Here is a 288,358-nt window from a genome sequence, read left to right on the forward strand (position 1 = left end):
AGATTGCAGTCTTGTCTAAAGTGAATCACCACCTTTTGAATCACAGCTTTCACTTCCTTCATTGCCTCAATTTCTTAATCTTTCACCTCACATTGGTTTAGGTCTGTGGACAAGGCAATATCACCAAAGTGGAAATATCATGCCAGAGATGAGCCTGAGGACTGCAAAGACAAATCTAGGCAGGAGTGCTGGGGACTGGGCTAGAGTGGAGAGATGGAGCAAGCCCTCTACAGATGGGGGTACTTTGAAGAGAGCAGAGGCAGAGAGCAGAATTTTCTAGGAAAAAGTTGGGATAGTTTGTTTGAACACTACTATTGTTTTTTAAAAGTTAGTTTTCCAAAGCAAGCTGAACTCCTGCAAGGGAGCCCTCTTGGGTAAGTGGGGGTTGCAAGGACTGAAATGGATTTGAGTCAGTGTACTGAAAACCACAGTCAAATTCTAACTGATGCTAGAGCCGTCAAGAACTTACTCTGTACAGCTCCCTACCAGAGATTTCAAAAATGCTGATAAGGTGTAGGATGTTGTAGGGCAGCTGCACCATCTCAGCATTAGACTTCCTTTTTATGTCTATTTACAAAAGTTTGCCTTCTTTCCAGGGCCTGCCTTGTCATGAGTTCTGTGGGATTTCATTGTCTTTTCAGCTTTTAAATGAAACGGAGTGTCTTAGACAATACTGGATCTTGGCACTGCATTATCTTTTCCTTCTGGGTACTTCTTCTGTTTCATTCTTTTTCAGTGTAATAAACCCCAGAGCACTGTCCTGATGGGCTGAGCACCCATGAAGGAGCATCAGCTGCAGAAAGAGCCATTTCATGTGCCTGTGCGGCTTTCCTTCCCCTGTTCTTCAAAACTGCCTTGAAAACCCCTGGCTAGACTGTCACATGCTCATCACTGGTTTTCCCCATGGATCCCATGTCTGCTGATAACACAAGTCTTTACATTTGTTGTCCTGAGACTAGTTTTCATGAGAGAGCTATTTTCTACTCATTTGTGTGTAACACTACTGCAGCTTCTCCTCTCCCACAAGTTTCTAACTTTTTCTCTCTTTTGCACTTCCTCATTCTTCACTAATGTTAGATATGACATGTCACAGGAGCATGGTGCCTGCTTTTGTTGTATTTAGCTATAAGAAGAGATATAGGACATACAATATTAAGCTCTCTCAGAGCTGTGCATCAAATTCTGTAAACTTGTGGAGCATTGTTTGAACTGTCCAATGTAACAGAAAAGTGAGTTATTTTTAATAGTGCTCTTACATTTCTCTAGGTAATTCAAACCATATACAGTACTCTCTATTAGTGGAATTGTGGAAGATACTGTTCTTAAACATATTGACTGATTCCTGTTATATTTCCATGGCAGTTTTGTCACAGGACTATAATGGTATTATCAACTGCATTACTTTGAAGGCTTCATGAAAGCATGAGCATTTTAGAAAGCAGACACCTTTCTTGAAGAATAACCTTACAAGATACAAAATAGGCAAGGTTCTTTAATTCTTGTAATTTTTAAACTGACTGATTTCTTGTGAATTTGAAGTCAATGCTATCTGAAGCTTAGTTATTTCACTTACACTTGTAAAAGAGAAATTACTTAACTGTTCTGTATGTTTTAATGCTTGCTGTATACTTTTTTGTGTAATTTTCTCAAATTGTCCATCAACTCAGGTAGCAGATTACAGCTTGCATTGAACTGTTTGATATATTTGATTGTTTAGTACTGACATCTTTGGATTTTGAAAACTGTTTTCCCACTAGCATGTTTTCCAGCCCTTTTGGAAGTATTGGAAGGTGAACTCTAACAGCTGTCATCCATAAGTCTGAGCAGTTTCTTTGTTTAAAGTACAAACCCCTGGGCTTATTCTGCAAGGGAGACTTATTGGATGCCTGAAGTGTTTGGTTGTTATTTAGTGAGTTCAGAAACTGTTGACATTCAATGCAATTATCTTTCTGAAAGTTTTCTCCATATTATGGGTATGGTGATGGCAAAAGATAAAATGTATGTTTTATCTTTATGTTGTTTTGTCTCTTTATCTTCTTTTGCACTTGTAAGTCAAGCCACTGCCCCACAGAGGACTGTGAGACACACACTGGTGATTGTGGTTCCACTGCTGCTGACCTGGTATTCAGCATGTAGTCTGTGGGTGTTTGAGGTGGATTATTGTATCATGGAACAAGAAGTCAGAGTGTCTATGGAAATTACCAGGAGCAGGCTTAAAGCAAGCAAAGGCCAGTTCTTTTTACACAGCACAGTTGAAATAAACTGAGAGGTGCAGGGTGTTACAGAGACCAGGGCTGTAAATGAGCTTAAAAAAGGAACTAAGAAAATCATAGAAAGGCTTTTAAATGCACAGATGTACAACGAGCTTCTGGCTCTGTCTGTCCCTGAGCAGCGAATTAGCAGATGTCACTACGATGTATTAAAAGAAGAGTAAATCTTGCCCATTTTTTGTACTCTCTCACAAAATACCCATTACTGACCACTGTCAGAGGAAGGAGCCTGGCTTTTTATAGGTTTGGTCTGATTCACTGTGGCTGTCTTTAAGTCACTGACCCCCAACATCTGGGAAGCAGGATGCAGGATTCATGGCTAAGTACACATTTTCTAGTGTGCAGAAAAAAAAAGTGAAAATCATGTCCTAAGCCACACCACAACCTGTTCTCACTTTGTTAATATGCAAGGTTAATCAGCATAAACACATCTGCTTGACCCAAACATACTCCCTAGAGTAAAAGCAGAAGTGAATTAGACCCTGGGATGGTTTGTGAAGAAAGAGTAAAACAACATCAAATTACTCTTAATTCTGCTGTGTTCTTACTTGGTTAGCTCAAAAATATTCAGGGATAGCAAGAAAAATTATGGCTTCCAGTGTAGTGCAATGCCAGGAATGTAATCCACAGTTTGTCCTTAATCCCATGAGGATCCTGTCAAATGTTTCCAGTGCTTTTGGCAGGAATATTAAATTACAAAATCTAGGATGCTTGCCAGAAAGAGAAAATAAAAGGTTCACAATAGAAGCAGTGCCCCAGCTCTATGCTTCTGCAGGAACAAAATGGCCTGTAAATATGGACCATAACTTTCAAAATAAAACAAGTTAAAAGGGCAGTTTCTCCTAAGTGTCTTACAGCAGTCCATTCCAGTACTAAAATAAGCACTGTTTGGTACCTGATGACAGTTCAAGGAAGTAAGTGAAAATTATTGAATTGTCAGCATATTGAGCTGTTATTTTGAGCTAAAAGTACTTTTTTGTCTCACTTACAGCTCAGACTGGGTCCTGAGCTCCAGAGCCTGACTTCTGTTTTTTCTGTTGGTTGGAAGGAACTTGCAGAATATAGCAGGGTTGTTTTAGATTCACTCTGATACCACAGCCAGAGTTCAAAGATTGCTTGTTTTGTTGAATTTACCGTAAGAATGAGTTTATACTTTTGTAAACTAAATACTTGACTATACAAGGAATTCCAGTAAGAGGGAGTTGGAGAATTGTAAGGTCTTGAATATATATCATGCCTCTTTTGAGGCATGAATTACATGGAACTCAATATTTGCTTTATTTTTCAAGGTGAATTCCCATTTGTCTCTAATTTAGAGAGTAAGCTTTCAGCCATTTTTAATAAATTTGTTATACTAGGGTACTGGCAGGGGTATAAGCTCCCCGCTAGGGAAAAGGAAAAATTATGAACTCTTTATTTAGTTAGTTTATACTAGAAAATTTTCAGCTTACATCACACATGTTGATTTTGACACATTTTCCTTCTTTCAAAGACAGTGGAACAGGTTGCCCAGAGAAGACACGGATGCCTCATTCCTGGCTTTGAGCAACCTAGTGGAAGTCTAGCAGAAGGTGTCCCTGCCCATGGCAGGTATTTTGGAAGCAGATGATTTTTAAGGTCCCTTCCAACCCAAACCATTCTATGATTTTGTGATTCTCTCTGTCCCACATGGCTGCTTTCTGGGGTCAGCAAAGAAGAGTCTGACATTCTCATCCCTTCTAGGCAATTCTCCAGTTGTTTCTGCAAGAGACAAAACAACCAATGATTTGTTTAGTAATACATTTGTGTTTTACTACTCTATTTGTATTCTCTTCCTCTGGGTTTATTGAAGAGGTGTCCTTTAGATCAGCTAGAAGTTAATTTAGAAATTCCATCTGTGCCTTACCCAAAATGCACATCTTACAGAATACCAAGGGTGTATAGATGTCACTTTATTGCCTATTATTTTCAAATAAGAAGAGTATGAGGTTCAATCTCCAGATTTTTCACAGTGCCTACCCTATTTAGGTCCATTGATGTTATGATAAAGTAAACAAAACGTGATGTAGTTACATTAAGCTGATACCAGTATTCTATTGCCACACTGTTTAGCACCAATGCTAGAAAGTCTTCATGGATGGTGCTGTACTTTGCTGGTGCCTCTCACTACAGAAATATTCTAACTCAGGCATGAATGTCACAAAATCAGTCTCATTTTCTGTCAAAAATTGAATGGCTGAAAAACACTTTTGTCATTCATATCAGACAGTGCACTTTTTTGTGGTGGCAGGAAAGGGTGGAGAGGAAGAAGTGTTAACCTCAGAGTTATGCTTACCTTTCTTGCTTTTTCTTGGTCTGAGGGATATTTATGTCTGCAGCTGGGCTCACCTGCGGCTGCATGTCTTACAAGGAAGACCTATATAAGCTGTTGAATTTGTGCCAGATGTTAGAAGCCACATCCTGTATCACACATATAATTGCAACCATAAATGACAAACAGGACACATTTTACACTTGGTGCTCAAGTTTTGCTGAACATAACTATGAGACAGCATATACCTTGCTATTTTTATTCTTTTTTTACAGCTCTGTTCAGATTAAAGGTTTTGAAAGAATGCTGAAGCTAGAAGGAAGGTGACAGATCAAATATGTGGATGAGCAATGCACACTCTGGCTCTGTTGTGAAAAAGGTAGATAGATACAGGTTCTGGAAAGCTTTGTAGGCATGAAGCTTGTCAAACACACCACACATTTTTCAGAGGAAGACAGGCATGTATTCAAGAAAATGTTGCTGGCAACATGAAAGTTGCTCAAAAAAATAGCAGCACGGCTTTCTAAATATAACTTTCTCTTCCTTTTATATTCTAAATCACTAGTTACTTTCAAAGGAAACCATAAGATATATTTTTCTTGTTAACCATATACCTAGTGACATTTTTTTTCCTTTTGAAGATTAACTTGGCCTTTTGTTAAAACAATACCACAGGGTAACTCAGTGTTAGGAGAAGGGAGAAGGCAGTAGCACTGAGAGAGAAGCAAACAAAGGTTTCTGACTTGTTATTGTCAAAAGTGTATGTGGCCAAGTGACAGCATATTTGGCTAATTTCACAAAGCAGTTATTTTGCTCTGTGACCTCTGTTTTCAAAACCTTGAATGCTTAACTCAGACTGTATGAAAGCAAGTCATATACATTTACTGAAAAAGATACCTTTCAAAGGCTGTCTGGCAAGTCATTGTGTAAACCCCAGTTCTTCAGCTGCCATGTTTGCTGAGCGCCCATGAAGCAGCATCAGCTGCAGAAAGAGCCATTTCATGTGCCTGTGCGGCAAACGTGATACATTGTATGGACATTGTAATGGGAGGGATGAAAATGAATAAATAGTTGAGTGCATGAGATATCTGAGGCTAAACCTACTCAATAATTAGCTTCATAGTAATCAGAGGCAAAATATCCAGCATTTGAACAAGAAATGCTGGCCTCTTTTCTGGGTACAGACAAAAAATGAAACAAAATTAACTGGAACACAACTTCAGATAGGCTTGGATTCCTAACCTAAATGAAAGAAAGGAAAAGAAAAAGGAAAAAGACACAAATTCAACAACTGAATCCAAAGTCTTCAGTAGGTTTCAGACTTAGCATGGCAGAATCCAGAGAGAGTGGAGCCCAAACATTTTTTTGCAAGGTTTTTTGATGTACATTATAGCCCTTGAGAAATTGTGGTAATCACCTATCTTCCCATTAAGAAGTGACTCTGTCATGATACTCTCTGCTTCTTACATTATGTTGTGCGGGTTTAGTAAAAAGCCTTCACCCCCAACTTTTTAGCATATGGTTGCATTGCTTAGTGCTGGCATGAATATAAACAGCAGCAGTTTGGGGCTCACACTGCTTTTCTGGTTTGTTTGTTGTGTTTTTCATGTTTGCTGTTGTTTCATTAACAACATTAACAACCTGGATAGTACATGGGGTGCTTTAGCTGAGAAGAAATTAGTCATTCATATTTTTTTATTAGTGTTCTCAAGGTATGTTGGTCCAATCATATTAACTGTAAAGACTGAGCAGTGATTAGTGAACTCTTTGCAGAATGTGGGTGAGTTCTGCTTCACATTACATTCTGATGAGTACAAGGACAACCACCAACATGATTTCAGAATGTTTGCTAATGCTGCAAGCTTCAATGTCTGGGACATTTCCTAGGCCCTGTTAAAACAACTTGGATTTGTGTTGTCTGACCATATTTCTTTAAAAAACTATTGCCAAAACACTGGCCATGAGATCTTAGAATATGCTCACTTCTTAAGTCAAATGGAAGGATGCTGAGGACCTGCAGCCCTGGTTCTTACTGCTGAGAGCTACTTCCCCTTGGGACTTCTGAAAACTGGCAGAATGTGTTGCCAGCCAAGTATCCAAAAATGACTGTTTGAGTCATTCAGCAGTAAGACCCTGGGGACTGAGCCAGGCTTCCTGTTCTGCATTTATGCAATGTGTAATATTATAGGAGTCTGGATCCAGTGTCTTTTGAGCTATGCAATACATCAGATATTAATAGTAGTCATAGCTAAGGAATATGGCTTGGCTGCTTCTGATTTCATCATTTTCAAATCTTGCAGAGCTGAATGTAGAAATCCAGAGTCTCTAGACTTCAGCCTTCATTATTTGAGCAGCAGGCCATCCATTGCAGTAGTTATTCAGTTCTAGACACAGCACTTCCCCATAAAGTAAAATAAAAACAATGGGATGCAAAGAAAATACTTGATACAGTGTCTGTTGTTTTGTTTGCTCTAATGGCAATTACAATTTTACACTGTGCAATTAGAAATGAGGCCTCCTCTGGCCGGGTCCAATACAAACATGCTGGAAGGTACAATCTTTTCCACACAATTCTCTTAAAATGAGATTGCCTGTAATATTTGTACTGGGGAACTGAGATTATCAGCAGAGTTTAAGGAGTGGTTAGGAGATGGGATATTGCCTAAGCCATCCATTCAAAGATCATTCAAAGATCACTCAAAGTCACAAGATTTATTTAAAATACATAATAACTCAGAGTTCTTCTCTATTTGCCATCTTGCCTAGGGGGTCAGATTTTTCAGCTTTAGATCTTTAAGAAGACTTTTGAAAGACTGCTTTTATCAAAGCAGCTGAAGGTTATGTGTAGTAGTCATGTGATCACATGAGTTAGCCTTCAGACAGAAGCGCAGATATTACACTGTTTAGCAATGTGGAGTAGCATTACTGTCCTTTTAAATTGCTTTTCAACACCAGTGAAAGATACTATTTCTAGTAATTCTTCCTGAGAATATGAATGGACCCTCTTGTTGCTGTAATCTCAAGGAATGATAATGAGTCTTCCCTATAGCCATAGGGAGATCACATTTTGAAGGATGTGGGGATAAAACACTTATTGGAGCAGCATGAGTGTAAGTAAATGAATGCTTCCTTAAGGAAACATCCAGGGTTCTTTGCAGGGCCACATGCGTGTCAAAGCAGCCATGATTCAGGCACTCTCATGACTCTAAAAGATTGAAAGTGAATATTGCTGAAAATCATAAGGATGTACAGTATGTAACCATCCTCTTTTTAATCTACTCTTGATGGCTCTTCCTCTGTGATTGGCAGCATTCATGATAGTAAAAATGGAGTCTGAGTGAATTGGTTACAAAATCTCCTTCGTGGGCTTGCTGTAGCCTAAAAGCCACATATACCTAAGCTGTTAAATGCAAAACCTCTGTCAGCATTTCCTCTCCACTAAACCTTGCAGAGGGAACTGTCAGGCAGCACATGTGGACTTCCCAGCAAGTCTACAACCAGTCATGCCAATGGCCACATACTCCAGATCACCTGGAGTTCAAGGTAAGGCCTTGGCACCATGTGAGCCTTACTTATACAGGAAAGGAGTATCCTGACTGCATCTGTGCTTTGTTTCCATTCTCCAATATTCAGGTTAAACCAAATCAGAAGATACTAAATTAATTAGACTAGAATATAGAAGTTGTATACATATGTCACTATTTTATCATTATCCTAAGCTAAAACATACATATGTACATCAGAAGGTGGCATGTGAGGAATTTACATTGGCATTCACCTGAAATAACAGTGGAGACAGCAATTCCAGATAGAACTTGGGATAAGCCTCTTTTGTTCCACTGTGATCTTGTCTATAAACTTTAACTACTGTAGCCAGCCCAAGTTACACTGGCCTGATGGCTGTCTTAATCTGTCTTTAGATCCTCCTTGGCTTTGTAGTTTGGGTGTGGGGTTTTGGGGCGGGGTTTTTTTTTTAAGGGTATGTTAAAGAATCTAAATTGCTTTCACTCCTTATGAACAAAAGGAAAGCAACAGCAATTAGGAAAACTGTTAACAAGATAGAGAAGGCTATAGTTTTAAGGGGAGGGAAACTTGAAATCAGGGATTTATCAGACATAACTTTCTTGAGGTCACACCAGAGCCTCCAGGCAAGGTTTAGAATGCAAGATGTTCTGGATGCTTTTCACAGTTCACTCATGCCTACAAAATATGTATAAGGGAGCAAAGACAGAGAGGGCCAGTTGTTTTATTCTTGAGCCCGTGTGGCTATTTCATAACCAGTCTGTGGCTGTGTATGCAAGTGCTCAGATACAGGCTCAGTTCTCTCTTTTGGACAGCAGAATTCAGGTCTAAGCCTGGGGATGTGTATGCTCCGAGACATACCCTAATCTTGGCCCATGCATTGCTGTAAAACATTAGATCACATGAGCAATCTGCAGTGATGAAGGGACCTTTCGGGCTGTGGAGCCCATGTGACATAATGTCCCCTGAAATAGTAAGCACCAGGTAGCCACGATGTTTCCAATGCCAGCAAAAAGCAGCCTGTATCCCAGGTAAAGTTCTCAGAAGTGAAAACTGAATTGTACAGGTCTGCAAATTGGACTGACAGTTCCAGCCCTAGTAATATTTTGGGTGATGTGTTTTATTATTTTTATAGTAATTCGAGTATTCTTATTGAAGAAATTCTGGAATATCTGACTGTTTTCTTCTCTTAATTCAGTCTTATTTTTCTAATACATCTTCAGTTCATGCACATTTTCCTCCTATCTTAGTTTCCTTCCTTTGCTGTGTCTCTTCCTATCACTGTGTTTTTCCCTCAGCCCACCTCTGTTTTCTCTGCACATTCTACTCTCCTACCAGACCAGGTATCTCATTACTGTACACTAACCCAGGTTTTTTGGCATGTACTGCATGCATATGGCCATGGCATAATAGATGGCAATACGTGAAACCACATGTTGTGACAGAGAAACTGTGTAGAACCATGCATTTATTTTTGTTGCATGTGTGTTTATTATAATACCATGAGGTCTCAAGTAGAAAACCCAGACATGTTAAATTCACCTAGTTCTTCTAGCTCTGCCATTATTCAGTTTTAATTGATGCAGGCAGACTGGGAAGTGCCTAGATCAGAAGGGAACATCATTAAATATTTTCACCAGCAGTCTGGCTGACATAGTGCAGCAAGTGCATAATCCCAATCAATGAAATTACACAAAAACACTGCTTTACCAAGCAGTGCTAGGCTTTAAATATAACAGTTTTTATGCCTTATATCTCTTTTCATTCCACCTTGTGATCTTTTTTCTGGTGGTCACCACATGGACTCTAATTAGAAAAGTCTTCTGATGCAATTGTTTTATCTGCATTTTTCCAGAAAAAAAGCTTATGTCATGGCCCTTCTGACATAATGCAGGACTGAGAAACCAAGAGGAAGATGATCAAGACCGTTGCATTAGTTTGACTCAATCAATTTATTCTAATCAATGCAGGTACTGTTTGTGTGTATTCTTCCTAAGTCATCAATAGCTGAAGCTAGTTCAGTCTATTATCAGTGGTTAATTAATTTCAGATTGTCAGTCTACTTTAACTAAATCAGTACAACCAAGTCAGAGTAAAGCGTTTGAGTGGGTAGACACAAAGCTTGGCCAGCTGTCCTCTTCTATGGAGCATGAGGATCATTGCTGAGATTCTGAAGGTTAATAAATGCATAAAGAAGTAATCTTTTCCCATTTAGGCCTTGAGGAAAGTTACATTGATCAAAATGAAAATAATGCTAGCAAAATCAACAACGGATTAGGACAATTGTGCAAAGACAGCTCTTCTCAGTCATATGCTTTGGGAACAGGTAGCTACCTCAAAGTAAGTTTTTTTTCCTTTTCCACACCCCCCCCCCCCCAATCCTTCTTCCATCAAGAGCTGTTTACACAGGGGTGCAGCAACCCAAGCTTTCTGCTCGCTGACTCACAGAAGAGCTGGTCTATAAAAGGCTTCTTATTTTGTTCCCCTTTGTAAAACCCAACTTTCAGTCCAAATCAGAGTAAGTGTTTCAGTGGCTTTCAGGAGGCTTTCAAGTGTTTTAGATCAGGCTCCCAGATTCTGTACCATACAACAAAAGCATTTTCAGAATTCTGTAGGGTATTTTTCTCTTTTGTATTGATGGGCTTTTTTGGAGACCATATCCTGGGATCAGGGAAGTCTCTTTCCAAGTGACCGAAGAGTTGGACAGAAATCAGGGATGTGGGTGGTAAAAAGAAGACTGAAGAAGGAGAGAAGCCTTTTGTGCACATATTATTCATTTCATAAGGAGGAAAGAAATGAGGATAAGATACTTGAGAAGAAAAACTAAAGTATGGGAATGGGCATGCTTTAGTGCAAAACAGAAAGGAGGGAGCTTGGCAAGAAAATATGCAAGAAAACAAGACTACTGAAAAGGCATCCACACAGAAAATAGTTGCCCACGATAAGAGGTAGATTGCAGCTCATCTATGAGCAAATATAAAAATCACAAATTTAAACAAATTGATGTGTAGTGAGAGTAGTTTTTCATTTGTGGGGTAGCTAGACTTCTCTATTCATTTTCCTTCAACTACTAAGAAATTTGCGTCATTCCAGCTGTACCTTAACAAAGAGATCTGATTTAAAACCCCAAACAGCCATAATGAAGAGAGGAGAGGGAACAATGAGTGAGTGTGTATTTGACTGTGTCCCATGATTGTGTCTTGTGGTTTTATTACAGAGAGCTAAAGCATGATCCAGTAGACGAGACAGATCAAGAAGAGCTTACGGCTTTTCTAGATAACTTAACTCTTTCTTAAAGGTGGCTACTTCCTGGGTAGAAACCTTCAGAACTTCCGCTCCATGGGTGAATGTTAATACCCAGGACTCTTAAGTTTTGCCTCCATTAGTTCCTTTAAACCTTGGTTATTCTCTAGAGCTGGTCAGCCACCTGCTGTGGACATTCCTGGGAGATCCAAGCTCAAACAGAAATACCTGGATTGTGACGCTGTGTTGGCCAACCAGTGCACCAAGGCTACAAGAGAGAAACAATCTCTTGTATTTGCCTTTCATTTTTAATTTTTTCTTTTCAGTTCCTTGCACTTCCTCCTTTCTTGAGGTGTGTGTGGGGACACCTGACAAGAAGCACTGGAAAAGCTGCTGGTGTTTGGAGATGGTGTTTATGGGTTTTCACTGTTGGTATTAGCAGCCAGCTGGGTCAAGTGGTACAGACCAGACCACACTTGTTTTCTGAAGGTGTTTTCATTTGTAGGGATCATTAGTGCAACTTCACACTCATTGAGTTACTCAAACACAGAACACTTGGACTGATTTTGAAGCTATTTACATTAACAGTGTATTTCAATGACTTCCTTCTCAGGACTTTAGGGAGTGTGACAAACACTTGGTAGATCACCCTAGCAATGCTTTTCTACAAATGTTTGGCAGCTCTTGAAAATCTGAGTCACGTCCTTTGCCGTTCCCAAGTTTCACTGGTGGACTCCCTATTAGTACTTGGCACCTCCAAGCAGCACCCATGCCAGCAGTACCCCCTCAGTCAGGTGACCGTTGTCCACAGCACACACTGATGGCAGCAACTGAAGACTGATCTGAATCATGAGGTGTCTGAATTGAACTGCAGTGTCAGCCCAAAACCTCTTTTTCCAGACACCTTGGACATAAATAGAAGTTACTGTCAAAAAGCAGGTAATGTTTGTTGAAAAAATTAACTAAAACTGTGCAGTTTCAGAAAAACCAAACCAACCTCTTTTCAACAATTTTCTTAAGTCACCCTTCTTCTTTCCCTCCAAATAGCCTTGCCTTCTTCTTTGCCGACTGTTCTTGAAAAATCAAGATGTATGTCATCATTTACATGGGAGCAGTTTGCCATCTTGGTTCAAGAAGTGACTGAGCATTGTTTTGAAGAGGCCAAACAAATCACCTTTTTTGTTTGTAAAAAGCAAAAAGTTTCCACTTAGAATGGCACATGGCATCATTCATTTGTATTCACTTTGCAGAAGCTTCTTAACACTGGAAGATATTTTGATAAATCTTAAGATAATCTAAAATAATCAGGCAAGTTCTAGTAATAAGTGATAGTTAATTTGGGTATTTTAGTAATCATCCACTTTGCAGGCATTTTAGATGGAAGAAAACATGTTCAGAATCATGTTCACAGCAGAAAGCTGCGTTACCTACCATGCTGAAAGACTGTTCACAAGCAGTGAATAAACACTGGATAAACAAGAAGAACAGCCTGTTGGAGTAGAAAACTGGAAACACAGGAAAGTGTAAAGGCAAAAAAGCTCAGCCTCGACAAGATAAAATCTTAAGTTCTCTTCCTTCTGAAAATAAGTCTTTAATCCTTGGTATGACTTCTGCAAAGACCACCTCTGCTTCTGCAACTTCTGCAACTGTTGGCATCCTGTGCTACTTGACTCTTCTGCAAAGGTCACAGGACCCTTCTCTCCAATAAAGTGCACCTTTTGACTTGCAGCATCAATTATTCAGATTCTGCTCTCAAATTTCTCTGTCATTATCTCTGTAATGCTCTGTTGTAAATCACTGATTGTGATTTCTTGCCAGCAACAGTGGCACAATAGTAGTGAGGTAATTGTCATGTTTATGGTCATAACTCTTCAACATGATGAGAGTTACAAGAACATACCTACTTGTGGGATGTGGACTTTACTGTTGACTTAGGATCAAACTTTCTGTCACCTAAAGGTAGATGTTCACTTTATAAAGCATCCTCTGATTTATCAATTCAGCTCTAAGTATATATTTAAGCAAATCTTACTGGCAACACTCCACCAAGATTGTCTTTGCTGTAGGGGTACAAGGCTAATTCCTGGCAGCTCCTACCAAGCACGGTAATGGGAAATTCTTAACAGAGCTATTTATTTCGGTGGAATTATTTTGAAAAAACTATCACATATGTACATTAGAGTTGACTTCTGACCATCCCAAATATTGTGCTACCTGAGTTGGTCTAGCTCATGGGACAACTTCATAAACTGGCAAAGTGAAGCACTTTGTCACAGGTAATTTAATTCTGTAATTATCTTTTCCTTCTTCCTATATGCCTTCAGGGCAAGAATCTGCTCTGGTTCACAGCAGATTCATAAGAAAGTTAAAAGAAAACTGAGCTTCCCAATTACTAAAATAGAGAAGAAGAAAATAAATTAAACAAATCCAAAAAGAATCTTCAGAAGGAAAAAAATAAAAAGGGCTTGTTAAAACAGGCAATGAGGTGGATTCTGCTTTTAGCTGTGAATAATAGAGGGGCAGTGCCTGGTTTTCACTACTTCCGTTGCAATGACAGCTTGGCTTCACTTGTACTTGCTGGAGAAAAGATATTTCCACGTGGTCATACCAAGTTCAACAACCAGCTCAAAAGCACAAGTAATGATGCAAACATCTGTTGGGCCAGGGAGGGTGTAATATAACTGAAAGCTGCTTAATTCTGGTTATATTTCTGTAAGAGAAGGTGTGAGTTTGTAGATTTTTATCAGGTGGGTTACTACAAGCACTCTCCATTTACAAAGAGCTCTCTTTATTTTGTGTGCATTTGTAAGTACACTGACTTAGCCCTTCCCTGCTTTTAAGGGAAGAAGGAGAAAGGTGAAATGCATTTGTCTTCAAATGATGCCAATTTTATTGGATGAACCCCGCCCTAGGAGGCATGCAACTTTGCACAGTGAGTTTGTTGTTCAAAAATGTCCATAAAACATTTCCTTCATATCCCACCAATTTATGTTGTGCCAAGGGCCTTTTCCAGTGCTTTACAACAAACTTGAGGGTTGTAGGAAAAGGCCCAAGAACCAAAGGATAATGAGCCACAGACAGAGGGGCAGAAAGCATGGCAAAGGTACCAACAAGCCGGCAGGTTTCTCCTATGGCAAGGAATTTATTAAATTCACAGTTTCTATCCCTTTGTTCTCCTGCCATCCTTGTTTAGCTGCTCTCACAAGATAGACTGTCTGTGCTTGGTGTAACACTTCTCTGTATCTTCTCCAGAACTGCTTTCTTCTCAAGTGTGAGAACAAAAATCATAGCCTGTGTTCTGGGGGAAGCACCACAGAGAGTTCCGTACACTTGCATTACTGCTTCCCTGCCTCTGCTAGGGAAATACTATCTAAGGCATGTTCTCTTTTCTGTGAGTGGTTGAAGATTTATTTCTTGTTTACTTCAATCATCTTTGCATGTTCCAGCTTATTTGACTTTTGACAAAACTGGCCTTAATCCTATGCATCTCTACTCTAAAGCTATCTTTGTTGACCAGGATTGTTTACTATTTCTGACTCCTAAGAACCTTTCTGAAGTGATTTCCCCCCCATTTATTCAGGTCTAAAGTGTTTCCCAGTAAGATTTTTTCTTGCTGGGAATATATACTTTGGGAGTTTTTGTATCTTTGATCTAGATCTATTCCAATCTCTCTTCACAGTCAAGTATTCCAGCTCCTCAGTCAAGGTGAATTTGCTAGTGAGTTTCCTTAATTTGACCGTTTGCCCTTTGCTTATGTTTGTTTTTCTGTCCATGGAAATGGAAGTGATTGCCCAACGCAGTTTTCTATGACCAGTTCTTTTTTAGTGTCTTCATTACTTACTAATTTGATATTGTCTCTTTTTGTCTGAGTAACTACTGAGAAGAAATCTGATCGCTATCACACACAAGGCTAGCTGGGCCCAATTTTATTATTAGAAGCATTTGTTTCCCAAATAATATCTGGGAAGTTAAAATTGGCCGTGACACAATTCCCTGTAGTGTTTCTATAATAACATTTCAGTGGCAGACCTTTTCTTGATTATATTTTAGCTGCAGACAAGAAAGGCCAGGTTTCAATGATGTGTCCAAATCAAAAACAACCACTCCCCAAAAAAACAGAGTCTGTGAGCAGGTGGCTTGGGCTGCTGGAAGTGGAGCTTCCTGTTTCCATACAATGGGGAATTTTATGATTAATTAAATGAGGGTGAATTAACTGACAGATGGCTTTTAATAAATTGCAAAGATCAGCTGGTTTTCCACTTGCATGGATGAAATGGCTAAACATTGAAATAGAAGGAATATTATACTAAGATGGCTTGGATATTGGCTGTTGATCATATCCACCTGGGTCAGGTCTAGCTTCCATTTGGAACAGGAGCAGAGCAGTAAAAAAGAAAAGCCTGATCCATGAGCTATTGTTCTCCCAAGTTACAGAGACTAATCCAGCCTTTTCTGCCACAGGATTGCTCTCTTCACCTTGGAGTGCCATGAAGGGAAGATCCTTTCTCCTGTGTCACCAGCCCAGTTTTGTGAGGGTTCCTACTGATCTTCCAAACTGGTGGCAAACTGGTGGCAAGTGACCATTTGCTCACTAGCCATGGTCATTACCTGGCAGGAGTTGTAAGTGGGTAAGTCAGTCATGGAAAGAAATGCATTTGAAATTTTCCCATGTTTTGCCTACATCCAAGACTGAGTGCAACTTGAAGTCTTAAAAGTAAGAAACATGCAAAAGTCTTAAAAGTAAGAAACATGAAATTAGCATGCTGATCACTTATGGCAAGGCTTCTAGCCATTTGTCATAACATTTCTGACTTACAGAGGCTCACCTAACTTCTCTCTCTCCTTCTCCCTGGAATCTAATCATAGCTATTTGTATTGCTTTTATAGCCCTGTTTTGCATACTGACTTGCTACATCATATTTTCAAGTAAACACCAGTCTGAAAAGTACCTGCCAGAAAAAGTGTGCACCTGTTCCCAGAACTCTGGCAGCAAACCAAGAAAGAAATCCAGGCCAGTTAACACTGGCCAAAGAAGTGGGCCAGAAGTTTGAAGTGGAAAGGTTATATATCTGAGAGCTGCAGTAGCTGCCTGAGCATTTGTAATAATGACTTGGCTGTACGGGTGAAGCCAGCAGGACACAGGAAAAAAAGTTGGGGGTCTGAAGGCCAGAATCAGAGGCTGGCAGAGCCAGCAGGAAAAACAGGGAAATATTTTCATAAAATGCACAGAGAAAGAAACCAGGCATTAAGCTGAGCTTTAAATGGCAAAGGCATCTTACATGCAGCCTTTCCTTGGAAAGGAGACAAGGAGAGTGGGTCCTGGCATGGTACTGTAGGACTAACAGAGCTATCATAAAAGAGCAAGGATTCCATCTTCCTGAAGCAGCTTATGTCAGTCATCTGAGCTTATAGGCAAAGTAGGTAGGGACCCAGATCCATGGGATCAAGGACTTCTAGTTTTCTCTGAGCTCAGTGCCCCCCTGCATTTGGCACTGGGGCTGTGACCTAGCAGCAGACAGCAAGTAAGAGTCTCCCACCACCCTGCTACCCCCCTCAGCTGCTTAACTGTCCCATGCACCCCTCCACCTCTCTCCTTTTCCAAGATTTCCCTTGTGCCAGATGCCACAGCTCACCTTCTCTGGGAACAGAAGTCCACTGCATGCCTGCAAGCTACAGGGAGGAGACTGCTGTGTCCCAGGCAGATGGGTAGGAGAACTGGATCTTGAGAGGTTTGTCTCCTGGCAGGGGAGGAAGCAGCAGCTCTTGCCTGCTTTGCTGCTTTTGGCGCCATGAAGCTTTAGTTTGGGTTACCCATGGACATACGTAGAGGTGGAGTCACTCAGTGACACCCCTTGGGAGGATGAAGAGACAAGCAGAAAACTTGAATTCCATATGACACTGTAATTAAATGGAAACAAGAGAACAATTGGTGCAGTGAAACCGGAGGTTTAATGTTGCTCTTGACCTGGTGAAAACCACAAGCTACTCATATTTTCTCTAATTTTTCAAACCATTTTCCTTTTTCCTTTCCATTGTTTTGTTTGCAATGCTCTTCAGTGGGTGTGCTTTGACCTATTTGTTCCTCTGCATATGCCTAATGAACCACAAGAATGCCTAGTGCCTATTAGATAATGTATTTCTTTATGGGTTTGTAGATGCTCATGCAGAAACACATGCATTAAAGGCTTCACTTTGGTTGGCAAATAGCACTTCCTAATGTGCTCACCACCCCAGATTGCATTTTACTGGGGTAAAAATAAAGGGAAACTGTCTCAGCCTACCTGGGTTACCTCCATGACATTTCCTGCCATCATGTTTTGTTTGCTGGTGTCCTGTCTCCCAGATTGAGTAGAGGAGCACTGCACAGCCCGGGGCAGGGAAAGCCCTCTGCAGTTCCCAGCAGAGGCAGGCCCTGGGGACTGAGAAAGCCGTCACAGCTGTGACTTTGGTTCTTTGGTTGACCAGGTCTTGAAAAAGTGACCTCAAACCAGGTGGGGGTTGTACACTGTGAACTCATGACAAACACTGTGGGTTCTGATGAGGTGTGCTACAACCACTAACCAGATTTTTTAAAGCTTGTGGGACAGGTTTCAGCAAGTTGTCTCCTGGCAAAGTGTCTCTGGAAGAAACATCATGCAACCACAGACTGATGACTAAAGCTATGTAAGGACTGGTGCTTACTTCAACTGGAGCTGTAAGTGCAGTGAAGAGCAACTGGGGGCAGCGCCGAGCACCAAGGCAAGGGAACTGAGAGAACCTGAGAACCTGTACAAAACAGAGTAGTGCTGAGACAGGTTTTGGAGCTCAGTAGGAAAGATGTGGGCATGCATGGAACTCAGGGTAGTTCTCATGGCTTGACATAAAGATTAGGATCAGACTGTGATGGTAGGCAGTAAAGCCAGAAGATGAGTGGAGAAGGGATCCCAGAATCACAGAATATTCTGAGTTGGAAGGGACCCACAAGGATTTTGTGACAATCTGTCTTTCTATAAATGCATTATCTCCCAAAGTAATTATGAAGGGTGATAGTTCTGTTGCATTTTAGTTCTAAGACCAGATGTGTATGATAGATATGGTACATTGCCTACATGCAGCTTGATTAGTCAGTCATCTTTCTTACTGGATTGATGGGGAAATCACTTTTGTGATGCTGCAACTTTCTCTTCTCTTTATTCCTTCTTCTTTCTAGTGTTGATTTTCCCGTGTTCAACAGTTTTCCCTTCCATTTCCTGTAATTTTCCTCTCTATTTTTCTCTGACTTTGCAAGCTGGGATAGAGGCAACAACATTTTCTTAGTTTAGTAACGGCTCAGGAGGTACATGTTTTCTCCTGGAACTAAAATATTACTACATTTTATTCACATTTATTTTAGTTATTGCTTTACATTTAAAGGCTTATGGGGTTTTATCTTTGGTTTGGGGAGAGATTTGTGTCTCAGGAGTGCTGATTTTCAACTGAAAGAGCAAATCTGTTGACTTTTTGGTCACATGCATTGCATGTTTGCAGGAGCATTCATTTGACTTCCTGATAGTCATCCATTTCAAAAGCATTTTGAAAGATTCTTATTGTTGTCAAATAATTTGTTTGCAATAGACTATATCCAGTGATTCCGTATCTTTTCCTTGTACTTTGTGCTGAAAAATTCACTGGGTTGCAGATTAGTTACTAACTTGCTTGTAGAGATTATTTGGAAAACAACTAGGAACTAAACATTTTCTGCACTGCATTAATTATTCAAATTGCCATTTGAATCCTTGAATTTAGCTCAACATATTTAGATAACAACAAGAACACCAGCTTTCATTCTGTTGCTGATGTGGGACAGCTACAATTGCCAGAAGAAACTGAAGTGAAATTACATCACTGCAAGTTAGATTATTACATTTCTTGACCAATATAGCGGAGTTTATTCCAGATAAAGGTGTATTCAGCTACCTTAGAGACAATTCTTTGTATTTCTTACACACACTGCCTTTAATAGTAGGGAATAAAACTGTGAGTGAACTGTATCTCCTATGGACTTGGGCTGCAATTGTGAACACCCAGCTCTTCCGAGTTAGATGCCCCCTGCAAGACTCTGAGAAAATTGACAAACACTTAACTTGCAGTCAGCTGTAAAATCAAATGACTTCTAAGTTGTCACATGGCACCACCACAGGAATGAACACTGCTTGTGTCTAGCTCACTTCAGAGGTGCACCAGTAATTTGAGCTGGCCTCTGGGCCATGGCTCAGTCCTGCCCACAGCATGTTTGTGTTCTTCTTCCTGTGCCCTTCAGCCTGCCCAGAGATCCCTGCTAGACTGGTACTGATACCCCACCTTAGCTAGTGTGAAATAAGCTCATGCCCATGAACTTAGGCACAAAAGTTGCAGCTGCAGCACACTCACCTGTCTGTAACAGAGGCAGGAATACCATCCATTTCCTCAAGGTTTCCTACACTCTTCTGTGGTGAATAGTCCCAACATCTTGTTCTGCAAAAATATGGTACATCCTGAAAGTCCATCCTGTATCCTAAACGAAGACAAGGCCTTACAAAATAAAGCAAGGCCAGAACAAAATAATACTGGACTACATAATTTAAGAAGGTCCTGAAACGTATGAACAGGGGGACTGACATGAAGTCACAAAATCAGTCTTCTAATATATCCTAATTCTGAGTCCTTTGTTGTATACCCTTAATGATTTTTTTTAAAATCGGTTGTGTGCCTATGATACCTAGGTGAATTGAAGGGTAAGGACTGAAGAGCTGACAGCTAAGGGGAAAATATATAGCAGAGTTAAATAAATAACTTTAGAAGGCACACAGTTTAGCTATATACTTGGAAGAAGCTTGGTTTTGTAAAGGGCAGGATGTGAAGGGAGCCTCTTGGGAGAGGGGGAAAAGTACTAAGGTATTTTCAGCTCAAGGGAAGACAAATTACAGAGGTCTGAACTCTGGTTCCCAGCCCAGAATACACTGAAAATTTTCTTGACAGGGTAAAGACTGGAATAGCCCCTGAAGAACAGACAGAATTTCCTAGCTTTCAATTTGTTATTTTTATTATATGTACACATAGGCTGTAGAAAACTGCTACTGAGAACAGAATCCACCTCTGGTTATTCCCAGTGACAGCCATCAAAAAGCAGGAGCTGCTTTTCCAATCAAGGAATCATCTTGTTGTGATACAATGCTAAAAACATACTGTGAGGTCACTGAAGCATCATACAGAAAACTTTCAGACTGGAAGCGGTCAGGATCATAAAGATAGAAACAGGAGAGGACAATCAAATGATTAACAACCCCTCAGATTTCTTCTAGCATGATACACTTCTCTGGGCAGAACACAGCATTAATGCAGCACAGGATTCCAAACAAATTCATTTTTTCATCCTCTTTATCAGAGGCAGAATTATTTAATAACTTTCTTTTGAAATAGCAAGGTCCAGCCCCAAACGCTTGAGCGCTGAGGTACGGAGAGATTCTCCAGGAGCCCAGTGACTCCCGCCTCAGTTGGGTGGGGCTTCATTTTGCTCCTGGCAACAGCTCCTCAGGGTGTAGTTCTTCCCCTGCCGGCTTTCCCTAGCGTTTCATGGCAGGGGGTAAAACTTGAGGAGGGATAATCCTGCCCCTGGATCCCTGCAGGATCGCAATCCCCCTCGACATACACACGGTGACGATTGGTTTATTAACAGATGGCAATTCCGGGAGGCTGGGGGTGGTTCCCTGCCCCCCGCTTTGCGAGTCTCCCCTCTCGGACTGTCGGGGCGGGGGAGAGGCTCCTGCCGCCGGCCCCAGGAAGGGGAGGAGAGGGACGAAAAGCAGTGTCTGCGGCTTCGTAGGGAAGTCTGCGGCTTCGTAGGGAAGTCGATCAGAAAAGACAGACTCTATGAAGGGGAAGACGTAGCACTGCATCATCTGTCGTCATGTGAGTATCTCCTCCCCCTGGTGGGCTTTGGTATAAATGGAAGAGGAATTTCAGCACACTGGAGCTAAACAACGTTTCTGTGTAAATACACAACGTGCTTCCTCCTACGTTTTCTCTACTAGATGGGGCTCAGATGAACAAGCCTTTATCTTGAATCCCGTCGTAAGCACCACCATGTGGGAACCGGGCTGGATCTACCAGAGGCTGCAGCAACAGCCTGGGCGGCCCTGAGCAGAAGCGAGGAGTTCTGTCCTCTTCTTTGGGATGACTTAAAATAAGCTGCACTGTTAACAAGCGGTAAGTGAATACCCCTGGTTTATCCAGCATAGCTCTGTAAACCCTTGCATAGGCTGAGTGGATCTCGTGGACGGTGCCTCAACCCATAGGACTGGATGCGCTGGAAGTGCTTGTTCCCGAGTTTGCCGGCGTCTCTGCCGCAGGACATGAGACGGTTGTCGGGAGACGTCCCACGGTTGGACACGACGGATCTCGGAGGTCTTTTCCAACCTTAACCGTTCCATGATGTTCTTGCGTCATTTCAGACAGGAACGCTTCCATCTTTAACCTCATGTACAGTTTGTATGCATGCTTCCAATTTTAAAATTTCCTTCAGGTGAATGCTGATGGCCGCAGCTGCCATTGTTATTCAGTGTAAATTACCGCGTATTCAAAGGCAGAGCTAGTTCTTTCAGTACATCCGCGTGTTCCTCGGTGAAAGCACTCAAGGAATTAAATTGAATTTCCAGAGGGATGGAGCCTACAAGCCTCCTTTGAAGAGAGCACAATTTTAATCTGTGTTGAGAGCTGGTGAGATGAGACGTCCCAGACCTTTCCCAGAGATTCCTGGGAACTTCACGGCAAAAATCTTACCACGGCGGTGTAGTCGGGAGCCGGTTCCCGGTGGGGATGAGCCCAACAGAAACCGAAGTGCCGCCGCCCCCCGCTTTCCCGGCGGCTCTTGGATGCTCCTGATGCCGCAGGCGGGCCGCCGGCGCCGGGGAGCGGGGCGCAGGCCGGGCTGAGGCGCTGCTCGGGTCCGCATGCGGGGCCGGGTGTCGCCCCCTTCGAGCAGCGGGGAGCGCGGGAGGGTCCATCGGGCAGCTGTGCGCCTCCGCACACAGGTAGGCGGCTCCCGGGGGCGCCACTGACGAAGGGAAGGGGCCGCCCGCCTTTTCCCGGCTGCTCCTGGTGGGCTCGGGGCGGGGGAGCCACCCGCCTTCCCCCGGCCTCCCGGAGCAGCTCCGCTGGTAGGCCGGGGCGGCGGGCGGAGCCGCTTCGGGGCCCCCCGCGGGCGGTGATTCGCGGCGGGCGGGCGAGCGCGCCGGCGGGAGGTGAGTGCGGGAAGGGGGATGGGGAGACAGGGGGATAAAGGGGCGGCGGGCCCCGGTGCTCCGAGGTGGGCAGAGCAGGGCTGGGCGATGCTGGGCTCATGCGGGCAGAAGAGCCCCGCCAAGGGGAGCCTCCCGGCGGAGCTGACCGCGACCCGTAAGTAAAATTAGACGGGAGATTTCGTGGCTTCTGCTGAATTGCTTGGGTCGGGTAATCCCTGACCGTTTTGCCATGCCTGCCGGTCTGACAGGTTCGGATGAAAGATTGCGTCTATCGAGGGTACCGAAAGGGAACTGCTCCTTGGAAATCCCGAAGGCCTCGGGGAAGAAACAATGGCTCTGTGGGTAGACTCTGCCTTAAGCTATGCAAATCCATTATTTGCATTTGAGGAAAGAAGCAAACTCTGGAAGTTTCATGTCCGCTGCCTTTTTTTTTTTTTAACTATTTGCATTATTATTTGACAGCGGGGGTGGTGTTTTGGTTTTAGAGCAAGTGGTGAGATCAGTCCTGCTGCCCTTTCTCAAAATTTCCAGGGAGATGAGCAGCTGGTGTGAGATTGTGCCTGTTGTTACCCAGCTGAAACTTTCTGTCTAGTTTTCTTCAATTTTTGTCTCCATCTGTGTTTTACTGAGCTATTCTCTCATAGTGTGATTGCAGAACTATTAAGATTGAACTTTGTGATGAGATAAGATTACTTATTTTAACCTGGCAATTCACCTGAACTGTGTGGAAATGTTATAGATAAAAAATAAGAAAATGTTACAGAGAAAAGGTATATATAAAATATTTCTGTGGAGAGTGCCATGGTACTAGACTGGTCACTCCTAAACTGAAGGAACTAAATCCAGAGAGGTGTTGAAGGAAAAGGAAATGTGCACAGAGCAGGGTTTCCTACCCATCAACATGCAATGTGCTTGTCTGACTAGGTCTCAGAATTGATATTTCTGAAAGTAAAATAACTCTCCTTTCACATGTAGGACTTCACCAGCTGTACCTCTGGTTTTTATTTCACTTAAATAAATCTACTTATCTTTTTTCCCCCGTCCGATGCAATACCTGCTCCTTTAGCTCATCTGTCTCTGCTGAACTGACACAGTCCATTAAGTTAAATTTTAGGCTTTTGCCTCTTATTAAGGCAGCAGAATTAAAGATGTCTAAGTCTCAGGTCTCTCCTGAAGGTCATAGTGGCTTTAGCAGACTTCTCATGCTTGTGGGATATATGACTCATCCCCCGAGGCTCATGAGTCTCCCAGTGTCCTTATCCCTCCCTGTTCAAAGGTAGGAGGAAAAGCTCTTCTGGAAGCAGTTGCCGGTTGGGAATGTGTCCGTGGGACTGCGGCGTGTCCAGTTGAGACTAGAACCTGAAAACTGATAGAAAGATCACCAATACCTGAGTTCTAAGTTATAAACAGGTGGGGAGATACTTGAGTTACAGTGTTTTTGGCTAGAACAAGGTGTTGGATAAGACATTATGTTGATATGTACTGTGTGTGCTGTTAAATAATGGTTTTAGCAATTACGCAGGGGAGTTGCCTGACCGAAGAGGGAAATACAGCGGCTGAAGTGGTGACAGATCTCCTTTGCAGCAGGAAGGCTGGAGATGCTTCTCCCTCACCTCCTCCTCAAGACTCTGATAGTTTACAAGCAGAGGCAGCTTTAGAAGATTTTCGATGATTGCATTCTTCCTTAGGTCTTAATTTTTGAATAGAAGCTGTTGTGATAGCTTATTTGTGCCATTAGCGCTTCTATCTTGGGCTTGTTCTCTTTGTTGGTTTCTGAAAATGCTGTGATGGCTGTCTGTCGGTAAAAGTTTGGTTTGTCTCCCCAAAACAGGTTTGGAAAAGTTAACATAAACCTGTTTTGGCTGATTGGTGGTTTTCTTTTTGGTGTTGTTTCATATGCTCCTGGGTGTTGTTCTAGATACACTGGCCTGGAAGAGGATGCAGTCAGATAGATCATCTGAAGGTAAAACTTGTAAGACCACCATAAGTCTCAGTGAGGTTGTCTACACCATTGACTTAAAAGGGCTTTTGAGGAAAGGCTCCTGGTTTTGTGGTTTTTTTTTTCGTTCATACACAATACAGCTTGCTAGCTGTAGCACAGGATCTGTGTGTGTCTTGGTACATTAACATTTAAGGTTATTTTACTTATGAGCATAAAAGGTTGATTTTCCTTCGTGTATGATGTGAGGTACTCTGCCTTGGCTCCTTGGTTAAATGCATTTTAGGGATGGGCTCAAGATTTCTTGAAATACCTTTTTTTACAGAGAACTTTCCCTGCAGATGTTTGCACTCTTTCAACTAAATCAGTTGAAGTGTGCCCTGTGTTTTGAGGAGGAATTTAGTTTTTCAAGCTTATGACATGTAATTTGTCATTCATTTGAATAGTTTATTCATCAATTTTTCTAGCTTTATAGATAAGCTGTAGTATAGTAATACAGAGTAACTAATTTATGGGGTAACTGAATGTACAGAATTTTTCCTTTTTCAGAGTGTCTGTTTTCTACTATCAATTTTCTCAAAACACCAGAAGCTGTGTAGCAGAGTAAACCATCCCCTAAACTTCCCCTTTAATCCAGTTTTTTCTGCTTTTGCAGTGTTACATATGGTTGCTTGCGTACTTATTCACAGTCTTCAAGAGAAATGAAAATAAAGCTACTTGGACATATTACTTGCTGTGTGAATTTCCTAAAGCTTAAATTTTTCTTTTATTCTCCTTCCAGAAGAGCCTAAAAGCTCAGCTTTTCTTGATTTGATGTACATTGAGGTCTAGAGGAAAACAGGATGTGCGTGCTATTGTTTTCTTTATAAGACACTTTTCAACAGCTGTCACTTTGCAGTTTAGTGTATTAATCGCTGATACCAGTAGTGGTGTTTGTACAGAGAGGTTGAAAAATGATGGGCAGTATTAGCTAGCGTGGGCTGTAAAGCAAAAGCAGGGAATGCGTGGGTTGCATGCAGTGTTGCTACCTTTAGAAAAATGGGTTGAAGAAATGCAGGTACAGAGTGTGGTAAAATACTCTGCAGCAGTGCTTCTTGCTGTGTTCTGTACCTATCATTCTAAAATACCATGTCCTTTTAAAGTTAATTTTGCTCAGGTGGATTGGCTCTTCAGTGTTCCAGGCTTGGTTGTTCTTTGGTCTCAAAGGCAAAAATGAAGCCTTGGATCTTGTGAGGAAGACCCTTTACAGCACTGTCACAGAGTAAGCAAATTGTGAGTGTCCCTGGATAATACCCTAAATTTGTGTGGAACTGTTCAGTAACCTCTGCTCCCAGACACAACAGCAGCAGTAAATCTGGAATATGATGAGCCAGGGTTTTTTTTTTTACATTCTAGTGTAAATGGAGAGCCAGGAAGAACAAAGTAAAAAAAAATGAAATACCCTCCACTTGCCCTGACTTTGAAGGGAAGGCTGGAAAACCTACAGAACCAGTTGATCCTCCCTTCTGTTAGGAGGGCCAGAATGGAGTAATCTAGGAACTGGTTTTAAGAGCAGGCAGGAGTGAAATGATGGTCTCTCTTAATCACTGAAACTCTTAATATCTCTTGATTTACAGTGTAAGTTTCCATTTCCTGTGCTGCAGTATTGCTTTCTTTTGGGCCACTAGCCAGTAAGAAACTTTATTTGTAAGGTGTGTGGCTAGCAGTCTTAGATTTCCACAGACTCTTTGACTCACTTTTAAAAGAATAGTTTTAGCCCTTGTTGTGAGTGCAGGTCAGAAGCACTAAAATAGGGATCTGCTGCCGAGCTCAGAAAAGTTCTTTGTTGGACTGGATCTGCAGACTAACATTTGCATTGCAGAAGTAGGCAGACACTGCTTGTTTTCCCTGCTTTGTGGAGTCCTGAGGCCAGCAGTGAAATGAGAATGGTGTGAAGGGCATGAGCCTTACCCTGGGCCTTAGCAGAGGTGGGCAGAGGAAATGTGATGGCCATTTAATAGTCAGTACAGAATGTGTGTGTTTAAAATACAAATTGCATCACATGTGGGGTGAGAAGTCCCTTTCTCAGAGTAAGAAACAAACTGAAGTTGTGTTTTTTGCCATAATAATTTTTTTATTTTTTTTCTCATGTACTTGTAGGTTAACATAGCTCCTTCCTGGGCAGGTAATTTTTGAGGGTGGGTTGTGCTGACAGTTTTTTGCCTACAGGCTGATGTTTGGGGGGAATTGACCTATTTCAGAACAGGGGCATCCAAGCACAATGCAAGGGAAGATCCTGTGGGTTTTTTTTACCGCAGTGAAGAGACAGGAATATGTTTGCTGACAAGGAGCTGTTGGTGAAGGAAACCTTGTTTATAATTTACGAGTTAAAATAGGTATTTCCTGGTTCTTGAAATTTCCAGAACCTGCCTACTTCCTATGATCCACCAGTGTTGCATCTGAGCACCGTGGAAACATCATTTCTACCTCTGCAGTGCTTCAGGTAGTCTGAAGTTGATGTGTGGGACTGAGACCAGGAGAGGGTGGTGTAGATGTGAGATGGGCTATAAGGTTTGTTTGAACACATTTGCTCAAGATTAAATGGAGACATAATATGAAATCCACTTGGTGAAGCATGGGAACAAGTTAGGATTTGTCCAGATTGCTGAATGTGCACAAGGCTTGCTGGCATGTGGTAGCTAGTTTTATGTGCCCCTTGCGTAGACAAGTTACTGCCTTCTCATTTTGTATCTGTGAAAAGCCTGAGTTTGATTTTTTTTTCTTTGTTTGTTTTGTTTTTCCTTGCAGGAAACTGTTAAATTATGGCTGGCTTTGCCGTATTTAATAAGTCAGGGTGACACTTGTCTCAGCTTAGAACCTCTCTAAGCCCCTCTCACCACCTCCCAGTTTTACAGCCACCCATGGTATTGTATTTGCGGGGCCCCCATGAAGGAAGGAAGGAATGATGAATCTGACTCCATGTTCTCAGAAGGCTAATTTATTATTTTATGATATTATATTATAATAAAGAATACTGCACTAAACTATACTAAAGAATACAGAAAGGATACTTACTAAATGCTAAAAAGATAATAATGAAAACTCAAGACTCTCTCCAGAGTCCTGATGCAGCTTGGCGCTGATTGGTCTTTGAGTCAAAACAGCTCACACCAGAAACCAGTGAAACAATCTCCAAACACATTCCACATGAGGAAAACACAGGAGAAGCAAATGGGATAAGAATTGTTTTCCTTTTTCTGAGGCTTCTCAGGTTCCCAGGAGAAAAATCCTAGGCGAAGGGATTTTTTCAGAGAACGTGAATACGACACCCATGGCAGTTTTAATTTTCCATTCTCAGAAAGTTGAGATGTGGGGGTGTGGGTGAACAACGGGAATGAAACACAAAATGACCATGAAATACTGCTTCTAAGTAATCATCTCCTGCTGTCACTGCTAGAAACAGAACTGGGCTGGATGGACACTGGTCTGACATAGCAAAGTGTTTCTTGTGCTTTTATTGCTCGCCTTGTGCTGTGGAGCACAGGCCAGGTGTGTAAACTAGGTTTTGGGTAGCCTGGTGATTAAAATGCTGGTTAGTGTACATACTATTAGTGTAGTTTCTAAAGGGTGACTGCCTTGTCTTGCAGTACGTGTTAAGGAAATACTGTTAATGCATTTTCGTTGAAACTATTTGAATGGAATAGTTATTTTCATACTTGTGTGCTAACAGCGCACTATAATTTGTTTTTGACTTGGGACATTGGTTCTTAGATGGCTTAGCCTCCAGCTAAGGTACATTTTGTATTAAAGATTTCTGACCTAAATAGAAAGTGTTCAGAGCTTTGCAGAAAGAAATGTAAAGTGAAATAGAATATCTCATTCTTCAGTTTTCACAGAGAACATTACTTACAATAAATACCGGTTAGTGTTGAAGAGACTTTTTGAAGCTGGGTGGTGGGAGTTGGCTAACACTGCCTGGTAAGTGGTTGAACTTCATACAGTTCTTTTGGAAAATTTGGACACTTACATATTTGTGCAAGGCATTTCAATATTAGAGCACTGTTGTTTTTTTTTTTCAGTGGCTAGATGATCTTGTGGTACCTCTACCACACAGTTGTGTGACAAGGGAAAATGAAACCATATTTTTGATGTCTTTATGTTGTATGTGCTGTCTGATATTTAATGTGAAATGAAATTATAGAGGTTTGTTTTTTTTTTTTTTTCTACCCAGCCTGGTGTTTATTTTTACAAAACTCGAGGAGGTCTCAAATACATTAAGTTCCTGATCTCTCGCATTTGGCTGAAATCAGCCCAAGTGGTTCAAAAGTTCTTTAGGGAAGGAAAGAAAAGGGCATGCATGGACACAAACAGGGTATGGTTGCATAAATCTCATTTCATGCTGAGAACACATGCGATAGAATAGAACAAAAAGCCTTTTGCTGTATAGCATTTCATGCTCTAATGGAGTTCTGCGTTGTCTATGGCATGGATAGCAGTCTGAAAGGACATGGTGGTGCTGGAGGCTGAGCTGCATTTGGCACGGTCAGGGTAGCAAGAAAAGATGCCAGTAGGCAGCACAGCAGGTGCAGTGTATGTTGCTCTAGAGGACTTCAGGTTTCATGCTGAAGGAAATTTTAGACTTTGTGTTATATCACTGGTGCAGCATGGGTCAGTTTGGTTATGGGAGAGCAGATCTGTGCCACAAAATCTATTGCTCACAGGGGGGTGAGCCCTGTTTGATCGGACTCCTACTCTCTTGCCATGCAGGCCTGAGCATATCCAGTGCTCAGAGAAGATCAGGTAGGGGAGGATAGTTAATCTGTTTAAAGATACTGTGGTCCTGAAGAAACTCCTCTTTGTTTTGTTGTAGCATTTAAGGACTGGTGAAACAGAACTGAACAGCAAAACCAGACGCTCCGTTTCACCTACAGCAAATCCAGACTTGGATTGTAAAGGAACAAAACAAACTGGCAGAGGGAGCTGTGATATGCAGGAGAAGGTACTGTGTGAAGCCACTGCTGTAGCTGAGACTGTGTGTCTTCAGCCTGCCCTCAGTTTCCTGCCTGGCTGCCCTTGTACCTCCTTACTCTCATCTGGGCTTCTAGGAATGTTAGCAGCCTCCAGCAGGAGGGCTGTGAGACCGGCAGGGAGGATGCATCGGTGGGGTGACAGGCACCTTTGATTCCCCTAAGTTTTAGGCATGACTGTCCTTTTCAATTAATTAAGGAAAAAAAAAAAAAAAAAGGTAAAAAGGAAGCAGTACGTCAGTGTTGGGGGGGAAGGGGTTTATGTTTAACCTTCAGTGAGGATTGAGGTCTGAAAGTCTTTTAAATGGGTGTCTCTGTGTAGCACTGAGAAAAGCATATAAGCTTTCTCAGCATGCTGTAGTGACTAATGTAGGCAGCTTTCCTCCCAGACAGATGGCAGTTGAAGATTACAATCAGATATAATTAGCCTTCCTCTTGCATAGGTAAGAAAACTGAAGTGCATAATTCAGGGCTATGAGCTGCAGTCTAAGATGGATACCCACTAAAAGTTTGTGCTGCAGTACAGATTGCTGTAGTATCACTTTATTGCCCTGAATACACAGAAGTACGTAAATGAACATGTGCAAGCTTTTCTGCAAGGAGCTGAATTCTGTTACAGCAACTAACAGTTGCCCTGTGAAAAATTCCAGTTCTGGGCTTATACTGTTTACCCTGCTCATTTGTTTTTCGTTATGAATTTGATTTCGGTTTTGTTTAATGAAACACGATGAATGATACTCTAAATGCTGAACTCAGATACACCTTCATCTGTGTTCCACTTGGGAAGATCACTACCTTATAAACAGTGTTTTTTTTTTGTTTTTTTTTTTGTTTTTTTTTTTAACGTTTTTATGGATGTAGACTCACTGGTAACCTTTCCCATTCAGAGAAGATGACAGGACTTCACATAGCGTTAAATGTTGTAGAGGCCTAAGTTTTTCTACAATGCTGTGTATCTTGTTTTTCCTGTCACATTTAAGAAACAAAACAAAGCACTGAAAGCCTTTAGGGGAACAGATACAGGCTCTGATGCAAACTGTATGACATTTTCTTCTGAGTTCTAAAATATTTTGTGTCCACAGAGCATTCTCATGATTCTGAAGCGGCTCATTAGAGCTTTTCTTATGGGTGGTTTTGTTGTTATTGTAAATAATGTATTTGAGCTTCAGTGCTAAGAAAACAAAGCTGTGTATAGAGAAAGCTTGTGAAAATAGTCCTAATGTTTACAATATTCAGGTTTTTCCAGTGTGGCACTGTCAGTTTTGCGTTAGTTTTCTGATGGTAGTTAGCACTGAAGTTTTGTGTTCTGATTTTCATCCAAAGGCAAAGTCAGTGCATTCATTGAGAGCACTGGGAAATGTAAGGCTTTAACATTATCATAGAAGCCACTCAAACTGCTAGTGTACTGCAGATTTCTCCTGAGCTGGCAGGATCCCTGGTGTGAGAAGCTTCCAGGATTTTGCAGTAGTGTGGGGTAAGTGCTGCCACTTATCTCCATTTTCCTCCCTTCCTGAATTAATTTAGCTTTACACTTTTCACTTACTTGTTTTGCTGCATTCCTGAGAATCCCAGAGCTCTCTTCTGCACAGATGCTTTGCAGCAGATTGACTTGCAGAATTTGCTAGTGGGGCAAATTGCATCACAAACAGCTGGGGATTTAAGGTATTTTTTTTTTTTTGGTGTTTGGTTTGGGGCTTTTTTTGGGATGGTGGTGGTATGTGGTTTTATAAGTTTTTCTTTGGCAGTGGAGGCAAGACAGGGAGCAACACAGCAAAAATGAAGTAATGTGTTTGGGGTTCTGACTGCAGACATTTTTGGCGTGTTATTTAAATGAAAATTTAAATGTTCAGTTTTGTATGCTGGCCAGGTGCGTGTTCACACCTATTTTTTGAGCTTCTTAATTCATACAAACCTGCTTTATGTAACCTGTTCCTTTTTAAAATGTGGTGAAATGTGGACAGTAAAAATGAGAGTAAAAAGCTGTGCCATCTGATGATGGCAGTCCTAGTGCATTTGAAATTTATCACAACCAGGGTTTACAAATGTTACTGTGAAAACTAGTCATACAGCAAGCACCTGTTTCTATTTAGGGACAGATTCTGACACCAGTATGGGTCAGAATTGATGCTGTTACAGTGAAGTGGGAAAATAATCTAATCTACTTGGGATTTATTGTCAGTGTAGATGGGGAGCATTTAATTCTTCAGGTGTTGCCAGTGAAGCTACTAAATTAGCTCTCTGTTATCCATTGGGGAAAAAAAGGCAGCAAAAACCCCACCATGTTTTTACCGTGTCCTTGAGAGCCCTAATTTGTGAGTGGGCTTTGGTGATTTGGTGATCCCTCCTTTTGCTTGTGAGTGGGCTTTGGTGTTGTGGTTTCTTGTGTATTTTGTTTACTTGGATTTTTTGAGGGGATTTATTTTAATCTGGTTGAGATTTGTTCTTTGTTTCCCCCTAACTGACTGGTAGATTTAGTTTTATAATTCCAGCCATTGTAGTGAGACCTGAGGTTAAATCTCTAGGTCCATATCAGCCAGGATGTTTTGGATATCCTAGGCATTGTTAGAAGACAAAGTGTGACTTGTTTTAAGGCAAACTTAATGCTGTAGTGAATGTGCACATAAAATAAATACAGATCACATTTTCTGGCTGGACCTTTATTTGTTTAGATTGATCATAGTTCCTGGAGGAAAAAATGATGAGCCAGATAAGCTTTGTAACTGAATTGTTTTGAAGCCTGACTAATTTGCCTTTTTCCAGCCACTTCTCTTAATTTTTTCCATTTTTTTCTCTCTGGGAAATCTAAGAAGGATTGCTGGTTTGACCTCAATCCTATGACTTGGAAGGCACTTGTGGACAAAGCAGTGGTGTGAATGAATAACTGATTTAGTACTGCGTTGCATCTCTTTCTATTAATAATTTTTTTTCAAGCATTGTGTAGTATTTCTGTGGTCTTGGCTTTTTAAAAGGAGGTGAAGAAGCAAAACAACTCAAATCATCATGCTCTATTCCTTGCAGGAAGAGCAGCTCCAGTTGACTGAAACCTTTCAGTTGTGTAAGTCAAAGTATGAGAAGAAAAGGACATGAACTGTGACCCCCAGAACATGTTTAATGGCTTGTTTATATTTCAGTCCCTTCTGGAAAAAGAGCTGAAGGAAAAGGGGAAACAGACTGGGAAGGAGCAGTGTTGTCACCACAGCTTGCAGAAGACCTGCATGTATTTATAGTACTCTGTTTCTTTGTTCTTTATTATACAGACATCTATGATGTGTAAAATATAATTAGCAACCTGGCTTAGGCTGGCTAAAGCTTTAGAGGTTAATCTGGGAGAATGTAAGAGGGCAAGGAAAAAATCTATCAGCTAAGGTCGACTGACTTTGTGTGTGTGTGTTTAATATTTTTTTTAAGATACAGTTGAAGCTGGATTTTTTTATGTTTGGTTAAAGCTTTGGGAGTGGAGGAAGCAGAGCTCTTTGTGCTCAGCTCATGCGTGTGTCTGACTTTGTGTGCACAGGTTAGCTTCTGACCAAACCCCAAATAATTGTTTGTGTACTGCATGGCATCTCTGTGGCTGCTGCTGTGACAGAAATTGCTCATCTGTATTCCGAGTCCACGGGAGGAAGAAGGAGGGAAAAGAAGTGAAGTGTGCTGATGGGAGGGCTGTAGAGGGTCAGGACAGGGAAGGCATATGGAAACGTCTCTTCCCTACTTATGTGTGCCTTTGCATAGATTTTCTGCTTCTTGTCCTCCCTCATCTCAAGGCAAAAAAATAGGCAAGAAGATGAGGCTGTGGATTTGATCTTACTTTTGATTGTAATTATAGGCAAGGTTTCTGGAAATCTGTGATACTGACAAAGTACCAGTTAGATGAGAATCCAGTAGTTATTATTCTCTTTCCCCTCAAAGCCACAACTTGGATTTGGATCTATCCAGAGCTGACTTTTTAAGCTTGAGTTAGCAGTGTTTAACTGTGTGTCCATTACTGGAATAAATCCTAAGCCATCTTGGAACATTAAAGAATATTGTTTTCTATCTTGAAGGGAAAAGATCATTAAAAAGATAATTTACCAGATGAAAAATATCAGTTGACTTACCTCTTTTTTGTGCTTGCAGTTTTAGTTGTGTTTGTACACCATGCCATGAAGCATGCTCTCACCTTGAGCTGGTGCCAGGGATCCACACTGCACTGTGATAATCAGCCAAAATACTAGCTCAGATCTCAAGGATGGCGTAGCAACCCTGTGCTAGCCCCAAGCTGGAGGTGACATTTTCTGCCTCTCAGCAGGGCTAAAGAACTCAGCCTGAATACTGTTCCTGTTCAAGGGCCATTCCTGTGGAACCCAATGCCTGTGCTCCCTCGTAGTTTACTCACCAGGATTTTCTGGCAGGATGCACTGTCTGATGCTTTGTGCTTCTGTTTTTCATCTGTGGAGCTGGTATTTCTTGTCAGTTAGAAGTCATGTGAAATTTTGCATCAGTAGGCCCAAAAGTGATATCTCTGTGAAACAGTGCACATAATTCATTGTGATGCCTCAGAGAACGGGATTGCAGCATTTTTTTTTGCAGCCAAATAGGAACCTCTTTTAGTAAGCTTTAAAAAGCTGGTTACTTGACCTAGGCTTGTACACATGCCTTTCTGCTCTCCAAGAAACAGTCTGATGAGTGCATGCAGCCTCTTAATTTCTTCCTGATTCTGTTCCCACTGTGGGATGTGTAAGAGCTCCTGGGTCCTCAGGCAGAAGGATGGAGGAAGAGGGAAAAAGCAGTTAACCACTGAACAGATGACACCTTATCTCATGCAGTAAGAACAAGGTAGTCTGAACATGGTGATGAGAGTCAGGACATGTGGGTCTTTTGCAGCTTTTGCCAAACCCTCTGTATTGATGACATGTCCTATTTGAAGGCTACAAACTTGTGTTTTTCTGATCTTGTTTGATCTGATGAGGTGAGAATGTGTGGGGCTGGAGATAAGATTTGGAGAGCTGTAGGTGCTGTCATCTGTTCTGCCCAAAACACAGAGATGAACTGTGCTTGTTCTGCAGCCTTTGGGAAGGCAGCTAACCTTCCTCTTCCATCAGATGTGCTGTCTAGGTAAATTAGTATTAGCGGGGGTGAAAGTACAATAGATTTAACTGAACTTGAAATCTTTATTAGTATCCTTTAGCTAAAGAGTATGCTTGTGTGGGAAGAGTTTCCGAGATTATAAATACATCTGCACAGCCACACCAGAGGGAAAGTGAAGCAGAGATCTTGTAGACTCTAGACAAAAGCAAACTGAAATAGCAATGATCAGTTAAAAATACTAAGTTGCTTTTTCATTTTGCTTAGCCCAGCTGGCACTACTCAGTTGTGCTCTGAAGAACACAATACCAGTGTCCGTTTTTGAAAGACGAAAACGGAATAAAAGAATCTTGTATTGTCCACAGAGTAATAAATGTATTGCTGTCTCTTGTGGTACAGAATATGTTTCACCATTAGCAGGATGGTGAAGGGGAGAGAGATAAGCACTTAGGCCCTAAAACTAATGTATTGCATTGCAAAACTGGAAATGCTGCACAAGGTCAAAGGAGGGCACAGCTCTAGTTTGTGTCTCCACAGTAAATTAATGTCAACAGAAGCTACATTTCTGGCTGTGGGAGCTGATAAAGAACAAAGATTGACTAAGTCTATTAAACATCTCTACTGCTGTGATGTCATATCTACTGAACATTATTGCTTGCTGTTGGGTGCTTGGAGAAGAGGTTATCTTGCTATTTGTTGTCAGGCTTGCTGCAATATTTGGACAGAGAGGAATTCATAGGGAAAACATTGGAAACTTTCCTTAACAGAGAGAGGTTGTGTTTGGAGAAAGACTGTCTTTTTTTAATTCTCAGATACCTTGCATACTGTGGAAATAAAATGGGTAATTTGGTGTTTTCTTGGAGAGGAAGAAGGTGTCAGTTGTCAAAGACAGCAAATTGTTCCACTATTGCTTACCCCATGTTGTTGGAACAGATTAGGGCAGAAAGTGTTTTACCTTCCAGTGCAGGTAGTAACTTTGACAGCAGTTATTTGTATGTGTGATATGATGTGGTGTGATGCTGGTAGCCCTTAGTTATATTCTGACACAGTTCAACCCTACGTTTTTTTAGCGTCATGGTCTGTACAGGTTTTCAGGAACAGGAATAACTGCTTTGGTTTGGCGTGGAGCATGACAGATTAACAAGAACCTTTTCCAATTCTGATGCTGCTAAATGTAAAACTTCAAAAGTACAACTTCAAAACCAAGTCTGTGTTGTTGGAGAGTTAGAAAACTAGTTTTAATTCTGAGCCACTTTGCTAGGAAAACCCAATACATCTTGCTTAAACAATATTTCTGAGGACTTTTTGTTTCTTAAACTAAAATGAAAAAGAACATTAGAAATTATGAGAATTTCTGGTGCATGGGAATGAAGGAAAGCACTAGAATGACTCAGCCACTTCAGTACCTTTTAGACAGTGTGGCAGTGCTGTTGTGTAGTCTCTCTGCAGCATTCCCTTCCTGAAGAGGGGGGAAATTAATGAACGATGCAATTAGGCACATACTTAGAGCAAGAACTGGAAAAGGGAATAATGTGAAAAGATGAATAGTGCTTAGATTTGGCAGAAGAAATACATCTGTGCCATAATGTGCTTGTGTTTTACAGCTTGAGAAAGATGATGATGTGAGAGCTCCTTCCTCGATTATCTTTTTGCTGCATGGCTGTTTCACCAGGCATGTGCTACATCCTGACCAAAATGAAGCAGTGCTGCAGGTCACAAGCTCAAACCCACAAAATACTGACTACATCTTAAAAATTCTGATGTTTCTTTTTAAACCTTTATTAGGTTTTTATGTGCTTTTTGTCCCTTTAAATTTCAAGGTCTGCTCAAAGCATATTTTCAAGCTCACTTCCACCCCCACAGCCACAAGGGCTAGGAATCTGAGGTCCCAATGAGCTGAAATTTTCAGGCTGTCACTGAATGGCACCAGCAAAGAACTTACATTGTCTTGTGACAGTTTATGGAGCTAAGATTGTTCTAAGCTGCCTAGTATTTAATTTAGTAGTAGCCACTTTATAGTTAAATACTTATTACCTCAACTTCAGTAGTAGTCAGAGGTACTTTACAAAATAAGTCTGGCAGATGGAAAAGCTTCCTGCGTTGTGCTATTAACACTAGTAATTTTTAAGGAAGAAATGGAGGCTTATGAGCGTTACGAAAGGAAGGTGATGGTAGTGTGGTCATTTGACTGCCTCGTCCAAGAGCTGTAGATTCCTGCAGGGTACATTCTGTGGCATCACTGCATTGACTGCAAGTGTAAGTTGGAAGATAAACAGAGGGTGTGATATAGTGGCTCATAGCAGATACCACACTGTACTAGAATAAAAACTAATTTTAAGTAATGATTCGCCTCTGACAAGGATGGGGGTTCACTTCTTCCATCAAGGGAAGAAGATATTAACCTCAGGTCTTATAGAGTTAATAGATCACATACCCAAATGAGTTTTTCTGGTGGGTTGATAGGAGCTTGGGGGAATCTGTCTGTCAGTGGGAGATGCAGGCTGATCTCTGAGGTTGTCTGAGTACCGTAACAGAGTCAGTCTTGTCTAATTCTGTAATTGTAACTCTGTCCTCTGGGGGAGGTGAGAAGTTGACCCATAGAAATTAGCTTAGATTACTATTAAAAAAATGCTGATGCATGCTTTGCAGCACTTCCACATCCCATTGGTTGCTTTTAGAAAATTGACCAGCTGACACCATGATCGCCAGGCATGGTCATACTGGGTTCCTTGTTCCTTTCATTGTGTAGATCACTGCAGGGTTTTAAGAAAGAGGAGGAAATTGAATAGTTGAGTTCCAGCTTTGTCTTCCTTATTTTGCTTAACTCTGATTGACAGTGACCTAAGGGAGGGAACCATGGCCTCTGTCACTTCAGTTGATGGGCTTAAATCAATCTTCTGGCTCTTGTGTTGAAATGAATAAAGTGAAATGGAACTGCTGTTTTCCATCTGAACTGTGTCTTCTTAATTCCCTCTTTACTTGCATCTCTGACTACGGGAATTTTCTAGTGCAATATTTGCATTTTAGGAGTTTGTTTCCCTTTGATTAACTTTCTGCAACACTCAGCTGTTTTAAAATAGGGAGTAAGAGCTTGAAGATGCTGTCATCATTAAAAATAACTCCCAGAACAATTTCTTCTGTAAACAAAGCAATGGTTCTGTTTACAAAACCAGATTAAGAAAAACAGTCTTCTTAGTGAAGACTTTCTTGGCTACAGAACTTTCTCTCAAACATAGAATGAAGCCAGACACTGGGGGATGGGATGGTGACAAGATATAATTAAAGACCATTTGATGTGTCTAAGGGATGTGTTAGGTACACTCTAATTGTTTGGTTGTTTGGAGCTGGGGTGGACACATTATCACATCTGTACCAGGCTGACTATCTTACAGAAAACACGGGAAGTTGTTACAGATCCCTTATGATCCTGTTTGAAGAATGATGCTGACTTCTGTTCTCGTGTTTTAATTATTTTTTTAATCCAGGTTGTATGAATATCTTTGTAAATACTTGGCAAGTGGAACAATTTTCTTCCCTCTGTGTAAAATAGTGTTACAAATAATATTTTTGGGTTTTAGTAGATCTTTTAGGGGCTGCTTTTCCTTGTCTTTTTTGTAGCTTGGTCTGACTCTTCAGCAAGGTTCTTTCTTACACTGAAGTTAGAAAATCAGCAATTTAATCAGTTGCTAGTTTAGCAATTTTATTTAAGCAGCTGGTTTGTTATGTTCTATTTAGCTGAAGTTTGCATTGATTGAATTAGGGAGTAAGGCTAAACACTTTAGTGGCATGTTTTGGCAAACCTTTTCAAAGCAGAAGGGGTTAAAAATACTAATAGTGAAAGGAAAAAAACTACTAGAGAGTGCAGTCTTTTTCAAGTAAATAATAGCATCACATAGGTTGGAAAAGATCAGGGAGTGCAACCATTAGCCCTGTACTGCCAGATCCACCACTCAAACATGCCTTCAAGTGTCATGCCTAGACATCTTTTAAATACCTTCAGAAATGGGGACTCAACTACTTCCCTGGGCAGACTGTTCAGTGCTTGACAAGCCCTTCAGAATTTTTTTTTTTCCTCGTACCTTATTTAAATGTCCGCTGCTGCAACTTGAGGATGTTTCTGCTTGTCCTGTCACTTGCTGCCTGGGCGAAGAGACTAACCCCACCTTGCTACAAATCCATTTCAGGTGATGTAGAGTGACAGGGTCCCCATTGAGCTGCTGCTTCTCCAGACACTTCACCAGCTTTGTCCTTCTCTGGACTTGCTTCAGCACCTCAGTCTCTGTCTTGCAGTCAGGGGCCCAAAACTGAACAGAGGGTTCAGGGTGGGGCCTTACCAGTCCTGGGAACAGAGGAGGAAGTGATCTCTTTCCTCATCTCACTGGTCACACTTGCTCATCCAGACCAGGATGTCATTGGCCTTCTTGGCCATGTGGGCACACACTGGCTCATGTTCAGCCGATGCTGACCAGCACTCCCAGGTTCTTTTCTGCCTTCCAGCCATGCGTCCCCCAGCCTGTAGTGCTGCTTGAGGTTGTTGTGACCCAGACAGAGGAGTTCAGCTTGGCCATGTTGAACCTCCTCCAGCTGGCCTTGGCACATTGATCCAGCCTGTCCAGATCGTTCTGCAGAGCCTTCCTGCACTCCAGCAGATGAACACTCCCACTCAAGCTGTGTCACTGCAAAGTGACAATCAGTCAATCCCCTTGTCCAGACCATATATTTTCTTTAAAAATATTAAACAGGACTGAGTCCTGGGAGCCCCACTACTGACTGGCTGCCAGTTGGATGTAACTCTGTTCCCCCCCTGTGTTTGGGCTTAACCAGCCAGCTTTTTTCCACAGTGCAGGGCATACCAATTCAAACCATGAGCAGCTAGTTTGTCCAGGAGAATGCTTTGGGAAATGCTGTCTAAGGCTTTACGAAGGATTTGGTACCCAGCATACACAGCCTTTCCCTCATCCTCTGTGCAGGGCACTCTGTCATACAAGGAGATCAAGTTGGTCAAGCCAGACCTGCCTTTCATAAACCCATGCAGCTGGGCCTGGTCCCTCACTTGTCCTCTATGTGTCTTGTCATGGCACTCGAGATTATGAGCCAGTTGCTGTTAATGACACATGACTGAACCCAGTAGGTGAGTTTTCCTCTATTTTTGGAGTTTTAAGGAAAAGCTCTTACTGAATTACTGCAAAAACTTAGAGATGGCTCTAGAAGTTGAGAGTGACTGTCAAGACAAATTTGCAGTGATCCTTCAAGTAGAGTCAAGGGAATTGGAGCTGAAAAGTGGCAATGCTACTTCCCAAAGGGAGTTGAAAGGTTGGAATTGCAACAGCTGCAGCCTGTGAAGTTTTTCCTCCAGAACAGAGCAGGATAGCCTGTAGGATATACTTAAGGTTGATAAATTCTACCTGGTTCATTGCATGGCCTTGTTACTGGTAGGTACTGTTATAAAACCACATCTCTTAACTCTACAACTAAATTCTGGTGTAAGATACGAGTGGAGAAGAATAAAGAAGTAGTGGCTTCTCAAGTAAAGTAATGACGCTGTTAGGGGAGAAGTGGAATAGTAGGAGGCTGTACCTGTCAAGTAAATTTCCATGGTAACTTGTGGCTGGAGTGGCTATTCTGGACTTTCACAAGATTAAGCAACAACAGTTCATTCATAGCCACTGAAAAGGCTGCTCACTGTTTAAGATGTGAGCAATACAGGACTTGATTTTCCTTGAGTCTGTCTTGCCAGATCTGTGTTTCTGATATTTCTCTTTTTCTTTCGCTAGACTGTGTGACGAGGCAAAAACTCTATTTGAAAAATGGACCCTTTCTCTGATATTTCTTAAGTTCAACAGATGGGATCCTAACTTTTCTTCCTCACTTTGTACTGTGTGAAAACATTTTTCTGTTGCTTGAGCAGTGAAGTTTGGGTCAGTAGCTGAAGACTGTGCAGGCATAAGCAGATAGTTTCAGTGCAGCTTTAAATGTCAAAACTGGATTTTAAGAACATTCAGTGATCCTAAAAAAGGCAGTAGAAATCTGTGGCAGCTCATACCCTGTTCTGTTTCATCAGCATCAGCCTATCTGCCTCCTGCACTGTGCCAGTGCTTGTTTAACTGCGTAATTATGGAAACTGATAGTGTGTGGCACAAGAAACAGGAGAAGCACTGGCATCTGTAAAGGCCAGCTGGTTTCTTTGGGCTGCCAGTGGACAGAAGAGTTCTACTCTCAAGGCCTCAGAGAGAACCTGGAGTGAACCCATGCTTCTATGCAGAGAACACACACCGGGTAGATGCAAAACAGCATGCAGCTCCTGGCACTGGGTCTTTATGTGAGAAACCAAAGCAGCGGGATCACCTGTCAGACTTCTGGTGGTAGAGAATGTCTGTAATGACAATAACTTCTCTTTTTTAGGTTTCCAGATGCTCTAGATAAAGTTCATGCATTAGTTCATCATGTGTTTCAGTTTCTTGGTTTTTTTTGCGTTTCAGGTTTATCAGTCATGAAACGAATTCTTCTGGTTTTTATCCTGGCTGCTGCTGTTATGTATGGTATCCTGCATGGAAATCTGTGGAGAAATAACTTCTACTGGTATGGTGATGCTTTGTTCATTTAGAGTGCAGACACCTCATGGCTGTATGAGAGAGATGTGTCTGTGAGTTCTTGTGTTGTTCCATGAGTGTTACTAGTAATCATAAGTGATTACCCTGTGTGTGTGTGTGTGTGTTTTGTGGTTGAGATCTTTTGGTATTCTGAGGAAATTGGTATGATTGTTTTGTCCTGTCACCTGTTCTCCTGTGTCACTTTCAAACCTAGTAATTAATTTGAGCCTGGTTGTATGGAGAGGTCAGGACCTCAGTGGTAGGGAGCCCCTCAGAGGTTCATGAAAATAGGTCTTCAGGTGAGGAGTTACATGAAGTACAGAGATAAGGTGTCCATATCTCCCTCCACCCCATGTGGGTTTAGTGTTAATTTGTTCCATTAAATGTCTGATAAGTGATGTGGGAGAGGCCTTTTCCACACATGGGAATAACTGCAGGTGCAGGGGGCACCTCTTGGAAAGCTGAGATTTGTTGAGGCCCACAGCAGCCCTTGGGGGCAGTGAGGCTTCACTATCTCCAGGCTCACAGGGCAGGTGACTTGGTACCTAAAATTTGGGAGACTTACTTGAAGAAGTTGAGTTTCCATTGGTCTTTGCACAGCTGTGACCAGGACTGACCAAACTGTTACGAAGATAAGTGATAATTTTTAAAAGTAGTTAATGTGCTCCCTTTATCTTGTTTATGGTGTACAATTGATACGAATAGCTTTCCATTGTGGTTTCTATTTACAGCAAACCACAGTGTTGTGACATTTCCCTTTTTGCAGGATTAGCTTTTATGGACAGACTTCCTCTGTGAGGGCTTCTCCTTCCTATGAGACTAGTGGAGTTACAATCAGTTACAATCAGTAAGTTCAGCAGTTGAGTATTTTTGTGGTGGGGTTGTTGTTTTCTTTTGGTTTTGGATAGGTGGGAGGGATTGAGGCTAAAATCTGTAGCCTTTTTCGATAGGCTCCCTGCTCAATTGTACAGTTGCATCCATGGCTGTTCCTGTTATAAACACAGTGGTAAGGTGTTTGTCAAAAAGGAATTTGTCCATGTTATGTTTCCAGTGTTTGTTTAATGTTTATGGCCACTTTGAATAACTGTCTCTAACAAGCAGTGAATTGTTGGAAGGGCATTGGCTTACAATTTTCAAATCTGTGCAATTCTGAATTACACCTGAACAAAGTTAGCACAGCTTGGAGGGCAACTTCCTTGCTTAAAACTTACTAACCAGAAGTGTGTTTCACTTGTTGTATTCAAGTGTATATATATAGGCAGCTCTTGTGCTTGTGACTTCCTGCAGTTAGATTTGTGGGACTAATGAGCACCTGTGTTAAAACTTGAAAGCAAACCTCTCTTTCTGAAGCTGTGCTGCAAAATGCCATCTGTGAGGCTGATGCTGGAAAGCAACAAGGTGGCCAGCTGATAGGTTTCACAGGGTGCTTTCTCAGCGTCAGCATTCACGTAAGAACTTGAGGTTACCAAAATCAGTTAACTTTAATGGTTTCTTTGGCTCGTGGTTCTGATCTGGTGGTTTCATCCTTCTGTCCTTAATGCAATCCAGCGGCACGTGTTGCTCACACTGAACTTTACCTTCCCTTCTGGGCTTCATATTTGTGATTAAATGGGCTAAATCTCCAAGTCACGAATGTGCTTAGAAGTGTGAGTCTTAACCTTGTTATGGGTGGAATGTCTTACCCAAAAGAATATAGTTTTCCTTAAAGTGCCCTATTTCCTTCTTCAAACAAGACTTTGTCTCCTCCCTGAGGAGTGATGGGGATGCTATCAGGAATGGCTGCAGGGGTGATTGAGCGCAGGAGCCCTGCTTCTCTGCAGGTGGGCCTCAGTTCTGACTTCTGATTATGCCTGCTTTGACACTTGCTGAGCAAGGGAGGTCACAGCTCCCCTTGGAGCAGCAGTGTGAGATAAAAGCCTTTGCTAGTAAAAGTTATTGTGCTGCAATGAGAAAGTTTCATCTCTATCACACAGGGGGAGGGAGTAATGAAATCTTTGTGTGATCTTAACTCAGTAGTCAGCTTTTACTAATTTGATTTGTCCAGCTTCCTTTATCTTGTTTCTCCTACCCATTCCTATTTGGAATTGGTTTTTTGCAGGCTGCCGCTTACAGCTGTAGAGAGGAGGAATGCCTTGGACACTTGTCTTCTGAAACCAGCATTTGAATCTTTACTGGGGTGAGTCTTCCATGAGAATTTAGATGGGGAAGGAATGCCTGTGCTGATTGAGGTAGAACTGGGCTATTTACACATTTTGGAGCGAACATTGAGTAGTGCCCTGAGAAAGCTTGGAAAGATTAGGCCAAGAACTGGTTGAAGGAGTCTTAAACCTCTGCACAAAGACACTGTGGCTTTTTTCCCCCCTTCTTGTATATAAGAAAACGTGGCTATAATTTTAGTGCTTTTGTGTGTTTAAAGCACATAGAAGCCTGTAAACTTTGTGCCACCCAAAGTAAAATTGGAGCCTTTGAGTTTTAGTTAGCTCCTGGTCTGGTGAGGTGATCCTAATTCCCATGGATTGTGCCCAGACTGTCTGCTTGTTGGGTGCAGCAGGGTAGCTCTAGTGTTCAGCAGAGGAGCAGAAATGGGCTCAGAGGTACACAGCAGGAAGAAGGTACGTGCACAGCTAGGACAGTCTCACACATTTCTGTAACTTTTTTATAGAGACAATTTGCATGAGCTGAAGATCTGTTCTGTGCACTTTGGTAATAGCCTGGGGAGGTTAAAAGGATTTCTAACCTTGCAGAATTATTTATTGGAAAGGAACCAGAGCTAGAAAAGCTAGAATTGAGGATCTTTTCTCAGTAGGTAAATTATTTATTATGTTTGAGCTTAGCAGCTGTTTCTGAGCAGCAAAGCAGGTTACTAAATTTAATATGTATATTTAGTGCATGATGTCTCAAAGCTAGCTGGTCTTCCTTACTTAAGCTATGGCCCATTTCTTGGTGTGTGAGCTGTAGTGCTTTGGTTTTGGGGTTCTTTTCCGTTTTTACTGTCAGTATCTTCTGAATACATAGAGCTTAAATTAGCTTTGATTTGGGAAACTGAAAGAAGGTTTTCTTAACAGCTATTTATGTTCTTAGTGGGCAAACAAGTCATGTGCTGACTGGGGTGTTTTATGATTAACATTAGGTTTTCTGATGACTGTATACTTCTGTGTTAACATTTTAATCTAAGACCTAATATGCAGGATCATTACAAAGTCAGCCAGTACACTGAGCGCGTGCTTAGTTAATTCAAAGGTGAAGCCAAGGGCATGATAGCATGTGACACGTTTGTGTCTGCTGTTCCCTCATTGGGGTGGACTTGGCACTAAGGCAATAGGAGTGCCTTCCATGCTGTGAGAGACCCTTTTCCGTGGTTCCTGTCTTTCAACAAAAGAAGTCACCCATTCTTTTTAGCTTGACATTTACAAGGTATAATGCCATCGTGCTTTAGTTTTCAGGAAGAATGTGCTTTTGAGGCAAACCTCATTGAGATCCCCACACACCGTGCTTCTCATCCCAGGGTGACCCTGGTGTGAATGCACTGGGATCCTTTCAGACATCTGCTTAAGCCAGAAGATGCACTGCAGGAACATAGCCCATGTGGTGCAGCTGCTAAGGGCTGGGACCCTTCTGGAGTTAGTACAGAATATAAAATACCCAAGATGAATGTAATGTGGACATGAGAACTCTGTACTTTTTTGCTGCTTAGATACACCCCTGTTGCCCCAAACAACTTACTAATGTCAACACAGTCATATAGTGTCACTTGTTTGGAGTAGGAGTGCAGCTCAAATCAGGAGATGGTATTTTCAATTTAAAACCTTGCTTCAAACTCTGTTCTTATTTATTCAATTGCCATGTACAATAATAACTCTTAGTTTTCCTTTCTACCTCTATTATTTTCAAACCTGAAGTTATTCACTGTCTTTTTGGGTTATGTATTCTCTTAAATATGTGGTCTCGTGGTGCAAGCTTTCAGCCACACAATTTTAATGAGTCTATATAAATTGTACAAATAGACAAGTCTTTTTATCTCACTCTTTGCCTGTATTTTCTGCTACAAATTCTTACCCTTTTCTGTCATCTGTTTGCTTTCCCTGTGCTCGTGGATTTTTTTGTGTTTTAAAAATGGGTGATAATATGATAAAAATGGTAATAAGTAGTATAAAGAGAGCTTTTTACAAAGCACTTGCATGACTTACTGGCTTAGGCAGGTACATCATGCGATGTTTTAAAACTTCTTCCTTTTTTCCTTCATCAGTGTTGACAAAATATACCCGTTCCTGTGCGCTAATGATTTTATCAGAGTGGCAGAGTTCCAAGGGAGCAATAAGTTTGAACTACCTTATGGAATAAAGAGAGCAGGTTTGTATTTCCCATGTACCTTATTTTTAATCAGAAATATCTAAATGGTGTAAAGACACCTGAATCTGTGGCCATGATCTTTCCTGTGCACTGATGCCAGTCTTTTTGGGGTGTCTAGCAGTGTCTTAATGGTTTTGTTCAGTCCCTCTGACCTGACACCTTCCTGTTTTTAACAAGGAAAACACTGGGTTGGGGTTGCCCCTCTTAGCAGAGAAGCTCCAAAAAGGTCTGAGTGAGGAAGAGTGGACCTTATTCAGCTTCCTTCTGTTTGTATGTGGTCTGGAGTGCTGAAGATACTCAGCTATGCTTTGCTGGGGGAAATACTGAGTCAGTGTGATGGGCTTCAGTCAGCACACCTAAACTGGTTGGAACCCAGAGTCCTACTGAGGCAGAAGTCCTCAGGTTTAGGCGGCTACATCAGTGAAATTTTCATTTTACTGTCCTGGTTTTAATTGGAATAGAATTTATTTTCTTCTTAGTAGGTGGTACAGTGCTGTGTTTGGGATTCAGCATGAGAATAATATTGACAACACATGGATGTTTTAAGTAGTGCTTACTCTGAGGCAAGAGCGTTTCAGTTTCCCGTGGTCTGCCAGTGAGCAGGGGCGCAAGAAGTGGAGGGAAGGATTGCCAGGACAATTGACCCCAGCTGGAAACTGGCTATTCTGTGCCATATGACATGTCAATACTTAAACGGGAGGGGCTGGTTGCTGCCTGGGAAGCGGCATCAGTCAGTAGGTGGTGAGCAATTGTATTCTGCATCACTTGTTTTTCTTTGGTTTGATTTCCTTTTCTCATTCCTTTTCCATACAAATGTTAGTTTTTCTCATCCTCCTGCTTGTCAAATGGTGAAGGCTCAGTGGCTGTGTGGCACTTAATTGCCATCTGGGGCTAAACCACGGCACTGAGCTGGCTGCTCCTGCCGTGGAAGGGGCCACAGGGGGGAATTGATGAAATGCCTCACTGCTGGACCTGTGGAAAGGTTTGCTGGCACATTCCCACTGCCTCTGTGGGTCAGGCCGGCGTAAATAGGGCTGACACCCTAAGAGTGTTAGCCACCCTTTTGGAAAGGATTGTAATGTCTTAAATTTCAGAGTTTCTGACATTAACAGTGCACCTTCCTAATCTGGGCTTTCAACTTCTGATTTGCCCTCCATCAGTGGTAACAGCAATGGTGCATTTTCCTGCACTTTTGGGGTTACAGTGAGGAAAACTACATTTGGGCATGAGTGGATTTCTCCTCTGAGGCAAATTAAGTGTCCAGCAGGAGCCTGCCCACCAGGGGTGGGCTGGGGAGGTGTCTCTGTCTAGCTTTACCACATTGATTGATGTCGTCTCCAAAGATATGTAATGCTATTACTGTCCCTGGCTGTATGAACCCACTTGAGTCAGCTGAAGGTGGGTAGAAGAAAAACCAAAGTGAGTCAGGATGTGGATCTTGGAAATTCTTCCAGTTCTTGTTTACTGTAACTAAGATTATTTTTTTAACAGAGATTTCATGCTATTTTGTATTTTGAGGCAGAAAAAACTCAGAGTGGAGCTGTGATAAACCTCAGCTTTGGCATCATTGGTTGATCTGTGGCACTAAGTTCCAAGTGTTGTGACTTTGATGTTTTTATGCACAGTGTACTACTGTGTTTGAAAACATTGTGGTCAGAGTGGTATGCGTATTTTTGTATTGCAACTACTGCGTGTTTTCATTAATCTTGTTTATATTTGCTTTTTAGAGCAATTTTTTCGTTTAGCCCTTTCAAGATTGCAGAACTGTGGTCTTTCCAGTGAAGAAGACAGGTGAGATGGTTTATTTGCTACTGTTTCTGTTGGTTGCATTTTTAATATTTAGTACTTACCTGAAAAGGAGTGTCTGTGGGGTTATCCTGAATTGCTCAAATTAGTCAAGACATGTAGTTAGAGCAGATTTACAGGGTCCAAGCAGTGTGGAGCTGATTCCAAGGTTTCAGTAGGCTTGGTTTTACACTTCAGTAGTAGCAGCATGAAAGAAAAATTACTCTCTGAGAGAGCTTTAACTTAGAAATTTCCTTTTATAAGAGTTTTAGAAATTCTCCAGCTGAATGCAGTCCCATCTTCCTGTAGTATCTTTTCATACTTAGATTGAATGTGACCTTCTCTTGCAAATTCAGTGTAAGATGGAGAATGTTTGAGATAAGCAGGTGCAAACCAGTGTCTGCTTCTAAGCAGAACAAATCTTGGGCATATCCCTGTGCCTCTGATCTGCTGGCTGCTGCGCACCCTTGTTCCTACTTGCGCTCAATTTCCTTTTCCTTGTGGGTGAGGGAGATCTAGGAAGACGGGAAAGGCTGTCCTTTTGGAAGTAACAAGGGTGTGGCGCGGAAGGAAGCATGTCTTAGATAACTTGCCTCCCATGGATTAGATAGATTAAATTAGATTAAATCTTTAATTAGATTAAATCTCTTGTTGGAAGTCACGTCTGCCAGGTTTTGTTTTGTTTTGGAGAGCCTTTGTGTTTGTGTGTCTTGTTTTTTGCTCGGCTTTTTTGGTTTTTTTTTGCCGGTGGGGTTGGCAAGTAGACTAAAGTCCTATGTTTACAAAGTGGGATGCAAATGACTCCTTAGATTTGCAGTCTAGCAAATGGGCTGACATCCTGCCAGAAGTGATGTTAATATACACATTTCTTAATAGAGTGAATGCAAATAACGCTGAGCTTGGCTGTACTTGTTTTTGTTTTTTAATTACAGAGATCATAAAAGATTGCTGCTTGAAGCCAAATGTCAGGATCACAGTGTAATTAAACTTGGGTAGAATATGTTCACACCTAAGGATTTGTTTTAATACAGAGTTTTTCTTTTTTTCCTCCCTACTGTACTCCTACCTTTCTCTGTATTTAGTCTGTTTCTAGGATGTTCAAGTTTACTCTTAAGGAAGGAAAAAAAGTAAAACTGTATTTTCTTTCAGGAGTGTAATAATGGGGTAAATTTATACAGAATTGGCTGGCAGAAGCTTCTCTTTTGTCTGCAGTTTGGAGGAGAGTGCCAAATGTTACATTAGAAATCCCCTGAAACCATAAGTTCAGGACCTTAATTGTTTGTGCTGTAAAGCAGAGATGCTTGTACCTTTTAAGTGGAAATGCTTGTCCTGTAGATGAAAGGTGAGGAAATCGGTATTCATCCTTTAAATGTAGATCCTCTGAGATGTAGATATGGTTAGTAGTTCTGGGAAGTATGTTACTTTTAATAAAATGAAGCATACTTCAGTGGTACTGAAGCAAAATGAGACCTATTACTATTTAATAGGCAGTAATATAAACAAATCAAGCAGACAATGACTTAATACAATATATTCTTTCTAGATCCATCAGGTTTTGTGTACAGCACTCTTAGGGCATGAATCACTGTAGCTGGGAAGGGTTTTATACATATATTTCACTGAGATGTAGTTCTTAATTGTATACCAGAGTGAAAGGCATTATTTCAATTGCTAGAGATGAACTTGCTGAACAGGTATCTTAAATCACCTCTCTTCCAAAAGATGAAAGGTATGTAATAAGGAATTACTTCAAGTTACAATCTACAAGGAACAGAAAAAGCAGTGCCTCCTCACAGTAAATGCCAGGACACACGATATAACCGTATGCTAATCTTGTGCTTTTTGCTCCTCTCCCTCACTCCACCTTCATCACTTACTGATCACATTTTTTTATCTGGTTTTCTCTTTTCCTTCCTTACTTTGAGGTCTAAGCTACAGCTGTAAACAACAAGGTGTAATTTAGGAAAAGGGCAACTTCTGCATTCTTACTCTTGCTGTAAATTGTAAGAGGCATATGTTTATCAGCCTCCTTTCTTAAGATACTTTCAAACTAGATAGAAAAATAAAATGGAAAATGAATGGTCAGAAGGAGTTAAGGGTGGGAGGGAAGGAAGGGAATTAAGGGTGTAGAGGGAGTGAGCAGACAGGATGGTATAACAGGTTTTCACCCTTCTGATTTTCAAGATACCAGGTCACATGAGTTACAGTATTAGCTGGAAGTCTTTTAATGAGTGCTTGCCTTCTACTAAGCTGTTCAGGAAACAGTAGAGAAAGGTATGCTAGCTTTTTTCATGTAACTCATCCCTGAAAGCTGCATTTAGAGCACTGTTTTTATATGTGTGTGTGTATGCATATACATACATATATTTAATGGCAGCTGTCTCTGCAGAGGTTGTTAATTCTGTAGGAAATTGAGGGAATTGCTTTGTACATTGAGATGTTGCTCAGTCTTGGCTGGAACCAGCTGTTTTCATAGATGTTGAATAATAGCTCTGAGCTGAAAAAACAGGTTGGACTATTTCAGGAGAAAGAAATTAATTAGCTTGCATGAAGTGCCATGCCGGGAATTCACTCTAAGTTATAGTGGTTTTTGGGACACAGTTTTGGTGTCCTGAACCTAGAGCAAGAAGTGGCATAGAGCCTTTTTCTTATTGAAGAAAGAACCAAAGGAGTGGGGTGTTACTGTGAGTTGACTCATATTTTCTCATTGTTCCTGCTGCAACCAAATTGAATGGCTTTTGCTCTAAACAAAGAGGCATTCTTACAACAAAAAATGATGTGCTTATTCTGGAAGGAGTTTGCAGTCTTACATGTTTGATTTAAACCTTCCCTAAAAAGACAAAATATATTGAATAAAAAAAGCAGCAAGCCTATTTGTGTGCTCTCCCCCTTTTTTTAGCACATGTTACTACCATTGAAACAAGATGGTAAAAGGTAAATATGCACTGAAAAAACCTGTGGTAACTTTGAAAATCTTACCCTTAAACTTTCAAGTTTAACATCTCCATAATAACTATTTTGAATGTTTTTTATCTCTGAATGTATTGTAAATTCAAAATTTCTCTTTTGATTTGATGCAGTATAATATCTTATTTTTTAGCACATAGTATTTTATAGGCTTAGTAATGCTGTCTAATTTGAATCTGATCATATGAGAATGCAACCTTTAATCAAGGAATCCATCTTTTTGCATTATGACAGCACACACATCACTTGTGTAAACATGTTTTGATGGCACCTTTTAAGTAGAAGGAGAAAAATCCATGCCATAGTAATTTGAAAGGCTGTCATGTGTCATTGGGCTAAGATTTTTTACATGTATAGTCCATAGGCCTGTAAGGTGAACATAAATTTTGCTGCTTTAGTTTGTTTGGAGGTGTGGAGTTGTATAATACTGCAGAAGCACCTTAATATTGAGTTAGCTTTTCCAGACTGGGGCAAGTTTGAAGAACTGTGGCAGATAATTTATCAAATGGCACCCATATCACAGACTGGTTAGATGAACTTAAAACAGCAGACCATTAGAAAAAGGAGATGTGTAAAAACAGTTTCACAAGAGAGAAGCCAATTATTGACTTTGCCAGTCCCTGAAATAGTGCCTTTTTTTTTAATGCAGCCATAGTAGCCATAGGAGGTTGAATCTGCTTTGTAGGGGCCAAGGGCTGCAAAAGATACAGGATCTCACTTAGAAAATGAACCAGTTAACGTGCAGAAGTATCATTAATAATATGAAGCCAGGGAGTCACAAATATTAAAACTTCTCTTTGTTCCACAGCATTCCCTGTCGACGGTGCATTGTGGTTGGTAATGGAGGAGTACTTCGAAATAAGACATTGGGGGAGAAAATTGACTCATATGATGTCATAATAAGGTAAATGCTATCTCCTTTTCATTTTGTGTACACAGAGCAATGGGTAATTCTCCAAGGCCAGCTACTCTCTCTGCCCTTCTCTAGTGTGTGTGTGTTGGAGCCAAATCAGAAGACTTGCTTTCTGCTCATGTGATAACACGATAAGCAATTGTGTGACTGTATTCCAAACGACCTTGGCCACGTTCCCGTGTGTGCTCGATCCCTCTGAGTGTAGAGGATGAAGGCACCTGATAATTGCTCCTCTGCTGTGCAATGTGATACCTAGATGCTGGGCTGCTAAACTTCCTGTACCCAGACACAGTGTCTGTCCTGCAGACTAATAACACGTGTGGCAGCCACTGCACAGTAAGAACACGCGTGGAGCAGTCACTGATGTCTCTGTGCCTCTGTCCTCTGCAGAATGAATAATGGCCCTGTGATAGGGTACGAAGAGGATGTTGGGAGGAGGACGACGTTCCGCCTTTCTTACCCAGAATCCATCTTCTCAGATCCCATCCACTACGACCCCAATACCACTGTTGTTCTCATCGTCTTCAAACCACGGGACTTGAAGTGGCTTTGGGAGATACTTGGTGGTCAGAAAATAGTGAGTTCAATTATTCATGTGCCGTGGCTCGTCTTGCCACGCATTTCTTGTGTGAAGTACACATTTGCTTTTAACTGTAGTCCTCCCACCTGAGAGGGAGGCACTTGGTGCCATTGTTTAGTTGAGGTGTTAGGGCGTGTGTTGGACTCGATGATCTTTAAGGTCTCTTCTAACCTAGTCATTCTGTGAATTTTGTGAATTCTATGAGGAGCTCTGGATCTCCTTGTAGTCAGTCTCCTTGTAGTTAATATCCCTCTTCCATAAATGCTTTGTCATCTTTCTAATGCACATATTAGATCAGTTCCTCACCACTGAGCAGTTTACCTCTGGGAAACGTATTTTTATCCTCTTCCTAGTGTTGTTTGATATTTTAACATGCATGCTCCAGCCATTTCCCAGATTGTTTTACCCTGCACACTTGCAGGAATTGCAGAATTATGTTAAAAGTGATCTCTCTCAGAAAGTCTTAAGTCCAAAATCTTTTTGAGTCTTTTTTCATTAAGGGCCAGGTTCAAAGTCATACTGGGTTCTCAGGGCACTGTCTGAGTAAATTTTGAGTATTTCTACAAACTCCATTTCAGTGCTTTAGCACACTTACAGGAGAATATTTCTCCTTATCCTTTCACTGTGTGCCTCTGAGAAGAGTGTGATCTCATCTTTGTTAACCCCTTCCAGATAGTTGAAGATGGGCTGAACAAACCAAGCCTGCTCAGAGTCTTTGTTTGCTGTGAGCTCTGGCCCCTTGGCTGTTGTAGTGACCGCTTGCTGTTTGACACTCTCCTAACACAGCATTTTAAGGACTGCAGAAAGGGGACAGTGCAAAGTAGTTGAGAATAATAGCAGCTTCTGTCTGCCTGTCTATGCTCTTACTAACGTGGCCAGCACACAGTGAGCATTTATGGCCTCCAGGGCATATTATTGGTACATGTTGTCCATCAGGGACCGTTCTGCAATGCTGTTTTCCAGCCAGCTGGCTACAGCTGCAGCAGTGTGTTTCCTGTTGCAGAGCAGGTGTTTTTGAACTTAGGGAGATTGAGCACTCTTCTTCTTCTTCTTTAACCTCATGTTCTTGGAGTTTACTCTGGTTAGAGTTGCTACAAAACTAAATTCAACTGTTTTCACTGTTAAAAATGTGTATTTATTTGCCTGTCACAGAGTGTGAAGGGCTTTTGGAAGAAACCAGCTCTGAATATGATCTACAAATCGAGTCAAATCAGGATTCTTGATCCCACCATCACCAGGAAAACTGCTTATGAGTGGCTTCATTTCCCAACAAGGTTTCCTAAGAAGGAGGTACGCTTTTCCTTTTGTCTCTTCTAGTTTTGTGCAACCAAATGTGTATTTAGAGGCAATTACATCTTTATTACAGTAGAATGTAATGCCCACCTCTGTGCCTGGAAGCCTGCACATCTGCAGTGGCCCTGGCACAGCTTGGTTAAGCTGCAGGTCACACTACGGGCTCTGTGGGCAGGAAGGTCTCACACCGGGGCCCTCTGTACCATTGCTTGTCCCTGGGCAGAGCTGGTGCTGCCTTCGCTGTCCTCTGCCTGCAGGACATGCCAGCAACTACTGCTGATTTCCCTGCTGTCCCTGCCTTTTCCATTAAACCAGTCTCACATTCCCAGTGAGCATGTTAGTGCATAGCCAGCAAGCACTTCTGATTGTTAGTAGAGCCGGGAATAAAATCAGATATGTTGCCCCAGCACCACTAAACTCAGAAAGTGTAATGGTGTCATTCCAGGGCTGTGCCTATTCCCATTAAGTAGGCTGAAAATATTTAATTGCAGGTGAAGGATATCTGTGTATTGCATGATAGTACATTTTAAAAGTAGTTGCTTTTAAATTATGTATTTTTAGGTGAATTTTACAATAGCTACAGGTAAACAGAGGTAGTTACAACCTGTGGTATTCCTGATATTTCCAAATAGCACTAATCCCGACCTATAGCATTCCTGCCATATTTTGGGGTCCTGTTTAGTATGGATGTTGCAGCAGAGCCACCACTAAGTTTATGATGTTGGGCCCCTAAGGCAGAAAGTTATTTTGCTAACTGGCAGGAACCCTTGGCATAGTGCACGTTTTAAGCAGATAATATTTCTGAAATACTCAAAGAGTTGCATAAAGGTACCAAAAATTTTTCCATAAAAGGTGATGGTTCCTTTCTGTGACTTCAGTTAGGCTTTAAAGAGCTGAGAATAGTAACTTCTTCCTGGGGATTTTTTGTGTTGTCATACAAAGTGTTGTCACAATGAAATACATTGAGTGCCTCTGTCTTTTCTATGCAGAGTAGTCTAGTACTGGTTTGTCTGCTTCTTTTTCAGAGACAACCTGAGTCTTGGGGTCAGACTTCAAAAAAAAGCCCATGATGTTGTGCTCAGTTTGAGGTTGGACTGCAGCTACCAAGAGCATATGATAGCTCATTTGGTCTCTGAGAAAAATATTTCTTTAGCTAAGAGGGGTATTGGTGCCTGAAAGTTTTGTCCATTTCTGGGGACACCTTTTCACCTTAGCTTCGTCATGGTCAAATGAATGAGTTAATCTCTCTCTAAAAAAGCATGCCTCATTTACTTCCCCAGATCATATTAGCCTCTGCTGCTACTAAAGAAGTCATGTATCTGAACACAAGATAGGGCAGATGGTTGCATGGAGTTCTTCTGTGCTTTTGTGAGAAATGCTACCTTTTGGTTAGGTGCTCTTAATTTTGCGCAGTTAAAACCTGTTTATGATGTGCTCTTCATTTTACATTGCATTTGCTTCCAAACTTATTGTACAGAGAATAATTTTATTTAAAATCTTGTTTCTTCTAATGGGGATAGCATGGGAAGGTCTAAAGCAAAGTTCTGGAATTTCCCTGCTTTGAAAAAATGCAAATTCAGTCAAATTTGTGTAGCCATAGCCTTCATGCTTTTTTAGTTCATTGCTATGAAAATTTTGTCGTATCATGTTCTGTTCATCGGGGTCTCCATCATCTAGCAACTTCTGAGCACATCTCATAATTCAGTCAAATTTGAGGGGGTTGTAAATTGTTTTCCAGTGTAGTGAAGCCTGTCCAGTTTTATGAGAGAAGCTGAGCAGAGCAATGGGGAGACTTCCTGATGCTTCTCTGGAGGGAAGGGCTACACTGTGGGCTCAGCCCTCACTAGAAACCAAGGAATTCCAGGGAAGGCTGACATGACAGACACCCCACCCCGGTCATGGGAAACTTGTGGGGGCAGTACCTTATTTCTTTAGAGACAGGAGGCCTGTGAAACCGAACATCTGTAGAAGACCCTGGCTGCCTGATTACCCTTGTCTCTAAGTTTGCTGTTCCCATCAGGCTGCCAGGTATGTATGTGTGTGTACTCTTTGTCTTTTGTTGCAGAAACCCAAGCATCCAACAACGGGGCTAATTGCCATTACACTGGCATTTCACATATGCCATGAAGTCCACCTGGCAGGCTTCAAGTACGACTTCACTGACAGAAATAGCTCTTTGCACTACTATGGCAATGAAACCATGTCTCAGATGATCCAGGTAACTAGCACTTGTTTCTGCTGAGAGAAATAGAGCTGGTAACTGAGGAAGGCAATTCAATACAGATAGAAGTGTGGACTGCAGGTCAGAAGGGCCTCCCACCTTCTCCTGGTTCAGCTGCTTGTGGGTTAACACTGCTTGAATCTCTTCTTGTCTGCTGTTTTTTCTGAAAAATGTAGATACTGATCTTTGTGTCCCTTGTGCTGTACCATATTCTGCAGTGTCTGCATGAGACGTCCTTTGTGTGTTGTGTTCTGCTTTGCTGGTGTTTTCCTTAGGCTGCACAGCTCTTGTCCTAGTGACATCTTTGTTAGCACTGTCAGCATGCACATGAGCCGTGTTTTTTCTTCTGGGGTTCTCTTTCTCCTTGGCACCTACTTGTATGTCATAGCTGTCAGACTCCTTAAAAGGCAGAAAGAAGAGCAAAGGGAAATGGAAGGAGTTAAGACCTATGAACTTGTATAGGTCTTGCATAGGAAAAGAACTGAATTTTGGGAACTCAGTAGTAGAAAAGTAGAAAAGAAAAGCAGTTCTTGGAGGAGGGTAGGAAGAGAAGGAACTGCTTTCAGGAGGGGGGAAGCCACAACTCAGCAGGAGAGGGAGCAGCAGGAGCCTGGAAGACATCAGGAATGCTGTCTCTTTCCTGCTGCTTTGCTAAGGCCATGCCTGTTTTCTTTTATGTCTCTGCTCTTGTGTTCCGTTGTCTTCATCTCTGTATTTCAAGCAACCCTGTCTTAGCCCTTTACTGCAGTGTGAAGTTTTCTTTGCCTTTTTCCCAGAGCATATGGCTACCATTTTCCTCCTCTTCCAGTTGCTGAAGGGGAAGGGCAGAGACAATGCCCATAGGAACCTTTCATGTTTTTCTCAGAACTCCTAGATGCCTGCTATTCTGAGATAATTTTCCTCTGACACTGAACTTACCTTCCTTTGGAAGCTCCTCTCTGCAGGTGCTTTTCTGCAACATATACTAAGTTTGAGTAAGACTGATCATTAGTTGAATAGACATCCATAAGTTCCCTAAGTCTTGAAAATTCAAAAAGCAAACTATTAAACAAAAATATTCATTTTAGTTCTTTAGTGGCAATAAATTGCAAATACTATATGACATCTGTATAGTCTTTTATGTAGTATACATATTATATTAATTTTAATTTACAGGATTCAGTGTCTTTAAGTAAATTCACTTTCCTTGTGCTGCCTGCCTCTAACTTTAGTGGTCTCCTATTTATCCAGAACCTGGATAGCACATAAGATGGGTTGCTTTGTTGCTGAAGCTAATTGGCAGGATGCATCTGAACCACAAGTGCCTGATGTGCTTTTCAAGAACCTGCACTGAGCTTTGAGGATTACTACTTTTCTTACTGCTGGTGCTGTAAATGTTCTTACACAGCTGTTGTTCTGAATAAGCAGGGCAAGGAGTTGGGAGAGTTAATACTGGAAGGATTTCTGCGAGAGCACATTTCACCTGTTCTTATGACCAAAGGATCATCCTTTTTGGTCATGTCCTTATGGAAATATCTAATCTAGTTTTGAGCATCCTGTTTTCTTGGGAAACGGTGCTAAGCCTTTGCTAAGAAGTCTTTTCCCCAGACCTTTTCTGTTCTTAGCATCTTCCAAGTATCCCAGGTAATAGAACAGAACAGCCAGGTGATGCTACTGGTTATAATTTGGTTTTATAATTAATTTTATTATTCCCTCACATCTCTCTAGAATGAATACCACAACATCACTGCCGAGCAGAAATTTTTGAAGAAGCTTATAGACAAGAACTTTGTGGTCAATTTGACATGAAAGCTGAACGGAAAATACAAAGAACAATCACTATTTTCAAGATTTGAAAAATTTTTATTTTTTGTATGACATTTTTATTTTTTAAGTGCAGCATAACTGTTTACTGTTTAAAGGAGCCCAGAAACCTCATCAAGGCAAAAGCTTTTAACTGAGGGTAATGGACTGTTGCAAAAAGAGTTAACTGAATTTCTGTGAAGCTATTTAATAGTGGGAAAACCATGAAACTTTCAACTGAAAGTATCAGGGATTTATAAAAATGTGATGTACATCACTTACTTATCAGTGAGAACTCTTTCCAAATGACTAATTCTCTGGAATACTTTGGTTTCTGATATTGTCCTCCAAAAGAGTTCCACTGTCAAGAGACTGCGATGACCGATGTTTGTTCAGTAGGTGGATGTAAAGTCATGACTATCTGTCTCGTTGTATGAAAAAACTGGTGCATCTAAATCATTACTGTGTGTTTTGGAGAAGGGGGAACATACAGACTGTACAGGTCTTGTTCTGCCGTACTCCTGAGGAGAGGATGTCCACCTTCAGCCAAGCAGCCACAGCTTCTGCACTGACCATCACCTCTGAGCTTCTGTCTGCCCTTGCCGAAGGTGAAGACCCTTTGTCCGATTCATGGAGATGTTGGTGTTGACAATGCTTGTGTTGTACCCATTTTATGGAAGAATAATACTCTTTGTGCTGTTCATCCAGTAAATTTTACAGTTGCTGACTTGACTTAAAAAAGAGGGAATATGAAGACTGAAGAGTTGTCCGAACTACCTGTGTGTCAGCCCCCGTGCCACAATAGAAACACAAGCTTGGACAGAGATGTTCATGCCTGAGTTTAGAGTCAGTGTTTGTTGGAGTCCTAGTTCTTCAGGACAGCATCTCATGCATTCTTTTGTTTGGTCCTCAAAAACAGGTGGATTTTTCCAAATGAGGACAATCTCCTTCCTCAGATGCTGTAATGCACCAATACAAACAAGGAATACTCCCATTTTCGGTAGCAGAATGTGGTAGGGAATATCCAGGATGTACCTCAGCTGAATTATCATTTGGCATCTGTTTACCTCTTCTGTGTTGATCTTTAAGTTTGAAGTTTGTGGATGAACTAAATCATTTAGCAGTGGGAACTTGCTCAAGATTTTAGTTGAAACATTTAATGGGATGTTTATATTTCCTGTATTGGTTTGTCTCTGACAAGCCTGTGAATAAATGAAATCTGTTTGGGAACACGCTTGACAGCTGTCAAAGGATAACAATATGCAGTTCCAGTTCTCTTCATAGGACATCTATATAAAATTTTAATTTTAATTATGGCAGAATTTCTGGAAGATTTTGTGGTTTATCTTTATCAATCAAACCTGAAGAAGTCACAAATAAGCCCACTTAAAGTCTTTGAAGTTGGTAGTACTGTTGTTGCTTTTAAATAAAATTATATAGAGAGGATATTTAGGAGTAATGCAAACAATCACAATATGAACATAAACCATGGTATTTGTTATTTTCAGGAGGTGAGGATTGCAAGAGTACTGAACACAATTTATTTTGCTGCAGCTATGTAGAGGAATTGCCATTTGGGAGTTAGGGGGAGGGCAGTGTGGTCTGGAGAGGTGCCACAGCTGGAGGGAAGGAGGCTTGTGTTTTCACCCAGTGATTCCTGAGCTTTGGTCTGTTTCAAGCAAGCTGGACATACCTGAAATAACTTGAGATGTCAGAAAAATCTGTGGCATGGGCTGGGGAAGGATGCAGGTGTGTCCCAGCAAGGGACAGGATGTGCCATGGTGTATTGTCTGCTGCATGTTGCTTGGCTGCAGCTGCACTCCAGCTTTGTGCAGGGTGGCAGGTGGGGGTGTGGAGGAGAAGGAGCATGTCCCCAGGTGTTGGAACAGGTGACACTGGTGGTAGAGATGGAGGAAATCATAATTTCTTCACCAAGTGGCAGAAGGGCTCTTAATTTTTTGTACTTCCTTTATTTTTTCCTGAGACTTTGGAGAGATTTTTGCTTGAAAATCTCAGTACCAACATGTATACATAAGAAAATAGTGACATTATTGTCTTTGTGTCTCTACCAGCGTTTATTTCTCCTGGCTATTTCAGTTAATTAAAAAGTTTTGTATGTGATTCTGCAGCCGCAGACCTACAATGATTTAAACTCCTGACCATAGTAATTCCACTGCTGTGGCAAGGCTTTTTGCAGACATAGCAGTGTTCTCCAAGCTGTTGTTGCAGAGGACCCCTGGTAGATCTTAGACTGTGTTGAGAGCCGAGGCCAGCAGAAGTGGGGGGCTGCCCCTTCACCCTCAAAACCTGCGGTTGCTTCCAGAGCTGGGGCCCCCAGCTCTCCCAATGGCTGTTGCCACGGTCCAGCTGCATCCATGTAATGTCTTGCAGGATGCTGTCCAGGAGGATTTTTTTCCAGGAGAGCTGTTGAATATCTTGCAGACACTGTGAGGAGAGTTCTTGTGATGGTGCAGACTGCATCCCTCTGCTTCTCCACCCCTGTCTCCAGTGCCAGGAAGTGGGTACAGAGCTCTGCTTTTGAAGATGTGGTTATTTTCTCTGCTTAATTTCATCTCCAGAGATACTCTTCCCACTAATGTAAACTGATTCCTTCTCTGATTTTTCTAGTAGGTTTTCTGCTTTTTTTGGGATTTGGATTCTAGCTGTAGCAGAACAAACAAAATAATTGGAAAAAAATAGCAGCTTCATGGTAAACAAATGGTGTCTCCCAAACTCTTTGTACTTAAAAAAAATCCCTTCAATCATCTTCACTTTTGCCACAAAGATCAGCTTTTTGATCTCCCTATATTTTTTAAAAAATAATGTTTGGTGTTATCAAGGAATTTAATATGTTCTCTATAAGCATTTATCCATATCAGCTGTTTCTTTTCATATCCTAATAAGCCTTCCCATGGTATGGCTGACTTATTTTTCAAATTAAGCAGTACTTCCAGGGATATTTTTCTCCCACTTCTGTGCTCCTGCCAGGGGTGTTGAGTCCACCACAGTTATTGTCCCTGGGTGACTGGGTAATGTTTTGAATGAAACTGTTCCCTCAGGATCAAGCCAAGAGCTGATGCTGCTGATAAACTATGGGGCATTTGTGGTGGGGTTTTTTTGTTGTTGTTGGGGTTTTTGTTTGTTTGGTTTTTTGTTTGGGGTTTTTGTTTTGTTTTGGTTTGTTTTTTTTGAAAGCCCAGCTTGCAGGCCAGTAGCTTTTCTCCTCTATAATGCAAGCAGTGAGCCAAGTCATGAATTGTTCTCCCCACAAGATGTTTTGTAGGATCCTGTGCACTGTGCACCTGCTTTAATAATTCCTGCTGCTCTGCCTTGAGGACAGGTCTTGCTTTGAACTTAATTCAGGCAGGAACACCCATGTGTAGTGTATTTCTCAGCAGTACTCACAGATTAGTGTCTATTCTGTCTGGGCACACATTTTCACAGGTGTTTTGCAGTACCAAAGACTTAACTTGGGGGTTTTAGAATAAAACAATAATGCTAACATCAAATATTTAGATAGTTTCTGAACCTGAGCTGCTATTAAGACTATTTTACCTTTTTGTCATTTCTGAAAATGAAATCTGCACTGAAACTTCCCTTTAAGAGCTATCCAGTTTTGGGTTTTTTTTTGTTTTTTTTTTTTTTTTTTAAATCATATCAGGAGTGAAGCTGCCAGTTTTGAATCCCAGGGTGCTGCCAGCTTTATTTCTGTGTCTGATAATGGTGTAACTGTGTAGGTCCCCAGTTTCTCCCATAATTTTTCTATCTGAAGTCAGATGTTCTCCTCCCTTAATACTCTGTTCCTGTTCTCTGGCAGCTTGTTGAATTTCTAGACAGCATCACCTTACAGCAAAGGTGCTTCTGCATTTTATCTGCCACCCTTCTCAAAATGCTGCACTGTCAGACACAGCTCTAAAATACCAAACTATGCACAGAACAGGCAGGATGACACATGTTGGCTGAAAGCTCCATTTGGCTCAGACTTTCATGAGGTTTCTTTGTTGGGAAGCTGTTATTTCCTCTGCTGTAATAATTAAGGGAAGTCGCAGACTGTTGCACTAAATATGGAACTGAGAGTGCCTAAAAGATGTAACTAAACATATTCCAGATATTTTTAGGGACTGTGTCGGTGATAATAATAGAGAATCACAACTTTGGTGTTTAATTAGCATGTGGTACTTCTTGTTTCCAATGCTATGCTTTCATTTTTAGCAATTCTCTGGGGGAGAGTATAAATACCTTCCCTTTTAAGTGGACTCTGGTTTTTAAGAACATACAAAGCTCTGCATATGTTTTTGATACTGGGAAATACTTATTTGCCATTTGTCTTAAGTTTTATATGCCTTTAAAGTGCCACCTGTATTTTGAAGAATTCTTCGAGTTGTTTCAAGTGAAATTTTGAATGCTACATATGGAAGGAGATTATTTTCCTTTGAATAAACTGTTAAAGACAGTGCCCTCAGACTTATTTTTGCAAGGCTGGTGCTCTGCATGTGAGTGTGGATGTGTGGGTATGCTCAGGGCCGTTATTATTAGTGTGTCAAGTAAATGGTGTTGTCAGATATGGTTTCATGTGCTGGAACAAACTTTAGTGCTTTGTAGAGCAAACAGCTGAAAGTTTTTGAACCTAGGTGGGCAGAGTTGTACTGTGGCTAGAGATCTAACTCCAGGCTGAGTACAGCCATAGCTGAGACATGTTTTTTGTGGGTAAGATAAAGAACAGCATCCTTGTGATTCGAATTTTTCATTGTATTTTGAATCTTGTTTGTCTTACTGTGGGCTGGCGGGGGAATGCTAAAACAAGAGATGCAGAAAAAAGACAATAGTGTGCAATACAAATTTTCAGAAAGTGAAAATGGCTTTAGATAGAAAGTGAGAGATACTGAGAGTGCAGTACTTCGCTAGCTGTTTTTCCTTTGTGCAGTAAAAATGAGATGCTGAGGGCTTCAGGGAGTCCAAGGGAGAGTTGGATAACAATTCTCTAGCACAGTAGGTATTCAGTGCATTGCTTTCAGTAAGGACAGTTCAGGAGTTCACCAGCTTGGACAGAATGCTTGTCTTTGAGGTGAGGTGGGGAAGCCACATCAGGAGAGCCAGCACCTCTGATCCTGGGCAGCCAGTACTGCCTTTTCAGGCAACACAAGCCCTTAGCAGCAGCCTCTGTGGCTGATTCCTTGGCTGCCCCTCGGCCTTCTTCAGCTGCACTCCCATGTTGGCTCATGCTGAGCAGTATCTGTCCCCAGGGACTGCCTGAGGGAGCCCCTCCCTCTTTGTGTACCCCACAGACCCTGCTGTGCCCTCCCACCAAATGGGACGTGTTCCCTCTCTTAGAGCATGTTTTGCCAGGAGATGGGAACTAGAGAAAAGGGTGTATCTCTTAATTTTCCCCCCCTATATCAGTGGTTTCAGAGAGCCCTTGTGGTCTGATAAATGAGTTCAGCAGGATGAATGTTCCTTCTGATAGTTCTGAATGAAGACAGAATTGGTTTTTGGTCTTATTTTTAAAGATATTTAATAAGATATTTCTTTCAAATCAGTACAAAAATTTTAAATACAAAAATTATTTGCTTTTGACATATCTCATATATTCTGGGAACATACTGAAGTCACCAGTGTCTGGTAAACTGTCCATCCATTCCTGCCACTGTTCCATAAAATTTCTGAGATAAAGCACCACATTATATCACTGGAATCCTTAGTCAATGTTAGACTGCATTAAACTCTGCATTTAAATAATGATAATGCCAGTTAAATCCAATCTTAGTTCTGCATGAAAAAATCTAGTTTATTTTTGAATCAAAAGCAGTAGCGGTAGTTAAAGACACTGAGGAAGTGATGAGCACTTAACCACTTGAACTAGCGCAGCCTTGTGTGATGTGCAGCACTGTACAGGAAACCAGAGCAAGGTCCACTGCCCTTTGGAAAGAACACTTGCTGAGGTGAGATTAGCACCACTGATGAGCAGACAGAGACTTCGTGCACAGAAGTCGATGTCCTCAAGTACAGAAAAAGTATTGCGGCCTGCAGGTTCTCCTTGACAACTGGTAACATACAAGTAAGGATTGGAAATCAGTTTTTAGACAGAACCAAGTTCTCGGATAAATTTGTGTGATCAGTATTGCCGGTAAAGTTATTAGTTGTTCTCAAGCAACAAATCAGTCAAGCAAACAGAGCTGCTTCTGCTTTGCCTAGTCATTGAAGAGCAAACTGAGTCAGCTTTTGCTGAGTGGCAGAATACGTGTCTCTTCTGACAAGCCAAGTGAGTTCTTGGTACAAGCACAGAAATCCAAGCAAATTTATGCCACCCTGAAGTATTACCGTGTGTTGGCCAAAATGTCTCAATGACGTGGCTCAAGTAAATGGGGGAGATTGACCTCATCTACTTGGCTGTGTGAATAGAGAACGGAGACTTTTCAAGTGCTGTGGCATTTGGAGGTGAAACCAGTGCCTGCCGGAGTCACTAGTGACATTTTAGGTCCTGCTGGAGAAGGCTCAGGGGGAATGGTCATGCCATCAGGATTCCTCTTTCATCATAAATAAATTGTTCAGGAAAAAAACCCACACGTGCAGGATTATTTTATTACAGGGGAAGGGAAATACGAGTCTCCAGCTAAGGAAACCTTTACTTGTCAGGTAGACCTGCTATAAAAAATCCAAGAAAACTCCCACCCAGAAAATAAGCCACTCGATTTTTTAAAAATATAATTAGAGACTGACCTACTCTGCTTTAAGTCACTGTTTTTCATCTCATAACTATGATCAATGCAACAGGAGTGAGTGACATACACTGATTTGAATTTGAGTACTGAATTACTGTGAATGAAATTAAGTAAGCATGGCATTGCGGAAATATATAATGTGTACAGCTAATATGTCCCCCTTGGGTGCAAAACAACTGTTTATGAACCTGATACACATCTTTAGATATGTTCACCACACCTTTTTTTTATAACTAGCTGTGCATAATGTTAAACTTTGTATTTGTTATTTTTGTTTTTGTACAAGATGGTCCAAAATGGTCATAAAATGCGTCTTTTGTTGTGTAAAAATTAGAAGCACAGGAGAAAGGTTTTTATTTTGTGTGTGTGTTGTGTGTGTGTGTGTGTGTGTCTGTTTTGTTTTACATGGGATACAATAAATACCCTGAAAAAGACGAATGAACGTACTGCCCGGCATAGAGTCCTGCCGCCTGCTCGGATGGCATCTGAACGTAAACCTTGTCTCCGTGCATCAGCTGCACCACGGCGCTACCCGAAGCCTGGTCCAGGAAGCCCTTCTTGTACTCGTCGTAGGTGTACATGAGCGGCTCGTTGTTCTTGTACAGCGCCACCCACACGTTGGCGCCTTTACAGTGCAGGTGGTAGGCGAAGTAGTAGACGCCGGGGATCTCGCAGGTGAAGATCCCCGTCTGGGGGTTGTAGTTCTGCCGGCCGTTGTACAGGAGCTTGTCGAACTTCACGGGTACCCCGACGCGGGGGAACGGCGTGAGGAGCTCTGCCGTGAATGCGGGCATCTCGTAGACAATGCCGCCAGCCTTGCCTTTCTTGCCCTTGTAGCCGTAGGGGGGCTTCAAGCCTTCTATCCCTGGCCCCACCTCAGGTAGGTACTGTCCCACGGCTGGTGGAGTGGGTGGGATGATGACCGGGGGACCTGGCGGCCCGGGGGGGCCGGGTGGCCCCTGGAGCCCAGGCTGGCCAGGAGGACCGAGCGCGCCAGGCTTTCCCGGGGGTCCCTGCAGCCCCGCAGCACCAGGTTTGCCTACCCCAGGGAAGCCGGGGGGGCCGGGCATGCCTGGCTCCCCCTTCGCCCCTGGCAGCCCGGGGGGGCCGATGGGACCACTGGGTCCCGCGATGCCCGGGATGCCCGAGGGGCCTTGAAGCCCCTGGGCACCGGGGAGCCCGGGCTCACCCTTAGGCCCCACAAGACCCGGGACTCCCGGCAGCCCCGGCAAGCCTTTGTGTCCGGCTTCCCCCTTGGGTCCCGTGGGACCCGGCAGCCCTCGCAGCCCAGGGCCACCCACTTCCCCAGGAAAGCCTGGCTTTCCTGGAAAACCCTGCAGGCCGGGTTCCCCCTTGGGGCCGACTGGTCCTGGTGACCCTACGGCACCCTCCTCCCCTTTAGGTCCCGGGAAACCAGCGGCCCCCGGGGGGCCCATGATGCCCGGCAGTCCTGGCTGGCCGGGCTCCCCTGGTGGCCCTCCCATGCCAGGTGGCCCCGCGTGCCCCTTCTCCCCCTTCGGCCCCAGGGGCCCAGGCAGACCACCCACACCTCGCTCCCCTTTGGGCCCGGGGAAGCCCGGCTTCCCAACCCCAGGGAGGCCGGGGGGCCCGGGCAGGCCTGGCAATCCCTGCTCCCCTTTGCCGCCCGGGAAGCCGGGCTGGCCGGGCATGCCGTCCTGGCCTGGTTTGCCAATACCAGGCGGGCCGGGAGGGCCTTGGATCCCAGGGGCCCCTGGAGGCCCCTGCAGACCCAACTCTCCTGGGGGTCCGGGTTTGCCCAGGGGTCCCTGTGGGCCAGGGAAGCCAACCAGGCCGGGTTTGCCCACCCCTGGCAGTCCCACGGGGCCAGGGGGACCAGGCAGCCCAGGTGGACCCTTCAGACCTGGCAAACCTGGGATCCCGACCCCCTTCTCCCCTTTTGGCCCTGGGATCCCAGGGATTCCTGGTGGTCCCTTCATCCCAGGCTCACCCTTTGGCCCTGGTTGCCCCTGCAGTCCCGGAGCACCCGCTTTCCCTATCCCAGGAAGCCCATGAGGCCCTGGTGGTCCTTGCGGTCCAGGTATCCCCATGGGCCCAATCTCCCCCTTTGGCCCCATCTCCCCTCTTGGCCCTGGGGGCCCCATGACCCCTGGTTTTCCTGGCATCCCTGGCAAACCCGGCTTTCCAATTCCTGGGTATCCTTGCGGGCCTGGTTTTCCTTTGGCTCCTGGTACACCATGACCTGGTAATCCTGGTGGCCCTGGTGGCCCTCTTGGTCCAGGCTCACCTGGGGGACCTTGCTCACCCCTCAGACTGCGCATGGGAATTTCTGGGTCAGGAAGAAATGAAGAAAGGGGAGAGAGAGAGAGAGAGAGATAAAAGGTGAGTGCAGTCACATCCTTCAAAAAACAGGCAGTTTTGAATTGAATATGCTTTTTATGATGCCTTGTGGTTCTGTGGGAGACAAGAGACAGCTAGCAAGTTACAGGTTGGTGTTGAGAATGAAGAGGATGTTAGTACTGTTTTTCATACTCCAAACTTCCATGCATGCTTCTGTTTCCACAATTACTGTGCATCATATGTAAAAAGCGATTTGTGCTTTGGTGGTGTTTTCTACCTATACAATCTTAAACAGCAAAATCTGCATTTTGTCCCACGTTGCTATAGATCAATCTACCTTTAAGAATTTTTGCAGGAAACTCGGTGCTCTTGTGGTGTGGGAGGAATCCTGGCATAAAAGTGCCTTTTCTGGAGGGGTGTAAATGAGCAAGATCAATTAAAAAAGATTGTATTAGTAAGAAGTTTATACAGAGGGTATGTCTGTATTTTCCCCAAGGCTTTGGTTCCCATTAGAGTATTACTGGAAACCTGCAGCCTTAATCAGTATTGCTCTTTTGGCATAGCCATTTCTAGTTATGGCTCTTCTAAACACTTTACAAAAGGTTTTTATTGTTGAAACCCACATTTTTGTGTATGTGACCACTTATCTTTGCAGGTCAGGGTAGGGAAGTTGCTGCTGGGGTTGGTTGCTTTTCAAGCTACTGCTTTTTGAGTTAATGGAAACTCTTTCCAGCTCTAAAATGTGTAAAGAAGTGAGAGATTTGGGGAAGGACAGGAGATGAGGTTTGAGGACAGACGTCTGCTTTATGGGAGGCAGAAACCTTCCCTCTCTGCATATGTTGTGTTTTATGCACATCAAAAATCTTTGCTCATGAGGTAGGTTGACTTTACTACAGCCAATGGTGCTTGTTCAGACACTCCAAAAATAGGCCCTGAAACCTTCCATTTCCCTCTGAAGTCAGTGGAGGCTGTGGTTAGCTGAGGCCTCAGTAAGACAAAGTTACCCGTTTGTCTGCAGTTGCACAGATGCTGGTGGTCCTCACAAGGATTTTATGACACTGGGTGTTCCTGGTCACCCTTTGTGTTTTGGACCTTTTTTTTTCTTAAATACCTTAATAATGTCCAAACTTACTTTACTGAATAGGGAAAGTGCTTGTACGTGCAGACTTGTGCATTAATCCTCTGTACTTTCAATGCCTCTGTTACACCCATAAATAACCTACAGAAGGAGGACTCCAGAGTCAGCAGAGCAATTGTATATTTTTATCCACAAACCTCAAAATCACAGGGTCTGGACCAAGTCAGACAGAACGGTGATGTTCCCATAAATTCAAACCTTGGGGCTCTTAGTTCATATGTTTGCTTGTTACAGTGAGAGTGGGAACAGATCCAGACAGGACTCTGGGCCATCATTTGAAACCCCATCAGAGGGTCTCCTACAAACCGGTGGGATGACAAGGTTTTTCCTAGAGTTGAACAGCACCTAAGCAAACCTTTGTGCTGGAGGCTCATTGCAGGTAGGGCTGCTCAGAGGCTGTGCTGCAGCCCAGAGGATGACTGTGATCTTGTGCTGGTGACCCTGAGCCACCCCACAGCTCCCATGAACCTGTTTTGTCCACCTGTGGCCAAGTATGAGCCTGGCCAGCCCTTTGGGCACAAGCTGTGCCCAGCCTGCAGCAGCAGCAGCCTGCTCCACTGTTCAATTTCCCGATGGCAAACAGTGCTCTGGCAAGCCGGATGGGACCGTGCAGGAGTGGAGAGGGACATGCTGACCTACCTTTTTCTTTCTTGGGAGCCATATCCTTGCCGAGCATGGGCATCTGCGGGACCTCCTTCCTGTACTGGGGCAGATGGGGGTACTCCTTCCCGTAGGGCATGCGGGGCACCTCCTTGCCCAGGTGCTGCATCGGGATGCCTTCTTTGCCCAGCGGCATGTGAGGTACTTGTTGTCCGAGGGGTTGGTACTGGGGCACCTGAGGTGGCAGCTGCTTGAGCCCATAGTAGGCACCACCTTGAGCAGACCTCACCAGCTCTAGGTAAACAGTGACAGCCACTGCCAGCAGCTGCATGGGGAAGAGCAGCATGACCATCACCTGTGAAAAGCACCACAAAACACACAGTTGGAAGATGTTTTTTTCATGTTGTGCATTCCTCATTAGGGCAAGCTGTTCTCATTTTCTGCAGCAAACTGGACCTAAATCTCTGCAAAGTGGCCCTGGTTTGTGTGCTGCCCTAGAAGATATCCTGCAGCAGGTGATTTATTGGAGGGTCTACTCAAGCAGTGCTATTACAGCAAATCCCCTTCTATGTATTTAGTTTTATGCCACCCCAGAGGAGCCTGTGTGGTTGCTCCACACAGGGGCCTGCTCCCAGTTTGCTGCGTTCTCACCTGTGCCAGTGCCACAGCACAGCTTTGGGGAGCTCTGCTGCAAGCTCTGGCACATGGGAAGAGCAGGCAGGGGATGTGGGGATCTCCTAAAGGCATTCTGCCAAAGGAAGCCGTATTGTCAGTTCCCCTTCTGCTTTCCACAGCAATGAAAGCTCTGTTTCTGAGCTTAAATCTGTGCCTGGGATTGTACCCTGTGGTTGCAGTGTCCAAGGGCTGTCTGTTTCTATCATAGCTCCTTGCTAGCTCTCCTTTTAGCTGGGCTGAGATCCTCTTGGCCTCCTCCCAAAAAAAGTGTGCCTGCTTAGGCTGCCACCACTCCAGGTAGGATCAGCCAGCCCAAGCCTTCCTATGGGAATGTTCAACTTTTTTCTGAAGGTCTGTGCCATTGCAGATCCTGGCCCATTGCAAGGCAGCCCATCCCAACACCTCACCAGTCCTGCTAACACAACAGAATGGGTTTGGGCTTTTTTTCTTTTACTTCTTTATCAAAATGTGAGCTTGGGACTTCTTGTCCCGCCTGCTGTTGGCTTTTCTTTTTGCAGTTAAGGGCATTACCATCAGCTGAACAGCAAATTAGGAACCAGGAACTCCCTCAAGTAATGCAAATAAGGGAACAGCATGTGGTAAAAAGAGACTCTGTGTGTTGGAGTATTTTGCCCCACAAGCAAATTTGGCATGCAAGTCCTGCCCTTTCCAAATACACATGGCAGTTGCCAAGCCTGATGGCTGTTGCCACTGTCCCTTTTTTCTATCATGCAAAGATGCCTTGCAGTCAACCTGGATGCATTTCCAGGTCATTTTTGCTCCAGAGCTTTGCCAAACTGCTTGTCAGGACTTGCTCCCAGCAGCTGCTGTGCTCTGGTGTGAAGAGGCAGTCACCTGCTTATTTTCCTTCCCTTCCCCAGCAGCCTGGCTCGACATAGAGGACAAAAAAGTACTTCAGTCTATGGCAAAGGGGCTCAGCACAGTACCCTCATGTCTGGGAAGTATCGTTTATGGGGAGAAATGTTCCCCTGTGTGTCCTTCAGGTTTTATGTTTTACTCCTGCTTGACGTTTGCCATTCACTTGGTGTGAACAGCGCACCTGGGGAAACCCTTGCTGCTCTTTTAAAACATTTTTCCTTCATTTTGCTCTATTTAATCTCTAAATGGAAATAGGTATATAATCATCACTGAAGGTGTAAGTGGAGGCTAGATCAAAATGGTGTACCTGAAAAAGCAGAAGGTTATTTTCAACAATGATCATATATAGACATATGAACTATAGAAAAGATGGAAATATGTGTTGACAGCAAACCAAACCTTTTAAGAAAATTAAATACTACGAATAAACACTAGATGGAGCATATGTTGCACAGCTGAGTTTCTACAGTCACTTTCCCTCCCAGGAATTCTTGGACGTAACCAGCTGCCATGTGGCAAAGAAAACCAGAGCCAAGATGTACAGGAGTTTTAAGTGTAGCTAAAGCCCAAGCACAGTTGCTCATCCTTGTTCAGCAAAGCATTTCAGCAAATGCTTCTCCTCCAGTGAGTTTAATGTGGCTTTTAGCCCACAGCTGCCTGTGCTGCTGTGAGCTAAAGGATTAGAGCCTTGGAATGTGGTATTTCTGGTTAAAGCAGAAATGGTGAGCTTTGGAGTGGGAGGACAGCCTGTGCATGATCAGTTATTGTGGCTTGGCTGGGGTGGGGTGACTGAACTAACCCACTGCAGCTTCATCTGGGCACATGGACCCTAAGCAACCTTTTGGGGTTTTTTTTTTTGGGGGGGGGGGGGGGGGGGGGGGGGGGTATCTTTTTTTTTTTTTTTGTTTTTTTCCTATGAGAGGGGGGGGGGGGGGAATGGGGGAGGCAGGAATATGTCCCCCTTGTCTTTCTTGGCCTTCCTGCTCCTTTCTGTACAGAAGGAGTAACTCGCAACACCTTTGCCTCTCTGCAGCTGACTAGGGTAATGCCTGTCCTAGTTTGTAGGGAAAATCCCAGTGACTGGAAAATTTGCACTATTCTCTGCCTCTCTCTCAAAGGAAAAAGATTATCTGTATGAAGGGAGAAATTCAGTGAATCCTTTAACAAAAATATAAGATACTGGATGATATAGGACTGGTTTTGAAAGCTGTTAGTATGAAGGGCAAGGTGGATTTTGACGAATGAGGTTATTAATTTAGCATCTTGGCTACTTTGTTGTTCTGGTGGTCAGTTTTGGGGGGGTTGTTTCTTTAAAAAAGATATCTTCAGTGGAATAAGTACAGGGGGAAATAGGTAAAATTCCTTTGGATGAGATTTTCTCCTTGTTTTTATTACAAAACATGGGCTTTGTGTGCGAGTGGGAGGCATTTGAAATAATTGAAAAAGCTTTCCTACGGGGAGACACCAGCCTGCCTGCAGCTCAGGGTGAACTCAGCCTCCTGCTGCTCGTGCCAGGCTGCCAAGCATCACGCAATGCACCTGCACTGGAACAGGCACAACCACAAGGTACACGAGATGGTTTTGTGTATGCACATGGAAATTTTGAGGGAGATCAGGCAAGACTTGTAGAAATAGGAAGGCTTCAGAGAAGGAGGTGATCTCACCACCTCTGTGTTTCCTGTAGTGTTTTTTGACTCATCCATAACCCAGCCAGTGTGGCCTGGAAATGACAGATTGCTTCTCATCTATTGATTTTGGCTGGGGCTGGTGCCTGTGACTAGCTGAGGTGGAAGGTGAGAGTTTATTTACTGAACAACCTTGGGCTAGATGGGACTTGGCTGACATATTTGTGGGAGGAGGTCAGAACCTCCCCCGTGGCCTCGTGAGCTGTCTGGGGCTTGGGGTCTGCCACAGGTACTGGAGACACAGCCTGTGTTTGGTACTCTCTGTCCAGCTTGTCTCCCCCTGCTCCCAAAGGAAGGAGGGATCAGACAAAATTAGTCTTGATGAGAGATGTGGTAGTCATATGTGCTGCTGCTGGATTATTGCTGTCAGATACCATCACTACAGGAAAGCCTGCTCAGAAGCATGAGAGATGCTGGGGATAGTCCTTCAGCTTCTGCTCATTGCCTTTCATCCTACTCAGCTTCTCTAAAAAGTTATTTACGCACTGAGAGAAGTTGAAAGTGTGTTTTTTCTGCCTTGCAGTTTGTTTCTGAATGCCTGGGTGCACAGCTCTAGTTTGAAGACCTCACTAGGAAACCATTTAAATGGATTTCCCAGTGAAACCCATTCACTATGGGCATCTTTAAACCTAAAAGCTACTGAAAATCTTGCTCTTGGTTTTCAAAAGAAGCCTATAGATCGTAAATGTTGGAAAGGTCCTCCAGAGCTTCTGGACAGCAAAAGATGTTTTCCCAGCGGTGACAGAGTTTTCTCCTCCTCTCTCTGAAGGAGAATGAGGAGGAGAAAAACCTGTTTTTAAGTGTAAGACTTCTCACCCCCTTCACCCAAAGCCCAGCAATTTAGGCATCACCCTCCAAACCCATTCATGTAATGTGATCTGACATGCTTTCCAAGGTGACTGTTGGTGGAGCAATAATTTGGCTTTGGATTGGGATTTTCCAGGGTTTTTGTCAGAAAGCAATGGGAATGTGTCTCTGTGTTTGTAGCAGGTTAATTAGTGCATGAGAGCACCTTTAGAGAAGCCAAGGGTTTGGAGAATGCAAAGTTTTACTGTAACTTTGGATGTTGGAAGGAAGATGGAGGAGAGGAGCCACTGAACCTTCCCACAATGTGACATGTCATTTTGCACCAGTCATTCAGATTAGGCCACAACAAACATTTTGCTTTACCTAGGGTGGGACAAGAACTTGAGTGTGAAGGAACATTATCCTAAACCACAGTGTTCAGTTGCTTGTGTGTGAAGGCATCTGGTTGGCTCTATGGATGAGAGAGAATCCCTGAAAAAAATACATTTTTACAGGCAAAGCTTCAGTGAGAACATTTCTCAATAATCTCTTTGGTAGAGCTATTCTCCTGAGAAAATTATAAAGGACCTTCCTCTGGCTATTTGAGTTTGTCAGCAGAAACAGGAGACAAAACAAAATGTACCAGCAGTCATAATTCTTAAATTGGTGTGAAGTAGTTTGGCTGTTTAAGCCTAATTATGAAAAGAATGTATGGAAAGAGTGATGCCCATCCACTTGGGACTTGAAATCATAGGTGGTCTTGCAAAGAGTGGAAACTAGACCTTGATTTATTGGTTCTTACAGGAAAGTCATCACTCTGCAACCAACGCTGGGTTGTCTGAGAACTTAAAAGATACTACCCCAGGGACTACCCCCATGGGCTTAATTTACCAGCCCTTGCTTTTGATTTGCTGTATTTCCCAAACAGGGATAAGGCATGAGTAGATCTCAGTGACCTGAAGTCTTTTCCCTGTGGTCCCTTCCACAGGGGCTGCCTGAAGCTGCAGGGACCAGTTCCCCACTCACTGGGGGGATGGCCTTGCTAGTGCTCTAGTTTCAACATGGAAAATGAGTGCTGCAAAATAAAAATCCTAGTAACTCTGGATATTTTGTTCACAGAAGAGTGCTACTAAAAAAAAATCGACGACGAAAAGCTAAATTCTCCAGCGTGTTTTTGTCTTGAGATCAGAAGTAGTTAGGGTGACTTTTAGGGTGACCTTGATAACAGATCCTATTACTAAGTATCTACAATGGTGTATCCAATCCCACAGGAGCACTATGCACCTCACTGAAGTGTATGTAATACAGACATGCAAGAGCAGTGTAATGCAATGGAAATGGCAAACAGTGTTGAGGTGCATAAGGAGCAGCCCCACTGCATTGCAGAGAGCTGGTGGGTGAGGTGCACAGCTGCTCTCTGGGGGCTTTCCACTGGCTGGCCCCAGGTCATACACAGAGGTACACGGCAGCTCAAGAAATGTCACAGAAGGGCTTATGAGAGAAAACTGAAGTCCTCACAAAGTGAGCACTTTTTTTTTCTGTTTTCATTTTTAGTGCTACTTTGGGAACAAGTACCTCTCCTGTCCCTGCTTTATACAATACAGATTCCTTAAACCACTGATTGATTTGTGCTTGCAAACATGTGCACCCTCCCACATACATGTCTTTCTTAAGGTCTCCACCACATGAAAAGCATTGGATTAAGCACTGGACTTACAAATTGGGGGTGGGAGTGTTGGCGTTCGTAAACTAATTCTGTGAGCCTACCTTTTTTGGAAGAATTCTCAGCGCAAAATTAGAAGAGCAGCTATCTCGGCTTTAGTTCCTGTAGCGAACTAAGCTATTCCTATCCAGTGAACAGCTGTTGTGACTTCAAGGGTGGGGTGTTTTCAGATATGAGAATCAAACAAATGTTGATTGTTGTTCTCAGCACTGGTGCTGTAAAGTGTAACCAACTTGAGCAGTGAATTTCCCAGCACATTGCTGTCCACAGTTTTCAAAAACACTATTTCAAAACTTCATCACAGCTTAAATTCATCTCTGGATCATTAACTCATTTGGGGAGTAACCTGTCAGTGGATGAGTACTTTCTGAAGAGACATGAGAGTACCCTGTACTGTACAGAGACTGAATTTTAGTGGAAACTTGTCTTTTCAGGTACTGGGAAAAAAAACCCTTCTGCATGCCAAATAATTTTGTACGTGCTCAAGCGCCATTTAACACACACATTGCCACACTTCTGTCTTTCTGTGTCAAATGAGTCTTTATCTCATTTGGACAGATGTTTTCCAGTTTGCCAGCAAACTAATTAAATACCAGTGTAGGGGGTTTCTTTTTTTTTGCAAATTCAATCATATTCCACATAAAAGCAGGGAGTGAAGGAAACCAAATATACCTTGAGATGGATTTCCTCTGAAAGCTAACCTGTTTTGTAACCCAAATTAACACTAGCTGCAGTGATTTAATATTTTTTTCATCAGTGAAGAGCAGGAGGACAGTAAAGGGGAGCACAGCCCCTGGGCAAGGACCCAGCCATGCTACTGGCATAAGATGGTTGATCTATGCCTCAGCAGTTTGGGGTCCTGCACCATACTGCTTGTAACAGTGCCTAAAACTTCACTGAAGGCAATACCTGTTTTTTCAGTAGGTGAAGAATTTACCTTGCTATAAGGTCTGTAAGGGCTTGTGCATTCAGTAGGGAGGAAAGTAGGATTTATGGTAAATGCAATCCTGCCTTTTTGCTTCTTGACAAACTCCCACAGAGATCAGGTTTATTTTTTTTCCCTTGCTCCTTTTCACTGTCCCCTCCAAGGAAACAAAGTAGTTTCAAGTGTCTGTGTTCAGTTTAGATTACCAAGAAATAGCTATTGTTCAGTATGTTAAAAAGAAATTAAATCATATTTTGCTCAAGGTCTAACAACTGTGTCTGATTATCATGTGGTATTTACTAAATCTAAGGCAGTCATAACAAGTATTGTCATAATAAACATTTTAAAACGCATGCATGCATAAACCTGCTGCTAATGGGGAATATTCAACACATGGCAGATGCTTGTTTCTAGGTTTTTTTAAATTCAAAATGGTGCCTAGAGCTTCTTTCTTAGAGAAGTATGATAACATCTAAATAAATGGCTTCATCTTAAAAACCAATGGTCACCCATAAGCTCTCTTTGGCTTCACTGGTAATTATATGACCTTTTCTTGCAATGCCTGGGGAGGTCTCTGTTTATCCATTTATAAATGCATTTCCAAAAACAAAGCACATGCCTCTGCTCCAGTTTGTCTGCAAACACATTCATGTGTGTGCTCACTCTGGATGATCACCCAGCCTTCTGTATGAAAATGGCATCCTTGGGCTTCCTCAGTTTCTTACTTCCAAACAGAGTATATCTGCATGTGGGCCTGTATCTGTTGCTTGTGTGCAGGTATTTATGTGTGCCTATGTGTGAAAACACACCTTGCCAGTGGAAGCAGCTACAGCGAGAAGAAGATTTTTAGCCCACGCATACATAATTATGTTGCTTCTAGTCTCCTCCTCATGCCCAGTGTGCTGTGAGCCTACCTATGTGGGCTCAGCAGGCATCTCCTCATCTCTGCAAACCTGGGCATGGTAAGTTTCACATCACCACAACCCCAACTCCCATGCACAGATCTCTGCTGGCTCAGCACAAACAAGAAGCTCACAATTTATGATGACATTAAGATTCTTGGTGCTGGTAATTGATTTCCAGGCAGGTTCATCTCTTGTGTGTTTTTGAGGGTCTGGCCCAGATGCTGTTTGCTGGAAAATGCCTGAAAGCTACTTCAAGTCAGATGGCAGGGAGCCGTGACAAGGATCAGTAAGTTGGGCACCACGGGCCGGGTGACCACAGTCCCCCGGGACGCAGCTCTCTTTCCTCATGGCATATACTCGTTTGCATGAATCGGCCTGGGGTGGAAGGTCCAACGTGGGGGAATGTTTGCAGAAAAGCATGCAAATTTAATTATGGGATTAGAATTAATTATAGCTAGGATTTAGCAAATACCTGCCTTTGAATATATTTTCCTGTTCTCTGCTATACAGCATGCACTCGAATCCTCTGCCTAATGCTCTCTTCTGGGCAATTTGCCTGCAGTCTTGGTGGCAGGCAGATTGATGGAGACACTTAAATGACTGCCACTCAATCCCCGTTCAGCGATCAGCAGCGATCGACACAAAGCCTGACCCAGTGACGTGGAACACACAAAGTGATCAAAGTGCAGAGGCGCCTCCCCGTTTATCGGCTCGGAATTGCGCTGCTGGCACAAAGCCTCGGCCTGGCCACCGGTGTGTCTGAGCACAGCTGTTTGTTCAATGTGGGAACTGCGCTGAGGGCTCCTTCTCTGCAGGGCTGGTGCTACCGAGTGCTATAGAAGGAGCTTCCCACATGCCACAGCCACTAACATCGTCCAAGGAATTCTCCTTATCAGATGGAACGGGTTTGCCATGCACAACACAGTGGAAAGGAGGCTGGTTTTCATGGAAGTGCTTGTATAGTCAACCAACCGTTTCCTAAGGGCGTTGTTGATTTGGGTTTTGTTTCGGTGAGAACACTAAACAGCTACTGCCAGTCCACTGACCCCAAAATAATGCAAAGACACAAAACTGGTGACGCACTTCAGACTGAAGTGTGTGATCAGTAGGCTGAACCTTGAGGTGCTGATAATGAACTATAGTGATTGCTGGTTCCCTCACAGTGTGAATAGGGAACTGCAGGCTTGCTTTGGAACCCTCCCTTCTCAGCTGTCACTCATCATTCTTGGCCTTGCTCTGTCCTGGGATAGGTTGTGCTGGCTCCCTGCAGAAGAAGTCTCCCAAATTTTCATACAATTGTTTGTGTGTTATTATGGTATAATAGTTTGCAAAGTGCATCACAGCATTTTACTGTTTTAATCCAAAGTGGTGCCTCTAGCAGTGCTCACTGGTAGAAGCGTAAAGAGTTTCCATTTCACTACCTCTTGGGTTAGCCAGCTACAGCTTTGAGAACAGAGGCTGGCAACTGGCTCTAAATGACAAGTGAATAATCCACACAGTCCACTGTTAAACTTGTTAGTCAGTGGAATGCTCCATCTCATCAGATATGTGGGAGTAGACAGAAGTGAGGGAAGACTGTCTCTTTCTGCAACAATTAACAAACTCAGGTATATCCTGAATCTTTGGCCAAATATGCATAAGTCCCAGAATGCTATTCTGAAGGATATCTACCAGTTTTACTAGTTAGAGAACTCTCAGTTCCTCATTCAATTAATTGAATTACTGTGCTAAAAGTAAAAGAAGATTTTTGTGAAGGTGCACTGAGTCTTAAATCTGTCATTACTGTACTAAAAGTAAAATAATATTTTTGTGAAGGTGCACTGAGTCTTAAATCTGTCTATATATATTTTTATTCTAATATGACATGATTTAGGATTTTATGTCTTGTGTCTGAAGGATTGATTGGAGAAGGAGCATTCTATGAATTAGTAGATCTCAACACCTTTAGGGAAACTTAAGATGTGCATGCAGAAATTCGCTTAATTGACACCTGCAAGACACAAAGAAGTGCTGAAGTACGTCTTTTTCTTAAACACTTCCCAAAAGATGTGAATTAGTAGATCCAATGCCTTTAGGAAAACTTAAGATGTGCATGAAGAAATTCGCTTCATTGACACCTAAAAGACACAAAGAAGTGCTGAAGTACGTCTTTTTCTTAAACACTTCCCAAAAGATGTCAGTGAAAAGAAAAATCCTGATTACAGAAGTGTTCTTGATAACGACAGGGACTGATTGTTGCAAGTGTTGGGGGAAGATAATCTGTCTTTTTATTTAAGTGATATGTAAAGCAGTACAGCTGTCTGCAGTTGGAATATTTGTGTAGGCTGGACTTCTCAGCCTGAGGTACACTTGGTGCCAAACCTAAGGATACAAGGGAAAAGTGGCCAGAAGCTGCTCTTGGGTTTCTCTTGATCCCGAGGCTGCAGCAAGTACTGTTTCAGTCGCTGGTGCCACTTGAGGTCTGACATGCCCTGCATGGCCTGTGGGCCACTCAACACCATGTGTGTGTGACATCCTGTCGTGCCATGGGCACTGTCACCATGTCTTCATTTTGGGGATGCAAAGGCTGCTCTGTCGTGGGTGGACAGAACACAGCCACAGCTTTGGAAAGGCAGGTGTCTGTCTCCGCTAACGCCTGGTCTGGTCAGTGGTCTGCTGTGAGACAGTTTGGGAGGTGAGGGCTCCTGGCAGCTCTAGGGAGCCTGGGGCAGGCAGGAGGGATGGCTCTTTGGAAAGGGGTAAGTTTTAGCCTGTTTATTATCAGGATGAAGCAGGACCCTCTCTAAGGTGTAGAGTGTTCTAGCTCTTTTTAGCACTGTATGCATACTGATTAAATTTAAATGCTTTACAGTCACCCACTACAGGGAGCCCTTAACCCCTATCAAGGAATCAAGATCACGAAATCTCATTAAGAAAGAGAGCCTAATTCTGGCTGTGCAGATTTTTTGGTTGCAGTCTTTTGGTTATAAAGAAATTTTATTTCCTGTGCCCCTTTGTAGTGATCATACTTCATTCTCTGCAATCCAAGCAGTGGTTACTTTAACAGTCCAGCAAGTTCTTGCTCTACAAAGCAAGAAATCTGTGTGGGACTCCTGAAGTACTTGGTCTGATCCTAATTTGAAATAATTTATTGTTCTCTATGACTCGTGTTGCAATCCTGTGGCCTTATGCATTGCCTTCTTGCCAAAAAATTTGCTTGATTGCCTCTGTCTGAAACTGGCACAGCATTTATGTTCCTTTTCTCACATTGATGGCATACAAAATGTGTTTTCTTGGCTCTTTCCCTCATGCTGTTTCATGACTTTTTTTTTAAATAAAAACAAGAGGCTTTGGAGACTTTATTTTGGAGACAAATTGTTACCATTTTACAATATTTCCGTTCACCATGCTTTGATGAGCCTGTCGAGAAAAAGAGCAGCTCCTCTCTCCCTTATTTTTATTTGCTGTGCTCTAACTCTGCCACTTCCCAGAAACCCAAAGTCCCATTCCAAGGGAGATATGAAAACAGTAACAAATGTCTGTAAAATATTTTTCTTGAGAAAACTTCCTCTCAGACAATTTTTTCTTGGAAGGTTATTTGCCATTAAAAAAATTCCTGCCCTTTGCATGCTTTTCCTACCTTTGCTCAAATAGTGGAAGAAATAGTCTTGCCTTAGAAGATTAAACAAACTAACTACTCCACCCAGAGAGAATTCAGGAGCATGCTTTAAAATTATTTAGCAGTAATTATTTTCCTATTTTATTGTCAAATATGGCAGGTATCATCATATTTGTTAGGATGTGCTAATCATGACTTGACACTCCATTCTCAATATTCAAGCAGGTCTTAGCTCACAAACATATTTCCTAAATGGATAAATTATTTTACTTTTATGCTACTTTTCTTGCTAAAGACTAAGATGACAATAACTACAACTAAACACTCACTTGGTTAAAATGGTTTCAAAACTGGGCTTGTAATTTTCATGGGAGACCCTCTGTGCTCTGGGTCACACCTGTGGGCTGACATGAAGGTGGAAGTTGCTAGATGGTAGGCAGTGGATCTACCAATGTAGGTCCCTTCACCATCTGACATTTGCATAAAAAACACCGCTGAAAATAACCAGAAACTCTTCTATGCTACCATCATGGCTGAACTGCACACACACATCCCTGTGTCATGCAGGAACAGATCTGTTCCTAAAGACCTTCTGTCTTTTCCTCTTGTGTAGCAGGCAAGAAATGCATCTTACTTAAGTCTGCTTCAGCACAAAAGCACACATCAGTGGAGAGGTAGAGAGACAAAGCTTGAAGTCACTGTTATTTGTTAGCAAGTATCAGCAAGTGTTACATTTACAGGTACCACCCACTTCCCACTCTGCAAGTGCAGAAATAAGGGTAGCAGGAGACAACCAAAAAATTTTCAACCTGAGTTGTGAAATACTCCCTGTAGGTTTGACTCAGTAAATACTTACAGCAAGAGTTCGCCATGCCTCTCAAAAGCACAGCAAAGGAAAGAAACCTCTGAAGCACACACATGCACACAGAGGAAAGACCCTCCCCATTCCACTTGCACACACTTATCCTGCATCCATGAAAAGATACAGTCATTTGAACTCCAAAAATGTCATGAGGTGGAATTAATTTCCTATATGCAATCCAATGTCCTGTGCTTTAAAGGACTTGAAATTACCGCATCTGTCACCTTGGAACAATCCGACTGAGGCCAAAGGAAAGCCAAGTCAAGTCCTGAGGAGCAAATACTATCAGTCACTCACTTCAGTCTCCCAACTCTACTCAAGGAAAACAATCTGAAATGTACAGTGCAGCCATTTGGACCCATGATGACTGAGACTAGCAAATGCACAGACTGCAAAGCTGGTCAGTGCTCAGCTCTGGGGACTCATAGTTATAAAATATCTGCACCGGGAGCTGGCATTTGCATTTAATCCATGCTGCAGCCAGGATGAAGGGATAGACTGACAAACATGCAGCGACCAAGCTGCTCAGCTGGGTTGAGGGTGAACATCAGCCTCTCTGCAGCTTCCTGCAGCACTACAAGATAGAGTTGGGGCTGGAAGCACAGAAGAATGTAGGATTGGTGGGGGAAATCAAACCACTGCAATCCACAACTGAAATCCAAGCCCCTGATCAGGGCCTGAGAAGCTGACGCCTGAGCTGTTAGACCACTGAAATCCTCCTCAAAGGCATCTTGGTCACAGTGAACAAGACTTTCTTGGTGCTGGGTGTGGACCTGAGGCTCCCTTTACCTGTGGACACTTCCCAGGTTTTCAGACAAAGTCTCATTAGTTTCCCTCCTCCCTATGGTTTCTTGGGTCTGCTGTGACATGTGCCAGCTCTTACCCACCTCTTGGGAGCTGATACCTGTAGCCTCCTGGCTCAGGCATGCGCAGGAGGGAGGGAGTGCAAACCTCAGAAGCACCTTTTGCTAAAGGAAGAATTAGACCAATGTTCCTCAGCCCAAGTAAGACTCGCTTGAGCTGCTGATGGTTGCTTGGAGTTTTAAAGAAAAATTTGGCACCTGCTTTCAAAAGAGGATTGTGAGCTATGAGCCGAGAGTGGAGGGACTTGTGCCTGTGTACTTCATTCACCAGAAGGCACTTAAACCCAGGACAGAGCTAGGACTTAGGATGAACTGCAATCTTCAGCCTTCCCTATTTGGCTGGCTTAGGCAACTCCCCAAACAGTGGCTTTTGTGAATACCCCTCCAAGGCACTTAACTCTACTTACACACATGCATGGAGTACCAGCATCTAATGCAGGCATGTGGACTCCATTACGGAGCCAGATGCAAACATCCCCTCATGGATTAGGATCTGAAAGGTTCTATGACCTGCACTGTCAATCAGCTAAGGCCTTCATTACCTGCCCAATCATCCTTTTTTTTTTGTTTAAAAATACAGACTTTTTAAAAGCAGCTAAGCATTTGTAAAAATTATTCTTGTATCTGTGCAAAGGCATAGTTAAGGCATGTGCTAGATATTCCCAGAATGATGCAGTTAGCTCAACAATGACTAATTCCACAAAATCTGGCATTAGAAAAAGCAATGCACTTAAAATATTCCATATCCTTCCCTCTAAACTTTGTCCACCAGATTCTCATTGCTGAACATCAGAACCAAAGGTTTATGGCTACTTACAGGCTATGGCTCAACCAAATTCAAAAATAAATCCACTAGGCTGGTATTTCTTTAGCAAGAAAAATGACGTTATGATTAATAAAGGAGGATGGTTACCAGCAGTGCTTAAAATTTATTTTCATTTGTGCATTTTGTTTGACTCTGAGATGGGGAACCTACATTAATTCCAAGTTAATTTTGCGTTTAGTCAAGAAACATACTCAGATTTTCAAATGTTAGCAGAAATCATGTGTTCTTAACAGAAAAACTCCTGATCTTCTTTGTGGTAACTGTGCTAATGAAAGAGGTATTCTGGAGTATATAATTATAGCCCACAGGATTAGAGTGAGAGGGTTTTTTTCTTTGGTTTGAACAGTATTGCTTGAAAATTGTCACAAATTTCTCAATAAATTAAATAGTAAGGCTGATCTGATCCTGCAGGAATGAGCTCCTTAGAGGACTGTACTCACAGTTTGTGTTAGTAAAGTCACCCAAGGGCTAATGTTTCCAAAGGTGTGTTTGCAGCTTTGTGAGACACTTGGACAAGTGCTAGCACTGGATATGAGGTGCAATTTGGGCTGTGTTTAAAGCAGGAGCACTTTGCTGCTGAAACAACACTAAATGACAAGCTACTCGTAGCTGAACAGCAGCCAAAACAGCAAGGCTGAGCAAGGTGCTGGGAGAGTGCTGGGACAGCCCAAGTACTCACACCTGAGCATGTGCACACAAATGAAACAATCAGTGAGAATTCAGCTAACGAAATCAAAACTCCAAGTCAGCTTTGCTGGTATTTCTGCATCTATATGAGTAGCTTGTGCTGACATAACTGTTTCACACTGAGCACAGCAGCTTCATGGCAGGCAAAGGAAGAAACACCTGGAGGAGAGCTCTCTCTGGAATGGAGGGGAATGTGTGAAGGAATTAATTGAGATACCAGAGATTTAACAGCTCTCTGCTTGGAACTGGGAGGTAATCCAATTTCTTCCATTGTCACTGATTTAAGCTTTAATAATAAATCAGCAGTGATTGTACTGGACAAAAATCCAAAAGATTTTACAATCTCTGGGAGTTTATGGCATCCATGTTTGCTCTTTCATTAGATACTGTTTTCAATACAGGTTTTTGAAAGTAACATGCAGAGAGGGGAAGTAAGGCAAACTTACAAAGAGTTTTAATCTCTTAAGAAACAGAGAGCAGAATGTACAAACTGCTGCCACATGACAATGTCATTGCCTTTAAATGGATTTATTTAGAATAGTATCTATAGAAATAAATTATCACACTCCTTTTCAACCTAAAAGGCAGTACCAGTTATCAAAATCACTAAGAAATTGCAAAAAACCCTCAACTTGGTATTTTTTTCCCAGTTTTGGGGGTTTTGCCTATTCAGCTTCTAGACTGGATTATCTCCTAATATGTGTACAAATCTCATAAATCACCTTTGAGAACTTCTGCTAAATTCTTCTCCTGCTTCTTGTTTTCTTGAATTCCTTCTTACTTCTCTCTCTTCTCTCTGTCACTAATAGCTATATTAGCTTGTTTTAACCTTTCTTGTACTTAATATTTATTCCCCAAATCAGTCCCTTAACAGTGGACTATTGAAAATTATTTCTTTTTTTTGGGTACTGTAACAAAGATTACACGGTATTATGTCTTTGGCTTGGAATGAAGTCCTCATCTTGATTAAATGTGACACCTGAAATGAACTTGTGTTCAGAGGACTAAGCCATGACAAATTATCCAGTGGAAGGGGACAGATTTGTGTTTTCCTGCACTTGCAGTCATCAGTGTTTTGTGACCATACAACACTGCTGTGGCATTCATAGCCCAGTGATAACTGTTATGGAAGAGACGAAAAACCTACTTATTTTCCATTTGTAAATGCAAATTAACGCAATATTGTTGAAGAATTTCCTGGCTAGTTTTCCCTTGTCTGCCTCAGGCAAAAAATGATTGCTGAAGTTTAATACTTTATGAAACCTCCTGACTATGAAGGTCTAGTAACTCTCCTTGGGAGGATCTGTGACACAGATAAAATGCAGAAATATGAACAGCATGATGGAAAACCACATGCAATAGAGACTGTAACTTTGAGAAAGTTGTGTCCCACCAGTCCCTGTGCATTGATTATACTGGTGAATATCTATTTTGTAAAGTAAAAAGCAAGAGTTCAGTAATTCGGGTCACTACATGATCTGGAATAGATTTTTCTCAAGTAATTACATTAATTACTTCCATGTAACAATTAGCAACATTAGAACATTAGAAGCTTGTGAAACTCAGGAGTTGGAGTACTGGTCACTTGTGCAGACAAGCAGTTTGGCATTTTTAGGTAACACCATTAATTTCAATGAGAACTGTAACCTGTATAAAATTTGCTAGTTGTTAAATATTTTTAAGTTAATCTCAACTTGTACATACCCAGACAGTTATCCATGCAGTAGACTGTAGCCTGTTTTTCCTAATCAAGCAAAATTACAGTGAGAATTTTGTTCAATTAAGAACTGAATAATTTGGTTGACTTTTACTCAATTCTTGGCAGTAGAAAAAAAATTAGTCTTTCCAACAGTAAGTGCCAGTGTAAAATATTTTGGCAGTGAAAAAATGTCAGTTTAGATCTATGAAATTACCATTTTCAGGCAGTAAAATTAGAATCACTCTGGTTTGTATTAACTTAAAAATACCCAAACCCTGGCCAGTTATTGTGCAGCTAAGTAAACAGGTATCCACTACTGGCCCAGATTCTGTACTCAGTTATAGAAGCATTTTGACTGCAGTGGAGGTAACTCCCATTTAAGGTGAAAAACCAATATCACTGAGTCCCAACTTTTGCATGTGCCTAATTTATTGATATTGGTATTCTGCTGTAAAAATTATTAGAGTGGTTAATGTATCTGATTTGAAGTGGACAACAGTGATTGTTACTGAGTCCATTTTACTGCAACTTGTCTTGCTAGTTAAGACATTTAATGGGATGTCCCAGATGAACAGCTTCACTAGCCTAGCCCCTCTGAGCTAAAAGGAAATTTTCCAAAGATGGAAGAGTTGGAAGATAAGTGGGAGTGTTGCTTGCCTTTAATAATTTTCTTTTAAGGAAATGTTTTTCTTATCATTCTTTTAATCTATTCAAAACTATCCCAAAGTCTTCGTGGAAATTGGGCTAGAAATGTAATGAGAACAGACATTATTTCATATATCTGACTTTTTTTTTTTTTTTTCAACTGGCAACAAAGATCCCATTTGATTAAATGAAAGCAGCTTTTGGATGTCTCTGTTGGTGTACAGACCTACAGGCAGTAGGAGAATTATGAAAGAACCTGTAATGTAAGCCTGTCACATTAAAAATACATACTTATGTTCAGACTTGACTATTGTTTTACAAGGAACTCCCAAGAAAACATGCATGTGGATCCCATTGCCTGCAGAAGCTTTCTTTAAACTCTCATGAAATCAACATATCATACTTCAAAGATTTCTCGATTTAGCTGGAAGTAGGGCTGTAAATGTTCTACTCACATCCTTCACCATGGATTAGCTGATGCCACCAGCAAACCCATTTCATACCTGTGGAAAAGGCTACTCCTCGTTGGCCTGCTTGAGAGTTCTGCAGGCTAAGTGTCAGTGCTGCAATCAGGTCTATAAATCTGCTACATTATTTGTGTGCTGAAGCTTCTCATCCCATTGTGATGAAGACATAATTGAGTTACAGAATTCCACCAGTTACATGTGAAGCTCGTTGAATTTTATTCTCTAACAAAAGCGTTATTTTGTAAATTGGGGAGGAAAAAAGTTTAAATGTAAATGGATGCATATGTTTTTGGTACTTAAACCCATTTAATTACATCATTATTTTGCCAAATAATATGAAATGGACAAGTTAGATGTTACCCTTTTTTATAATTTCACCAAAGTGATCATGCATATTTGTGTGCTGGCTACACAATTATGTTTGATCTTTGTCCAAGCACAGAAAATTAGTGCAAAAAAAGCATGGGAGGATCCAGGGCTTCCAAATATATTAAATTCATTACTAAGATGCTTTAAACTTTCTCATAGTTCAGGCTTGTTCTCTCTTGGTAATGATGCCTCACTGACTGAAAGTAATAATCCTAAATTGAATTGTCTTGTGAAGAAATGCAACAGTGTAATTGTCATTTTAACATAGATGCTTCTCAAGAAAAATCCAACTTGAATTACCACATTTTACAATACACTTCTATGACCTTGTTCATCTGTGTGCTGCCAAAGGATGCACATTGTAAATGAGTTGAAGTGTTAGTGTGCAGAAAAGCCAGTGTTTTTCCTGCAGATAAAACACAGCCTCCCACAGTTGTTATCTCTGAATGTGGGACTGGTGCTCTGATTCAGAATGGTGAAACAGGCACATGCTGAATGTTTACTGTTCTCATCAGATATTCTTTCTTCCTACAGTGCTGGAGGGGAGTGGGTTAGAAAATGATAATTGTGAAATACTGTTCCCATCTCCTAGGAGAACATGCTGCCCCAAGAAAACTAAGGAAGTACTGGCTTACACTTTTCCCAAATGAATTTACTCAAAGTGTGGCAGTAAGCTCTTTTATGCACTGCATTGTTTCCCACAGTTTCCAGTCCCTTCAGGTGATTGTTTACAGGTGTCTCTGAACCTCTGACTTCAGATAAAGCCACACAGAGACCACAAGTCAGTCTTGATGAGCAGACACATTTCTTCAGGTTCTCTTCAAGGCTGTGAGATGCAAAAGACTTGTTTCCTGAAAAGACATTTGTCAAGAAGATAACAGGCCTTACTGGAAGGAAACTTTACTACAACTCTACACTTTGTGAGAGAGGAGTAAAGTTTAGGCCCTGATGCTCATATCTGAGTAGTGTTATTTAAAAGAATCCTCCACTGCATCAATGGCAGTGTCCATGTGTAAAATTGGGATATCATGGCTGAACAGAACCAGTGATTCATGTTTGTAGCTAATTTATCTCCTGACAAACAGGAAGGGAGCCCACCTTACTGCAAACTTTCCAATATGGCTTACACTGGGACTTCACGAGTCCTGGGGAATAGGAGGTGAAGAGGGTAAAGAAGCATTGACCAAAAATCACACTGACCTTCTGCAAATTAGTACATTAAAAAAGAGAAAACAGTGTAATATGGTTTGGAATTTTTGGGTTTTTTTTTTTTAATTTTGTCTTTTTTTTCTGGAATTTTTTTGTCTGGAGCTTTTTGTTTTAATCATGTAAGTCCTTGTCATGCTGTAAAAAGCCCGGTTTGCTGAAGGAAGACAAGACAAAGCAGGGCATGATTTGGGTAAAATGCATGGGGAAGCCATGTCTTGGGAATGCACTGGCCTCCTGCCACAGGCTGTTTCCAGTGCTCTGGCTGGGTGGGGAAGGGGTGCTGCAGTCCTTATGGTTTCACATATGCAGTTTCTGGCTCCTCCAGCTCCACTCTCTCCCAGGATGGCAAAGCAAGCCAGCCTGGGGCTGCTGTCCCAGAGGATTAACCCTTTGCTCTAGGGGGAAGGACTCCTACCACCATCAGTGGCCCCACCTTCAAGCTCAGCATCCCAGGCTGTGACCTGCATTTGGAGGTGACCTGTTATGACTTAAGGACTAGGTAGTGCTAATGAACAAAAAGAGAGCCAAAATGGGTGATAGAAATGAGCCTTTGAAAGCAATGGGAAGGCTGGTACTTGCCCAGTTCCCTAAAGGCAATAGTATTAGTCCTAAGGAAACAAGTGCTTGTCCTAAAGAAAGGGTACTATTTCTACAGCTACAATCCAAGGCATTTTCCTCTTCAGCACCAAAGCTGCACTCTGGGATTCATCCTGGCTTAATGCAAACACTGCAAAGGGCAGTTCAGGGATGGTCAACTCTTATGAGCAATTGCAGCTTTGTAAACTTTGGGGTTTATTACACTCTCTACTGCAGTCTTTAGCAGACAGAATGGGTTTGGCATTTAAAACCCATCTTGTATAATTTTTCTGAATCCAGATACAGTCACTGTAACTGATCTGTGGCAATAACAAAGGAGAATTAGATGTCTTTGTAAACTTATCTGTAACCACGATAAAAAATGGGGTATTTAAAATATTTATAAAGTATATTTATAAAATCAAGCAAACGGTGTAGCATCTGAAGATCAAATGTTTCTTATAGAAATGTTTCTTATATGTATTTAAATACTGACAGGTTCTACAGCCAGTTCAAATGTCTGTTGGAGCAATTTTTGATCAGGATGGAAACGGCACTGGGTTTTCACGGGCACTCCTCGGGAGCAGACACGTCTCGGTGCTGAAGCTGCCCTGCAGGTGGCGTGAGCCATCCGCTCAGCACAGACACAGGTCTAATGCTCCTCTTGTGTTTCAAAGAAGAAAAGCAAAATAATAAAAAGATTCTCACATAACTGTCCTTTATATAGGTGCTGTGGGGCCTCTTGGCCGATGCACAGCTGTGTTACGACGCCTTCAGTGTTGTGATAAATGAAAGATATTTTTTTCTGGTAATGGTAAAATCATATTTTAAGATGCAGTGTTTTCCTGTGCTTTTGAATGAGGAGAGTCTGCCTTTCTTTCAGGTACTCTGATCACCTATAGAGAGCTCATTACAAGCACTGTATTTCTATGTATGTGTTGGTGAGGGCAAATATTATATAAACTAAGCATTAACAAATACCTTTCCTTTTAGTCGTTTCTGCCTTCCTGTCTTTTAGACTGTATTTAACTTTTTAGACTCTCTCTCATTTGTCAAAAGGTTTTGTTTTCTAGCTATCATGGAAATGTGTCATGTTGGAATGTGCTTTGCTCTGAGCACAGCAAAATCTGCAGATTTTTCTGCTGGTGAGTAGAAAATGGTAAACGTCAGCCCTTTGATCTTAACCATTCTAGATTTAGGGGGAAAAGACAACAAAGTTTGAGTGTGTCTGCAGCTCCTATCCATTATAACTTCCTTTTAGGAGCCATATCCATTCCTGATTTAGTTTAAGCACAATGTGAAATGGTGCATGTATTCCACATCTGGCCATGGCAGGAGGAGGTAACACCTACATTCAGACATCTTTTCTGCTCCATTCAGCACTACTGAATCTCAGAGAAAAATTGTCCACATCTAGGTAAAAACTGAGAGGGGAGAGGAAATCAAAAGGAAAAGGAAGTCAAAGGAGGACTGTCTGGCAAGACCTTAAATCTTCAGCTCTTCACAACCACTGCTACTCGTTTGGGTAACAAAACTTCTGAGCCAGGCACAAAGGACATCAGGTTTTAGATACTGTAAAGAAATTCGTATCTCAAGGTACAAAAATATGTGCCTCAAGAAGGATATGAAGGAATAAGTTGCACAGTGACTGGAATGGGTATTCTGCCTGAGCCTGAAGGACAAGGTGTGCAAAGTATGTGTGCATCTGAGTTTGGAAATAGATCCCTCATGACATTGTCAAGTATGCCTGTGGGAGGAACAGGGAAAACCCCACCAGGCATGTTCAGCACCTGCAGACACAAAGTGCGCTTGGGTGTTTGGCACTCACAGTGTGCACAACAATCTCCTCATGTTTGATCGTGCTGAGATATGCCACAGGTTGTGAAGTTAGGAACACAAAGAAAAAGCTTGCTTGGAAGATTGAAAGGCTACACTTTGGAAAAAAAAAAAAAAAATCAGCCAACATCTGGCTCACCCACTGTCCTATTTTTACTATTTAATCCCAATCACACTCCTAAGATATCTTTGAATATTCTGAGTCCAGGAGATGTGCACCCAAAGACAAGATTAATACAGAAGATATTTTTTCCATTTCCACAGCACAGTCCTGAATACAGCAAGTAGTGATTTTTCAAAAAGCAGTGGCTGCAGTCACATCTGAAGTACCTAGGTAATATAACTTTTCTTTAGATTTCTGAGGTTACATACCTCCAGGAAAACAATCTCCACTTGGTATATATTTAATTGAGTTTGGGAAATAAAAATGTCATTGTCAGTGTTTTTGAGGCCAGAGCTAAACCTTTCCTAAATGAGATGTTAATAATATCCAAAAGAGGGAATGAACTCACTGCAGGCAAAAATTTAATATAATAATAAAAAGTCAGACACCTCCAAGTCTCATTTGGTTCAACGGCAGATTGTAGGAGATTTCTCATAAAAGTTTTTGATGTATTTTAGTGTGTACAATGGTTGGGAAAAAACAAACATGTCCTGTTGAGAGTTAACATATTATGTAACACTTCCTCATCATGCTAATTTTTTAGCAGAAAAACTGCAGACCACTGGGCTTACCTGAGCTGGGTAAGCCTTTTAGCTTACCAAACATCACATCAAAAGTTGGGACTGAGTAAGTGTTAAAGCTTTGTTAGGATGGCGTGTCCTAAAGTAATTGTAGAATGCCAAAGACAGAAATTCCCATGTTCCTTCAGGCTGAGCAGGGATGCCAAGTATACAGATTTGGAAGCTGTCTATCAGGGGTTTTTTATTTGCTTGATATTGAGCAGACAGCAGAGACAAAATACCAAAAATGCTTGAAATCCTTATGACCTTTCACTGCAAACTGTGAACTTTGTCTGCCAAACTCAAATTTCTATTTACACTGTCAGCAGAGGCTACAAGCTGTTGCCTTTTCTTTGTCTTTTCAGTTTGTGATTTATCAACGGACAGCTTCACAAACACTGCACAGGAGGGGGGACCTGAGTACACACCAGACCTTTTGCACATTCAAAATATTTAGTCTCCATTCTGTGGATTGCTTAAAAATGGCTGTAATGCAAGCAAAGTAGCATGAAATATGCTGTTTGCACCCAAAGCAGAAATATTCTATAAAAAGTCTTAGCTTTGCCATCAGCTGGCATAGCTCATATTCCCAAGTTGTGTCCCGAATCCTTGCTGCTGCACAGCTGACTCCATTTACACCATCTTCCATTAAGACAGGAACATACAGGTGACTGCCGACTAAATGGTCCAAAATACATTCAGTAAAGAACTGCATCGCCTTCTTAAATGAAATATCCCTGATTTCAGCCTTGTGCTTCAACATTCATCTACCCTTGTAAATGAGGAGCTAGACTGTTGCAGAGAACAAGTGCAAAGGACATTTCAGATATATAAAGTAGAAATTGTGAGAGTGAGTAGAGGGAGTAGAAAAGTGAGGGTGACTGAACACTGGCATCAGTTGCCAGGGAAGTTGTGGAGTCTCATCATGGGAAATAATTCAAACATTTTCTGGACATGGTCCTGGGCAACCAGTCTAGGTGTCCCTGCCTGAGCAGGGGGATTGGACAAGGTGACTTCCAGAGGTGCCTTTAGACCTCAACCATTCTTGTTCCTATGGAAGACTACCGTGAACTGTAGTATTTGTTGCTATTTGCGTAACTGCCAATTAAAACAGGACAGCCTAATAAGTTATTTAAATAAACCAGACAGCTACATAAAATTCCTTTGAAAGAAAATAGAAGGTTGAATTATATACCAAATGTTTTAGGTGAACTCTTAGTATTAGATGGGCAATTATTCTGACTATTCAAATATTTAAAGTATTTCAAATTTCATTTCACACTGTGGTAGCATTCCTTGAACTTTACAAGGCAAAGGCATTAATAGAGTTGTGTCTGAACTCTTTAGGGTCTAGAAAACTGTCTTAAAATGAGCCATTTCCTGAGAGACTTCTGCACAGAAAATACATTGGTGTTTCCAAAAGAAACTGAGTTCACAAGGAATCATTTCATTGGTACATTTTGTTAATGAGGCTTTTGAAAGAAGACTTTTCACTTAGTGTTACTTTTTCCTGAATGTGAAAGCTATGGAAAATGTGTGGAAAACATTGGCAAAGTGAAGATGGCAGCTGTATGCTCTATGTGTTACTGTTAATGAGTTAGTGGTTAATAAACCATATGCTTTAGCATATAAATAGGAGGATTTATGCATAATGCAAAACCTATAAGAACATTTATTGTTTGGTATAACTGTTTCCCAAATCAGAGAGGCACATTGTTCCAGTCTTCCACAAACTTCCCATTACCAGACGAAAAATCTGCTGCCTACTGCCTTCAAGTTCTTTTCATGTGAGTTGGTCTGGGGCATAGGGGGACTCAGAAGCAGAGAATTTAGTGAGCAGCAGGTTCCTCAGATCTCTCCTCTGCACAGCCTGGGATCATAAACTTATCATCATCATTACTAACAGCAAGCAGGAGGTTTCTATACAACATCCTCAATTCTAATCATTCATGGAGGCAAGTTCATCCTGTTCTTTTTATGTGTTCTTCTGTACTGGAGCTTTTTGTGTCAATTATCACTACTAAAGCCCTAAACAAGCCCGTTTTCTTCAAAACACAGACAAAAGTAACCATTGGGTTTATTCACAATAATGCTTGGATTAGTTAAAGAAACCACATTCACCAACAGGTACATTTCTAAGCTATTGAATAACACTGCTATGTTTGGAAAAGATTTTTCTTTTGTAATTCTCCTTTAATTTCCTCCCATCCAAAGCTGCTGTGAGGAGTCTGAAGCTAGGTTTTCATGAGTGAGTGAAGGAGTCCAGCAACTGACTCCTATTTAAAATAAATGGTCCTGGAAATGTAAGGTAACATTTCCATAAATACTTGAGTAATTTGAGGTTTAGGTTCCACTAAAAGTCTTCCAGTATTTCCAGCTCCCCAAGTCAGACAGGGAAAAGGCAGACCAGTAAAATGATCCTTACTATCAGATAAGCAGGGATTGAATGGAGGCACATAAAGCACAAGAAAATGAGGAGGAAACTGTGGACAGAGGAGATGCCTATGTTCAAGAGGTTTATACAATGAGAGGCATAAAAGGCAGTTCAACAGGAAAAAGGATAGACAGAAAAAATATCAGACTATATAAACAGAAACATTACTTTCAGTCACTTAGGTTTGCTTTGGATTTTGAGATACGACCTCAGTGAATCCACATAAAATTGCATAACTTTATAATCTGACACAGTGCCTCTGAATTCAGCACAGTTTTCTTTCTTTTTTATTTTGCTTCCTGATCAGATTAGAAAGTGTCTGAAGTCAAGCTGTGCATTCTGGTAACCCTTCTGAATAGTTTTGCTTTCTTCGTTTCAATTGTTGTCTTTCAATTAAAAAATATTATTAAAATACCACTTTTGGGTGGGTGGTGACTACCACGACACTGTGTAGAAAACCAAAGCAATTTGAAGCAAGCTTGACATTCTAAATATATATTTTAAATACCTTATTGCTTAAATAAAATAAAATCCTTAGTCTAGCAATTACTTTCAGATGTTTGATTGTTTATTTTCAAAGAACTGTCATGTCAACCATTTAGAACTGACAAGAACTATTTTGATATCTTCATGAGTTTTCTCTAACATCTGCTCCCCTCCTTATGTCGGGAACTGTATACTCATCTTCATTGTCTCTTGTATTTATCTTAATTTTGCTGTATTTTATTTTATTATTGGAGGAAAAACTTCACAGAGCTGTTTGTGACAAGACGTAGTTACAGGAAACCCAACAGCTAAGTCCCAGTTTCAGCTGAGACAATTAGACTGTTGATTTTGGTAGCAGCTCAGGACTTCTATTTGACCCAAATGCCTTTCAGATCTATCTGCCAGCTGATGATCAAGTCTGAAAATTTTCTGTATTCTTGCTACAGATAGAGGGCTTTGTTTCCTTTCCATTTGAGGTATATTTCTATCCAGATCTGAATGTTTTGCTGAAATTCTTCTCCATTCACTGGAACAGATTAAAAGAAAAAAAGGAAATAACAATATTTTCCAGAACTTTCAACCTCTTTTTAAGTTTGTTTTCCCCTTAATTCTCTGTTCCTTGATATCTGTGAATTGTGGAGGACAGTGTTTTTCTCAAAGCAATTTTGCCACTCATGAAAAGTAGTGGGTGCTAATTTGTAATGCTTAAATTAACTGTTACTTTTTACTGTCTAGCAGATATATTTAATAGCTTATATTACTGTTTCACCTGTTGTAATAAAGGACTCTAAACCACTGAAAACTCAATACTTTAAAAAAGTGATCTAAATTATGTAACACCAGAAGATATTTATTGAAAGATTTGAAGACATTACTAATGAACAGAGCAATGCTGTTACACAGTCTTTTCATCAACTGCTACAGAAACTTCACAGCTGAATTATCAAAGTCCACTGCCATTCTTGGATGGATGTTTTCTTAAGTGGATGGGCTCTAAAACTTTATGGATGCTCTGGGAGAAAGTAAAAATGGAGAAGTGTTTTATTCTCTGTCAGTAGTTTGTGGGCTAGAGTCTTGAGCATTTTTTTTTTCTCTTTTTGTTCCTTTTTTCTCTTGTTAGACTCTTCTAGCAGCTGATGTAGGGTAGGTCACAGCAGCTGATGCTGGGTGAAAACAGTTACCAGGGACAGCTCCAGCCATGGAATGGCGAGAGATCCTAAAATCCTGTCACTGCACCAGTCCTCCCCACTGAGTTCATAGTTCAGAGCTCCCCAGTGGGTTCCCATGTTTGTGTGACTCTGCTGGTTTTTCATCTCAGACAAATTGCATATGACTTCTCCGCAAGCGAGAAAAGCTACTGAATGTGGCACTCATCCTCCTTAAAATATGTCCAGAAAGTCTGAGGGATTTCCATGATTAATTCTTACCATGTGGATGCTTTCAGTTAATTAGCTTTCTAGAAACCAAAACAGTGCACGACACTACTGTAATGCAACTTGTTAAGAATAATGCGTTTTTTCTTCCAGAAGTTACACTTGATAACAAACAATACTCACAGGCATAAGATGACCGTGGACAGTATGAGCTAATGTCTCGTCAGAAAATTTCCATTGAGGCTTGGAATCATGTTTAACATATTCTTCTCATTACTGAGCTAAACTAAACATTGTATTAAGTATGGATTTCTCAGTGAATGTTACTGCTGTGTATTTTAGCAGGTACATACATCTGGAAGTGGACACATGTACATATGCATTTTGGGGAACAAAAGCACATCAACAGCATGGCTCACTCTAGTTCCAAGATAAAACCAAGCTTCTTTACAGAAACACAAATATGCCAAATGCCATACATGTTCTCTCCTATCAAACAACTGAAATGGAGAATGGAGAATGACTGAAAGGGTAGATTTCTTTGTCTATGATAAAAAGTGCTGCTGAGGATGATCACCAAAATTTATGTACCGTATAATTTTCCATTCAAAGGTGTATAGCAAACACTTGAATAACTTATCAAATCCTGTGTAGGTGATGGCTTTAAGACAACTTCAAAGTTGTCTTAAAATGTCAACGTTGTCTTAAGTTGTCAACATTTTAAACTGTTGTGCTTTGTTTTTGGCATTACATAGAACTCACTTAGGACTGCAAAGCTTACACTACAAAAGCTTACATTACAAAGCTTACTTACATTGAGGTTTTGGGACAGGGCAGAAGATGGACAGGTTGGTTGCTTTTCACACTAAGAGACACAGATTTCCAATTGTCCCAGTGTTACTTTGTCGATTTTAGGTTGGTCCTAGGGGAAAAGAAAGCTTTTAAGAAATGTATGAGCATAATATCCTTTTTTTACCCCCCCAGAAACATCAAGAACCATTAGTGAAAATTTTTAAACATAGTGGCTTAACCTAGTCTTTTAATTCCCTATTCCAGCTTCTTATTCAGGGTCTATTCTTCAGAAATATGAAAACCTGCCAACTCATTCACTCTCAGTAGCCTTTTTAGTTACTCAGTGCTTGTGAAAACTGATGTAGCAGTTTGACTATGGACCAAAAATCCTAGTGTTTGGTGTTTTTGTTGGCAATCCTGTAATAATTATGCCGTAAATCAAAAGATGGGTTTGGATTTCAAAAGTGCCTTGAGCCTGGTTCCCACCCTTCTACAGGGACACTGCTTAACTTTTTCAGATTACAAGGTATAAAATTATCAGTCTGAAATACAAATGAAAAACTTTTACCTAATCTTGTATTTCTCCATGTGTGTCGTGCCCATGAAAATGTACATATAAACCCTTCCATGCAATGCATTAATAAAATCATTAGTTCCCAAAAGGCATTGTGCTTGGAAACTACCAAAGTCCCAGGCATTACTGCACTCATAATGTGAGGATACTAACAAGGGGAGCCACAGACAATACAAGTGTTCTATATAAAATAAAATCTGCTTTTCTATTTTATATTCTGATCATTCTCACACAGCTGCTACCAAGTCCTGTGTGCTTTGCCTGACACAAATCCCACTGACATGACTGGGAAGAGTCCCTGTGATTTGCTGGGTTCAGCTGCCATCGAGCCGTCTAGGGTTCAGTTGTAGATGGAGAATTCTGGATGAGTGTGCTGCAGCTGGAGTGAGCACATGTGCGAGTGCTGTGCTGGATCAGAGCTGGGGAGGGCCCTGAACCCCTCTGCATAGCCCCTGCCCTCAGCTGCTCACCATGCACTGCACTTGCTGCTAATCTGTCCCACAGGGAGCCATGGGCTCCAGCAACCCAGCTCATGGAAAAGCAGGGGGATCGCTTTTCCCGTGCTGACTTGCTTTGTGGTTGAAATGAGGTACTTGGCCTACATCTTCCCTGCCTGTGTTTTTCTCTCCAGAGCCACTGGTTTCCCACCAATCAGTAACTCCAAGGAGCCAATGACACCCAAAGGTATCTCTCAATTTACGTTAAGCATTTTATCAGCCAGGGCAAAATGTAACTTCAAGAGCAGTAGCGTGCAAATTCAAGAGCAGTAGCTCCTGACCTCTGCAGGGCTGTGCTGAAGCACTGCCCTGTACCCCAACAGCCAGTGGACCCCAGGCAGCCTGGCCAGCAAGAGACCATGCAAACCTTAGGGGCAGGGAGCATTTGGAAAGGAAGGACTACTGAGTTCCCAATGGAAACCTGCTTGACTGTTTTACCTCAGATTGACTCAAGTCTGTTTGAAATGTGCCCACTACCCTGTTTCATCTGAATGCCACAGCAGGGCTATTGTAAAATCTCTCAAATCTGACAAAAGAACTAGTTAATTTATTCTCAGAACAATGCATTTTAACAAAAGAGGCTTGAATTTTCTAGACAGCGGAGAGCTTTCTGACAGAAAGGAGACCTCCAAACATCAGCCCTGCTACCTCCATGCTGCACTGTTTCCACCCAGCCCCTCAGATTCTGATTGCTGTCTGGAATCTGTTTCTCCCTTCAGCTGACTCCAGCTGCCCACCTAGTCCCAGCACAGGCTCTGAGAGCTGCTGCATCATAGCAGCCAGGTAGGCACCTTCCCCTCTAAGTCCAAACCCCTTTCAGACAGAAATGGGCTGCTTTTCAGGCCTTTTGTCTTAGACTATGGATTAGATTAATCATGACAAAGCTTTCTGGCCTCTGGTATAAAATTTATTTTAAAAAATCTCTTTAATGATAACAGGCTAAGTTTTCTGGCAATACCAATCTGGTCTTCAGTGACGCTTGCTTTTATAGATAATCTGTGTTGATTTTCTCCTGACTCCACCCCTCTCTTGCAAGCAGATCCCTGATGAGTTTGGGGTGCAGTTTAGGAGATATGTGATCACCTGGGGAACTAACAGGAGATAATGCCTGAGTAGCATAGATTATTTGCAATTTATTTCATCCAAGTCATTTGAGCTGTACAAGGAAATGCTCATTTGCCACCTTTCTGACAGGACTCTAAAAAAGCCTGAAGAGCAGAAACTGCCAATGTGTTATGCAGAACTTTGTCGTTATTTGCTTCCTAGTTTTCTGAAGAGTAGGTTCTCCTTGTTTATCCTGCCAAACAGGCCTTCTGCTTCAAAGGATGAGGCAGTAATTCAGAACATATCTACACCCTATCAGAACTTTTAGAGACACCTCTGTGCCCTGCAGTTTAGCTTGGGATATAAATTTTTCTACAACTTGCAGGTGTTTAAGGTTGGGGCTTTGGCTCGGGTTCTTGAGTGAATGAGGGGAAGTTACCAACTCAGAAGTAGCTTTGTATACTTAGCAAAGTGGAAAACTGCCACACTGAAGGGGGGATGGCAGCTACTTTGCCTGTGACTGATGAGAGAGGGATTAGGCATTTCAGCCAAACAGCTCATTCCTGCCTCTTGTTTGTACCATCCGTGCTGGTGTTACTGCCTTTGTGGGATTAGGGAGAGGGTAAAGGAGTGCCAGTGTGTACCAGAGCGCCCCAGTACAGCAGCAGCAGTCACATCTGTCCTTTTATCTGCAGCAGGATTTCTCTGCCTTTTTGCCCTGGTCCTGGCCTACTTCTTGTCCCTCCAAACCAGGACTGACCCCTGCTTGACAATCAAGAAAGAACAGAAAAATGTATAGATGGTGATGTTGGAAACAATAGAAGTAAAGGGAAAGTCTCTGGATGTCCTCCCTCTGAGGAGGAGAGAAATTAAGTAAAAGAAGGGGTCACAAGGAGGAGAAGCAGCTTCATGAGCAGAAAAAGTGCCCTGTCTCCTTTAAACTTCCTCACACAGAGGCCACTCAATCCCCACTCTCACATCTTTCCCCATCCCACACCACCACTGCTACCCCTGCCTGCCTTGTCTGCTCCAAGGATGCCCTCAGCTGGGAGTTTGGTTTTGTTACCCAGTGTAACAAATAAAAGATAAATTCCAGTTCCAGTAGATCATTCAACAGGCTCCCACCGATTTTTCTTAGGGGAACTCCTGGCCACTTTGAGATGCTTTCTTTAGCATTCATCTATTATTATTATTATTATTATTATTATTATTATTATTATTATTATTATTACCCAGTTCTTTGTGTTCTGAGACCAATCACTTGATGTGCATTCCTCCACTTCACTACTTTCAAAACTGATAATCTGTAATGGTGAGATAATTTCTTTCAACTTGAAAAAATATCTTGAAAGATTTCCTACTGGTACAATAGCTGACTTCCTGTTATACAGTCATGTGCAGATCCTGATATATAGACTGGAGAAATCCCAAGTACAAGCCATGATGTAAACAACTTGAAGCAACAAGAGTCTTTTTTTTGCTATGGAGAAAATAAATCCCAAGAAGGTTTCTTGGAGAAGGAAGGGAGGGAGGGAATATGAGAGGAGAATGAGAGAAATCATTCCTAAAAGAACATTTCAGCATTGATTTTCCTGATTGATAGAGTTTTATTTCATTGCCCTGCTTTTAATAATTATTTTGTGCAAAATTGTATCTGAAAGGAGAGGAGAGAACTTATTTTCTGTGTACTAATCTTCAATTAGTACAATTAGTACAGTTCTGTGGACTGATCTTCAAATATAGCGAGGTGGCTTAAAGTCTTCTCTCCTTTCCACTCTGCTACCTGCAGGTATTAATTGAGTGTGGAAAACAACATTTTCTGTTTGCAATTTAAATGCAGAAAGACAAAAGCAGAAAGGTAGAAAATCACTGTATTCTCTCTCTTAGCACAGAAAGAGCATGGTCCTGAGTTAATTTAAGTAGTCACAGAAATATAACTTCTATTTTAAGCAGGTATTTAAGTCCTGCTGATTCAGTATTCAGCCCAAATGCAAATGGCTTTCATGGAATGAAGCTTGCACTGAACTGGATCCACTTAGTAAAATATTTCAGTCTGCTATTTGAGGGAGAAAAGAAGAATCTGGTCAGCTGCTGGAAATGCCTTTGTAGCACTTCTGCACTGATTGATTGTTCTGTTTTCTAGGGAATTTTTAAGGGGTTTTTTTTGTGAGAAAGTACTACTGTGAGATAGAAGGTTGCTCTGGAGAAAAGTTACAGGAGTATATACACATAATTGCCTTTTCTGAAAATAGCATACGACATAGGATTTCCTCAACTGCACCAGAACTGACATTTACAATTTTGAATTCCAGCTTTCCAAGTATAATTACTGTCCTTGCAAATGTTTTGGTATCAAAGTTGGGACTCCATTTGGGTAAGACAGTCCATAAACTCAGGTTTTTTTCTCATTTAGTACTTCCTTTTACAGTGTTCCAGAGATGACAGCTGTAATATTTAATACTAAGAAATAGTAAATTGAAATAGCATGTTTTAAAGTATTTATTAATTATAAGTTGCTTTCATTTATAATTCACTTTTCTCCTGACATTGTTCTCTTTTTTGCTTAAAGTACCTGTGATTCATATCTTCCATTATAAGAAAACCACAAATAATTTTACATAACTACAGCGTTTGTCTAATCACACACCAAAATAGAAGGTAGAGGATATGAAAATTACTTATGACAGATGAGTCACATTAATATTTTGTTCTAAGCCACAAGAAAAATGAGACAGAAGGGGTGGGAATCAGAACAGATCAAAACCCTTAGTGCTTTCTGATCCAAAACCACAACTAGCTATTGAGGTGCAAAATGTTCTTTTTTAAATAAAGTGTGAGAAAGACACAGAGTTTTGTACTGCAAATGCTGGCAGCACATAATGTTGCAATTATTTTTAATATTTTGAGATGCTTGAATCACAACCAAAACTCTGAGCAAAACTGAGGTAAAAGCATTTTTATGCTCCTTCACAGACACTCCAAAAAAAAAAAAAAAAAAAAAAAAACAAAACAAAACAAAAAAAACCCCACCAAAACAACAAAAAACCAAAAAAAAACCCCACAAAACAAAACAAAAAACAACAACCAAAAAAAAAAAAACAGAAAAGAAGAAAAATTGAGTTTGTTGCAGTTGCATCAAAAATGGTGTGCCAAGTTTCTACCAGTGAATGAGAATAACAACAGAAGGCTGGGATGTCATGGCATCCTCTTGCCTATTTTTTTCCCCATTGTAGTAAATTCAGAATCATTGAGATAGAACTCCTGTTAGCTTTATGGGTTTTCTGTGTTCCTTAAAAAAAATCTTGTGTTTTTTGTCTTTGAAAAGAATCATTCTGACTGCCTTTTATAGGGAATTTACTATTTCAGTATATGTGGCTAACTTAGTCTGTGTACCAAGCATAATCTGAGTGATTTAGGTAGATAAATATCAGCTCTGCTTAACACTACTTGTTTGTTCTTCTGGTTTATGAGCAGGGACCCTGTTCCTACCCACTCCTCACCAAAACCTGACTTTTCCTCAGATGATAACAAAAGCAGCTGTTCAGTGCATACCATGCTAGGCTGGGCTGCATTTATGCCACTTTTTCATGCTGTGTAGGAGACACTAAACATGGAAAGTGAACAGGCACTTTATAGACAAACGGTGAAAATTTAAGAAATGGGTGGTCTTGAGCAGACAATTCCTGAGGACTTTATTCAGAGAAATATGTGTCTGAATAATTAGGAACCAGCACAATGCTTTCAGTATCTAGCTGTAAAGGTGTTCTCTTAAGCCAATAAAAGAAAGTTCTCCTTTTTCTCCATTTTTAATTTGCCTCATCATGCCCTAGGAATTTTTCTACCTTAGTTTATGCAGTACTTTGGACTTATTCTATAGGTATTATTTTCTATAATCCATCAAATATCAGTAACTCGATTCTTCATGACTGGGCTATCAGAGGCTATTGGGGTGTGATTGCAACTTGTTTGCAGATAGGTATAGTTGCTGTATTTTGTTTAGTCCATGAAAATTCAATAATTTGCTTGCCAGGCGATGTGTGAGACCCATGCCTGGAGGTAAACACAAGCACATAGGGTAATGGTACTCCATTTCTTACTGGAACTATCACAAGATGTGTTTCTTGTTAATAGTGGCTTATAACTGTGATAAGCTTTTCAGTCATTTCAGCCTGAAAGTAATTCCTCCAAAACCACCTCCCCAGAAAATGTTTGTTGGAACACACTGAACTGCAATTAATGAGTAGGCCTCCAAGGGCCAAGAAGATTATAAGGAAGTATTATTGGTCCAGACAGAAATTTTGCCAGGCCTTCAGGACCGAGTTATGTATCTCTGTATGTTTATCTCTGGTATGTTTCTACACCATGAACTTGGACAGAAATTCAAATTTATGATGAAATCTAAACTTCTGTTAGGACTACTGAACTTCTGTCTTGAATTTTTTCCTGATTCTAACTAACACATCAAAGGATTTGCTAGTGCAGCCAAGACTAGCTGTTTCTGGGATAGGTACTTGTAAAAGGAAACAGTAGGTATAAAGAGCATGGTGTAGTTTAGTCAAGTTATTTGTGTGTGCCTCTTAAAGAAAAAAAAGAAAAGAAGGGGAAAAAAAGAAAATAAGTATAAACTTACCAGTTCCTTACTGCTGCCAATCTCAACAAACCAATTCTTTATCCATTCTGGAATTTTTATCAGCTTAGTCTCATATTATAAGGAAAAATGAAGTGCACATTTTTTATATAATCTAATAAAAAGTTAGAACCCATAGTTTGCTAATATATCATGCAATGACCAATGTGCTCTGTTTATCACAGGTATAGGTAGTGTTCCTTACCCTGGCTGGCACCAGGCAATTCTTGCTGCTTTGTTGATCTGTTTGGCTAAAATCCATGACCCACACCACATCCTTTTATGTAATTTCTCTCTAAAAGTTAGGGAGAGCCATAAGGACTATGCTAACTTCTGTAACTGCTAATATGTAGTGCATATTTGAAAGAAGTAATCTAAACTCCATAAATGCAATCCAGATGAAAAATATCAGGGCAGAGAACAACTCTGACTGTCATCTGCACACTGTAGATGTGCAGAAACAAGCAAACAAACAAAAGTAAATTCTATCTTTCATTGATGATACCCAGATAACTGAATATAGAACACTCTATACCTTTGATTTTTTGCAAATGGAAAAAGCCTAAAGGATATGAAATTGCCAAACAGTTACTACATTGTCATTATAGAATCTCACATCAAAAAGAAAGGCAAAACTTTTCTGTTCAAGTCTCCAGAGCACTAAGTTGATTAAGTAATTAAGCAGGCATCTCATTTATTTTTGAGAGTGTCAGATGTTGAGCTGTGTATGTGATTAGATTCTTTGCTGAACATGGGCTCCTATTAAAGTGGTGGAAATGCCCCCATATTTAGCAGGGATCAAAATACCAATGACAGGAAAGTATGGCTGCTTTTCTTTTTCACCATACTTTTCCTCTTAAATACAATCAAAGTAATAAAACAGACATGTTTTATACTCAGGTTAGGAGTAGGAAATGAAAAGGAACATGGTCTACTACTATTTATCAGAAAGGAGAAATGTTATATTTGTACATTTCATCACAGACGAAAAATGCTTTCAGGTTTACTGAGGAAAAAGTACTGAGAATATGTTCAAAATGCTCCCCTTGGAAGTAAAATGCCTACATGGACTGTAAAGTGTGACCTCCTCTTCATTCCCCTCAGGGATTCATGCTGTTTATTGTCTGTTCCTTTTAAGGCAAGATTCTAGGAGTTTCCCATTACAGACAAGAAGGAGAATTCCTCTCCATGCTAATATAGTACCCAATAAGCTCATGCCAGTGGCTTATTTGGTCATCTTTACAGTAGTACCTAAATATTCACATATTTCTCTTCACAGTACCTTGTAAGATAGGGAAGAGATACTACTCCCATTTTGTGGCTGGAAAGTCCTCTCCCCAAGGCTGGTCAGGAGATGTGTAAGAGATGTGGGGCATAGGAAGGAGGTGTTCCCTGTCTCAGGGTACTTCCTTTCTACAGGAACATGGAGACTTATCCAGGAGCAGCAGCACAAACACTGCCTCTGTTTGAAGGAATTATGACACATCCCACCTCTTGAACTGTGTTGCACTTGGGAAATGTCCTTGTGAACTCAGGCAGATTTCATGTTCTCCTGCCCCTCGACTCCTTAACCCCAAAAAGCAATGCCTCCACTTTTCCAAGCACTGAATTATTTTTATCTTATGAGTGTACTTTGCTACTTAAAACTTAGAGCACATACTGTTGGAATTTCTGCTCTGAAGTTTCATCCCTTGATGTGTTTATGTAGGTGGTATTTACACATGTGACTGCATTAGGCTCTCAGCTGTACAGCTGTGCAGGTTAAAAGCTTTAAAGAGACAGCAGCTGTAAGGTGAGTTGTGTGACAAGTCAGCAGCGATGCTCAGATGTCAGGCATGAGTCATGCAATAAACATGGCAAGTGCCATTGAATATTTATAATTAATAACATGGGCTGATAAAAATTATGACATTGATTAAACATGGAATGATTTCGGTTGGAAGGAACCGTAAAGAACCCCTAGCTCCAGCCCCCATGATACAGAGCACTAAAAAATTTCTCAAATTTATATAATAGGAGATAGCACAAGCACTGCAAAATAAAGTAAGTACTTTGAAGTAGCTGAAGTCCTATAGACAGCAACAGAAAGAACATTTGGATGGAAACATAACTAAGCAGAGATTCTGTAACTATTTCAGTTATAAAAAGCCATAGAAGTCCAGGCTTTGATGATTTCCTGAGAATAAAAAGATTTACTACCGCTGATTCTAAAGATAGGTACCTCTTCTGAGTTAACAGAAAGATTTTGGTGATAGAATGTTTCTAATCACAGTTCTAACATATCTATGAAGAATTTATGAAGATGTGTAGAAAGCAGAGATCTTGAATAAATATGGATTGTAAGATGCTGACAACATTCTGGCCAGCAGAATGGAAATGATTTTTTTTAGTCTAAATCAGATGTGTATCATTTTAGATTAATTAAGAACAAATTTAGGGTGATATTAATTAATTTATTTTATTTTACTTTTCCATAAATGTAGAATTGAGTCTGATGTCTGTCTTTTCAGGAGGTAGCAAGAAGGATTTTGACAGAATGGGATGGAGTCGCGAAATCTAAACTGTTCTACATACTGTAGCCATCTGAATGTGACAATATAACTTCTCTGTTCTAGAGTTCAAACTGCAATTAGTACTAAAGTCAGATTTGTGTGCACGTGGGAGAACTCTCCAGGAGTTAGGTCCACTTACTTTTATCCTTGGTATTTTAACCTGAACTAATTTGAAGTAATATGCTACAACAGTTGTAAAACCACTTTATAGATAAGTTCCACCCCTGTTTTGGATAACATCACGGTGACATGTCAGTCAAAGTGATCTACAAACTTGTAACTTTCAACATGGATATAACTTTACCCGTAGAAAATTTCTGTGTTGTATGTGGTAGAAAATAAATCCGTCCCCTGTTTCCATGACTCAAAGTGTGGAGAATTTAACATACTTAAACACCTTCACTGGTGTCCAAGTCACAGGGAGATGGGAATCACAGAATCTTAGAATGGTTTGTGTTGGAAAAGGACCTTGAAGATCATCTGGTTGCAATGCCCCTGCTGTGGGCAAGGACATCTTCAACTAAAGCAGGTTGCTCAGAGCCCCATCCAACCTGGCCATACTCAGAAGTGATAGCCTGAAGCTATGGAAGCACAGAATTAAATGGAACCTTTAGCTTTTGGAAACCAGAAAAATACAAGACATTTCTTCCCTCAAAAACTGAACAATGCAAACAAAACCATGAAATTACTTACCTTCCTCAGCAGCTGGTTAATGCCTTTAATTTCTTAGGCAATAATAGTACAAGGTTGGCTGGGATAAGTTTTACGTCTGGCAAACATTAAAAAGATATTTCAGATCTTAGCAGGATAGTTATCTGTTTTAGTAGATACCATATTTGGTTATGAAAACAGTAAAACAAAGGATATGGTTATTTTAATTTAATAATGGAGTTGACTGGAATGAGGTCTGATGAAGGAAGATGGGTCAGATTTGTATGTGACTGATCAACATAGCTGTGTTAGAGATCAAAACTAGCAATAGACTTGCACAGCTATTAACATCCTCTTTTTATATCACTATTTTCAGGTGTATTTTTATTGGGGAAAGAAGTGTAAAAATATCTGAGGACAGATATGGGATGACAATGGCCAAAGATGGAGAATATCAGATATGCTCTGACTCCTAAAAATCACAAGAGAAAATTAATATTTCATTCTCCTAAAATGAGCTCTTCTTCAAAGAAACATATCCCTGTGAGTTAAATTCCCCCCAGAGATGAACTCTCCATCACTTAGATGTATGAATTCTTGCAGAGGTCACTATTTCGTTCAACATGAGTATCTCCAGCAGAGGAAATGAAATGTGGTTTTCAAGAAGCCATTTGTCACCTACATGGTAGACCCAATCCTGAGACTGAAGAAAGATGGGTACATTAGGCAGAACATATAGAGATATGCTGTCAACTTATCTTCACCTGACTTGGTTTGCCTGAGAGCACACAACAAACAGCCTTGTTAGATGCAGGGTCCACCTCCCACAGAAGTCCTACCAGCCAGCAGGCAGGGCATTTAACAGCTCTGTGCTAGTGTCTTCTCATCTACAGAATGATTATATTAATATTTACACACCTCATAGTGGAAGCTGGAAGACATTAATGAACATGTGTAGTTATTTAAAGCTCTTGGACTGAAAAGTGTGCCAGAGATCCAAGATATTAGCTAATATTATTATTTCTACACCCAGATGATTTGCTCACGTGTTTGCCACATGCCAGCACAGGAACCTACTGGATGCAATGCAGTGTTGGACAGTTGCTCAGATGAAGTCAATGGTATAAACAACAGTTATAACTGGCAGGATGCTTTGGAAAAGCCAACCATCCTAAGGCTTTATTACAACTCTCTGGCCATATAGAACAGAAATCAACTTCAGTTTATTAGCTCCAAACACACCAAGGAATGATCTGGGAATTCATTCCAGCAGTGTGCAATCTCATTTGAGCAGATGTCACAACCTCCACCTTGGACTGAAAGTGTGAGCCAGCAGAAAATACAGTTTTAATATGCTGGATAATAAGGCAAATGCTGTTATTTGGAACTTCGAGCAAAGACACCTGCTGACAGCTGGCATTAAAAGGGCAGTGACACCTGCTAGACACATTGCAAACCAGGCAGAGGCAAAATCTGATCCTTGCTGAAGTCAAGGAAAGTTTTGCCATTGACTTGAAACATGCCAGAATTTCTCTTACAATTGTTAATGATTTATATGTGTATCTACAAGGTTCTGGGCAGTTCATGAAATATTGATATACTGGCAGATATCCATAGTGTCAAATAATGGGGACATTGAGATACCAAAGGAATATTATTAGCATAATAAATATCTAGTAAAGAACAAAAGATAGATCACACATTAAAAACTGATTGATTCCAGAGTTTGTTATCATCCCAAAACAAAAGTCATAAACCAGACCATTCAGTGGTGTTGGGGAAAAGCACTTTTTAATGCTTAGTTAGTTTGTAATTTCTAGTAGCAAAACGTCATCCAAGAATATGGGGAAAGGAAAGAATTCCTATGCATTCATTTTGTGCAGCAAACACATCGACTGATTCCTCTTTAAATTTATGCAAATCCATGGGCTTTGATGGAGATCATAAATATTTTATGCCAAGCAAGCTCTGAGGAGAACCAGCTCTGGGTTTTGCTCATGTATTTTGCCAAGTGTCTCTTTCTTCCTCCATATTTTAGTATTGTCAGTCTCCTGTAAGTGTCTAAATTTTTTTCTTGAAGTTATATTAAAAAAAAAATGCAGCTTATAATAACCTGACAATAAAACCTCTGCAGCTGAGTCTGCTAAAACATTTGTTTAGTCTCTAAAGGGACCAAATTTGCATGCAGGGTTTTGAGAGTGCTGGGAGTACATTTCTCTTCAAGTAATTTTTTCCAATAAAATCTCAGAATGTTTGTTCAAGAGGTTGGTCTGACAGATGAATTTTCACAAGCTAAAAAAATCTAGACTGGTTGTGTCTTTCCAGTGTCTATATCACTAGCTAAACACACAGATGTGTGTAAAGCCTGGACAAGAGCCTGACACTGTTTCAAAGCATGCACAGTCAGACATCAACCAGCAACAGGTAGCCCATCTGCTGTAATGCACCATGGTGAAGTACTTAATACTTCCATTTTGGTGAGTAAAGCAGAATGAAAGCTTGTGTTCACATGAAGAATGGAAACTCAGTTGACTCTGGAAATTTTTTCCAGAAAGGCTATTGCAAAGTGACCCTACAGTGAAGGCATTAGACTAAATAGTCTGTGTTGCTGTGGTTCCTCTGGTAACAGCAGCTGCTGTCCTGTCACAGTGAACCTAGGGCAGATGAATTCACCAGTCCAGTTTCAGACAAGAGTTTGTGGCTAACAGAGTGGTACTTAGGAAACGCAATATGACGGTTTGCAGACAGAAGAACCCTGTGGCTTCTGTTTTCTTCCTCCAATGTAATTAGTAGTGGGAGACTTAAAAGGTGACTGTGTTTTAAAGGGAAGTGTAACTATGATCAAGTGTCACTTTGCAACATGCATTACCCTGCAGGTAACACAATTCCACCTGCTTGTATCTGATTCAATCACATCACATGTCATACTGTCTTTCTAGTTTCAATAAGTACTCTGTTTAATTTTTTCTGCTTTATAGTACTTTCTTCCTAAATCTACCTCTAGATCCTGTAATACTCTTAACATATCTGCAAATCTACTACAGTAGCTACTTTATCTAAATAACAAGACTTTCCCTTTACTGAGGAATTAAGCAACCTTTGTTGGCAGCAGTCTGCTAGAGTGTTTAATTCTGTAAAGGTTGTGCAAAACCCAGGCTAAACTATTGAAAGAATGTTTGAAAAAAATCAGAACTGAAGGTTTTCTCTGTTGCAGAGCAAATAAACTTGCATTAGCTCTTCAAAGCAGACCTCATTGTTCAATGTCTGTGAGGCAGCTGTTGCTTTCTCAGCAGAAATGCCTGTAAATTCAGTTTAAACTGGTCCTCTGACTTTTTTCACTGCATCGAATGATATCAGCGGAAAACTCTGTACTCTACATGGCCAAGAAAGTATTCTACAATATTTTAAGTCTGTCTTTACAGCAGAAAACTGAGAGCGACATGAGGATATTATCCCGATTAGGCTTACACATGGATGCTGTTGCTTCTCTCAGCCCAAGCAAGACTTTGATTATTAATTAATCTAAGTGCCTCTCATGAAATAACTTGGGGAGTGATCAGTACAAGTCAACGTGGGCAACATGCACAAGATCACTCTTCAGGTCTCATGAACTGCTATTGCTCAGCAGCAAACCAATCCTGCTGATATGAGCAGCCCAATCTCGTTTCCACTTGATGGAACAGCCTGTGAACCAATAGTGTAACAACAAATGTATGTGAAAGTGTAAAAAGCCCACTGAAAACATCATTACCAGGTAGACTGCTGGGTTTCAGTCAGGATTTAAAAACAACTGGGAAAGGGTATTGCTTCCTTTGGGAGCTTGCTGACATACCACAACCAGAGAAAATGAAATGATGCCTCTGCTCTCAACAAAATGAAGTGCCTAACACTGACAGCTGTATAGTGGTTAGAGCTGAAAACAACTTTCAGCCACAAAACTTTCTAGGATAAGTATTCAGGTTTTGTTACTACCAACTTTGAGTTAGGAAAACCAAGGAAAATGGAAAGAATTGTTTGCCTGAAGGCTCCCAGCAAGTCACTGGCAGTGCCAAGCTTAGGTCTTGTTGCTGAGCTCTGTGTAGAGTCAAGTATCTCTTTGAACAGAGATGTTAGCCGCCAAGTTTCATTCCCATTGGTGGAAAAAGTCCAATTCATGTCAATTCATAACTTGGCTTAGGTCATGACTAGACACTAAGTAACAAATTGTCTTTTTTTTTTTTTCATAATTTAATTCTGTACTAAAAAGCAGACTCAGACTTTATTTGTAGTGTGATTAAACAACTGCATATACATATCAGATTAGTAGACATTAGTGTACCAGTCTTAGCTTTTTAAGTTTCTAAGAATTTAAGTAAATTCCTTATCTATTGATGTGCTGATCAGTCTTTCATTACCAACATTCATATAAAGAGAATACATATAGGTAACCTGTGTTGTTAAGCAATATGTGTATGCTGCTGAGACATAAAATTGTGAAGGTGCAGTAATTTCAAATATTTCTAGCGTGCCTAGCTTAAACAAAAAAAAAAAAAAAAAAGATCCTTAAGTCTTAGTTCTCTTTCCCAATCCTTTAAAAAAATGTAACCTTCCTTTTGAAGGGCTGGTGGTGTCAGATATTAGTGAGTTAAACTGGGCGTGTTTTGTTTAAAGTTGTTAATGTCTCATCTGTTCTCTTCTATAATTTTCAATTTATCAACAGTGTGTAGTAATATGTTTGATTCATTAGATGAGAAAAAAAAGGATGGCAAAAACAAGTAAATATGTCAGTTAAATCCCACAAGAATTAAATCACCTCAATTTGTTTGTCTGGTAAAAACTGGGCTCTCATTGGGTGAACAGAGGCCAGCTTGATTCACCACCAAAATGTGAATCTGAATCTGACATTGAATTTGCAGATGTGCATAAGAGAAATCCCTTGAGTCTTGAAACAATTGACTTTAAGGAGAGGCAGGAAAAATGCAGCGTTGTTAAGCAGAATGAAGTTAATCAGTTACTGTCATTACTACTGAAATCAGTCTCAGTTTGACATCATGTTGATTTTCACATTATTTTGTCTAAATAAAGATTATTTTTTCAATTAATTTAGATTACACAAATCCATGATGTTTCTGAACAATCTTCTTGCTTGTAAACAACAAAAGGAAGTGATATCATCCATGAAGTTAATAACCAAGAAGCGAAGCTTTTGTCTGTGCAGAAATTTCAGTTTTAGAGCGTTCAGGGGAGAATGAGGTATAAGCACTGAAAGAAAACCAGCATGAGCTGAGGAGTGTTGAAAACATCAAGCATATATTGAAAACCCCAAGCATGCTGTCTTTGTAGAGAATGCTTTCTAATTGTAAATTTGGGGTTTTGGAGGTGATCTTAAAAACAATGCTGTAGTGAAAAAACAAGACAATGTCTCTCTTTCTTGGCTGTCTGTTTATGTAGGCTGTCATCCAAAGCTGTCAAAGAATCAAGCCCTCTTAGCAGAGCTTTTCCAGGTGCTTTCTGTCTGGTGGAAGTTTACATACAGGCTGATTCAGAAGTGCAATAACTACAATTGAATTACCCGTGTCTAAGTTCATTTATGCTTCTGCTCTCTGGTATTCAGTTGAGCCACATAGCATCTTTTGGGTCATTCAGATCCACAACAGCCCTTCCAATGGGAGTGATGTACTTTACATGTCAACACAGACTAACTTATTTGGCTCATATTTTCTCTCTTGGAACGCAATACTTAAAATAGATGCCATTGTAATACTTGGCTTTCATTTAAAGACCCATCTACTGATGCCTGATGGAAACATTTTAAAACACTCCATTTAGATATAATTTTGCTCATATATTATAGATTTTTTTCTATTCCTCTTTTTCCAGCTTAAAGTAGCAGGGGGAAAAAAAAGGATTTTTTTATTTGTGGCTCCAAGGTGCTGAAATTTGCAGAGCAATCCATGACGCTATCACAAACAGAAAATCGCACCTGTTTTTTAGAAGTAATGAACACTGATGTCTCACCTTCCTTACTTTTTAAAAAAATAGTAACTCTAGTATTATGCATGATACAAATGATGACAGTATGCCTAAGTTTTAAAAGTGTCTGATCCTCAGTTTGAAACACTTTGAGGCAATCTTGTTCTTAGAAATGGGTGGTCCGTACTTGGTGAAGGTTGGCCTTGTTGTGCTGTCTCCAGCTGGGCATTCAAAAAGCCAAATCTCCAAAATCCCTCTTTCCTTTGAATGTGTGTTCCAGTCATCTGATGTGAGTGGAATTTGAAGCAGCTAAGTAAGTGCCCACAAACTGAATGACTGATTCCAAGAACAAAAATTGAAATCAGTTTTATGATTATCAGTGATTGTTTAAATGAAAAGTTACAATTTGAGAGCTGAAACCAACCTAAATAAAAGATTGCTAAGAAACTCTGTGAACACAAGTCTGCCTTTAACAAATGCCATCAGTTTTATTATCAGTTACCAAGACTGTTGCAAGTGGTCATGAGCTATGGCAATTAGCCAACAGAAAAAGACTGTCTTGAGTTAAAAAACTAGTGAATGCTGTGATTTGTAAAGGACTATCTGCTTTTGCCAGAACAATCCCTAAAAAACTTTAGAAGGAAAGAAGCATGTGCTGCAAAAGAGAAAGAAAAGGGTCAATTATCAAGTAAGTAGGGTACACTTAGAGTGTCTGGGCTTTTTGCTTTTCTATCAAATTTTCCAAAAATTCTTCACCATTCACAGTGCTGCCTATCATGTCAGGAAAAGCCCTATCTAAGCCCTGAGATTGCATGTTTAATCTATGGAATGGGGAAAACAAAACTTGTAATTCTTAAAAAAATAACAACCAGGAACAAGTAACCTCAGGTTTATGAGCCTTTTCATTTATCAGCCATCAGGTGGACCCCTCTCAGCCACCTCAAGCTAATGTTGCACTGGTATTTTATCCTTCTAATCAAAATGCTGTTTTGTATGTACCTCAAGCACTGCTGTCTGCAGCCCAAACAAAGATTGCTTGCTTGCTCCACATTTACAAAATTCTTTATCAAGATATGTAGAGCTTAACCAAGGAGCTTTGGCCAACATTTTCCAAATGTCATTGCCTAAATCCTGGCTTCTTTTCAGAGGTGCTGAGCATCAAAATTTTCTAGAGACTTGGAGAATGAATTTTAGTGCTCAGCTGTGGCTAAGCACAGATATAAGCACCTTAATCCAGGCACTCAGGATTTAGTTTAGGGCTAGGGACTAGATGTAACAGGGCTGAGCTACAGAGCTTCTATCACATACATACAAGTAAGGTGAATATTTAGGGTACACCAATGATCTGTTAAAGTGGTAAGAACAGTAATACTTTATGGATACCTTATATATGCATAAGGCTATTTCATCTTGCAGGTATTTTTCATTCTTTCTTCAGAGGAAATTGTAGGTACTAATTATCTATCAGGACTGAGTTCCAGCTTGTGGACAGGAGTCCACCCTGCATGACTTTCTGTTGGCAGAAGGAATGACTGGAATTACCCTTGCCTCATGCCTGCTGACCTGGAAACGTTATTGTTTTAGGACCATAAATATTGTGTAAATGAGGTTTGTGCAGGGATCAGCATGAGAGTTATTTGATTTTTTTCACCTTACTCTTTCTGGACTGGATAATTAGAAGAAAAAAAAAAAATTCATTCCAGTCTGCACTGATTCCATGGAAACCTAAAGCAAATCACTAATAGCCAGCCATATGTACATGGGATCAGATCTTCACCTATCAAACTGTGCCAGAAGTATGATGTACAGGGGTCAGGCTTTATAAGGTCAGGTCTGGATTAACTGTTTTATGGAACAGCATTAAGCAACAAACTTTTCTGTTGAGTCATTTGGAAAGAAGTGAGGCTAAGTGAAAGGGAGGGCTGACTTCAGATTCCATGTCTGAAGCTGTCAGAGGTCAGGTTCAATGCAAGAAATGTAAAATAGAATTCATATAAATGTGACTAACTTCCAGGATTCAAGCATGTTCTTAGCATAGCAGTGTAAGGACAGGGAAATGTTCATGGTAAAATGTTATTTCATTCAGATTTCAATGTTTGCTTCACTTCCCTGAGAAGTTTTGATCTCCTTTTTTTATATTTTCCTGCAAAATTTTCTTATTTGTGTTAAAGGAACACCCTCTCAAAGTCACACAGTAGGAATAAGCCTTTCTCGAGACACAAATTCTTATTTTTATATGTTGTTACTTTCATTTAATTTCAAACTTCAAGCAACACTAGTCTCCTAATAAATTTATTTGTCTTTCATGTTCTTCTAGGCAAGTGGCTTCAGCACAGAAGGAAGTTCTAGAAGTAAGGCATGTTTGAAGTTTAGGTCTCCCCATGCTTAGGTGGCAGCTCTGGGGTGGTTTTAGGGTTACAGTTTCAGTCCAAAGTATGTGTGTTGCAGTTAAGCACCATTATATTCTCTAACAGGCAAATTAACAACTTTTTGTAAAATAACCTGAGATTTTTTTTTCACACTGTCCATGCTAATAGATTTATTCACTCCTGCCTTCCAGAAATAAAGTCAGAAGTAATTATTCCTTATTTTTGCTGAGATTTTGTATCTCATGTTTATTACAGTGCTTATGCATGGGGCAGGGAACACAAACTAGCCAAAGCACTGGAAGTTCATTTCCTAGCTGGCTACCAGCCACTTCTCTGTGTGCAAGTGTCCTGACTCCTGCACGAAATTAGGCCCAACTTTACTCAGTTTTGTCTTAAGAGATAATTTTTAGCTACTTTCCAGGTGCTTATAGAAGCTTGGTTAGTTATTAACTAGCTTTAAACAAACTTAATAACTTAGAACTTGCACAGCATTTGAAAAACACTAAAAAATGTTCTTGATACTGAATAAGTAACAAGAACAGCCCATGAAAAATGAAGATGCAGGAAGAAATTATTAGAATTGTGATGATAGAAAACACTTCCTAACTCCTCCTTGGTACTGAGGTACACCTGGTCTCATCTAGCCCTTCCCAAAGCCTGTTAGTATGGTGTGTTATTGCCATCTCCCTGTCCTTAGACTGGTTCAGAAGCTGGATGCAGGAGGATTGTTTTGATACTTTGTGCTTGCATTTCTATGCAAATATGTTTTAATCAAAAAGATCTGGGGTTTTTGTTTTTGCTTCTAAATGCAAAAATCATACGGTCTCTTGAGGACATCTATCTCTTAATGAAAAATACCGTATCTGAAAACTGGCAAGACAGCAACAAGAATTTTCCTCCCCACTGTACTTCTTTTGTGGCTTTCTCCTCGTTATTGGTAGACCCAAGAAGCTACAGCCCTAGCGGGGCCATTTTGGAGCTGGCTGCAGCTTGCGACACCTGCTTCTTCCAAGTGGTAAGTGCTCTTGACTCCTGCTATATTGTTTTAATACTCTTATTTGTTTTTCTCTGTCACACTTAAGGAGACAGTGAAAATGGAAATATGAATTTCAGAACCAGAATGAAATGCTAAGGCTTTTGAAGTGGGTTTATATTTGTTAAGTGTCATTCTTCTGGGGAAAAAGTAGTAACAAGTGTGTGTATTTATATATATATATATAAATCCATGCTGATAACATATCTGCCATACCATGCTTTGAAAAAATAACACTAACTGAGGAATGATTGTCAGTCTTTAGGCCTCTAAAAAGTGCTGTGGTTTGGTTTTGTACTTTTGGGGGAGGGGAGGAGCAAGGGAAGGCAGGATGAGCATTTAACCACTTCTGAATTAATTTGCCAACTTCCCTGTTCTCTATACCATACATGCATACACTTTCTCCATCCTTTATCTGTTAATAAAATAAAGGCAGAGATGTTATAAAGGTATTGGTTAGTTCTCCTGAAATGGGAGGGATTATATTAGAATTTTACATCTTATTTGGTAAATCCGCTTGCGAACCTTGTACTTCAGGAAGGCTTGAAATAATCCTGAAAAATATGAATTAAATATAACTCAAATGTAGGAGGTTTTGAACAAAAATACTTTTGAAAATTATCAACAGCTTTATAATTTTTAATGGCACATCAACCTCACAAACACTACCAGGGCTACCTCAGCAGGTGACTGTAGAAGATGAAGCACAGGGAGCTAAATCTGCTTGTGTTTGTGTCTCTCTTCCCAGGCCTGGGAGAGAAAGTATCTTGTGTTTCTGCTCTGGGGGGATCTCTTCTACCAGCCTATGGGCAGAGTAAGCTATCGGGTGTTTCCCATGTTCTTCTGGACTGTAGAGGTGGATTTACATAACATGTAGAGCCATGTTGCACCAAAGGCTCTTGAAGTGCCTTGATTTGATGCCACCCAACTCCTTCCTTTTACCATTCTCAGTTTGATAGCAAAAAGTACTGTGATGAGGAATAAGGCATTCATAATTATGAAGTCCCTGTTTTTAAAGAGTTAGAGAGCTAAGTTCCTGTTTCTATTTTTCATTCTAAATAACCTCTGGCAGGAAAGCACCAGATATTGTGGATATTGTGAACTGTGTCTATACCTGACTCATCTTAAGCAAAGCTCCGTTTTCAAGAAAGCAGGATCATTACCTGAAGGCAAAATGTTGAACTGGGCCCTTATGTGGATGGTTTCAATATTTTAGTAAAAGCTGAAGAACTTAACGCAAATATTTGAAAATGGTGAAGCTTGAAATATGCCTGCAGTGGACACAGATAAGATTCTAAGCTACAAAGGTAAGAGAGAAGGGACTCTGCAAGAGTGTTACAAGGAAAGGTATGTATTCCTGTGAGAGGCAATACTGCTTATGACAGGCTGATGACCACTTTATCACTTCTCCACGGTCTGACTACATTCTCTGGTGATTAACTCTTTATTTCTAAATTTTCAGACTTCAACATTTTAAAAGATGTTTTACTATTTTTTAAGGTGTTCTATTACTAACTCATTTTGCTTAATCCCTAAGATTGAGTAGGACTAGATAAAAAAGCCAAAACATAGAATCTGGTATTTCAATAGCAGAAAATATAGTAGAATACACGATAAGCTTTCAGGTTTCCACTATGTGTATAGCACTTCTCAGGCAAGGCTTTTTTTCTTTTTTTTCTCTCCCTAATAGTGCAATAATTCCTTCACCTTTTCTTTCAAACTCAGTACGCAGTCCCCTTGCTGGACACTGGCATCTGTTTTCCATCCTGTGGGACATGTAGATCAGAATGATGGTTGCTCTGTTTTTCTGTCATCTGTTTCATTACAAATCTGAAGTGCTTTAACTTGTCCTTCAGATTAAAATGTGTTGCTAAATGAAAGGTTTTGCATGAGGAGAAACAAACAGGCAATGGAAAGAGCTCATTCTTTTTCAAAAAGATAGATCATCAGGCTGTTCTCCTTCCACAAATTCTGTGTTTATCTTAACATTGGTCTTGTACCTAGGTAATGTGTCCTTGATTTGCCATGGTTAGGATAAGGATAATATTCAAAATACTTTGCATACGGAAACCTAGCTGAATTTTGTTGCTGAAGATCAGTGAGCAGTGGAAGGACCAGGCACAAGTATGTGCACTGCAGAAGAATAAATAATTAAGAGGACCTGAATAATTACCATTCCTCCTCATCAATTCAGTGGGACACATATGCCACTGAGGCAGGCTGCTGAATGCAGACAGTGCATGGGAAGGAAAGCTAGACAGAAATGTGGCTATTTCAGCAAAATAGCAACAGTCTGGTGTGCATGTAGGCTATGCCACATTCAGTGGTGTTCTTAACATGGCAACCTACTTTTTCACTCAGCTTCTCTGGTAAGTCTGTTTCTCTGAGCAAATATTAGTAGTAGAAAACAAAATCCAGAAATGTTCATCTGAATTCTTTGACTGTCTTTAGGCTTCTCTGCTCAAGTTCTAATGTTTTGACAAAATGTTTTGTTGGGCATGTTCTTTGTAGCAGCCAGTTGCAGCTGAATCCATCTGCAAGCAGGCTTTTAAACCTGTAATGGCAACTTCTGGCCCTTAAAATGCGAGGCTGAGCATTCCCTTACTGAGTCAAGAAAAAAATATCTTTGAAATGTATGTCCTCGTGTATGTCCATAAGGACAGCTCATATTTTGAACATCAAATATCAGATGCTAAAGTCTGAATCTACTTAAATAAAATTCTGATTACAAACTGGTCACAAACACTTTGTTAAGAGTAGAAGATAACATTTTAGTACAAATGAAGTGAAAAACCCCACTTTCATCTTTTTCTAGTTAGGATTTTTTATGATCAGGATTCATATTTTGTCATAGGGTTTACTAGAACCTAATAGATCTATAAAAGTAGTTTCGGAAAAAAGCACTGAAATCACTTTAACAGCTTTGAATACTTCCTTCCTCACAGGACGAAAGCTGTGGTAGATCATTGTAATTTTATTCAAGGGAACATGGAACCCAAGTCAAACCTAGGTTGCCTAATGGACTGAAGTTGGTAAATTCTTCCACCGTGCTCAAACCCAATGTAATATCCATGTAGCTAAAAAATCCATTTTTTTGTGAGTCACTAATGTTAGCCAAAGGTAATTTCAAAACAGGACTTAAACTGTTAATATCCCTGTCTGCCTTTTTCATAATGAATTATTCTAGAGATTTTTTTTTCCTTTAAGACTAGCCTATCCCTCTCTCTCTCTTGCTCAGGCTAACCAGGAAAATAGCTGCTTTGTTAATGGAAATTACCTTTTGATGACACCCCAAGAGCTGTAGTGACAGTTAGCCTACAAGGGAGTCCTAGCCTGATTTTACATGACCAGTTAAGCCAATGAAAAATGTTGTAATGAATTCTGGTTTTCTGCCATGCAGACCACCCTGAAGCAGAATGCTGGCTAAAAGGGAATTATGTGTTTATCACTGCTATTTAGTATCATTAGTCTAAACTGGGTCCTCAAGGAATAGTCTCATCAAACAGATATTCCCTGAAGAAAAATTCATTATTTTGAAACATGTAACTGTCCTGTGACACTTCAAAACAAACACAACACAAAAGAACCCCACCAAACAGGCTGATGTTTGGAAGATGTGGTGTTGGAGTGGAATACAAGAGTAAGTTCCTAAACTGTATTATCTAACTGTATTTCTACTGATGTTCCCTTCCTACCTCAATCAATAGTGAGGAAGCAGGATTGGATCCCTAATGGTTTGTTTATGTATCACTCAAGATAGCAAGATTTAGATTTTCCAAGTTGCTATATTAGCGGCAAAACCAAAGAATTTTGATTTCTCCTGGATTTGCATTCTTTGCTTTCCTGAGGCCAAACTGAATGACTAACAGATGAATCTTGTCTGCCTTTTATATCTGTGAAGATGCCAAGTTGTGTCTCTACCCACTGCTCACCCACTGACTTTCAGGAACTTGTGCAAGGATATGGTTTTCTTTTAGACTTTCAGGATGAGTTTCAAATTGCTCAGCAGCCTCCAAAGTTATTCAGGGGAGGAACAGATGGATAGACCAGGAAACATCATACTGAATAAACATTGCTTTTTAGAAGAACAAACAAACAAACAAAAAAAACCAAAAAAATCAAGCCCAAACAAACAAAACAATAAAAAGAAAGGTAAGCCCCCATGTTTTATGTCTCACAAATAACACAGCATTAAGGACTTCTTGGACACTAAGTCCTGCTATCCATGCTGGAGTCTAAAACCACTTAGAATGGCATCTGGCACCAGTGAACATGCAGGCTCAGCCAAGGTAGTACAGAGAATATCAGAATCCCTTACGATTTTTGGTAGGATGGTGAGGAATTGCAGATCTTGCTGTTGGAAATGTGTGTATACTGCTTTTAATCACACCTACATGTAGAAGCACTCAAGATCTTCAGAGGTGCCAAAATTTTGTTGTCTAACTTGGCAAATATATCTTTTCACTTTTCTCTCCAAAGTAGGCTTTTGGTTTAGCTTGCATATCCTATACAGTGATTTAGCACTTTTTAAAAAAACTGGGTTTTTCAACATGTTGATGTAATTACAAAAGCATATGTGTATCACTTAATCCTTTAAACCCTTCCACTGAACTGAATTACATAGCATTTCTACAGCCAACCATATGATCACTTTAACACTGCATGTATATGAGGGTTACTGCAATAAATCAGATGACTTGTTGGATGTTTTCCCTTTGCTTCTGCTTCAAAATAAATTCCTAGTCACTTGGAAAAGGTGACAGTATATACTTGCAAATTCAATGCACGCAGCAAGCAGCTGTTCTAGTAATACACTTTTTAAAAGAGGTTGCTTCAGGTTAAAGATTACTTTGGTCCTGTTTCTGGTTAAACCTCTGCAATGTAAGAAAACCCTGCTTTGAGGCAGAGGACATGAGTAAGGCAGTGTTTCTTATGACAAAGGGTATAGGCCTAACTCAAAAACTTTCAACTGTGGCAATGTATTTAGGTGAAGAAGAGATATTTGGAGCCAAACACTGCCAGAAAGTTACTTGTAGAACATACCCTACTCCTCTGCTTTAGGGAGGCACTGGACTGTGACTTCCTACAAAGTTCTTACCCTGGACAAAAAACAGGGATGAAGTGAAAAGTTAGAATTGCAAGGGAAAGATTTCAAATGCATCAAATGCCTTAATTTTGACATTGTTTTTCATTACTTACTACAACCTTTTCTCCTTTTTCCTTTGATGTTTATGTGTAATGAATGCCTCTGTGCAAATAAAACCCCCATAGGTATATGACACCAACAGAATTATTGGTGTTTGGCCTCTCCATTTCTGCTGCTGTAAGTACATATGGAATTCCTGCTGCCAATTCCTGTTTCACGGCAGGGGTACCTGCACAATGCTGTGTGTCTTTGCAAGACCAAAGCACTGGCTCATTATGTTTGCAAGGAGCTCCAAGATCTGAAATGAAGTTAAATGTTAAGGGCTATTGATAAGCTAGAAGCTGAAATGGCAAATATCTGGACTCTCAACCTCTACAGCCTTACTCAATTGAATACAGAAGAGCAACAGCAATTAATTCTGTTGCCTTTATTACAGATGTAATGTCATAAAGAGAAGTGATTGTCTCCCTTTTTTTTAAAGTTGGGTAGCAGAAGCAACATCCTGAACATGGACTAAAAGTGATTGTGAGCTGGACTACAAAAAAATCTGCTAGCTCAGTTAGTGTTTATTTCCAGATATCCTACTATTATTGCATTTTTAGCCATTTATCTTTTTCTTTTCCAAGATGTGACTCACTGAAGTATGTTTCCTAGCTGCACTGCAATCCTTGTGGTACAAAACAGAAACAGAATATGTCTGGGTTTTATTTCAAACTTCATCTCATAAACATTGTGCAAAGACCCCGTGTAAACACCCTAATTGAGTTAGCATTTGAACTTACCATAGATTCATCCTTTAATAAATTTAAGGTCTTACAGATGTCAATAAACCAGTCTGTTTCATTTAGCACACTGAAGTCTGGGTAGAAATAAATAAATGCTAACATTTTTAAAGTTTCATATCCACAGAAGTTGGTAGTGTCCCAACAAATGATGAAAAAGCTGTTGTATAATCTGTCCCTATCACATTATGAAGAGGACTTCTGCATTTTGTCAGGGAGCACTTGTTGTAGTGTAATGCTTTGGCTACACTTATAATAGGAAATTACCCAAGTATCAAGTAACAGGGTGTTCTGGTTTAAATGCAGAATTTTCTTCACTTTTCAGGGTGGATTGTCACATTGATAGGTTTGTGAATCCCACTGGCATCTGATGGAGGACTAGGGGATCTAGCTTGGAATATAAAGCCCTTTAGTTCAGAAGTATACCTTTAAAGTGCCATAAAGAAGAATTGATTCAGGACTAAACAGTCAAGTATTGCTGGGTTTGAAATATTTCCCAAAATTTTATGCATTAAATCACTTTTTTCATTGAAGAGAACATGTGTGCTTATGCACAGAAAGTAAAAGTACTTGTACTCCCTTTGTTGTCTCCATAATTATTTCCTGTGCTGTCCTGCATATAGCAGTGGAGGTAGAAAGACAAGTTTGTTTCCTTTCTCTTTGGTTTGGCAAAGAAGTGACTCAGAACAAAAATGTGTTGGCAAGTCCAGTGACGGGCAAATCAGTCAGAAATCAGATGAATCAGCTAAGGAATTAACTGCAGAAAAAAATTACAAAATATTAATGCATCCTCATTTCTGCTTTAGTTGTGTTTCTGCACTGGAATATTTCTATTACATATTCATAAGAAAAGCATAATCTGAGTTCCCCTACTAAACCAATAAAACAAAAGTGAACTATCACATAAAAATTTAGCTTAACAGGAACACTTAATTTGAAATGTTCAGTAGACCTTGCTATGAAAGTGGGAACCTGCTTTAAGAAACCTATCTCCAAAGTACTATTGTGAAACTTGGATGAAATCATGGGATAAAACCAAAATAGTTTAAAAAGGAAGGAAGGAAGGAAGGAAGGAAGGAAGGAAGGAAGGAAGGAAGGAAGGAAGGAAGGAAGGGAGGAAGGAAGGAAGGAAGGAAGGACAACAACTTAGTTGTGTGAGAACTGTAAGTTTTTAGAGAATTTGCATATCAATACCCTTAAAGAAGAGAAAGCAGTGCATCTGATAAAATATGTCTTTCTGATTTGAGTGCAGTGTTCGTGTCACATGGACAACACAAAGAGGGAATCTGAATATCATACAATCTAGCACACTGCCATTTGGGGAAATTATTCTGCAGAGACTGTGACAAATACTGTCACTTGTGTCAAACTCACTGGATAAATATTACTACATCATGTGTAAGCTTTGGTAAATTGAAGAAAGCAGATACAAATTTGAGGTCTTCCTTCCCTGCCCAAAAACCCACAGTTTCTTTTTATTTTGGAGAAACTGTCTTGACAGCATGGGGGGGGGGGGGGGGGCGGCCGTGGAAACAAGTGGAAACAGTAGCTCAGTACCTGCTAGTAGCACTGCATATTTATTTTAGCAACTTTTAGGTGGCTGGCAGAGCTTAAGTGTCATATCTGACAGAGAAGGGAGACCAAGTGTTATTAGCCAGTATGTTTGCTTTGTGTGGGAGCTGAAGTCACTGGAATTTTTTCTTAGAGGACTTGACTGTGACCTCCATAATCAAAAACTGCCCTCTGCTCCTCACAGTTGGGTGCTGTCAGCAATCATTCACACCCAAAGAGCGACAGTGGCTTGTGTAGCTGTGTACAAAGCTGGGAGGGCTGTGGTTTTCGCAGCATTGCTAAAATACCTGACCAAGCTCTGTGGGCTGAGCTGATGCTGCAATGGACAGCGCAAACAGCAGTGAGATTTTCATCAGCTTTCATGGCCTCTACTGCTTGCAACAACTTGTACTTCTAGTGGGTTGGGTTCCATGATGTAGAGCAACTAAAGGAGTTGGGATGAGGCAACATCCATGAAATAAATGGCATGGAATATCAAGTGAAACTTAAATTATTTATGTCAAGCTGGCTTCTGTTCTGACAACTGCTTAGCCACAAAGGTTTTCAATTGCTCTGTAAAATCCTCAAGGCTTAATAAGGAAGGTGGTTCATAGACATGTAGTGATAAAGAATCAATAAGCTGCCCAAACTGGATTAGAAGTCATTTGCCTTACAAGAGTTCTTTCTGGTGAACAGAGATTCTTTTGCAGGAGAAGGAAATGAAGCAGCTTGTAATCTGTCTCTGCAGTGAGTCTTTCCAGGAACAACATAACTGCATTAAAAAGAAGTTATTTTAGATGTGAAAAAATTATTATAAATACATTACAGTTTGTTGTATTTATGTGATTTCATCTTCTTCACTGGACTGTTTCAAGGCAATGCAATCACTGAGCTTGGAAGCTGTTGTGAAGTATTTGTGAAGAAGCTTGATGTGCTTATTCGTGGGAATTTGGACTTTGAAAGCTTTTTTTCCCCCTCTGCTTTTACCGAAGTAGTAGCTCAAGCTGTGGAACCATCTGCCCCAGGCAGAGAAGGAAGCACCATCCCTCTCCATTCTAAAGAATAATGAGAGGGAAACAGGAAATGCATCTCAAGGAAATGTTCCTCCTGTGTTCTGAAAGATGATGGCTTACTAAACAGACTTCACCTATTTTGCTAGGGTGAAAATCTAATAGCTTTAACTAATGTTATATTGCCACCTACATCTCTGTTTTATACCTACCTATCAAACTGATTGTGGTGTGTTTGGGGATGTGTGGTGTGTGGGGTATTTGGGCTTTTGGGTTTTACTTTTTTGTTAGTTTTTCTGATGATAAATTCCTAAATTCGTAAATACACAAGTTCTTTGATTTCTATGAATTAGGAAAAAAATAAGCTTTTGCTTTCTGTGGGTAGGAGTGGAAGTAGTGTCACCTACATCTCTGTTTTATACCTATCTATCAAACTGATTGTTTGGGTGTTTGGGGATGTGTGGTGTGTGGGGTATTTGGGCTTTTGGGTTTTACTTTTTTGTTAGTTTTTCTGATGATAAATTCCTAAATTCGTAAATACACAAGTTCTTTGATTTCTATGAATTAGGAAAAAAATAAGCTTTTGCTTTCTGTGGGTAGGAGTGGAAGTAGTGTAAGTACCTAAACTTCCTCCTCTTTTCAATTTTATAGACCTCATACAAGTGCTGGCAAACACCTGACTGTTTTGCTGCTTGTGTAGGAGAAAAAGCCTGTGATTCAGATTTCTCTTCCCTCTGATTCTTCAGGGGAATTGTGCTTCTTTTACTAAGTTTTATGGCTAACTGTGCATTTGATTGAATAGCTGGAAATACTACAGATGGTAACTTCCATACATAGCTCTAAGTTGCTCCTTTTTTCTTTTTCACAGTTCCTGTGACTGTTGACTCAATAGAAGGTTTTTTCTTTTCTTTTTTTTTTTTTTTTTTTAATCTCACCACAAATATTGAGCTGGTCTTTGCAGTGTTTCTGTGCTGTCTCTGCCCTGAAGCTACTACCTCGAGCCCTAACAGGAGGAGGCTTGCCCAAGCTGCAATCCTATCCACAAACATAACCTTCACTAGAGGTGGATGGTTGTTCTATACTTCACCTCCTGTCAGGATGCAGAATAAAATTTAGTTTAGTATACCTCATAGTTTGCTGTCAAAAACATTCTGTGGCATGGGTGAAGCTTGCTCACTAAAATGGGACAAGTTTTCTATTGCTTTCCCAGGAACTGCCTTTCCACAGTTTACTAGGAAATAATTAATTGAAACTCCAAATTTACCACCAAATGAAGCTGCACATGTGTGATGGTGGGACCAATGGTTACTGTGTTGCTAATTAATAATTCAGCACTGCAAAACACTCTAAATTATTTTTCCCCTCTTTTCAAAGCAACAAGTGTATATTTTTCTGCTTACATCAAAATTAAAAAAGCCCCCTTTTAAAGGATGACCTATGTTTTAAAATAGAAATTGGATGTCAGTTGATGATCATCCAATTTTCGGTAATTCAGGACAAAAATCTTATGCTTCACTGGACTTTTGTTCTGCTTTTCTCCTTTTTGAATGCTCTTACAGTTCTTCAAATGAAGTATATAAAGATCTAATTTTTAGCCTGGTTTTTTTCACTCCAGATGTGCTTGTCTTTATTCTCACTAATTAGCTTTCATTCCTAGAACTGATGCTGAGGGAAGCAGCACCCAAGACAGTTTCAATAAAACATAAAAGACACTGATTTAGCTCTCTGAATTTTAAGTGAAATAAGGTACTGATGCAGCTTTTCTATCTCTACTTTTTTTTTTTTTCTAAAAGAGCAGCAAAAGATTTATTAAAATTACATTGCCTTGTATAAGTTACAAGTTACAGATACTTTCCAGATTTCCACAAATTACTTGTAGAACTATTTCCTTTTCTCTTTTGGATGCTTTAAACACCTTCAAGAACAATTATCTTAAAAGATAAAGTTCACTCACTGTCAAAGGGATCCTGTCAGAGACACTACAACAAAGTGGGGCTCAGACAGTTTGGAGGAAATAATACTCCATGTTTGCCCTTCCATTTGTAATTGGTGTAAATGTGTCAAAACAAAGGACACATCCAAGAATATTTCTATCCTTCAAAGACCCAGACCAAATTAAAACCGAATTCTTTCATCATTTTTGTTTTATATTTGGCCAGTCTTTTGAGTTAGATAATGGAAACTTAATCCTTCACTGCTGCAAACTGTTTTGCAAGACCAACGACTACAAAGTACACCTGCTCAAATCTGAAGAACAAAAAGATATTTAACATTTGTTGTTGTTCTCAGAAGATATCCACGAGTACTCTGGCAAGGCTTTTTCAAGACAAAGCTAAACCTCTAGTTCAAGAATGACATTTATCATGACCTGTAGTACAATGTTATCAAGGTAGCAGACTTGGACTGCTCAGATTAAAAGGCTGTATTATTCAATCTGACAAGCTTAACACTTCCACTCAGCAAACCCCGCTTAAATTCCTGTCGACCTGACTCTTCAGATGTCTAAAACCTTTAGACCATATTTGACCCAGGGCTCCCTAGGAACCACCAGCTTTTTCAGGAACAGCAGAGGGATCTCTTCACCAACACACACCAGGATTTCACAATGGTGAGTCTGCACACAGCCTGCTGAGTGGTAACTTTTCCACAACTACTCTGTCAATAAGAGAACTGCTTGGAATGAGTTGCTGTGGGCTACTCTGTCTGTAGCATGACTGTGAATATTGTACCTATATGTGATGCTCTCCTGAGCACATCCATCCAGCACAGATGGGTTTGTATTCAGTCTCCACTGGGCCAATGTTTTTCTCTGTATTTTTCTGCTTTCTTCAGGCCTCTTTCTTATATCCACTTATTTAAAGGGGCAAATCACTAGTGACACAGTACTTATTTTTCACTGTAGGATGTTCATTCAGCAGTCCTTCTAATGCAGTCAACCTTTGGCTTCAACAGATAATTCTCCCCAAAATTCATACTGAAGAATTGAAAATGTTTCAAGGTGGTTAAGCACCTTTCAGATGCATCCTGCCCACACACAAGGACCAGCAAAAGGAGCCTACTAGAATGTTCTCCTAAAATTGTCTGCTATAGGTTTCCACACTGTGAAATATCCTATTCTGTCTGGAATATCTGTTCCTGTAGGCAGAGTGTCCCTTCTGGATTCCTGAAAGGCTCTGGCACTAAGGAGGAGGAAGAATTCTTGAGTGGAAGATGAAGTAAGAAGAGACAGGAAATGCTTGATTGAAGAGAGGGAGGATAAACCTGCCTGACATTATGCCAACATGTGTCCAAAGGAAATGCTGGAATCTCCCTTCTCAAGAGAATTCAAAAACTAAGCATTAGAAAATGTACTGCAGGGAACAATACTGCATTGGCAGGAAAATGGGATGGATGATCTAATTGTTTTCCATCTTGTCTAAGTCTGTGAATAATCCATCTCTTTAGTTGCTCTTTTTCCTACTAATTTCCAAAGTATTCTAATTTGGGAATTACTTGTTTTGAAAGAAATTATATTAATAATTATTTATTTTAATCCATCAGGTCTGAGGTGCAGCATATTCTGTAACCGACTTTCAAAATTTGTACCTAGATGTAGTACTAAACTCAGGCAAATATATATAGATACAGCTTCTTTTTACAGTGTTTATCTGCAGAGTTTTGGGAGCAGTCATGCTCAACTGTTTGGTGGTGTGATATGAGTAATTCTGAGCAAGGAAATCTGTAAAGTTTGCATAATAAACTTTGAAGAGACTTTGAATTTCCTTTGTTCTCCTGCTATCACAGGTTTTTCCTGATACAATAATAGCAAGAGTCCCAGTATTTATATGGATGTTAGTTAGCATGACAAGCATACACCACGTATATGTCTCTAGCAGGCTTGGTAGTATTCATTCATTTATTATGGGAACAGAAATAGAAAGGATATTTTTGCTGAACTGGAAATTTTACAGGTTTTGTTGTGCTGTTCACCTACGAGGTTTAAGGTAATTTAGTTGTGCAAAGAGGCTTCATCTTGCTATTCCCTTATTTCTGTAGCCCAAATTTGGTGTAGTTTGTATTGTTTCTATGTGACTTTTGATTTTAGCTCCCCATTAAGAAAATTCTATACATAAGCACGTGTACACTTGCATAAATATTAAACGAAATATCAGGGAGATGCCTCTGCTGTGAAATGTATACATTGTTTTATCTCCAGCCATTCACAGACTGAGATTGCTGAATCAGGCAACCTCAGGTTCAGCAGGTTAAGCTGAACCTTACCTTATTGCTTATCTCAGCAATGTGGATGTCTCAAACAGCAAGACTGTAAGTTCTTTAAGACAGAATTCATATAGCTCTATCCTTGAGTTCAGGGAGGTGAGCTAAGCAGATTTCAATATGCTATTACTTCACAACCACTAACCAGTTTATCATCCTAACTCGCATATTAAGGAGTGCATCACCAGCACGTTTTTACACAAAGAAATTGAGACACACAAAAATTTTACTCAGACTTACACAAGCAGTGGGTGACCTTGCTGCTGATCATTGGAAGTATTCAGGGAAAGTTATGTGCCTCATGAGTGTGCATACAGATTTTGCATCCAGATCCTGCACTTGAAATGCAAACCTTGGCACGCTTGTACCATGACCCCAGAAATGTCTTGTTTCATAATTTACTCAATCAGTGACATGTAGCTCATTCTAAAAGCACAATACCAGCATGAACTTTCACTTAGAAGAAATAGTATCAAGAAGCTACACCCATCTATGTATCTGCTTGTTAAGAAAAGAACTTAATCTGTTTTGGATCCGAGGCATTATGGTGACTTGTTTAGGATAGACTTTCAAGGTGGCAATTAATGCTGAGAGCCAGTTACTTTGCTAAACTCAAAAAATTGTTAATCCCTTTATGAATCTATTATGGAGAGCATGTACTAGTCATCACAATGAGAAACTTTTTTGAAATGTCCATGCTAGAATTCATGATGCTGTTTAGTAATTTGAGAAATGGGCTTTCATTTAGCTCCTGTCACAGTGAAATTTGTACAACACACTCAAAACAAAAGCATCCTGCAGTAACACAGTATGTTCTTAATAAAAAAAAAATTACTATGAGCTAGGGTTCAGTCAATAAAAGAAATAGGAAGCTTGCAGCTAGCTCTCTTTGTGAGCTTCCATAAACCTGTTCATCAGTATCTGTTCAGCAGTTCTCTGTTTCAGCAACACTTAAATATAAGTCAATTTAAATTTAGCCTGTAAACTTGTGTCCTGTATACCACAACTGTTCATGATTCAATTATTTTGTATATATTATAACTCTTGAAATAATGTAATTTTAAATATAGCTGGAAAAAAAATCTTTAGGTTTAGGACAAGAAGGGCTAAACTAATGAATAGTTTATAAAAATATGAAATAAATGTTAATTCATCATTTACGGTCGGTAATAATATAGCTGTACCTGGAAGAGCTAAATGGAAATAAAATTGCAGAGTCAGTTTCAGCTCTGTCTAACATTTGTCTAAATCACTGATCTTTTTCTAAGAGACCTGACAGATGTTTGAATAGTCCTTTGGGTTGGGGAAGATTCTTCTTTTGAATTGAAAATATTTTCAGTCTTTTTAAACTTCCTCCTATTTTATGCACTAGAAGTTTAGAAATCCTGAAGCACTTCAGTAAGAACAACACACTTCTGTTTGGTCTCAGTACAAATGAATTTGAAAATGTGTGCCTAGCAACCACAACAATAAAATGCTATTGGTTTGAGTTTTGTTTTTTCAGTAACACAACTTTAAGACTGAGCATCTGATGGAGGGAATGATTCTTCAAAATTATCTTTGAGCCTCACTCTAGAAAGGGGAAGTTTTCCAGCTGTGTCAAGCTATGTGCTTGAATCTTCAAGCATTTTGACAGTCTTATGTATTTTCTCCCTGCCTGTGTGAAATCACGAATTTCCTACTGAGGATGTGATTGCAAGTTCACTGAGCTGAGAGAATTTTTCTGATTATAGATTCAAGCCCTTTGTAAAGGTATTTACCCTAAAGAATGTGCAGAACCTTTCTTAAAATATGCTTATGGTTGCCAAAAGAATGTATGCATGTGAAACATTCAACAGGAATGAACTGCTGCTGCTGCTCCAGCTCTGAAAAAAGACTGTACTGAGAAAGAAACTTTGCCAGATGACACCAGGTCGTGAAGTGCTTTGTGAGAAATGTCTTGGCCTGTTCTAGTTACTGATGAAATTTGCTTTCCACTTCAGTAACGCCAAAATTTCACAGTTGGATGATGCCCTAGAGATTATCAAGAACACTAAGAAAAATTTCCCATCACCTCTGATTAATTACCCAGAGTAACAAGTGTTCCCCTGGGCCATGTTTTGTCTCAGCTATAGATAAGCACTGCTGTGTGAATTTTAATGAAGTGCAAACTCTGTAGCAAGTACGACAAATTCACCACTGCACCATGTGGTCCTGTTGGCAACCTGGTAATATAAATCTAGAATAATAGCAATTGCTCTATAATATAATAGTGCTAAGAACTTTAAGGTTACTGATTCAAGTGTATTTTGAGGTGGAAAGGATGAAAGGAGAGGAGAAACACACTAAAAGAGCTTCAGCTGAAATTACTTTAATGTATAAGAGTTATTTGTAGAGGAAATCATGGGCTATTGGCAAGAGCATGATATCTATGAAAAATCTCCAATCTTTTCTACAGCATGAATACTGACGTTTTTTCTTGTTAAATATTTCTTAAGTATTTATTTTTTATATCTTTCTACTAGTTAGTGCATTTAAAGTATTTACTAGTGAAAATATACAGTAAGTTATCCAAAACAGATGTGGTTTTTCAATTAAAGTACTCCTGTGTTATAATCAATATGTTACAACATATAATTAACTTATGAATATCATGATCACATCAGGTTAGTACTTTGAGAATTATTCATAGGAGTTAGAGCTGGTGGTAGATTTGGGATGCATGTCCTTCACTTGGATAAACAGTCATTGTCTTTCCCAACATACCTTGCCTTGCTTATATTCCCACAACTGAAGAAGAAAAAAAGTATTTGTTTAGCAATGCAAAGGAAAATTCATTTGGGACATATTTTTCTTTTGCCAATTTATGTGTTTCAGTGTCTTTCTTCTTCCTTTTTAGCCCTAAGCTGAAGCACAGCTTTGCTTAAAACTGAAGTGGAGGGTGTATGCATTTTGAACCCTTTTTTTCCCTGTTATTTGTACAGAACACAAGTTTGAAAGAGCTGGAATAATAGAGACACAAGATTCTCCAAAAAAACTGCATTGTTTCAAAACTTTGCGTAGACTTGTCTGTAATCCTCTAAGAAATCCTCTGTGAGTAGGGAAGCATAATTTGTCTCTTTACAGACAGTAAACACAGAAGTGGAAAAGCTATACAACTGTAAAAACAGACAGATGGTCCCTAATCTTTGATACGAAAAAGGATCAAGGGTGGTGGTGGAATAAAAGAACAACCTAAGCAAACAAACCAAACCAAACAGAAAGAACCCAACCCAAAACAATTGCCAGAAGACCTATCAGGTTTACTACTGAGTTTATCCAGGGAAAAGCTTTGATGATTCACAAGTGGCTATTAGCTGCCAGTCTTTTCACTTTGCTTGCTGTGCATGTAGTGCTGCCCATCACCTGTTGTTAATTATAACATCCTATAAATCTAATGTTAGAAGACTAGCACTGGGACACAGTGCCTGCCCTGGCTTAATGGACACTCTAGGAAAAAAATAATTTTTCAAAAATTTATTCCTGGACGAGCTTCTATGAACCTGGCATTGTTATGAACTGATACTTCTATTAAGAAAAACACAAGTGAGTGCCTTTAAACAAATAAGGTGCTGGCTTTGTACAATCATTGTGATTTCAAACACCATATCAAAAACCACTATGATGGGAAGTTATCATTTAATAAATCAAAAAAGCTTACTTGGTAATAAATATTTTTCTTAGAAACCACAATATTCTCTTTTCTATGGATCATATGACTTTCCAGTTCCTTAATTTTTTTACATTACTGGAGTAACAAAGGAACGTGGGAAATAACTCTGCATGGCAGAATCATTCAGTTAAGCTATGCCTACACTGTGGTTAGAACAACTTAAAAACATGTGATTTCAGACATAGGTGATCAAGTTATTCCCTTTTTCAGGTAGCCACAAGTTACTGGCTGAATTGGGCAGTGCTACCTTTCTGAGATAAGGAAATTGCTTAGTTTTGACTAAATCATTTAAATTTAACTTCTTAGCTTTGTATTCTACAAAAGGGCGAGCAATATTTCCATCTCCAATATGGGAAATAGTTTCTTGCCTGTATGGGCTCTGAGCATCAAAAAAACCACAGCAAACTCAAGAAGGCGATGAATTGCTGCTATTGACACTGTTCTATGTTGACTGATATTTGGGCAACTTCCACTTATATTGATACATCAGCCTTTGTAGTTAGCAATGAAAAGAAAGCCAGTATTTAAAATAAACATGAAAGAAACTGTACAAAGACATAGATTCTGCTCTCAGTGACAGCAGTCTAAATTCAGATTTGGTCTAGACACAAGTACTGTAAAGATTTGCACATAAACATCTATAAGAAACATACTGTTGCATTTACACAGATGTATTCTCACATGTAGAATAACCTGCTGACATAAAATATCAAACTGACTGGCACCTATCTATTGACATTACCACAGACTATCAGGTAGTCTTAAATATTCAGTGACAGGCTTTGCTGGAAACATATCTGCACTTCTATACTTGATATACAAATACATACGTATTTGTATATCAATTCACACATAAGTAAGTTTCACCTAAAGAATCCACGTAATAAATTCTTCTGTAATACTGCTCTGTACAAGTCCTTCAAGTTTTCCAATATCTGCTAAAAAGGCATAAAAAAGTTTATACAAAGTCAGAAGAATCACCTTGTTTTACTGGAATCCCTTTTATGATGCACTTCTCATGTAAAGACCACTGTATTCTTCCATTTTTTGGTTCCACAATTATTCAGTATTCTGAATTTTTGTGCTCATGAGTGTGGGATTCTTTTTCTAATAAAGTGCAATGTGGATATGAATATATTTGTATAACTTCAATGACTTACTGGCTCTGCTTGCTGGTAAAAATATGGTTTTGATTATTCTTAAAACTCTTGATTCAACCTGCTTTGGGGAAGTTGAGCTATATTGTTTTTTACTGTTCATATGACATGGTGTGCATTCTAGCTGAGATCCAAGGTACTGTACAGCGGACTCACATCAAAAGAGAAACTGGTGCAGCAAACATTGATTGGAAGTGGAAATGTAACTTAAGGAATATTAATAACAGAAAGGTATTGAAATCAGAGTTCTGGGTTTAGGCAAACAATTTCTCAGCAGTCCAAAGTGCTGGTTTAGGAGACGGATAGGACAAAAATTGCTGAAAATGTATAAGAAATATGAAGCCTTGGAAAAAAAATAAATTGGAGAATCATTTGTTTTACAGACAGGCTTTAAATGACCTCAAAGAACTATGTTCCATGTTGGTTACTGTTTTGCAATGGAATTCCTGTACTTTGAAAGCAAACATGGAGCCTGCAGGGGCTTTGTTAGATATAAGAATATATCTATCATCTAGCTGATCTTCCTGTGCTCCTAGCTCTGCATTTTATTTCTTTTTGTCTGGAGTGGTGATTTGATGACAACCATTTAAATCTTCAGGATTCATGTCAATATACTATGAATGTTGTGCAATGCTATTAGGGAAATGGACAGAAAACTGACAGTATCTTCATCACTGGTGTGCCAGGAAAGGAAAAGATACTTTCTGAAAATCTTCTTTACGTAACTTGGTTCTGAAGTTAATTATTATCTCTACATGCTTATGGGCAAGCCTCAGAGCCACCTGCTTAGGTTGTATTTTTTTACTACAATTCTGCAGCTGAGTGCCTTCCTGTCTGCATCCTCAGCTGCATGCTCCTGTAACACACTGTGCCTACTGCATCCCTGTGCTGTGCACAGTTCCACTCTCGAGGGAAAATGTGACACTGCTGACCAGTGACTGGTGGGCTTTCAGAAAGGCACTTTTCCTGCTGAGTGAGTCATATTTATGAAGTAAACCACTGTAGGAATGCCTATCCCAATGAGAAGAAGCTGATCTCACTTTGTGTCTGAAAAGAAGATTATGTCCTCAGCAAAGCCTCCCTCTCTCAGGATACCCTGACATCTTCTGGCTTTGTGAGTGGAGAAGTTCTCATCTCTGGCTAGAGGTCAGCATTCTCATGTAGTTTCTACCTCTTGTCTCTGAAGATTTTTGACAAGATAGGTCCTTTATGATGAAAATAATTTTTCTTAGGAAATGGAACTTAGGTGTGTTAATTACATTGTTTCAGCATTAGACTTTTTCATTAATTATGTCAAAAAATTACCTCAATTTAATAGAGAAGACCTTCACTATATCAATTCTGATATTCAGACTCCACATCCAGTAATGAAGAGATCATAACAGTGCTGAGTATCAAATTTGAAGGATTCTGACAATCTGCATTTTCTTTTCTAGAAAGAGAAGGAAGAAAGAATATATGTTAATATCCTTCAAAAAGGCAAAAAGAGATTTTTGACTTTACTTGAATAAATAAGCTACTCAGAGTTTATTTTATTTTCTTACTTTAAAATTTTTGACATAATCAGACATTAATACATGAAATAAACATGAAACAGCCCAGGAAATTTGTTTAAAACTGTTGCTCAGGTTACAAAGGCACTATGAACGGCTTTTATTTTGGTTTGTTATGTTTTCATATGTAATATCATCTGCATTCCTTCACTATACTTTGATGCAGCTCTATAATTCACTGAAAACTGTGTTATTTTCTCACAGGACTACTTTGTATATTACAAAGGATCATTCTTTCTTGTTGCACACAACTAGTTTTTCTCTCCTCAACAACAGTCATTTTCAAGCTTGGTCAGAATTTTAAACAACCAAAAGCTGGAAAGATGAGAGAGAAAATTGAAATAATGTAAGCTCTGGTTTATCACAAAATACCAGACAATAAATTGCATCAACCAAACCCTAAAACCAAAGTAGTTTTTCCCCTGCCTCATAAACGAGTAACAGTCGACAGCTCTGGAATGTGCACTCCTCTCCTATGAAAACATTTTTCCGCTCTGCCTTTTCCAAAACTCAGAAGTTCAAAGCTAAACTACTACATATTATAAAAGAACAAATTTACCATGACACTTAAACAAAGACATGAGTCAGTGTATTCAGATTTCTTGAGGGAGGAAGGAGTTATGTTTCTTGTTAAGGCAAGGTTTGCAGTAAAGAAGTTATTTTTATAGTTTTATATATCTCCTTATAATTATGTATTCACACAGATGTTCTGTTTTACTGCACAGTTAAAGCTGTAATTCATGCCCTTTTTGTAATGGATATATTAATTGAGGTTTACAACATTTCTCCTCGGAAAGCAAAATATTAACATCCTCATTAAACAAATGGGCAAAAGCAATCACAGACATTAGGAAATTTGGTTCACTATTATTTGGGATATCCATGGCAGTCTGGGAACCTCAGCAGTTTCTCTTTGCCCTGAAAAGTGCTACTTGTGTTCTTAGAAATGGCATGAGCGAGGTGGCCAGCATGTATGTTAACAGCAGAGACAAAATGAGGTGGCTGTGGACAAAACAACCTGTATCTGGAATAAAATGCAAGCAATTTTGTGTCCTCTTAAATATGAGATGTAGAACATAATAGATTAAGCAGCTGAATTTCTGTATGTAGTTTTTAAAGCTGTCTAGGAAACTTGGAACATCATTTTCATTTATTTGGAACAAGTGGCTGACTCATTTGTCTGCCTTGAAAAACCTCTGCAACTGTTCCTGACTGGAATAAGATGAATATTCTGGAAGTCATTGCTCTTGTGAAAGAGGAAAGAAGTACAGAAAGTCACAGAGCTCCTGTTAATACCAAACCTCACTAAATGTAATATCAGTTTGGAATATGTTAATTTCCAAATATGTTAATTTATGTTAATATATTAGCAAACTTCTAGGTACAGTAGCAGCTTTAAAATGTCCACTCTTTCAAGAAGATTGATGTGGCCAAGTCTCGTCCCTCATGGATTTTGTCCTTTGTACAAAATTTGGGGTAGCTAGATAAAAGTCTGCTCTAGATTGAGACCTTTGACACTGAATGTTATATTCAGTAAGACGGAACCAAAATCAGAAGATCCTTGAGCATGGAGAAAATTGACATATCAAATTGTATCCCACAGCCCTTGCACACCATGAGGATTGAGTTTTCCCTTAATAATATGTAAAGATTTATTAGGTCAGTCTCTAAAAGAAGTGTTTAGCAACTATAGAGACAATATGCTCTAATTGAGGGGCACAATTTTTTTCCTTCAAATGCAATTTTTTTTCCCCTAGCTGGTTGCTTTACCTATAGTCATAAATTCTCTTTAGCCTTTTTAATACACTATTATATTTCACATGGGAATACAGACAGACTTTAATGCAATTACTAAATAGGGTTTTAAAACCTTTAACTTTTTAAATTGGAACGGTTTGATTTTTCACTTGTCTGTTTTAGAGGCCTTTAATGAACCGTACCATTGAATTTCATGTTGGTTGTGAAGGAGATCATCTGTGGCAAGTAACATTTCTAGTAAGGGAGAATGTCACAGTCAGTTTTGTTGGATACAGGCATGTCACACTGGAGACAATGGCTAGAAGCACCAGTCACCTGAAGAGAGGAACCTGCATTAAGTGGCCCACTGGGTAGATGAACCATGTTTGATAACCTTTGGAATAATGACAAAAGTGAACTCTCCTTGACAGACAATAAACTATTTTAATTTTTAGTCACCATGCGTTAAACTTTCAAAGTTACTAAGAAAGCAACACCTGGATATAAATGTCATTGAGCACTAGGGTGCAATTAGGAGGCAGTGCCTTGATAGAAGGAGGGCAGCTGATTAGTACCAGGCCAGTGGTAGCTGTGCTGGCCTCCTGTGTGCAAACAAGGCTAAGAAGGGGTTCCCTCCCCTCTTTCTCTGCAGCCAAGCACAGTCCTCACCTACGAGCTGCTTTGTTTGGCTATGGGGGCAACACAGCAGAACAACAATGCCTTGTATGTTCTGCACCAGTCAGAACCACAGTTTGGGCAAATTCGGTACCAAAGAGTGCAATAAGGATCACACAGGATCACACAGGGCAAATATATTCCATTGGCCCTTGCTTCCACCTCCCACATTATGCAAGTGAGCAGGGCAGGGTTAGGAAAACTGTGATTTATAATGTTGGTGGTAGGTGGAACAGGGGAGACTGTGGGACCAAGGGAGCCAAGTATTTTAAGCATCTGTTATAGGCCTATGCCAGATGCAGGATACCAGACAAGATGTGCCATTTGTCTGTTCTTGAATGGAATTTCCTATGTCCCTAATACCAAGCAAACTCTGTTTATTTATAATATAACTAATTCTGGTTTTGTAGAGATGATATACAGAACATTTAATGTTTTTACTTTCACAATGACATTTAAACACTAAAAAAGTTATTTACTTAGCTGTGTAAATTCAGTCAGGAGGCTGTTTTGCTTTGTCATGAGTGAATCTGTAATGGCTGGAAAACTACTCAGTTTAGGGAGGCTGCCTTTTGTAGTTTCCTGAAGTACAAATTTCTCTTGTCTGGGTTAAAAATGGGACTTGGGTTCTTAGAAGTCCTGTGTCAGGCAGTGATTTCAAGTGACTGTTTGCATGGGTACAGAGAGAAGAATGATTTGGGAAACGCTGACTGTTCTCTCCTGACAGTGAATTTTCTTCCAATTCTAAGTGATTATATTTAATAAGTAATTCCAATTATTTCCTGAAGGAATACACAGGAATTCATAAACAAAACATTTTCTCAGAATATGTAAATTCAAAATGACAGCTTCCTAGTGGAAACGCAAGCGTTAGTAGTAAAAGGAAATGTCTCCCAATTCTTGGAGTGCATTTCTTGACAAATTTTGACAGAAACACAGACTTCCCAGAGCAACAGCTCTGATAATGAGACTGATTATCTGGAGTTGATTATCCTACCTCTAAGTCTCTGTGCAATCTTGTTAATAGAAAAGATGTAAGCCACAAATTACATTTAAGACCAAGAGAGAAATTTAGGGCTGATATATATAGCTCGAAAAGCAGAATGGAACAGCCTCACTGTCCCAAGATCTGGACTCCAGAGTAAGACAATTGCACAGAAGGGTCCATCTTTTGCATATCAACCTTGCTTACTGTCAGCATCCTTCCCTGTCACCAGTGGAATTCCCATTCGCTCTTGCTCCAAAGGCACATCAGGCTGGACTATCAAACCTGCCAACCTTTTTCACGGGTCCTTTCTGGTACCTCTGCTCCAATGTCATGTCTTCCAGTCCTTTACCAGCAGGCTGTGTCCTGATTACCTCACTGCTCTCTGAATTAAGACCTTTCTTTGAACTGTTGCTAGATTTTGAGTTTACAGGAGGTGACACCCAAGACAGACTTCTTGACCTGGGCCCTCAGTTGACCCCAGCTTTTTCACTGAAATGCCTTGGTTTCTCTTGGGACAAGAAAAGAGAGTTTAAAATAAATAAAAATCCACAAGATGGAAGAAGTGAAAAGTTGTAGTGATGAATTTACTAACAAAATTGTAAGGCCCACAATACAACTAATCATAAATCAAGTTCCTCCGTGACATTCCCTCTAACATTTTAGGTCACAACCTACATCAAAGCATGTGCCATTAACTGCCTGCATCAATGTGCTTCATGAGCTCATCCCTTCCTGCCTCAGTTTATCTGTTTGTAAAGCTGAGGTTGGATTATTAGACTGGGGCAGTGCTCTGAAGTCCAGCTTCTGACAAGAGTTGTTACAACAATTACTGCAGCAGATGTCAGAATCAAGTGAAAGCAGCCATTCAACAATCAAAGTACAAACCACAACCATCATTTATGTTGTGTGCTATTGCAGGTACTCTTCTAGCAAAGCAGAAAAAGGTTCACACTTGCTTCCAAAAAAAAAAAAAAAAAAAAAAAAAGGTTTTTCCCGGACACTTTGCTGTTTTTAGCCTTCGCTAAAAAGGTTGGATCTGGTTCTATCTGCTTTGAACCAGTTTGAGCAAAAAAAAAAAAAAAAGCCTCCCCTTTTTTTCAAAAAAAAAAAAAAAAAAAAAAGAAAGGTTTTTCCAGCACACTTTGCTGGTTTTAGCTGCAGCTAGAAAAGATACAGCTGGGGTTTTTGGCTTATACAGCTTGAAGCTTGAGCTCAATATTCAGCAACAGCTTAGTCGGAGCTGTTTTACACAACTATTTTTCTGTAAACATTTTCATTCAATAGTTACCATGTGATATCTGTGCTCCCTTAAAGCACACTAGTGACGGGTTTCTTATCTTCATATTGCCTGAATGGTCAAACACTTACTTGGGAGGTGGTCTGAAAGCTGGGGACAGAGGCAAGACAGAGAACATTTAATGAAAGCTGGATTCTGACATGGAGTCCTGTGATAGACAGTCCAACAAGCTGCTGCTGAGTGACACATCTCAATTGGCAGCTGAATGAATATAGTCAGTTTGAAGAAGAAGTTTTAAGTTAGCCTTTAGCTCATGGCTTTGGAAACTGTCATTTGCAAATGGACCCCACACAAGCAGGTCATAAAATAGAGGATCCATGCTGGGGCTTGGGGATTTTGCACACATTTACACTTTCAGATACTCAAGTCCTTGCTTGAGGTTCAGGACAATCATAAATGTAGCTAAATCATACAGTGTACAGAGGCTGCTTTAAGGAGGCTGCTGCTTCCCACAGAGGTAAAGTCTGGCCAAGAATAGCATGTGTTTCCTCCTCTGCATCTAAGTGGTTGCTTATGTTCAAAAATGAATGAAATATTCAATGAAAACAAGAATCTTCACTGACACGATCACTGCTTCTTAATGTTGTTACACAAAATAGTGCTGTCTTGCCCAAGCACGCCTGGCTCTCTGAGAACAGTGGAGACAGGATGGTATTTGGATAGCTGCTGTTTTTTCTGAAGAGTGGGGAGGGTGTGCCTCTTATGGGGGCATGTTCACAAAGGTTTTAGCCCAGAAAGAAAGAGGTACATCTGGAAAGAGCATAAACCAGGTTGCCAGACTCTGGCACTGCTACTAGAAATAATTCTTTCTCAGGAAAGTACCAAAATGTGGCTGTCTGCTTTGCCCACAAGTATCCGGGCATTTTTCTTGGCAGGCAGGGATACTGGCAGCTGTTTGGCATTTTGATCGCTGCTCCAACTAGTGTCTATTCATTCTCTGCTGAAGATGGAAGAATACACTTGTGGTTTAATCACTGGCCTAGGGATTAGGCATAATGGTTCTGCTCAGATTTTAATCTGCATGCTTGGCCAGGTTACTTACGGAAGAATTTTGAGAAGTGCCCAGCACCCACAAACAGGATCAGATTTTTCAAAAGCTCTCTGCCTCCACTGAGGCAGTGGCCAGATGATCAAAGGAACTTCTTAGAAAATCTGTCTACGAGTGTCATTGTGAGAGCTACTGGGTGCTGATCAGTCGTGAAAATCTGGTTTTCATTGAGGTGCCCAGATGGGGATCAAACTCTCCATCTAGCTCCCATCATGATGGGAAGACACTTGAGAATCTGGCCAGTAGCAATCTCCTGAAATGCTACACCAGCAACTTCCCCTGTGCCTCAATTTCCTCTAAAATGAGAGTGATGTTGCCAGGGTGCTTCTAAGGATAAATTTATTAACCTGCTGTGTGTGAGGTTCTTGGATGCTTCTGAAGCCAGGAAGGGAGGTGAAGCATTTGTAGCACAGTGTCTTTCCAGACATACCAATCATCTGTGTAAACAGGACTGTGTTAAAGTGACTGGAGCAGGAGTCCAGGAGTCAGCTTTGCTCTGTGTACAATTTACAAGCCTTGAAGTTCAGGAGCTGCTGCTTTTTGTTTGTATCAAACCCTTGATCATGAGTCAGGACTTCACCATGCTAGCGGGTGTAACATACAGATCAAAAGAACTCAACCTTAAAAACCTTTGTGGCGAACAAAGCAGGGCCAGGAGAATACATTGTAAAGAAATCATGAAATGTAACAGTTTCATGATTTCTTTACAGCTGTTTGCCTTCTGAACTCCCTGCCTGTTGAGTGCAGTTGTTTTATCATTTTCTTTCCTCACATGACATTTCTTTCCTCGCATCCCACCCAAGTGTTTGGTATTTTTTGGGAGAGTTCTGAGGGTTTAGGATTTCAACTCTATAGCACTGGTTACTCTTATACTAGATACTATATACAGCAGTATCTTTTGCAGGTGGGTTTTTGGATTTTAAGATCCGGGAACATTAACTTCAAAATGAACCTGATTTTACTTTCCTCTTTTTTTTTTTTTTTTTTCTTTAACTTACAGCAGTTTCAGTTTTGCCTCCAGATGTGGAAATCTGAAAGGTCCTGAACCTCCTGTAGTGTGTGCTGGAGCAGCCTTCCTTCTCTTTCTGAGTAGCCTTCCCTCACATGATGTGACATTTTCTTTCCGCTGAGAGTGGATCCCCCTGCCCCAGCAGCTGCCTTCGTTTTTGGCCTTCCAGCACTGTCGGCATTTGTGCGAGCTAATGCTGCCCAGATCCTTCTCCAAGGGGCACCAAGGCCGGCATGAAGCAGCGAAGCCCTGGGGCTGTGTCTCCGAAACCCAAAAACCTCAAATGCATTGTGTTTCCATAAATGCTCCTCAGCTGACTGAGCTGTGGAGAGTTTCTGCTCTCCTCAACCCTTGCATTTCCTTTGGGAATGGGAGGCACAGACTGTAAATGAGTTTTCCGACTGCCTCTGTGCAGAAATGGCACTGATGTCGGAGCATGAGGGAAGGAGCTGAGAGGTGCTCCAGGGCACGGAGCCCAGCCTGGCTGACAGGGCCCTGAGCCGTGCTGGGGATGGCCCTGCCCTCACCATGGCCAGCCCTCACCACGGCCTGCTGGGGCTGAGATGTCCCCACAGCCCAGCGAGGGCAAGCTGTCACCACCCCGCCAGGCCACGGTGGCCTCAGGACCGTGCCACGGCAGGTAATGGCCATGGAGCAGGGTGGAGCTCTCAGGTGCCCTGAGGCTTGGTTTTATTTTAGACTACAACACCATTACAACTCAATCATCGCTAAATGCAATCCGCTTGTTGGAAAGTGTGGAATATGTAAAATTTTCTTAAGAAAGGATGTTCCTTAATGTTTGATCTTTGTATCCTTTCAAGCCTAATCAACAAGAAGGGAGATTTAATCCACAAAACAGAGAGCAGCTAACAAGCAAGCTCTAAGCGATGGCCAGGGGGTAGAAAAACAAATTACTTGTTGGTAGAATTGCCTTGTTAAGGTTTAGGCCTTGATGTTAAGGTTTACGTCTTCACATGCTTCTGCCATCTTAGACCTGGGGCGAGGTTAACAAAGCTTGGGAAGAAGGATGCCCATGGATAGTTTACACAAAGAATGCAGAACACACAGAATGCAGACACAAACTCCTGCTATCTTTACAGCTTTTGGGCATTAGCTACAACATTTCGTGTTTTCCTGAAGCTCTCTCAACTTACAGGCAATTGAGAAAGCAAAAATATTTCTCCTCATCATGTCTCATCACAGAAAAGGAGAAGCCAGGAAGGAAGGGTTGCTGCACCCCGAGCTGAGGTCTGTGATGCTGAGTGCTTCCAGAAAGTGCCATGTTGGCTCCTCAGTCTCCTTCAGGTTTGGGGGGAATTGCAGGACCAGCTCTCGGTCTCAGCTGCAGTCATTGTTTTGAAGGATAAGGCAGTGTGTATGTTGTGAATGTCCAAGCTAAAACCCCAGCTCTTGAAACGTGCTTGACAAGCGGAGCATTGAAAATGTAATGGTTTCTGTTTACTTATTTTTGAGATACTTATTTTCATGAGATAAGCAGTTAGTAAAAAGTTCAAAGCACATGTAGCAGAGAAAATGCCTTTGAGCAATCACAAATTTAATTTATTTTGCTTGTCAGTCCTTTTGTATTGAGCTCTTGACAGTGTTTAGCATAGAAGTGAGAGATGTGATGTTGAAAATAGGATATTTAGAAAAATAATATAAAATATTAATTTTAAGTGAATTCTGAACTCAGTGAAAGGCAGTTTTTGTGCTTGAAATTTGAATCAAAGAACTATCTCATCCTGACTGTGGAACAGAAATATTCCATAAGAATCACAGGCCAGAACTAACCACCACTGCTTGGATTTTAAACACTGAGTATTTGGAGCTAGTTGCTTAAGAACAATCTAAAATCAAAATGGAATGAAGGTGACATTACAAAACATACCTGAGACGAATGGATTTCCTTCAAATTACAATTTAAAAGCCATCTGATAATTCTATACGAGTGCATTCAAAAAAAAAAATACTCCTGTAAATTACTCTTTAATCAAGTATGATGATGAATGTTAAATATCCAGTTTTCTGTATGAGCAATGTTTTTAGCTGGGACTAGTAATGCAAGCTTAGGGAACGATCCTGAAATGTCTTCCATGTTTCCTGATGTATTAAGTTACACTCAGATATCCAAAAGATAATAATAGTCTGTCGGAGTTCCTAAGCATAAAAACTAAAAAAAAAAACCTAAAGAAACCCTCAAAAAAACCACCAAAAAAACCCCCTTAAAAATAATATCCTTGCAGTGGCAGCTTGGACTGTACTGCACAGACATCCTAAATTTAGATAGGGTGGCTGAACTGGAGGAGAGCAGGAATTCCTGTAAGAGACACAGAATGTTCAACTATGGCACCACTTTCTTCGGTGGAAGACAGGAACTGCTGCTGAATCTGCACCTCTAGGAACATAGAGCAGAACAGTCCAGAGCTCTCACTGCCTGGCTTTGCATGCAGCTTGTGTGCATAGCAGGAACTCAGCTCATCATTAACATCTTCAGCCTCCACTGCAGCGTATTTTTGAGCTGTTCATCCATTAGGCTGGGATAAGATGGGACAGAATCCTTCCAGTTGTTAATTCACTTAGGGAATTAATAAATAGGCATGGCAGCTCTTCTGAGCTAACATTCAGCCTGTGATTACATATTAAAGTACTGAGGCTTGTCCAGTAACCTACAGCAGCATATCACAAGGTGTACCTACAACACCTACAATGAATGTTGCAATCCTGGAATATTTTCAATTGGAGCCTAATAATGATTACAGCCATTTGTGAAAGCATAGCTAGATTTTGCTAAGCTCTGCCCACCTTCAGCAAAAGTCTGTCCATTTACTGTAGGGCTTGTGTTCTGTTTCAGTGGTAGCTTTTTTTAGTTTTTGTTTTGTTTTGTTTTTTACCCTGAGTTAACCAGAACTTGGCTTTGATTCTTTAATCCTTTTCCCTATCAACTCAGCAACCACAGAGGCAGTTTATTACTGAAAAGAAATCTAAGAATCAGTTTTGGACAGCATTGTCTTGGTAAGTTCATTTTATTAACATGGTTTTGGTTTTATTTCAAAAATGCTTTGACAAGCACTGACATTTTTAGAATCAGTAAAGCACAAGATACTTACTCCTAAAGGCCTAAGCTTTGCATTTTTTCTGCAGCAAACAATGTGACATGCTACTATGGTAAACTCAACTCAAGCCACTGACTGAAAAGAAACAAGTACTGAATGTTGTCTTTTTTTCCCCTTCATTTTCTAAAATATGTTTTGTGCGAATGCTAGTGCTTGTGAGATACACTTCCTTAACTGCTCTTTGCTTATTTGCTTTTCATCTATAGCGCAGGTGGCAGATCTATTAATGCTGGCAACACAAACTTTCCTCACACACCTGCTTTTATGGCTCAGCTTTGACCTAAAGCAACTACCTCTTGACTTTTTGCTGAAATTTGCCAACAAGGGTCCCCGTTGTGTGTTTTACATTAATATCCATCAACTGAGAGTTCAACTAAGATCACCTACTTCATTTAAAAAGGAATACTAGGAAATATCTGAACCCTGTTTTGTTGTTGATGTTGCTGCTATTCTTCAAGGCAAGCTGAAAGAGAATTTCTGGTCTCCAAGCTACAATAAGACTCTTGTTCTGATACTGTGCCTTCACTGGAACTCCATGCGTGGTGGGAAGAATGGAAGGGCAGAACAGAGGTGAGTTATGTGCTGCCATAAGCAGGCCTGACTGCTAGATTCCTTTAGTGGTAAATTGATTATCTTTGGTTTGTGTGTCCCTGGGGCTGTGCCACCTTCCATTCTGTGCCTTTGAAAAAACTATGTTGAGTGAGATGCAAAGTAAGCATCTCCATTCCAGAAAATATGTATTACATACATGTGTTGTTGCTTCATATAATAAGAATGGGTTTTGTTAGAAACTTGTTTTACTCTCCAGAATTTTCTGTTGCAAAAATGGTCAAATACTTTGGTTGGACTTCCCTATGCAAATCCACAGTGTGTGACTGTCAACCTCTTACTTTCAAAGCAGAAGTATGTTCGCCTGGAAAGAGTGGCTGCTTTTTTAGCTAGCAGGAAACATATGCTTGCAGATGTTTCAAAGTTCTGGCTTTTAATATACCTTTGATATCTACCATGTCAAGCTGTTAGTTTTGCCTCATTCTCCCTTTAATGGGATAGGTTTTATGTATCCTATATGTTGCCATGATGGATTCCTAGGAGCTGAAGTAAACTGGCATAGCTGATCCAGGAGTCAGTGATTTTTAGTGCTGTGGATATTTTTTAAAACAAAAAACTTTTTCTTAAGTTTGCAGTACATTATTTTTTCATCTCAGCTTTATTTCAAAGTGACTGCATAAACTGTATGACCTGTTTTTCCAGTTGTGTAACCTGGTTATATAGGCCTTATCTTACAGGAATGGAAAAGAAGTAATTAGGTGCTTTTTCTATTTTGTTTCGTGGTGCAGTTTTTGTTAGTTTTGCTTTGTCGGTTTTTTGGTTTGGTTTTGTTTGTTTTGTTTTGGTTTGGTTTTTTTTTTTTAAGGTTAGAGTTTTTTAAGGTTAGAGAGTACCATTTACTTCTTACTTTCAAATGTGGAGTCCTCAGAAGCTGACATTTTGGAGTGTTACACTTCAGGATTGCCAAGAATATTTGCACTAACTGCCCAGATGTCTCTAAAATAAGTGCAATGAGCACACACACACATTTGTCTTGAAGATGTGGAGAAAGCAAGGTGTGCGTAAGGTGCAGAAGGATGCCCTAGTTGTGTGGAATTATGAATGGCATAACTGCTGGCATGGTTCCAAATCCAAAGTGGAAAATTTCTTACCTACAGGGCAGTCCATATTATTTTTGAATGCCCTCATGTTGAACTCAGTGTGGTTGTTGGTGAGATCCCAATAAAGAATGATGTCCACAGACGTGCACAGACACCACAGTCATCAGTTCACCACCGGCTCACAGCACTTGGGAATAGAACTTGAGACCTTCGCCTCCGCAAACACAGCTGCTCATCTGGCCTGGGCTTTGTAGCCAGCAGAGGGAACTGATAAACACTCTCATAGGACTGCTTTATGTGTTTTTTATAACCAAGAGAGGCCACTGATTCTCACCCCCTCTGAAAAAGAGTCCATGTAATGTCACCCCTCAACAGTTTCATCTGCCATTCGTAAGCGACAAACTTATATTTATCTCGATTTTGCTATAAAATATGGACTTGCATGAAGTTTTAATCACCTAAAGGTGTCCCAAGACTTCATAGTGGTATTAACTCCCTGTAGTGCAATTATGAGACATAAAATTCATTACACATCAAGACAATTACAGAAACACATCTAACATTTCAGGAGTGCAGGGAGAACAAGCATAATTGTTTACTGGTGACTACATGGAATAGGCATAGTTATTTCTCCAGACGCACAAAAAGGCTTCAGAACCAGGAGTCATCATTATCTTTTTGAACATATATATATAGATCCACAACTTTTTCTGGGATTTCTGTTTGCAGAGGGAAACCTACAAAACAGGCAACAACACCTGCACAAAAATCTACAAAGAGTAAGTGGCAAAAATAAAGAACTTTTGTACAGTTAAGTACACCTGTTTGCTGTTTTTTAACAGGCAGAACACACCACCTCTAATGTTTTTGTATTGTCTTGTTCCTCACTACCTCCACTGAACCATTGCTCTTTCAGGAATATGACATTAGTGTAAATTAAAAATTATCTCCATGTAGAAGGAAAGAACCCACAGCCTACAATAACTGGAAGGCAAAACAAGTAAGGGAATGTATAGGAATATATATAAGCTTAAGAAATAAAACTTAATCTTACCTCCCCTGAGATACATAGCAAGGCACAGAATAAGGGGGCAGAAAATTCTGCCATGCAGATATGCTCACAGATATATAAAAATTGTCTTCTGTGGCAGATAGTGAGATGACCATTAATGGCTCCTTTTCTACTCCTCCAGTTACCTGTCACATGTTCACTACTTTCTCTATGAACAATGCATGCTTAGCAATACTTTTTAAGTTAAAAGAGTAAGAGACAAGGCCTCTATTGCTAGGGTAATAACTCTGGAAATTGAGCACTGGAATTTGTTGGGTGAGGTGCATTTTTGTTTATTTAGTTTCAATTTTGTTTTGTTGGCTTTGAGGTCTTTTTTGAAATTCAGTAGTTGCAAGGCTATAGGAGCAATTATGAATCTGTACCCTCATAAATTAACTTAAGGGCTAAAAATTAGTGGGATAGGACAAAGCTGGTGGTTGGGGCTTTGGTTTTTGTTTGTTTGCTTGCTTGTTTTAATGTGCATGAAATTATATCCTGTATGTTTACAGAAGGGAAAAAGAAAGGAAGATTAATATTTATGTCTCCTAAAAGATCCTTTCAATAATTTTGCTTAAGCCCTATGAGCTTCTCTTTGAGCTCTTTACTGCTGCTGAGTTACCAAGGCTGAATTCTACAGTCAGATGTTGTCCATCATTTCTGGTCCATGGCAGTGGATCTCTGCTTCCTCAGCCTACCAAGGGTCTGGGCTGGTCTCCTTTAACCACAGAGTGTAAGAAAGAGAGGAGCATTTGCTTATTTGTTTAATTGTTTATTTACACTCTCCCAGAACGATTTATTTGTAAATCCTCTAAAGGGGTTTGTAAAGGGTTTCACAGGAATTTTGAAAGTGTTGGGAGTAAATTACCTCTCTCAAGATTTGTCACTGGAATTCTCCCTGATGTTCAGCCCTAAAGAGTCATTCAAAGACAGAGAAGCTACAAAGGGGTGGACTTGATCAGGCTGAATACAAAATAAGTGTGGGATTAGTGCTGGCCTGGAAACCAGAGGAGCTAAATCTGACATTCTTACATGAATTTTCAGTATGACCTTGAGTAAAGTAATTTATATATTTAGTGACAGCAGGGCCAGAGGAAAACATAATGTCTCCCTAAAGAGAGGTGTGAAAATAAATTCCTGAAGAATTTCTCCCAAGCAGTGGCAGAACTATGCATAGATAAGCAGAGAGTGATATGTTTATCCTCTGTTTCTATGTATCTAGTCTAGCACTTTAGACAGCACTGGGAGTTACACTAGTGGATTAAGTAGATATTACTGCCCTAAATAAACACCTACAAACCTAAGAAAACTGCCAGGAGAAGTGACTTAGCATCCCTGCTTAACACTTAACTGGTCTTTGGCCAAAAAAATTAATATAGTCTCTTTACCTTTATTATTTTTAAATGTTATGATCATTACTCAAAAAATCAGAATTCCTTGCTCTCCCAGTGATTCCTTTTTTTTTTCCCCTTAATTCAGGTTGTACCATTATTTTAAACAGTATTTTTGTTTTAATATCAGTGTGCTTTGATCTTGTAAAAAGGAGTTTTAGATGAACACAGAGGTCAACAAATGCATTCCTAGACATCTGAGCTCCCTTGGAGACCTGCTGGGTGAAGTGTCTCTTCATCCCCTGCTGGAAAGTGATGCTAAGTTGAATTATCTACTCAGCCTGAGAGAAACTACTCAGAAGAGATTCTGATCTAAATTAGATTAATTCCTTTGAATAAAGTTTTCTTAATATGTCCTGCAATCCATTTTTCAAATGCCAAAACACTACATTTCACAGCAGGCTTTAATAAAAGGTATTTTGCTACATACACATTTCCTGTATGTATTTCCTGTGGCAAATGCATTTTTTTCCATGAAACGTGATCTATTAAAAATTTTGATTTATCTGATGGAGTAAAATTCTGTGTGAAAAAAATGAGGTTTTACTGCCACAATGCAGACCTAAATTCTGTATGCACTGAACTTAAAATCACATATCAGTGTTTTACAACAGGGATGTTTTTGGAAAGGGGGGGTTTGCTGTAAAAACCACATGTTAACTAAGAAATAAAATTTTGTAGCTTGCCAGTTATGAGGAAAACCATTGGGCTCTCTTCCTGCCTTCTATGGGCAACTTACATTAATTACCTGGATGCAAAAATAGTTTTACTCTAAGTTTGCTGTAGAAAACTCTGTACTTTGATTTTTGAATAGTTCAATTTATTTGGGGTTTGGAGTTTTGTTGTTTGGGGTTTTTTTAAAGATACTTATGTAAGCTTGCTAGGCAAATAGCTGAAGGCAGTGTTTTCCTTTCCACACTAGTTAGAATAGATAACATATAAAATCAGAAAAAACTCCTAGATACAGTATGCAGAAAAGAGTACTTGGAGCAGAGTTCTGCTGTTATAGCTTAAAATACTGCAGCTAATGTGAATGCAGTTATATATGGACATAATTCTCTTCTAGAGAAGATTTTCTATTTGTGAAAGACCAAAAAGGACTCAGTTTAGAAAGAGAATTAGACATTAAGAAGAAAATACCACTATTTAACTGTAGACTATATTTTGTATTTACAGACAGCATTAACTGCGGCTTCTGGCAGCTCATGCTTTCCCTCCTCTCTGAGCACTGGAGAGAGGCATTGTAGGATTAGGATTTCTGTGATGGAATTTCTTTAAACAGGTGACTGTGTGTGCTAAAAGTGCACTGACTCACACAATGTGAATAACTGCTACTAGTCGCTAATAGATTAATCTCTGTGAGGATGGACAGATGCGTGGATGGGAATGCAAATATAGTTTTGAAACCACTTTTAAATGTTTTAACTGTTCAGTAGCTGTCTCTGAGGCACTATTCCTTCCTCTAATGCTAGAAATGCCTGTGTAGGAAAACCACAGAAAAATACAAAGTTGATCTAAAAGTTTCATAGAGACACAAGGTCTGTTGTTCCAAGAAGGAGGACTCTGCTTGTAAAAAATATCAACTTTAAGTATATTTGGTACACTATAATGAATTCCATCAGTCTTATTACTGTGTTTCTGTAAGGGCTTAAGTTCCATCACACCTTTTTTAAAGGCAATGAAACCTGTGAAGATGCACTTCAGTCCCAAGACTGTCTCAATCTGGCTAGTCAATGACATTAGCAATAAAACCCAGTTCCTTCCTTAAATTAACACTAAGCACTTTTCTTTCCTCAAACAGAATTTAAGGAAGCTTTACAGTGCATTTTTTTTTTTTTTTTTTTTTTTTTTATAACTTGACTGGACTGAAAAGGAGACTATTAAGAGGGATGATACATTGCTATAATTGGTCTGGGCATACTAATCTCTTCAAAATCCATCAGAAAGGGAGAGACGACCTTTCCCCAGCCACAGTGTTTCCCAGCAAGATCTGTTTTTATTTCTCTGCTAAAACAACAGACTGTTACTAACTTAAATATCAGATGACACTACATCTGAAAAAAAAAAAAAAAAAAGGGGGGGCGGGGGGGAGGGGGAGCCAGCACCACCCAGCAAGGCAGTGCTCAAGCTCACATTAAGGCTTCCTCACATTAGCTGGTTAAAACAGAAACCTGAAGTAGCAGTAATCTTACCTTGAGTACACAAGATCCAAGGAGAGAAGATCACTGGCTCAAAACAGTGGAGGACTGAGAAACTGCTCTGATCTGCTGCTGGTAGCATGCACTTGGCTTTTATGTGCAGGTGGGAGGAGCTGCTCCCTACGGTAGGTGGGCAGTGAAGATAGCGGGCAGACAGCCTTCAGAAGGCATTGAACAGTAGGTTTTTGCTCTTTGGGGACACAGAGGGGGAGGAAAAGCAAGCTGGATGGCTTATACATGAAAAATAGTGTTGGATTTATTTGCTGGATTTTTTGTTTTGTTTTGTTTTGGGTTTTTGTTTTTCTGTAAATCTGTAGTTAATTAAAGACTTTCTACTGTATTTATTTTTCTAAATCCAAATCTCTGAATTATTCCAGTTGCAGTTACAATACTACTAGGTCTCACTTCATCTGTTGGAAGGATTTTTGTGGCAGTGAGATATTAATGCAAAGTCTTTATCAGAAAGATCAGTGTTTCCCTTTCTGAAAAGGGATAGATAGCTATGAAGAATCAGCCCCTTGGTCTTTGAAGTTGTCTGTTTTCTCAAGGATTGAACCTCCTTTATATTCCAAACGTCTGCTAGATCTCAGCTCAGGAACCCTCCTACGTTTCTGTTTTGCTGAGCTGAACAGCTTTTTCTTGAGGCAGCTGTAACATGTTCCATCTACACACTGACTTTCTAGCAGTTTAGTTTAGAGCAGTTTTATTGTTCACTGTGTCTGAGTTCTAAACAATTTTCCCAACTGGTATTCTCAAAAGGCAAATGTAGCCAAAAAGACAAACCAGTAGGAATATGCATTCCTGGTGGTTTCTGTGTAAAATCATTCATTGTTCATTTTAACTCCTTCATTGCTTGCCACTCAGAAGAGTGGATGGCACAGATTGCAGACACTGGCTCCTGCAGGTGAAACAGTTGTACCCATCTCAAATACACTAATTCTCTATTTATGTATCTTCCTGCATGAGGTGTCTGGGCCTGTGTTATTTTCCATAATACACAAGTAAAACCTGTGTCATATTGGAACATATAATAGGTGGAGAAAGCTGGAAAGATAGAACAGCAAGGGGAGAACAGTAGTGTGCAATTAAGGGAAAGTCTAGATGTCCATCCTGACTTAAAATCTGGGAAGGAGCAGGTAGAAAAATGAATATCTTAGTTATAGAGTTAAGTTTGTAGCAGAGCTTGTAGAGAGGAGGTATGATTTTTACTACTTCTTTTGCAAAAGGGCCAAACTGATCACTGGTTGAGGAGTTATAAGATTAAAAAAAAAAAAAAAAAAAAAAGCAGTACTGAGTGAATTGATCAGAACATAGTGAGTTGCATACAATTTTATTTAGGCTTGTCTTTTTACAAAAAGGCTTAAAAATCAAGCACACATCAACTTGGATGACAGTGTTATGTGGCAAAAGAAGTTGCATAACCCTGGTGATGTAGCCTCTGAGATTTGGAATTGTCAAACTGAAAAGGACTGGTTTAATTGCTAATATTTCTCACAGGTATTGATTTGCTGTTGGCTAGGGCATTTTCTACATTATTGCAACTAATTGGGAAAAGAATTCATGTTATTTTGTTATTTCTGCAGCACTTGAAGTATTTTTACAGTTCTCATTAAGAAATGAGTTTCTGCTGTGAGGAGATTACAGTGTGCTTTTAGGAAGGCTACACAAACTAATTATAACATGGGAATAGGGAAAGAAAGGGTACAACTTAGTGCAATAAGTTTATGTAGTTAGTTCAGTTATGGCACCTGGTAGTGGTTCAAATGACTAAGTGATATGCATAAAGTAGAACTCTACTCAGCTAGCATCTAAATAATCAGATGATTTTGTATTTATACAAATCTAGGCTGAGATTATTGGAAGTTAGAGAGTAAATAGGTACCCCCATCCTTGTTTGATGCTCTCTCAAATTTGCTCTGCTCTCTCAAATTTGCTGAGCTTTCTGTAGGTCCCTTCTAAAATCAGTGGATACAAACTCAATACCTTCAAGAGGTGAAGTTCTGTTTTTTTGTTATCTTGGGAACAAAAGTTTGAATGTAAAGGACTAGTTGTATGCTGGTATATTTTTTGTTTGTTTTTTTAACTCCTGACCATAAGCTTCAGGTGCTAAGCACCACTTCAGTTCTCAGAACTGAGTCAGTATTCTTTCCTGCTCTGTGGGTTGCATGCACTGATCACGTCCTACTGTACTGCAGACTCAAGGATAGCTTTACCTTTTTATACTTCTAGAAGAGAATAATTAAAGTTTTTCTTCAGTTCTTTCCTTCAGGGAGTCTTAAAGCACTTTACAAGTGTTAAGTACCAATATATAACATGGATAAAAAGTATTAGACCTATATTAATGATTATTAAAGCACCATCATGATGAAATTATATGAAAGATTATCTGATGATGTTACAACATTATGCAGAGTCTTCATAGAATTATTCATTCCCTGGATTGGAAGGGACTCACAAGGATCATCAAAGCCCAAGTCCTATCTCTGCATAGGGCACTACAGGAATCACACCCTGTGCCCAAGAGCATTGTCCAACACTTTCTGAACTCTCTCTCAGGCTTGGTGCTGTGACCGCTTCTCTGGGGAGCCTGTTCCAGTGCCCAACCCTCCTCTGGGTGAAGAACCTGTTCCTAATATCCAACCTAAACCTCCCCTGACACAACTTCAGGCCATTCCCTTGAGTCTTGTCACTGGTCACCACAGAGAAGAGACCGGTTCCTTCCCCTGCACATACACTGTGGGAAAATTCCCCTCAGTCTTCTCCAGGCTGAACAGACCAAGTGACCTCAGCCACTCCTCAAATGCCTTCCCCTCAAGGCCCTTCACCATCTTCATTACCCTCCCCTGGAAGCTCTCTCACAGGTTTATATCCTTCTTACATTATGGCACCCAGAACTGCCCCCAGCACTGGAGGCAAGGCCACCCCAGCTCAGAGCAGAGCAGGACAGTCCCCTCCCCTGCCCGGCTGTGATGGTGGGCCTGGTGCCCCCAGGACAGGGCTGTCTGTCTTGGCTGCCAGGGCACTGCTGACTCAGATTTCAACTTTCCACCAACCAGGACCCCCAGGTCCCTTTCCACAGGACTGCTTTCCAGCCTCTTGTTCTCCAATCTGTAAACACCCCCATGGTTGCCCTGTCCCAGGACCTGTGGGTTTCTGGTCACTGCAATACTTATCTTCCCTAAAGAGACTTTTAGTAGATGAAACTTTACCAAAATATCCATGGGAAACTTGAATTAGGTCATCATATAATCAGCTGGATTTCAGGGCACACTGCCAGGCTGGACAGTAAATTCAATGTGGACACATGGCAGGAAAGGTTGTCATGTTCCTATGACTAGGAGTGATGTCCAAACTTTCAGTTTCCATCTGCCTTTTAAAAATAAAGCTACTTTTTCAATAAAACCCTCCAGTGCTCTAGCCCTCTTACTCCGTTCTTGCCTCAAAATATCTAGATTGGTTTGCTATGAGCTTGAAAGGATTGTTTGAGGCAACCTGTCCTTTCCAAAATCTGAATCAGGTACTTGCTTTACTTGAGGGTAGGGCTATACACATAGTGCAAAACAGAACTGCTAGTAACAATCGATTTAATGAAGTACTCAAACTTGGATAGGTGGTTCATCACACTTTTGAGAACATGCACATTTTCTTTTCAATGAGTCTTCTGTCAATTTGTTTTGTAGTAGAGTCTCTTATTAAATTAAATTAGTTCTGGCATATAAAGTGTATGGCAAAGAGCGATTATTAACAGAGGTGGCATCATCCTTAAGAGCCAGGTTAAAACTATAGCTGTACAACTGACATGCATTTCACTTTGGTCTTTTAAAAGGAGATAAACAAAAATCCCTACATTTGTTCCATAAAGGAATTGATTACCCCCAGTTTGCCCTGAATGTGACAGAGATAAAATAGTGTGACCTAATGTGTTAGGAGTGGAAAGAATAACCATGGATAGATTGGGAGGTTGAACCTCTGGAGATAAATTACTGTTTATGTAGCATCACAGCAGCAGCTTGGGTAGGTGGCTACTTGCTGTTTGGCAATATTATCAAAGGAGGAGAGTTCCCACACAGCTGGGTAGCATAGTGATGGCAGAAGATTAGCTATCAAGGTAAAGGTGTCAATGTTGTTTTTAAACACAACCCAAAAAGTGTTAGAAGGAGTGCTCCTAATGTAAAGTGGGATAACACGGCAGTAGCAGCCTTGTGAGGTATAAGTTAACACTTCCAAATTTCAGCTATAAATGTAAAAAAATTCATGATTCAGGAAAGAGGAAAACATTTCAGGGTTTTGTTTTGGTGGTTGTTAATATAAAAATATTCTGAACAGCCTACAGATAAATTTCTGTTACCATATGCAACCCTCATGTAAATCTATTTTTCTTTTCATCTTGTTTGACTGTAGGACTGTAAGACCACAGACACCAACAATGTCTCCATTTCACCAGTGGTATATTTTATTAACCTGTGGTTTCAGGCAACATTCTGCCTTCTGTCATGCTTCCCATTACTGTAAGTTTTATTCAAAGTCTTTCAAGCAAGTCTGCCTTTTAAAGAATTAAATGTGTGACAGTATTGCAGTTTTTATAGAGTATTGTTGGCTGGTGTTTTTTTTTTTTTGTTTTAATAGTAGATTCATAAACTTAGAGGGGAGAGTAATGGGAGAGAGTGAACAGTTCTCAAAGTTTTCTCTGCATGATACTGAGAATCTGTCTGATATTGCCTTTCACATTTGTATCTGTAGATTAGTGCCAGTGGGATGGTCTGGCTACAAAACCACTGTATCCTACACCATCCAGTGTAGGATACAAAATCAGCACACATTTTGAAAATGCAGACCTTGCATTGTAGATGAGCTTACACCCAGGGCCTTACTGTGTGTGAAGGAAGCAGATGTCTACCTCAAACAATGTTTACTACAGTATTACAAGGTTGATTCTTCAGCACATCACCTGATAGAGGCAGAATTGAAAAAAGAAAGAGAAAAGAATTGATACGGACTGTACTGTAGCTGTAACTAATGCCATTTTGTATGTCTTGACTGTGCTGATTCTGTTACACCCACCAGTGAAAAGGGAATGCAGTCCAAAGCTGTTAGTATCAATTCAGTCAATCCAGTCTACAAATACATAATTTATCTCCTATATTTACTGAATTCCTTTATCTATGTGTCAGCTCTGGAATTTCCACTGAGATTCTCTAGCTGATGTTGATGCTTGCCATACCAAAACAGAAAAAAAAAAGATAATAACTTTTTTTAATGGAGCAGCTCTTGGCAGTGTTAACTAAAAGACTAGCGGTTTTTCTCGAAGGTGAGCTTACAGCATTAGCCCAATTGAAAATATAAAATCTGTGAGCTCACTGACTGGGGAAGCAATTCTGCTAAAACTGGGAATCTTTCTAGACAGCAAACTGAATGTAAGCCAGTAGTAGTTTGTGGCAGCAAAGAAGAACATTGTCTTGGACTGTAATCACAGGAGCATAGCCAGTAGCTTGGGAAAGTGATTATCTCCCTCTACTCAGCACTTACTAGGCTTCTTACATGATCTTAATATTTAAGAAGATCATGTCCAGTGCTGAGCCTCCTGGTGCAAGAAAGATGCCAGTGAACTGCATCAGGGTAAGCCGGAGCCGCTGACGTTTTCTCTGGGGCTGCTGCCCCTGCCCTCGGAGGTCAGGCTGCAGGAGCGGGGCTTGTCCAGCCTGGCAACAGTCAGGTTTGGGATTTGTCAAACAGCTGCCTCCAGTACCTAAGGGGAGGTTATTAAAGAGGTGGAGACAGGCTCCATGGTGGTGGAAGGACAACTGACAGCTGGACTAAGTTGGAAAAAAGGAGGTTGTGTCTGGATTTAAGGAAAAGCTTCTTCCCTTCAAAAGCAATCAGGTAGCAGAATTGGTTTTTTGTAATGGTGTGCAAGCTCCATTCTTGGAGGCTTTCAAGAGCCAAGTGGATAAACCTTGAGAAGCGTGTTCTGACTTCATGGCTGACCCTTCTTCAAGCAGGAATTGATTCCATTAAAGATCTTTTAATATTCCTAATGATGCTGTATTGCTATGTCATTGTACAAAAATACTTAGCTTCCACTCAGGTGATATTGTACAGGAGTTCAGATTTGATGGGTGTCAGTTCATCTGCATTTTAGAGATTGGGACATTGGCCCAGATGACGATCAAACCTGATAAATTGTCCCTGTATTCAAACCTAGTGTTTGTCCATTTCTGAGAAGTAGCCAAGATAAAACATGGAAATCATAACCTTTTAACACATGAATGAGGATTAAATAAAACTTGTGTTCAGTTCCACCAGAATGTGCTTGGTATTATGCATTCTGTGTGTGCATTTTGAATATTTTTATTTTAAATAAGCTTCCTGAAATTTTATTTAGTGAAGCCAAGTGGCACACATTTTGTCTGTAAGATATGTATATTATTTGAAAACTTTCTGCCAAAAGATTGTGTAGGGTTTTTAAAAATTATTTTAGAAAGATAATTTATGCTCTGTTTCAAAGGAAATGTAGCATCCTTGGGAAAATAAATTTATGATCAAAGGAAATACTTGGCCCAGTGACACTGAAGTTAAATGAAACAGGACCTGAATAAAAATGTTCATGTTTTCTAATCCATCTCTACCACTTGGGTCTTATGCCTTATCTCACAGATAATGCTCACTTCCTAACTACATAATTAATAATTTTTGAAATATAATAGACTATTTTGATATCCTGGTTACATCATTGATAAATTATTTTCCCTTCAGCACCAAAAAAAAAAAAAAAAAAAAAAAAAAGCAGCTGTATAGAGACAGAATTAAATTTTTCTTCTTCCTTAATGTTCAAACTGCCTAATATTATGAGAAAATCACTAATGGGAATTTGATTCCAAACATCATTACAATTTTTTCTTTATGACTGGGGAAAACATAGTTCTATTGCATATTTACTGCTGCCAAAAATAGGTCTTGTAGCAACTCAAATTGCATAAAATTTTAGTGCTGGGGTGCACGCAGTATTTTTTTATTCTAACTCCTGAGAATGTGGTATGAAGGAAGCAGGGCAGCGTCTGCTCTCAGTTGTACTGTGGAAAAACAGGAGCTTGAGCAGAGACATGATTGGCAGTGCTCACAGATTTTGGTAGAGTTGCTTTTCAATCCTTCATTCTATTTCAATCTTCTTACTCAGAGCATGGCCTATGGAGTGTTTAGCAAAGAGCCTGTCAGCTTAATGCCATTTGCAGATCTTTCATTGTTTTTATTATATATTAAGTTGCAGTAAGTTAAGCTGCAAGTTACTGATTTTGGTTCACAGTTCAGTGTTTCCATTGCTCTCTTTCAGTGTAGACATTAAACAATGTTAACCTGTTCCTAAGAACCATAGGCTGGCTAAGTTCATGGAAGTGAAGGACCACTACAGGGTTTTTTCCCCCTACTTTAATTTTCTTCTTACCCTCCCCACCCTCCTATTTTTTTAAGCATGAAGTACTCTAGTGAGCTTCTAAAAGAGCAGTCAGTTATGGAAAAAAATACTCAGGGTTCATCTTAGGAAGATGATGAAGAAGACATGAGTTCTCTGTCCAGCTTGTGTCTCATCTATGAAATCATTGCTACTGGGCAGCAGCTACAGCAAATGATGATGTGGATGAAAAGTTTGTCTGACATTGTTGATGAGCACATACAACACTTAAGTAAATTTCAGCACTCTTAAGACTTTTCAAGTCGTTTGAGTTTTATTATTGAGTAAGAAATTTGCTTGCCACCATGTTCACCAGGAGGAGAGAAGGAAAAAATAAATGCTTAATGGCATATCAGCATTTCTGCATGCATTCCCAAATTGATACTTTGGTCTCTTTTTTTTTTTGCCATGGCATTTCATCTGGAAAGCAACCCTCTTTTCTTGTGCCCATTCAAAACATTACCGTGAAACATTGACTAGACATGACAATGGTCATTTCTATGTATTATATTCTGGACAAAGGCTTTTTCCTAACTCTAGAAATTCAGACATCTCTTTAAGTTCATAACAATTTCTTTGGTTGTATAAACTTGTCTCATTTTGCATAATGGATACATTCTCATACTTTTCATATAGGTGGAGGAGTTTGATTACTATTTTGATTTAATCTGTCCAAAGCTTTAAGTAGCCTTCATTAATGCATTCAGTAATGCTAGAACAATGACAGGAGAGCAAGTTCACCACTTACTTAACTTAGACCTTTTGCATCTAAGATGATACTAGTAAGCTTGTTTTTCACTTGTGTTTGTCTCTTTGAGAGACTTCAGTGGCAACCTAGAAACCAACGTGCAGAAAGGATTTTCCAGTATTCTTCATCTCCAATCTCCCTTTGGCCAACATATTAAGAGGAGCATTGGTAAAAGGAAAAATTTTATATTTTATGTTCTTTCACAGAATTTTTCTCCTGATGCAGGCCAGTTATATTAATGTCAGGGAGGTGAGGCATCCATAATTATCTTATCTTTTTAATAACAGTGTGCTTCCACTGCCAGAGAAAAGGAGAGTAATGTGTCTAGTACAGACCCTACATTCTCCTCTGGGAGATATGTAGACTTATGCTATTCTAACAATGTGGCTCTTTTGCACTAGAATACTTTTAGACTCTTTATCAAACTGCTTATAGTCCCATCTCCATGTCCGAACTCAGTGTTACAAACTTTTAAAAGTATAGAGAACTTGACATTGTTTTATTTCTGTGAGTGCTCTGTTCAAGGTTGTTTATTTTACAAAAGAACAGAAACTCTTCTAGCATATGTCATTCATAAACTTGCAACAAGAAAAGGCAGGCTGAACTACTGAAGCTTTAACTCTCAGCATTGCATGTTATGTGAAAGCCTTTCTACTCCATCCAAATGCAAAGGCCCTTCATATCTTAAAGCATTTATTTCTATTTATGTTGGACTGGATGGAGTGAACAAGTGTTGCTTTTTCTCAAACAGTTCAATATTTGTATGTTACTGTTAACATTTGAATCAGCTCTAAGCCAAAATTGTTTTGTCCCACAGACATCAGATGAAGTTTATGTGAATTAAAGAAACTTTCTATTTGTATATTTTTGGGTGGGGTTTTTTGTGTTTTGTTCTGATTTTTTAAACTGATGGAGTCAGTTCTCTGTAGCTCCATTAGGCTTCCCAGCAACAATTCTAGAGTAATTCCTCCCAGAGATGTTCAGAAATAAACTGGGTGTACACAGCTGAGTATAGAAGGAAGTGGTTTGTTTGGCAAGTCAGCTGCTGCTTGACAACTGCATATTCTTACCATGCAGCAAAACTGAGGCAGCTCTGAACAAAGACCCACTCGGAAGAGAAATTTGGTGTAAAATGCTGTCAAATGTGCTGCACCCCTTTGTCAGTGCCATGGGTTATCACAGTATTGCATGATAAAGTGTTGTCTAATCAGATATACATTCCAGAGAAACTCTGAGGGTAAGTCCTTGTTCACTTTTTGGTTTGGATAGTCAGCAGAAGTCAGAGATGCTGGAAATAAGTTTCTCATAGGATTCTTTCTACTTTTCTGGTGTTGAAGGAAATACCATGACTGCATTCTTTGTCAGGCTGTTATGATGAGCAGTTTTGAACAGGGAGGGCATTGTTATATGAGGGCTTTGTTAATGATTTGGAACAATCAGCTGGTTTTCTCCATAATTTTTCTTTAATAACATTTTCATATTAATTTGTTTGCTTAGTATTATGGAAGAAAGAAAATCACAACAGGTACTGAACTCTTATTCTGTTGGCATCTCAGAAGGTAAGGTACACTGCTAGAAGAATACAGAATCACAGAATGGCTTCAGTTTGAAAAGTCCTCTAAGATCATCAAGTCCAACCATTACCCCAGTACTGCCAAGCCCACCACTAAACCATGTGCCCAGGTGCCACATCTACACATATTTTAAATACCTCCAGGGATGGCAACTCAGCCTTTTCCCTGGACAGCCTGTTCAAGCCTTTCCATGAGGATTTTTTTTCCTAATAACCAATCTAAACACGTTTAAGTCCATTTCCTTTTATCACTAGTTATCTGAGGGAAGAAACCAACCCCTACCTCACTACATCCTCTTTTCAGGCAGTTGTAGAGGGTGTATAAGGTGCCCCCCTGAGCCTCCTTTTCTGCAGACTCAACACCCTTAGCTCCCTCAGCCACTCCTCACAGGACTTGTTCTCCAGACCCTTCCTCAGTTTCATTGCCCTTCTCTGGACAGGCTTCAGCATCTCAATTTCTTTCCTGAATTTAGGGGCCTAAAAGTGGACACAGGACTCAAGGCAGCCTCACCAGTGCTGAGTAGCGGGGCACAATCCCTGCCCTGGTCCTGCTGGCCACACTATTGCTGATACAGGCCAGGATGTCATTGGCCTTCGTGGCCACCTGAACACGCTGCTGGCTCATGTTCAGCTGCTGTCAGCCAGCCCCCACGGGTCCTTTTCTGCCGGGCAGCTTTCCAACCACTCTTCCCCACCCTGTGGTGCTGCCTGGGGTTGTTGTGACCTCAGTGCAGGACCTGGCACTTACTGACCTTTACTGAACCTCATGCAACTGCCCTCAGACGATCAATCCAACATATCCAAATTCCTCTGCAGAGCATTCTTATCCTTCAGTAGATCAACATTCACCAGCTTCTTGTTGTCTGTGAACTGACTGACCGTGCACTTGGATGTATTTTGAAATCACAGTCATGTTGCCTGAAGCAAATGAAAATTTTTAGTGTTTCTCTAATTATGGTAAACAAAATAAATCAAACTGGGATGAATTACAGGCAGCTTGCAGGCTGTGTAATGCACTCTTTTTCAAGAAATCTAGGTTTGTCCATCTGCTTAAGATTGTTTTAAAGTTTTTTACCACTTTTTGTCTTACGCTCTACTCTGATTCTTACCTTCAAACTCACTTCCTCTGCCCAGCAAAAAACATTTTATTTTTTAATTCTCTCTATATTGCAGATGGTGAAGTTGTACAGTAATAGCAAATGTCACAGTGTCGTAACAGCAAAAAGTGATTTCATTTATTTTTTCATGGTGTTCAGTTCATGAGGACCAGTTTCCATCAGGCCTTTCCAAGCTGTGTCTCTGTAGGCCAACTTTATGATTCTGGAGCAGCAAATTTCATGGTGAAGTTCACGAGAACTAGTGATGAGGTGAACTTGATCAAAGCTTCTGACTGTGCAATAATCCACCGAGGGAGACAAGACAGAGCCAATGTCAGGTAACACTCCAGAAATTTGCTGATTGGGTTATATTTTTCGTAACTTTTTTTAAGAGTTCACAATTTTCCAAAATTACAACTTGAGAATTCAAATATGGCTATACTTCAGAAATGTCTTATTAATTTATTTTCCTGTTAGACAGCGCTTTTTGCTCTTTTTTTTTGTTGGGGGTTATTTTTGTCAATGAGATCCCTACAATGGGTCATAGTCCCATTGCTGAAGTTGCTAAAATTGTGGTAAACTTTGCTAACAAATTTATGAATCTCTTACATTAAAAAAAAATCTCTAAAAAGGGCAAATTTTGGAAAGGCACTGTGCAGTTCCAACATTTTCACTTAAGTAAAACCATTTCAGGAAGAAATTCTGTATAACATTTAGGTTCTGTAGAAATTCTGCCAAAAAACCCTAACATTAACATACCTATATAATATCCATTGTCAATCAAAAAAGAAGGTCTCATGTACAATTCTGAGCTCATTTTCCTTCAGCATATTTTTTTCCAGATTTAGGAGAAGAGGGAAATAGGAGGGTCCTCAAGAGATTTTTTTTTCCCCTTGTTTGACTGAACTTAGGATCTTTAGGAAAGGAAATTGTGTATTCCAAGCGTGACTGCCTGGTGGGGGAAATTCCAATATATGTATTAATTTATTTTCTTAAAAATGAGAGTTGGGAACCAGTCACAGTCTGTAGATTGGCCAGTAAGTTAAATGGGAATGCTGTTATATTTTAATCTGTCGTTTTAAAATATATGCTCTGTGCACACTGGCTACAGAAGAAGGATCAAGGGCGTTTACCGAATATAAACATTTAACTTAATGCTCTTAAATTGCATTTCATGTCATAATATTTTCCACATTCCTAAGACAACTGAGAATAAATTATACTATATATGAGGAAGGAATCCATGACCTTTTAATAAGAATGAACATAAGTTTTGAGTGTTGTTTCCATGTAATTATTTGATTTAGCATTGGGGAGTGTGGGGTTTTTTATGTATGCATATACATATGTAGCTGTGCTATACTGGGTTGATGTAAAAAAACTTAATAGTGAGTCATTAGAGAGGTGGCTTATAGCTCTTAATTTAGCTCCCCAACTATTAAACCCCCTGCTGTTTTTTAGGTGGAGTATTTGAATTTTTGCTCAGCAGCTTTCAATGAAAGTTGCATGGACTGTGCAGCAGTTAAATGGGTTCAGTGTGTTCCTCTTGATTGATTATTCATTGTCATTCAGTTAGTGCTTAACACAGGTTGAACAAAATAAAAACACAGATTATGGATATCCAGAGACAGACAATTAATTTATTTAAACTAAAAAAGACCAGTTCTGGCTTTTACCATCTGAATATTTGGGGTGCTACTTTCTCTCTGTTTGTATTTGTTTGTTCACATAACATACAGTATTATTAAAGCATGACTGTTTCTGCAAAAAGGTGTCTTTCTGCATAAGAAACTATTAATATTCTCCACAGAGCTGACAAGGGCCCACTTCAGGCACCCACCTTCTAAAGATATGATTATACAGAGGCAGAGGGTTCAGAATACAGCAGATAATGATCACAGTGGTCTGTGACTTCTTACCTGTGAGAAATGTAGGAGAGCTGGGGTAGTTTGGTTGAAAGAGAACGCTTAGGGGGCACACTAAAAGCCTTCAGAAGTATGTAAAAGCACATTACATAGAAGAAGAGGCAAATGAATAAAAGGTCAAAATTTGGATTAACAAAAAGCAGAGTTTGCTGTCATATAAATTCTTTATTTGCAGAAGGATCTCTGTGTTGGAACACCTGTACAGTCAACTTTAGAGAGATCTGTGTTGCACTGGGAGTGATACAGTGTGAGAATCAGTATCAAACACTCTAAATGACATTGCATGCTTTGAGTAGTATGTACTTAGGACAATTGTGATTATGAAAATTTTGTGTGCAGTCTTATAAAGTCAAATATACTCACATTAAAAAGTTACTTAAATAAGTTTGAATGCTGATCTGTTCAGGAATCAATTCTGAACTATAAGGGCCTAAGTTATTCCTATGAACTGTCCAGCCACACTCAGTATTTATTTTTCCTTGTAAATCTTTCAACATTAATATTTCCAGGTCTTCCCATGTATTCAATCCTCATGTTTCACATTACTTCCTCTCACATGGACATAATTTTTAAAAGGGTGGCTGTTTCTGTTGTCTCCCATGTCCATCTTCTTCTGTATGTTTCCAGTTGCCCACTGTTTCCAGCTGATGCCCTTTGTTGGTAGAGCTGTTAATAAAGAATAATGTGTTTCTTGGAAAAAGAAAATATGTGCCAAAGGTATTTTCTAAATTATATTTTAAGATATTACAGAACACTGACCCACTTCACGTTATCTTTCAGAATCACAGAAATCAGATAAATCCCATAATAATTATAAGAAAAAAGTTGCAATTTCTAAATGACATTTTCTCCTACCTTTCAGTTTCCTTCTTCTTCCTGAAGTGACTTCACCCATCACAAAAATCAGATTACTATCCCAGTAAGTTAAGAAAATAGATGTTAGGAGAGAAACTTATTAACGTTCTAGATAATAAGTTTGATTCTACTGATGGCACATTGCTGCTTTTAGCAAGAGAAGAAAGCAGGCTTGGCGTGCAAGTCCTGGGTTTTAGCTAATGTGCAGACTTCTAGTAGATGAGAGGAGTATTGCAAAACCAAGCTTTTCATATTATATCCTAATTGTGAGGCATGAAGGTTTAAAATGGGGAATCAGGGTCAGTATCAGAAGACAGTAAACTATTTTAAAATTTTTTACAGAACCCTATATTTGTTTCTGAATCATGATCCAATACTCTCTTAATTTTTAGAATAAAGTAAATGATAAACTGCTGCAGTTCAGAGTTACTGTGTGCATGTGTGTGACTGCTTGTGGACATCTCTTAGCAGAACAACATAATTTGGACTTTTTTAAAATAGAACTGTCTTATGGTTTGACTGTTGCCAATCAAACGTTGGCAAGGGAAACACTTTTTAAAAACTGAAACTTGTTGCATCTTATTTATGCCATAAATTTAGACATTTCTTTGGAGAATCCATCTCATCCCCTGTTCAAACTTACGTTATTTGTAAATATATTTGAACTTTCAGTTGTATCAGCAATTCAATTTTTTATTCACTTAAAACATAGGTTTTAAAATTTTATTAGGGAGAGGTGATATGTATTCACAGGAAAACGGCTAGTATATTTAAATTAGTGTAAATACAGTTAAAGAATTATTGATAACAGAGAATTGGGCTGCACACGTGTTGCAGGGGAGTTGCACTGGAGTTGTTCTTTGCTGCAGGGGATCAGAAGGATCCCTATGGCCTGACAAAAACATGCAGACCATACAGAGCAGGTCACATCTCAGGCTCTGGGAGAGCAAGCCTGTTCTACAGCACCCAGAAGGTGCCTCTGCAAAGGGAAGGAAGGAGACCAAAGACAGAATATTGCGTCCTCTTGGCTTTTTAGGGCCACCAATGAGCGAAGTATAAATCTAGATTCTTATTGCCCATGTGATGGAGACTGTAACTGGAGATCACAGTTCTATATAGTTTAAAAGAAGGGCAGCTATTTCCTTAATGATTCCTCCCAGAGAAAAAGAAGTCTTCACATAAAATCCAAAGGGGAAGATGAGAAATTATCATCTAATCAATGAAGCAATACTAAGTCTAGACTCTGTAGTTAAGAGAGAACTGAATATATATTAGGCAAAAGGCTGGTAATTCCAATGGTCTGTCCATCTGTTTGTTTGGAGGGCTTTTTTTCTTTTTTATCTAACTTCCTCCCACCTTGTCTCCTTCCCCATTGTTTTGTTGTTCTCATTTTCTCTCTTGCACACATTACAAAAGATACCTTGTGTAAGAACACAAACAAAATGTTGCATTTGCTGTTGCATTTGTTATTGCATTCTGTGGAGTAAAATCTGAAATAACTTCCTAAAATGTCTGAAATAGTGGTTAAATGAGGGAAAAAAGGGGAAAAAAAATCTCTGTAAAGAACTGTGGAGACATGGGCCAGATCTTATTGTACATGTCCAGGTGTACAATGGAGCTTTAACTGCTGTGGAAGGCTCCAATACTGAACCACCTGCTCAGTTTGTCCATGAGCAGAACATCTGGGATTGGGAATGGGCTTGTTGGGTTTGTTTGTTTGTTTGTTTTTGTTTGTTTGTGGTTGGGGTTGATGGGCTTGCTGGGTTGGTTTGTTTGTTTGTTTGTTTGTTTGTTTGTTTTTGTTTGTTTGTTTGTTTGTGGTTGGGGTTTTTTCGTGGACTCAGGGCTTGCTTATTTAAATTTATTTTTCTCTAACTACTTGCACGATGTAAATTAGACAATGAGATGCATTTTGCCATTCTTGTTTGTAGCTGATCTCAAATACAGCTATTGCAATACAGCTGTCTTCTTGCAGCTTGTGCTCCTAGCTTCCTTATGTATTTTTCCATGATGTGAACAGTCTTCCTACCTGATTAGACATTTTTAAGCTCTTTCTTTCAAGTCAAGTTCTGTTTGCACCTATTGAGGACTTGAGTCTAATTCTGTAATATTACCTGTTGCTTGGAGTCTGACTCCCTTAAGTGAAAGAACAGCTGTAAGGAACCATTTCTGTGTAGTGACTGGGCAGAACCTTATCAGTTTTTTCCAGAGAGCTTCTAGCACATTGTATATGTATTTCTGAAACATTATGGTTTTCCCAAATGCTTTTAACTTTTCTTATTGCTGCCAGAGCCACCAAAGAATTTGAATTTGAGCAACAACTTTGCCCTGTAATTCTTGTGTGGAAGAGACAATGAAGAACCATCATAATTTCCCTGTAACAGTCATGATTTTACAGGCCACTACGATAACCCTTCTTGGCTGTCATTTTTCCCAGATAATAATCTGTAGGCCTTATCCAATATCCCTGCTTTCTGGGTGAAGTATCCTGTCTGTGAGCCAAAGAGCACTATACCTGCATCACATAATCACAGGGTCGTGAAGTGGCCTGTGGTATGTACTCTGACTTACACCTGGAGTTTATATTTGACAGTGATGTGTATAAAGGCCTGATTAAGTTAGGGGGGAAGCTGACTAAACAAACACAGAGTCAATGAATTAATCTGAATATAATTTTTTGTGTTATTGAAAAGTCTCATAGCAAAAAAACCCCTTCAGTGTAGGACTGCCATTCCTGACCATCAGGCAGTCAGAAAGAATAGTACACTGAAAAGTTTATTATAAAAACTAGCATACACAAAAATATACATATGCAAGCACTTAGTGTAGGAAAAGCCCTGGCAAGAACCCTAAAAATGTGTTTATGGAATCATTACAATAGTGAAATTGTCACTGAATATATAGTTAAATCAGTGAGAATTTAGAAGAGAGAAAAATACTTGAACTTATGTACGTTGGGATTATTTTCAGAGATTCTATCACAGCTGCAGGGCAGGTACACCTAGATATGAATATTCACTTCTGAGTCTGAACCACAGAACTGAGCATGTAGGAAAATTATATTGAAGAGCAATATAAGATTGTTAGTAAGGGGGATGATGTAATATTGTGGCATAGTTACAAAACAGTGTTCTACACTTCTCTGAGTGTACCCTGGCTTCTCAGTGGGCCTTGCTCTGGACAGAACCATGTGTCCCTTTTGCTGGGGGATAACATGGGAGCCTTTTCCAGCTGTATTGGCTTGTCCATTTGGGCACCTGTAAGACCCCTCACTGTGGGAGGAGGTAGGTCTGTCACTAGGATTCACCTCAGGGGACTTGGAAATGTTATTTATTTTATCCTTTTCACATGTGCTAGGAAAACAGTAGAAAGAGTAAGATGCTCACATGCCTAGATCTATCTTGTACCTTCATCCTTCCTTGCCTGCACTGAAATCCCTTCTATGTCAGAAATTCCATGTCTATTTAAATCTCTGAGAACCTGCTGACTTTATCTACACTGAGCTGCAACAAAATTTTCTATCCGCAACAAAACAAATGGTTGTAAATTGTTAGAAGGAAAAGACAACTTTTTCCTTGTGTCTGAATGCTACAGATGCCACCAAGTGAAGGCATCAAGCTGACCCTTCTTGCAGAAGGACTAACTAGGCACTCTGTGTCTTCTGGGTAAGAAATAGAAATACTCTGCATTCTTTTCCTTGTTGGTCTAAAATAGGCCATAAAGGAAGATATTCCAGGCACGGTGTTTATAAAAACCTGGAGAGGACTGAGTGGAACTTAAATCTTTAGATGGTTCTTGAAAGCTGATATCTGGCACAGTCAAGGTAAATTTGAATTACACTGTATTGACTGTAGCTGAAACTCTGTGCTAAGGGCAGACAGATGATAGAAGGCATGTGTGGTTAGTCTGAGGAAATGAAAATACTTTTCAGACATGATTCCTTTTGCCCCCTTTCTGTGAAATGGGTTGAACAAACTGAAATTTCTTTGTCTTGTGTGATAGAATTGTAATATAGTGGTGGATGTGGAAGAGGTTTTTCTCTGGGAAATTTCTGTTGTCTTGAGAGCTGGATATTAATATAGGCTGTCAGCATGCACAATAAACCATGTGTGAGTGAAAATATCTGTGATGTTAATTCCAGATTTTATATAAAGGAGTGGCATGGTAGGTAGGTGCTAAATGCTCCATGATGGAGAAGTCATAGTCTGGGTTCTTTGGTGATCATCTCCAAAAGTTGTGCTTTTTCTTAGGAGAGAAAATCCTCTGCATTCTTACATAATAAAAAAGGTAATCTTTAGAGTTGTCTTCTAACCCAGGTTTTGAAGACATGCTTGTAAGCAAGAAAAGAGTGAGGGAAAGCAATCTTTTTTCTGAAGTGACAAGTGACAACACCCCCCTTTTTTTTTTTTAAGTCCACTTTCCCATGGATCTCTTGTCCAAGTGGCCTTACACTTTCCCAAAATAATTTCCTCTGGCTACAGACCAAACACAAGAATTTAAGGCAAAAAATGTTCCTTAAAAAAAATGGCTGAAAGGGTATCCTGTTGCATGATAAAAATGGAATTGTATTTAATGACGTTGCTTTAGCACTTAGGGCTAATAATTATGTGTTAAAATCAGATTCTGATTTTTGTATGGGTGCTATAGATTTTTCTTCTATCTAGAAGTGTACATACAATATGAAGGAAATATCAGATGGAAAGATCTCAGTGGTCTGTCAGACTTGTTCCCAGCCATGTTCTAGTAGTGCTCCATCCTGCCACCATTAACAGAACCCCTTCCCAAGGTCTCTGGTGGAAGGAAGTGGCAAAGTTCAGGGCTTGCTGGCCTCACCACTGTTTACTTACATGGGAACAGCAGCTGGTCCAGTAAAGGCCATAAGGTGGTGTAACCCTTTCATTCCATTATTTTGCTCACTGGCTGTCTGTCACAAGTGTCAAATTCTAAGTTCTCAGTGGGCAGAGGCTGCAGCTGTTGCTGATTTCAGCAGCTTCCACAATAGCTGCATCCTCAGTACAGACACTGGCAAAGGTGAGATTTACGTTTGGGGATTTTTTGTTTTACAATAATGCCTATACTCCTTAGGCTAGATGAAGTCTTCTTTGTTCTTTTGCCTTGTACAAAAAATAGTAATATGGAAAAAACATCCCCTAGGAATTTAAAAATCTTGACACGTTTATTAATCTAAATATCTAAGAGCACAGCCATTGCACTCTTTTAGACTTGCTACAGAGTGAAATAAAACACCTACGTTCCAGCCACTATTTTCTTGCAGCTGGGGAAGGACAAAGGGAAGGATTTCGTTAGATAGAAAAGAAGGAACTTATGTTAGGTACTGATTGAACTAAGAAGAGAGCCAGCATTTAGTTTTCTTGTCACAAAATATTGGATGAAGTTGCATGTCACTGGACTGTAGTCTCTGTATATCAGGAATGTTAACATTCAAAACAGCAACAAAACAATTCTTTTGATTAGTTGCTGAATCTCACATAGAAACTTTGTTTTTTGGACATCCAAGTGGACACAAGATTTCTTTGCTTGGATTCTCTTTGCCTTCTATGGTTAGATTTCATATGACCTGTAGCTTTGTAGGAACGGCATTCACATCCCTTTGTAGGAACGGCATTCCCATGTGGAGGGAAAGATGGACAAACCCTGCTGTCTCTCAGAGCACGCTGTTTTGAGGAGCTGCAGAAGTAAAAGTTAGCAGCACCAACGCAGTGTCAGACTGCTGCATGAGTAAAGTGTAAAACATGGAGATGAGTCATGTGGCCCTCACATTTGCAAAAGTTTTTTCACATCTGTATGCCACGAGTAGACTCGATTAATGAAAGTGTGAATGGGGTAGAGAGGACTGAAACCTGCTGATTACAAAGGACATTCCTTTATCTGAGAAGGTGTGTGCATACATTGTGGCTTAGAGTAGTTTATTCCATGTTTAAATAGTGTTCTCTTAAAATGTATAATGTGGGTGTTTGCCTGAGCTCCTGACAACAAAATTTATTACAAATTACGTGTTTTCTGATAGACACATGCTGCTTTCCATTTAAATTTCCTACAGATGTTATTTTTGGATTCAGCAATGTACTAATTTGGGCATAAATATCTTTTAATTTTTAACAAAGGAATTAAGCCAGAGGTGTGGTTGTTTTTTCTCAGCCTAGGCCATCCCTATGATAATATAACAATAACTTGCAAAATGCCTCAAAACCTCACAGAACATAGACAAGTGATGGTAGTAAGATTAATTTGTAAATTTTTGGGTGTTTTTTGGGGTTATTTTTTGTTTGTTTGTTTTTTTGTTTTTTTTGATGAGTTTTTTTTTTATGGTGTGGTGGTTTTGATTTTTTTTTAAAATTCATTCATAAAGTAGATCAGGGCCTGTCACTTTCCTGCAAACAGATAATAAACTGAAGGAGTCATGATGACATATTTCACAGATCTGAGCATCTTCCCTGGGGATCTTTCAGCAGTTGCAAGGCATCACCGGGGCACTATCAAGGAGAATCAGCATGAGTAGGGCATTGGGGTTTTCTTCCAGCAAGGAGGCAGACACTGGAAGAAATGCTGTCTGCACAAGCTTTTGGAATTGTGCAGCCACCTTGCCTGGAAGAGAAAATGTCTGCAACTCATGCAGTCCCTGCCATCTCTGGCAGACTTATTTTGGTGGGTGTTGTTGTGATGCAGGCTTTTGTTCTACTAGAACTGGAAGGAGACACTTAAATGATAACTTTTGAATGTGGTATTAAAATCTTTCAAATAAGTAATTGTTCAGAACAGCTACTCCCAAAGCAGCTTGCTTAGTTTAAAAATCTTCTGGGACTTTTGTTCTTGTTTGTTTGTTTTTCTTGACTTTTCTCACATTTTCTTCACATTTCTCCCTCATCCCCCCAAAAGATTCAAAACTACTGTGTAGCATAACAGAAAGAAAAACCAGTTGAGGTGGAATTCCCCCCCGAATTCCTTTTGTCTAAATCCCAGAAAAAGTCAGTGGTGTTGGTGCTCCAAAACCAGTTAATTATTTTAAAAATCCTACCTAAATAAAGCTATCTATCACCTTGGTTTTACTGAGTAACATTTACAGAGCCTGCACTGTAATAGAGCATCACTTCACTGACAGAGGAGGACAAAACATTTTTAGATATCTAGTTTGAAGGCAGGGGTCATGTCAGTTAGAGCAAAAGTAAGCAGTATTTTTCACTCCAGTGTCTGTTGGATGAAAGAAGTTGAAGATGAAGCTGTGTTACCAGTCAGCTAAATGCTGGTAGCCATGGAGAGAAGCAGCAGCTAATTGAAACTAATAAATCTCTTTGTGTTAGATAGTCTTGTCCAAGAAAGTAAAAGGTATGTGGTAACAATGAGTATAACTACATTTCATTTTTCTTGTGATGTTATGGTTACAGATAGAGTTGTGCCATTAGCTGTTTAATTGCAGTATTAGAAATCCATCAGGGCATGGTATGAATGAAGCAGTTTCTTTATATGCATAAGTGACACAGAGGAACTTAATTCTTATTGTCTTTCAAAATTTCTCCTTCATTGTATGCTTTCTCTTGGAGCATTGTATGCTTTCTGCTTGGAGCAGAGACTTTGAAATCTGCCAAAGGCATTACAGTACTGGTTAACAGTTGGACTCAATGATCCTAAGGGTCTTTTCCAATGTAAATGTTTCTATGAGTCTATCCTATGGTTCTGTCTAACTTCTCTGACAGGTTTCCACTTCTCAGTCTGGCACTACAGATCCAAAGTGCCTATTCAAACTCTGTGTGTAATGCAAGAGATCAAATACTTGCCACATTAAATAAAAATTTGACAAGTGACTTGTCAAGTTATAGAGTGGAATCCTTTCATCTTGGCACTCTTGAATGGTTTTTGGACCTAAATATTGACATTTTGATACTGTGGATCTACAGAAAAGAGTAGGTGAAAATGAAACAGAGCTGAAAAAATGTCTTGGTCAGAACTTTGCTCACAAAAACTGTGAAAGAAAGCATTTCATAAATATATGCTAGTATAGGTAAGGTTTTCTGTTCAAAATAAGTAGTCTCTTATTTCTGAAGTTTTGTATTTGAAACACTTTGAAACAAAGCTTTTCAGATAGGAAAAGAAACCTACAAAATATTTGGAAGTATGTTTTCGAAACCATTGTTTTGAAAATAAATTAAGCAAAAATAAATGAAACAAAAAGCCCCAATTTCTAAAAATTGAAGACACACATTGTTTTAGATGGTTATGCTGTAACTTATTTTTAATTGCCAGCAACTGAAAAAGGGATCTGTACAGCCTTGACCAGGAGTTCTTAGATCTGTATGAGAGCTCCCTGACACAATGATCTCTCTCTCAGGTTACTACTTCTGTGTTGCACTATGTTTCGATTACTGCGATGGTGCTACCTGCAGTTACAGACTCCAGCTTGGCTGTTCCTCTGTCTCTCTGAAGTCAGAGCAATATGGTGGTTAAAATTATAAATAGGAAAGGAATTAAATAGGATTTTGATTATTTTATCCCCTGGATTTAAATACTTCTTTAAATAGTTCAATACTTTAAATAGTTAAATACTACTTTAAATAGTTCAATAGCTGTCTACTTCTAAAGGAAGTAGACAGCTATTGAACTATTTCCACAAACTGATATACCCTTTGAATTTCATGTAAATCCTGTTTTAAGAGCTAAAGTGGAATACGAGTTTTGCTGGTTATTTTGCAGGGAAGTCAGCTTTACATTCATTATTTTATTACATGCAGTACTCAGCTGCTTCTGGTCACTGACATTAGCCAAACTGTTCAACTAATAGATATTTTCAGTTTAAATGTGAAAGGAAAGAGAAAATCTGAAACAGAGTTTCTTCATTTTTTCCTCATTACAGCAATTAATTGCATCCCTCATTATTTCTGACAGTGTTTAAACTCCTTTTTGCTTTACCCTGTGCCTACAAAAATAAAAGTAGCAAAGTACCTTTAAAATAAAACAAGCAAGACAATTGATTTAGGAAAAAAATAGAAGGGGGTGCCAAACCAAACTCCTGTATTAAAATGCACCTACATAATGAGAAGTCGACAATGAGACATTGAATTTTGTGGTTAAAAATCAAATATCTGGTCTCACAACTACATGTGAAGTTCTAATACGGTAAAAGGACTGCTTGAAAATACTTTCTAAAGGTTATGAGAAAAGACTTACCTAGGAAGCACAGCCAAAATTTAAGCCATTACTTAAGATGTGAAGTATTTGGCAACAAGAGATCATATTAATCAAAAAAGATGTCCTAGTTCATTATTTTTGGTCTAAGAAAAACTTGGTTCTTTGCTTAAGGCTACTCAGTGTACCAGCAAACAAGCATTATAGAAATAGAATCAAAATGCATTTTTTCCCTTAATCAAATAACATAGCACCCTAAATACATTATTAACATTATTTTACAGCCATGTGAAATGTAAGATATGATCTGTTAATATATAAAATTGATGCACCCCTCCCATGCAAAATCAGCCTATTTCTGTCTGGGTTGAAACTGGCACAGTTGGCCCAAGTGACTGGAAAGCTCGGGGGCTTTGTTTGTTTGTTGCTGCTGTGCAGCACAGTTTCCACTGGACAGCTGTGCTAAACTGATGTAACCTCAGGCAGAGCTGGACATGCAAATGGGCAGACACACTCAGATTCATTTGACTGTACATCCAAGTGTTTTAATCAGAGCTTATTAATCTAGCTGAGCACCAAGCCCTCCCTTCTCCTCAGTGCACACCTCTAATCGTCCTGTCATGCTAGGAAGCAGTTTGGTCTTCTTTCCCCTCTTCCTTCCCATAGTACAAGTACTACAGATTTGAGTCTTCTGACAATTTGTGGTATGCAGGTCTCCCTTCCCTGGCCAGTCCTTTTGAGGTGAGAATTGTTTCTTTGCTGGTCTCTGGTGCTTGCTTCAGGGAATGATGGAAATTCAGAAGTATTCTTTGGCTTCTCAGAGATTCAGTTCTGTTATACTGGATTTGGAGGATTTGATTGCAGTAAGAGCCATGCCTGTGGAAAAGCAAACAAACCTCAGAGGTAATTTTTTAAAGCAGGAGCACCTTTGGAACAGTAACACAAGCTCTGACAGGGTGGGCACAGAAGAGGAAAGAAGGGAGGCCAGAGAGATCCATGACTAATGCAGCAGTAGTCCAGACAGATCTGAATCTTATGACAGATTTCAACTATGCCATGGACTGGCTTGACTCTGATCCCACTGAAATCAGACTTCAAAGAGGGACAGAAGTGTAGCACTGATTGATTTTATAATCATTCTACCTTTCAGTCCTGTTCTGATCAAGTGCTGGAGTGTATTTAAAGCATCCACAAGTAGCTTTTAGTAGTTGCTCACTGCTACTGCTGACGATAAATTCATGAAATAACATACACTTCCTGTGCCTTTTGTGTGCCAAGTTTGTGCATGTCTGCATTCAAATACAGATGAAAAATTAAATTTGTTTGGCTTAAGCAGTTTTCACTGACAGCATAACTCATTCCTCTTGAGTTCCTGGATAAGCTGAAGCTGAAACTATTTGTTCTTCTTTCACTGCCCAGTTCCTGAAAGCTGGGGTTAGAGCCGGCTTGCTTCATATCAAAGTTGTGCTGAGACACACCGACAACTAAGGCAAATAAGCTGTCACTTTCCCAATCCTCCAGTTCAACCACACTTTAATATAAGACCTTGGAGAAGGACTAGACTTAGTTGCAGATAATACTGGAAATTTCACATGACTTTCAGTAATTACATGAAAATGGGTTTCTTGATACTATTTTTTAAATTGCCTGATATTTGACAATAATCATATGTCTATATATCCTTCCTTTTTCATGTTGGAAGTACTGATGTCTTGCAATAATGATAATTGCAGTGAAAACATAGTTGTAAGATTAGAACTAGTTTTTGTTGAACACATATCTGTTTTATCTTGACAGCTAATTTACAACTCAGCACTTTTACAGGACCAAGAGAACATCATTCCTGTTAAATGGAGACTCCTTCTGACTGATGGAAATGTTAGTATTAGCAATTGCACCTATACCAAATACAGCTTCATTTTAGAAGAAAGTGTGAAGTTTTTAATCCCGCCTATTGATTAAATAGGGTGACCAAGAAGGAAACGTGGGATGACTTCCAGCTTAAGAATCTGTCTTTTAAAAGTGTTCAAAGATTTTTGCAAGCACATCTAGTAAATATAGGACCAGTTCTGATTTCCAGTGTGACTAGTGCCATTACTCTGGAAGCATGAGTTGGCCATAAAAACGTTACAAATCATTTAAGTCCATGTTCCAAAACTGAAACATGGTTGAAAAAGAAAAATACACATAAATGAGAGTTCATCATGAGAGCATCCTGCAGCTGGATTATTCTTCTATTGTTCTCGACATGTATATGTAATATATGAAGATACTAAGCATGCTTACCAGCTTGTTCATGTGTAATTAGTGTTTTGAGGTGCCTTAGTTTAGGACCTACTCCAAAGAGCACAGTTTTCAGCAGAATCAGAAATGTGTATCACTTCAGGGTGTATCAAGTCAGTAAGAAGTATCAGCTGCCACTGTTGAAAGAGTGGGCAGTATAGCAGATGGAGGCACAATTTTGAATATCCAGGATTAGTACTATGAGTGTACTAAAAAAGACTATTTACAGCCTCAAATCCTCTGTCTTCTATGCTTACTTATTCCTTCAGAAAACACCTTTTAATGACTTACTGCTTCCAGTGCATTGAATACACACTTTTCCTTTGATAGTGCAAGTTTTCCAAAATACCAAAGCAATGTGAGAGAAACATCATCTACGTGTTTTGCCAAACAGATTGATTTTGGCTACCCATGTAAATTTTCTGGATCATTTGGTCAAATACTCCACCCTGTTGCAAATTTGGAATTCATGCCAAATATAGCATCCAGCAGTGAGATAAGACTGAATTGTTTCATGTGAACTACAGTGGAGTTTTAAAATTCTTGTTTGTGATAATTATTCTGTATATACTGTTACAAATATTGCTCAAATAATCTGAAAATACTGTGGTTGCTTTTGAACTCAATCAACTTAACATTCATTCTCAGAAAGATATTTGTTCAAATGCTGGTACAAGTACTACTGCTTCTTATTTCATAACTGTGTGCAAATACATATTGCTAGTTTTTGTTATTATCCAAAATTTTAATAGTTGGTGAAAATTATATTTTTACTGGAAAATTATGTTTGGATATTAGAAAAAAAAAGCAGACAGGGCTTACCCACTGAAGGCAGTGGGACTTTTTCTGAAATTTCCATTTAGTATGTCTGACAGAAATGGGCTTCATGCTGTTTCAGTTCCAAAAACATTGTTAGGAAACATTAGATCTGATAGTTTTCATCAATCAGGAATACTCAGTACAGCCAGATTACCTGTTACTTAAGAAATCTTAATTAAAAAACAAACAGGTGTAAAAAAGTGCTCCCAGGATTGGAAGGATCCTATGAGGAAGAATAAGAAAGCTTAGCCAGCATGTTCAGGCAAAACAAAAAGATGGGTAAGATTGTATTCTATAAACACATTAGAAAAAGTGCTATTTAAGCTGAGGGAAATGCTGACACAAGAGCAAGTGGATACAAACTATTTGTGTACTGTTATTCTGGATTTTAAAAGGTTTCTGATTCTAAAACAAATGAGACCCTATGAAGCTCTCCCCTAAGAGTAGCAAGAGCAAAAACACCAAAAAAACCCAACCCTCAAACCAAAACAATTCTAATTTATTATAAGCAGAGCCATCATATGAAAAAGATTATATGGCATGGTTGCCTACAAAAACAAGGGACTGAACTTAATGACCCAAGAGTCCCTTCCAATCTGCTGTTCTTAATTAGATGTATGAGTATCATGGGAGTTCTTCTAGCCTCCAGCCTGTTCCTGCAAGGAGATACAAGAAGATTTGTGCAACTTCCCACTAATATCCCTGAAAATCTGCAGATCCCCACTGACGTGTAGGTGATATGGATTCTTGGATCAAATTCTAGGGAAGGGTTCATGATCCCAAAAGAAAATTCTGTATCTGGCTTCTGTTTTCTGTCTTGATTTTGCATGCAGCTTCTGTTTCAATTCCTGAAACTCCCTTCTATTAATTGCTTCATTTTTCTTGTGAATATAACATTTCTTATTGAAGAATGAATTAAATACTCATTAAGAATACATTTATAATTAAAATTCATATGACTGGGAATAGTTTTACATGCACAATACCTGTCGCCAAGACCTGAGTGTTCTTGTCACTGTGAAATCTGTGCAAGTGGAGGGTTCAGTGGCTTTTACACACTTGAACCAACATTATAATTTTCATTACTGTGGGTCAGGTCTTGTGCCATAAAAAATGTAGCACATACTTCTCATAGGACCAGTGGGTAGAGATGTTAAGGTAGCCTAAGCTTCCAGTGTCAGTGGGGAACAAATTGTAGTGGGAACCTCTGAAAATGAAGTTCTTGATCCAGTAGTATCATAGAGAATGGCACTGTTGCCCTTTATGAAGCTCCATAGTGCAATAGTTTTTGAGACTGAATCCTTATTTTACCACTTATGGTCACTTCAAAGTCCTCACTGAAGTATTTCCTTTACACAGGATATAATCTGGTTATTTCTGCCTCTGTTGCTTCACCTGTAAATCAGGGCAGTGTGTTGAGGGCTGCACATACTTGCAGGGGCTATCTGGATTCTCTGACAGAAAGCCCTACTTGTAAATTATTATGAAAAAGGTTTTTCTAGAAAATATGTATTGCATTCCAAGTTCTAACTTGCTATGATGGTAGATGGGAAAGGAAAGATTCCTGTTAATTTGGCTGGTAAACTCCAAAGACTTCAGTAACTGCTTTCAGTTGTTCAGGGGTTCTCTAATGTGCTGTTTTCACAGGGAAGTTCACCAATGGCAATAACCTCAGCAGTTCTTACTGTTCATGAGCTTGCTGTGTGAAAGCCATGACCTCCAAAACTCAGAAGGACCCATTTGCTCATGCCAGCAGCCATGTCAGGTCTGCCTGCCAGGCACCCACTGCCAAGAGAGAAGTGGGTACCAGGGTCTGAAAGGTATACAAGACAGCCTTCAAATGCTGAATAAAGAGGACTGAAATGTTCTTAGCTCTCCATTCTGAATGGAAAGGATTTGATTCTGGCATTTTCCTTTGGCAGTGTTTTATCTTTGTACTGAGAATAGTGTATTTCTTCCTATACTGGACACTGTAATCAATAATCCTAGAATTTTATTGCATAAAAAAAACCAAACTTTATTAGGGCAAACCTCTGCCTTTGATATGATTTGTGCCACTGTTAAAGTTTTTAAATTCAGTCCTGACAATTAAACCAATGAAAAATACATAATGCCACTATTCCATTCTGCACTGAAGATAGCTGAATGTCTTATGTCTGGAAGTCTAAAACACAACCACTTATCTGTGGTAAGCATAGACCAAGAACAAACTTGCAAGAAGAAATCTGCAGCTCTCATCAGACATAGGCCAAGAGGTTTCTTTGGCCATGGGCTTGCAAACTCTGAAAGCACTTTTTTGACTCAAAACCTTGTAGCATGTGAATGGAAAAGAAAGATATTTTATCCAAAGCAAGTCAGCCTCAAACCCCTGCTGCCTTTTAGCTGTGAAATGGAAGCTGAAGTGACTTTCATTATCATGTGCCACCCAAAATGCTGATTTTCTCCTTGGTCTTTTCTCAATATTTTCAGTATGCAAGACAATTTGCAGTTCCTCAGAATGTTTCTCAGTACATTACAAGCAACAGCTAATGCAAGTTACTTAAATTTAGACATTGACACATTTTAGAAAGGCAGACTGTGTTCTTTTTCTAGTAAATAGATGAACTGAGCTCATAAATATCAGATCACCTTTGTTTATGCAGAGAACATGGGCAAAGGCAAGACTGTGCCTGTAAGGAGAGTAAGGAGAGCCTCCTTGCTTTATGATGTTCATGCTCCTATTCCCCATTTAAAACCACTATAATCTATACTGCTGTTTATCTTCAGGGACTGTCAGCCAATTTAATTAGTTAATTTTTTAACAGCATTGGGAAATGGAAAATACAGTATATGCATTGAATATTGTCATTTGGTCTGGAGGATATTTTAGTGTATGTTTTGGCCAATTTGATTTTTTTTATAGATATATATTAGCTCTGTCTTGGTCCCATTGCCAGTGCAAATAATTTTGAATTTAATTGAAAAAAATTCTGCTTTGTTTCTTCACATTTAAGATAGCAAATTTTTTGTGTCTGTGGGAGTCCTAAATTCCAAGGTCTGCTGGCTTTTTTTCCCCTTCCTTATGACTTGAAGGATATATGCATTGCAATGAAGTTTTGGAGGAAAGAAAATCTGCCCATATAAGGAAACACATGGAAAACCATTCTGGAAGCATAGAAAGCATAACAGTTATCAAACAAATAAAATCTGTTGTCTTAGAAGGCACGTTGAGTTTACTTATTTTTACTTTAGAGTTTGTTACTTTGCATCTCACAGAGGTCACCAAGCTTTATTATTTGGTGAAACTGGGTTGTTTTGAGATCTTTTGATTTGGACAATTTGAAATAAGAAGTTAAAATCATTAGCTGCACTTCCATCTCTTCAGCTGGCATCTAAGAGCAGTCTTAGGCTGACATCTCAAATGGATGAAATCCCTACTCTGATTCTTTTACTTTCTCTATGATATCTGGATTTTCATTGCTTGCTTGTAGGATATTCAACCTATTTAAAACACCACTTACTGAGGTCAGCAGCTTTGATTACAAAGTCCCCAGTCAGGAAGAAATAAACTTTACCTCAGCATCCTTCCACTCTTACACAGGGACTCATCATTAGAGATGTTAAAAGTGTCTGAATATCCATGTAGACTCATCTGGATTCTCATGATGTAGGTAATCAGGGTATCCTCTTCCTGTATTTTTTCATTTTTTTGTTAAAAGAATATTAATTTAATCTGCAAGTTATTCAGGCAGCTTTCAAACATATTTATAGTTCCTGAAAGTCTTTGCTACTGTTTGTCTTGAGTTGTATGTTAATTTGCCAATTAACATAAATTTTGATTTTATGAACCACATTATGAACACTACAAAATAAACGGTAGGGGATTTTAAATTATTTTCTGTAGTTTGTACAGATAGCATAATCTTTTGAGAATGTGGCAAAATCTTAATTCCAATTTAAAACAGTTTAAACTCATGAAGATTGTTGCCTCTGTTTCACTGGTTTGGAAAAACACACTGAAGAGACTGTTCCACTACCTGCTCAACATGTTCACTTCCAGACTTTCCAGGCTGCCATTCAGAAAACCTATATAGTTCCATTTCAACTTAAAGTTAGTATTAACAGTGATGAATACCTTACACTTGTCATTCTTAAAATTTCATAATTTTTTTATTTTTTTTTTTACATTCTGGCAATCCCTATACTTGAGCCTCAAAAACAAGCAATTTTACATTGTCTTGTATTCCAAAGCCTTGAGCACCTGCCCTTTGAGGATTCATTCCCCTTCTCTTGGTGGTACAAACACAAGGACTAAGATGTCTCAAAATGGGACCCTGAAAATGAATGGACATATTTTGGGAAAAGACATTAAATTACTTACAACCGGATTTACTGTAGTTATCATTAGAAGAAAGCAAATCAGGAAATTGTCATTCTATATACTGTGGTTGTTGTCATTCCTTTCCTCACATGAAGCCAAATGGAATCTCTGAGAGCAAAGACAATTATTTTCTGTTTGAGTCCAAGAGCAGGTGTCTGAGGCATGTCAGAAATATGTCATCTGATCTGCTTTCTCTGTATGATCCAAAATATGCCATCAGTATTCTTCAGGTTAGATATGTCAAAATGCATAATGATGCTGACCAAAACCAGAATTCTGTAGTCAAATAAGCTAATCTATAAGCTGGTGATCTATTTTTCTCTTTGTAACCATTATGCCATTCCTGCTGGGGCACCAGGTAGAAAGTGGTCTATTGAACAGTAATACCAGAAGAAGTCAGATTATTTTCTTTATACTGTTTTAGGGTGTTGGGGGAGACAGATAAGTATTGGTTTGTTTTGGTTTTTTTTGGTGGGGGTGGGGTGGACTGTTAGATTTTTGGTTTTCTTGTTTGTTTTTGAGAGGCAAAAAGGCAAAATAATTACAGTAGATGAAACACAATGTTTAAAGGGTGCATGGATTTTAGATCAGGACTAGGTTCTGCCCCTCCCATTCAGAGTACAAGCAGAGTGAGGCTGGGTCAATCTGCACCCACTGAGGTAGAGAAGTTCTGTGTGGTGTTTTCAAGTGTGTATCTGTTTGTGTTATGTAAGGATGAAAGTCTTGGCAAATAGTCTTGTGTGTGTCTTCCCCCCGTATAAATAACTTTAACAGCTTTTTTGAATAAATCAGGATTGATTTAATATATAAAATCCTTGAACACTTTTCAAGTGTTTTCCTATAAATCTGTTGATTTCACACCCTATTTATGGTGATCTCTTACGAGGCCAATCAGCTGCAGTGAGAGCTTCACTCAGTGCCTGTAGATGTAATATATCTCTTCACTGTGAGACAAGAGCAGTAAGATTTACCAGCACACTATTGCAGCTTCTGTAAATGAAGTATCCTTTCTACCCTCACTCTCTTACTAAGGATAAGTTTTCATCTTTTCTTCAAACCAGGGAAAAACTGCAGGAATTTAATGGAATGGATCTGTATGAAAGAAATCTGCATTTGTTACATTGGATGCATTACCGTGTGTGATTTTGTGAATGTCATTTACCTGCATGTGAGAGTTTGTTGGAACTGTAATTTAAACTCATTTTATAAATGGAAAAGTGCAGACAGCTGTATGAACCTTGGGTAAAATATCTGTGCTGTAGTTTCTCTTAGGGCCTCAGATTTTCCTAGACTTCCTCAGTTTGTGGCTATGGAGAGCAGGAAAACATTTTTTCGAATGCTCAAATGAATCCATTTGATAATGCTCAGCTTCAGTAACCAAATCCCTTTTGAGAATGAAAGAAAATTAAGTTAGATGGTTTCATTGCCATAGGGATGAATCTGAGTTAATATATCTTCTTTTCCAAGGTGTAGCACTGTCTTAAGCCAGTCACTCATGGTACACAGTAACTTGGCTACTTCTGGGAGTGCTGCTCAGCAGGCTGGCAACCAGGCAGAATATAGTGTAGACATTAAATGCAAAGGTTCCTGTGTGAGGATAGCAACATATTTCAAATAATCACCCTCACTGAACTGGAATTTGGTTTCTGATTTGCAGAAGAGGACTCCTAGCCATTATATTGGAGAAGAGGTCTGAAAAGGAAGGAAAAGATTAACTACAGTTAAAATCAAAGGAAATCCATGAAAATGCTGGCTCACTTCTCTGAGTATAGCAACATAGATGGTTCAAAATGGTGATAATTGGTACTACAGAATAAAAGAATCTGCACTAAGTCTAGTGAGAGAGTGTGAGTAGTGAAAAGGACAGAATACAACAAACTTGAAAGAAATTCTCATGGAATCACAGAAAAAACAACTAAATCAGATGGTTTCTTTCCTTTCCCTCAACAAACAGCCTGTCGCTTTACCAATGCTATTTCCAGTGAGCAGAAAAATCAGTGGAATCCTCTCCACTCGGCTACAGCCCTTTACATTTTGAAATATTGCTATTTCTCTTCACTTTGATTTTCTCTTCACTGAAGGAAACAATTTCAGCTTACTCAATTTTTCCTCATAGGTCCTGCTGTGTAGACCTCCACTTGTTGCTGTCTTCCAGACTGTTTCCAGTAAGCTCCTGTGTCATTCATGCATGACACTTGAAGCTTTACCTGTGCCTCACCTCGAGGCCAAAGGACTAGTTCATGTATTTTAAGTACTTTATAAATTCCGCTATGTTTTTTATTTGCACTAGTTTGAATGTGAGGAAAAAGAAGCAAGTGCTTTTGCAAATAAACTAAACTTACTCATTCATATTCAGACTAGCACTCATAGTGAAAGGAAGGAAATGGGAAAGACCTGTGCTGCTACCAAGCTTAACAGAAGCTGTGAGTAAAGAGTGATGTCCTCCCACAGCAACAGTATAAGAGAAGAACCAGGAAAATGGCAAGAGAAAGAGCAGCAAATTAAAAGTGAGGTTCTCTCAGCTACAGGCAGCACAAAGACCAAGATTAAATAAAAAAGGTCATGCCTTGATGTTAGAGCTACAATTCAGTTACTTCCTCTAATGTGAGACTCCTATGCATCATACAACAACTGCTAATTCAAATGAGGTTGGGTGTTTCTAAGTAGGATTAGGAGGTAATAGAGGCATTCAGCCCCACCTAGATCTCCAGTCACTGCTTGCATTCAAATCAGGCTAATTGGAGGGAACCTCGTTAAATATCAATGTTTAACTGTGCCGTGATTAAAAAATGGTTTTTGGCTGGCTTGATGTGGAAAGAAAATAGAAGGCAGAGTGAGGATTAAAGAGGGATCTCAAGCAGATCAAGAGAACCAAGTGGTCAAAAGGGCTTACTTCTCTGTTATGGAAGATTGTATTCACTTTGCCATGACTTAGACAACATGGCAAAAAAGGGGGCCATGTATTGTCCATGCAGTAGCTTTAGCAAAGCTCTTCAAATGGTATATCTCATGGTATAATGGTATATAATGGTATATCTCATGGTCACTGTGGGTACTTTTGTCCAGCACACTCTTTCCAAGGCTTTTCTGTGGCAGCATATTTTGCTGTTTTCCTTCAAAACAGTATTTTAGCAAACATGAAGAAAGTATTTAAAAATAAAAGCTATAGAAGGAGATCAGGTAGAGCAGAGAAATGTTTTAATTTGCCCATGAAATGCTGATCCATAACAAAAGAGGCTTTGAACACTGAAAAGTTTTAATGCCCTTATTTCTAATCTAGTGCAGTGCCTCTGTGGAAAGTGAACTCTTAAATCTGCACTTAATTCTGGCAAGTTGTACTGAGGCATTGAAGAGCTTTTTTGTAAACAAGGGTGTCAGATCTATTTCTTCTCCCTGATTGTTGAGTTATTGAGTTCTAAAATTAATTGTTTACCTGTCCAGTGATATAATGCTTTTCAGACACTGCATAATTACCTCTGCAGAAGGAACAGAGCAGAGCATTATCCCCATCCTCCCATGTGTCCTCGTTTCTCCGCAGATTTGTAGAAGACTACAGCCATTACCAGCAGTAGAGTGAAGCACACAAAAATGGGCCACCCATGGCAGTGCTGACTGCTTTTTCCAACAACAGGTGTCATTGTGAGAGAGTGAATACTTCCCTGAGGGAATATTTCCTTAAGATTGATTATTTGGTAACTGTAACAGTTAAAGCAATGTGCTATTTATCATTGTTCTTCATTAACCTGAGAGACAGGATGTTCATTAAAAAGAAGGTTTCTTCTAAATTGAAAGAAGTTGTAGTTCAGACCAACTGCTTGCATGCTAGATTTCCACAGCTGTTGTGCTGAGAGTGAGGGGATTCAGTGGGAATTGTTTCTGAACAGCACTCAGGTGGTCAGATTAGTCTCCAAGGTCCTGTCCTGAAGTGTTGCACTGCAGTTGTTTCAGTAGAAGTAACTCATGTTAAAAAGTATGTGGATATTAAGAAGAGGACAGTGGGCACACCATTCCATCTGTTTCCTTGTACACAGATCCTGGTTGACATACACAGAATCCCTGGGGACTTTGTCCCTGCTCCCTGTGAAACTTGGGAAGCAGTCAGCCCTGTGCTTCTTCTCAGCCCTCAGCTTGCTACCTTCTCTAAATATCCCAGTCCAACATGAAAACCTGATTTGGTCATTAAACCTGTGCAAACTTAAAAACTCCTGTGTGAAGCTGTCCTTAGAAGACTGCAAGATCTGATGAAGGGGGTAAAGATTGGGTTTTCTATCCTCTTAGACTGGCATGTGAAGCTGTTTCTTAAAGAATTTAAACTATGTAATTGAGGCTCTTTGTTTTGTTTTGTATTTTTCTTGAAACAGGACTAATATGGAAATTTAAAGATCTAAGTGGTCCCTTCTGAAAGTTCCTAACATTGCTATCAGTATCATTTCTTTTTATAAACAGAACTGTTACAGTTCTAAGAAATAAAGTATTCAAAGAATGCACTCATAAAAGATTACGCATACAATGGAATTTTTTAGCCTCAATGGGAACAGGAGACTTTGTGAGAAGTGTTTCTGTGCAATGAACATAATGTTTGAATCAAATTTTAAGCTGTTGCTAATGAAGCACCACCACTTGAATAAGGGGCTACAAGGGAAGCATCTTACAGATGCACAACGTATCAGTTCCTGCTTGGCATATCAATACCCCAGGGCTTTAGATTGTGAAACAAGTGTTCAAAAAGAACAATTCTAGAAGGGGAAGAGCCTGAAATGCAGCTTGAAGTGATGTGAGATTTAGTCCCTTAGCTTGTGTTTTGCGTAGTTTCATCATATGATTTGGCAGTTCTGCAGAGCTGCTGTTAAATACATCACATGGGAACATAACAGAGATACTTCTGAGCCTTGGACAAGTGACAGACCTCACAGAGAAGAAGTTACATGACAGTTCCTACCTACCTGTTCCACTTTTGTAGTTTAGCTTTTCTTTCTTATGTATTCTCCAGTGTCCAGTCTGTTTCTCCCATCACATGACTGATCTGATCTCCCATCACACACCTCAGGGCTTTCCTTTCAGGGGCATGGCTGGTGATACTGCCCCTACTCAAATTCTTTTTCACTGAATGGGAAGGTTGGGGGTATCCCTGCACTTCATCTTCCCTTCACATATGTTATCTACTGCTAGAGGTTCCCCAGGCAGATTCTCTTCACAACTCAACCCCAGCATTGCTTGAAATTATCAATAAAGACATACAGTTAAGAATGAATTGGTTATTCTGAAAGGTTCAGTGAATGGTTCAGCTGGGTACATATTGTCCACACCATGAATTGTTTCCAAATAATTTCCTCCAAGAACCAAAAAGGTTTGTCTCTTGAGTCTGCAAAAAGGTATATTGCCAGACAACAAGGGGCATTGGTCTTGAATGGATAATTCTTGAGCTTAAAATTAATTTCCAGCATGATATGTGAATGTTTCTGTTGCCTTCTCACAAACATCTCCAAAATTTTACCATGATGATTCTCTTGGCCACATATTTATTTCTATGAGCTTCCATGAATTACAAGCAAAATGAGACACACACACACACAAAGCTACCAAGTGCATTTAGTAGTTCTTTATTCAAGTGAATGTTTAGATTGACTGTTGCACGAGTTAGCCAGAACTGCGTGGAGCCAGGTATCTCTGCTATGAACATATCTCTGGAATTTCCACTGGTTAGCAGAGTTTGTTACATACTCATTCCAGCAAGGATAACCCACTAGAAAATAAGCCACTGAGAAATACTGCATTTAGCTAGACCTTTCTTTGGTCTGTTTTTTTATGGTGCTTTTGTTTAACTGTCACTGCATCTGGTGAGCACATTTAGACTGGGGACACAAAAAAAAAAAAAAAAGCATAGAGAGCAAGTGAGAAGTTCTTGGAATATTACAAGCTGCTGTGTGACTGGTAGTGGCAGGGCATGCAGGCAGAAAACTCTCTCCAAAGGTGACACTGGAGTGGGAAAATTTGATACTTATTAGCTAGCAAATTGCCTGAAGCAATAACCTTGAAGTAAATGTTCAGCTGCAAACAGATACTGAATGTCCTGCTCTTTTAAATTTCTTTCCCCATTGATTCTTATAGCCTATGCTTTTCAATATGTGTTTTCTGATCTGTATTGTTTGAAATCTTATAGTCCAGATGGCATATTTTCTTGATCTAGGGACTACTGTACATTTTTTAATGACTTCAATTGTTTCTATTTTAAAGTGACTGTCCCATTTAGAAAATAAAACAGATTATTGTCTAATTAGAGATGCCATTTGGGATGAAACACAGATTACTTTGTATACATTAAAGAGAGAAATTAGTTCATTATTCAATCTGCAACAAAGCTGATGTACTGAGTCCTTAGAAACAGCATAGCCTGGTTCCCCTGCTATCCTGTGCACCATGTTTCCCAAAAATGCTGTCTTCTGGCAGCTCCTTTAGCCTGCACATGTGTATAGGCTGTCATTAAAACAAGAGGATGCACCGTCCTTAAAAAAAATATGAGAGTAGAAAACCTCTACCCTCATCCTTCAGACATAAACTTCTGCCTTTATCAGGACTGCATAAATAAAGTGTGGGGTTTTTTCTAGTCTTCCTTTTCCTCTTCCTTAGAACTTTGTTCTCTGAGGGCTTTTCAAAAGGAAAAAACCAACCCAACACTTTGAGGAGCAGTTGAGAGGGGCCAATTCACACTGACCATTTTGAACCTTTTCTTAGCCCACCCCTCAATGGGCCAACCAGGACAAGAATTAGCTTTGAAATGCGCTCAGTGCTAACATGCTATATTCATGGTTTAGGGCCTGATTCCCAGAACGACTGCGTAATGGAAGTTACCTTTCCTGACAGTTTAGGTATTCTTAATATGCCTATGTTGCATGGTAAGCAAGAATTTTTGCTTCATGACAAGCAAAAGTAATGTTAAAAAGTCGAAGTTGAACATGGGGAAAAAGAGAGGAGGTAAAGCAGTAATCCATGCTCACATACCTTCAGGTATCTGTAAGATTAGGACTTGGGTACCCATCCTCTTGTTATGAGTGCCAAATGAATAGATCCAATGAAGTCTGTGGAGTTCTTGTGGAGTGTAAACAAGTGCAGTGTGCAGTCACTTGGTCAAGTGTTGCTCATCATTTACCCTCCACCCAAGCACTCCTAGCTGTTTCAGTGACTGAGAGAAAAAAAAACCTTCTGTTTTTTAACCCAAATGTGCTGCTTTCTGTCTCCTCCCGCCCTTAATATTTTAAAAACCACAGCTGAGCTACAATGTATTTGGGGTGTATCTGCATAGTGATGGTAGCTCCACCCAATCTGCAAGCCACAGGGGCTGGTGACAGCTCAGGCTGGCACCCATTAGCTCAGGCTGGCACCCATTTTGGTGCATGTCTGTGTTCTGGTGGCTCAGGTGCCAGTCCCATCCTCACGCATCCAAGCATCTTCTGGAGCAGCGCGCATCCTGGCATCTGGAAAGACAGGCAGTGCAAATTCACACTTGTCTGCACCTGAGGCTGCAAACATCCCTTCTGATGCTGTAATAGCCTCAAAAATTCCTGGTTTCACTGGAGCTTAGCAGCTCATCATGAAAAGTGTGCAATGGCATTTAGGGAATTGAAGCATGCTGACTTAATTTTCAGTTACCATCAGCTGCAGGCAGGCTCGCCAGCTTATTAACAGCACTTGGCCTTGAAGGGCGTGGAAAGGAGGTTGTGGAGCACCGATACAGGATGCTCGGGGTTAACTGCTGCCTTTGAACAGAGATCTTCCCTTTCTGCAGGTACAGTAGCACGACGTGTGTGATGCTGCCACAAGTACCATGTGGGGGCAGAGGAGGCGCAGAGGAAGGCCTGGCTGGTCTAGAAGTCGTTGCTATGCCAGTGGCTCCCAAATCTCCGGTGCCACCCATCAAGGCCGGGTCACCGGTGACGTTCGGAGAGACTTTCACGCAGGCAGTTTCATACTTGTCCCGTAGCACCTCACAGACACGGGGACAGCGTGGGGCTATGTAAACGAGACGGGTTGAATTTGTTCTTTCCCCTGTTCTTACACAAGCATTTGGTCATACGGGAAAAGACGCCTTCCGTACACGTGGGAGAGGCATTCACGCAAACAGCTCCGCCAGTTACCGAAACAGGCGTCGCCTGCGGAAAGCCGAGCGGTGGGAGCAGCGTCTCCTGCGAAAGGCAGCGAAACGGAGCCGGAGAGCGCAGGGTGACACCGGGCCGGGGGAACAGCGACGATCCGGGGCGGCACCGGGCCCGGGGACGGCCCTCGCGGCCCCGCCAGGTGGCGCCGTCCCCCGCCGGCTGCGGCGCAGCGCGTCCGGGGCCGCGCGCCGGGGCTCCGGGGAGCGCGTCCCGGCGCTTCCCAGCGCCCCAGGGGCCTGTCACCGGGAAAAGCGCCCAGGAGCGTGGGCTCTGCCTCCCGCGTCGCCTTACTCTCGCCGTTGAGTCCGGCCCAGGGGCAGGAAGGGCCGAGGAGGATGATCTGCCCTGGGGAAAATTGTTCCGTGTCTAGACAAATTCATGAGCTGGGGGGGGTGGGGGTATGGAGGAAATTATTAGAGTAGCTATTCCCCATGGATACGTCCAATCTCCTAGAACTCTCACGTCTTGAAGTCCTGCGCATCAGAGGAAGGGGCACGGAGCAGCAGGAGGGTGGGGATGCGCCCCCGCCACTCCAGCCGTGTCCTAGGAGGCTAGACCCGGAGAGAAGAAATTTTCAGCTGAACAAAAAGTGTCCCTGTCACTCAAGAAGCACTGCAGAAATATTTATATTTCAACAAAACTTTTCCCTGGGAAAACTTCGAAGTTGAAGGAAGATTGACTTTATATAAGGACTGGTCCCTGTTTTGTCTGAATGAAGTCTCTGCTCAGAATCAGAGCAAGAGACCAGCACTGAAAGATCAAATTAAAAGAAAACAAACCACTTCCCAAGTCCTATCAAAGTTTCTGTGCAACACTTTGCTTACTCCTGCTTTTTAATGAAGTATCAATTTGCCTTAATTATATGTGAAGCAAATTTTATTTTGGTATTCTAGAGGGCTGCCATGAAATGGAGTCGTAGTCCTCTTGGCTGTCATATTAATTGATTGCATTTTTTCCTAATAATGGTGAGAGAGCTGTGGTTTCTTATCAGACTGCTGTGTATATATTATGTTGTCTATCTGCTTTATTATATTCTAGTTATAAGAGCTGAAATCAATAAAGCCTGGTTGCTTGACTGTTGCAAGAATATGCGATGTACTTCTCATAGTTTTTAACAAATGCTGTAATATATGTAGAAAACATTCAGTGAACTGTTTGGGCCTAGGGCCCTGAGAAAGACAAGCAGAATGCTGTAGGTTTTTGTCTCAGTTCACACTAATTTTACAGTGACTGATAAGCACTCCATTGTATTTCTTAGAAAAATCTGAACTTCCCAGAAATGTCTGAGGTATTACAGTGGCAAAACAGCTCAGTTTTGCAGACTTTTGATGGTTCTGAATTTGATGGCAAACACAGATGCAATTGTGGAATGCAATGCCTCGTATAGGCTCTCTTTAGTTTAGCTGATTCCTCTGGTATGTTTTTGCAAACTGCCCTTCATTGCTGGGGTTGTCTTTCCTGTAACCATTCACAGGTAGGAGACTTGTTAGTACTTTACATTATTAATACACGATCTTGTTCATTTTGGCCAAGACAAGAGGCTTGAACAAATTCCTGGGGACCCATCACAGTGACTCCTCACAGGACTGTAAGGAAGTTACTTCTCTCAGCCTTATGTTGGGCTCAGCTGTAAAACAGGAATTATGTTATTTTATCTAGGGAGAGGTCAAGACCTGTAGGTAAAAAATGTGACTGTCAATTCAAACCTTTAGGAGTAGATGAATTGGCCATATGCTATCTAGAGAAATAGAATGAAATAGAATGAAAACCCCACCCTTTTGTGGTGACTGATCCAGTTTCTCTGAAATCTTTTGGAATAGAACTGAAGTATTTCACATGTACAGAAATCTACACAAAGGCTGTCCAAGCTTGTAAAATGTCAGATGGATCAAGCTCACTAAATATGTGCAAGATTCCAAAAGCACTTCAGAAAACTTGTTTTCCTTCCACTGGCAACAATGACTTTTTGTATCTCTGCATAAAAATGTTTATCATACATTAAATTATAACTGTGTGGCATCCATAAAAATTATTTCCTTTCTCTCGCTACTCCAAAAACAAATATTAATTTGATCTAAACCTAAAGTATACCTAGATAAACTTTATCTATACTATTTTTACTATTGAACTGCTCAGCTTACACACTATGAACATCATCTAATCAAAATAAATGTACATGATCATGATAGAATTATTTAGCTAGCAGCAGTTTCTATAATGATCAATTAAACAGACTTGTTTGCACAGAATTTTTATAATGAGAACAAGGGTGGTGATGATGGTGTCGCTTAAAAGTTCAATTATTTTTGTAACTCAGCAAGCTGCTTCTTTCAGATAGTCATAACTTTCAGAGCACTCAAGCAGAATTATCACATTCTTGCTTATAGACAAGCAAAAAATTTGTCAGGAGATTTTCAACAGAACACATCCACCCTTTATTAAGTCATACTGATGCCAAGTATTAGAAACCACAGCCTCAACGAAGAATGCTTTTACTCCTCCAACCAAAACATAAATGTACATGTGCCTATCTTGACAGTAATTTAGCTGCATATGCTATAACTTGCCTTTTTATCGTTCCCACTGAGTCCCAAAACTTTGAAAATAGTCTTTAAAGTTATAACCACTTACCTAGATTTTTCAGTACCCTAAGGTTTACGAGCAGTGTCAAGGACATAGGAAATACTGTGCTTTAGCAGTGTCAGTACTTAAATTTTGTCACAGCTTTGTTGGAAATTGCAAACAGGACGGAAAAACTATAGCTCTTTTGAAATATATTCTTCATCTTTTGAGTTTTGATGTTGGTCTTCCTTCTGTAATATTGAGCTCTGATTTTCAGAGTGCAGCATGCCTTTGTGCAATTTAAGGCTTACAGGTTCTTTACAACTCTAACAAGTTTTCATAAACACTTTAGGAAACCCAAAAGTGTTTATGAAAACTTGGTGCTGCTGCTGCTGTGCTCAATTAGGAGGTTTAGAAACAAAAGAAGAAGTGTTAGGATGAAGGCTCCCAAGTTCTGTTTCCCACTTAGTTGTCACCTGGACATACAAATATTTCCATTAACAGAAGTAAATAGGCATCTCTTCAGACTGGTTATTACAGCCATTTCATAGGTGGGAAAATGGAATTTCAAGAAAGGATATGGATTCACAGGCATGTATGTGTGAGGAAGCAATTGGCATCTGAAACAGGATACAGCTCCACCATAAGCAAAGTTCTAAGCCCCATATGTTAGCTGTTTCTCTGCCTTCAGGGAAATTGCTTCTTCAGTCTCTGCTTTCTTACCTGGAAATTAAAACAAAACTGTAAAACCCCACAGGTGATTGAAAAATAACATCTGTCAGTTATTTAATGCAAAACTCTTTCTTTTCTTATTAGCCCTTTTGTGTTGATATATGAAGGGGTCTAGGGAGGCCACCATGGTAAATTGTAAGTTAACGCATTATATAATGCAAAGTTGAAGTGCAGTAAGTTTCAGTACAGTCCATGTATTTTTCCTATGTGGCTCTGTCCTCAAGTTTCAAAGAAATATGCATTCAAGCCAAAATAGGAAGAATTTTTTTTTGGAGCTTTCACACTGAGAAACTTATTCAACCTTTCCAGCAGCTTAGAAAGCCATGCTTTTGAAAGTTTTTTTATGTAGGTTCCACTTATATTGACTTTATTAGAGTTGTTAATCATTGCTTTTCCTTCTGGTCTGAATTAGAATGCTGCCCTAACTGCAGAGCTAGAAGGCAGCTCTCTTGAACATTTATCCTATTTCTTTCTTTATTTTTCTGCTGTCTCACCAGTGTCTCAAAAACCCTATTTTGACATAATGTCTCTGCAGGTCCACCTAGTTTGTCTACAGCCTGCAAAAGATGAAGCAGGAACACTGTAGTGAGAAATATTCTGTCAGTCTGCTTCTTGTGGCTTTAGCTGTGCATTGAATATGTATATGCCAGTTTAGTAGCTCTATGAAATATTTGGTATTGTACATATCTTAGAAGAGCTGTCATAGCCTGTCCCTGCTTCATTTTGGTTATGCTGCATGTGTAATTTCATAAATAAACATTTATTCACAGAATGTAAATTTGGCTGAATCATTCTGCATATGTGAACCATTTATTCTTGAACAGAATAATGTTTCGTATTCAGTAACTTAAATCTTATATAACCACTGCAAACCTTGTCCATTTGAAGGGAAAAAGAAAACACAATTTTTTTGGCCTCTTTCTTTCATTTCCGTAGAAACATTTTCAATTTTGATTCAGCTTTGAAACACAAAAACATTAGCTTCATTTTATTCAACAGAGCTTTAGCTTGTTTATCAAAGGCATAATGGGAAAAAAGTAACCTTTTACTGCATTTTGCTTCTGTTATGATTTAGACTTAACACTGCTCTGAAATTACTCAAGCTATGTTGTCATATGCAACATCAAAGCAGATTACTGAATTTTAAGCATTTGCAATACAGGATAAACCCACTACTTGAATCACAGCAGGAACACTGGTTTGTATGCTCAGCCTCTCTGGTGCTGTCAGCAATATAATGGAAAATAAATACTTCGCATAATTTGCATAGCATTGGCTGTGTTTGCACACTCTGTGAATGATTATGTTCAATTGGGAGACATTGAATGCAGAAGCAGGGAGCTGCATGGAGGCACTGAGGTCCATTTTGTGGTGCTGTGGTGACTTACTACTGCCATCCAGAGGGACCTGGACGGGATTGAGGGCTGGGCCTGTGCAAACCTCATGGACTTCCAACAGGCACACTCTGTGCCTGAGTCAGAGCAATCCCAAGCACAGACTCAGGCTGTGCAGAGAATGGATTGAGGACAGCCCTGAGGAGAAGCACGTGGAGGTGTTAATGCCTTGGTGGACAAGAAGCACAACACGACCCAGCAATGTGCACTGACAGCCCAGAAAGCCAAACACGTCCAAAGCAGCACAACCAGCAGGGTGAGGGAGGGGATTCTCACCCTCTGCTCCACACTCATGAGACCCCACCTGTAGTGCTGCATCCAGCTCTGTGGCCCCCAACAGAAGGATGAGGAACTGCTGGACTGGGCCCAGAGGAGGGCCAGAAGATGAATGATCAGGGGCTGAAGCACAGCTCATGTAATGATCAGGGGCTGAAGCACAGCTCACGTAATGACAGGCTGACAGCTGGGGCTGTTCAGCCTGAAGAAAAGACTTTGGGGAGACCCTCTTGTAGAATTCTATACCTAAAGGGGGCCTGCAAGAAAGCTGGAGAGGAACTTCATGTGAGGGCCTGTGGATTAGATACAGGGAAGAAATTCTTAATTGTGAGAGTGATGAGACACTGGAACAGGTTGCCCAGAGAAACTGTGGATACCTTGTCCCTGGAAGTGTTCCAGAGCAGGCTGGGCCTTTGAGGAACCTGGTCTAGTGACAGGTGTCCCTGCCCATGGTAGGGGGATTGGAGCTAGGTGGCCTTTAGAGCCCAACCTTTTCTATGATTCTATGATTTGCACACATGAGGTTTTATATTAGGACAATAACAATCAGGCAAAAAAGGTGCAGTCCTAAATTGTGGAGGGCCTTGTTTGGTAAGAGACAAGGAGAGTTGTTAGTTTAGTAGTACAAGCATGATTCACTCACATAAGCAGCCGACACTTCTGACTAAGAGGTGGAGGGATTTAAGTATCTGCATGTTTGATTATACATTTCCCCATTATTTATTCTTTTTCTTCTTCTCCTTTATGTTCTCCTTTGCCTTCAGGTTCTCCTTCATCTTCTTTGTCTTCTTCCTCCATGTAACAAGAAGTTATAAAGGAATTAAAAGCTTGGTAAATTCAAGGAGAGAGGACATAACTGGTTCCTTCTGGGTCTCTACAAGTACCCCCTAGGCATTTTTAAGTCCTCATGCTTCCATATATATATATATACATGTTTAATGTTCTCACAGAAGAAGAGCCTGTCAATCAGTTGAGCTTACCCAGCAGACTCTCCTGTATTTCTGGTAACTGTGGTTCTTCTCTTGGGCTAGCAGATTTGTGACTGAGTGGAATAAAAATGCCAGTCTGTTTAAGCTAAACTGTTGTATAATTCTAACAGCAGGAGCAAAGCATAACATTAGAGAAACATGATATTAAAATTATACCAGGTCTGTACATTGTTCACCTTTACAAGGGCCTGACTTTCCTCTTCCTGGGGTTCCTAGAAGGTAAACCATTGCCCTAAATTCTCATACAAAATATTCTCATTTCTCAGTCTCAAGACGTAATCTCTCACTTTCTTTCAAGTGTATTTCTTGAAAAATTATTGAATCCCTGTATTCCTGCTCTCCCTGAAACAACTGTTTATCTCTTTAAAAAAACCCTCCAACAAAAAAAAACCCAAAAACTCCCAAACTACTCCAGTTTGTTACAGATTCTATTAAAAACCAGCAAACAAAAAACCCAAACCAAACGAAAACAAAACAGCAAAACCCAGGCTTTTCCCTTATGTCTTAGATGTATGAAGAGTCTTAATCTACCCCCACTGTAATTTTCCAGCCTGACTATGCCACTATTACATCAGTTCAGTGTCTGTATGCAGAAAGTCAGCACATAGGAGTCAGGAATTATCATGGGCATAGATTTAAATAGTTTTAAATCTATTTAAAGGAGAAGATTGTTCTTTGCATTGAGTTAAAAAAAAAAAAAAGTAAATGAGGAAAGCAAAATGAGATATTACTCAATATCAGTCTCAAAAACAAATCAAAGTTGGGAAGATGTAAATACTTATGTAGAAAGAGATTTCAGTTGCTTAGTCTGTGTTTGGTCTGCCTGATATCTTCTCTGCTGAGCATGAGATTAAAAGTACCTAAGTGATTAAAGATCAAGTCTGTTTGAGACTTAAAGGGCTTTTGCACATTTAAGGCCTATCTGTTCATTCTGGGCTGTCCTTTCATGCTAATTTTTGAGTTCCTAATGGTGGAAAATTGGAATGTGAGCTTCTGTGAGCTAAACTGTGTGTCAGCTATGGTACTGCTGGGCTGAGAAGAGTGCCTTAGGCCAGATGCATGTCTAGTGTGGCTCGATGATCCTGAAAATAGGATGTGGTTTGATCCAAAGTGAGAGATATTAGCTTAATTTTCCATTTGCAAAGAGTTCCACTTTTCTGTTTACGTTACCTCTCTGAGCCTGAATACTTGTTACAGTTCTTTGAAAGGGAGTCATTTACCATCTTCCTTCACAGGATATTTATCTGCAAACTCTCAGGTCTCCAAGAGCCCCCTCTATTCCCTCTTACTTTAGCTTTGCAGACATTGGCACACAGCTAACTAGTCTTCCTGGCCAAAAAGTTCTGGATGTGGCTCCAAGCAGCGTCATTCAATGCTGCTGTTGGCTGAATACAAAACACGTGCTGCTCCTGCTCCTTGTTACACAAGCTCTCCTTCCTGCCTCCACGCTGCTCATCAGAGTTTGCTGTGCAACTTCTATTTAATGAGAACATCTGACCAAAAAAAAATTTGTCTGTTATCAACTTAGAACTTTAAAGATGTTCTTTAGGCTGTTTAATGTCCCAGAGTCTATTGATGACTTTTGATATTTTTCATATATTTGTAGCTTTGTAGATTGCTAATGAATGGCTGTAGCTCCTAGTACTTTCCTATCCTCTTTCCCTACATTTAGGAACAATAAACTAACCTTCTAAACACATTCTTAAAATATTGTTTAGTCTTATTCCAAGAAGAGAACCAACAAGAACATTCTGTTTTCCAACCAGAATCTGGACCAGACATAACTAAAGTGGGCAAAGAAGCCCCTGGACCATTTCCACTGAGTCTGAACACAGAGAATTATTAGCTAACCAACTCACCTTTAAATTGGACAATATATAATAGGTATAATAATCTACTTATCTTATAAAATTGTAGAATTACTGTACCACATATTGTACCTGAAGTCTTTCAAGTAAAGGCTCACTTTAATATTATCACTTTAATGTCATTTGGAAAGGTGTCTTCTGTTTTCCAGGCAACACCATGTTATTTGATCCTCTGCTGCTTCAGTAGTAAACCTTCTGTTTCTGGAGCTTCATCCAGTTTTGTGTGATTATCTTTAGGAGGAAAGAATAAGGAAAGAACTGGAAACTGATATTTTCCAAAAATGGTGTAATATCACAGCATGTACCATGTGTACCATTGTTCAAATAATGCTGAGAACAGTATCCTGCTTTTGAAAATGTGGTCTCCTTTCCAGAAGAAACTTGATACTTTTCAAAGGCAAACATTTGAAAATATATCTTTATGTCATTGTTAGGAATGTGGTCCATATGTATTAAAAGACTGGGAGAAACTCATCAAAGGCAAAAGAGATCTCCAAGGCCTTCACAGTTTGTGAGGGCAGAGGTTTGTGACTGGTGGTTACAAAGAACTTAAGGCCTTCTGTGGCTGAGCCTTAGCACAATGATAACATTTAAACCCTCTGCAGTGATCTGAAAACAACCTGAGGAAGGATGTTCTCCACCTGCTCAGGACCATGAAAGCCACAGGCAGCTCTGTGTAAGGAGAGGAGAGCAAAGTTGCAGTGAAGCTCCAGGGAAGGCCCAAAGGACAAAGTGAAGGTGATGAAGGGCTCATGCACAGTAGATAGTGAGGTATGATAATAGCAGAGAAAAAATACCATGAGATTTTGAACCAAGCATATGAATGGCATTGATGGGCACACTGAAATGAAGGGGAGAGGGCTCTCTGCAAGATTCACAGCCGTGCAGTTGAGAACACCCAACTTGTATGGCTGGCTCTGTGACCATGCCAGAATCTTCTCCTTGTGTCTGAATTATTCAGCTATAATCTGGGAGCTTGTCTTCTAGCGAGTATTCATATTATTTTTTTACTTGCCAGATAAGATGTAAGAAAGAAATACTTACTGAAAACATATCTTCAGCCTCAATGAATTTGAGAATTATGCTGGCAGACACATAAATACTATCCTGTCATTGACAATATATTTTTTCATACAAAAGCAATTGATTGTACTTAGTCTGTAGTGCTCTTTATCAACCTCATTTATTTCAAAAGTACATATATTCACAGCTCAGATTCTGTTAAATCATTACTGAACTTTGCAATGTTCTTGCTCAAAGCTCATAGGTACAAGGAAAATCCTTATATTTTCCGTTGTGTCAGATGGAGCAGACACTCTAAAAATCAAAGCTTTCACTATACCATTTCTCCTGCCAACACCCTGAATGCTGAATGAGCTAAATTTCATATTTAGGAGCCAAAATAAATATTTCTGCCACTTACTGCTGGCAGTGTTAGTCTGATTCCACTCTAAGCTAGAGTAAGGATGTTCCTGGAAAAAGAAATCATTGGCCAGTGGTTGTCTTTCAGAATGTATTAGAAAGCTGGATGTATTCTGACCATCAAGGATACAGGATTTAAGTGAAATTAGGTTAATAAGGTTTCTATGGTTTCTGTTGTGTATGTATGCCAACATGCTGAGGAATATTTATTTCAGCTAATATTAAATGTCTTACAATATAGACCATTAGTCTGGCTCCACATGTAGTCTTTTCATGGGGTCAGCAGATAAACAGTTCCAGAAGGCAATTATTCAATTACCTCTGACATCTATGCTGGTGAGTTTCCCTGAGGTATCTTGTCTCCCTTCCTTGACTATAGAGGAAGCCTGTACATCAGCCAAGCCTAGATGTATAAGTGACTACAGATATTTATGATAAATTCACCCAGTACTATAATGTATATGTACAATATGCAGCACAGAAAACTTGGAGAACCCGGGGAACGCAAAGTGGTTTGATGTGCTGTAGCATTATTGTCATACACAAAGTGCAGACAAATGTCTGTGACTTATCCCAAATTTGTCCCATTTCTGCAGCCTAGAACCTTGCATTCCAGGGGAGGGTAATTGTTTAACCACACACATACCCTCACTCATCAGTGACTGTTGTTTCATCTGCTGTGTGATGTAGAAAATGTGAATATAGGCTGGTCCTCTTCCACTCTATTTTCATAGAGTCATAAAACATTAAGGTTGGAAAAGACCTGCAAGATCATTGAGTCCAGCCTTTAATTGATCACCACCTTGTCAACTAGACCATGTCACTAAAGTGCCATGTCCTGTCATTTCTTGATTACCTCCAGCGATGGTGACTCAATCACCTTCCTGGGCAGCCCATTCTGATACATGGCAACCCTTTCCATGAAGAAATTCTTCCTGATATCCAACCTGAACCTCCCCTGGCACAGCTTGAGGCTCTGTCTTCTTGTCCTGTCCCCCGTTGCCTGTGAGAAGAGACTGACACCCAGCTGGCTACACCCTCCTTTCAGGTAGTTGTAGAGAGAAATGAGGTCCCCCTTGAGCCACCTTTTCTCCAAGCTGACCAACCTCCAGCTCTCACAGCCACTTCTCACAGCACTGACCCTCGAGATCCTTCACCAGCTTTGCCCTTCTCTGGACAAATATCCAGTCTTTCTTCTGTTGTTCAGAATGTTCAAAATGTTCAACGCCTTTCTTCTTGTGAGGGGCTCAGAACTGAACACACAATTTGAAGTGTGGCCTCACTAGTCCCATGTACAGGGGGATACTCACTACCCTGGTCCTGCTGGACACACTATTTTTGATACAAACCAGGATGTCATTGAACATCTTGGCCACCTGGGCACACGCTGGTTCATGTTCAGCCAATGCTGACCAGCACCCCAGGTTTTTTTCCAATGGGCCACTTTCTTCTCCCAGTCTGTAGCATGGGGTTGTTGTGACCCTAGTGCAGGACCTGGCACTTAATCTTATTGCACTCCATACAATTGGCCTCAGCCCATAAATCCAGCCTGTCCAAATCCCTCTGCAGAGCATTCCTACCCTTCTCAAGATTAACACTCCACCCAATTTAGTGTTGTCCATGAACTTACTGAGGGTGCACTTGGTCTCCATGTCCAGATCATCAATAAAGATATTGAACAGGACTGACCCCAGCACTGATCCTTGGGGGACAGTACTAGTGACTGGACAGCAGCTGGATGCAGAATATTCCCCACCATCCTCTGGGTCCAACCTTCCAGCCAGTTCTTAACCCAGAGAAGGGTTCACCAAGCTCTGGGCAGCTGGCTTTTCCAGGAGAACACTGTGGGAGACAGTATCAAAGAGTTCACTGAAGTCCAGCTAGACAACATCCACAGCCTTTCCCTCATCCAGTAGGTGAGTCATGTGGTCATAGAAGGAGATTAGTAAAGTTGAGCAGGACCTGCTTCTCCTAAACCCATGCCTGATCCTCTGGTTGTTCTGTATTGTTGTTCTGTGTGATTGCACTCATGATTTTGTATCCTGCCTCAAAATGTCTTCAAGATTGAAAAAAACCAATCTATTAGACAATATCTGTTAGTTAAAAGAGTGGAGGGAAAACACTGAAGATGCAGGGAGCATGTTTTTTTTTTTTTCACAGAACTGAGCGAAATGGCATTGAGTTATCAAATATTTTTTGTTCTTACTGGAGATGAAACAATATAACAGTTTTAGTAATCCAAATTTCCTGCTTCAAAGTCATACCAGATCATGTTTGAAATAGTGGCAACAAGGGGTGCCAGCCTGAAAGGGGCAAAAGTAGAGATTTGATAAGACTGTTTTAATTTATGTAAAGTGGGCACTTCTAAAGAAGGCTTGGGTGAGATTGAAAGGAAAATAGTAACATTGGTCTAAAATACCAAGAAGTAGCTAGCAACTCAAGATAATGACAGCAGTTGAAAGGTATGGCCATGGTTCCACAGTGCTCACAGCCAACATGCCAAGCAGAGAGTAAGGCACTCATTTGTTAGCAAAAAATCTTCTCAGTGATTGATTGGAGGAATGTCTGGTAAGCCTGTCCTCTAGGTATAAATCTCAGAGACAGCAACCTGTGGTAACTCATTTATAATCATCACCAGTGTATGAATGCAGGCTCCAGGAATTTGTTAAACAGTGGAAATTCAGTTGGTGCTCAGAAGAGTGACCCAGGGTGTGAATTCATTTTCACTTAGTGTCAAAGGGGAGGCAACAGTGGGTTGACACACAAAATATGAATTTCAGAAACTGCAGAAAACTCCCTCATGTTGGTCTTCAAGGTTTTGGTGGGACAAGCCGTATGTGGTGATCTTTCTCCTCTTTCCTCCTCCTCCCAGTTTATCCAGACAAGCACTGCTCATTACAGGCTATCCAAATGCCAAGTTTTATGTTTTGTTGTTGTCTTGGTTTGGAAAGACAGGTGTCTGCTTAAGGAGGGCAGAAGCGTCCCCTGAAATGGAAAATATAAACCCCCTCCCTCCGAATTGTTATAAATTTGAAATTAAGTGGGGGGGCTCTCAGGCACAGATATGGAAGCAGAAATAACAGTTCTTTATTAGGGAAGAAAATAAAAATAAATAAAATAAACAATGCAGTAAATCAAAACAACACTGACAGAGTCAGAATACAACCTGCCACCCTGTTTGTCAGGGTGCTGGTAGCAGTCCAATTGGAACTATGGCTGCAGTCCTCCTGGAGTAGCAGTGTGGTTCTGTTGGAGCAGTGACCCTGTAGAAAGGGTGTAGTCTTCCTCTGAAGATCCAGTGGAAGAGGCAGCTGGTCCTCTGGGAATGCAGGGGGGAGGCTGTCTTGCTGTCCCAGGATCTCAGATTATGTCCAGGTAGGAATGCTTGGCTCCTCCCTCTGGGCAGAATGTCTCACAATGGGTTGCTGTAATTTTTATCAGCCATGCAGTGACATTCCATAGCCTGTTATCAGCAGATGTCTCCCCAGAGGAAGGATTGGTTGTGGAAGAGATAAGAAAAGCTGCCTAGTTAACAGGAGATAACTGCCACACCTCTAACAGATGGCAAATAGAATACATCTTGCCTTGCAATCTGGGACAGTTGTTTAGCCATCCTGGAACAGGTGACCTGGAAAAACTTTGTAACAATGGTCAAAATGTTCATTATATTTTGTATTGTATTGATATGTATTGCATCCAATACATATTGTGTTTCTCACACACATATCTCAGAAGTGTCTCAGTAGATTTTTTGTTTTGTTTTGTTTTTCCTAAGTGTTCTCCAGAAAAAAAATTGCCTTTGGCCAAATACTAAGCATGGAAGATTTTGGCCCAAAAGACCAATGTTTTGTGAGGTTAATGTATTATCATGGAAATTACTTGATAACCAATGGTAAGATAGATAGTAATGATGTCAGCTGTCACATGCCTATGTCACAGGTGGGATTGGGAGCACTGTCTGTCTGCCTCCCATATTCCCATGGTAAGACCTGGCTTTTCTTTTCCTTGCTCTATAATGTTGAACTCAGACAGTTTAGGCTGAAATTTTCCATGTCAGGTGTCTACCCAAGACTGATTATTTTGGAAAACTCAGTTCAACCATTTCCAAAAATAAGACTAGAAGAAAATATGTTGGTTCTGACTATGTCTAAAAAGATGTGGCAAACTTTCTGTTGAAAGGCTCTAGAACTCCAGTGCTTTAAGGCACAGACAGTGTGCCATTTTCTGGGGTGATGAGGCTGAAAGTGGGGGAAAAGCTTCATGTCAGTGACATAACTTCTGTTCTTTCACTCAGTGCTGAGCACATATGGTCAAGTTATAAGCCTCTTAGAGAAAACATTTTGCATGGACTCTGAAAAGGCCTAACTTGTATGTAGCAGTTTAATTTTCCTAAGTTATATCTCTGCTCAGATAATTTTGCACCTTAAGGTTTGGCAAAAGAAACATTAAAAGTAGGGCCTATGACAGGAAAGGGGAGTAAATAGGGAGATGAACAAGGAAATAAGTGAATTATATTAAGATATAGAAGTAGTATGAAGGAATTACCTGACTAGTCAAGGTGACAGAAATAAGGAAAGAACAACTAAATGAACAAAATTATGAGTTCCTGTACCAGAAGATGGGTGCTAGGTTTGGAGTCCTGGGGAATGACTTCAAGGAATGAACTAGTGAGGGAAATGAACCGTGCAGACACAGGCAAAATACTTAGAAGAGCAAAGTCCATTTACTTGCTGCATATTTTGGCCATGCTAAAGCCCTGAGAGCTTAACAGGCTTCTGAGAATGATAGAGGAGGAGATGGGATATGCAGGACAGCATGTGCTTCTGCTAAATCTCTTATGTCCCAGTGTTTGCAGGAGCAGAATCTCCTGCTCTTCAGCAGTCACTTTGGCAATTTGACATGGGTCACAACTCTTCTTCTCAGGCCAGCCCTGAACAAGCCCTGACATTAACCGTAGCATGGCAACAGGCCCTCTTCCTCTTCCTCTTCCTCTTCCTCTTCCTCTTCCTCTTCCTCTTCCTCTTCCTCTTCCTCTTCCCTTGTGTAGGGTCCACAGCTGGCCTTGAATCCAAGAGAAGCTCTGGTGGGCTCTTGGCTGCTTTTCTCAGGAGCTGCTCCTAAGCAGAGGGGTTTGCCCTTGGCTCTGTCTGAGCTGTGTTGTAGCTATGCCCTTGTTTCTTGCTCATGCTCTTGCTCTTGCTCATCCACACCAGCTCAAATAGGGTAGGAAAGTGAACCTGCAAGTGAAGCCCTAATCTAGGCTTTACCAATCCAGCAGCCAATGCTCACCAATGAGACTGGAGCCCAATATGCTAAGTGTGGTGTGTTCTTGCCTATAGAAATGCAATCTTAGTAAATAAAAGATAGGAGGGAAAAATATGATAGGAAGGTACAAAAACATGTGAAATCATCAAGATCAGTCCAGCTGAAAGCCTAATTTCCTGGCTTACATGTGGATCACACTGACAACAGTCAGAGATGTGCAAAATGTTATCTGAAGTACTTGTCATTTCTAGGTGGTCTTTGACCATTACATTGTTAGCTATTTATTTTTTTTAATAGGATGGACTGGGAGTTTGACTAGAAAGGAATCATAAGGGAAGTAGTTGGGGGTTGTCTTTACAAATGAGATTGGGATGCAGAACCATAAAATTAAATGCTTTTTTATTGCTGGGTAACTCCTTTGGCTTTTTGGCTTTCATTTGGCACTTCATTGCTATAGCTTTACACCACTGGAGTCATGGCAGTAACACTAGCAAAGAACTGGAATTAAGCCTTGGCAGACCCTGAAGGCTAAAATTAACTAAATTTCTAAACATTTATCTTACTATTTTAGTGGTAAATTAGTAAGTTTTCATTAAAAAATAATAATTTCTTAAATAAAAATTGATCATATTGATACTTGCTTTACCATTGAAGCTTTACCATTCAAGACCTTTTAAGGATTTAGATGTCACTATTGTATGTCAGCATTCATAAACTTGATCTTGATAGGAAGAAAATATGGTATTTATCTCCAATAAATATGAGTGAAATTCCCAAGGCCTTTGTGTCCATAGGGAGTCTTAATACTGTACATTCATATCGTAGTACATGAAAGTAATTTGTTTCTGGCAGTGCTTATTTTATCCAGGTTTGACATATAAACAGACAAAATCGTATTAATAAATCCAGACCTCAATTTGTGTTAACAAGTGCATAGCTGATTTTAAAAAATAAACAAACCCAAACACACCCATGCTCTGTGCCATTGTCTTGGTCAAGCACCTCTGAAATTCTCCTGGCTTGTGCTTTCCTGTGTGCTGGTAAAATGACAAGTAGGAGGTATTTGACAGTGTGTCTGTGACTAAAAGAAATGAAACAAGTGGAGTTCATCACTTCATAGCAGGTGGTGACACGCAGTGTAGGAAGAAGAGAACGTGAAGTTGTGTGGTGTGGCATACACAATATAAAAGTATAGATTGGAACATTTTATCTAATGGGAACACAAGGAAAAATTTGCACAGCTAATCACAAATGACTGCCAGTGACACCTTTTCTTTCAAACTGGCTGTTATGTATTTAGTGTATATATACCAGTAAAACTACTTCAGGAATGCGCTTACAATTTCTATTTCCAATTTAAAATAAAAATATTGAGATATAAATTGAATAATAGTGACAACTAAATTAGAGTTGGTACTTAAACACATTTTGAAGTATGTGGATTTGGACCACTAAATTTGGAAAAAAACCCCCACAAACAGGAAGCCCCTGCCCTCTGAGAAAATTCAAACCTGATTCCAGGTGCCTGGCTGAGGTCCAGACAGGTAATAAAGTATTTGCCCGCAAGCATGCACACATAGGAGAGACTGGTAAAAGGGACTTCATGATTCGGTACATCAGAGATATCTGGGGTAATTCAACTGGAGTAGGAAGAACCAGATACTTACAGCTGCCTGCCTAAATGAACAATATGATCCATAGTCTCCAGAGTTAAAAAAATTTTAAAAATAGGGCAGTCTCTTGAAAGTTCCCTCTGCTTTTGTCCTATTGAAATTACATAACATTTAATAATCCCTTCTTTATTTTCAGACTTATTTTTTAGGCCCAGAAATTATTACTTTTTCTTGGCAACAGATAATCCATCATCCTCTAATTTCTCTACCTTGGAAATTGCATAATTTTATTTTACTGTTGGCAAAATCCTCAAAACAAAACAAACAAGCTGGTAGTCAGTGAAAGAAATGACAAGAGACATTAAAGAAAGGAAAGGGGGGAAAAAATCTTCAAATCATATTCATCCCCATCTGGCCCTAGAAAAACATGGAAATGAATGATCGAGTGCAGATTCCAAGATGGGCTGCCTTTCAAGGGAAACAAAATCTGGATATTTCTATGTCTAGACCACAGAAGAAAAAATGCTTTGGTGCTAATTAATCCATTAAAAACTTACAAACCCTGAGTGGTTCCTGGCAACCTATGTAGGGAAGTTCACAGATTTAAGCTGACAAAGGAAATGTGGGAGGGTGAAGCCTGGGAGTCAGGAGATCTGGGTCCTGCTGCTTCCTCTAGCCCTGGCTTGCTCTTTGATTTTAGCGTCAATACTCAGCTTTTATGTGCCTTGTTTTTTCTCCCTTTAAAGTGGGTTTGTGACATTGCCCTCCCTCCAAGAGCTCTCTGATACTAAGAGAGGAAAAGAGCTATTAAGCCAGTCTTGCTCTTTTATGTTGTATACAACTTATCTGAATGTTGGCTAAGTAGAAACCAGAGTCTAAGTTTGTATGCTGTAGTCAGATGTTAAACAGACAATGAATAAGCACTTCTTTAGGACCATCTTTATTGTTAAAAGGGTACATAAAGCAGGAAATAATATGCTCCATGCTTTTCTTTCAGTGCACATGTTCAGAGTTTCCTTCTAAGTGAGGTTTAGAGTGATATACTGATATTAGCCCCTCAGAAACCTATTAATTATGCTTTAGGACTGTTTTTTAATTACTAAAGCATATTCACCATGAGTGCACCCTTAAAAAACACATTCAATATGCATGGAAATGAAAAAGTAGAAACAATATTTCACCCAGACAGGTGCTGCCTTTTATTCTTTCCATGCTTCTCAGCCCATTGTTGCAAACACCTGCCATTATGGTCCTGCTGATTGGGAACAGAGGGGTTCATATTGTTCCCATATGACTGCTTTTTAAGTTAAACAAATACCCACTAGAAGACAGAAAAATCCATATTAGCTGCCTCAAAGAGAAAAAAAAAAGTCAAAATCCAGGCCTGCCTGGATCTGGCAAATACAGTGATCATCTAGAGTTTTATCTCTTGCTCCCCTGTCAGCTCCATCTAATGCCTTGGAAACCCTCCCACTCCTCTGTTACCCCAGCTGCTAGCTCATGCCTTGCTGCTCTAATTTCACTGTCCCCACTATCCCTGCACTATCCCCGTTTCCATTTGGAAACACATGTTCCTCATTTGTTTACATACCACCTTTTTCCTGGACTACTCTGACTTTCACAAACTGGGGATTTCACAAACTGCTGGGGAGGGAAGTTGGTGAAGTTGGATTGGTGATGGCTAATGGGAGCTCTGTGTTAGAACTTAAAAACTTAGACAAACCTCCAGAAGCACAATGTGGGAATCAGAAAAAGAGAAGTTAATTAATAAGAAATACTTCTAGAAGGAGCTTGAGAGGGAAGGGTCACTTTTAGCAATTTGGCATTCCTTCTATGTTTACAGATATTTCACAGTAATAAATTAGTTCAGTGTGTTTCTTAGCATCTACTTAACCAATGTGTGGGTTGTCACCCACTGATTGCTAGGCTAAAAAGTGCCCAAGCAAAGATTTGTAGTCCCACCAGGTCAAGATGCCTGTTTAGCAAGAATGCTGGCTTAGATGTTTAAATAACTATTGGTACCTTGAGCTTCTAGATTTGCCTGGTAGGATGTTGTACCATGCTTTTCTTCATTCTTTCCTCTATATTGCCTGTTTCCCACTCCAGCTTCCTAAAGTGTATTTTTATCCTCCACTCTGCATAACTTAAATCTGTATTTTCATTTATTCTTATTGTGGATCTCCTCTTTTCTTCTGTGCACCTGCATTCAGTCCTACACATCTTTGTCACTGAATCCCAGAGTGACACAGAGCTCTCTGGAGTCTCTAATTCAGTCTGTATGTTAACAGCAAGCTGCTTAGAACTATATCTGGTTGGGTTTTGACATACCCAAGGATGAAAATTCCACAACCTCTCTGGGCATCTTTTCCAATGTCCACCCAGCCTTAAAGTAAAATAAAATATTTGTCTTCCATTTAAATGGAGCTGTCTGTATTTCACTTTGTTCCCATTCTAACTCTGTCTGTGCATCCTGCTGAGAAGACTCTGATTTCATCTTTTTTACTCCCCTCCTCCACTATTTACACATTTTGGTAAGATACCCACTCTTTCTTTTGATAAGACCCTTGTCTTTTTTTTTTTTTTTTTTTTTTTTTTTTTTTTTTTTTTTTTTTTTTTTTAATTCTCTCAGTTGTTTATCATAGCAAATGTTAGATAGGGAGAGGACCACTGCAGTGAGAAAGCTCTCAGAAGTACTGGCTGATTACAGAATGAGACTGCCTGGAGTCATCAGACTGCCTGTGCGAGGAAGACAAGTGCCCCAAGGCAAATGGATATTTCCCAGGGAGGAAACAGGCTGAGCATGGGCAGGAGCTTTCTCCTGGAATTCTCTGACAGAGGTGACAGGGAGCTGAACTCAGTATTCAGCTCAATATTGGCATGAAACTGGTGTAAGTGAAGCAGTGCCAGAAGAAAGTCTTCCCTGGAGAAAAAGAGCTCTAGACAGAAAAACAAATAGCTTAGAGGGAAATAGGGTCAGGCATCTTACTTTTTGACTCAGATAAGAATGGAACATGGGTTGTTTTCATTGAGTAGGTTGCAGAAATCTGGATGGTGGCAGATATCTGAAGTTCATTTGGGGGACACAGGCAGAATAGTACCCAGACCCTTGAAAATATGCCTATGCTGACAAAAAACTGAATGGAGTTTTGGTAACAGAAAGTTGATAAAGAGTGGCATTACAGGCTACAGGACACATTGGTGCAAAAAGGGTATAAAATACCAGGTGCAAAGCTCAGGTTTAGCTTTACATCCTTTGCTATAGCATATTTCAGCATTTCATTTTCTGTCTTCAAGCTAGTCTCCAGTTTTAAGACATGAAAGTTTTTTGCCCTTTCCAGAGACTCTGTAAGTTCATAGGAGTGAAACCTTTACATCATATCCTGCTAATACTCATGCCAGAAGTGTGAACAAAATCTGAACTCTAGGGGAGACAGTGATAGGGGAAGTCAAGTAAGCTGACCTTTTAAACCTGGTAAGCAGATTTTTAAAAACATGCTCTGATTTCATAATGAAGGAAAATTGTTTGAATGTAGAGCTTTGTTACAAATTATCTTGACTCCTGAGTCAAATAGCGCATGCCAGCATATTAATCTCAACCTACATAAAGCCAGACTGCCAGATACATATTGATTTTTAACCTGTGAGATTATAAAATCACAATTAAAGAAAATATAGACTTTGTCCTTATCAGTCCAAAAGCATTCTCCTGTCTAAATGGAAAATATTTATCTTAGATTAAGATTCAAGTGTATAGCTTCAGAGTTGAAAATGGAAATATTTTCTTATTCCTTGTAGATGGTCTTTCCACTCTTCATCAGATATAGTGTGCATGTGTTTGTATACATACATCTTCCCAGTGTAAGCTCTCACCAAGTCACATCTTCCATCAAATAAAATTACTAACTTCAGCCCGGATTTCCTCTGCTGAGTATTATGCTAACAACTGATTTTTGCTTCAGTAGCTGAATATTTAAAAATCAGATCCAAATTGAATTATCTGTTCTTGACCAATATGAATAAATGATGGGGGTTTTGTAAGTCAAACTAACATTTTGGCGTTTGAAGAGAACACATAAGTGGCGATGAATGACTAGACTTGAGGAATGTGGACAAAGTAAGTGAGGAGGTTTCGGTGCTGGGAGATAAAAAAGGAGTATTGAGATTAAAAAATTCTTCCTTTGATTCTCCCTTTGGCTTTTTCTTCACTTTTTGTACAACTGTTGCAGAACAGTTGTACAAATGTTCTGTTAATGCTCAAATCCAACGTTGAGTGTGCAGGAAAATGCTTATTTTCCCCAGTTTTCCTCTAAAGTGAGAACGGCAAATGAGAATTGGTTCAGTCTAATATTTTCAGAATTTTATGTCAAACAAAAAGCAGTTATTTGCTCATTTCTACTGGTTAGGTTTTTATATTTTGAATGGAAGAAGATACATTCAACAACAGCATTCAGTAGTAATTTCACAGCTATGGACAGAGAGCTAATACTTGATTTTGAGTTGTTTATAGAAGTCCATCATTCCCATAAAATTTTCTGCATCCTATAAGATTATTATTTTTCCTCTGAGAAAAAAGCCACACTATACTATATAATATGCAGCATCATTCCTATTAATGTTTTATATCATGATTGTAGAACATGGTGCTATATTTTAAAAGTATCTATTTTTCCCTCTTTCTAGACATTTTATTACTAAGTAGTCAAAGTGAAATTAAGAAGATTATGTCTTAAAAAGTGAAGCTATTTTATATGATGCTGAAAACCACCATGTTTTGCTGACATGGGGTCATTCTCTTAACAAAATAAAAAGGTGAAAAATAGCAATTCTGCTCATAAATCTGTTTTGGTGACATTTTTGTGTAGACTTTTATTTCCTGAGAGATTAAAGCACATCACAGAAGAATTTGGAAAAGACAGATTAGAGGACATTTAAATATTTTGGTAAGAAGTGTTCTAATTTGGTTGTTCCAACCAATTCCAGTTGAATCAAATTTCATTAGAAGCAGAAGTAGGCAGACAAAAATATTTTAATATATTTTTAAACAAAACACAGTTTTACACTGAGGTCATAATGCTCTCTATTAGTATTCCAACACTATTTGTACAAACCAAGGAATTAGCATGGAGAGTGCTGAACAACATCACAAATTGTAAACATACACATGTATCAAAGTTCTCACCAGAAGTATTCAGGTCCCACTTTCAAACATATTTGTTTGCAAGTGGGGTTATCTGTGAAAGCAGTAAAAGGAAACCATGCCACTTGGGCAGCCATCATAGTAGGAGGAATGAAAATGTATAAAACAGTAGCTGTTCCAAATTTGCTGTGACCAGATTACAGGTCATCCTTTGTTTGCTTAACCTGTTTCATGGCACGGGAGGTCTCCACAGCCTGTGAACCAACAAAAATGCTAATTTAGTTGAATTCATGGGCATTTGTGAATAGTTAATACATCTGAACAAGGACTAATATTTGGCCTCATTTGTGCAGGCTGATTAAATCATGCTGGAAGCCATTACCATTGCTGCTTTACTCACTGTTTATAAACTTAGGTCCTTTGTTGGTTCTGGTTTTCCTTTCTCACCCACCTCTCTAATGAGGTGTTGCTGTTACTTTGCAAACTACTGTAACTGAGGAGCCAATTTCTTAGCATTCCAGGGCTAGCTGGTATTCATACTTCTCCTATGTTTTCCTGAGTGCTAATATCCATTTTTTAGTTCTCCTCAGAGCCCATCATTTTACTGTATGAGTTATTTAAGTCACATTAACATCATTAATGGGGACACCATTTTACATTAAACAGTTGGTCACTAACTTCTTGAGTATCAAAATACTGCAAGGAGCGTGGTTTGTGCTTTTCACTTGTTTGGTTTATAATGTTATTAATTTCCTTTGTGTCTGGAAGAGGTTTAGAGGTTGATAGGACATAGTCCTCTTGAAATGACTTTATGTTTTCAGTAGTGTGGTCCAGCCGTTTTGCCCAGCTGTTTCTTTCCCTTATCCTGTCATTCATTTACCCTTTGGGACATAATCGAGTGATATTTGTATGAGCAAAATGTTCTTTGCATAGCTGTGACTGTGTGAAGTCACCCTTTGTATTTCATAGATAGCAGCCTTGCTATAAAATGCTTTAGAAATATGCCAATACAACAGTGGGACTTCACTACACTAACTGCTGCATTGTTCAGGATGTTTGCCTTTTTCTTGAATAACAATCTCTGCCATAATTTCTATCCTTCTGGAGTTTAAACAACAACAACAAAAAACCAAATAGCACGAAGAGGGATTCAAAGGATTGAAGTCCAAATGACTTTTCCATTCCTGATTCCCTTGGAGTCTGTGCACTGGAGTGCACTTAATTAATGTTGCACTTAATTGATAACCATTCCTAAGGCACTCTGAGTGCAGTATTTTGGAACCAGTTACCTAGTTCTAAAGGAAATTTTAAGTATCTGAATTTAGGTTTTGGTTATAATATAAAAAATCTTGTAGAGAAATAAACACAGCAGAACAAATTCTCAGATGGTTATTTCTCACTCAGCAGGCAGAGTTATCAGTGGTTTGCATGGGCATTTCTGCCTTCAAAACATTTGTTTTGGAAACTTTTACCCCATTTTGCAGCACAGAAACCCCCAAATTCCTGTTCTTCATTATCCCATATCCTTTGACACTGCTATTGGTATTGCTTGAGTGCCACAGTGTGGCTGGTGCCCTTCTGTCATGAGAAAATATTTCTGGTTCCAAATGCTGTAGCACATGTTTTCTCAAGTACTCTTTCTCTCTCACTGTCTCTTTTGTATTTGTTGTTTAGACCTTCTTTGTAGCCTCTCAGCAGCACTGGTACTCTCTCAAAAAACAAGGGTGAGGTCCTGGGCTGCTTAAAGCAGCAAGAAGTTTTGCTTGGATGTCAAAGAATATATGAAAGACGATCTTCCCTTATAGGAAAAATCCTGATAGGGAGAAATCCTGATAAAGGGCAATTGTGTTTGTTCCTGTTATGACTGTAGGGTAAGATTCTTTCAGGGTCTCCGGTGGGACTAGGATAGTGCAATGTAAAAAGCAAAGAAGAATTATGGTGAGATTTTTTTTTAATAAGACCTTGCTCTGTTAATGTGTAGGACTGCAAAATGTCTAGGAGGTATTGGTTAACCCAAGGCAGTTTGTGCTTGCATTAACAAGAAAAGAAACTCAGGTCTGGGATCTGCACAGGGTAGAGAGGTTGTGGGAGTGCCAGAGACACGTGTATGATTTTGCTACTCTTGTGATGCAATGGTATGTCTCTGGCAGTTATCCCAGCATGATTTGGTAAGCTCAGTTATTAGAAATGCTAAGTTTGCTGTCTGTGAAACTAACCCAGGCCACAAAGACATGGGTTTTCTTGGATTCTTGGTTAGCCACTACTGAGTTCTTGTGCATAAAATCTCTAGGGTCCCTAATTCTGTGTTTGCTAGCATTCCCATGAGATATTGTACCAAAATGGATGCCAGAAACAAAATGTCTACCACAACTGGAACTTTTGTAAAACCTTTTGTAAAAGGACTTTTGTAAAATCTTGGAGTTTGTTTGTTTGTTTGTTTTAATTTGGCAGTTGTTTAGTTCTGAGCTTTATGCTCCAGATCAGGTTTGCAGCTCTTATTTCCAAAATCCAAACAACGCCTTATAGAGATTATTTTGCAAGATAAAAGCCTTATAAGAATTATATTAAAGATAATAAAACACAAGTACTTTTATTTCTCTTTGACTTATGACAATATATAAAAAAGCACATTCTTCTTTATGTAGCTACACTTGGGTGTTGCAGATGTGCATGGAATGGTAATGATATCTTGTTTGACTGACTAAATGAAGACTGTCACTTCCTTCAGACATGCAAGAAATGAAATAAATTTTCATCTTGGTTTTGGCCCAAGATGAAAATGGGTAGAGCACAGACTGATCTGTTGCTAATAAACCAACAGTGAGAATTACTCAGCACTGCAAATTCATAAATATTGGTTACATAATCTTGGGCAGATTTGACATCATAGCACATTCATTGGAATTCAATGGTAAATAAAGCAATTATATATGATTAAGTAAACCTACAACAATGTCAGTCTACCTTCCATCATATTTTTGGTTTTCCATAATGACATTTTGGCAAGTAAACTTGATTTTTGTCTCCATAATAAAGGCACTTTGGTACGATTAAAGGCATACCACAGCAGTCAAGCTTCCCCTGTTTATCTGGCCAGCTCCATAACAGGAGAAGAGAGAGAGCGCTCCCAGATCCCAAGTCTCTCCGTCTGGTGGACGCTCACAGCAAAAGTCTTAACTATCACGGCTTATGCTCACTTTGATGTTTGTTTTGCTTATATCCAGTGTTAAGCCTATATGACTTGTTTTATTACACTTTTCAGAAAAGTTTTGCCAGTCATAACAAAATAAATGTCTTTCCTGCAAGGAGTGCTGTGTTTGATCTCCTCAGGAATATCTGCCATGGCAGCAGGATGAGGGAGAAATTGCAGAAAAGGGCTGTGTACTGGAGAGGCTCTGCTGCAGCAGGGTACTTCTGGTGGGCAGATCAGCACCTGACATTAACCACACAGACCTAGGTGAATAAAAGTAACCAAACAATGCACTGAGAGAGAAGGATGCAGAGACACTTCATAAATCTGTAATTCATAGAATAGTTCACCACACATTCTAGGCTGATGTTCAGGCCAGCTTATTGCATTCAAACCTTTTCCTTTCTCTTAATCCATGTCTCTGTAAGGCTGCATTCAGCAACCACCATTACAAACAAATGGTTAAGGTAATAAAATATCTTGGGGTAAGCTAATCCTGTAAAGGAACTGCTTAGTCTGAGAGTGTTGAGAGAACAGAAAATTGGGGGGATGATGGGTTGGAGGAAGACACAGAATGCCTTTTGAGTATGTTGCTTCCTATTCAAATTCTCAGCTGGATGCCATATCAGGAATGTACTTTTTCATTTGGCCAAGACAGTCAGTCCTTTTTAATTCTGCAAGTGGTTGTTGGAATGTGAACCTGAAATCAAAAGAAGTAAAATGGAAGAAGCCAAGTACTTTGTGTAAGATTCAGAAAATAGTGTTAGAGGCACGTACAAGCATTATGCAGTTATGATACTTTTGCAGTATTTTTATAATACACTAGAGAAAAATAAAAGGCCCACACAGTTACCAACTCTATATCTGTTATGGGGCTTTGATGGAAGAAGTGCATTTATCCATCAGCAACCTGATTCTGCTTCCATTGAAGTCATATGGATTTTTGCCAAAGGCTTTAGTGGGTGAAAGAATAGGATCTGGGAGGCTATAGATGAGGAAAAGCCAGAGATTGTAAAGTTTTCTCAGCATGTTATTGGATAGGTGCCACTGTCTAGAGGGCAGTGGGTGGCCCAGAGAGAAGTTTCAGAAAAAAAGAGATAGAACATGAAACATTCAAACAATTTTTTTGGGGAAAAGTCTTGTATAAAAGAAAAGGCTTTTAAGAAATATCATATCTTTCTGTTGACTAGTGACAGTGAAAGGGTCCACTGTGTCAGAAAAAAAAAACCAGTAACAAGTATAGGTTTGAGTTTTTAAGTGTGTTGTTTCGCCATGTGGTGGTGTTAGAGAGATGCACCAAACAAAACAAAATGGATTTGGGTGGCCAATTGATGTTCATGGTTGTCAGCCCAAAGGAGCCAGACCTGAAGTGAGGATGTATAAAAATATGCCTTGGAGATACACCTTGTGCTGGTGGATAAATGCACTTTTGTTTGTACACCGTTACACTTTGTCGGAAACAGTTCTTAGTTGTCATTCTGGGGAAAGGGCACGGCCATGGAAAGAACAGTTCAAACATAAACTAGGAACAAAATGGAATACTGAGCATGACTATTCAACTATCTTCGTTGACTTCCACAGGGTGGCCTGCTGAGAACATCAAGAAGAGTGGCTTATTACTTTAGAATATGTTTTTTTCCACTTGCAAATGAAAATTTCGAAAATGGATAAGTAGATCAAGAGTTTATAAAGGCCATAGATTTTCTAGTCTGTGATCCATAAAGGCATCAGGAAGATGCTGCTGGATACATAGACTAACTATAGTTACACTACTCTCCACACAGTAATCAACATAATACAGATAAAGACAGGGAGACAAAGTCTGGTCTTTACAGCACTGCTGTTACCATCAGAAAAAATCCACTAAATTCACTTCATATCCTGGAGGAGACATTCTGTATATACTATACTCTTGCAGTTTTGTATATCTTAACTTCTCTTGCCTTTTAACCTTGATAAAAATGGGAGTTGACTACACGTGCAGACATCAACACACTTCAGTCTACGCAGTTCCATCATGGTGGGCATGGTTAGAGGTGTGTGGGACAGAGACTGCACAGAGACTGATTCTTGGAATATCAGTGTTAGGCATATGGAAAGAGACTTGAAGGTGTTAAGTGTAACAATGTCAACCTTTGAGAAAGCAGAAAGACGGAGGTACTTGTAGGAACATTATACTGAAAGCCAGATTCAACGTCCAGCTCTGCCATTCTCCTCTTTGAATGCTTGGACACCCATTCTGCCCTCAAATCTCATTTTGTAAAAACCATAAAAATATATGTGTTCTTTCTGCACCCTTTTTATTTCTGGTTTGAGAATTCTGAACAAAGTGAATACAAGGTAGTATGCTGAAGTGGAACAGAAACTGCTGTTTTAAAAATCAATCTCAAAAAACCCCAAATAAACCCAAAACAAAACCAGCTGTTGGCTTCAAGGATCTTCAGATATGCAGTGAATTAGAATGCAGAGGCCAATATCTTTATGGTTTCAACCAGGGTTCAGATGGCAAGACCAAGATCTGAAAACTTAAGCACTCAGCATTTCTGGTATTTTTCCTTATTTTTTCCCTATGTTTGATTTCACATTGTGTATGTCTACTAGCAAGGATTCAGGCAGGGGACACTTGAGGCTGGAAAAGGCATGGCAGGGAATCATGGCAGGGCACCCACATGTATGCCTCCATGCTTTTCTAATTTCTAGGTGAAAGGGACCTTACCTGCTGCCCCAAGATTCCATTGGGGTTAGAGCTCAGAGAGTCAGAAAGCAATCCCAGGGATACTGGGGCTCAGAGTCATGCCAGGGGGATCACATCAGAGCTCCAGTGTTGTCACCCTCCACACCTTTCTAATCTGGGCCATCCATGGTGATGGGATGAGGGGAAGTCATTTGAGGAGTGGCTGAAGTCACTTGGTTTGTTCAGCCTGGAGAAGACTGGGGGGAGATCTCATTGTGGTCTACAGCTTACTCACGAGGGAAGTGCAGGAGCAGGAACTGATCTCTTCTCTCTGGTGACCAGTGATAGGACATGAGGGAATGATATGAAGCTGTGCTTAAACCAGAGAGTGTTTGGGCACTGGACCAGGCCCCCCAGGGAAGTGGTCATGGCACCAAACCTGCCAGAGCTCAAGAAGTGTTTGAGCAATGCTCTCCAGCACATAGTGTGACTCTTGGGGTGTCCTGTGCAAGACCAAGAGCTGGACTTTGATGATCCTTGTGGGTCCCTTCCAACTCAGAATATTCTAGGAATCTATTATTCTATTCTATTTTTCTACTTGGAAACAGCAATATGTATTACCACTTGCAACAGGAAAGGTCAGAGCACAGGATACAAACTTTGCACTCTTTAAAGCAATATTCTGGAAGGCACAAAACTGTAGCTGAAAAGAAGAACTCCTAATTCACCTTTTATATCAGTTGTCAGCATTCACAGAAGGGGATACACTGGAGATTTATGGATCAGAATTGCTAAATTAAGTGAAAATCTAATATCTCTGAATAACCCGAAGCCATTCATTAAATGGCATCAATGGGGATTGTTGAAGACCTCTCTGTATGTAATCCCATTATATTTATCTGCCAAGAAGCTTGGCTAATACATTAATCAGTTTTATAATGGAAAATCAGTTTGTGTATAGTAAAGAACTTACATTTTCTTTTTATCAAGTTTTTCATATTTACAATGAAAAGATATGCATCTGGTCTACAAGCTGGACAACAAGTATTCTTGAGGAGGTAGAGGAGTATAAGAAAAAAAATTGGAAAGAAGAGGGACTTCTGTTCCACTGGTATGTCCTCTTGGGATCCTTCCAGCAAACACATTTTCAAGCACTTCTATAAACCTACCATCTCAGAAGAAATAATTGCATTTCAGCCTCTTTTACAACCTCATAATTGTATGTGCTTTTTTATGGACTTGTGAAGCTCTATTTCAAACAGTAGTCAGTGTTTTATATTGCCTAATGGCTTTTCCAAAGGGGCATACAAAGATTTCATATCGTGTATGCAGCTTGTTAGAGAGCATCAGTCTGCAATTCTTCCTGCAATGTTGCAAAAGTCCTGTCTTACACCGAAGAATATGGAAGATGCTTTTGCTATGAAGTTTCTGAACTCTCTAGGTTTAGTCACACAGTGAGGCCACACAGTTAAGAGAAAACTGAGCATGAGAAACTTCCTTTGTCCTTTGCAAACATACCTCCTTCCTGTAAGGCATTTGTCCCAAGCAGGTAAGGGAGTTTCTGTAATTTGATGCACAAGTTTACTGTATTGCCGAAGAGCTGCAGTGGCTGTCTGAGGAGTCAGCCTACTAAATTTACTGATTTGCACTACACACTCAGGTCAGGGAGATGCTCTAAGACAGCGGAGGCCTTGTGGCCCCAGTGATGTCCACTAAGCACGTTCTGTTCACAATAGGCTGCAAAAATACACAGTACTCATCATCAGACCAGAACTCTGTTCTCTTCTGCAAACAAAACAGAATTTGGTAAGGTTTTATGGATGATTTCAGGCTTCTCTCAGCTTCGGTCTCTTGCTTTCTTGTTGGGGTGACAGGACATGTTCAGAAATTGAATAAAGCATTAAAAAAAAATCACAGTCCAGAGCTTTCCTTTGTTTGGAAACAACAAACACTAGCTAATTTAAGAGTTTTTGAATTTTGAGGCTGCACCAGGTGTTCTCAGAACAGTAGAGAGATCTATGCTAGACTGAGAATCACTGGCAACTGCTGTCTTGTTGATGTCTTCTGTATATATAATCTGAGGAACTGTGCTATCAATGGCATAACTTTCATAAAGAGACTAATTCTCTTTACGCCAGCTGTGCAGAACACACCTAAAAGGTTTGTTTGTTTGTTATTATATGCACACTCACACACACACCCCTTGAGGTGGATTTTAAAAGGGCTCAGGATATTCCTTAAAAAATGTATTTCTGTTGCAAAAAAATGCTAATTAAGGTCATCCATATTAATCAGATTGTCATATATAGTAGAATAAGAGAATAATTTTGAAATAGCAGTTTAATGTTGTTTTAATTCTAAGTTTCAACATATCTGAAAATTTAACAATTATTTAAAAAAATTATTCTTGCAACAAAGCTGGCAATGATTCAGGTCTTGGATTTGGGTTTTTTCAGATTCTTTGTTATGTGTTTTCTGTAAACCATTTTTATGTAAAAATTAGGTTTGCATTTGTGTACATATTTGCAAATTTTAATATTCTCCCAAAACTCAATAAAAATGGGAACTGACAGCAACATATCCAGGAGAAACAGCTTGGTATGTTAGAAATTAGTTTGTTTTGGTAAGATACAATGGTCTGCAAAACTAACTGCAAATTGCATTTAATCTAGTTCATAGTTTTTAAAACAGTGAAACTAAGAGTATTAGTTTTAGGATAATAAGGCATGATTTTATTTTCAAAATAAAATGTTAGGATTGTTATATCTCAGTAAAAATAAAAAACTCTTATTTTTGTGTTGTGTGAAGACGCTTTTTGCAAAACACCATGGTAAGGGTGGATGTTTAGTTTTTGTGATCTTGGACCATTCATTTTGAGCAATTATTTTCAATACTGATTTTTTAATCTGCTCCTATGGAGATTGTTGTAGTTTACACTATGTTTCCTTTTCACCTTTCACAGACTCCAGAGAAGCAGTTCAGTGGCCCTATGTTCACAGTCAGAAGATAAACAGATACTAAGAGTCATATTATTACATTACTTAGTTTAACATGCCCAGTATTGACCGAAAAAAAATTATACCGTCTCCCTGTAGACAATCTTATCTTGTGGCACGGGAAGTATTAGAAGTGACAAAATGGTAACATGACCATGTAGTTCCACGTATTCTGTTTTTTTATCTGAACCTCCCTTTTCCTTAAGGATTTTAGTTGTGCATTTGCTGCATTTCCATGCAAGTACAGGTGTCCCACCTCACACACATGCTCTTTCGTCCATGTTATAACACATATGAAATTGGATTCATTGTTTTTGTTGCCTGGATTTGCATTTTGATCTGTGAGGTCTGAGGGGTGGGGTTGCTGAGGAAAAACTAGAGGCAGTATGATGTAAATGGGTCTTATAAAGTCATACTGAAAAAAAAAAAAAAAAACAACCAAAAACAAATTGGCAAGCTCCTTGAATTTTAAGCACATGAATAGTTTTTCCTACAAAGCGACTAATGTCTGATCCTACATGAGAGAATAAAAAAGAAGACAGACCCCAGATGACTCGCTAAATTCTGCCTTTTAGCATAGAATATTACTCAGATGCCAAGCCTGGTAACTGTGCCCTACCTTCAGTATTTGGTTCAAAAAACTGATGAGTACTGTTAGTAGGAAGTTTCATGCCAAGCAAGCCAGCAGCAACTTCAGTAAAAAGAAACTTAAGAGTGGGATAAATGAAAACAGATGCTAACACTGTTCCAGTCTCCATTTCAGAGCCATATGGTTCTCCAGGAATTGTAACAAAGACACTATGACATTATTGCAAACCAAGCACCGTGATTATAGGAGTAATAACCTCAAGACTTTTTTTTTTTTTTTTTTTAAGATGAAAACTCATTTTGTAAAAAAAGAACTTCACATACTTGATAGGGTGAGGGGAAAACCTATCACTTGGCTAGAATTAGGAATGCTTTCTATTGGACTTTACAATGGTTTTGATTTTTGCATTTATAACGAGTTAAGTAAGAGGAAATTTGATTTGGATTTTCTGAGTTGCACTGCCAGAGACTTATGACAGAGCAAGACTTTCAGGAACCCATTTGAAGGAAGTGTATTCCTGGATCTGTAGGACTACCATGGTCTGAAAGAGACACTGGCATTTGTGGGGTAAATGGGAGTGTTGGCTCTTCCCTGATCCAGCAGAGACTCTACCTACAGATCCCATTCTGAGAGATTCAGTGCTTATCTGTGAGAGCAGGACAAACTGGCCCGGAGAGCACAGGAAGATGAACTTACCCTCCTTGTTTTAAATTAATTTCCTGGTAATAGAGTGCATGGAAACAGCAACATTTACTCAATGCAGAAGAATAGTGGGGTAACTAGCAGGTTTATGGGCCTGTAGTTACTTTTTATTATATGTCTTACAGTGGCAGACAAAAAGACAAGAAAGCATTGAGCTCTGACAGATACTTTTACAAGAGAATTTGTTGCAAATGCATTCTGCTTATACCTGATGCATTTCTGAATTATTTGCCTGTGAAACTTGTCTGGGTATCTGACAGTTTGCAGTTTTATGTTCATCTGTTATATGGAAATAACTTTTGAGGTGGAGAGTCCTACTTGTATATTTTTCATGGCTGCTAAGCCAACAAACACAGCTGGGTGTGTTGCCAGTTTGTGGCGTTGTTTTCTCCTAGTCTTAAATTCTCACTTATGTAGATTACTCCCAGCAATTAAAAACTGACTCTTTGAAGAATTCTTGAATTCTTTTGTTCTTCAAAGTTTGCTGTGGACTGCTGAGGTTTTAATCAGATTTGTCTTTTTTTTTTTTTTTTTTTTTTTTTTTTTGTCATTACTAATCTGTTTTTTCCTATGTCTGGACAATTAGAAAGATCATACCATCCACAAGAAATTCATAACACATTTCTGTGATGCTTTTTATGGCATTATACTGGAGTTTTTTGTATATAGTCTTTTTTTACATGCAAAGCTGTTAAATGCTCCCTTCTTAAATCTGAGATTTTCTAACAGATCTCTTTATAGTCTTTATTTTAATTTGAATTAACTTTGCCAAATTTGAGCTGTTTATATTGATATTTTCCATGTTGCTGTTAGGCTGAAATTCTTGTTTTAATGTTTCAGTTTAAATGGTACAGATGGTTCCAAGAACAAGATTAGGAATAACTGTTGTTTTTATCTATTGCTCATCTTTTTTTCATAAGTCCATCAGGAATCTCTGGAGGTTTTTCTGGTTGTTCCAGAATTCTCTGGAACAAAGATTTGAAGAATTAGGATAAGAGGAAAGCCGTGAGGAGGAGGTGCAAAAAGAAATGAGATGGAAACAAGCCCTATGGGATCAAATAGTCTCTCTAAACACTGTTCTCCTCCTGAATGTTGCTTTGGACCTGTGTGTCCCAAGTGTTTCTTTCCCTTGCTCTCAGCAGTTAGTCCTGAGACATTTTGGAAAATAATTAGTCTCTTCCTGGTGCATATTGATGCCACTTGGGCAATCTTCATTATGGCATTTCCTGGAGGGTTTTTTTAAGTTTTGGATTGTAACTAACTTGATATCAACTTTTTTCCTTTTGTATGATTATGCATGGAGTTTATATTGTGCAGGTATTCCAAAGGCAGTTAAAGCAAAGGTGAAGAGAGAAATGCACTTACACAGAGAATTCCTATTCTAGTGTAAGGACTGATGCAACATATGAAAAATAGTAGAGCAGAAGGTGACGAGGGAAATAGAACGGCTAAACAAAAGGTGTATATAAAATAATTGTTAGGTTATTTGATATAAAGCATGTAGATATAGCTGTAGACTGTCTGAGGAAAATGGAAGACTGAAAACAAGGCTCATATGGGCACTTGTTTTCAGATGACTCTTATCAAACTAAGAGATTGTAAAGTCATGAGGAAATAAAACTTTGCAATTCCTGCATCCATCTCTGACCAAAAAAAAAAAAAAAAATCAAAACCCAAAAAACCCCCTAAACTCCAAAACAAAACAAAAAACAAACACCCCTCCCCAAGAAGAAAAACCCCAACAACAAAATAAAAAAAATTTTTAAGCTTTCTTTGACTTATGCAAAGATAAACCCTAGTGCATATTATTTTTGATAGGGACATTTTCTCATATTGAGTTTTCAGGCTTTACAGAACACATAGTCATTATTGCTTTCCAAGCAGAGACTTTGCATCTTGAAACCAACATATGAATTATTCCAGTCTACCCCTGTGTTTGCAGAGCTTGGTATTTTTCCCTGGCAACTCTGTGTGACCCACATGGTTCTGTCTTGGACTGTCACTAATTGAAGTCTCCTTCCAAAATAAATGCCAAAGCATTAGCCAGAAAAAAACCCCCATGAAGATTCCACATATGGAGGGGGAAACCCTGTTCTGTAGTTCATTTTTAGGACAAACAATGTAATGGTAAATAAATTTGTCAAAGAAAATTGTTTCACAGATCTAAACAGATGAACATTAATAAGCCCTTTCTTTGTCCTTGGCTCACACAGTCCCCCCATGACTGCAGGGAAATAAAACCTGGTGCTTAGAAAACATTTTCCCTTCATGTAGTCCAGCATATTTCACAGATCTGCATTGCCACAAATCACAGCCAAAGATGAGTAAAACATATATTTTCAGTGAGGAAGATCTCTGAGTCTGGAAATGTTCAGGAACACATGGGGCCAGAGTTCACATCTATTGGACACAATTTACTGAGTCAGGTAGAGAGACAGGAGCTGCGGCCCTAATGGCATCACACCACTCCCCAAACAGCCATGTCCCTCCGTGTCTGGAGAGCAGCTCTCTAAGTTGCTCAGACTAAGGATAGAGTATCAAGATATATTGAAAACCAAAAGCCCAAAAAAAGCCTGGGAAGAAGCCTTATTGGGGAATATGAGGCAGAAGGCAGGAAGATTGAGGAGATACAGCAAAGAATTTGTAACAATCCCAAGGAAAAAAGATAAGATCGCATAACTAAACATGCTGTCATCACGCACATGCAGAGTTTGGAAAACTTAACCTTACCTTTGACATTTCCCAATTTTTGAGTATGTGACTCTAGTTTATATAGTAGGTTGTTTGGTTTTGTTTGCTTGTTTTCAGTTTGTAACTATACATACATGTACAGACTGAATCAAACTTTGAACAGATATGTGTAAGGGTGTGTGCTGCATTGGGCTGTCCTGCTTATACATGCAAGTTAAATCATTAATAAACATTTTCAAATGGAAGATTTGAACGAGCACAAAGCAGTAGAGAAGGAAGATAATGTGATTTGTTGGGATTTCAGCAGGAATCTTATTTTGTACATATACATGTTCTTCCCCATCCTCGTCAAAAGGCCAAAAGAGGCTGAGGATGTCTTAAAAATCCTTCTAGTGTGGCAAGTAGGAAAAGTTTCTGAGCATACTGTTTAGGGACAACTGGCCAAATGAAAGAGAGTATACCCGGATAAAAAGCACAATGGAGATGTTTTTCAAGTGGAGGAGAAGACAAACTATTAGAGCTGTCCTGGCTGCTCATTCTGTCTTGTCCATCTGGCACTGAGCATGGTTGGTTGAAAGTCTCTGACCCAGACACATCCTTTAAAGCTGCCTGGTGAAACCTGCCCTTTCTCTGCTCTTGCTCTGCTTGAGTGAATGAGAAAAGGCAGAGCGGTAAGGAGTGTTCCTGCTTATCTCCTCATCAATTCCCTTGCTTGTTAATCAGCTAGCTGACGGACTAAGAACTTAACTTGTCACAGGGTTTAAAATCATTGGGCATTTCTTGCTTTTAAATAAATGTTGTCTATTTAGCACAGAATGCTGTATGTCTGTTACAAGGATCAAGATAAAATGCAAGCCAATTTCCTCCTCCCTTTTTCTTCTGCCCCTCTTTTCTGCTTTGCTAAAATAAATACCAGACAGTATCCTTTAACAATGGGATAGAGCTTCCTGCAGGTCGTTTCAGAAGCAGTTCTCAAATTCTCATGGGAAAATCAGATTACAAATTAACAACACTCCACATAGAGTCTAGTGTATAAATAAATTCTGATCTCTTAATATTAACATCTACCGAATACAATAAGTTGTTAAAACAATGGGAAGAATTTCAGACTGAAATTATTTGTGTATAAGGGAAAAAAAAATTTGATTTGTCATAGTATGCAGGTACTGTTAGTGAGTGAATGAAAACTGGAATTTGCAAAGGGAAATGGCTGCCAAATACCCCTTTTGGTGAGATTTGAATACCTTAATCTCAATTTGAAATTCCCAGCCACAGTCCTTAAATATATTGTTTTAGTCTATAAATGTTAAAAGATACTCCAAATTTTTCAAGAAAGACGTGTTTATCTAAAGTGATAAAGGATCTGGGGTGTAGGATATTTACACGAGTTCTGTTCAGATGTTTTTTCCCCCGACATTTGCACACAGGAGAATAGGGCTGTCCAAGCCCCAGATTCTTCCCCTCTCCAATCCAAGCAGTCCCCACTCCCTTCTTCCAGGAGAATTTACAGGACTTGATGTCCAGGCTTTTATGCTGTCCATCAACTCATGACAGACAGTCCAGAAAATAGCGTGCCCTAAATGTCATGTAAATGTTAGTCTTAATCAGGCAGCCAAATACAATATTATGATACAGCTAAAAATGAATTAAAGAACCTGCCACACACACTTTAAAAAACTTCCCTAGAAAGGAAGGTTTAGGGAAAGTTCAAATGCATAAAATAAGGAGAACATAGTCATAACAGGATATGTCTTTTGTTAACTGAAAAAAATGAGGAAGGGTCAGCATCCAAAATAAATTACACCCATTTAAAATGTTATGGTAGAAATGGTACACCCATTTCTGCTCAGTGAGAAGGTCTACCTGTTTGTTCTGTCTGGGGACATGGAAACAGTAGAGAAAACAAAGATTCAATATCTCAGTGCACTGTGGGGGAAAAAAAAAAAAAAAAAAAAAAAAAAAAAAAAAAAAAGAAGTGGCAGGAAAAGCCATTTCCATCATTTCACTTCCATATCATCAATAACTTCCAAAAAATTTGCTGAACCCACCTTTCCTAGGGATGAGTGGTTGGTTCCTTTTATGATAGACCTACCACTGTAGCAGTTAAAGCATTCCCCATTTCTTAATGGTCTATAAGGAACTTTGCAAACTTTAAAATAACTGTCCTGTGGATACTTACACTGCATTCTGAGACACCAAAAGGCTAACCAAAGGGACAGTCTTTCTTGTGGTAAGCAGTTCCAAGATCCTGATCCAGAAAGTGATAGTAAAAATGACAAGAAGGGTCCTTTATTGTGCTTCAGTACTTTTCAGGTTGAAGATCCATCTGGCTGGTTACTAAATATATTTTTTCCCTGTTTCCATATTCGGTAACAAAAGCTTGCTTTGTGTGGCATATATGGCCCTTTATCCTTACTGTGAGTTGTAGTATGATTCCTTTCCCTCGTATTCTGGGCAGGTCCATCAGCTGATTTTGGTTTGCTATCATGTTCTCAATTTATTTCCCCCTGGGACACTGATAATCAGGTGACATTTGCTATGTTTGCTAACAGCTTTACTGGCTGTTGTGGACGTCACTATTCCTTGCAAACTGCTTTGGGGTTGGAGCTCAACAGCCTTGGTCTGATTGTAATCTGAAGGTTCTCACTAGGTTTGTTATTCTTCTGTGTTCAATATATTAGCCTGTTAGTTGTCTGATTTTGTACTCTTTTTTAAATATAGGCATATAACCAAACAGCTAATTATATCATACTATTAGTTTCTTGTAGGGAGAATGAAAATTACCAAAATGGTTTCCTTTTGTAGGGAAAGTTGATATCCCTTTGTAAATGCCAGCAATTAGGCAATAAAAAGTTCCTACATGTTATTTCCATGTGGAAAAAACACCCTGATGATGGTAAAGTGAAGCAGTCCTGCTTATGAAAAAAGGATGTACACAAGCCATGTTCATCTGACCATATTTGAACAAAAGCAGTTACTTGGCCTTTACCTCCATGCCTGTCTCTCTGGCAAGCTACAATAAAAAAAGCTGGTGCTTTGCCATGCTGTTTGTCTCCTCCTTTCTGTTTTCCTCCTTGCTGTTTACAGTACACTCCTAGGGTTGAATCCATGTCCAAACCTTGATGGTTTCTTTTGTTTTCTTGCATAACAGAAGGGCACTGAACCTTCTCTGCCTTTTCATTAGTGTCCTCTCCCCCTTGATTAATTGCAGAGGTGTTTATGATTTCCTTTAGATCACGGGTGTATTGAGGATTGTCTAATCCACCACTGGTATTCCGGGCAATTGTGAAAAAATTTGCCTATCAATTTCTTTCTTTATATTTTTCTTTCAGTATCATGTAATTCCAGGAGGAAAATCAGATTCCAAGCCAGGATCACTTCTACATAATTTGTCGCCTTTGAGTCAGAGCTGTTTTGGGATTTCAGCAGTCAAAGGAGCCAATCATCCAGTTCATTTAGCCTGGGAATGAATTCACTTTTTCTCTGCCTGGCTGTAAGGTGTCCGAGATACAATGGCAAAAGTCAGGCTTGCTTCTAGGTCCTTTTAACTTGAATTGTTGTTACACAAAACTATAGCTCTGGCAGCACTTCAGTGCATCACATTTGTAGTATATTGGCAAAACTGTCAGCTTCCATGAAACCATGAGACCTGTATTTGCTTCCTTCAAACTGTGATAAAATAACTCCATCATAGTATAATTCTCACAGGTAACAACTAATACAACACGTCTTTACAAAGTTTAGAGCTCCTGCTTTTTACTGAAATGTACAACTTTTATTGATTTTGGCATTAACAATACTTATTTTTTACTTGGTTGAAGTTCTTTGATTTAAGTAACACTGACATTTGGTTGGGAATGTATTGCTGTTTTGAGACAATATGTGGGAAAGACATAAGAAAGTTCATTAGGTATTAATTTGACATTTCATATTTCAAGTCTGGATACAAACATTCATTGCCCTCTGTTGTCTGCTACTTATGCTCCACTTCTAAATAAGAAGTACATTTATCTGAAGTTTTTTATGAGATGTTCAAATCATGTGCAATTGTTACTTTCCTCTGTATTGTGAATATTTTTACTGTTTATAATGGAGACCTAAAACTCATCCTTCTTTCAAGTTATACATTCAGAGATTGGCTTTTTTCCTTTGATGAATGAGTAGGAACAAAAGCATTTCACCCACTGCCTTACTGGGCACTGGGTTGTTTAGTCTGTTTTACCCCTGGTCCTGCCAGCAGTGATCATGGACCTACCTTGCTCTCCTGAGAAAATTTCAAAAACTGGTACTCCAGAAGAAGTTCAGAGCCACTGTGAACCCCTAGTTTATGTAGAAAAATGTTATTCTCTGCTGGGAGAGAGCTGATGAGGTTTCTTCATATTGGGGCTGGATTCTCATCTGCCTCAGTTCTTAGGAATCAAGTAACTTGTCTGTCTGCCTGAAGGAGAAAGATGATGTACCCTGATAACAGGGTAGACTAAAATATATCAGGATGCTTTCAGAGGTAGAATATTGCACCAACATGTGGGTCTATGTGGGTCCCAAGCTGGCTGCAGGCAGCCATATCCCATCTACTTCTGACCCTTGTGTCTAGTTGGCAGAGTTTTGTAGTTGCAAAGGGAGAAGACCCTCAGTAGAGTAAAGTAATGAATCCTAAATCTTGCCAGTTTATATTTTCTGCATTTTTTGCTCTTTCTTACCTCTCTGTCACAGGTCCTGCTCAACTAGCATGACCTCAAGCCCAGCCTTTCTTCCTCATAAGCACTTCAGTGTGACAACTCCCTTTGCCCTCACTAGGGAGGGAATTTGCCTTATGCTATACCCCTCTTATTTCTGATTCTCTTGTTCTTGGCTTCTGACTGGTCATGGGCCACAATACTTGGCTCTCCCTGTAGACCTGGACTCTGTGTCTAACAGCATGGTAGAGCTGTCAACATTTGCCTGTTCTGTGATTCTTCCATTACATCAGCCACAAAGCTATGCAATACATTAGAAGATGAAGAATTAGCAAAGAAAAAATATATCTCCTCTCTGTGTTTTGTTTAGACACTGAAATAATTTACAGAGAATAACACCCATTAACTGCAGTCAGTCAAGTGGAAGTAAGAGGTGCACTCATTCCTCCTGTTAAAGGCAAGAACCACATCCCTTGTTCCTGCATGTGAAACCTGCTCAGCAATCCATATGTTAGTCTTTGCTCTGCCCACCTGTGTCCACAATGCTGCTCTCTCTTGCTTGAAGAAACTGTGTGAAACTGTGTTCAGAACTGGTTCTGCAACTGGACTCACAACAAGGAGGAACATCAGATGCTTTCTACTGAGCATTTCTTTCAAATTGTTACTTTCTCCTCTGTCCTTGACTCCTAATCCTTCTGCTGCATAAAAGCCTTGATGAGGTTTGAGAAGGACTTGTTTGTTCCAGTGCAGGAGCCAGGAGGACATTATCTGATTGGAAAATAACTCAGCAGCAGGTACCTCATTCCAGGATCCTCATCACCTAACTCACCATACACAGCAATTACTAACACACAGTACAAATGAGATTTTGTGACCCTCTCTCCTACAGGATCCTTTTGGATGCACTGATATTTGTGGGGTTCAGCGTGAGGAACTGTGAAAACTGCAGCAGTACTTTTACATTGAAGAGATCCCAGATTGCTTGTGAACTTCACTTCAAGGTACAGCATTTATTATCGAGACCTCTTTCTGATGGCACAAGCACACACCATGAATCCCATTCAGTGGGCCAAAGATCTTCTGTAATAATCTCTTAGGAACTGGAGTTAGATGAAAATTACAGTTTCCAAACCAGAAAGGTCTTGCTGCTACCTAACACACTTTTAACACAGAGGGGCATTTGTTACATGTGAGTCTTTGGCAGTAACTTCTTAACCACCTTTTCCTGAAACTCTCACAGTTGGGAGTTGCTTTCTCAGATGGAGGATAAATTATTTATGAACACATAAACATGAATAAATTACTTATGAACACATAAAAATAGTTATTTTGTTAATGCTTTGGGTATTAATGTGAATAATAACATGGCCCCAAGCAAATTTCTCTTCAGATTTTAGACTTCTGAAGGAACAATAAGACCAACGACTCTAAAAGGGGTTATTTATTGTAACTCTTTCATTGTATCTTTGCAGAGCTTGCTATTTTTACCAACTAAAATGCAGGGAAATTCTCAAAAGCAGATTAAAATAATAAACTTAAGTCAAGAACAGATCCTGTCAACATATTGGCTCCTGCTTCTGTTTTGAAAGGAGCATTACTGCACCAACAGCCATTTTTCTGGTGAGAGTTTTCCCATGGGTTTTCTCTGTGGGTAATCTCTAAGTTTTGACCAGATCTTAGACATTACATTATTGGAATTAAAGCTTCTGAATGAGTCCTGTGGGTAACATTTGCATGCTGTACAGTTTGTATGACAGATTAGCATAAAGTCTTGACATCCCCAGATTAGCTGTTTTCCTCTTTCTAGCAGATGTCACTGAGAAAGAGGAGAGAAGATTTAAAATAATAATCCCCATTTCAGACTGTCTTTTTTTTTTCTTTTTTTTTTTTTTTGGTGTTTTTTGGTTTTTTTTTTCTTCCCCAAGAAGTGAAATGATGTATAAAAAAATCTGCGTAATTAATGTACATGATTTCTTGACTTCAGAATTTGTGTAGAATGGAGACCAAAATACAGAGCACACACAGTGAAGAAGGTATGCTTGTCCACGGGAGCTTTCTCACATAAAGAACCTACAGCAGTGCGTGGCCTGTGGGCTCGTCCTGCACTGTGTGCAGGGCATTCAGCTGCTGTTGCAGCTTGAAAATCAGTCTCCTTGGACCCTAACAGGTTTACCACAAACATGTCTGACAATAAATTAAGCCATTTGACTGAGCGCTCCAAGGAATGTCACAGAAAAGCTTTGGATGCAGAATAGTGAGCAAATTCCAGAAACATGCACATAAAGGAGGGTCTCCCCACAAGGTTTGCTGCAGGTCCATGCTGGGAGGTCTGCGTGCACTGCAGCCCTGTTCCCAGATCCAACCTGTCATTTACTGCTTTATTACATCCCTGTCACCAATAGGGAACAACACGTGGTGGCTGCAGGAACCTCAGCAACCTACCACCCAGAAAGTGGGACATATCTATACTACCAAAAAAAATGCCTCTACCTTAATCCTGCCTGGAGCAAATGGCATCCCATCACAACTGACTCACTGTCCTTCTCCAGTAGAGCTCTTTAGAGGATAGTGGTCGAAGGAGCTTGCAGATTTTACCTTCCTGGCGCTGGTGCCATACCAGAACTTGATGACACGGGCTGACCGCTTGGGGATGACCATGGCTAGCCCGAGCTCCTGGCCCATGCCAAGAGTGGCTGCCCCCTGTGTGCCCCTTGGGTCAGTCTGGGTGGCAGTAAAGCAGGGCTGCCTAGCTCTCAGAGGCAGCAAAGCTGCTCTGTGCGGCTGCTGTTAGAGTCCCAAGTCGAGGAGTCCAGAGGGAAAGAAAAGAGAGGGATCACTTGTGTAGGTTCTCAAGAGCTTTTTTTTTTTAATCTCTGAGAGGGTCCAGGGACAAGTGAAAGAGTTCCAAAACAGTACCAGCATCCTAAGTACAGGGGAGGAACATGGTGAGGGTACAAACTTGGACCAATGGTGAGATTCTTGGGGAGGGGCACAAGGCGGGGTACACATCTTGATATCCAAGAGGAACAACAGGGAGGAGAGCAGGCCAAACAGACCAATAGGTATTTGAGGGCTAGAGGATGGACACAGAAGTTTCTAGAGACAAAGGTGGAGTTTCTGTGATGGACAAGGGAGGAGGGCAGGGTCTCCCTGAGTGGCAGGGAAGAATCTGGAATAAGGGGTAGGTCTTTAGGTAGATGGACAGGGGAATGGGTGGGCACTTCTCAGGAACAAAACAATACACATGGGGGACAACTGGGACAAACCACTTTCAACTTATAACACCACAATTTCATAACAAGGAAACTCACTACCACAACTTGATACATAAAGGTTGGCATCCCCAGCTACTGGAGATGCTGGCTTAGCTCAGGCTTAGAGCCAGAGGGAATCTCTTTGTTTCAGTCTGCACTATTAGCAGGGCTCCAGGCTGAGCTATGTCCTCACAAGCATGTGCCAACTCTTTTTAACTCTGTCAGGACAGGAACCTGCACACAGGTTCAAGGTACCTGGCTTGGGGAATTACTATCAAAATAAAAGATCAAACAGGAAAAAACAGAAGACACACAGAAAAGTGTGCATGTGCAAATGGCAAATCTGCTTAGAAAATAAAGATCCATAAAAAATATAAAATCACACAGTGACAACTTCTAAGCTATTTTTCAGCATAGACCTACAATACCTATTCTCCTTGTTCATTCAGGCATCAGGCCAGGTATGGTGATCAGAGCAGGCTGGCTGGGAGTATGGATTCCTTGATTCTTTTCCAGAGCTGTAGTCAATCCTTTGGATCCTGCTGTTAAGGCAAGAGCAACTGCAATAGCCATAGTCATGTATTTGAACAGAATATTTGGATTAGATCCTGAATGAGCTCAGACAAGCCAATTAACATCCTTGCTACGTCACATTTGCATTTGGTTTAGTAATATTTTTTATACATGGCATCTGGGAGTGGTGATTAGTGATCAGAATGGGGTTTTGAAATTCTTGAATGGAAGTGGCTGCATCGGTACAATGTCTAAATTTTGTTTAAATTATACTTTTTTTTTCTCTTAGTGCCAGTATTTCATACATTGTAAACTTTTCAGCACAGCATGAAACTCCAATTCCATTAAATTTTATTGAACAGCTTAAGAAAAAACTGTGAAGTTCCAAAAAGAAAACTAACCGCAAGTATGAGCACAAGGAGCAGTTTTGTAAGCCCTCTTCTGGGTCTATGCAAGGATACCTGGTGCATATGGAGTCCTCCTTACTCCCTTAGTGCAGGCTACGTCTTCTTGACACATTATTCACAAATAACCACAGGAGATCATCTTGTGTCCTGTGTGGCTCATTTTACAGCAGCAGTTTATGTTTGCACAGGAAAGCCAGCATTAGAAAGCACTCCATGTGCCCAAAGCCTGGTTTGCAAAGAAAGAAATCGATATTTGCTGGTTCCACTGCTGTGGTTGACAGAGGAATTGTCAGAGTACCTGATTTGTTCATGACTTTTGCCATGGGAATGTTTTGTGGCAGTGAATTGGTCTGAGGCTACTGAGTCTGCATTAAGCCCTCCAGAAGTATGCCTAACAAATGCAATAGCTTTGGAGCCAGCAAACTGTGGCAGACAGAAACAGTGCTCACAAATTCAAGTGCAATATTTATCTCTTTATATCCTTCTAAAGTAAAGCTGAGCAAGTAACAAAAAGGTGTTTCATAAGTATAAATGTTTCCTAATCGCTTTCAATCTCTTCTTAATATTTAAACATTTTCTCATTGCTGCTTCTCTTAACCTGTAAAGTTAAAGAACGTGTGGGCTTCTTTGCTTATAAGGATATCTCATGATGCTTAGAAGCAGAAATAGCTAAAAATAGTGAAACTCTCCTCTACACAGTCCCCTAGGAAAATATTATTATAAGCCCAAGCCACAAGCAGGAAGGCTTGAAAAGGAAAGTAAGACATACCTCTATTAATCTGTACAAACATTAGGAAAGCACAGCTTAAGAAACAGACTACATTTACAGCTTTTTTTTAATATGAATCAATTTGTCTATCCAATGTAAAACACATGTCATAATCCATCCAGGTAATAGGAACAAGAAAAATCTCTTTCTGTGATCCCGCTGCTTCTCTGCACCCAGATGTGACCCTGGCAAATGATCAGAGATTTGTTTTACATTTTGTTGGTCAGCAGTATACAACAATAAGGTTGTCAGGGAGCTGCTGCTTTTCCTGCTTGCACATCCATACTGAGACAGAATTGCCTGAACCATGGGACATCCACAAAACAACAACAAAAAATCTATTTTATATTAAGCATTTATAGATGGGAAATTGAATACACTGAGACTTAGATTATCATGATAATAATGTTCTTTGGGTGCTGTACTCATAGGATGAGTAGCATGATAATGCTAAGGGGGAGGAAGAGGTTAGAAACCAGGCAGCTAATTTTCTGGGAGTGTGCATGATTTCAAACTGTATTTCAAGAGTATTAACATCATCTGACTTCAGTGTCTACCTTAGTGCCCTTTGGAAGGTCAGTGACTACAATGTAGTAAAATCTGTCTCACAGGTTCTGGTCACCTCTGCAAACCCTGTTCCACAGTTTTTGCTGCATTGTCCAAGGTGAGAAAGGATCCTTGCTCTTCAGCCCCTTGTGTGTGTTGTAAGAATATAGAAATAGTTTTTGTATTTGGGTAATTTTAGGTGGCATTTTATTAGCAAATTCTCTTCTTGTAAATTAAGGACAACTTCGAGTGCTACAGGTGAAACCCTGTTTTTAAAAAATCATGGCTAACCACATGAATATCAGTTTTGTGAATCATGGGAAAAAGTGTTAAAAAAATCACCAAACCCAACCACAAGCTATTTCTTAGAGTGATTCACCATGAGTGCAGTGAGCAAAAGCAAATCTACAGGTGAGTGCCCTCATCTTTCAGGCCTGCCCTGAGAAAACTTACTGTTATATAACTCAGGGCAAGGCTGTAAAATGGCTTACTGAACAGAAAAACATAAAATACGATATGCTTCTGTGAATTTTTGGAAAGCTCACTTGCCTCTGTGTTTTATGTTCTGTTCACTGAGGAGCTCATGTAACCAGACATCATGCCACACCCTGGAGTCTATCAGAGTGCAGGTATTGTATTCCAAACCCTGTAACAACCAAAAAATACCCCAACCCAAACAAACAAGAAAAAAACACCCAAACTCCTGACTTCTAGCACAGTGCACTGAGGACATTTTTCAAGAGGATTGTTTTCTAACTAAGAGAATTGGAAGATATATAAAAACCCCAAATCAATATACTTTGCTCAAGGTTGAACCGAACTTTGATATTTGCCTTTAACCCTTGCACTATGTCCTCTCACTAACTTTAATTGCATAGTGGCCTCTCCATGTGGTTTCTTATCTCCTAAATGTGAAGCATGCTTTCAATGGGGTCACTTAGGGTTTTTTAAGGATAAAATATATGTGCTATGTATTACATATTTAACAGGAAATTGAATCATGAAGTGGTCTTAAAATACTTTTGATGGCATAGAAATAGCTAAGAGTTCCAAGTAGGAGAGTATTCCTTAGGACAAGGTTCTTTTTTTGACTGTGATGCATATGGAAAAATAATAACAGTCATCATCATCATCATATGTTCAAAACAGCTGCAATTTACTGGAGCAATTGTAGCAGCCTGCTACATTCTGTGTTTGGTCAGACCTCTCACCTAGGATTATGTAACTTTTCTGTGGTCTATGTTGGTGTGCAAGAAACATTCTGAACAGAGTGAGGCACCCACACAAGATTGCCCAGAAATCCCAACATGTTCAGAAAAGGCCTGGAGTAGGAAAAGCAGAGTGCTAGCCTACCTTTCCAAGAATTTTTAATGTCAAGTGAAGCCTGGAGCTAGATAAACATTTTCATACCAATCAGTCTGTTATATGCATAAAGCTGGTATTTTACAGGGCATTAAATATTTTTGCCATATTTGAAGTAATTTTTTCTTGTTGGTGCCAATTAAAATACATGCTGCATTTTCTGATCATTGTTACTTACTCCTGACTAGGTCCCTGTTCATAGCTTTCCTTCTTCCAGCCTGCAATTCTCAGGGACATCTCATTTTTTACTTATTTTTCCTCTTGTTATTTCACTAATTTGTTTTCCATAACATCTAATCCTTTTCAAATTCTTGGCTTCATCTGTTCTTTCTAGTCTGTAGTCACTTTTCATCACTCCCATTCATTTATTGTTTTTTCTTATCAAATTTGTTTTCTATTTTTGCTTAACCTCTCTCATTTAGTATTTTTATAATCTGTCTAAGCAAAATAGAGTCAGGAGATAAAAGGGCACTCATACATGTCTCATACATTCCTTTCCCAAGAGACCAGGATTGTTCCCATCAGTGCAGGACTAGACTTATTCCTTGATGAGGTCAGTTATATACCAAATTTTCAATCCCAGTTTTTAATTCCTGAAATAGAAGGAACACATCTCAAGTATGATTTTTTGTAATGATCTAAGAATTGGTATGAGATGGTAATCTCATTTAATTAGTTGGTTAGTGATTGATTAATGAGGGTGAAGGAACACTAATGCAAGCTAAGGGATGATCTAGAGGAATGACAGCCAAGAAGGCTCTTGCCAAATAGCTATTATTTCCCTGGTGTCCACATGGACACTTGCCATCTAATTTCATTATGTTTTGGATGGAACCTATTTTACTACTGTGAAAATTTTGAAACTGTGTTGCAAACTGATTTTTATTTTAACCAGCTGAAAAAGACAGCTTAGTGTTCCTAATCTTAGCCTTAGAAAGGCCAAAGCATTTAAATTTTAAATTCAGCAAACTTAATCTTTACATTTATACTGAAACAAGTGTACCTGAACACACACAGTAGCTTCCCTTATTTATGCAAATTTAAGCATACAAGCTCGAAACATTCAGCCAAAATCCCCTCAACACAAACATGAAACCCTTGAACTTTTCATACTTTCCCTTAATCAAATTCTTCTGTCCTAAGGGCAAAAATGAAACTATAAGGACTCCCTCTTCAAAACTGTGCAGAAGGCAGGTGCAGAAGCACACACACAGAATCTCTTGGCTCAGGCTCTTTAAACCTCAGGCTTTGTATTGCAGAGTGTAGATGAGTGCAGCACAGCCATCACCCCTTGATGTGCAAGACTGAAATGGCAGAAATCACAGAACTACTCCTGTTCCCTGACATCCTGAGTGGATGGGAGAGGGAACTGTTTGCAATGCAGAGAAACAGCGAGCCTGGCAGTGCTGCCACTGTTGGTTTTCCTCAGTGCTGGACTAACTGAACACAGAGCTGCCAGCTGCAGGGGAGATTTGGCATGAGACGTGAAGCGCATGGAGACCTGTTCTTCCAAAGGCTTGCCTGATAACCACTAACCCACACAGATACAGCAATGCCTTGTGACACAGGGGAAAATATACATATGGAAAGTCCCCATCATTCCCCTAAAAATATTGTTTCCAAAAGCAATATGGAATATTTAAGAAGAGCTCAGCTAGGACTGACCATGTCTCACTAAGCATGGCCATTCCAGCTGAAGATCTTCTTCCCTTCCCTTCCCTTCCCTTCCCTTCCCTTCCCTTCCCCCTGTACTATGCATATTTAATGTCTGAATGGAAAAATATTGTTTAAAGGCAGTAATTAACATTTGATTTGAGGAAAAACTTGGAAAGAGCATATTGTTTCTCTTTCTTATTGAGTAAATCTTGCATTTAACTTTTTTCATTTAATCATAGCAAATGCAAAATATAACAGCTGGGATTTTATTAAGAGCAGAGCAAAGCTGCCAAAATCAGTTTCTGTTAGATCTCAAATCAGCTAGCAACTTGTGTTCTAACTCCCCTCATTGTGTGTATGTAATTTAGAACTCTAAACAAAAAAACTCTGAGAATTCAGGTTCTGAAATTTATCCAGTTGCTTGATGCTAGGAATGATAATGACCAAAGATACTCATATCTCCCTTTTGTGTGTTAGCATATTATTCAGTTGTCAAAAATCATCCAACTGTATTTCATGTCATTTTGGTTTTCTGAAAACATGAAATAATGTTGAAAGAATCCACAGTGATAGTTATTCTCTCTCTCTTCCACATGGCCTAGGAAACTGATTTACATCACCAATGTTACAAGAAGATAGAAGGAAATTGTCTTAAAAATATGTAAGGGAGAAAGTACACGTGAAGCGAAAATTTTGCCAATGCTTAGAAAGAATGAAAAAACTAATGTACATCTCTCTTTGGGCAGTTATTACTGTCTCAGCAATGCAGTCTCAGGAGTACATGAAACATTTTCAGAATTGAAAGGATTGGAGTTTTATTGGCACAGCTGCCCATCCACACAAAAAGACTACCTTGTAAACTTCAGTGTCTTTTCTGGGAAATACGGGACATTTGCAGATGTTTTAAAGAGCGTTGACAGAAGAAGGTTGTTGCTTAAACCTCATTTATAATAATGAAGTGGCGAGTTCTGTAGTAAGTTCAACAGTAGACAAAATGTTCTAATTTGTGCTGATCTATTGTAGCAGCGGGCCTCTGAACAAGGAATAATGAGCATTAACTCCATGACTGCAAGAGGCTGATTGATTGCTTTGTTCTTACTACACTATGCTATACCATGTGAAAAACCCATCGCCCTTGCCAGACAGTCTGACACAGCTTTGAGCTAATTGGTCAATCAATCAAAATGCCATCACCAGAGTCCAATTAAGAAACTGCCTTTTGGTAAACAATCTCCATAACACATTCCATGTGTACACAACAACAGGTGCAGCAAATGGAGATAAAAATTGTTTTCTCTGAGCTTTCTCACAGCTTCTCAGGAAAATCCTGGGAGAGAATTATGTCTCTCTCTGTTCAGAGGATATGTGATTACCACACTGATCCTCTTCTCTTCTTGAATTCAAAAAGGGATAAACTTATGACTTTAGGATGAATCCTGAAACAGGGTTTGAGTGGAGAAAAAAAATTCACTCTGATTTGTATCAGACTCTGTGGCAGGACTAGGGAGATGAGTAAGATTTTATTGGACATAAAGTATCAAAATTCGTAGGTAATTAAAAGAATACTGTTGCATCTTGTTCTGACTTTAGGCATATAGAAGCTTTCTGATCAAATATCTCCCAGAATATGTGTTTTCTAAAATACATCCTAAGACGGTGATTGTGTTAACGGAGGTTCTGCCCTTTAGAGGTACTGAAAGGCCCTTGGACTTGAAGAATATCCTGAATTTCCATTATCTTGAGCAAGAGAAGAAAATATTCAGCACCAGGTAAGAAGTAAAAGACATCTGATTTAGTGGTCTCAGAAAACGAGCATATATTAAAGAAATTGAGATATATTAAAGTGCCTTGCATTCTGACGTCTTGAAAGTCCTCAGAAATTCAAAATGAGGTTTCATTGCTCCTTAGGTCAAAACTCTTAGAAATATGCCTGTCATCAAGCCCTGAATTAAATGTATCTTCTGATAATCTGATCATATCCATATTATATTACTGTCTTGGCCTTACATGTGTTTATGATGGTGCCAAGTACTCCTTTTATTTCCCCCACTGATGAAATACAGATGTAATAGCCTATGTTAGTAGAAGGGTGATGATTGGGATATGGAGGCCTAAAATGACTGAATTTTGCCCTTTCTACTGTTTTTACTTGGTATATGTAACACAATTAGTATCACTGCTGACATTTATAGTACTTATGGCGCACTGCTCCAGATACTGGAAAATCTCCAGCAGGGAAACTTGCTGTATATCTGATCTACTCCTAGTAAAGGATGTAGAATCATACCAACATAAGTACTGATACAAGTTCTCTCAAATAAGGGCATCAGACAGACAGCAAGTATTTCTTGTGTTTATGGATGGAAGTAAAGCTCAAGAGGCTGTTAGGATTTTTAAACCTAGATTTGGCTGTGTGTCTTCAAGAACAATCTGTCACAAAGCATAAATTATGCACCAGGTATAAAGAGGTGCACTATTGGATTTTACCAGTATTACTGAAGAGGACGTGCCTTGGCTTGTCTGGTTCCTGCTGCTGAACCAAACAGTGACACCTGTGGTCTTTTCTCCCCAGAGGCACTATGTAGCTACCTGTGGTCGCAGCTGAGCACGTGGGGACAACTCCGGGCATGTCCAAGCTCCAGTGCTTGCGGGCTGGAGCTTGCTGTTGATGAGGGTCACTCCTCAGGCCTCCCTGTGCTGGAGAAACCTTTAAGGTGATGGTGAAGGAAGGAGTGGGTCCTGGTAGACAGTTTTTAATCAAGAGTTTTTATTCTGGGCTGCATGGCCTCTGAATCCTGCAACAACTCCAACAGAACTCTTGACCGCATGGTGTGCTTGTCCTTTTACCTGGGCAGAGGGGCAGGGGAGGGAACACAGGGAGCACCAACCAGATATGGGGGGAGAGGGCCTCAGGTGAGAGGGACACCTGGGTGGGCCAATGGCCCCCGAGGGGGTGGAGAGCATCCTTTGAACCTGCCAATCACTCGATGCTCTCTGGAATTTCTCTGGTTTGATAGACAGCGCCCAGCAGGGGTCAAGGGTGGGGAAAGGAGAGGTGATTGACACACCACCTGGGGAAGGAAACTTCAGTGCAGGGACTGGGGAAACTGAGGCACACCGTGGCAACACACCGCAACAGTGCACCAACCTTTAACAGCCTAGAACAGACTAGCACAAAATATATTTAGAGTGCTGTCAATTAGTCAGCTAATGACAAAACAGCTTACTAAGTTGTTAACAAAACCCCTTTGGTTGTAGCCTAGCTAAGATGCAGTTAATTCACCAGTAGTTCTATACTTTACTGTGGAACAAAGTTGAGTTCTTATTGAGACCCCAAAGCAGAAATGGATTTTCTTATTGAGACCCCAAAGCAGAAAAGCAGACACATATGGTTAAAACCACAGTGTGGCAAGGAGATAGCTGGACACAAAGCCCAGTAATCTTATGCTAGTTCAAGAAATAAATACATAACCTAACTACCTAAAAAGTGGAAAGTTGTACTGTTTAAATTACTATTCTGTTTGTATCAGAAGATGTGGTCATTCTTTAGTAGAGAATGGGAACTCGACATGATGTTCAGATGGTCTTGAGTGACCCTTTATATTTTGCAAGCCAGGATGGAAGTCCCTGTATCCTGTCAGCTCTTGCAATGAGGCAGGAGGAGAGGAGAGAGCAGAACTAAATGATGGTGTATCAAAAGCTGAAGTCAGACACAGAGGGAAAGAGCAAGCAGCTGTCTGGCAAAGAAGGAAGTCAGTGGTGGTTTCCTTTTTTTTAATTTTTTTTTTCTTTTGCCAGCTAGCATGAATACCTAATGTTGAAGACTGTGAGTGATAGGGCTCTTATCTGTGGCCATTCCAATGTTCCTAAATGTGCAAGTAAATAGTAATTAAAGATAAATATTTAAGATCTGAAAGTGAATCAATGATTCTTTAGTTAGTAGCGATTTTTTGGTCAGTAGCCTCTTCACAATAGAGACAGTGGAGGAAATGTTGCAGTTTGTCCTGCAGTCTGGCCTCTCTTCATATTCCTTCCAAACAGTCTGTGAGAACAAAAGGCCAAGCCTGTAAATAGAAAAGCTGCTTTTGCATATCATCACTACTTGATAAGTATAAACATAGCCTGTTCTCCCTTCCTGCCACAAAAGACTTCTGTTTTCCGTGTGATAGAGTTTATAGCACATGTACTGAAAAACTTGGCACCTGCTTTTTTAAATGCAGGTAGCAAGAAACAAGTTTGCTCATTTGTGATTGTATACCTCTAAAACACTTCATAAAGTCTCCAGTGAGATGATTTGCAGAAGCATAACAGAAACCTTTTTTTCAAGGTCCTCAGAGAATTCAAAACCGCACTGACTCTATAGCTTTGAATTGCACAGCTTCCCATGGACTGACACTTCTTCCTGAGAGATCACTCTCTCTGGGGTCTTTTCTCCACGTACTCCTGGCAAAGTTCCATGTAATATCCGGTTACTGAAAGCTGTCCTCAGATGGTCTTCAGGATTTCCCAGGCATGCATTCCTGAAACTGAACTGGGATTACAGAATAGCTAATTTGAGAGTCCAGCTACAGTTTAAAATAAATTCTGTTCTATCTTCAATGCTTCCAATTTTAACTTTTACACTCAAGTGGCATGAATTATCTACCAAAGCCTGCCAGCTGAGCCCGTTGTCATGCACCTTTCTGGCTCTTAAAAAATTGAAGTAAAAAGGTAGCAAACAGCTATCACAGTATAGCAGGAAACCTTCTCAGACCTTTGCAGCATGCAGGTGTGGAAGCAAAAGCAGTAAGTTAGGGGGCCAAATAAGGTGGATCAAGTCACCTGTTTGTTTAAAAGAGAAGATGGATCAGTGCAGCTCTGGGCTGGAGACTGTGCTAGGAAGTGACTGACCTCCACACTGACTGAATGAGGAGCAAGAAACCTCTGTTCACCCATGTTTACCCCTGGGTAGACCACAGGGAAAAATGCAGGACAGGCCTCTTTCACGCTCTTTCCCCTTGCCCATGCTCCTCAAAGTCCAGAAGTAGCCTGACCTTTGATCTGTGGGTGATGTGTCTTGCAGAGAGCCAAAGGGAGCTGAAGCTCCGTGTTCTGCTGTCTGGGTCGTGCCTTAGGCTGGTGAGGATGTAAACAAATGTGGGGAAGAAGAGAGCTTTCATCAGCCTCTGATCTCCTCTAAGGAAGGCAGGAAGCCCAAGAGCTGAAAACATGGCAACATTGTCTTTTGGAATAGACTGAACATGTGAAAAATCACTGTCCTAATGATAAACAATGTAATAAATACTGGCAAGACATGAATCCAGCCTCTGCAAAAATGTCTTTTATTTGTTTTTGCAGCTCAAATCACATTTTTCTTTTGAACATCTTTTTAACGTTTGCTGTCCTTCACCCCTCTCTAGATTGCCAGCCATATGGTGAAAGAAATGGCTCTTAGAACTGTTTTCTGTAGAACTGTAGTAGACATGAATACCAAACAACTTCACAAAACCACTAAATATTTGGCAAACTTCTAGTCTACTGTAATTTTTAAAAAATGTTCAAGACAAATGTTTATGTTGAAGGGGGAAAAAATCCCTAGGATAAAGCTGTCAATTAATGGATAATTTCAGCTTTCCTATATAACCCTGTTCCATAAGTCATACTTCATAAAGAGTGAATACTCTTCTAATTCAACGTTTCTGAACATTAAAAAACATCTGAATTGTGAGTGGATGCTGCTCTGGCTTTTTTGGCATATTATATACAAGATGTCTGGCCAATTCTCCAGTCTTCTCTCAGATATGTTACTGATCCAAAATATTTTCACCAGACACCCTGAAATGGAATCACAAGTTTGCCAATTTCCATTTTGTGTATCTTCCTTAGAAAATTGAAAATTACAGCTCATGAGCGTTGGTGGTTTGATTGCTCAATGTCCAAACTTAACTCACTGGAACAAAATAGCAACAAAGGTGCAGAAGATAGTGCCTGGTCATTGTGAGATAAAATTGTTTAAAAAAAACAAGCTACCTAATTTCTAGTTTAGGAGTTAAATCAGGGAAAATTGGTGCTCTTAAAACACTAATGAAATACAGATCAACAATTATGCTACAACTTCTTCAGCAAAGTTACTGCACTATTACAGTGTCATTTCCCTGATCTTGCCCAGGTCTCCAAAGCAAAAGAGCAATTTTCAGTATCTTTACACTGCACAATTTTCAATTTTCTCAATTCTCTGAGCTTCAAGTCAGCACTTTTTTTGAGAAACATGTAAGTCAGAGGAAAATTCTCGACAGAGGTCTCATATTCTGATCTCCTTGGACTTCACAGCAAGATTTCAAATGCTGTTGAAACTGCCAAAGAAGAAAAATGTATGTTATAATATTACAGATGATAACATAGTCCAGCCTGGAGTTTTTCCTTCTACCCAATGCTGTGAGAGGTTAAGCAATGTTATTTCACAAGGCCAGGAAATATAGGCAGAACTTAATTAAAATACAACTGAATGACCTGCTACATGAACTGAGCTCCACAAGAAAGTATTTGGGAATTTGGCAATGCTAATGGTCCTGCAAGTTGGTTCATTGTTCACTAAAGTTGTAGCTGGGGCTTAAACAACTCTTGTTGTCTAGAGAGTGACAGTTTTTCCTAGATGCCCCATAAGGAGTCTGGTCCTCATATTGAAAAAATTCTACCTTGTTCAAGTAAAAGGCTTAAACTCCTTACTATTGTCCTGAAAAACACACTCCCCCCCTCATTCTATTCAAGACAAATGCTGATCCACCACACCAGCCCATGCTTTGTCCAAGATGAGGCTGTGTTTTGGGGCCACCTCTTCACCTTCCAGAAAATCTCCTGGGTGGAAGAAATATGGAAAATGTAAGAGATCTGTGGCTTTAGTAGTGAATCCCACAGGATATACCATGCTCTGGGAGAAGAATATCGAGTTGATGTTTCCAGAAGCAGTCCAAGAAGCTGGTAAAGATTATAGATAGGCCGGGTTCAGTACTGCAGTGTGATCACCCAGATATACAGGATATTTAGATCTTAAGCTCAAGGAGAGAACAATTTTAGGAACAAGTTCAGATTTTCTGAACTGGAGAGTGAAGTGATAGCCATTTAGAAGGATGACATCATGTATCCAAAGCTCATAAGTTCCCTAATTCAGACTTTACCTGAGATTTTTTGTCCAAACTCATGTTTTGACTTTGAATGTGCTGCAAATCCCATGTAACTCTAGTCAGTGAGAATTTCAGGAGCTGGATCTTCTAGGAAAATCTCGTCTAGGCAGACCAGCCACAGTTTGCAGGAAATGATAAAAGAAGAAATACAGGTAGAGCCAACAGGTGTATTAGATCAGGAGGACACTGCCTGGGTTGGTGTATGGTAACAGCCTGGCTTCCTCTGACAGTCCTGGACTCTTGCACCAGCCCAGATCTTCTCAAAGCGTGAAAACCTATTCTCAATCCTCACTCACTGTAATGTAGCCATTCCACCAGGAAGTTCCAGCAGGAGTTGATAGGAAGTGTATGGGTGATTTCCAGTCAAGGATAGCCAAATATGCTCTGAATAGTAAGCTTTATGTAGTGAATATTATTCTCCTTGAAGGAGAATCATATGATGTCTAGTGAGGGAGGGACTGCAAACCCATGGGTAATCATCCAGAATTGTAAAAGAAGGCTATCTTTTGTAGTAGTGTATATCAATTTATAACTACCATGAGAGGGTTAAAGTAACTGCTTACAGACAGGTCATAAAAATAAAGGAACCCTGAGGAGTTCCAGGAGTAGCTTTATTGGTGGGAACATAGTATTTTTATTTGTAGTTGGATATAGTATCTCGTTAGTACAGCAGCCTTTCGTTTTGTGCAGTATAAAATGGGAGGGAACCGTGTCACTTCTGGCTCTGTGTTCAATAAAAGGCTTCAGTCATAAAGACTGCTAGATCAACAAGTTTCACTAAGGTAAAATAAGACATTAATTTAAAATGTTAAAAGCTATTCTTGCCAAAGCATGATCTGGAGAGCACTAGCGTACTCTGCATTCAGGGCAAAGGCAAAATTAATATCTTGTGTCCAACTCTCTCCCTTTTTTTTTTTCTGCCATCATGAATTTCTGCAAGGTGAGTGAACAACAAATAATGAAAGTGAAGTATGAGCAGTTTCATTATCCACTTCCAAGTGGCCTGGTTCTGTTCCAGCCAGTGAACTCTTGCTCACTGAGACTGATTTTTGGCCCTGCTACTTTGGGGTGGCTGCCTGTATCCCTCTTTACACAGTTATCAGTACCTACATGGCAATGGAGGGTCTTGCCATGCACCTATCCTGGCCAGCCTCCCAATCTGAGCTTCTTTCTCCTCACTTGACTGGTGCACACAGGCAAAGAGCAAGCTCCCCAATAAAAACCCCAAGATGATTATGGAAGTTCGTTACAGAGTGCCCAGCTGGAAGCTTGCAGCTGCTAGTAAGGATTGCTGTGCCTCAGGGGGCTCACATTGCCTTTCCAAAGGTGTTTCATAAGTAAAAGGATCAGAGATGTTTTAATCCAAACCAGATTATTCTTTCCCAGATCACAGAGGAGGCAAGCTGTCCTTTCATCCTCCAGGGTTGTTTCTGCTGCCATGGAGCTGCTCAGAGGCCTGTGCTGGGGCTGAGTGTCTGTAGGATGCTGGGACCACTGGGGACAGTAAGCCCCACCACTGCCTCAACTCCACCACTGGCTTTTTCCTGCTGCTTCCTGCACTGCCAGTGTTGCCTGCATTGGCTGTCCTAGTGCTGTGCTGTTTGTGTGCTCTCAAAGGGGAAATTGCACATTATGGGAAGGCCAGATGAAATTCAGTGTCCCTAAACCACGACAGAGTGGATTTAAGCGGTTTTTAAAGCCAGAGTTTTCAAGTGCACAGCCTGAAATTAAATATTTAAATCTGTGTTTGGTCATCAAAATAAACAGGGGTCTGATTTTAAAGAGTTGTGGAACAATTCCAGTTTTCCACACTATTCCCCAGAGCCTGCAATTTGTTTGTTTTTGGCAGCCTCTTTAGATCTTCAGGAATGGAGACGCAGTCCCAGAAATCTGGGGAAGACTGAGAGCATCCCTCAAAACTTTGCTGAGTAAGGAATTTGGAAAAATAAAAAAAGCACAGCAGGAATCTGGGTGCCTATACTCAGGAGCAAGACAAAAACAATTAAGCAAAATAATTGAAATAAAAAGTAGGTCCTCTCTATTTGTTAACTTCCAGGCCTTGCCAGTCTTGTATGGCTTTCCTAAGTGCTATAGTTTCCACATCATAGCTAGATACTTAGAGCTGAGATTATTGTCTTGGGAGAGGATGGAAGTGGGTTCAAACTCCCTGGACTTGTGAGGCTTCTCCTTTCAAAGTTCCACTCCTTGCACGGTGATAGGAAACAAAGCACTCTTCTCACCCTTGCCCAACTTTTTTCTTTCTCTAAAGAAAGCAATAGCAGTTATGCCAACTGCCAAAAGGGACCAGTTGTAGTAAAAACCATGAGATTTCTGCTGTTCTCACTAACTGTATAAGTGGCAGGACTGTAGCTGCTCTGCTTATTTGTTCATTTCTGCTCATCTGTTTTAGGCAGCTCTTGCTCAGCACACCTTTTTTCCTTACTTGTTTTCTTAACTTTTCCCCATTCCCTGAATAAAGAATTCACTTGGGGCTGTGAATTCCTGTCCTGAAAACTCATCGCAGTGACTTCATTCCCCTGGGAGAAAAGATCCTGTGACAAAGAGTCCTAACACCTGAAACAGCTAACACCTAACATTTGAAAGGCAGATCTGAAATGCCTCCAGCATCCTCTCTGAGGTCCTTTGAGATCTTTTCTAAGGGCAGTCCCGGCCAGTTATCTCAGATCTCTTTCTGAGGAAAGGATAAGTCGGCTCCAGTTGATCACTCCCACCACTGACAGCAGAGGAAGTCAAGAAGAACAAATAGCATTAGATACCTAACAGCAGCCTGAACATGACTGTCAGTTGTCACTGTCATACTCAGTAAGTGATGTGTGGGTGCAGCTAGGACAAACATTTCCAATTTAACGCAGCATCCTTCCCTGTACAGTTTTGTGCAAAGCATTAGTGAAAAGTTCTAGAAATCTGTGCTCCAGAAAGATGAATTCACACTGGAAGACTTGTAGAGGGTCAGTAATTAAAATGGGAAGTGAGGAACATGTTTTAGGAGGAAAGTTTATATAAGCTGTGTTACTTTGGCCATGTGAGATTAAATTTGAGAGCAGAATATTATTATTTGCACATACAGAACATTATGGAAGGGGAAGAGTTGCTTAAGTGAAGCTAGGACATTGCTGGAAGCACATATTGATAGGAGGATATCACAAATGCACAAATAAATGCAAAGCGTTTCTACAATTTGCTTTGTCCCTTTGTCTCTTCATGGTATTTACACTGCAGCAATTGGGGTCCCTTACAGGGGATGCATCACTGGCCTGAGCTCCTCTCCCTCCTTCCACCTCTCCTTAACATTAAAATAATTTTTAAAAAGTTGCATAATATGAGAAACCTGTGAAAAACCTTCTCCAAATATATTGACTGCAAGTTGTCTTTTGGAAGGCATCAATGAGTTGGACCTTTACTCCACAGCAGATTCACCTTGCATGACTGTGTAAAGATAAAGGGTGTTATTCAAATGCAATAATAAAAATGTATCAACCATGGAAATATTTGGAAAAACTCATTATTTTGACTAATAGAGGACAAATAATGAAAATACATTAATATAGGATTTACATCCTTCCATCTCTTAAAATAAATCAGTTTCAATTTAATAATCCTTTTGTAAAAATGCAGTGTATAGAGGGGATGTAAAAGAGTCTTGTATATAGATTATACGTGCATAATACCCTACCATTATATTGTATCCTGGATACACTACATGATTAACATAGTTCCCCATATACCATAATATGCCAAGCATAAAAAATGTCCACTTCATGTTCTTACCAGATCATTTTGGTGTTGAACTTCCTAAAGGTCCCCTTCCCCCTTCTCCAGAGAAGGTAAAAATACATTATTTCTACCTCATTTTCCTAGGTGTCCTGATAAAGTTTACCACTGGTAAGGCCCTGGAATTCTCTTCTGATCACCTTTCTTCTTCTGGTCTCTCTGACTGAAATCTTTCCAAGTCCCTCCAGCCCCCTGGTATCATCTTTTTTATAATTGGTTTGCAAGTTAAAACTGGTGCAATTCCAGGTTTCTTTGGGTTTCTGTGACTGGTCTGGCTTGGAGCCCTGATAGTACCACTGAATGGACTTAGCAAATAATTTTCCTTTAAATTCCTATTTTAAAAAGGCCTCAATGGGACTCCAGTATTTGAACTTCCCACAGCTGGTCCTCCAGCTCTTATGGGGTGCTAGCCCATAAACTTTAGATTTCTCTTGGGCAGACACTCAGGGAAGCTGCTGATACAGTGAGCATGGATATAAAGATACTGCATCCTCATGGCCCCTGCCATTTATCTTGGCCTCCTGGATGCTGTTCCCAGTCAGGAAAGAGATCGCTAATCCTTCAGTGCTGGGCTTAGCAGTGAAGTGGCTTGAGTTTCTGGACACTGTAACTGTTAGCTTGAAGTGGTTCCATTCACTGCTCCCATTTCTGCATCGTCGGTTTCCAGGGATATTGGGTGTTGCACTAAGTCTAGCACCGTGGTTTTAACTATTCCCCAAAACTGCAGTAAAAATGAAACAATCCAGCCAATTCTTTGATGTATTTTTCTTACTAAATCTATGAAAACATGGCTCTTTCCAGCACTGGAGGTTTTCCCAACAGCTTTCCTGACAAAAAAAGCAATATTTAGTTGACTAACAATGTTTGTTTTTTAAAAAAGCTTTTCATAAAAATGTGAAAAATTAAATGTATTTTCCCATCAGTGCAATTAATTTCTAAGTGCCTAGATATGACCTTTGCCTCCATGAAGCAGGTTCATGAATCGACACCTATAGAAATGTGAAATTAATGCATTTATTGATAAAAAATATTAAAAAACCCCAAGCACTCTTTTCTAATGGGCCAAAAAAGGCTTGAGAGGCAGACAAAACAAATAATTCCATTCATTCCTTCAACTCAAGTGATAGATCAGTGTGCAGACATAGTGTTTAACTGAAGGTTCTCTATAAATATTTCAGGTTAATGGTTTTGCACCATTCTGTCTGGCACAGGCTCCCCAGTGCTCATATCCTTTATGATTTAAATTGATGCTATGAATTATTGAGAATTCTATTCTCCATAGGATGCTGTACCACAGCCCACAGTTTTTGGCCATGTATTTCATTTTAGCCTTGAAAGAGAAAGGATGACCACACTGGGAGGCTGTACACCAACATACACACCCACAAAGACAAATCTGGATAATAATAATCATGTAAGACATTGCTATAATTTTTACATTGTAACTGATAAGAGGACTTCAGAAGAATATCCATTAAGTGGATATAAATTAAATCACTTTTGTTAATTATTTGTGCTGTGGTGGAAAGAGCCTTATTTAGGAACCTTATTTCTTTGGATCTCCCAAAAAACCATGAAACCTGCCTGGCCACAATAAAAATATATCGGTCAGAGAGGAAAAGTGGAAGGTCATTTTGTAGGGAGATGTAAGTCTTAGACCTTCAAAGATTTTCATCTGGAGAAGATCTTGACCAAGTCATCCTGAAAGGACATGCCAAACCTAATAGTAAAATCCTGATCTCACAGTCTCCATGCCAACACTGTCCATCCCATATTTTACATTCTCTTATGCATTTAGAGTGTGTGGCTTCTGATTATTACCTTGCTGGTAACCAGGCCCTTGAAAACTCAGAAGAGAGAAGGTAGTCAGGCAATCACTGCTTTAAACATATTGAGAAATTATCTGTAGTAAAAGAGCTTGGTAAAAGACCTGAAAGTTATATAAAGTTGATGTCTTGAAATAATTCTGAACAAAAAAAGCCTCATTTGGCAGTTATTTTCTTCTCATTTCTTTCAAGCACAGCAATTCTCAATTGGTTCCTCCAAAAAAAAGGAGGAAAAAAAATTCCTCCACAAACAGGTTTTTGTCTCCCAGTTTAATTGTCACTTCAGTTGTCACTTCTGCAAGAACTCAAGAATAAACGACTTCTGAATATGAGGATAGGTACTTACATGATGTTAAAATTACAGCTAACACCACCAGAACCACTGTTTCTATTGCTGCTTTGAAGTTGTGTTAAAATCCATTGATCAAAAAAGCCATCTGCCCATAGCTGATACTATAAAGGCCAGCTATCATGGAATCACTGTCCTTGAAATTCAGCTTTGCTGAGGGGGATTCCAGGCAACTCCTGTCATCTGCATAGGTGCTATTTTTCCCAGAGCTGTTTTAATAGAGCCAGCACTTTTCATGTGACAGCTGTCAGATAGCATGTTAGTGACATCTCAATAGATTTATGTCAGATAAGCAAGGGGGTAATGGGCATAACATGGTTTGGTGCTGTTCCACACAAATTCTGGAATATGGCTAAAATTCTGTATTTTCCTACACTAGCGTTAGCTGCTTGTATCAGTCAATAATGGGTTTTCTGTAAAATCTTTCTGATTGTTTTCTATTTGTCATCTAGATTTATATTAAGCAATACCTAACTTGTGTATAATGCTTTAATCAGCAGGCCTTGTGGTCCTTGGCTGAGAGACAAATGTCATTTGCTCTGGGAAATGGAGAGGTTCTGGAACTGAGGCAGCTGCACATCATATGATGCAGACAATAATCCAGGGGTTTTTTTTCAGTTTGAACCACCATTTTTGTCCACTGGAAACAGATAGAGTTTCTGCGTGGAAAATGTAATAGATGACATATGATTAAAGGTTGCAGTGGAATGTTTGCATGCAGGAAGGCCACATTTATTTTGATCAAGCAGCTTTTGATCCTGATATTCCCCTCACAATATAGGGCTTGATACTGGTGTCTTAATAGTGTTGTTTCTGCATATTTTCTTAAATCAAAAGCTCTACATACATTCGGTGCCATGTTTTCCTTGTTTAAATGCGCTAAAGTGAATTATCACAGCATAAAACTAGAAAAATACACAAATCTTTGTTTTGATACGAATGAGTGATAAATTAGCAGCTTAAAGTCAGTAAGTTTCAAAATATCATTAGGTTGTAAGTGCAAAGTACCACTGAGATCTAGAGACTTCTGGTAGCTAGAGACATAGCATTTTCATAGCATGAAGAATCTCCTCATAGAAACTCCAGTTCAGAAAAATGGTACAATGTGTTCGTAACTCCCACAGAAGACAAAGCACATCTTTTTTTGAGCAAGGGCCAGAAAAAACAGTTTCATTCCCTCTTGCCCTTCCATTCACAATCACAAAATGCCTCTGTACCAACTCAAAACATTGTATACATAGAAAAATATGTGTGTTTCATTGCAGACAGTTATGGATAAATGGTTCTGTCCATTCTAAAATTAATCATTCTGTCTACATTTATTCCTTACTTCCTCTGCTTCTTCCATCTGTTCTCTTCTTCTCTCTCTTCCAGCTCACTCTGTTTTAACAGAGTTTTTCAGTTCATCTGAGACTGGGAGTTGGCCCAGCATGTGTTTGCAAATTTTATTTTATGTGCCTTAATGAGGTTTTGTTCAGAGGTTTGGTTTTTTTCTTCTCAAAATCTCTTTCTTGAAAAACGGATGCAATATCCAGGCCATTGGTTTCCCTTTTGTGCAAAGTCATAGGGTTTTCCCTTATGAGTGGTCAAATGAGGAATGTAGTGTTAACAGAAACCTGACTGATGGAGCTTTTCAGAGGTGAATAATGTGCTCAGCTTCCAGTTTTGGGGAAGACTTGACAGTCAGCCACAACTAGGGAGCAGAATGTGGGGTGTTGTGAGGCAGAATTTGGAGGCCTCTCACCTCCTACTCAAGAGGCTCCATCCCAGAGTGAACTTTGTACAACATCAAGTGCTTTATATCCACTCTTGGGAGTATGGCCAGGTGTGGCAGTGGTTTTTGTTTTACTTAGGTACACATGCTCTATTCAAATGAAAAGACTTATCAAAGTAGATTAAATAGACTAATATTCATATGGAAACAAAGCTTCTAAGTGGCTGCTTTCATGACATTTCTAATTCAAACATTTCTGTATGGCTTAACCTGTCTGATAAGCAACTGGTCTGCTTCTTTTCTTCACCTGCTATGCAGGCATCTTCAATATAAAGAAAAATGCAGCAAATCAAATATGTCATGATTCACTTTGAATAACATTTTTTAAAGTTTTGGAAGGGTCATGCATTTCTGCCCTGCTTGACTGTTCTTGCTAAAAGAATCCTAGTTGTGATTCGCATGTGACATTTGAGAACTGTTGTAGGTTTGTAGAACAACTTGATGTGTTCCAGGGCTGAATGCATTTCACATTGTATTGGAATGTACCAATATTGCTGAACGGGACGTGCCTTGGTTTTATTTTTCTGGTCCTGCTGCCAAATAGTGGCAACTGTAGTGTTTCACCCCAGAGACACTCTTGGCTAGCTATAGGTCACAGCTGGGCACCTTGAGGCAAGCCCAGGCATGCCCGAGCTCCGGTGCTTGCGGGATAGAACTTCCTCCGTGGAGGATCCACTCCTCAGATCCTCTGTCAGAGAAGCTTTAAGATGATGGTGAAGAAAGGAGGTGGTTCTGATGAAAGGTTTTAATCCAGAGTTTTTATTCTGGCCCCTGAATCTAGGAACAGCTCCAACAGAACTCCTCTACCGCGTGGTGTGCTTGTCCTTTTACCCGGGGCTGGGGAGGGGGGCGGGTGGGGGAACCACCAACAACCAGGTACAGGGGGAGGAGGTCTTAGGGAAAATGCACCTGGATGCTCCAGTGCCTCCCAAGGGCGGGGGGCATCTTTTGAATCTGCCCAATCACTTGATGCTCCTCTAGAATTCCTGGGTTGATAGAGAGTACCCAGCAGAGGGCAGGGTGGAGGAAAGGAGAGGTGATTTGCACACCTGGGGAAGGAATCTTCAGGGGAGGGACTGGAGTAGCTGAGACAAACCATGACATCACACCACAACAACATTGTAAAAGCCACACGAAAAGCCATAACTCTCACTGGTGCATTTGAAAAGCAGAAAGTTTTCCAGTGCAACTGGAGGATCCAGTTCTGCTTTTCATACTGCTGCCAAAAATTGAGAGTAGCTCCAGTTGAAGTCAGCAACATTGTTGCACTGGAATAATAGAAAAATCAGAAATCAGTTTCTAGACATAACATTTTTCAGTATTAACAATAAAACGAAGAAAAAACCCCTTGAATTTGGCAACCCTTGTGTTTCTTGTCTGATGCCACTGACTCTTCCTTCAGCCATTTGTCTCTCCATTCATCCAGTCTCTCACAGGCACACAGCGCTTGTTTCAGTCTGTCGTAAGATCCATTACTTTCAACTGCTCCTTTTTATTTATACTGTCCAGCACATACACTACTGAATCTGCTTCAGTGTGCTTCCTCTTTCATGCTGTTGGTTAGTGGCAGTCATGTTATTCACAGAGAGAAAGAGGCTCTTTGCTTTAAGTTCCTGTGCCTAGTCTAGAGGAATTTGGAGCCACCATTGTTGTCCTGACCGCAGTAGTCCTAGCCTGGCTTGGCAGCAGAGCCCACCTAGGGACCGCTGACCATGCTTGGTGGGGCAAGAGCTTCCTTAGATCACCGATACTACAAAATCAAGGGCTTTACTAAGGATGTGTGAAATGCATTTTTTTTTTAAAAGCTTTCACAAAGAGAGCAAAAAGAGCTCCTGGCAGGAGTGCCCCTTCCCCTGCCAAATTTCTATACATTCTTTAAAGTATTAAACAAATTGCGCAAAAGAAATGGCCTAATTTTTTCAAATGTGGGCAAAACTTATTTTTCCCTAACTTCCTTCTTAAAAACAATTGAACCATGACTCTTGAAATTTAAAAACACATGAATAACAACAGCCTGGAACAAACACCAGGCATGGAAAATTCAACTGAACTAGTAAAAGTTTAACTAAGTTATAACAGCATCTTAAAACATGAAATGCCAAAAAGTCTCTTAGTAGCTATAGAATACCAGTGAAGCACATCCAGCGCTTAGTTTTGGATAGTTGATTAGGTAGCAAATAGCGTCACAGGAAGAAAAAAAATGAAAATAAATGAATGGTGGGTAGTAATAGGTAGCACACACAAACTGTAGAAGTTGTAGAAAAGTTTAGAAAGTATTTCAGAATATGTTTTTCTTAATATATTATTTTCTAATCATAAGAAATGTTAGCGGCATATCTAATAAGAGTAAGAAAAAAATGTAAAACACATTGCAATATTGCAAAGTGGTGATAAAGTGATGAATGCTTTCAAACATCTAACTGTTTTCTTGGCTAAGGAATAATATCTTGGGTGATCTTTTAACTTTTGCATTCCAGTCTGATATTTTTGTAAACCAGGCAGTCAACTCTGTGGCAGCCACTCCAGTTACAGTGATATTAGGTCTCATTTCACCCATCCATGACAAAGAAAACTCTCCATTGTAGGAAGCAAAACTATGTGGAAATCAACCTTTCCTATGCATTGTAATGTGTGATTGTTAGATACCAATTGCACTACTAGTACACATCTGCACCATGGTACAGGTGAAGCTGAAACCCTCTCTTGCCCTTGGTTTTTTCCACCTGTTTCAGCCACAGTCGATGCATCCTCTTTTCTGCTGCTGAAAAATGAAGAATAGATTCCCTTTCTTTGCTCTCCAAAAGGAGTTTTGCATCAGAGCAAAAAATAGCTGGTGTTCCCTGAGATGAAGTGGCTCCAGATGAAGTTCTTTAGCAGCTTACAGGTAGTCTTTCCTTCTGAGGAGAAAAGATGTTGGCAACAAAGATGAAGAAAACATTTACTGTCATATTCTATTATTATACCCACACAGTGGCTTATGAAAGGTCATCAGTCTCTGAGAGTGTCAGTACAGAACCTACCAAAACTACTGAATTTCCCTGTTTCTTGGGACCTGATCTTGTCTAGGATGCAGAAGTAACTATTTATACTTTTTTTTTTTGGTCCCTCTTTTTGTCTATCTGCATTGCAGATGATTCCTATGGATATACATCTGTATGAATGAGACATCTTGGCCTTCTCATTTGTCAGTTTTTGGATAGCAAAAAATAACTTGGGACAGTTGCACACCTCCTTTCCCACCTATTCTTGGAAAAGCTGTTTGTGTGGGAGCATTAGCTCAGGCTGGTCTGTTCCAACCATTCCATTCTGTCAGCCAATTTTGCTCCCTTATCCTGTAGTATGAGGTTACCAACATGTTCTAGGGATTTATTTTACTAGACAAAAAAATAGCAGCTTCTCATGACTCTGTGTAATCAGCTATAAATCCAGCTGGACCTCTGAATAGACGCTGGTGTAACTTTCAGCATTTTCAACAGTAATGAGTTAGATCACACAACAATAGAAAAAATATTATATTTTCTTTTGTTGAAATAGAAAGGAATAAGTCCCAATCCATACAGGGTTCTTTCCAGGGCTCCACACAGATCTTTCAGCAACATTGCCTGTCTGAAAGTCTTTATAAAAGCTGGAGCTTTGTTGTATGCCAAATACAGAACAAATGACAAAAGAGTAGAAAAGCATATTCCAAAGAAAGGAATGCTTTTATATTTAATTGCCTGTGAAAATTTCTTTAGCTTTGGGCTAAATTTCTCTTCCAATATACTTTTCCCAAAAAAAAACATGAAACAGTGGAATGAATCATAATATTTTCTTACTTGCATATATTTGCTTTTCCAAATATGTGCATTTATTGAATGAGGTAAAACCAGATTGCATTCTGCTTGGGCAGCAGATGTGGCAGAATTCTTCAGAAATTCCCTGTAGATGGCTAAGACTCTGAATCCTACATGGTGTAGCACCATGCTAGGGTGTAGCACCCAAGATGTTGCATGGAAAGACACTGACAATCTAAGGAGAATTTTTCAATGGAGAGAACTAGGCTTAATTTGATTTCATACTGTCTCTTTAACATGAAACAGTGGAATGCATCATAATATTTTCTTACTTGCATATATTTGCTTTTCCAAATATGTGCATTTATTGAATGAGGTAAAGCCAGATTGCATTCTGCTTGGGCAGCAGATGTGGCAGAATTCTTCAGAAATTCCCTGTAGATGGCTAAGACTCTGAATCCTACATGGTGTAGCACCATGCTAGGGTGTAGCACCCAAGATGTTGCATGGAAAGACACTGACAATCTAAGGAGAATTTTTCAATGGAGAGAACTTTAAAAAAATGTGTTAGTTTTCAGTAGGTTGATATGCTCCTGATCTTGCCGGACATGACAGAACACATTTTAATTCATCTCCCAGCCAAGACCTGTTAATTATCTCAAGATTTATTTATACTGTAATTATCATTCAGTGTTATTATTTTCCAACCTCAGCTGGAAAGATGCATTTTCTCTGAAATATTGTGAAATACTTTAATCATTTTCAGTTTTCATTTCTAATTTTGATGGCAGAGGGATGGATGGTACCCTTTTTATCATGTTTCATGTTGCATTAAAAAAAAAGTTACAAGAAGAAACAGATGGCCTACACAGTAATGGTTGCAGATGGTCATTAATAGTGATTTCTACCATTTCAGAAGCTGGCACCCCTACGGACTATGCTCTATTTTACCCAGGGCAAAATAAATCAGGTAGAAGGACTGCGGACATTAGTTTGGGAAAAAATGCACAAAGCAGTAAATCTAGAAAGTGCAAAAATTGTAATCTTGATTTCTAGCATTGGTTGGTCAGAAACCATCTCTGTGCTTGTTTCTGCTTAAGGAAAGGATATCTTCTCACCAGAAGGCTAATGAGTATACACTCCTTCTGTTTCATGTCCTTTTAAAGTCCAAGGCCTTGCTTTCAGTTTCACTTTACATTTGGGTTTTACTTTAGCAGGCTACTTTAAACAAATACACGTCTGCTGTGAATGGGTCACATTTGCCGCTGTGCACCGGGAGCAGCAAGCAGCCATTAATCCAGGATAATAACTTGTTATTTAACCCAGATTTACAGCTGCACGTTGTCAGTGGCCTCCCCCTCCCCACTTGCTGGTGCTGCAACAGTGGTTTTCAATGTGAAGGTCATGTTGCTCTTGAGGGCTATGGGAAGTATCAAAGCGTGGTTTGGAAGCTGCAGAAGTGGCGATAATCGCAGGCGGCCCCAGCTGCGGTTTCACGGGGTTTGCTTTGGTGGCACTGCTGGTGCGAGGAGTCCCCTGCCCTTCCTGCCTGCTGCCGGCTCCTGTCCCGCACACCAGCCCTGGGAGGCTCTTGGGCAGGGCTGGGCAGTCACAGCACCTGAGCCAACATGGGTCGACCCTGCTGGTGAAATGCTCTGCTGCACAAGCGCACGTGCTGTCACAGCCAGATGTGTTTCCAGGCCCGGCTCTCCATGCGGACGCAAGATACCAGAGTGCTGCTGGCTTCATGCTGCCCGTGGACGCCAGGTTAAGCAGCAGAGTCACAAGCTGGGAGAGCCACAAGCTTGTAGTGTCAGGTCATTCAGGGTCGGGGAAAGTGGAAGCTGTAAATACTTGCTACAGTTTTGAAACTAGCCAGGAAAATACAAATTGACTTTAATTGCAGAGAGTTTGTCTGCATGGAAGATGTGATTATTTAACTAATACAACTTATATGAGCAGCCGTTCTGGATCAGACCGAAGTTCTTAGTGCTGTATCCTGGCTCCAGCATGAGCCAAGAAGTATACAAAGAAAACAGGCATACTCAGTACTTTTCCCCAAATACCCTCCTTGCTGCCAGCCACTTGCAGCTCAGGGGTTTCTGAGCTACATATGGTTGAATTTTGCAGTCCTCAGAGGACTTGTTTTCTATGAATTTCTATTTCTCCTTGAACCCATGTTAAATTTTAGTATTTGCAATGTCCAAAGACAGTTTATGCCTTGATGTAGTAATTTCAGCAAGTCCTTTCTTCTTTCTTTTTGCCTTGGCAAAAATGAGTTGCAGCTCACACTTGGAGTTGTACCAAGACAGATGAGCCAAAGGCAGCGGATGGACTTGCCACGTTTCAAAAGGTTAAAGAAAACTCTTTTTGTTAAAAAGAAGTAATTTTGTCACTGTGTGCTTTCAGTAATCTCTTCAAGAACATAAGAGACCTGTCCTTTAGCTGGTGAGCACAGGTTTATCTTTGCAGACTTCAACAGCACCAAATTGCAGTTGAGCTTAGTTTGCAAGTGGCCATCAACTGGCTTGTAACTTCTCCTTTTGCCACTGGGGGTATTCTGGGGCGGAAATTGAAAGCAATGCTCCCTGCACAGCCATCACAATCAGAAAGTGAATTGCTTGGATTGGCATATGATGAGTCATTTTTTACCTAAAGAGTGGCAGAGGTCTCTGCTCATTGATGAAATATGTCAATATCCAAAATTCAGTATTTGATGTGTGTCCATTGGATGAAAGCTCTGCTAGCCCAATTTTTGCCAAGGATCCATTAAGCTTTTGTGCTGACTGCATGTTGCAAACAAGCTGTACAAATTCCCCCTGGTGATGCACTTTTCTCTGACAATGGCTATCGACTGGATAGGTATACAGTGCAAGCGTAAAACCTGTCTCATTTGGCTTCCAGTTTCTGTAGGTTGTTAATTTGCTTTATCAGACATTAGTTGAGGTAGAATCACAGAATCATTAAGGTTGGAAAAGGTACTTCTTAAGCAGAATGTATACTAGCTTTTCTTTTGGTAAATTCACATTGCAGCCTCAATTCCTAGTTCACAGTAGCAAAAAATGTGCCCTTCAGAGGCTCATTTGTTTGTTCTTAGACTGAAAAACAGTATTAACCTACATCTCACCCTAGAGGACAGAAGCTGTGAAACCTCAAAATACCAAGTCAATGACTTCCAAGCACATCTGTGCTGTGACATGATAGATGTGCATTTACAGTGAGTGCCAAGGAAAAATGCACTGTAACACGAATGTTAGAAGCTGCTGTGGGTTAGCCCTGACAGGCAGCTCATTCCCACCCAGATTACTCACTCACTCTCTCCCAGATGAATGAGGGAGAGAGTTGAGAGGATTAAAGTGAGAAAATTTGTGTTTTGAGATAAGGCAGTTTAATAATAAAGGCAGCTGTATGCACAAGCAAAGAGAAACAGTGAATTCATTCACTACTGCCCATGGAAAAGCAGGTGTTCATCCATCCCAGATAGGCTGAGCTCCATCACGCATGTTGATGACTTGGGAAGGCAAAGGCCATCACTGCAAATGTCCCCCCCTTCCTTCTTCTTCTCTCAGCTTTTATTGATAAGTACAACACCTTATGGTGTGAATATCCCCATGGTCCCTTGGGGTGTCCCCTCCCAATCTCTTGTGCACCCTCAGCCTTGTTGTTGTGAGAAACAGTGCTGCGCAAGCACTGACCAGAGTGGCTAAAACATGCCTGTCTGCTCAACACTGTTTTCATCACAAATCCAAAGCATAACACCATAGGAGCTGCTATGAACAAGATTAACTCTATCGTTCACAAAACAAATCCAAAGTCTGTATATTCTCCATATACAGTGCTGGGAATAGATTGATTTGCATACCCTCACTTAGCAGTTCTCAAATTAACTGTGAGGTCAGTATATTCTAAACATTAAAGTGACAGTGAAAATAAAGCAAAAAATTCAGTAGCTAGTGTTGAGTAAAAAGCCATGGATGTATTAAGTTGTTATCTTTACCAGTTATCTTTTATCATCTAGGTTAACTCATTGCCTCCTTAGTTTCACCAATACATCCTGTCAGTATTCAGAGAAAGGCTCCCAGAGGAGCTGACCCAGAGCATCGACACTCTGCATTGCTCTCAGAAGAGTTGCACTGTCTGTTCTCATCAGAGGGATGACCTAGGAAGGCCTTTGGCCTGCTATTTCAGGGGCATGGAACTGGGTGACTTTATTCCCCCTTTTTCAGGTGGTCTAGATTGTGGAGATCTGTAAAATCGGAGGGTTTTGGGAAAGCTGCAAAAGGTAGGCTTCAGAGACAGCAGAACTGTGTTTAGAGCTAAGCAGTAGCCATAAAATAAGTTAGCAGAAAAACTATGTAAAAAGTAGAAAAGTAAGGACAAATGGAACAATGGTCTGTGTATTAACGCTTGTTTAGAATAACTCTCTAAACTGCAGAAAAGTCTATCTAGCGAGATATTAGGAAGTTCTAAGCTTAATAATGGAGCTCTGTGCATTGTGTTTTAAGGCTTACAAGCAGGTATTGTATTAGAAATAAGCAAGCATTGTTTTAACTGAAGGTATGTGTGCTTATAGTGGTTGGATAGGACTACTGTCAATATGCTTTTGCTTTCTGTGATTGGTCAAAAAACTTATAAAGTAAGTTGTAACATTAAGTTCTTAGTCTGCTGCCTTGGATGTGAGCTGCTGGCATCTTCCCATTGTCATAACCATGTAATGAGACTGATGCTGGAAAATAAAACAGCTCAAGGCTTGTTCCTAGCAGTCTTGTCCCATTCGTGATTTGTTCATAGACCCCAGCCAGCAAGAAATGGTGCTCTTCTGTTAGGAACATTGTTAGTCTAGAAGAATAAAAAAGAAAATTGTAGACAGTTCGGTCACCGGGCTGTTAAAAGGAGGAATGGATCATCCCCTTCGTCGTCTGTAGCTGATATCCTTGTAAGTAATAAGTAGCAACTTTAGGAGCTCCTAGGCAACAAGAAGAGAAATCATTTATCTAAAACATAATAGGATGTTTTTTTACCAGCTTGAGACAATTTTACAAGATAAAGGACATTCAGACATCTCAAAACATGAACAAAAAGACGTATTAATCTGAGTAAAAGCCAATACACAAAATATAGACTTGAAGTCTGCTTTTCCCTTTGGTTTTTAGGATCAGATGTACTGGAAAATTTATAATCTAGTCTCTCTCAAAAAAGAAAAACTTTGGTCAAACTAATGCCTGTCTCCAGAGCTTTAATGGAGAGTTTTAAACAGATTGATCGTAATAGTAATAACTTTTTCGAACACCAAAACAGAACACCTGGTTCTAAGACTTTAATTCCAAGTGGTGCTGAGCCTTCATCCTCCTCTGGGGTGATCTCAGGTTTTGTTTGGAGTTCCTTCCCTTCAGGCATGTCCAGAGTTTCTCCAGGCAATGTAGACAACCCCCCAATACCCAGGAAGGGGGAATCAGATCAGCTTCCAGCTTCGGTCATGTCCTCTGTTTCTTCCAAGATTCCCTGCATCACAGGTGCTGCAACCAAGCATCCTCTCATTCCTCCACAAAATCATCCACCCCCAAATTTCCCAAAAAAAAATTCAAAATTTTTGTTATATTCCAAAAATTAAAAAAATCAAAAGTTATGTTCTAAAAAAATTAAAAGTCGAGTGAGTCCAAAAGCTAAAAGTTTAAAGAAGCTTTGCAAGACAAAAGCTGCTGTTTCTGTACCCTGTTCCTCTTCCAAACAAGTTACAGCCAAATCTTATTCTGAAGTTGTTCAAAGAAAATCTGCCATAGAAGATTCCAAATCCGCTCTACCTAGCTGAAGAGCTATAGAAGTCACCCCTACCACTGTTTCCCCTTCCGAAAAAGTCACCCCCTCAAATCAAACTCAAACAAGCAAATTGCTTTATAGTTCTGAGAATTCTTTGTATATCTTTCTCCCCCAAGCCTCTTCCAAAGTTTTCACCACTTTGAATTCCCCAACCTCCAGTTATAAGTAGTAAGAAGAGTTTAGATTTGTCTTTGCCTACAAGAGAGCGAGCAAAGAAGACAGAAGTAGCAAGCAGCAGCCAAAGGCCAAGCAGAGCCAAAATAGCTCTGCCCAGAAAGATGCATTAAGTAGAAGCGAGAGAACTCAAAGTTTCTGTAGAGACTCAAATAAATCATTTAGAAGCCTTAAAGCCTGTCTCATTCACTGCTGAAAAAGAAAACAGCGTGTTTAAATCACATCTTAATGCTAAGAGTTTTCCAGCTGTACCCCCATTTATGGGGATCTGCTGTGAAACCTGTAACACTTCATTAAAAAGTGTCACAAATACAAATTTGAAATCTGCAGTTCGAGAGCAACCCAATTTTTATGATTCTAATGAAACCCAATTTGCTGAATTGAAACCTAGTTTATCAAGCTCTAACTCTCTTTCTATAACAAATACAACACATTCCTCAACCACTATCTCCATGGGGGGAATGGAGTGTTGTTAAAAATGTAGAGCTCTGCTCTACCCTTCCTAACAAACTCCCAGAAAAGCATGTTACTCAAGCAGCACTGCTGCCAAGACTTTGGTTGTCTCCTCCTCAACCCTTCCCAGCAAGACTCCCAAAAAAGTTTGCTGCTATGACAACACCTCTGCCAAGAAGAACTTGAAGCTTCTTGGCAAGGTTCCTGAGACAACTGATAACTATAAAAACACTACCTGTTCTGCTATATCAAACACAAGAGTGATTAGAAGAAAAAACAAAACACAATCTAAATCAAAAATAAACCTTCCATTGCAACTATCTAATTAGTCTAATATTCATCAAAATTTAGAAAAAAATTGAATTCAAAAAAACAGGTCCTTACCTTCCTATAAGATATAATCATAATGATGTAAATCCAGAATATGAAACTCGCACCATGATATAAAAAATCTCCATCAAGCTTTAAAAAAAAGTAAGTTCTCTTCTCCTTATTTTAATAATGTGTTAAAAATTATATTTAATTCTTTTGACTTAGTCCCTACTAATTATCAAAACGTATCTTCCCTAATTTTAACTAATTCACACTATCTTTTATAAGAATTACAATAGAAAAAACTTCTTAATAAATTAGTTAAAAAATATGAAAACACTCCTTATGAGAATATAAATATTACCCAACTAGCAAGTAATTCACCTTTCCATAAACCAAAAAATCAGGCAATAGAATTACCTCAAGCTGTACTAACAGATATTAAAGATGCTGCTAAAAAAACTTTTTTCTCAGTTAAGCCAGCTAATACCTATGTAAATGCTAATACCTATGTTATACTTCTATCGAAAAAAGTAAAACAGAGTCCTTTAGTTCTTTCCTAGATAAATTAACCCTAGCAGTCAAAAAACAATATCCAAATGAACAAGCTCATTCCTATATTACGCAAAACCTTGCTTTTGTAAATGCTAATGAAGAATGTAGAAAAAATTATTTTAACTTTACCTAATCAACCTCCAACTGTAACACGAATGCTAACAGCTTACAGTAAGCTCACCTCTCCACAACATCTTGCTAACTTTCAAGTCAATGCTTTTGGAAAGCAAATTGCAAAATCTCAAAAAAAATTAAGAAAAACATTAAAAAATAATTTAACGCAACAAATAAAAAAAATTTAAAAACTTGAAAAACACAAACAAAAATTTTAGAAAAATTTGTTAATACTGTACAATTAGACTCTAATAAAAAAGCTTGTTGCTTTGCTTGTGATAAACCAAAACACATTTTAAAAAATTACCCTACAAAAACAACCTAAACAACTTTCTATTTATCCTCAATGTCAAAAAAAGAAGCATCTTGCTAAGCACGGTCACTCAATTTGACATCAATAACAATCCTTTGTTGTTAAACTCAAAAAAGAGCGCAGGTTACAACCACACCTCAACACAAGTAGTAGTACCTTACAGTGAATTACCCAACCAAATAATATTAATACCTCAGTCATTTATCCCTCAGTCAACCATTCCTCAAATAATCCCAACTCAATACCCTCAAGTACAAAGTTTGAATTAGCTACCTACAAATTAAGACACTTTTAAAATAATTTTTGTTATAAAAACATTTCTACTAGAATTGTCAATCTTTTTCAACAAAACCAAAATTTTTTAATTCTAAGCAAAGCCAACAACAAAATTCTTAAACTTTCAATCCTTCCCGCCATTGTTTCAGTAAATTGTAATAAAGAGCTAATAATTTTAGCTCTTGCATTCAATATTCCTATAATAATTCCACCAAAAACAGCTATAGCTATTACATTTCTTTTACCCATAAATACACACAGGCAAAACAACTTTCCAAAAAATTCAATTATGTCTGTGCCATTTAGTACCTCAAGTCCTAAAGTCTTTTAAATGCAATATTTAAACCCCAACCAACCAAAATTGACTTGTAGCCTGACTCACCATAGTAAAACAATTTACATTAGTGAAAAATCACTTAAATGAATATAAATATTTAGTCTCCCTATTAATTTATGTATTTTCAATTGTATGTGTACTTCCAATATTATTAAATTCAATGTATTTGAATTTAATTTGTGTCACATTACATACTCTGTATACAATGGTTCTCCTGTCTCTTTGTGTAATTAACGTACAACATACTTCATGAAACTTCAGCGACCTGGAACAGAGCTCTCAATCTGTGCAATGATAAGGCTGCCAGTAGGCTAGGACTAAAAGGATATGAGATCCCTTTCCATCACTGTTGCTGGAGGACAGAAGTAGTGTTGCTGTCCTCTCACTGCTCAGCTGGCTTTCTGGTCTGTGGAATTAGGATGATGAGTGCAACCATGACCCTCAGTGAAATGTATTAATGGAAAATTGCGAAAATAAGTTTAACTACAAGGTTTAACATTGCTGACTGTCTGTCTCATCAGTCAGATCTAGGATAACTTCTCAGCTGTATGCTCTGTGTACCTACTCTGGCTGCATCCTGACTCTCAGGCATACACACTGTCACAACTCCTTGTTTAAAATGCAGGGAACTGTGGGTGCAGGGGGATCAGAGGCAGGTCACCAGACTCAGCAGTCAAGGTGCCAGGACTGTGAAGAGTCCCATGGAACATGCCTGATACAGGTAATTGACTGCTCTGAGCATGCATGCCAGCTGCACACACACACACACACACACACACATACATATACTGAGTGTATACACATATTAACACCCTTCTTTTCTTAGTAGTTGGGTCCAGAGGTCAAAATACTTGCATTTCCCCCCTAGCTTTATTGAGGGACAAGAAGAAGGGGTGCAGTTATAGCTGTCTTTTTCATTGACAGCTGTAGTGGCACTTTGTTACTGTTGAGGTATCCCTGTGACACAGAGAATGTGTCTGGGAAATATCTGACCTGCTATCTTTAGGATGCCAGTGTCTGAATGCATCTTAAACTTTGCAGACATGAATGGTGTGTGAGTACGACACAGCTGCTGGGCTGAGCACACAAAATGCCTGTATCCTCTGTGCCCAGTCCTTTTGGTAGAAGTCACAGAGTAGAAGTTCTCATAACTTCTGGGGCCTGGTTCATGCAGATTGTGGACTCTGAAGAGCAGTGCTCTTGGAAGGGCCCTAAAGTAACAAATATTTTGCATGATGAAAAGTAATGTTGATGTACTGAAGGTAAATGTCATTTCATATTTTGACTGTCCTTGGTCCTTTCAGTCTCCTTCAAGGACCACATCTAACTTCTAAAACCTGAAAAACTTTCCAAATTCTCTCTTAATCATAGACCTTTAATTTCATTTGTACCCAACTACAATACTTTCCTTGTGTCATTTTGCTTCAAATTGCATTTAAGGTGTAAGACAGGCAATAAACAAGTCCGAACCGATGGCAGATTTCAGATCCAGTGTCTCACCAGAGCTAAGCATGGAAGCTCCCCAGTGCCCTGTGAGATATTTAATAGGCTCAGAAATCTCTAAGAATTACAAGAATGCAATTTATTTTTTTAAAAATTTTTTTTAAAAAAGCAATTTCTTTTTTTTTTTCCCCTAAGTTTCTAAACTTTATTAACTGCAGCTTCTCTCTGTGTTAGAGGTCCACAGTATCTCTAGATAGGAGAATAAGAAATTCTAAATCCTCAGCTTACTACCAGTACATTTTTCTTTAAAATGCAAAATAATATTTTTTCAAGCATACAGAATGCTTGGTATTTGGTCTGGTAAGTTATAGATTTTAGGTCACATAACTGTACCTCAAGATAACTCACATAACTCATGTAAGGTTGACAACTTCTGAATAGAGTTGGAAGAATAAAGGTTTTTTTTCTCTGTGCCTGAGTGGAAAAAGTTGGAGAAATATTATTTAGATTCTATTTGGAGGGCTCAGGATAGAAACAACAAACAGGTGTTTTTGGACAACTCCAAATATTTAATTTACTCTGAAACAAAATATTTTAATCCATTCTTTTGTCATCATCATTGCTTTTAAAATAAGCTTTTTGTACTTCCTTATTTATAAGGTAGGTCTTGCTAATGAAAAAAGACATTTTAAACCAGAAGTAAAAATGTCAAAGCAGACCGCTCTGGCTCTCCAAAGACAAAATTTTCATATAAGGAGAATGAGGGAAATTGCCTTTTAGTCTTCAAAATTCTTTCAGTTGATATTGACAAATTTTTGTCTCTTTCATTGCCTCCAGAGCTCCATTTCTTCTACCACATCTACTGCTCACACAGGAAAAAAAAAAAAAAAAAAGAAAAAAAAAAAGAAAAAAGAAACTGCCTAACTCTATTCAAAATAAACCCATCCAAACTGATGCCTTGGCAGTATGTTCTGAAAAGCTGCTCATACAGGTGTTGTATGCTCATATGATGCAGATTCCCTGTGGGAGATGACAATTGCTTCCTCTTGCCCTAGGCCCCTGGCTGCCTTTCAGCAGAGCTGCAGCACTCCTGCATGGAGGGGCCTTCTCCATGGCATGACCCAAAGGATCCAAGGAGCTCCTCTGAAACTGTTCAAGTGTTAGTGCAGGGGTAGGCAGGTCCTGCCTTCCACACAGGCTCCAGAGAGGAGCTTAACCAGACCTCTGCATTACGCCTGAGAGCATCAGCTACTCTGATCCAACAACTGCCCGTCCACCAAAGCAAGGACCTTGAATTACATGCAGGGAAGGGAAGGACAGTAGGACAATAATGGGCTGTACAAGAAAGTAGCCTCGGACTTAAGGCAATAGTGAATGTTTTGCATGAGAAATACAGCAGCACTTATGGGAATATCTGTTCCACAGGAAAATTCTACAGTGACTGGTCCAGCTCTCCGGGAGTACTGCCTGTCTGAAGGAGAGCAGAGCACAGCAGAGCACAACTGGCTGCTAGAGCTGAAACAAATGAGTTTGCTGTTGTCACTGAATGCTGTACCATGAATGTTTCTTCAGTTCTGGACTTTCAGGTGCAGTACATAAAATTGCATAATGTTCTTCAGCTACGTTTTGTGGGAAATAGGAGGTGTCTCCTATACTTGCCATATTCATTCTTTCTCATTTGAAGAGTTTGCTCCATGTGTGTGGAAAGAAGGAAGGGGATAGGAAGGATAGGGTTTTCCAGAACACCTACTACACTCCTGAGCCCTTATTAAGCATATGCATGAGATGTATCTCTTTCATTTGTTGACCTAATATATGGGTTTTGTGCTTCATTTACAGAGCATTAAAAAAACCCCATAGAGAATCAAAAAAGCAGAGATGCAAATTGACTGAAAGAACTGGGAAGCAATAATCCTTTTTCTCAATTCTGATTATCTTTATTTTATTCACCTAACAAAATAGGAAAGCATGTTTCAAGTGGAATTATTTGGAATCAGACTAAATGCAGGATGTTTCATTTGTCTGAGATGTGGAAACTTCTGGATTTATTTAGGAAAACATTGCTTTAAAGGGAGTTCCTCAGAAGAAAGCAATTAAATGTCATTTAGGAAAAAAATGCATATTGTGGCATAAATGATGAAATACAATTGCAAAACGTATATCTTTCTCTCCTGGTTTTATTTTTTTCTGGTTGGACCTTCTCCACAGACCTGAAGAGCAGCAGCTAATCATACTGAAATGTGGGAGGGTTTTTAGTGGTTTTGGGTGTGGGAAAATACCTAACAAAAGGACAACTTCCTGTTGCTCAGATTAGACTTACAAAGTTCTGATCTGACTGAAATTCCCAAGGGTGAAAAACAAGTGCACTGAAAACCCATAAAAATCAATAGCAGTCTTTCTTTTTACTTCACTGACCTTTAGAAATTACTTTGAGGTTGAATCTTGCCTGCACTAACTTCAGTGTTTCTTGGATGAGGTCCACATAAAAGTGTTTAATACCTCCAGAGCATTTCTTCAAAAAGTGGGGAGCTTCCCTCTGCTTGCTACATACCAACTCCATTGGCAAAGTGGAATCAGAATCCAAACAACATTAGATCAAATGTATTTACTTCAATCAGTCCTGCTGAATGTCTGCATCTCTCTTATCAAAATCTTGCAGATACTGAAGGGTTTTTTCTCTATGCTTGATTCTGCCTAAGGAATTTCTATCACCTCCTCCAGGGGCTTTGTGCATGTACAACAATCCACATCCACAATCTCTGCTCCTCACAGTTAGGGCTTCAAACTCTGGGTTGGAAAGGTATCATAACATTTTAAAAGGTTTAAGCTACCTTTTGACCTGCTTTTTCTCCTTCAGGAATGGGAGTGAAAACCTGGATACTTTTCATAATAGCCAATTATTGTGTAAAAAACCCAAGAGACTTAAGACTACATTTTCTCCCTTAAGTACTGTTCAGAAACAACTGCAGAGGCAAACATTAAAAAAACCTCTGTGTACACTTTAGTTAGATTGATTCCAACCACTTTTGCAGCTACTACAGAGACTGTCATTAGTCTGGTTTCTTTGTCGAAGCTTCAGAAAAGTGTTAAGGTACGGAATATGAAAGCAGAAATGTGTCAGCCTCAGCCCTGCACTCACTTGATCCCATGAGCTGGGACAGCGGTTCATGTGCTTCAAGTGCTTGTGGTTAAAAACGCTTTTATGTCTATCTAAAGTTACCACCAATAACACAGGGCCCTCTACCAGCATAGTCACAGGGTATGAGTTCTTGGAAGCCATAATAACAGGATTGTTTGTCTTCCTGCGTGTATGATCATTTTATCCTTAATTGTAGATGTTCATTTATTAAATAAATAACTCAGGAATAAAACAAGTTTTAAATTCCAGCTGTTCAAACAGTCTTTTTATTTTCTTTGTGCACATGGTTTGGTGGGTAATTTATTGTATCCATTTTCTCTTTCTTTCCCCTTTTTTTTTTCCTAAGAAATGTACAATATATTTTCCAGATATACTTGAGAACTATGCATGGAACCACTGGTGGTTCAACATGGGGCCATAACGAAAAATGAATTTTGCCTTCTTTAATAGCACGTGACTTATCATACTCACTGATTTCTGATTCTGATAATGATTCACAAGGTGATTGAGACTGCCATTGTGTGCAGCTTAATATTCCACCTGTCCCTTTGCTCTTCTGTTTACCTGCTAGCTTCTTTTTCCTGAACTTTGCTTCAATACTTATTAGTATTCACTGTGCCTTCTCCCAAAGGGATACTATCCTTTGCCCTTGAGATGTACACTAGACTGTTTAGCAGCTTCCTTTGAGATGAGAAGCTCTGCTTCCTATATCAGACAGCTTACAGGGGATACACAGGTGTGGGTTCAAGGCCAATTCTTCTCCATGCTCCTCCAGTGAAGCCAGAGAAGGGCTTCCCCACTTCCATCCCCTAAAGGAAGAGGCAAGAGGGCAGAGAGGTTGTGGCCTCAAACTGTCCTCCCGCACTCTGTCAGTGCTGAGGAGATGCAGAGAAAGGGAGGCAACTTGCAGCAGTAGAGAGTCAGCACTGCTGGCTGGTATCCAGGCATTATTCAGAACACAAGTTACAAAAATATTCTCAGGAGCTGCTTGTGATCTTAGACTGTTCTTATACCTTGTTAAGTCAGACTGGAAGGGCAATAGAATCACTGAATCCAAATACTGTCTGTAAAAAGTCTTTCTTGTGCAGTTTTGTATTATTGTTATCACATCATCTCACACATGAAGATGGTAATTTTCTTGCATTCAGCAATGCAAAACATATAATGAAGCACAGTTTCACTTGTAGAAAGATAAGAGATAAAGGAAATAATATTTTATATCTGCTAGAGAAATGGGACACACAAATATGAATTCCTTGATTTTCATCTTCATTTAAAGTTGGCAGTACATTTGTCTGGTCCTAAAGCAGATATAGATCCCTTTTAAACCCTGCTTTGGTAAGGGAATAGTGTAAAATGTCCCTGTAAATCAAACTAAGGACAGGGCCTTCTGACCATTTATCTTCTGACCACAAACACTATAAAACTCTAATGTGGTCAAGAAAGGCTGCAGCTTTTCTGTATGGTGACAGGTTTAAATAATCTGGAAGAGATCATGTAAGGTCTGCTTCTGCTTACATGTTTATGCCAGTTGCCTAATTCTCATGTGTAAATGCTTCCCATATTCTAAAAATGGCAAGGCCTATATAATTCACCTCAAGTCACCCTGGAATTCTGAATCCAATTTTTGATAGGAGCCAATGAGTTCTGCTTCAGAACTTGTTTATTTTCAAAAATGAAAAGAAAATCTCTATGAAGGAGTGGTTGTTCACAGGACTACTGCCTCCTGATTTTCTCTGCATGATGTTTTCCTTCACACAAAGTAATTATCAGCACTTTTGAGCATGTAATCCAGCTTTCAGCCCATTATAAGATGCTCATTGGGGAAAACATACCATTATTATGAAAGACAGTGTGCTGTCCCACAGGAGGCACTTGGCAGAAGGAGTAAGGAAATAAAGTCAGCTTGAAACTATAGCTGAACATTTGCAGACTGTTACAAAGCCTGCAAAACAGGAGAAATCCCAGCATGTTTCAGTTATATTGGCTCTCCTATATCATGAATCCCATGACCTAGGCAGGTCTGTTCCACAGTTCACAAGATGCAATAGTGGGAGAGAATAGATTAAAGTTGAGGAAGAAAAAGCAGCAAAGACAATAGAAACAGATTTCCTAGCTTTTGATAAGGAATGTCTAATAAGAATTCTAAAAGCTGGCCTGTCTTCAGAAATGTTTGCTTGAAGTTCCAAATCCCAATAATCCTTCATGAAAAATACTTTAAGCCTTTTATTTAAAGGCAAATATGTGTGTGCGTGTACATAAGTGTGTGTGTTGTGGGGTCTGCATTTTAGCTCTTCACCTTGAAAAATAATTTGTTTTGCTGCTTATGAAGATCTATGTAGGGTATGGTATGTATGGTAGTGATGCTGCAGTTATGAGCAATGTAAATGCTTTTAACCCAAAAGAGAACTAAACTGTCCAGATACCAAGATAGACAGAGGGCTTGTCTGGAAAAATTTAGAATGTTGCTCTGAATAGTGACTAACAAAAGATCCCCTTTCCACTTACACATTAAACAAACTAGGATGAAAATAACTATTGTCCACAGGTATGAGAAAAATAGCTAATTCCTGTGACAACCATGAACAGATGTATGAGGAAGCCTTCCCAGGGTTTACAAAGCATTGCTTGGGGGCACCAGAAAGCTTTGTAGCCTGGAATGATTGCTGATGTTCTACTGAATACCACACACTTTACCACAACCACCAAAGAAGTCAAAGATACAGTGACTTTGTCTGAATCCCTTCCCCTCACCACTTTGTACACATCAGCACACATCCAGTCCCATGCAGAACTTTCCAAATTGAAATCATACATTGTGCTTCCCCTGAAATGTGCAAGCCATCTGCCACAATTCTGTTTGGGTTTGAGCCATTTCTTTGTGAATAGGTGCTTATCAGTTTCTCTTGTTATTTGTACTTTGAGGTAGGCAATGGGGGAGTCCAAGACCACCAGCACTCTCTTTGTCTGACCAGATGCATACAGAATTATTTTCTATAAATAATGGAAGAAGGTTCTGAAAAATGTATTCCTATTTATACCACTATTGGATTTTTCATTAATTCTGGCTTGTGTTTATTTTTAGTGTTGAGAAATAAGAATAAAGAAGTATTATAAGTATATTATGACAAAGGTGCTAATAGCATCAAAGAAAATAATCTGTTTTATAAAAATGATGAAGAAAGTGTTTATGATTCACTATAAATGTATGCTGGTGTTTTCAGCAGGTGTTAGGAAGTATGTAAAGTACTAGTAAGCAGTATCTGTATTCCCGTGTGGATAGCTGAGATGGTCATCATTGATATATGTGAAGCAAAAGGATAAGGTTTTTTTGCATTCTTCTGGTTTGGTTTGGTTTTGAAGAAAACCCTGCTGAAAAAGTGGCCTTTTTATTCCCTTGACCTACATGATCTTAAATCTTGGTTTGCTTCCCCATAAAGAATTCCATAGCCAGTAATTCTGATCCTCAAAACACTCTTCCCAAACACTGTCTAAGACAAAGTCAAAACATATACATACTTTTTTTACCTCTTGTCTCAATGGAGCACAGCTGGTATGTGGGTTGTGGACAGAAAGGTGATTTGATGCTTACTTCCTCTGAGCATGCACAGGAGTATATATGCATCTACACTATATTTTTCCCACATAAATTATCCTGAACATTGTAAGAAAAATAAATGTTATTCCGTCACAAAATGGAAATTGTCTCAACAACTCAACAGCCTGAAGCATTAGTTTGATACAAGTGTCTCTTGATTCCTTTTGAAGGCAGCAGATTAATGTATGTGTGTAAAAATAGGATGAAACATCTAATTTGGTGTTAGAAGGGACCTGTGGAGCAGGACCATTAGAGTTATTTCAGGGCTTGCTTGTGATCTCCTCTGGTCCAGTTTTAAATACCTTCAAAGAATCCATGACCTCATTGGGCATGAAATATAATTTCTTCATGTGCTTACATTTTTAAATAGGGATCTCCATGGCTTCCTTACTGTTATATGTATTATGGTAATTCATGCTGGTAGAGAATGTATATATAGATGCATGAAATATGTCTATGATATAAAAACCTTAAAATCACACTAGCAGGCGAAAAAGGGAGTTGCTTCACAGGGTGATGAAGTCACAGCTGGCAGCCAAAGAAGAAGTATGCCATTAGCATACGAAGAGACCCTAGCCATGAAAAAGGATGACGAGAAGCAGAAGGCACAGGCAAAATCTTGGTGGCTTCAGTAAGAGAAGCTCAGAAACAAGAATGGGATTCAAACATGAAAAAGTCAAGTCAGGTACAAAAATCTCAAGGGAAACCAAACTGCCCTCAGAAGAAGCCCACAAAATAGCAGAGAGATAGCCCTGAATGCTACTACTGTAAGCGAAAAAGTCACTCTAAGAGGGAATGTAAAAAAAGAATAAAAGACAAGAAGATCTTCCAAGAGAATTAGAGGTGTCAGAGGCTTTTTAATATGGAGTCCAGAACACCCAGAGAGCCCTTAATAAAATTGAAAATAAGAACCCAGAAACAAAAACTGACATTCCTAGTTGATTCAGGAGCTGAGTGAAGCACTGTTCAACAACTACCACAAGGATAAAGAGCAAAGATTCCATGATGGTCATCGGGGCAAAAAGGGGAACCCTTTAAAGTGCCAATTATAAAAGATGTGGAACTAGAATCTTGAAAATAAAATTTGCTTGGGGAATATCCTATTAGTAGAAGAAGCAGCAATTTACCCAAGAGAGATCTAATGGTAATTCTAGGAATTAGTCTTGTTGCACAGGACTCGCAGCTTATAGTAAGTTTATACAAATTAACCACTGAAGACGAAGGGAAAATAAACCCTAAAGTCTGGCACACAAACAGAGAATCAGGAAAATTAGAAATAGAACCAATCCGTATTGAAATTAAGAGACCAGAAGATCCCATTAGGATTAAACAGTACTCCATTCCAATGGAAGGTAGGAGAGAGCTGAAACCAGTGATCGAAGATCTGATTAGAAAAAGCACGTTGGAGCTTTGCATGTCAAGGAACAACACTCCCATCTGAGCAGCACAGAAAGCAGATGGTTGCTACAGGTTGGTACAAGATTTAAGGTCTGTGAATCAGAAGACAAAAATTCTATTCCCTACGTTCTCAAATCCATATATATTGCTAAATAATGTCGCTCCTGAAGACACTTGATATAGCATAATAGACCTAAAAGATGCATTCTGGACATGCCCGTTGGCCAAAGAAAGTCAAAATTACTTTGCATTTCAATGAGAAGACCCAAAGACAAACCGTAAACAGCAACTTAGGTGGACATTTTTGCCTCAGGGGTTTGTGGATTTGCCAAACCTTTCCAGCCAGGCTCTTGAGCAAGTGCTGAGTAAGTTTGTACCAGTCAAAGGGACCAAACTGCTACAATATGTAGATGATCTACTGGTGGCAAGTCCCCAGGAAGAAAAGATAAGAGCAAGCACTATAACTCCTAAACATTTTAAGAGACAAAGGATTGAAAGTTTCAAAATCTAAATTACAATTTACTGAGCCTGAAGTTAAATGCTTGGGGCATTGTCTAACAAAAAGTAAGAAGAAGCTGGATCCTGACATGGTAGCAGGAATCATTGCCTTGCCCCCTCCCCAGTCAAAAAGGGAGGTGAGGCAAGTGCTGGGACTTCTAAGTTTCTACAGACAATGGATCAAGGGATACAGTGAAAAGATGAAAATCCTTTATGAAAAACTCACCACAGATAAGCTAAAATAGACAAGGCAGGATAAGGAAAGATTCAAAAAGCTGAAAGAAATGCTTATGGCAGCCCTGGTATTGAGTGAGTCTCCCAGATGTGAAAAGACAATTTCAGCTATTCGTGGACGTGAGTAACCATACTGCCCACGGAGTGCTAACACAGAATTGGGCAGGGTCAAAGAAACCTGTAGGGTATGTATCTAAACTACTAGATCCCGTGAGCCAGGGGTAGCCTACCTGCTTACAAGCCATTGTGGCAGTGGCTATTTTAGTCAAAGAAGCTAAGAAAATAACCTTCAGGGCACCTTTGATCGTTTTTACCCCTCACAGCGTAAAGAGTATTTTACAGCAAAAAAACAGAGAAGTAGCTCACTGACGCCAAGCTTCTAAGATATGAAGCTATCTTAATCCATTCCCACAATTTGGAATTAAAGACAACTGCAGCACAAAACCCAACTCAGTTCCTGTTTAGGGAGATTTCAGGAAAACCCTCCCATGACTACGCTGAGATAGTGGAATTACAAACCAAAATAAGGCCAGATCTAGAAGAAGAGGAATTAAAGGAAAAGAAAAAATGGTTTGTAAATAGGTCAGTGAAAATTATAGAGGGGAAAAGTAAATCCAGATATGCAGTAGTAGATGGAAAAACAAGAGAAACAGTGAAGTCGGAACCCTTGAATGCCAGTTGGTTGGCTCAAGCTTGTGAGTTGTATGCAGTATTGAGAGCCTTGCAAAAACTAAAAGGAAAAAAAGAACGATTTTTATAGACTCAAAATACACATTCGGGGTAGTTCACACCTTCAGAAAAATTTGAGAAGAGAGGGGATTGATTAATACCCAGAGGCAAAAGTTGATGCACGAAGACATAATAAAACAAATCTTAAAGGCTGTAAGGGAGCCAGAAGCAATGGTGCTTGTTCATGTAAAAGGACACCAGGCAGAGGTGCAATTTTGAACCCGAAGGAATAACTTAGCAGACAAAGAAGCTAAAAATGCAGCGCTACTACAAGTAAGCACTCCAGAAGTCAAGGGGGGTGAGGTACAAGAATATCCCTCACGCCCAAAAAAAGATCAAAGGATACGAGAAAATAGCAGGGAGACTGGAAGAAGATAAGTGAAAGTTACCAGATGAAAGGGAGCTGCTATCTAAAGAATATACAAGAAAAATTCTGAAGAGATTGACTTACAAACTCATTGGGAGGCACAAGCCCTGACAGAGCAATTTCTAAATTTTTTCGGGTGTAAGGGGATTTATGAATTGGCAAAGCAAGAGGTTCAGGGATGCATCATATGTCAAAGAGTCAATTGAACCAGGGTGTGACAAGTGGCATTGAGAATCCCGTGGCATACAGACCCTTTGAAAGGATTCAGGTGGATTTTACTGATCTGCCCAAGATAAGAAGGTATAGATGTCTCTTGGTGGATAAAATAACCCACTGGGTGGAGGCATTTCCAAGCTCCAGGGCTGCAGCCCAGGTGGTATCAAAATTCCTGTTAGAAGAAATTATACCCCAATATAATTTGGTTAAATACATAGATTCAGATCAAAGTACACATTTTACCCCAAGAATCATCAGTTAGCTGAGGCTCTAGGAATCTGGTGGGAATACCACACCCCATAGCATCCCAAAGCTCAAGACAGATCGTGAGAATGAATCAAACTCTAAACATTCAATTGTCCAAATTGATTCTGGAACGTAGAATGTCTTAAGTAAAATGCCTCTCCTTAGCTTTGTTGAATATCAGGACCTTGCCTAATTCTGAAACCGGGATATCACCTTTTGAAATGCTGTACGGAATGCCTTATGAACACAGACTGACAGTAGGGCACTCGAAAACAGAGGATGGGCAAATAAGACTTTACCTAATAGCCATAAGCAAAAACCTGCAAGAACTGTGGAAACAAGGAATTATAATGCAAAGTACCCCTTTGGGATTTGCCATACACTAAGTACAGCCTGGGACAAAGTACTCATAAAAACCTGGAAAGACATTCCCCTCTCCCCTCACTGGGAAAGGCCATTTCTTGTCCTTTTAGCTACAGATACAGCAGTTCATACAGCAGATAAAAGCTAGAATCACGCATCACGAGTAAAAAAGGTCGAACCGTGAGAAGAAGCACCTGAGTGGAAGGTCACTTCTCCCCCTGGAGATCTAAAGATAACACTATGTCAGCCATTTAAATGATTGAAAACAAACAGATAAGATGCTCTGAGCCAGATTGTAGATGTTATCCACAACTCAAAATTTGCACAATTTAAGTGTGAATATTGTAATGAGGTGTGAGTAGTGCACTGTGAAAGAGGAGCTTGGCCAAGAGGTTTGTGTGACAAGTGCCTGGAAGAAGAAGTGCATCTGACTAACCAGGTCTTAATGCTCCTCACGGAGCATTAAGTAGCATTAAGGAGCATTAAGGAGTTGAGTGTAATTAAATTAGATTCAATACTGTGGTTTTGCCTATTCCAAAATGGGGTAAGAGGGAAATTAAGGTCCAAAGCCAAAATCTTAGCAGTAGAGTGCCGGAGACTAAACAGAGTACCTTGCAGTGCCAATACAGTCAAGTTATCAAAGTAAGGCACCTTTAAAAGGAGACATGCAGCTCGATCCAAGTACGACACCCATGAAGAATATTCCTGCTGCCAGGAAGATAGTTTACCCTGCCGCTGGATATGCAGCTCAATCCAAGTACGACACCCTGCTGCCAGGAAGATAGTTTACCCTGCCACTGGAGGCAACCCAGTGAGCATAGGCAGAAGCAGAAGAATGAAGTTGTGGGGAGTCCTGATGAGCCTGAGTCACATGCCTCGAGACTAGCGTGCACGCCGAAAACCCATGAAAGCGGACTATCCTGGAAGGACATGCGTGCAGACTATCCTGGAAGGACAGAGTGAAGTGGAGGCTTCAACCCACGCAGCCCTAGGAGACTGTGACAGAGGCGAGCAAAGCAAGTACTGTTTTATCAATGGCACCCGATACGAGATATGTAAAGTAAATGGAAAAATGGTTTGCTACCTGCAAAAGGCAGCTTCTAAGAGCAGGAAGCAGAGCACATAATATGCAAGAGGGAGGTGGGACAAGTACCCACTCCAGTTTGTGATAAATGTAGCAGCACTGTGTGGACTGGGGGTAAAATAGAGTCAGTGTTTGTCAGATACTTCCAAGTAAACAAACTATGTTATGATAATAACCAGCTGGGAATGTGTGTAATAGGAGGGAAAACATACTGAATAAGAAAGAATTTGAAATATGAAAATAGGCTGCCCCTCAAGAAGAAGCCAGTTATCCCTGACCTTCTCGAAGATCATGATGACCGAGCATGTCTGCAGTATAACAAGTCTTTTTGCTTTTCCGAAAATAAAGAGGGGGTGGATCCAGAAAGTAAAATACAACAGGTACCTCAAGAATTAAAAATACTAGAACCAGAGATGAGAAAGAGAAGGGTGGAACAAGAAAAACTAAAACCTTTAAGAGAACAATATAACCACTTAGAAAAGCAATATAATGATTTGGGGTTGCCTGCTTCAGATAAAAACCTATTCATAGATCTAATGCAAGAGATTGCAACTGAATTGGGATTATCCAACTGCTGGATTTGTGGGGGGGGCTAAAATCTGTGGAGAAATGGCCCTAGAAAGGTGAGAGTTTAGCTCCAAAGCAGCTTCTTAAATGAGATAATGCAAAAATCTCCAAAATAATACAACGACCGGAGGGTTGAGTCCTGGACAAGAGGGTAATTGGAACAATCTGCATCAGCAGGGAAGGGAGGGAGTATACCAAATTAGATGGATATACCCTGTGTATATCCACTCTTGTGGTGAACTCAAGTAACAAAAATAAATTCTGACAACCAAGACCTCCTGCAGGAGCCAGGAAAGGGGGAGAAAATGCAAATAGAGTGATAAAATTAGACTCTGCTGGAATAAAGCCTCTGGAGCTAATCCCTACCAATCCCTAAAAGAACTGAAAAGTTATTGTAATGAGGCAGGGAACACAAACAGTAGATGAAAAGCACCAAACAGCATATACTGGATCTGTGGGAAGAAAGCATATAGCAAATTACCTCAAAGATAGAAAGGATTGTGTACTCTAGGACTAATTAGACCTGTCTTCACCTTACTGCAGTCAGAGAGCAGCTCATTAAGAGCCCTTCTATAAGAAACTTTGAATAGAAAGAAAAGGGTGGTGAAGAAGAAATTTCCCATTTTTGGAGGAAGGCAAACATGGAGGGAGGAAGAATAGCCCACAGAACGAATAATAGAATATTATGGGCCAGCAACTTGGGCTCAAGATGGGAGCTGCGGTTATAAAACCTCAATATACCTCCTAAACCGATTGATCAGACTCCAGGCAGTAGTGGAGATAGTATCAAATCATACTTCAGATGCACTCAAGTTATTGTCAAAACAGCGCTCCCAAATGAGAGCCTTTGTGTATCAAAACCAAATAGCTCTAGATTATTTACTAGCCAAAGAAGGGGGAGTCTGTGGGAAATTTAACGAATCAGAATGCTGCATTGAAATTCATGATTATGAAGAAACAATCAGGAGTCTAGTAGCAGAAATTAAGAGAGTAACACACGTCCCATTCCAGAAATGGAATTCTATCCTCAAGGCCTCTTGGTAAAACAATCTGTTCGATGGAGCTTAGTAGAAAAAATTTGTATTTTTCATACTTTGTTCGGTAACAGGAATTAAATTTTTACCCTGCCTGATAGTGTGCTTCATTAAGTTGATACATTTGATGGTGCAAAGCATGCATATAGCTGCAATGCCCACAGACCCGGACTGTGCTACAGAGAAAATAAATCCGGTCTCTAAAATAATAGAATTAGAAGATGAAGACCCACACAAATAGGCAGCAGATGCCCTAGCTAAGTTCAAAAAGCAAGTAAAAAAAAATAAAGTTGACTATAAAATATACCAAGAAATACCCAGGGAAGAGTAAGAAAATGATACTGAAGCCGAATGAAAATAAGAAGAAATTTTTTGTTTTCTTTTCCTTTTAAGAGCGCCAAGTAGATAAAAGTAATAACACAAGTTCAAAGAAAAAAAATTGAAAAAAGCTAAAAATATGTACGTATAAACATTTTTTTAGAAAAGCAGCACAAATTAATGTATTTAAGTAGAAGGGGAAGGATTGTTATATGTATTATGGTAATTCGTGCTGGAGAGAATATATATATAGATGCATGAAATATGTCTATGATATAAAAACCTAAAAATCACACTAGCAGGGGAAAAAGGGAGTTGCTTCACAGGGTGATGAAGTTGCAGCTGGCAGCCAAAGAAGTATGCTATTAGCATACGAAAATAGCCCTGCACAGGAGATGCTCGTTCTCACTGGTATGAACAGGAGAATCCCCAGCAGTGATGGCCCATGAAGATGTTCATCTTAAATAAACGAAGCCATCAGGGACATACATATGAATACAAGATTCTGGTAACATGGACACACATCGGTTCCCAGACAGGGTTTTGTCCAGCACAGGACAGAGAATGGAAGCAACATGAATATGGAGAACCCTGGAAAGAGACAAAGAGACTCCGCGATGGGCTAGAAAAGGGGTATAAGAACGGACTCTGCCAAGCGGCGTTTGTGAACTGTGGGGGATTCTGTGCGATAGAGGCCAGATCTGTGTTCACTCAGCTTCCATCCCAGGGTTGGTGCTGTTCCTTGATTGTTGGCTGTCAGGACTGCATATCAGTCATGAAATAAATTCTATTTTTATTTTTATTAAATTGGCTGGATCAATTTTTACCTATAACACTTACTATTTCCACAGTGAATTTAAGATTTCGTATCCATTATTAGAAAACACAATTCAGCTCCTTGTATGATTAATTTAGATTTTCTTTTTCAGAAGACTTTAGAGCAAGGGAACATATCAGGTTTACCAGTGTTTATTAAACATAGCAGCAAGGAAGGCAACAGGCACAACCTGTAAGTTTAGGTTCCACTGGTCAGAGTAGAAAATGCTTTTCCAAAAGTCTCTGGAATTTTTATAGGAAATGGTAATTTGATTTTCACTACAAAAAAAAATTTACAGCATTCAGTCCATTTGGGACACACTTGACAGGAATATTTTAGTAAATTAACTTCTTTTGTAAAGAAAATAAAATTATTCACAGGAAATTAATTCAGAAGTTTTATCCAGAAACCAGAACTTGAGTTTTAGGTTTGTCCCATGACCATAAAACTCTGTCCAAAGAAATAAAATGTTGTACGCTTGCAACAGACAGCAAAGCAAAAAAATTACAAACTGAGGCTAAGTAATGGGTGAATTCAGGAAGATGGCATCCTTCCTGCAAATACCTTTCAAGCAGAATAAGCAGTGATATGTGTCAGGTTCAATGCTTGTAGCACTTTTTCATACACCTCAAACATTGTTGCAGTCTGCAGAACATGTTATTTTAGAAATTTACAAAACCAGGTTGGCTGCTGGATAAAAGGATAATCCAGTTTCTCAGTGTTCTTTAACCTTCATAATTTGCACCACTCAAAACTCAATCCCTAGGAAAATTTCCTCTATATGCATAATATTTGCAAGGATCTTGTCCTGAATGGAGGCAGTTCCTCTAACAGTGTCCAGAAAATAAATGAGTTTTACCGGACAACCAATCTCCAATGCAGGCTGTTCTGCTGTACCTACCCACTGTTGTTCACTTTCTTGGAAATGTTTGGCAGCACTTAAAATTGCTAAAGTCAATTCTTTAAAAATATATGTCTACCCAGTAAGCCAGATGCCTTGGGAACATGAATGCAGTTTATGGATGTCTGAGAGACCGGAGGAAAGAGTAACTGATACTTTTTTTTCCCCATCCCATTTACAATGTTTTGCTTCTCTAAAGTATGGTACCATTTAAGGAAGAAAGAAAGCACCTTGGTTGAACTTGATGGTCTTAGGGGCCTTTTTCAGCCTTACTGATTCCTATGACCCCTCCTAATGTGGGGAATGCCACCGACTCCATCAATCAGTCCTGTGAATGGGCATAGGGTATTGGGTTTTTAACTTTTCAGACATCTAGGAGTAAATGTTATTCTTCTCCTTGAACAAATGCATTTCTTTCTTGTGAAGACAAGTGTGGGAGAGTTTGGGGCTTTATGTCTTATCCCTAAAGATGCGTATAAATTTGAAAAAAAAAAGTGATATTTAAATAATACCAAATCCTCACCATATTAAAACCTACAAGAGAAGCAGTAAAAATCAGATAAAATTCCAGAGGTGTTTTTCCAGAGGCTGGCATCCCTCAACTGCATCTTTGTTTCTCTGATCGAAAACTACAATGTCCTCCTTAAAAATCCAAAAGAAGCAGCAGAGTGACAGGCAAAGAGGGAAATCAGCAGGAGAAAAGTAATCTGAACTACATTTACATGCCGACCTTAAATCTGTGAGCTTCTCTCTTAATAAGGTCCTCATAATTAATATAAACATTAATATTTCATGAACAGAATTTCTATGAATTTTCATTCTTTATATTGTAAAATTCTCCACAATAACCTCAGCTCTGCATATACTGTCTTGATATTTCCCTTGGAAAGAGACAGTATTGCTGTGACCAGTCTGGTATAAATTACCAGTGAATATGTGTGTACTCTTTAGCAAGATAGCTGCAATTAAATTGTATTTATACGTTCAGAGTTCTGCCCACATTCTCTCAGACTCTGTCTTTTACCCAGCAGTGTTTGACACCAATTGAAGTAAGTTCATTACCTACCTCTCTTTGAAACTTAATTAAAATCAATTCACAAAACTCAAGTGACTGAGATGGGAAAACAGACTCATGGACAAGTCTAATTTCTTCGCAAAATTCCCACAGTTTCTTGGCTTGAAAGAAGACTAAATTAGTCTAGATATGTCCAGCCAAAGCATCATGACTTGGCCTCAGTGTGTATATAAAAAGTGGTCTTATTTACAGTGGTCTCAAAAGTTACAATGTTGACCCCACAAATGTCTTTTCACACTGTCATGCCTCTCCTCCTATAATATCAAATGTTCCCTGCCTATGAAATTAGAGCAATACAGAGGAGCAGCAGCTCAAGATTGTGACAGCCAATAGCTTATGTACCTTCTTATTGAAATGGTGGGTCATATGAATGGGCAAATTTAGTCTTAAGCAAAAGATTACCCTTCCTGTTCAGGAAACAGTATGGGGACTCCAGACTAGAAAAATCAAGTGTATTGACACACCCTGAGTTTAGGCGCCCTACATCCAGAACTGCAAATCTTGGAGCGTGTTGGATGCCTCATGCAGCTTCCCTTTTCTCCAGGCCAAAAAGTTTAGACAGATCCAGAAAGGCATCAGATCTCCAAAAGTAAAGACCTTTAAGTTGTATATTTACATGTGGCTTGTTTTAAACCCTACTGCTACTACCTGTAAAACATACTAGGACTGCAGTTACTTTATTGGCTTATAAAACATGATCATGTCTCCCAAATACACAAGAGCACTGTTTATTAAGCTTCTAGTTCCTATTTTCCAAAAGATACCGGACACCTATAAGGAAAATTTAGTCTAGGAATTAAATTCATTAGCTTTCTCTGAAGTTTTGAGTTGAAAGATGTTGGCAAAGAAGATGCTGTTAGCAGCAAAATCACTTGTATATGCTGAAACAGTCTGTATGTTTGTAATGAGATCATCCTTAAAATTTGATTACCTGAGAACTGTTAGGGATGTTTCTGAAGGGTTTATCCATATATAATACATAATGGAGGGCAGGATTAATGCTAGTTCAGGCTTACCTAATAATTAATAAGGATTTTGAATGGGGGATAAATCCAGGCAGGCTAACTCACGTGCCTTCCCTAGGTTTAGCTAATGACCTTCAAGCTTTTGCACTACTAAAATACTCATGTGATGGCTGCCAGATTCTCTAGTGCTAGCAGATGCGCTGCTGGAAAAGAGGAAATTCCCTGGCCAAGGAGGTGAGATGCAGCTGTCCCCTGCCCCCAGGAGGGGCAGTCAACAAATTTTTGGTAGAATAGGATGGAAAAAGATAGACCCATGGACCATGGGTTCATTCTGAACAGAAAATAAGATCCAAAGCAGACAGGAGTTTAAATGAGTTGGTGAGGCAAAGGGCATTGCTATTCCTACTGTTGGTGATCAGCTGTCCAGTGGCAGTTTGGGATTTATCAACCAATTTGCTGACTTGCTGGCATCTAAATTTTATTCAGGTACCTCCTTTCAGGCCTATATTTTCCGCCCTTTAAAAATGGTCTTTGCTGCAGTCTGAAGGAAGCTGCAGGAAGCAGAACACAGGCTGAATGTTTTAGCAGCAGAGGGATGTGAGAAGTATGGGATTTTTTGCCAAATCTTCTTAGCTTTTCTGCACTAAATTTGACTGATTTTTCCTATGTTTTAACCTCTGACACTGTTCTTTAGGGGTTGGGTGTAGCATATATTAGAGTTGCTGAAGAATCAAGCAGTCATAGCAAAAATCTAATGGCTTATTCATCAGGCACATCAGGTTTTCAAGACTCAAGTTATTAACCAGCACTTTTCTTAGCTGCAGCCATGCATCTCTTGGGCCTAATGTACAGACACAGCAAACATTCTCACATTATCAGAAAATGAATGTTTCTATTTTTTCCAATGTAGGTAGAACTGGTGAATAGTCTTCATTAAACTTAATTCTCCTAGTCTTCTTTATGGCACGTCTTTATGGTAAAAGTTCTATTCACCCAAATTCATAATAGTGATTTTTATTCTTTTTAATTCATTTTTATTCATTTTTCCCCATAGTCCTTCAGAGACTGATAAACTAGATGTAATGAGTGACCACAAGTGAAATCCAGCTAGTTTTGAGGTAAAACGCAACAGCTATAAAATGGCAAACAAAAACATTTCAAAATAGGTTAGGAGAGGACAGAAGGAGTAACAATATAGGCAAGAGAAAATTCAGAGGGAATGTAAGAATACAAAACAGGAATTTGGTCAGTACATACCATATTTAAAACTCACACTAAAAATAAGGATTTTAGAAGAGGGTAAGTAGCTGAATGTTCTTTTGAGTCTACATTCAGCTTGTTGCCAAGCACATTGATTGTGTGATAAAAACAATTGAAATGTTTGACGATTTTCATTTCACACTACACCTATTAGTAGGAAATATAGCTATTTTTACTAGTGAGAGCTATCCCACTCAAAATAAGTAGCTATCCAGGAAGAGAAATAGATGTGGGGAGGATCCATTGCACTTAAGCTAAGGAGCACTCTGTGTCCATTGGCACTTTAACTCCATCACACCTTGTCCACAGAGGGATGTGACACTTATTGACACTAGGGCACACAGTATTTTAATGGCTTTGTATATTACCCCTCAGGATCCTAAAAGGAGAATGAGGTATTCAACCACCCATAGTTTAATTTGCAGGTATTATTGGAAGGGGTCCTGGAGCTAGGGTGTCAGTAAATTCTGCCGTGTCTATATTCTCTTATATCCACTTGGGATTTTCCTGCAATTCCTCTTGAGCAACATCAAAAACATTATTCAGCCTATGAAAACTCCCATTTGCTCAACTGCCTCATGGAAGTGCATTGGTTTCAATTTCTTACACCAAGGTAATATTGGGCTTTGGACAATGTAGGCCCAGTTGTGTTAGTAGCCTTTTCCTGACAATTTTTCTTTATCCACATTTTGCATTTTTGAGGTAACACACAGCGTGCAGTGGCGCACGAGACAGCCCCTGTACAAACATCCAGCTCACAGGCCCTTTTGGCCAGTTGGTCAATTCCAATGGACACAGTAAATGTTCCACATTGGTGAAGGAAGTTGGTAATGGCAGCTAAATGGCAGATGACATGAACAGCAAAGTCTTGAATTCATGTTGAGATAAGACACCCCAGGGCTGCACACCCATCTCAGCCTAAGTCTGGTTCAGCATGAGAAACAGACCAATATCCCAAGCACTTTTCTCTGAACTGCTCAGGGCACTAAGCCAAAATGATGGCACAGCCCCAAGGAGATCCGCTTCCCAGCAACATCCAGTTTCCACCTGCCTCTTTTTTGACGGGGATCCTGGTAGGCACCCTATTATAGGGGGAATATCACCAATTCTTGCAGTAAATTTCTCTCCTTCTCCTGTCTCCTGGGCTGGCATTGTCTCTGCAAACTGGAGGAAAGGCTCAAGACCTGGCAAGGGGACAGAGAGTGAAGAAAGAACAGCTCTACTGCTAATGCAGAATTAAATTTTGCTACATCCAGGTTGCAGACAGAAAAGTGATTTTTAGCTTTGTTTGTCTCCTCCATCATTAGAACAACAGAACACTATTTTTGTATATGTTGCTAGGAAGTCTGGAACTAACTTTCAGTAGCACTGAGCTTTCTAAGTCCCTGATGTTGTTTACTTCTCATGAAAAAAAGCTGACTTAGTTTGTAGCCTGAAATTCAGATGAATATTCCCTGCTGTTAAAATTATTTTGCTGTTAGTCCAGCTAAAATGTGAGGAAGCAGTTCAGCCTTTCTGATAGCCATTGTAACCTCCTAATCAAAATGCTTCAGGCCTAATTGTTCAGCAGATGAACATGCATTTCACAGAAAATGCATGTTGCACAGTCTGAGTAGTAGGTGTGATGGGAAATATGCTGTGTTGGCATCCAGCTAGCACAAAGGCCAGTTTCATTCTCTGCTGCATTGACATTCTTCAGCTTCTTTTCCACATTTTTTCTGTTTGTTCAGACAACCTGAATATTGAAATGATGGAAGGATGCCTGCAGCCTTCTGGGTAAACTGGTGCCATTGGCAGTTCAGCCAAATGTTTTGCTGTAGCTTAAGACTCCACCAGAAATCCAAAGAACTCAAATGTCCGTGCACTCCAGCCCAAGTAGACAATGTGTAAATGTTTAGTCTGAGGTATTTTATTATCTTGTTTCTCGTCTATTTGAGAATGAACATTTAACCTGTTCTGGATTTTAAATACTTTTTTCTGCAATGATTGAAAAATATAATGAAATAAATTTTCTGAACCTGTGTCCTCCTAGTCTCAGTGAAAAAATAAAACATTTGAAATTCTCTAGATTGAGAGAGTGAAAAACTATTGCTGTGGACTTTCTGGTGAAATCCATGACTTGTGTAAAAGAAACCTTTAAAAATTCTTCAGGCAGAATATTTTCAGAAAGAGATTTTATTTTAACTGTTAAGAACTTTTTTCAATATGGACAAGAGAAAACACTCTTCCATGAAATGCTGGAGAGATTTCAATGTATTGGGCAGCTGGGAAACATTACAGATCAAATTAAAACCTTCTGAATTGAATGTTTTATGGTAGTTGGTGATTATTACTTATTACAATACATGTTAAATTGCCTTTGCTCACTCCTGATGATTTAGCTTATATATTCACTCTTGAGTAGCTGAAAGATTTGAGTAGTGAAATTAATTCTGCTTGGAAAGAAACTCCCAGACATTAGCATAAGATATGTCTTTCTGGTCAAAGATTTCCTGCCTTTCCTGGCAGGAAGTTTTTCTTACAATGAGGTGGCCTGAAAGGAAGATCTCATTGTTATTTCTTGCAGAGATGTGTGGGTGCTATTTTTCAGTTTTACTAGGTGACATAATGATGTCTATCTTAAAATAAATGCTTTTTGAAAACTTCATTTTCACAGACATTTCAGATGAAGTCCAGCTGAATCACTGGGCCAGAAGCCACCACAAATAATTGAGGCCGTTAATTTCAGAAGAATGACATCAATGTTCAGTTTGCCCAGGAAGCAGAAGACTTTAGATTAGTCACCCATGTAGGATGCTGAGTTTCTACTCAGCTGATTCAATTCACTTAAGTGAGCCAGAGTAATTGGAGTACCCAGATCCATAGCAGGGATACAGAAAAAAAACCTTTATTTGTCCATCTTTTTCTTCAGCTCATCCTCATCTTTTATGGTTGTGGTGACCAGTAGTACCAAAGCTTATGAGCTTCAGACTTATTTGAATGTATGTGTTATCAAGAGGTGAAGGGAGAGAAGGAAACTCCTTATTTAGTAGATCGCTGTGCTGCTAGTGAAAAGAGAGGGTTTTCAGCAGCCTGTGTAGTTGTGATGTTCACCAAGTTGTTTATTCAGTAGTGACTTGGGGACTAGAGACCTGTAATTTGAATCACTAATAACCTTCCTTCTGCTTTTCATCTGTACAAGTTCATTTTGTTGTAAGATTTTACGAATATTTTAGCAGCCACAGTTAAGTCTGTGTTTAACAAGATGGGCAGAACTGCAACAACTTATAGCAATGAAGCTTTAAAACCAGCATGAAAATATTTTAAAGCTTTGACCAAAGCAGGATTAAGAACATGAGCTTTTTACTTTTATGACTATAAATAAGAAGAATTTTCCTTGTTGCTCAAAACCTTTAACCCTCTAAACCTCTTGTCTGTACAAAGCTATCTCCATTACTTACATTAGCAGATACACAGGGGTGGCTTTAGGACACAGGGCTGTTTTTTAGACAGGGTAGGCAACTTCACAGGTCAAATACTTCTCTGTTGGGTTGAAAGAGAAAGTTATTTTCCTCTGTTGCTATGTCACATGATGGAGGATCACCCACATTTAAAATGGGTGCTAAATCCTTTCTTGTTACCCTCCCCAAGTATCTCCATGGGGCTCACTTTTACTCTCAAGATGGATTACATCACTTAATTGTACTTATTAAGGTATTGATCCGAAGATCTATTAAAAGCAGTGTGTTGTCCATGTGTCCTTGAAGAGAAATAAAACTTTTTAAAAAATCTAATATTTGTTGATTTTTTTAATGAGAATTTTTCCTCCACACAAACCTGAGAAAATACTGCAAAATTAGTTTTGTGAATTTTCATTTAAAATTTTAACAAACACAATCAAGATAGCTCTCTGCTTTGTTCTACCCAACATATAGACAAACTCCCTATAAAGTAAGACTTTGCTTTTCCTACCTTTATGATAATTTCATAGCTTAAAAAATTGAATTTCCCCCCTCACCCCCATAGTTGTAATGGTTTTTCTTGTGATCTGAGAGTTAGGATATATGGCTGTACATCTGGAAAATTTTTCTACTTATCTTCAAGATCTTAGTACAAATGATACTAACAGGCAACCAACCAAGGAAATTATGATGTTTGGACTGTGTCTTAGAAAAGGATGTTTTGAGTGATGCGTGGTTATAATTTTCCAGATTGCATTCAGATGTCAGAACTGGCAGCTGCTTCCCCAGACAGCAGGTGTTCAAGCTGACGGACACGGTGGTAATAACAACCAGCATAAAATCTTATGGCAAATTCTATATAGCAAAATATCTGTGTTTGACTACATGCAGAGCCATTAGGCAGCAACAGATTTTAAATCCCTAGTCTGATACAAACAAAATCTGAATTCAGTCACTGAATGTGGGGAAAGTCAATGACTGGTGATCATTCATGCTCCTTTATTCCTTATTAAAATGGCAAAGACTTTTTCTCTACCATCTCCACACGTTTGCCCCATGTCTCTTCCCTGTGAGCACCCCTGCAAACCTCCCTGAGACATTTATCTGCCCAAGCTCCTTGGGCTGTCTCCCTGCAAACTAAAGTGGAGAAATTATCAGTAACATATGAGTGATGCCTCTGAAAAGTTCTGAGGCACAGGCATGGGTACTGGAGGCAAATGTAGAATTTGATATATTCTTAACCAGAGTAAGGCTACCTCAATGTGTCCAAAACCCTTTGTATTATAGCTCATATAGAAATGTCATGAGATAGTTTAGAAAGAAGAAACACAATATTTCAGTTCAGTTAACAAAAAAAAAAACAAAACAAAAAACCAAAAAAAACCCCAAAAAAAACCCAAAAAAAACCCAAAAAACCAAAAAAACAAACAAACAAACAAAAAAAAAACAAACAAGAAAGAAATACAAAAAGGAAGTGTCTGGTTATGGATACCTCTGTTTTTAGGCTGTAGAAAAGACTTGCAACTTCTTCTAAACTGGATGATCCTTCTGACAGACCTGAGCTTCTAGTCTGACATGTACATATTGTCTTACAATATATATTGTTGAAATTTCAACAACATGAAGCTGAAAAGGTGGGTGATCCAAAGAAAATGTGCTTGCTATCCAAAATGCCTGTTGTTCTCTCACTTCAAATATTGACATTTCTCTGGGTGCTTCTTGTTGTTTAGGTTGTCCACAGACCAATTTAACCAAGACCAGCCTGCCAAGAAATAGGACTTGTGTCAATAGGGACTTTCATAATCATTACCACTGTTTAATGCCTGCTTTCAGTCTCATTATATTTTATTGTAAATCAATTTAACTTACAAATTAATGAGGTTTGCTACCTGTATGTCAGCATGCGACACTGTTCTGCCCTCACAGTAATCTTATATACACAATTTTTTTTCTACATTTATTTTCAATTAATGTTCAGGCATGCATTACTTGATCAGTGTTGTTCAAGGATCTGTTTACTGGTCTTTTACTTGGGGTTTTGATTTCCTGCTATGAGCTTGGGGTCAGAGAAAGCCATTAAAAGAAAGCTGTCACAGATGATTACAGATCTACAGGCAGACAGAAAGAAATTTTCTTTCTAGAAAAATGTTTCTAGAATGGCTGAGAGATTTCTGAAGAATTCAAATTCTTGTAAGGACTTCCCAATCTTAAAATGTGACTTAATCTGTGTTTATTGTGCTGTAACTTTCATTTTATATATCTTATAGATATGGTGTCATTTTAAGGGACAATTTAATAGCACAAGAGAATAGACATAGCAAGTGAAAATCTGATTTGATTCCAGAAAAAGAAATTCACAGCAAAGGAGATCAAACACTGGAACTAGAGGCTCAAAGAAATACTAAAGTTTTCATCCTTGGAAATATTCTAGATTTGGCTGTATATTATCTTGAGCAACCTGCTCTAGCTTCAAGGAAGGATCTGCTTTTAGCAGGGTGTCGTTTTGTTTTTTAAGT

General features: G+C 39.9%; 2 protein-coding genes across 11 annotated transcripts; one reads left to right on the forward strand and one right to left on the reverse strand.

Moving 5' to 3' along the window:
* Positions 1 to 20,864: 20,864 nt before the first annotated feature.
* On the forward strand, positions 20,865 to 61,505 carry ST3GAL6 (ST3 beta-galactoside alpha-2,3-sialyltransferase 6). 9 transcript variants are annotated; one of them, XM_041410987.1, is made up of 12 exons: positions 20,865 to 21,528; positions 21,618 to 22,352; positions 41,048 to 41,147; positions 41,925 to 42,005; positions 43,257 to 43,334; positions 45,405 to 45,508; positions 47,236 to 47,299; positions 51,069 to 51,164; positions 51,564 to 51,750; positions 52,906 to 53,043; positions 55,112 to 55,264; positions 56,975 to 61,505. In XM_041410987.1, exons 3-12 carry the CDS (start codon positions 41,059 to 41,061, stop codon positions 57,053 to 57,055), a joined length of 1,071 nt encoding a protein of 356 aa, XP_041266921.1. In that variant the 5' UTR covers positions 20,865 to 21,528; positions 21,618 to 22,352; positions 41,048 to 41,058; the 3' UTR covers positions 57,056 to 61,505. The 9 variants fall into 9 exon arrangements, with proteins under 9 accessions (XP_041266921.1, XP_041266920.1, XP_041266926.1 ...); XM_041410986.1 differs by lacking the exon at positions 21,618 to 22,352 and adding an exon at positions 29,351 to 29,479; XM_041410992.1 differs by lacking the exon at positions 41,925 to 42,005.
* Positions 61,506 to 61,645: 140 nt separating this feature from the next.
* COL8A1 (collagen type VIII alpha 1 chain) lies at positions 61,646 to 149,517 on the reverse strand. 2 transcript variants are annotated; one of them, XM_041410983.1, is made up of 5 exons: positions 149,442 to 149,517; positions 133,047 to 133,173; positions 94,871 to 94,978; positions 67,865 to 68,180; positions 61,646 to 66,076 (listed from the first exon to the last, which is right to left on the reverse strand). In XM_041410983.1, exons 4-5 carry the CDS (start codon positions 68,175 to 68,177, stop codon positions 64,170 to 64,172), a joined length of 2,220 nt encoding a protein of 739 aa, XP_041266917.1. In that variant the 5' UTR covers positions 68,178 to 68,180; positions 94,871 to 94,978; positions 133,047 to 133,173; positions 149,442 to 149,517; the 3' UTR covers positions 61,646 to 64,169. The 2 variants fall into 2 exon arrangements, with proteins under 2 accessions (XP_041266917.1, XP_041266916.1); XM_041410982.1 differs by lacking the exons at positions 94,871 to 94,978; positions 133,047 to 133,173; positions 149,442 to 149,517 and having other exon boundaries at positions 67,865 to 70,203.
* Between the last annotated feature and the right edge of the window lie 138,841 nt (positions 149,518 to 288,358).

This window comes from Onychostruthus taczanowskii, unplaced genomic scaffold (genome assembly GCF_017590055.1).
Source record: "Onychostruthus taczanowskii isolate IOZ18803 unplaced genomic scaffold, ASM1759005v1 scaffold34, whole genome shotgun sequence".
In the NCBI taxonomy this organism is placed as follows: domain Eukaryota; kingdom Metazoa; phylum Chordata; class Aves; order Passeriformes; family Passeridae; genus Onychostruthus; species Onychostruthus taczanowskii.

Coding starts and splice junctions, on each gene's coding strand:
- ST3GAL6 (XM_041410984.1), top strand. CDS start 22,650: ATGCTGGGCTCATGCGGGCAGAAGAGCCCCGCCAAGGGGAGCCTCCCG. Junction 43,335..45,404: donor GCATTTGAATCTTTACTGGG/GTGAGTCTTCCA, acceptor TTCCTTCATCAG/TGTTGACAAAATATACCCGT. Junction 47,300..51,068: donor CTTTCCAGTGAAGAAGACAG/GTGAGATGGTTT, acceptor TTTGTTCCACAG/CATTCCCTGTCGACGGTGCA.
- COL8A1 (XM_041410982.1), bottom strand. CDS start 68,243: ATGAGGAATGCACAACATGAAAAAAACATCTTCCAACTGTGTGTTTTG. Junction 66,077..67,864: donor GGCTCCCAAGAAAGAAAAAG/GTAGGTCAGCAT, acceptor TTCCTGACCCAG/AAATTCCCATGCGCAGTCTG.